Source organism: Vitis vinifera, chromosome 17 (genome assembly GCF_030704535.1).
Source record: "Vitis vinifera cultivar Pinot Noir 40024 chromosome 17, ASM3070453v1".
NCBI classification, from domain to species: domain Eukaryota; kingdom Viridiplantae; phylum Streptophyta; class Magnoliopsida; order Vitales; family Vitaceae; genus Vitis; species Vitis vinifera.
The window spans coordinates 3422785-3655233 of record NC_081821.1 but is presented as its reverse complement, the minus strand read 5'-3'; the positions used below and the strand labels follow the sequence as shown (position 1 = coordinate 3655233).

General features: G+C 34.9%; 22 protein-coding genes, 6 long non-coding RNA genes and 2 other non-coding genes across 47 annotated transcripts; 16 read left to right on the top strand and 14 right to left on the bottom strand.

Moving 5' to 3' along the window:
• Positions 1 to 3702: 3702 nt before the first annotated feature.
• LOC100266453 (LEAF RUST 10 DISEASE-RESISTANCE LOCUS RECEPTOR-LIKE PROTEIN KINASE-like 1.2) lies at positions 3703 to 18336 on the top strand. 3 transcript variants are annotated; one of them, XM_059734069.1, is made up of 4 exons: positions 3703 to 5239; positions 16611 to 16643; positions 16769 to 17026; positions 17114 to 18336. In XM_059734069.1, exons 1-4 carry the CDS (start codon positions 4408 to 4410, stop codon positions 18040 to 18042), a joined length of 2052 nt encoding a protein of 683 aa, XP_059590052.1. In that variant the 5' UTR covers positions 3703 to 4407; the 3' UTR covers positions 18043 to 18336. The 3 variants fall into 3 exon arrangements, with proteins under 3 accessions (XP_059590052.1, XP_010663615.1, XP_010663616.1); XM_010665313.3 differs by lacking the exon at positions 3703 to 5239 and adding an exon at positions 6133 to 9014; XM_010665314.3 differs by lacking the exon at positions 3703 to 5239 and adding an exon at positions 13763 to 15425.
• LOC104882348 (LEAF RUST 10 DISEASE-RESISTANCE LOCUS RECEPTOR-LIKE PROTEIN KINASE-like 2.7) lies at positions 9008 to 14076 on the top strand. The gene has a single exon (XM_010665316.3). The coding sequence runs from the start codon at positions 10804 to 10806 to the stop codon at positions 11746 to 11748; it is 945 nt and encodes a 314-aa protein (XP_010663618.1). The 5' UTR covers positions 9008 to 10803; the 3' UTR covers positions 11749 to 14076.
• Positions 18337 to 19066: 730 nt separating the features above from the next.
• Positions 19067 to 29212, bottom strand: LOC100261246 (LEAF RUST 10 DISEASE-RESISTANCE LOCUS RECEPTOR-LIKE PROTEIN KINASE-like 2.1). Of its 3 annotated transcripts, none has more exons than XM_010665324.3 (3): positions 28123 to 29212; positions 20446 to 20478; positions 19067 to 20304 (listed from the first exon to the last, which is right to left on the bottom strand). In XM_010665324.3, exons 1-3 carry the CDS (start codon positions 28949 to 28951, stop codon positions 19175 to 19177), a joined length of 1992 nt encoding a protein of 663 aa, XP_010663626.1. In that variant the 5' UTR covers positions 28952 to 29212; the 3' UTR covers positions 19067 to 19174. The 3 variants fall into 3 exon arrangements, with proteins under 3 accessions (XP_010663626.1, XP_010663624.1, XP_010663625.1); XM_010665322.3 differs by lacking the exon at positions 28123 to 29212 and adding an exon at positions 25587 to 26831; XM_010665323.3 differs by lacking the exon at positions 28123 to 29212 and adding an exon at positions 22620 to 23621.
• A 694-nt stretch (positions 29213 to 29906) lies between these two features.
• Positions 29907 to 32413, bottom strand: LOC109124302 (LEAF RUST 10 DISEASE-RESISTANCE LOCUS RECEPTOR-LIKE PROTEIN KINASE-like 2.7). Its single transcript, XM_019226394.1, has 2 exons — positions 31594 to 32413; positions 29907 to 30802 (listed from the first exon to the last, which is right to left on the bottom strand). The coding sequence occupies exons 1-2, from the start codon at positions 32411 to 32413 to the stop codon at positions 29907 to 29909; spliced, it is 1716 nt and encodes a 571-aa protein (XP_019081939.1).
• Positions 32414 to 34133: 1720 nt separating this feature from the next.
• LOC104882352 (LEAF RUST 10 DISEASE-RESISTANCE LOCUS RECEPTOR-LIKE PROTEIN KINASE-like 2.7) lies at positions 34134 to 35241 on the bottom strand. Its single transcript, XM_010665326.3, has one exon. It carries the CDS (start codon positions 35168 to 35170, stop codon positions 34277 to 34279), a length of 894 nt encoding a protein of 297 aa, XP_010663628.1. The 5' UTR covers positions 35171 to 35241; the 3' UTR covers positions 34134 to 34276.
• Positions 35242 to 44619: 9378 nt separating this feature from the next.
• On the bottom strand, positions 44620 to 51762 carry LOC100249184 (stromal 70 kDa heat shock-related protein, chloroplastic). Its single transcript, XM_002279065.5, has 9 exons — positions 51624 to 51762; positions 48507 to 51271; positions 47671 to 47923; positions 47035 to 47114; positions 46744 to 46886; positions 46559 to 46657; positions 46177 to 46366; positions 45563 to 45961; positions 44620 to 45322 (listed from the first exon to the last, which is right to left on the bottom strand). The coding sequence occupies exons 2-9, from the start codon at positions 49068 to 49070 to the stop codon at positions 44927 to 44929; spliced, it is 2124 nt and encodes a 707-aa protein (XP_002279101.1). The 5' UTR covers positions 49071 to 51271; positions 51624 to 51762; the 3' UTR covers positions 44620 to 44926.
• Positions 51763 to 59625: 7863 nt separating this feature from the next.
• On the top strand, positions 59626 to 69894 carry LOC100244012 (uncharacterized). Of its 2 annotated transcripts, XR_788069.3 has the most exons (7): positions 59626 to 60293; positions 60552 to 60763; positions 62551 to 62842; positions 62941 to 63026; positions 63111 to 63202; positions 67164 to 67314; positions 68992 to 69107. XR_788069.3 is itself a non-coding variant. In XM_002279212.5 (6 exons), exons 1-6 carry the CDS (start codon positions 59994 to 59996, stop codon positions 69237 to 69239), a joined length of 1230 nt encoding a protein of 409 aa, XP_002279248.1. In that variant the 5' UTR covers positions 59626 to 59993; the 3' UTR covers positions 69240 to 69894. The 2 variants fall into 2 exon arrangements, 1 of the variants encoding a protein (XP_002279248.1); XM_002279212.5 differs by lacking the exon at positions 67164 to 67314 and having other exon boundaries at positions 68992 to 69894.
• A 1826-nt stretch (positions 69895 to 71720) lies between these two features.
• Positions 71721 to 78516, top strand: LOC100266348 (kinesin-like protein NACK1). Of its 2 annotated transcripts, none has more exons than XM_002279192.4 (15): positions 71721 to 71929; positions 73208 to 73603; positions 73714 to 73803; positions 73910 to 74010; positions 74215 to 74331; positions 74449 to 74530; positions 74621 to 74688; positions 74783 to 74842; positions 74942 to 75066; positions 75776 to 75974; positions 76090 to 76200; positions 76296 to 76388; positions 76489 to 77445; positions 77574 to 77893; positions 77986 to 78516. In XM_002279192.4, exons 2-15 carry the CDS (start codon positions 73366 to 73368, stop codon positions 78311 to 78313), a joined length of 2889 nt encoding a protein of 962 aa, XP_002279228.1. In that variant the 5' UTR covers positions 71721 to 71929; positions 73208 to 73365; the 3' UTR covers positions 78314 to 78516. The 2 variants fall into 2 exon arrangements, with proteins under 2 accessions (XP_002279228.1, XP_010663629.1); XM_010665327.3 differs by having other exon boundaries at positions 73194 to 73603.
• A 1328-nt stretch (positions 78517 to 79844) lies between these two features.
• On the top strand, positions 79845 to 80689 carry LOC100232857 (uncharacterized). Its single transcript, NR_144627.1, has one exon. It is a non-coding gene; the product is annotated as an uncharacterized LOC100232857 (long non-coding RNA).
• Positions 79867 to 90614, bottom strand: LOC100250697 (L-Ala-D/L-amino acid epimerase). Of its 4 annotated transcripts, none has more exons than XM_002277020.5 (7): positions 89737 to 90614; positions 88571 to 88681; positions 88125 to 88341; positions 87550 to 87883; positions 87382 to 87443; positions 87159 to 87231; positions 79867 to 86307 (listed from the first exon to the last, which is right to left on the bottom strand). In XM_002277020.5, coding segments are annotated over exons 1-7 (1263 nt in total). In that variant the 5' UTR covers positions 90202 to 90614; the 3' UTR covers positions 79867 to 86306. The 4 variants fall into 4 exon arrangements, with proteins under 4 accessions (XP_002277056.1, XP_010663630.1, XP_019082251.1 ...); XM_010665328.3 differs by having other exon boundaries at positions 88119 to 88341; positions 89737 to 90550; XM_019226706.2 differs by lacking the exon at positions 87159 to 87231 and having other exon boundaries at positions 88119 to 88341; positions 89737 to 90552.
• LOC109279843 (uncharacterized) lies at positions 79869 to 80722 on the bottom strand. The gene has a single exon (NM_001347679.1). It carries the CDS (start codon positions 80552 to 80554, stop codon positions 80201 to 80203), a length of 354 nt encoding a protein of 117 aa, NP_001334608.1. The 5' UTR covers positions 80555 to 80722; the 3' UTR covers positions 79869 to 80200.
• A 4679-nt stretch (positions 90615 to 95293) lies between the features above and the next one.
• LOC100245571 (reticulon-like protein B9) lies at positions 95294 to 97546 on the top strand. The gene is made up of 5 exons (XM_002277041.5): positions 95294 to 95499; positions 96438 to 96618; positions 96795 to 96936; positions 97037 to 97106; positions 97199 to 97546. Exons 1-5 carry the CDS (start codon positions 95424 to 95426, stop codon positions 97366 to 97368), a joined length of 639 nt encoding a protein of 212 aa, XP_002277077.1. The 5' UTR covers positions 95294 to 95423; the 3' UTR covers positions 97369 to 97546.
• Positions 97547 to 99448: 1902 nt separating this feature from the next.
• On the bottom strand, positions 99449 to 101301 carry LOC109124291 (uncharacterized). The gene is made up of 2 exons (XR_002032258.2): positions 100753 to 101301; positions 99449 to 100434 (listed from the first exon to the last, which is right to left on the bottom strand). It is a non-coding gene; the product is annotated as an uncharacterized LOC109124291 (long non-coding RNA).
• A 340-nt stretch (positions 101302 to 101641) lies between these two features.
• Positions 101642 to 101722, top strand: TRNAL-CAG (transfer RNA leucine (anticodon CAG)). Its single transcript has one exon. It is a non-coding gene; the product is annotated as a tRNA-Leu (tRNA).
• A 1331-nt stretch (positions 101723 to 103053) lies between these two features.
• Positions 103054 to 108205, bottom strand: LOC100256054 (uncharacterized). Its single transcript, XM_002279525.5, has 4 exons — positions 107804 to 108205; positions 106749 to 107144; positions 104359 to 104773; positions 103054 to 103539 (listed from the first exon to the last, which is right to left on the bottom strand). Exons 1-4 carry the CDS (start codon positions 108051 to 108053, stop codon positions 103338 to 103340), a joined length of 1263 nt encoding a protein of 420 aa, XP_002279561.1. The 5' UTR covers positions 108054 to 108205; the 3' UTR covers positions 103054 to 103337.
• Positions 108206 to 109041: 836 nt separating this feature from the next.
• LOC100250912 (inositol polyphosphate multikinase beta) lies at positions 109042 to 113574 on the bottom strand. 7 transcript variants are annotated; one of them, XM_019226605.2, is made up of 4 exons: positions 112759 to 112948; positions 111997 to 112532; positions 110378 to 110440; positions 109042 to 110304 (listed from the first exon to the last, which is right to left on the bottom strand). In XM_019226605.2, exon 4 carries the CDS (start codon positions 110248 to 110250, stop codon positions 109333 to 109335), a length of 918 nt encoding a protein of 305 aa, XP_019082150.1. In that variant the 5' UTR covers positions 110251 to 110304; positions 110378 to 110440; positions 111997 to 112532; positions 112759 to 112948; the 3' UTR covers positions 109042 to 109332. The 7 variants fall into 7 exon arrangements, with proteins under 7 accessions (XP_019082150.1, XP_019082151.1, XP_059590032.1 ...); XM_019226606.2 differs by having other exon boundaries at positions 109042 to 110440; XM_059734049.1 differs by having other exon boundaries at positions 109042 to 110440; positions 111997 to 112146.
• A 5884-nt stretch (positions 113575 to 119458) lies between these two features.
• Positions 119459 to 128121, top strand: LOC100252482 (alpha-mannosidase). Its single transcript, XM_010665336.3, has 28 exons — positions 119459 to 120777; positions 120986 to 121074; positions 121293 to 121467; positions 121652 to 121771; positions 121896 to 121979; positions 122067 to 122138; positions 122444 to 122557; positions 122759 to 122859; positions 122948 to 123041; positions 123126 to 123293; positions 123389 to 123478; positions 123721 to 123786; positions 123889 to 123945; positions 124150 to 124369; positions 124498 to 124637; positions 124832 to 124927; positions 125051 to 125110; positions 125208 to 125279; positions 125497 to 125544; positions 125636 to 125755; positions 125841 to 125906; positions 126046 to 126158; positions 126278 to 126362; positions 126561 to 126671; positions 126753 to 126848; positions 127096 to 127143; positions 127525 to 127593; positions 127688 to 128121. Exons 1-28 carry the CDS (start codon positions 120385 to 120387, stop codon positions 127901 to 127903), a joined length of 3183 nt encoding a protein of 1060 aa, XP_010663638.1. The 5' UTR covers positions 119459 to 120384; the 3' UTR covers positions 127904 to 128121.
• Positions 128122 to 129506: 1385 nt separating this feature from the next.
• Positions 129507 to 132020, top strand: LOC100852715 (uncharacterized). Its single transcript, XM_003634145.4, has 4 exons — positions 129507 to 129643; positions 130071 to 130157; positions 131336 to 131415; positions 131506 to 132020. The coding sequence occupies exons 2-4, from the start codon at positions 130089 to 130091 to the stop codon at positions 131765 to 131767; spliced, it is 411 nt and encodes a 136-aa protein (XP_003634193.1). The 5' UTR covers positions 129507 to 129643; positions 130071 to 130088; the 3' UTR covers positions 131768 to 132020.
• A 23-nt stretch (positions 132021 to 132043) lies between these two features.
• LOC132252643 (uncharacterized) lies at positions 132044 to 133126 on the top strand. The gene is made up of 2 exons (XR_009464624.1): positions 132044 to 132107; positions 132586 to 133126. It is a non-coding gene; the product is annotated as an uncharacterized LOC132252643 (long non-coding RNA).
• Positions 133127 to 138492: 5366 nt separating this feature from the next.
• On the top strand, positions 138493 to 144448 carry LOC100245764 (uncharacterized). Its single transcript, XM_002279715.4, has 5 exons — positions 138493 to 139296; positions 140128 to 140283; positions 143570 to 143668; positions 143764 to 143919; positions 144041 to 144448. Exons 1-5 carry the CDS (start codon positions 138727 to 138729, stop codon positions 144173 to 144175), a joined length of 1116 nt encoding a protein of 371 aa, XP_002279751.1. The 5' UTR covers positions 138493 to 138726; the 3' UTR covers positions 144176 to 144448.
• Positions 144449 to 145855: 1407 nt separating this feature from the next.
• On the bottom strand, positions 145856 to 151360 carry LOC100247368 (uncharacterized). Its single transcript, XM_059734183.1, is given in 10 exon segments — positions 145856 to 146196; positions 146357 to 146457; positions 146560 to 146730; positions 147462 to 147633; positions 147749 to 147849; positions 148851 to 148953; positions 149119 to 149439; positions 149441 to 149773; positions 150575 to 150652; positions 150754 to 151360. Coding segments are annotated over 10 exon segments (1695 nt in total). The 5' UTR covers positions 151009 to 151360; the 3' UTR covers positions 145856 to 146136.
• Positions 151361 to 152113: 753 nt separating this feature from the next.
• Positions 152114 to 162392, bottom strand: LOC100242239 (uncharacterized). The gene is made up of 5 exons (XM_010665339.3): positions 162003 to 162392; positions 161039 to 161878; positions 156604 to 156712; positions 154570 to 154705; positions 152114 to 152717 (listed from the first exon to the last, which is right to left on the bottom strand). Exons 1-5 carry the CDS (start codon positions 162137 to 162139, stop codon positions 152596 to 152598), a joined length of 1344 nt encoding a protein of 447 aa, XP_010663641.1. The 5' UTR covers positions 162140 to 162392; the 3' UTR covers positions 152114 to 152595.
• A 2344-nt stretch (positions 162393 to 164736) lies between these two features.
• Positions 164737 to 167194, bottom strand: LOC100264517 (uncharacterized). Its single transcript, XM_002277189.5, has 2 exons — positions 165973 to 167194; positions 164737 to 165629 (listed from the first exon to the last, which is right to left on the bottom strand). The coding sequence occupies exons 1-2, from the start codon at positions 167127 to 167129 to the stop codon at positions 164762 to 164764; spliced, it is 2025 nt and encodes a 674-aa protein (XP_002277225.2). The 5' UTR covers positions 167130 to 167194; the 3' UTR covers positions 164737 to 164761.
• Positions 167195 to 170383: 3189 nt separating this feature from the next.
• On the top strand, positions 170384 to 175113 carry LOC100259341 (lipid phosphate phosphatase 2). 2 transcript variants are annotated; one of them, XM_010665340.3, is made up of 8 exons: positions 170384 to 170636; positions 172006 to 172235; positions 172378 to 172465; positions 172560 to 172669; positions 172785 to 172878; positions 173155 to 173343; positions 173498 to 173557; positions 174482 to 175113. In XM_010665340.3, the coding sequence occupies exons 2-8, from the start codon at positions 172020 to 172022 to the stop codon at positions 174685 to 174687; spliced, it is 963 nt and encodes a 320-aa protein (XP_010663642.1). In that variant the 5' UTR covers positions 170384 to 170636; positions 172006 to 172019; the 3' UTR covers positions 174688 to 175113. The 2 variants fall into 2 exon arrangements, with proteins under 2 accessions (XP_010663642.1, XP_002277246.2); XM_002277210.5 differs by having other exon boundaries at positions 170398 to 170636; positions 172011 to 172235.
• Positions 175114 to 178529: 3416 nt separating this feature from the next.
• LOC100852784 (uncharacterized) lies at positions 178530 to 179326 on the top strand. The gene is made up of 2 exons (XR_002032262.2): positions 178530 to 178911; positions 178997 to 179326. It is a non-coding gene; the product is annotated as an uncharacterized LOC100852784 (long non-coding RNA).
• A 2496-nt stretch (positions 179327 to 181822) lies between these two features.
• Positions 181823 to 182731, top strand: LOC132252812 (uncharacterized). Its single transcript, XR_009464596.1, has 2 exons — positions 181823 to 182102; positions 182378 to 182731. It is a non-coding gene; the product is annotated as an uncharacterized LOC132252812 (long non-coding RNA).
• Positions 182732 to 191868: 9137 nt separating this feature from the next.
• LOC109124297 (uncharacterized) lies at positions 191869 to 192764 on the top strand. Its single transcript, XR_002032260.2, has 2 exons — positions 191869 to 192044; positions 192477 to 192764. It is a non-coding gene; the product is annotated as an uncharacterized LOC109124297 (long non-coding RNA).
• Positions 192110 to 192212, top strand: MIR156G (microRNA MIR156g). Its single transcript, NR_127738.1, has one exon. It is a non-coding gene; the product is annotated as a microRNA MIR156g (primary transcript).
• Positions 192765 to 203672: 10908 nt separating the features above from the next.
• LOC100266291 (uncharacterized) lies at positions 203673 to 216682 on the bottom strand. 2 transcript variants are annotated; one of them, XR_002032233.2, is made up of 4 exons: positions 216360 to 216681; positions 204858 to 205417; positions 204210 to 204396; positions 204026 to 204111 (listed from the first exon to the last, which is right to left on the bottom strand). XR_002032233.2 is itself a non-coding variant. In XM_002277277.5 (3 exons), the coding sequence occupies exons 1-3, from the start codon at positions 216519 to 216521 to the stop codon at positions 204039 to 204041; spliced, it is 795 nt and encodes a 264-aa protein (XP_002277313.2). In that variant the 5' UTR covers positions 216522 to 216682; the 3' UTR covers positions 203673 to 204038. The 2 variants fall into 2 exon arrangements, 1 of the variants encoding a protein (XP_002277313.2); XM_002277277.5 differs by lacking the exon at positions 204210 to 204396 and having other exon boundaries at positions 203673 to 204111; positions 216360 to 216682.
• Positions 216683 to 218247: 1565 nt separating this feature from the next.
• Positions 218248 to 231139, bottom strand: LOC100268087 (nuclear poly(A) polymerase 1). Its single transcript, XM_002279932.5, has 12 exons — positions 230328 to 231139; positions 230171 to 230248; positions 229696 to 229803; positions 224321 to 224383; positions 224058 to 224219; positions 222103 to 222216; positions 221939 to 222001; positions 221514 to 221843; positions 220399 to 220563; positions 219351 to 220301; positions 218680 to 218753; positions 218248 to 218547 (listed from the first exon to the last, which is right to left on the bottom strand). Exons 1-12 carry the CDS (start codon positions 230445 to 230447, stop codon positions 218502 to 218504), a joined length of 2274 nt encoding a protein of 757 aa, XP_002279968.2. The 5' UTR covers positions 230448 to 231139; the 3' UTR covers positions 218248 to 218501.
• Between the last annotated feature and the right edge of the window lie 1310 nt (positions 231140 to 232449).

The following is a 232449-nucleotide window of genomic DNA, read 5'->3' as shown; positions in this document are numbered from 1 at the left end:
TCATCAGGTTGATCCAGTGAAATCAACAATGAATGGGGTTATGTTTGACTGTTAACAATTACATGTCTCCGCAATCCTTTGATATTCTAACCATGCTTATCCATCCTTCAAATTATTAAAAGAGAGGTTGTGTTTGGGATCACTCCAAATATTATAATTACAATAATATAATTATTTTATTTATTATTTATAAAGTCATAATCAAGGTTTATTAAAAAATACCATAATTAATGTCCTATACATTTTGATTTATATTTTAAAATATAATAATATAAATTAAAAAGAAAATGATTGCATGCTTTTTATTTATTTATTTTTTATTATTGGTAAAGTTTGAGTTGAGCTCAAAACTGGTCAAAACATAATAAGACATGGGAATTTTATCATCTACTGTACGATGTTGTAAGTTTTAATATTTGATGGTGACGCCTAACAAATGGATTTAAATAAACTTAAATTAAGGATTGTTTGGTAAAACAATTAATTCTAAGAATTCAAGAGTGACTATATGTAACTTGCACTGAACCACTAAGTTGTTGTTCTCTGTTCACACACATGGCTGTAAGGCTTAAAAGTAGTGCTTGTGAAATGAGGGGTAAGGTGTCTTTTCGTGTGGGGATAGGTTTCCAATTTTGTGGTTCTATGAAAAGCTACTTTAACAGAAGTTAAGTTTGGGCCAAGGCATCCACGTTTTTTCATACAGCAAGTAGTATGAAAGTGCCGTGAGTTTTGTGCGCTGTTGTGATTCATGATTTTTCCGCAGAATTAGGCGTTTACCAAGTCAATGAATCAATTATTCAAGTCCAGTGACCGATGAAGGAATGAAGTCATCCTGTTGTTTATATTTCCATTCTGATTTCCACTCCTAACTCTCCTTCAATCCACTCCCATGCGCTTAGCTTCTCAGGATGTATCTTATCAATTTCTTTCCATCTCCACTTATCATCTCAGTCGTCGTCGTCATCTTCCTCCTCTCTCTTAGCTTCCCAGAATCTGCATGCTCAGAAGATATATCGTATTCAAACTGCAAGTCTTCATTTGAGTGTGGCAGATTGCGACATATCAGTTACCCTTTCTGGGGAAATGGCCAACCTTATTACTGTGGACATCCCAAGTTCGAACTCCATTGCGAGAGAGGTAAACCCACCATAGAGATCAAGTCCAGAAATATCTTGTCCTCCACATGCATCATGAGACTCCAATCCTAAAAATTGCCGGATTGTATGACTGGTTGAATGAGAGTATTGTTTGCCCTGAATCCAATACAACAATGGATTGCGCTCTCTTCAGATATACTTTCAACAATCAAAACGCCACTTTGTTGTACGATTGTGACCCTGAGTTTCTACCTCCTCAAACTAGTGAACTTTTGTGTATGAAAAATGGAAAGCCAGAGTATGCTTCTTTTGTCACAGATACAAATCTGGCTAATCGACTTGCAAGCAGATGTGAGTTTAGTGTAGTTGTTCCAGTTCTTGCGACTGCTGCTCAAGGCCTTGCCGATCATTCTTTATATACAAACGATGTTTTGGGTCAAGGGTTTGAGGTTGAATGAATTGTAGACGGAACACATTGCAGAGCCTGTATTGTGTCTGGCGGTATTTGTAGATATAACTGGACTTCGCATAAGTTCTTTTGTGCTTGTGGTGAGTCCGGTGACCAAGCTTACCCAATCAGTTGTCCAAATCCACCGGAGCCTCCACCTGCTGCACCATCTCTAACTGCTTCAAATTTTGCTGAATCAAGTATGTGCCCCTCTTCATCTCATGATTTCTCATGACTTCTACTTGAATAATTCTTTGACTGTTGCCTGATTCATGTGCTTTTGGTGGGAAGATTCTTGTTTTGGTGTTTTTATTTTTCTATTGAGGTAGGACAAATGGAGTATTCCTAATCATCTATTCCATTATTTTATCCAATTAAAATTAAATTCAAGAACCCCCATCTCAACTAACTACTTTATGTAGATTACATCCATTATGATTTCCCACCACTTCATTTCTTCGGGGAACCATCTTCCACCCTTATGCCACAATACTAAATCCATCCTCATTTGCTCATACTGGTTGCAATCGTGGTAACATTTTCTTAGATTTAGTTAGATGATTAGGGTGATCTAATTTGATTATTCTTTTTAGTTAGTGTGCTTTTATTTAGATGAGTTTCTACTTCTAGTAATAAGAAATTAACTCTTAACATAATAAACACAAATAGAAGTCTATAAATCTTATACTACAATATAAAGCTTATAGTCATATTTGAAGTTCTTTTGGGCATCAAAGGTACAATGAAAATTTCACCCTGTTTCCAACTTTGGACATTCTATCACTCTTCTTTTTCTCCCTCTTTCCTTTCTTGTCGAGAAACAATCAGCCCATGGATGCACACTCTATAAATTAGAGGAAAAAAAGCTCATCCAAGCTCGTATTTTCCATATATGTGTCACCATTGAAGGTTTTGATTAAATGCTAGAATCCAGATTGTAAAGTTTCAATTTGTTGTTGTTGTTCTGCTTATGGTTCCCATCAAAGGCGATTCTATGATAACTCACTTCTAATTCATTTGGGTGCATTAATTTTAATTCTAGCATCTTCCTCACCAAACCACTTCCATCACCCTCTCCAGATGCATCTCATCTTCTCAGTTTTCATCTTCTTCCTCTCCCATCGCTTCCCAAAATCCGTGTCCACCGACGATGTTCAATTCTCAAACTGCAACCCTTCGTTCCAATGCGGTGGACTGGGCAAAATCGAGTACCCTTTTCTGGCTAGATGGCCACCAGCCCCGTCACGGTGGGCGTCCGGGGATCAGCCTGCATTGCCGGAATGGCGAGGCCACCATTGGGATCAGTACCGCGTCATCGACATCGATTACAACGCCCAAGTCCCAAAGATTGGTACAATCAATAATGGGTCGAAAGGGGCTTGTCCTCATCCCAACGCAACCATTGACCCATCTCTCATGAGCTACACTTCAAAGGTTGAGAACGACACCTTCTTATTCGATTGTTGGCAGTATGAAGATCATCCCGGATCTTACGGGTTCACCTGTGAGATGGATGACCTTCAACGCCCATCCTACTTTGTTGTAAACACATCTCTGGCAAATGAGCTTGGAAGCAAATGTGGGGAGAGAGTTGTCATCCCTGTTTTGGGAACTGCTGCTCAAACCCTTCTGAATCATTCATTAGGTGTGGATGGACTTTTAAGAGAAGGGTTTGAGGTTGAATGGGAAGTAGAGGAGGAAGAAGAATGCGGAGAATGCGTTGAATCTGGAGGTGGATGTGGATAGGATTGGAACTTGAACATACCTTTTTGTTATTGCCGGGACAAACCTTACTCAACAAGCTGTCCAGATCAAGATTCAAGCATGTATCCTCCTTCTCCCCATGATTTCTATGTCAATTTCTTCCTTCTTAGTGCGTTGGAATGTGATTGGGTAGTCAGAATTTGGGGACGACTGGTTCAAGTTCAGATATTTGAGTTGATTATAGGTATAAACTTAAAGAATCCTTTGTTCATAGCATTTGAAATTTAGACCAGGTTTTGGTTTTATGCATTTTATCCTCTTGGTTAAAATTTTATAAAGTTAAGCCTCCATTTTATTTTATTTTTCTCTATTTTTTCATGGTCTTTTTTAAGAAATAAACAAATCTTTGGTTGTTTTCCTTTTTCCTTTCTACTTACCCTTTTTGGAATTTGGACTGTTATTCATTTCCTTCTTTTCTATTAAAATAATTTTGATATAATATAAATGGTTTTGGTTGTCCCATTAATATAACGTAGCTATACCGCAGCGTCACCATCAAACTATATGATTATATCATAGGTTATAAATTTTAAATGCCTAATTGTTCAGTCCATGTCTTCCTTGCAAACTAGTAGCATCACTCTGAAAACACACCCAAATAGTTGGACTACCTGATTGTATAACACTGATTAGGGTTGTGGTATTTTTGAAGTTTAGCCCCTTAGGAATTTTACATTTATATATTTTACAATATTATTCTCTAAGTTTATCGTTTTTTCCTTTTTTTTTATTCGTGTGTTTTGTAATTTTCCGCGGAGTGAAGAGTGTGAATGCTGAGATTCTTAAATTCTAAACCTGGAACCATTTGAGAGAGTAGGTTAAGAAAGGTGGTAGGTAGAAAGTTTGGATAAGCAACAGTGATTGGAGAGGGAATGAAAAGTCTTTGTTTAAGTCAAGTCTTCCATGAGGAAAGTGTAATCATCGATTAAACGTGTATAGACTTCGGGGTATTTGTTTACCCAGTCAATGACTCAATGCATATATTCTATGGAGTAACGGAAATTTGAATGAAAGAAGAATATGGGGCCGCATTTCACTTTCAATTTTTTTTTTCTTTGTGTCTATATATCCCCTCTCATTCATTGATTTGCTCATGGTATGTGTGATTTTCCCACCAGTTCAACTTCATCCTTCCGCCCAATGCATCCCAATTTTTCCCAATCTTCCCTTCTCTTCTCCCTCATCCTCTTCCTCCTCTCCCATCACTTCCCATGCTCTCTATGCCTTGACGATTTTCACTATTCAAACTGCACTTCTCTGCTTGAGTTTGAGTGCGGGCATGAATTGGGCAAAATTGAGTACCCTTTCTGGGTATATGGTCATCAAGCTGAGTATTGTGGTCATCCTTTGTTCAAGCTCGACTGTGAGGGAGGCGAATATGCCAGCATAGAGATGATGTCCCAAAAATATAAAGTCCTCCATATCGATAATAACTCTCAAATCCTAAAGATTGTTTCTACGGATGTATTGTCCATGGGGCATATTTTTTGTCCTCAATCGCCGCTCATGAATTTTACTCTCTTCAACTATACTTCCAATGTTGAAACGGTGGCTTTCGCTCTGACTTACGATTGTTCCACCATTGGTGATCATCCTGGAGCTTACCACTTCTCTTGCACGATGAATAACCGTCTTCACGAGGCTTACCTAGCAACAAACTTATCTGTGGCAAAGGAACTTCGAAGCAGATGCGAATCTGGTGTTGTTATTCCTAAATTTCCAGTTCTTGTGCCGGAGTTAGAAGGGCTGCGGAAGGGTTCATCATATGATGTGGAGGAGGTTCTGAGAGAAGGATTTGAGGTTCAATGGACAATAGACAACGCAATATGCAAAGAATGCGTTGGCTCTGGGGGAAGGTGTGGATACGACACTACGTCGAACAAATCATGCTGCCTTTGTCGCGACAAACCTTATCCAAATAAATGTTCAAGTATGTATCCCTCTGCTTGTTCTCTTCTATTCCCATCGTTTTTATATCAAGTCTCTGTTCTCTGTGTTGGTTCTTCTGTTGGATTCAAAAATACGGACAGGCATAATTGGGCTATTAGCTGATTCATGGGTATTTGGTAGGATGAATCTTCCGAATATTTTCGTTTTCTCTGTTTTTTTATCTTTTTGCCTTTTTCTGCATCACCTTATACTTTTTTGAGGTAGGAGAGTTGGAATGCCCTGAATTATTTGAACACCTACCCACGGGCGTCCAAATCACTTCAATTTTGTAACCTTTTATCTCCAATACATTCTTTTCTACCAATTGCTTTACCCTGACACATCTTCCATCTTTATGCCACCCACATCCATCAATAATCATTCATCTCTAATTTACATCTATAATTTTGAACCGTACGTTTTAGTGGAATGAGTGTTCATTATTATATTTCTCCTTTCTCCTTTTCTATCTTCCACATCTAAAAAGGTAGAATTTCCTCCCTCATCTTCCCACTATAGTATTGTTCCGTACACAAACATATTTAATTGGTCCCTATTAGACAATTATTAAATAAAGGTTCTTTTTGTAAAAAAAAAATTAAAAATAATTTATATGGTCAAATAAGAATGTATTTAATAATAATTTTAGAAAGTATTTTTGATATTTTAATACTTAAAATTTTTTATCTTTCAAACATGAAAAAGACTAAAAACACTTTCTAAAATCACTATCAAACATATTTTAAATTATAAAATTTAAAATGAAAAAAAATTTACTAGTTGTTATTGAAGTATTTGATTTTCATTTACTCTGAAATAATATTGATATAATAGGTATTATTAAATATTCATTTGTGTTGGAAGTTGGAACTTGGAAGTGTAATTGTTTGGAATATGCCTTCCTTTCAAACCAATTCCACTCTCACAAATCACTCAGCCAATGAGTTGATTGTCTAATTGTTAGTAATAATCATATAGAATTAATTATGGTTGTGGTGTCTCTAAGTTTGGCCCTTCGGGATTTTACCATACACTCTTAGCAAAGCGTCATCACTCGTTAAACTTGAGTAGACTTATGGGTTTATACATTTACAAAGTCAATTGAATCAATCAATGAATTTTCTGATATATCCTCATCTGTATCATCATATTTCTCACTCCTCCACCAATCCATTCCCGTTATCTTCTCAAAATGCATCCCAATTTGTCCCCTTCTTCCTTGGTCATCCCTGCCATCATCTTTCTCCTCTCCCACCAATTCTCAAACTTTGTATGCAGTGACGAATTTCACTATTCAAACTGCAATTCTCCGGTGGAATGCGGTGGATTGGGCAAAATCGAGTACCCTTTCTGGGTAAACGGCGCCCAGCCTGATTACTGTGGCCATCCCAGGTTCAAGCTGGATTGCCTGCGTGGTGATTTTCCCACCATACAGATCATGCACCGGGACTATCTTGTCATGGACATCGATTATGACACCCAAATCCTAAAGATGGCGACCTTCTATGAATTCTTTTGTCCTGAATTCGACATAACCATGGATTCAACTCTCTTCAGCTATACTTCCGACGTTGAAATCGCCACCGTATTTTACGATTGTTCCTCCACTGATCCACACCCAGGATCTTACAACTTTTCCTGCGTGATCGATAGCTTTCCAAGCCACGCTTATTTGGTTACGAATACGTCAGCGGCAAGTGAGTTCGCATCGGAATGCAAGTTCAGTGCTTCAGTTCCAGTGGTCGTGCCAAAGTCAGCAGACGGTGTGAAAGAGATATTGAGTTCCGTGTTTAAGGTGAACTGGACGGTAAACAAGACAGAATGCGATGAATGCGTTGGGTCTGGGGGTAGGTGTGGATATAACAGCACCTTGGACCAACCTTGCTGTTTTTGTCCTGATAACCCTTACCGAAACAAATGTCCAAATCTACGTTCAAGTATGTACCCCTCTTCTCTTTCCATGCTTTTCAGTCTTTGATCAACATATCTACGGCAATCGATGTTGTTTCATTTTCTCTTCTTGGTTCCTTCTCTTTTTCTTCCCCCTTTTACTTTTTGCTCTAGGAAAGTTTGGAATCCCCGTCACATTCAACAGCCCTTGTCCCAGCTACTCTAATTAGGATTAGAAAGTTGTTTATTTTATTTCATTTCATTTCTTTAGGTAACAAAGTATGACTAGTGTTTTGATTTGTCTTTCATGAAACGTGTAGTGTGGGTTATTTGCCTAGTCAAGGAATAAGTTCCGGAGGGTATTGAGCTGAATAAAGTCTTTGTGTTGATTTTTTTTTACCATTTCAGTCACCAGTCTTCTCGTAAATCTCATGATTTCCCCTCTAATAAAAATTTATAATGCCTTACTATTGGGTAGAAAACTAACCTAGAGTATTAGAGTGACTTTTTAGGAAATTAAATGACAAAATTTCTACACAAATAAATGCACTAGATTTTAATAAATGTACGAGATTTTAATATACACGTACAACTTCTTTTCAAGAGAAGTTGTTTCACTGTCAATTGGTCCATAGGAGTGAAAAGCAGCCAATCGAAATCGAAATCTCATCTGACACCTGTTTTTCCTCCATGACGTGATAAAATGACAGATCCTGCATAGCAGTCCCTTTCTTAGAGGCTCTGCGAGTATGATAACGCCCCAAATTTCTTCAATTAATTAAAGGATTTTTAAGAATTAAAAATGTATGAAATAATAATCTTCTTCCACATGTAAAAGTATTTTAACAAAAGTTGTAGTGTTGAATATGATTGATGATTTTTTGAGAGAGTACTCTCCACGAGTCTTCTAAGTCAATACACACATATTATGTGTCTAGTGTTGTCATTTATTTTTCCTGAAACGTGTAGTATGGGCCATTTACCAAGTCAATGATGAATGGATGGTTGGGGGCATTGAGTGAAGGGAGTTTTTATTTAGTTTTATCCTTCCATGGCCTAATATATCCATCCACTCATCACTCTTTATCATTTTTTCCTCCTCTTCACTTCCATGCATCTCAAAGATTTCTTCCCTTCTTCCCTTGTCATCTCCCTCTTCATCTCCATCCTCTCCCATGGCTTCCCGAAATATGTCTGCGGAATCGATTTTCGCTATGCAACCTGCAATTCTTCAGCAGAATGTGGTAGACTGGGAAAAATTCACTACCCTTTCTGGGTAAACGGCTCCCAACCTTGGTATTGTGGTTATCCCTGGTTCGGTCTGTACTGTCACAAAGACGAGGCCACCATGTGGATCTTGTCTGAATTATTTCATGTCATCGACATGGATAATAGGACTCAGACCCTGAAGATTGCCAGAATCTATGAGCCCTCAACGGGTAATTTTTTTTGTCCGGTCTTCAACGCAAGCATAAAGTCAACTTCCTTCAGCTATTCTTCCGATGTTGAATTTATCACTTTCTTGTACAATTGTCCTCCGATCGAAGGTTTATCATCTTATGAGTATCATTGTGTGGTAGTAAACAAGAAGCAAATCCACAGTTACTTTGTGGCAAATACATCTTTGGCAAATAGATTCAGAAGCAGATGTGGGTATAGTGCTCTTCTTCCTGTTCTCGGAAGTGCTGTAGAAGGCCTTATGAATGGTTCATTAGATGTGGAAAAGGCTTTGAGCAAAGGGTTTGAGGTCAAATGGACAGCAAACGAGTCACAGTGCGAAGGGTGCATGGAGTCTGGCGGTAGGTGTGGGTATGACAGGAATTTGAACACGCCTTCTTGTTTTTGTCGTGACCGGCCTTATCCAGAAAGCTGTTCACGTTCATCAAGTATGTATCCTTCTTCTTTCGATGATTTGTATCTTAGTTTTTTCCTTTGTTGCTTCTTCTACTATTACATCAAAACATCTGTTTTCTTCTACTCAATCATCTATTCAATTATTTGGATGGCCATAGTTCAATTCCGCAACCCTTTTCTCAACTACGCCTTAATGCATCATTACTTCTTTCTTATCACTTTGCTTTATCAAGGACCCATCTTCCATTCACGTCTGTCATTTATACTTTTCACCTCACTTTCTCAGGCTTTATCAAATGGGTGAGGCCTTCTATTTTGATTTAATTATATATTTATTGTTGAAAAAATATTGTCTAAACATGGACAAGTAAACTTCTATAAACCCCATGTTTCATACCAATCCAATGGTTGACCAATTTTCCCCTATTGTTTTGGAAGATTATTTAGGTTGACATAATTTTTTATTTTATTTTTAAATTATGACCTGTTCTTTGTAAATACTAATTTTTCCTTTTTTTTTTTTTTTTATATTTGAAATAATATAAAAAATAAAGTCAATCAATTTTAATTTGAGAGAAATATTGGCAGTAATTAGCTTTGTCACCACCCAATGAAAATGACCACATCTAAAATAATTCTTCCTATTACTTAATTTAATACCCACTATGCATATCTTAATATAAGTAAAACTAAGAAACAGATAAAGCACCCAACAAATCTCAGTATTTATATTCAAAGTCAATTTAGATTTTTATTCCAAACATGTAATTAATCGTATCACATGGTCCCGAAAATATCTTTGAGATAAGTCGAATTTTCCAATCGACTTTTCTTTCTAAGACACTTGTTGACTTAGTCAATTTAGGAAGTATATTGAAACAATTAAAAAGATGAATTTGATTTAGGCTTTATATAATCTTAAGTTTAGGAATTTAAATGAATATTATTATGTCGTAGATATCGTAAATTAATAAGTATAGAACTTGGTATCGTATCATACGATGTTGATAAGAACATTAATTTTATTTTCGTCTCTCATAGTCTAAGATGATGCAATATGAACAAGTCACCCTCCTTGTCTCTTTTGTTTTCCATTTATTTACTTTTCTTCATTAGGTGTAGTTTAAGAAATTCAAAATTGAATCATCCAGGGTGTACTACGTTGAAAACCGTGGATTCAAGTACCATCTCCCTCTCTAATATCTTAAAATTTCCTATCTCTGCCCCCTCCATATTTTATTTTCTCAGCTGCCAAGCTGGCTCTAAAGAATAGTATGCTCCCTAGTCCCTATCTTTTATACCCAATACGCATACGCCCGGCGTTTGGGAGTTTGAATACGAATGTCTACGTAACCAAACACTCTGGACGTTTGAGCTGGTCAACCCGCGCCCACAATTTCTAGTTTTCAACAACTATTCCACCGAGCGGGGGGCGTTTGTGTCATTTCAAATCTAGTTGTCGGGCTCCAAGTTCCAACAACTACAAGGTCCAACACGTGATATTTCTCATGCGGTATTTGAAGTTATTTGAAGGAAACTACAGGGGTAGTGTTGTAAATTCAGGTGCGGTCAGTGTGCTACGCCTCAGGCACGCCTTCGCTGTTGCTGCGTCGAACCCAAGTTTCTCATGCAAGAAAATGACTCCAAGTCAGGAGTCAAGACTCGACAGCCATTAATCAAATCCCACTGTTATAAAATTCAAGACCCGCCAAATTTCTTTGTCAACAATGCGAATTTGATCTGTTTTACATTGAACGAACATACCAAAAATCTTCTATATCTTTGATTTGAATCCTATGCTCAATCTTTAATTCCATTGCGATGCTTTTTCTCCATGAGTTCTGCCAAATGGGTTCCAAGCTTTTTCAATCATTCATCCTACACTCCCCCATCACCACCTTCTTCTTCATCTTCATCGCTATTCCTATGTGCTTCTGCGTTGATAACCAACAATATGAGGAGTGCACAAGTAGTCTGTACGAGTGCGGCGACATGAAAGGCATAGGGTATCCTTTCTGGGGAGATGGTCGACCTAAATTCTGTGGGCAACAAGGGTTCGAGCTCAAGTGCCAGAATGATGATTACCCTCTTATAGATATTGGTTCTTTGGAATTCCGAGTACTCAATATCAGTAATTCCACTTATGCTATGAGAATAGCCCGAAAGGATTTCTGGGATCAAACTTGTCCTAAAGAATTCCAATCCACGACTCTCAATTATACGTTGTTTGATTATGCTGGTACCGATCGAAACCTCACCTTATTTTACGGTTGCCCCGATGACGTGTTGTCCCAACTCCCGGCTACCTGGAATATTAGTAATAATTTTACATGCTCAGTTGAAGATATAAATGATACCACTGCTTTCTACGCGGATGAAGCGTTTCTGGGGCTTGATCAGCACCTTGCAATCCTAAGGACTTGCAAAATCAACGTCACGCTTCCCGTTCTAGGAGCCGCTATTGATGAACTCAATGCCAATAGGACAGGGGGCGAATTTAGTAACGGAGAGAGACTGGAAAAGGCTATGAATATGGGATTTGATGTGGATTATAGCGTAGTCAGAGGGTTGTGTGTGCACTGTAATACGACCGGTGGAATATGCGGATCATCCAGCACGTCTTCATTTAGCTGCCTTTGCCGTGATAAATCTTATCCATATTCGTGTCAAAAATCAGGTATGTTTCCCATCAGATTGCTCTACATCCATCAAACTGTGAGGCTTGCTAGGGTTCATGGGCTTATGGCAGAATTGATAATTGCGTAACATAACTTTTGGTCTATCAAAAGCTAACCTCGTTGCTCGTGGGTTTTGGGAGGGTCAGAACCGTTGTCCCTGTTCCTTGTTCTAATTTTCAGTGGTCATGAAGTATTGGTACAAATTCCAATTCAAATGTTATCTCAGGAATCACCCATCTCAATTTTGGATGGACCACTATTGAATCTCACTGGATTATGCATCCAAATTTAAAATCTCCCCCTTGATTAACCTGTCTAGCTAGCTGGAGACAATTTTATCTTACCAGATCTTCTTATATTATTGGAATGAAGATTTTTCCGTGCCATAGGCTTCCTACTTTTCCATTATGAAACCTCTCTTTTCACCCTGGGAACAAAAAAAAAAAGAGCAGTACATCCGGAAAACACATCTGATCATTGAACAACTTTTTGGGTTCAATAAGTCTAGCTCTAGAATTTCTTTGGCAATGTGGCGGTTTGATGAAGTCTTGACAAGGTCAATAGTGAACCTGTGGCTAATAAACCTTCTACTGTTGTATGAATTCAATGAATAAATCTAGAATTTGCTATGGAGCCAGTAGGCAGGCTTATTAATAAAGGTGTAGATGTCTCAAACTTTGAAATTTAGGAGCCTTTATAAGCTAAGGCCTGCTGAGGCAGGCTGATCTACCCTGAAATTCGTACTCAGGTCCTTTAGGCTAATTTCTGGGATGTTTCTGCTTCTTGGCTTGAAATTTATTTTTTCAGTCGGAAGGTTTATTCATCCACATTAAATGGTCCCCATGTACATCCCTTCTTTGACTGTAATGATAAAGTCAAACTTGATGAATGGTCATGATGCTCATATCTGCTTGACTTTTGACTCCAAGGTAGGCCCCAGAAGGGGTGCCTGTCAAGCTGGTGGTTCCATGGTTGACATTGACCATGTCAACCACCCAAACTAGATGAGGAACCTTCAACTTGTTACCCCTTAAATGGCCCAAGGTAACATGAGTTTCCTAGGCATGTCCTAAGCATAATTACACTTTTTCTGTTCTCTTTGTGCTTTGGTGAGGTATGATTACTTCCCAACATTTTCCTCGAAACCAAACACCATGTTTTCCAGATATGACTACCCTATTTAAAATAAGGCCTCCAGAGCTTTTCCTTGACTGTATTTTATTGGTAGAACCGTCAATTTTCTCTGCAGACTTGTCAACTGGGCCAAAGTAAATGAATTGAGTCGAGATTTCGTGAATCTAGATAAGTTCAAGTTAAAAAATGATTTACATCACAAAATATAATAATATCCATTTCTGATATATACAGCATCATGGTTTCGAGTTAGATCCAGGTCCAAGTTGGACATGATTGCGAATAGGTCAATCTTGCATCGGGTTTGGGAGTGCATGAATCCAATCTATTAGTATTGTTTAGCTAATTATTTATCATGCATACTGTTTATTTATATTTTTCATGTAATTCTTTATATGATTTTTTTGTATTGTCAAATAACTTTCCTTTTAATCAAATTGATCAGCCTCCCCATAGATTTGAACTGTTCCTATACTTTACCCAGAACAACTTGGGCTAAAAGCTTGTGCTTCAAGCTCACTCCAACTTCATCCTGGGCCAAGGGTAGGCCAACCCAAAACTGTGATTGATAGAGGTCTCCTCCCCATTGCTATGTACTCTCTATGATTTGTAGAAATGGTTTGGTTAGAAGGAGTCAACTCAATTGGCTCAATGATGTCAAGGGCTTGCTTGTATTTAGGTGAATTTCAACTTAAGCAACTTCATCATGTGAACTTGCTTGAATAAAACCTCAAACTTTATAACCTCTATTAGTAGACATATAACGAACATCGCCATTCAAAAATCATTCTCATCTTGTGATACACAGCTTTGACTCCTTAATCGGCGCAATAATCCGGTCATTCATGGTCAAGGTTTCCCAATTATCGCTTCATACACCAACCATATATTCTTGTCTATCTGTCGTTAACTAAGAATTAAGAATAACCCCATATGTAACTTGTTGTTTTCTGAGAGATGGATTTGAGAATGAACCTTGTTTTGTCATGTATGGTTTGATGAAGGGTGTTATGGTCACTGTGGTCATAAAATTTTGAGTCCCTTGTGTGTGTCTCCGTCGGCTTGGAGTCATCAATGCAATTTTCTTTTGGTTTACTTTCCTGGCATGTGGAAAGAGGGGAAAAAGTTCTCTGTCTTTCCACACTTTCTTCCAACCAACCACCCCCACTCAGAAGGTCATCCACTTAATCATGCCATCATCACTCAATTTTACATTCCAAAGATGTCCCTTCATAGTATGCTTTCCAGGGGATACACCATGGGTATACTAGTCTTTCATCTAGCAGATACGTTCTCCAAATTGTCATACTTTTGTCTACTTTAGTTGTTATCTACCTTATGATGTCATTTTTACTTGGCGGTGATGGTGTCTTCATTTGTAGTTATGAGTTTGCTGAGTTCCTGTGCCAAAAAAACTAGTGGTTGTCCAAATTGCAGATTCAGGACCCATTACCAACTTTTTGGTTGAAGTTTGACATTTATTACAGGTCTTATAAAGTTCTATTTCTGAAATTTTGTTAGGTAGTGAATGGGTCAACATCATTGTTATTTATTTATTTACTTATATTTTTTTTTAATTTAAAGGTTATATTTTATGTGTTCATGAATTTTTCAACCCTAAGGGAGGGGAGAATCAAAGTTGATATTTACTTGAAGCACAAGTTGGGTTCCCCACGCCAAGCAAGCCTTTTCAAACAACAATTATAAGCCAAAACAAAACAGGGGTAAGACTAATGACTTAAAAGACAAAGATACAAGAAGCCAAGCCAACTCCATTGAAATTGTCTTCAAATGCTCCCCTCCAACTCCCCACTTTTCTTCATCTTCTCTGTTTTCCTCTGTTCTCTCTCTCCATTCCTCTTCAAATGGATGCCCAGAACATCTTCATATGGAAAAGTACCTTCTGTATAATTGTAGTCATTATCATCTTCACCAGCTTTGTTATTGAAACCCTATCTGCTGATCCAAAGTTTGAGGCCTGCAAGCCTCACAATTGTGGGACAGGTCCAAATGTAAGCTACCCCTTTTGGATTCCTAAAGAACAAGAATCCTATTGTGGTTTCCCAAATTTCTCAATCACTTGCAATGATGAAAAACCAGTGCTCACTATTTCTGATGATTATTATGTCATTAGAGAGATCTTTTACACCAACCACTCGTTTCTCATGTCTAATTCTGCTGTCTATGATGGTGATTCATGCCCAACTCCTCTGCATAACTTTAGTCTTGATAGGACTCCATTCAATTACAGTCCTTCTCATTATGATCTCTTGTTGTTCTACAACTGCACTTCTGTTCCTGTTGAGACCTTAACAATTCCAATTGATTGCATGAGCAATGCTACTCTTCACTCCTTTGCTAGCTTTCATGAGGAAGCTTTGGAGTACATGAATTTTTCTACAGAGTCATGCCAATCTATGGTTAATGTGCCTGTCGATATTGATGGTGAAGAGGGTTTTGGAAATTTGTTAAACTGGAATTTCACAGAGATTTTGAGGGAGGGGTTTGTTTTGAGTTGGACTGCAAATAATTGTAGCTCTTGTGAGAGAAGTGGTGGGCGTTGTGGATTTGAAAACAATGAATTCATCTGTTTTTGCCAGGATCGCCCACATCTCAGAACTTGCCATGATGGTAATTCTATCTGATACTATCTGTTTCAATCATCATTTAATTGTTTCATTGTTAGATGATTTGAATTCTGGTCCTAAATTATTTAAAACCCCTAGAAAGCAAGATGTTCTTTGCAGTTTTGTGTTGGTTTTTCTTTGATTTCTTTTAGGCCATTTTGTACAATGATTGCTGAGAGAGCAAGGAAAAGTTGCTGCTTTCTCAACATGTTTAGGTTTTGGTTATATCCAAGGTTTCATTCACATCCTTTCTGCTACCATTAGGAGACAATCCAGTTAATCAAAGGTCATGTTTTTGTTTTTGTGTTTTTTTTCTCCTTTTCTCTTTTTAGTCTGGTCTTGGAGATGACATGATTGGGATCAGCAATACATAAGCCTATTTGCTTTCACCCAAGTCAAATGTGTGCCTTGGGAGGAACTTCTAAGAGAGTTAATGATTATATAAGCTTGAAAGGAGTTCTGGTAAACCTTAGGCCTTACCATCACAAGAAGAAACATATTTAGTTCTCTGTGGACTCCTTTTCATGGACGATTAGATATTTTTCTGCTGCATTTTTTTCTTTTAAGGGCAAGTTAATTTAATATAAATTTGCATGAATGTTTTCGCCTTGGCACATGTATTGATTCAACAGTCAAGCTATGAGGCAAAATGGAACCACAGATCATGCCAATTGGATGTTGAAAATTGCTACTATTCCAGCTTTTCTATCCTCTGTAAATGTTTCTAGACTCTAGGCATCCCCACTTTCTTCCTCTTAGAGAAACACCCTCAATGCTAATTAACATCTCTTCATGTAAAGTCCTGGATACATCGTGTGGACCAATCACCACAGCATCCTTTCAGGTTTTAGTATGGGCGAGAACCCTAACATGGCTACCCCAAACATCCGTAATCAAAATCGTAAATATGATGATTTTATGGCTTTGTTTCATTCTCCTACAATCTTGTCTTCAATCAACATAGCTCAGCTTTTTCCCCCCTTCCTAAACCCTTTAATGGATAAGTGGAATACCAAGAACATGAAAATGTGAAAGTGAAACATATAGAAAATTTGGAACTGCAGGTCCTATTGGTTGTGTACGAGGATACAATGTTCATAAAGCTTGTCATTAATGTGTATATTGGTATGTGATTAGTTATCAATGATTAAACTAACACTTCTTTTGTATTTCGTTATTGCTATCACAGAGGGACTAAACTATCACAGGAAGGTTATTATAGGTAATATGCCCCCAAATTGGAAATTTCTTTTGTCAACTTAATTACTTGACCAGATACAGCGAGATTTCTTCCCGGTCCAATCCTCACACTGCTTTTATGCCTCCCTGTTTATTTCCCCTCTTCAGGTGTTTGTGCTGGATTAGGTACTCTCCTTATTTCAAGCATTTTTTTCCTCATGTATCTACGCCGCTACAAGAAGCGCTATCCTCCACCTTTGTTCTCTCGAAATATCTCTTCTGATCCCTCTTCGAAGACAATTTTTGAGAGCCAGGGCAGCTTACACGGAGTCCATATATTCACTTACGAAGAACTTGAAGAAGCCACTAACAATTTTGATTCCAGCAAAGAACTAGGAGATGGAGGCTTTGGCACCGTATATCATGGTAAGAGGAGTTACTCTCTTGTAGTTGGAATTTGCCTATTTGCACCATTTAATGGAATATTCCTGTGTTCTGGTATGATCTTATCAGGCAAACTCCGTGATGGTCGTGTTGTTGCTGTGAAGCGCTTATATGAAAACAATTACAAGAGGGTTGAGCAGTTCATGAATGAAGTTGAGATCCTCCAACTTTTGCGCCACCGAAACCTAGTCTCCCTATATGGGTGCACCTCTCGCCACAGCAGAGAGCTCCTCCTTGTATATGAATACGTTCCTAACGGTACTGTTGCTGATCATCTTCACGGTGAACAAGCTAAACCTGGATCACTCACATGGCCAACTCGAATGAAAATTGCCATAGAGACTGCAAGTGCATTGAAATATCTCCATGCTTCTGATATCATCCACCGTGATGTCAAAACCAACAATATTCTCCTTGACAGCAACTTCTCTGTGAAAGTTGCAGATTTTGGGCTGTCCCGTCTCTTCCCGACAGATGTTACCCATGTTTCAACTGCTCCACAAGGAACTCCTGGATATGTTGATCCCGATTATCACCAATGCTACCAGCTTACAAGCAAGAGTGACGTCTATAGCTTTGGGGTGGTCCTGATTGAGCTTATATCATCCATGCCTGCTGTTGATATCACTAGGCACCGGCATGAGATTAACTTGTCTAACATGGCTATCAACAAGATCCAAAACCATGCATTGCATGAACTTGTTGACCGTTCCCTTGGGTTTGATTCAGACCAGAACATAAGGAGGATGATAATGGCAGTGGCAGAGTTGGCATTTCAGTGTTTGCAAAATGAGAAGGAAATGAGACCTGCTATGGATGAAGTGCTTGAGGTTCTAATGGGCATTGAGAGTGAGGGTTGCAATATAGTAAAGACAGAGGAGGTGGAGATTCCAGCAGACAGTGTTGGGTTGTTGAAGAGTAAGCAACCACCAGCTTCACCGGATTCTGTGACTACAAATTGGACTAGTTGGCCCTCAACTACTAATGGCAGCAGCTGACTTTTCCTTCTGGGCTCACTGAATTCTCAAAGCACATGGCAATAAGAATGATGATCATATACTAGAAAAAAGAGAAAAAAAAGGGTGGTAATGCCATTTTCTTCTCATCTACTCAATTTTGATGTCTTGAATGAGATGTAAATGTTAAGTAGGAGTCATCATTGGTAAACCAAAGTTCTTCGTTAGGGTAGTGAAATTTTTTTATTGGTATTTGCCTTCTACTAATTAAGAATGATGTTCAATATTTGTTTTGCATTACTATTTTGATTCTACATTGGCAATGTGTTCCGCTAAGATGCCTTCCTAGGTATATGTATAAAGACAGAAGACCTGTTCCACTGAAGCTTCAGTTTCCTGTAAAGGCAAATGGAATACAAGGATGATGACTGTTTGATCCCAATCTCTATAGCCGCTATATACCCTTTTCCTTCTCTTAAAAAAATAAAAATTCCAGACAGTACCATTACACATAAGGATCAAAATCTGGAGCCACCCAAATCTCACCCACTCCCTCAAAACACACTCTGTAAACTCAAATCTTTGCAGAAGTCAAGTTTCAATTAGAATTGGGAAAAACTTGTAAAGGCCAAATTACTTGGTTATTAGTATATAATGTTATCTTTGTGAATGAGGAAGTAATTAGACAAACATAGTTGTCGGCTACTAATTTGGCTGACTTTTGTTCCATTTGGAAAAACAGAGCAATGCCCTTTAATTTGTGGTGTTGGATACCCTAATTTTTTCTTTTGATCTTCATGACCTATTCCCTTCTTCCTCAAAATGCATTCTACCAATTGAGTAGCCTTATTAGTAGCTACTCAATTTCTAAATTTCTGGGTCCTTTATAATTGTATTTAGACATATATTTAGTCAAACATAATACATATATGTTGGAAAAAGGGAAAAAAACAGGAAAAAGGAAAAAGTTGTGTATCTACCTTGTCAAGAGTGACATATTTAAGTGGAAGACAAATGGGTGATATCTAAACTCTCTGAAAGTTTAGTATTCTAGTACAACAAATCGCATAATGTTGAAATTTGATTATCATCTAGAAGTCTTCACGTAGAATAATTTTACGTACTAATTTGTCTGATGGATAAAACAATGAGTACATATAAATGTAGGAACATATTATTGTGATAGTGTTGATTTGAAGGATGAAGAATCTATCGGAAACCTTGGAGGAGAAGATAAGAAAGGCTTTGGTGGGATCTGTAAGGCTTCTATGCTTCCTTCCAACATTTCAATCACCTTACTCATGCATGGCCTGTGTGATGGATTTGTTTGTATGCACCATAAACCCACAACTATCATCTTCCTTGTAATTTCATTTTCCTCTTTGTTCTCAATGCCTTCTAGTCCCAGATCTTCTTGCTGCTCAAGATGCTTATAAATCCAATGCGGAAAATATGTCTCGCTGGTGTGACCCACTGTGCCATTGACGTTTTGTCTTCCTCCAACCATTTCTAGAACCATCATTCCATAGCTATAGACGTCGGATTTGTGTGAGACTTGGCCAAAATTTCTACAGAACACTTCTGGAGCAACATACCCAATAGTTCCTCTAGCTGCTGACATTGATATAATACTCTCTTTTGGTGGGCATAATTTAGCAAGCCCAAAATCAGAGATTTTGGGGGAAAAGTCTTGGTCTAGAAGGATGTTGTGTGGTTTCACATCAAAATGCAATATCTTTGTTCTGCAGCCACAATGCAAGTATTCAAGTCCTCTTGCTATCCCAACTGCAATTTGATACAACTTCTCCCATCCCAAGTGTTTACTGACTTTCAAAGGATTTTCACTGCCTAAGAAGTTTTCAAGAGACCCATTGCTCATAAATTCATATATAAGAGCTTTTTTGCCACCCTCAAAACAAAAGCCCAAAAGTCTGACAATATTGACATGAGAAGTCCGACTAATGCTTGCAACTTCATTAATGAATTCATCTCCATTTCCTTTGGACGTGTTGAGGACTTTGACTGCGACAAGATGACCATCACCTAACTTTCCTTTGTAAACACCTCCATAGCCTCCTTGGCCTAATTTATCCTTGAATGCATTAGTCATTTTCTTAACATTTGAATAACTATACCTCTTAGGAGCTTGAGATCCATAATTCCTAACAAATTCTTCAATGTTTTGATCAGCATCAGATCTCTTTCTCCAAATGAACATTAGTCTATGTTTTGATATTTTTCTTTTGAAGCAAAAGATTATAAGAATGCTGGCGAATAATGTCCCAACTCCTGCTGCAACAACGGCTGTAATTAACAAGAGAGGAGGTAAGACAATTTAGAAAATATAGCAACTACAATAACTCGAAACACAAACACTTTGCTTTGAATTTTTGGTACATATATATAGAGGAATAAACAAGCAAGTAGATAGGAATGAAGAATTACCCATCATGATTGTCTTTGGAATGTTTGCAGACTCTGCAACAAAAATCCATGCATTAGAGAATCTTAACTAAGGTGAAAAGAAAATTTCCTAAAATATCTTAATGTGAGCGAAGTAATATATCCATTTAAATTGAGAAATAGACAAAAATATATGTGATTTTTATAATTTATCCCATACAAATATGGGATTTCATGAACAAATGGTTTAACCAATGATAAAAATGTTAAGGAAAGTCAACATATAGTTGGTCGACCGGCACAATAGATGCAGTCCCAAACCTGACTCCTTTATGTGCAAGGTTGAGCTTTGTTCGTGGAGCAACTATTTACTTGTGATAAAAACAAAATACCAAAAAATAAAATAAAATTTAATATACATATATACTTAAATATTTAATATTTTTATGAAAAAAATAAAATTTTAATTAATTAATTAATTTTAATTATCTTATTTTCAAATTTCATTTATTTTGTTATTAAAATACAAAAATCGTAAGTCTAATTCATTATAAAATATAAATTTGTAAATAAAATTATAAATATTTTTAAATAGAAAAAATAATCACATAAATTATCTTTCAATACAAAGTAAATTATTTTAATATTAAATATATTTTCAAATTGTACATAATATTTCAAATATCATGCATTATATATCTTCAACAAAGCAACTGCAATATGCATATTATTTTTCTTTTTATATCATTTTTTTAATTTTTTTTAATATTTTCATGAGTTTTGATTAGTTTCCATCTCATCAATATTTTTGTCAAAGTTTCCTTCGAAATTTCTTGATACATTTGTATAATTTAAGTACCAAAATAGTCATATATTATTAATATGTGACAATAGAGTCAAGTTGTCTTTGAATGTATTTAACATTATATGAACGATAATTCAATGAAACCTATGTGTGACAATGTTAGGTGATAATTAATTAGTTGAAAAATTAATTAGACGAGATGACTAGTTGAGATATTTATAAACCCAAAAGATCTTTATTAAGAATGATATATTAAAGTGTTATAATGTGTTTAACAATATTTTTACTCACAATATTTTTAGTAAAAGTGTTTATAAGAGAATTATCTCCTAAGTGTTTTTTTTTAAATATTATAAATAATTTTTTAATACTATAAATAATTTTTCACTACTATAAGTGATTTTTCAATGTTATAAGTGATTTTTTTTTTAAAATTTTAAAAATATTTTCTAAATTTTACTAAATATATACTTTTTCTATAAAAATAGTTAAAGATATTTTCTTAAAATACTATTGCTATGTCACTAAAAAAATCTCTATATAGGAAATGGCTCCAATTCATGACTGAAGATTGGGACATGCGACCTACCCTCAATGGTGGAAGAATAATAAAAAGATTCCCTATTACAAACAAAGAAGGTTCGTGTTGGTTGTGACTCGAACCTTCATGTTCTCAATAACACAAACACCTGTGTTATCCAGGTGGATCGGACACCTATTTCATCCATTTCATCTATCAAATGAACTTTTAATTACTTAAAGAAATGGTAATAAGAAAAAAATGTTAAATAGAACATGTTATTTTCCTCATCACTCACCTCTTTTTGTTTTGCTTTTAGTTTTTCTTTTCTTTTCTTTTTAAATTCAGATAAGATGACTAGAAAGCTTTGATCTAGTCTTCATTTCCAACTCTTATAGTTTGGGACATTTACACACTTATCAATAAGCCTGCCTGCCAGCTTCATGGCTAGATTTATTCACTGAATTCACACGAGAGTTGAAGGTTTACTAGCCATAAGTTCACTGATGGCCTTGGCAAGAATTAATCAAAGAAAAGTTGCAGATGGACTTATTGAACAGGAATAGTAGGAGGCATATGGCACGGAATAATCTTCATTCCAATTGTATGGGAAGATTTGGTAAGATAAAATTTGTCTCCAGGCTCCAGCTAGCTAGATGAGATGGGGGATTCCTAGGATGATGTTTGAATTGGAATTTGAATCAATAGTTTATTACCACTAAAAACTAGAACAAGAAAGAGGGTCTGACCCTCCCAAAACCCACAAGCAAATGGACTGGCTTTTGATAGACCAAAAGTTATGGTCCTCAATCATTAATTCTGCCATAAGCCCATGAACCCTAGCAAGCCTCACAGTTTGATGGATGCAGAGCAATCTGATGGGAAACATACCTGATTTTTGACACGAGTATGGATAAGATTTATCACGGCAAAGGCAGCTAAATTGAGACGTGCTGGATGATCCGCATATTCCACCGGACGCATTACACTGCACACACAACCCTGTGACTACGCTATAATCCACATCAAATCCCATATTCAAAGCCTTTTCCAGTCCCTCTCCGTTACTAACTTCGCCCCCTGTCCTATTGGCATTGAGTTCATCAATAGCGGCTCCTAGAACGGGAAGCGTGACGTTGATTTTGCAAGTCCTTAGGATTGCAAGGTGCTGATCAAGCCCCAGAAACGCTTCATCCGCGTAGAAAACAGTGGTATCATTTATACCTTCAACTGAGCCTGTAAAATTATTACTAATATTCCAGGTAGCCGGGAGTTGGGACAACACCTCATCGGGGCAACCGTAAAATAAGGTGAGGTTTCGATCGGTACCAGCATAATCAAACAACGTGTAATTGAGAGTCGTGGATTGGAATTCTTTAGGACAAGTTTGATCCCAGAAATCCTTTCGGGCTATTCTCATAGCATAAGTGGAATTACTGATATTGAGTACTCGGAATTCCAAAGAACCAATAGCTATAAGAGGGTAATCATCATCCTGGCACTTGAGCTCGAACCCTTGCCCACAGAATTGAGGTCGACCATCTCCCCAGAAAGGATACCCTATGCCTTTCATGTCTCCGCACTCGTACAGACGACTTGTGCACTCCTCATATTGCTGGTTATCATCGCAGAAGCTGGTGATGAAGATGGAGAAGAAGGTGATGGGGGAGTGTAGGATGAATGATTGAAAGAGCTTGGTACCCATTCGGCGGAACTCATGGAGAAGAAGCATCGGCATGGAATTAAAGACTGAGCATGGTATTCAAATCAAAGATATAGAAGATTTTGTGTATGCTAGTTCAATGCAGACGGATACTTTGGAATTTTATGATTGGGTATGATTGATGGCGGTTGATTCTTGACTTTGACTTTGAGGGTTTTTTTTTTTAATTTTCTTTCGAGGTAATAAAAAAACAAAACAAAACAAAACAAAAAAAAAAAAAAAGGAAGGGAAAAAAAGACCATATCTGAAGTCATGTTCAGGACTATCAGTCCACAGTGTTAGGCACCGCAGAAATTGTTGTCTAATTCCTTAAACCCCATGAGGGGAAGCCAGCCGAGAAATGTGGAGAGGAGAGTTAGCCACAAGAAATTAGTGGCTTGCGTAAAAGATCTCTCCAATGACATAATCATCAATAACAGAAACACAGAAAGCACTGTTTTTTCATCATTGCAAGTGATTGTAATTTCAGGTAATCACTATTGGATTCTTGTTCTTTAGGAATCCAGAAAGGGGTAACGTATATTTGGACCAGTCCCACTGTTCTGAGGCCCGCAGGCCTTAATTTCTGGGTCTGATAGGATGGAGTTTTATAACCTAAAATGCCCAAGATAATAACAATAATAAATAAAAGCAAAGTGTTTCTGAAAATGAAGATGTTTTGGGCATCCACTCGAAGGAAGTGAAATTCAGAGGAAAAGGATAAGAAATTTGCCATGGGAGCAGTCTAGTTGACTTCGATATGGACGTCTTGAAGGTCAATAGCATTACAAGTATTTGGGCTTTCTTATTATTGGAGTTTGAAAGCACTTGCTAAGACATGTTGTAGTTCAAGTGACCATGAAGTAGCAAAATATATTAAACAAAATTTTTTCATCCACACTAATTTGATTGACCAAAACATTGGATATTTTTGTCTAGAAAAGGTTCATAAATAAAATCATGCTAAATAAAAAGGTCCACAAATCAAGTAATCTAACTAATGTTTTCAAACCAAATTTATCATTGAATCGAAAAAGTTACTGATTCAAGGTTTGTTAGTTGGACCGGTGGTCAAATCACGATTAAACCACTGATATGATAAATATGTGATTATATATTATTAAAATTAAAAATAATTATAAATTTTAAAAATATATATATATATATATAAATAAATTAAAAATCAGTAGTATTTAATTTTTATTTTATGCATAAGTATGAATGTATTAATATTTTAAATTTTATTAAATGAGATATGCATAATATTTAAATGCGAATATATTGAAAATGAAAAAAAAAATTATTTAATTTTAACTAATTTTATAATTTTAAAAAATATTATATTATTTTTATTTAATATTATAATTTTTTAGCAAAAAAATGTATTTCTTTTGTTTGCTATACGAAACAAGAAGTTGATTTAGCCGAGTGATGTCTTAATTTTGAGGTCCAGATTTGAAAATTTTAAATAGAAATCGTTTAATTGGGCCTGACCCTTTTAATGATAAAAAGGGAGGGGCAGTTGGGCTTTAGTGATAAAAAGGAAGGAGGGAGGCGGGCTGGGCCTGTTTGAATTGAACAAAATGGAGCGGCATTGAACACTTCATCAAGGACCGGCCCGTAACCATAATCCTACTTCTAGTTTTAAATACATTAGATATTTTTATTAATTTTAATAACATAATAATATTCATTTAAAGGGTTCCTTTGTGACTAAAAAAATGAGAAGGTGGTATTAAAACTATTGATTAAAATGATAAATCAGGGAAACATATAGAAAAGATTCCACATATTTATTTCAACAATGTAACATGCATCATTCGAATTTGAATTTCTCGAACTACACCTAAGAAGTAAAATAAAAAATAAAAAAACAGACCAAGAGGTGACGTGTTCATGCTTACCTTTACTTTCTTATGCATAAGCTTAGACTAATAAAATACAAAAGATGGGTCCTTGATAAAGCAAAGTGGTAAGAAAGAAGTAATGATGCATTAAGGCGTAGTTGAGAAAAGGGTTGCGGAATTGAACTATGGCCATCCAAATAATTGAATAGATGATTGAGTAGAAGAAAACAGATGTTTTGATGTAATAGTAGAAGAAGCAACAAAGGAAAAAACTAAGATACAAATCATCGAAAGAAGAAGGATACATACTTGATGAACGTGAACAGCTTTCTGGATAAGGCCGGTCACGACAAAAACAAGAAGGCGTGTTCAAATTCCTGTCATACCCACACCTACCGCCAGACTCCATGCACCCTTCGCACTGTGACTCGTTTGCTGTCCATTTGACCTCAAACCCTTTGCTCAAAGCCTTTTCCACATCTAATGAACCATTCATAAGGCCTTCTACAGCACTTCCGAGAACAGGAAGAAGAGCACTATACCCACATCTGCTTCTGAATCTATTTGCCAAAGATGTATTTGCCACAAAGTAACTGTGGATTTGCTTCTTGTTTACTACCACACAAGGATACTCATAAGATGATAAAACTTCGATCGGAGGACAATTGTGCAAGAAAGTGATAAATTCAACATCGGAAGAATAGCTGAAGGAAGTTGACTTTATGCTTGCGTTGAAGATCGGACAAAAAAAATTCCCCGTTGAGGGCTCATAGATTCTGGCAATCTTCAGGGTTTGAGTCCTATTATCCATGTCGATGACATGAAAAAGTTCAGGCCAGATCAACATGGTGGCCTCGTCTTTGTGACAGAACAGACCGAACCAGGGATGACCACAATACCAAGGTTGGGAGCCGTTTACCCAGAAAGGGTAGTGAATTTTTCCCAGTCTACCACATTCTACTGAAGAATTGCAGGTTGCATAGCGAAAATCGATTCCGCAGACATATTTCGGGAAGGCATGGGAGAGGATGGAGATGAAGAGGGAGATGACAAGGGAAGAAGGGAAGAAATCTTTGAGATGCATGTAAGTGAAGTGGTGGAAAAATGAGAAAGAGTGATGAGTGGATGGAAGGATAAAACTAAATAAAAACTCCATTCACTCAATGCCCCCAACCATCCATTCATCATTGACTTGGTAAATGGCCCATACTACACGTTTCAGGAAAAATAAATGATATGTGTGTATTGACTTAGAAGACTCGTGGAGAGTACTCTCTCAAAAAATCATCAATCATATTCAACACTTACAACTTTTGTTAAAATAATTTTTGACACATAATATATATGTATATTGACTTAAAAAAGACTTGGAAGTGAGACTATTCTCTATCAAGAGAATCATCACTCATGTACAACACTTTCAACTTCTGTAATAATATTTTCCCATGGGACGAAAATTATCTTTTGATACATTTGCAATGCATTAAAAAATTTTAATTCTTAAAGATCCTTTAATGAATTGAAGTAATTTGGTGTGTTATCATACACACAGTGCCTCCATGAACGGGACAGCTATGGAGGACATTTTGTTTTAATAAATAATTTAAACACGTGTTGGGCTTTCAATTGGCTTTTCCCTCCAATAGACATACAAGATGACAATCAAACAACTGATTTTGAAATGAGGTAAAAAAAAACAGGAAGTACAAGTTACAATAATCAAATGATAAAATGTCTGGAATTTTAGGTTTGGATTCAAAGTGGCTCTAACCATACAAATACACATCAAGGGCCCATTTTGAAATTAATATTTATTCAAATTGACTTCTTTCTCTAATATATTTCTTTTACTTTGAAGCTATACTTTGAAATCTTGATTTTAGAAGATAGTATGAAAGCTGTTGGTTAAGATGATAAATTAGATAAACTTATAGAAATTTTTGAAATTTTTTTTGAAATTTTCTAGTATTTGAAAATTTCTTATTATTTGAGTATGAAAGCACTTAGTAGGACAAGAAGTAGTTTAAGTGACCATAAATAACAAAATATATTGAACAAAAAATTGATGAATATATAAAAGTGAAAAACTAAATATTGGAAGCATTACTACATTTTCTCCTTTTTTTTTCTTTTCATATGTTAATAATTTTTTAATATCAATGCTTTTTGTGAAAAAAAAAAATTATAAATATAAATATAATCAATACATGATTTTTAATAGATAAATGAAATTCAATCTAAGAAAAATTATGAATGTAGATAAAAAGAATTAAATAAATTTAAAATTATATTTCAAAAAGGGTCTTCCAAGGAAATATGACTAAAATAAAGGGGAAAAAAAAGAGATGTTACTTGATATTACGAGTAATAAAAAAAGTTTCAATCATTAAATATTTATTTTTAAATTTTCTTTTACTATTTTTTTATCTTTAAAACATTCTGGAAAAAAAAAAAAAACCACTGGGGACATAAATTAAATAGAAGATGGTACTCAGCAAAGATACTAAATACTTACTCTTCCTAATACAGTTATTATTAAATTATCATTTAGTGAATTTTATACAAGTTCTATAAAATTCAGTTTTGGGTGAAAATCATGGGCCTTTTTTTTTTTTTTTCCTCTAGAAATTATTGAATAGAAAGTTGCTCCAAGCTAGAATTCTTCTTAATACCATGCTAACTAATAATTCAAAACTAAATGGTGAGGGAGAAAAACAAATAGAAAATTGAAAGAAGAAATCATGGTAAAGACTCATCCCACCAAAGCCGTATGGGTCAGCAATTTAATCTCTCACAAGAACCAACATAAAATTGATGAGAAGAGAAAAAGCAGAGGGATACATACTTGAACATTTATTTGGGTAAGGTTTGTCGCGACAAAGGCACCATGATTTGTTCGACGTAGTGTCGTATCCACACGTTCCCCCAGAGCCAACGCATTCTTTGCATATTGCGTTGTCTGCTGTCCATTGAACCTCAAATCCTTCTCTCAGAACCTCCTCCACATCATATGATGAACCATTCAGCAGCCCTTTTAACTCCCGCACAAGAACTGGAAAGTCGGGAATAACAAAACTATTTTTGCATCTGCTTTCAAGCTCATATGCCACAGATTTGTTTGTTGCTAAGTAAGCCTCGTGAAGACTGTTATTCATCGTGCAAGAGAAGTGGTAAGCTCCAGGATGATCACCAACGGAGGAACAATCGTAAGTCAGAGCCACAGCCATCATTTCAACATCCGGAGTATAGTTGAAGGGAGTTGAATCCATGAGCGGCGATTGAGGACAAACAATATGCTCTTTGGGCAATACATCCATTGTAACAATCTGTATGATTTGAGATTCAGGATTGATTTTAAGGACTTTGTATTCTCGGGACTTGATCTCTATGATGGCATGTTCGTCTTCGCAGTAGAGCTTGAACAAAGGATGACCACAATACTCAGCTTGATGACCAGATACCCAGAAAGGGTACTCAATTTTGCCCAATTCATACCCGCACTCAAAAAACTCAGGCGAAGAAGTGCAGTTTGAATAGTGAGAGTCAAGGCATAGAGAGCATGGGAAGTGATGGGAGAGGAAGAAGAGGATGAGGGAGAAGAGAAGGGAAGATTGGGAAAAATTGGGATGCATTGGGAGGAAGGATGAAGTTGAACTGGTGGGAAAATCACACATACCATGAGCAAATCAATGAATGAGAGGGGATATATAGACAAAGAAAAAAAAATTGAAAGTGAAATGCGGCCCCATATTCTTCATTCATTCAAATTTCCGTTACTCTATAGAATATATGCATTGAGTCATTGACTGGGTAAACAAATACCCCGTAAGTCTACACGTTTAATCGATGATTACACTTTCCTTATGGACGACTTGACTTAAACAAAGACTTTTCATTCCCTCTCCAATCACTGTTGCTTATCCAAACTTTCTACCACCTTTCTTAACCTACTCTCTCAAATGGTTCAGGTTTAGTATTTAAGATTCTCAGCATTCACACTCTTCACGCGGAAAATTACAAAACGCATGAATAAAAAAAAAAATGCAAAAACGATAAACTTAGAGAGTAATATTGTAAAATATATAAATGTAAAATTCCTAAGGGGCTAAACTTCAAAAATACCACAACCCTAATCAGTGTTATACAATCAGGTAGTCCAACTATTTGGGTGTGTTTTCAGAGTGATGCTACTAGTTTGCAAGGAAGACATGGACTGAACAATTAGGCATTTAAAATTTATAACCTATGATATAATCATATAGTTTGATGGTGACGCTGCGATATAGCTACGTTATATTAATGGGACAACCAAAACCATCTATATTATATCAAAATTATTTTAGTTGAAAAGAAAGAAATGAATACCAGTCCAAATCCCAAAAAGGGTAAGCGGAAAGGAAAAAGAAAAAAGAAAAGCAACCAAAGATTTGTTCATTTCTTAAAAAAGACAATGAAAAAATAGATAAAAATTTGAGAGAAATAAAATAAAATGGAGCCTTAACCTAATAAAATTTCAACAAAGGCCAATTATATGGATGGAAAGAGGATAAAATGCATAAAACCAAAACCTGGTCTAAATTTCAAATGCTATGAGCAAAGGATTCTTTTAAGTTCATATGTAAAATCAACTCAAATATCTAAACTTAGATCCAGTCGTCCCCAAATTCTGACTACCCAATCACATTCCAACGCACCAAGAAGGAAGAAATTGACATAGAAATCATGGGAAGAAGGAGGATACATACTTGAATCTTGATCTGGACAGCTTGTTGAGTAAGGTTTGTCCCGGCAATAACAAATAAGCATGTTCAAGTTCCAATCATATCCACATCCACCTCCAGATTCAACACATTCTCCGCATTCTTCTTCCTCCTCTACTTCCCATTCAACCTCAAACCCTTCTCTTAAAAGTCCATCCACACCTAATGAATGATTCAGAAGGGCTTGAGCAGCAGTTCCCAAAACAGGGATGACAACTCTCTCCCCACATTTGCTTCCAAGCTCATTTGCCAGAGATGTGTTTACAACAAAGTAGGATGGGCGTTGAAGGTCATCCATCTCACAGGTGAACCCGTAAGATCCGGGATGATCTTCATACTGCCAACAATCGAATAAGAAGGTGGTGTTCTCAACCTTTGAAGTGTAGCTCATGAGAGATGGGTCAATGGTTGCGTTGGGATGAGGACAAGCCCCTTTCGACCCATTATTGATTGTACCAATCTTTAGGACTTGGGCGTTGTAATCGATGTCGATGACGCGGTACTGATCCCAATGGTGGCCTCGCCATTCCGGCAATGCAGGCTGATCCCCGGACGCCCACCGTGACGGGGCTGGTGGCCATCTAGCCAGAAAAGGGTACTCGATTTTGCCCAGTCCACCGCATTGGAACGAAGGGTTGCAGTTTGAGAATTGAATGTCGTCGGTGGACACGGATTTTGGGAAGCGATGGGAGAGGAAGAAGATGAAAACTGAGAAGATGAGATGCATCTGGAGAGGGTGATGGAAGTGGTTTGGTGAGGAAGATGCTAGAATTAAAATTAATGCACCCAAATGAATTAGAAGTGAGTTATCATAGAATCGCCTTTGATGGAAACCATAGGCAGAACAACAACAACAAATTGAAACTTTCCAATCTGGATTCAATCATTTAATCAAAACCTTCAATGGTGACACATATATAGAAAATACGAGCTTGGATGAGCTTTTTTTTCTCTAATTTATAGAGAGTGCATCCATGGGCTGATTGTTTCTCGATAAGAAAGGAAAGAGGGAGAAAAAGAAGAGTGATAGAATGTCCAAAGTTGGAAACAGGGTGAAATTTTCATTGTACCTTTGATGCCCAAAAGAACTTCAAATATGACTATTAGCTTTATATTGTAGTATAAGATTTATAGACTTCTATTTGTGTTTATTATGTTAAGAGTTAATTTCTTATTACTAGAAGTAGAAACTCATCTAAATAAAAGCACATTAACTAAAAAGAATAATCAAATTAGATCACCCTAATCATCTAACTAAATCTAAGAAAATGTTACCACGATTGCAACCAATGATGAGCAAATGAGGATGGATTTAGTATTGTGGCATAAGGGTGGAAGATGGTTCCCCGAAGAAATTGAAGTGGTGGGAAATCATAATGGGTGTAATCTACATAAAGTAGTTAGTTGAGATGGGGGTTCTTGAATTTAATTTTAATTGGATAAAATAATGAAATAGATGATTAGGAACAAGAATCTTCCCGCCAAAAAGCACATGAATCAGGCAACAGTCAAAGAATTATAAAAGTAGAAATCATGAGATGAAGAGGGGCACATACTTGATTCAGCAAAATTTGAAGCAGGTGGAAGCTCCGGTGGATTTGGACAACTGGTAGGGTAAGCTTGGCCACGGAACTCACCACAAAGACAAAAATGCTTCTGTAAAGTCGAGTTATATCTACAAATACCACCAGACTCAACACATGCTATGCATTGTGTTTCGTCTATAATCCACTCAACCTCAAACCCTTGACCCAAAACATCGTTTGTATGTAAAGAATGATCCGCAAGGCCTTGAGCAGCAGTCGCAAGAACTGGAACAACTACACTAAACTCACATCTGCTTGCAAGTTGATTAGCCAGATTTGTATCTGTGACAAAAGAAGCATGCTCCTGCTTTCCATATTTCACACACAAAAGATCACAAGTTTGAGGAGGTTCAGACTCAAGTTCACATTCGTAGAACAAAGTGGCATTTTGATCGTTGGAAGTATATCTGAAGAAATCGGAATCCATTGTTGCATTGGATTCAGGGCAAACAATATTCCCATCGAACAAGTCAAGGAATCTGGCAATCTTTAGGATTTGAGTCTCATGATGGATGTCGAGGACATGATATTTCTGGGACTTGATCTCTATGGTGGGCTCACCTCTCTCGCAACGGAGTTCGAACTTGGGACGCCCACAGTGATAAGGTCGGCCATTTCCCCAGAAAGGGTACCCGATATCTCGCAATCTGCCGCACTCAAATAAGGATTTGCAGTTTGAATAGGAGAAATCTTCTGCGCATGCAGATTCTGGGAAGCTAAGAGAGAGGAGAAAGATGACGACGACGACTGAGATGATAAGTGGAGATGGAAAGAAATTGATAAGATACATCCTGAGAAGCTAAGCGCATGGGAGTGGATTGAAGGAGAGTTAGGAGTGGAAATCAGAATGGAATATAAACAACAGGATGACTTCATTCTTTCATCGGTCACTGGACTTGAATAATTGATTCATTGACTTGGTAAACGCCTAATTCTGCGGAAAAATCATGAATCACAACAGCGCAGAAAACTCACGGCACTTTCATACTACTTGCTGTATGAAAAGACGTGGATGCCTTGGCCCAAACATAGTAGCTTTTCATAGAACCACAAAATTGGAAACCTAAAAAAAGGCTTCTTCCTTTCCCCCCCCCCCCCCCCCCCCCCCCCACCCACGAAAAGACACCTTACCCCTCATTTCACAAGCACTACTTTTAAGCCTTACAGCCTCTGTGTGTGAACAGAGAACAACAACTTAGTGGTTCACTGCAAGTTATATATAGTCACTCTTGAATTCTTAGAATTAATTGTTTTACCAAACAATCCTTAATTTAAAGTTTATTTAAATCCATTTGTTAGGCGTCACCATCAAATATTAAAACTTACAACATCGTACAGTAGATGATAAAATTCCCATGTCTTATTATGTTTTGAGTCTTGACCAGTTTTGAGCTCCCTATTTTAGCAACTCAAACTTTTACCAATAATAAAAAATAAATAAAAAATTAAAAAAAAAGTATGCCATCATTTTCTTTTGAACTTATATTATTATCTTTTAAAATATAAATCAAAATATATAGGTCATAAATTATGGTATTTTTTTAATAAGCCTGATTATGACTTTATAAATAATAAATAAAATAATTATATTATTGTAATTATAATATTTGGAGTGATCCCAAACACAACCTCTCTTTTTAATAATTTGAAGGATGGATAAGCATAGTTAGAAGATCAAAGGATTTGGGAGACATATAATTGCTAACAGCCAAACACGGCCCCATTCATTGTTGATTTCACTGGATCAACGAGGTAAAAAAGTCAACTAGAAAATAGCCTATCATTAAATCATGCACCTACTACACGTAATCATGAATCGTAACCCTCCAATCAAATATTAGTAGTAATAAACAACGAATTGAGACTAGTAATTGGAATGGGAGACGAAACCCAGTTGGAGGTGGGACCTATTCCCCCTCTATCCCAATTATATTATTATATTATGTATATAGATATATAATTTTATATTTATCAAATTCTAAAATAAATATGTATATTAAATATATTAGTTTATTTAAAAGCTTAATATAAAATTAAATAATGTAAAAATTGAGAGAAGACGTTTTGATGAGATCCTCACAAACATAAGAAGATAGCAATCAGATTGATAATAATATAGTGACACTGGTTTTATGATCCAAATTAAGGAATTTCTTAGAAATAATGTCAAATGGATCTTGTTCTGAGTTTGAAGGACAAGAAAAGGTGTCCTCAACCCCAACAAATAGAGGAGGATTTATTCAATCACATAGTTTGAGCTCTTAAAATATGAGCTAGATGAAAAATTTACTCTTCTAATTTTGATTCATCATTTTCGCTTTATTTAGTTTAAAATGAATAATGAAGCAACACTTATTTTAAGACGAGAAATGGAGTATGGATGTGCCTTGGCCGTCACATGGGGATTACAATCTTATGGTACCTATAATAGCAATAAGAACCCTCGAGCCATCCCAATCCCTAGACCTGTTCTAATGAAATACATATAAAAGGTTGTTTTTATATATATATATAAATGTAGTAAATACATTTGAAAAACAATTTAATATTTTAAAATCTTCCTAAAATTATTGAAATTGAATATTTGACATGGAAAATCATTGCTGGGTATCCAAATAACTTTGAATCAGCTCATCGCTGCAGATGTTTTGATCTAATAAAAGAAGCAGTGCAGAAAGAATGGAGATAGAAATATATCTTGAGAAGAAAAGGGATGCGTACTTGACTTTGGCGAATTCAAAGCAGTTGGAGTTGGTGCAATCGGTGGCGGTGCCTTTAGAGTTGGACAGCTTGTTGAATAAGGTTTGTCAGGACAATAACAACTAGGTTGGCTCGAACTCAAATTATATCCACATCTACCTCCAGACTCAGCACAACCTCGACATTGTCCCTCTTCTACTGTCCATTTCACCTCAAACCCTTCCTTCAGAACTTGATCAAAAGCTAATGAATGATTCATAAAGCCCTGAGCAGCAGTTGCAAGAACCGGAACGACCACACCAGCCCCGCATATGCTTACGAGTTCAGTGGCCAGGGACGTATTTAACACAAAAAAAGCACAGTCTAGAGCACCGAATTTCAAACAGATAAATTTCCAAGTCGCGGGATGTTCAAACCCTGGGGGACACTTGTAGAACAGGGTGGCATTCTGGGTGTTGGAAGTGTATTTGAAGAGGGTGGAATCCATGGTTGCATTCTGTTCAGGACACAATATATCTTTAATGAAGAATTCATTGACTCTGGCAATCGTCAGGATTTGAGCCTCATAATTGATGTTAATGACATCATATTTTCCGTGCATCATCTCTATGGTGACCTTAAATCCCATGCAGTCGAGCTTGAACGCCGGATGACCACAGTAATCAGGTTGGTACCCATCTACCCAGAAAGGGTACACAATTTTGCCCACTTCATCATCACATTGGACGGGAAAATTGCATTTCACATATGGAGAATCTTCACACCGGATCGATATTGGGAAGTGATGGGAGAGGAGGAAGATGAGGATTGAGATGAAGTGGGTGGATGGGAAGAACTTGGGATGCATCTTGAGGAGATATAGCTCATGGGAAGTGAATTAATGGAGGGGAAGTGAGCAGAGATATGAGTAGAGTGATGAGAGGGATATATACAGTAAATGTAAAAAGGCGTACACAGCGTAATGACTGGTCCCATTCAATCCCCACTAGACGTTATGGATTGACTTGGTAAACGCCTCATAAGTCTTTCTGTGTATAATGCAAAATGACTGAGAATGATGTTTGTGGATTGACTGAATTCTAAAATTAATATTTCCTCTTATTAGAATTTGCAGGGAAAGCTCTTAAATTCATTGCCATACGTCTTTTATAATTCAATTTTATAGAAGTCTTTACGGCAGGTAAACGTTTGAAGTCAGAAGGCAGAAACAGGAACGGATGTTGGATACTAACAAAGAATATCTTCCTCCTCCCTCCCTCCACTATTCTTAAATGTTATTCCAATACCAATATATTGTTTCAAAATCTTCTAGCGATGGTTCAGTCTTTGACATCCGACCATATCGAGTATGGGATCCAATTTTATTTGAACATGTTTAAACTATTGATTAGACTCAAATATTATGATAAAGAATGTAAAGAATGTTATGAAAGATCAAAAAAAAAAATTGAGATCAAATATAAAATTATGATCAAGATAATAGAGAATGGAAAATGACAGAATATAAAAAATATATTTTGCTGTATGAAAAAACGCACGGCACAAGCACAAAACTCACGGCACTTTCATACTACTTGCTGTATGAAAAAACGTGGATGCCTTGGCCCAAACATAACCTCTGTTAAAGTAGCTTTTCATAGAACCACAAAATTGGAAACCTGAAAAAAGACTTCTTCCTTTTTTGCCCCCACGAAAAGACACCTTACCCCTCATTTCACAAGCACTACTTTTAAGCCTTACAGCCTCTGTGTGTGAACAGAGAAAAACAACTTAGTGGTTCAGTGCAAGTTACGTATAGTCACTCTTGAATTCTTAGAATTAATTGTTTTACCAAACAATCCTTAATTTAAAGTTTATTTAAATCCATTTGTTAGGCGTCACCATCAGATATTAAAACTAACAACATCGTACAGTAGATGATAAAATTCCCATGTCTTATTATGTTTTGAGTCTTGACCAGTTTTGAGCTCCCTATTTTAGCAACTCAAACTTTACCAATAATAAAAAATAAATAAATAAATAAATAAAGCATGCAATCAATTTCTTTTTAACTTATATTATTATCTTTTAAAATATAAATCAAAATATATAGGTCATAAATTATGGCATTTTTTTAACAAGCCCTGATTATGACTTTATAAATAATAAATAAAATAATTATATTATTGTAATTATAATATTTGGAGTGATCTCAAACACAACCTCTTTTTTAATAATTTGAAAGATGGATAAGCATGGTTAGAAGATCAAAGGATTTGGGAGACTTGTAATTGCTAACAACCAAACATTGCCCCATTCATTGTTGATTTCACTGGATCAACTTGATGAGGCAAAAAAAGTCGACTAAAAAATAGTCTATCATTAAATCATGCACCTACTACACCTGATCATGAACCGGGACCCTCCAATCAAAGATTAGTACTCATAAAAAACAGATCGAGGCTTGTATTTGGGATGGGAAACAAAGCCCAGTTGGAGGTGGGACCTATTCCCCGCTCCTTCTCTATCCCAATTATATTATTGTTGTTATTATTAATTGAAGTAATGAATGTCACTACATTAATTATAATAAATGTTAATTAAGTATTATTTATGATTTCTATTAATACTCATTAATAAAATCATTAATGTTATTTATAAGTTCCATTAATATTTATTAATGGGGATATTAATGGAAGTCATTTAGAAAGCCTATAAAAGAGTTTCTCATCCCTGTAATATGCATCCCTAAGTAAGAAAGAAATTTCTTACTTTATTTCATTCTCTCTGTTTTTCATTCTCTCAACTATCTCAACTTTCTTTTCTGATTTCTTCTTCTCTATTATATATTATTATCAAAATAAGATATATTTCATTTCTACTACTTTGATTTGCATTGTATTTGTCCTTGTTTTACAACACGTTCTCAGCACAAATTGCTCTAAAAGTAATTCTCGTATCTTAAACTTGAAGTTGTTTAGATAAAATAAAATTTTACATATTTATATTATTATTGATTTTGTTTTGTTATATATTATTAAAAGTTATAAACAAATTATTTGATTTTGTTTATAATCAAAGTTATACTAATGCTATCAATTTATTATAACTGATTCTAATAATATTGTTTTGTCATATATATGAAGTCATTTGACAATGTTGAATCTCATAAAACTTGAATTTGTGATACTTGACATTTTAGGAAAGAATTATATATCTTGAATCCTTGATGCTAAAATACATTTTGATGTAATGAATCTTGGAGCTATGATCAAAGAAGGAAATCAAGCATCCCTGCAAGATTGCCCAAATACACTGATTTTCCTTCGTCATCATCTCCATGAAGGTTTAAAAATAAATAAATAAAAAGAACTTTTGATGAAAAATCACTAGTCTCGTCCAAGTAGATTTGAATCATTTTCTGAAGTGAATACAATATCGTCTCAAACTCGTGGACGTGGACAAAAGCGAGAACGTGATCGTGGTCATGGAAAAAATCCTCAATACCATGATTTTTATGGTAATAACTCATCAAATTCTCAGAAAATGAAAGTCTCACTGCACCACCAGAAGTGGAACAATACTGAGACAAAATAAGAAAATGGGAAGTGTTTACAAGATAAACATCCTAAGAACCATGAGAATAATTGTTATAGATGTGGTATGAAGGGGCATTGGTCGCATACCTGTTGTACGCCCAAACATTTGGTCGACCTCTACCAAGCATCAACAAAAGCAAAAGGAAAAGAGATAGAGATGAACTTTACCGATTGTGATGGATTGGACCTAACCTACTATGACATTGATTTCTTTAGAGGTCTCAATGAAAAAATAGAGCATTTAATAAATGATGAGAAAATTAACATTGATTAATATTACTTTATATATCAAATAATATAGTATTATGTCTTATATTTACATCTGATTTTCTTTTGTTATTTACATTATGTCTTGTTTTTTTAATATTATTTATATCTAAAATCCATGTGTTATTTGGTCTCAAGATGAATGGGCATGATGTATGTCTTGCAGACTGTGCAACCATGCACACAATTCTTCGAGATAAAAGATATTTCCTCGAATTGACATTAATAAAAGCTAATGTAAGTACCATATCTGGTACTACAAACTTAGTTGAAGGCTTTGGAAGAACAAACATAACGTTACCAAATGGAACTACGTTCCATATAAATGATGTTTTATTTTCTAGCAAATCCAAAAGGAATTTGCTCGGTTTTAAAGATATCCGCAGAAATGGATATCATATTGAAACTATGAATGAAGATAATGTAGAATATCTTTACATTACTTCCATTATATCTGGCCACAAGCTTATAATGGAAAAACTCTCAACTTTCTTCTCTGGGTTGTATCATACAACTATAAAGCCTATTGAATCATATGTTGTCATGAACCGGAAGTTCAACAACCCAAAAGTTTTTGTCCTTTAGCATGACAGGCTAGGTCACCCCGAGGTCTTCAATGATGTGTCGAATAATCGAACACTCACATGGGCATCCACTAAAGAACTAGAAGATTCTTTCGCCCAATGAATACTCATGTGTTGCCTGCTCACAAGGGGGAGAAAAGTCGATTCTTAAAGAACGACGAGAAATTAGTTGGAAGACATCTACTATGACCCATCTTAATCCTTGTACAAATCAATGTAAACTAGAAGTTCAAAGGATCATTCATTTGAAAAATCTTGCAAATTAATTACCAGATGTATTCATTGATACAAAGAAAATGACAAAGTTATATATCCCGATTGCAAATTCTCCAGCATAGACTGATGTCCCTGTAGGACAGTTAACAAATGAATTTAAGATACGCTTGAAACGTGGTGGACCTGTCGGCTCGAAGGACATAACTCCCCGGAAGAGAAGAACCCAAGAAAAACTTGGCACTCTAAAAGAGATCATCAAAACGACTGATCAGTTTAAAATTGATAAATTTATAGCCCCAAAAAAGGCACAAACAATGCAGAAAGCCCTTGAAGAGACACATATTGAACAAAAAGCCCCTAAAAAGGCACATATTGAATAAGAAGTCCATGAAGAGGCACATATTAAACTAGAAGCCCCTAAAGAGGTACAAGTACCTGAAAATTGTGAGATCTCAGTAAGTTATGTACACATAGAAGAAAAATGGGATCGAAATAATATTGTTATTAACAATATTTTCGTTTTCCAAGTGGCCTCCGATATCATAAGAAATGATGAAGATCTTGAACCACGAAATGTGGAAGAATGCCAACATAGAAATGATTGGCCAAAATGGAAAGAAGTTATACAGGCAGAGTTAAACTCATTAACAAACGAAAAGTTTTTGGACCCGTAGTCTAAACACCTGAAGATATAAAGCCTATTGGGTACAAATGGGTATTTGTACGAAAGCGCAATGAGAATAATGAGATCATAAGATATAAAGCGCGATTAGTAGCACAAGGTTTCTCATAGAGACCTGGTATTGACTATAAGGAAACATATTCTCCCATCATGGACTCAATCACATTTCGTTTCTTAATTAATTTAGGAGTCTCAGAAAAACTGGATATGCGTCTCATTGATGTTATTACAGTATATTTATACAGATCCATGGATAATGATATATACATGAAAATCCCTTAAGGATTTAAATTGCCTGAAGCAAATAGTACAAAGTCTTGTAGCATGTACTCAATCAAATTACAACGATCCTCGTATGAATTAAAGCAATTTAGACGCATGTGGTACAATTGTCTTAGCGAATACTTGCTAAAAGAAGGGTATATGTGAATAACCTTATATGCCCATGCATCTTCATTAAGAAATCAGAACCGAATTTGTAATTATTGTAGTATATGTTGATGACTTAAATCTTGTTGGAAATCCTAAAGAGTTCACAAGAACAACAAATTACTTGAAAAAGGAATTTGAGATGAAAGATCTTGGAAAAACAAAATTTTGTCTCGGCCTACAGATCGAGCATTTTCCAAATGGAGTTTTAGTACATCAATCAACATATATTAAGAAAGTTTTGAAGTGTTTTTATATGGATAAAGCGCATCCTTTAAGTTCTCCTATGATTGTCCGATCACTTGATATGAAAAATGACTCATTTCGTCCTTGTGAAAAAAAAATGAAGAATTACTTGATCCTGAAGTACCATATGTTAGTGTTATTTGTGCACTTATGTATCTTGCAAATTATACACGTCCAAACATTGCTTTTTATGTCAATTTATTAGCAAGATACAGTTCCGCTCCAACTCGAAAACATTGGAATGGTATCAAACATATATTGCGTTATCTTCGTGGAACTACTGATATGGGTTTATTTTACTCAAGGGAATCAAAGCAACAATTGCTTGGATATGTAAATGTAGGATATCTTTCAGATCCACATAAAGGTAGGTCACAAATAGGGTATGTGTTTAATTGCATTGGTACTGCTATTTCATGGAGATCTATCAAACAAACAATGGTGGCCACATCATCAAATCATTCAGAAATATTGGCAATTCATGAAGCAAGTCGTGAATGTATATGGCTAAGATCTATGATCTAGCATATTCGGGAATCATGTGGACTCTCCTCTATCAAAAGTGACATAATATTATTTGAAGATAATGTTGCATGCATTGCACAAATAACATGAGGTTATATAAAAGGAGATATAACTAAACACATTTCACCAAAATTCTTTTATACACATGAACTCTAAAAGAGTGATGAAATTGATGTGCAACAAATACGCTCAAGTGATAATCTAGCAGATTTATTCACAAAATCATTGTCAACCTCAACATGCAATAAGTTAATACATATAATTGGAATGCGTCAACTTAAGGATATCGACATGAGGGGGAGTATGCATGTAAAAGAGTGTTAGTGTACTGTACTCTTTTTCCCTTCAACCAGGTTTTGTCCTACTGGGTTTTACTGGCAAGGTTTTTAATGAGACAATCCTAACATACTAAAAGCAACTTAAAGAATTATAAGAATATTGTACTCTTTTTCCTTCGCTAGATTTTTCCCATAGGGTTTTTTACTAGCAAGGTTTTAATGAGGCATATTCTTCAATGTGGTGGACATCCAAGGGGGAGTGTTATAACTGAAATAATTAATGTCACCATATTAATTATAATAAATGTTAATTAAGTATTATTTATGACTTCCATTAATACTCATTAATGGAACCATTAATGTTATTTATGAGTTCCATTAATATTCATTAATGGGAATATTAATGGAAGCCATTTGGAAAGCCTATAAAATGGCTTCCCATCCCCTATAATATGCATCCCTAAGTAAGAAAGAAATTTTTTACTTTCTCTCATTCTCTCTATTTTTCATTTTCTAAACTTTCTCAATTCTCTTCTCTGATTTCTTCTTCCCTGTTATATCTTATTATCAAAGTAAAATATATTTTATCTCTACTATTTTGATTTGCATTGTATTTGTCCTTATTTTATAATATATTATTACTATTATTATTATTATTATTATTATTATTATTATTATGTATATAGATATATAATTTTGCATTTATCAAATTCTAAAAATAAATATGTATATTAAATATATGCAAAAATTTAAAAGCTAAATATAAAACTATAGAACTTAAAAATTGAGAGAATGCACTTTGATGGGATCCTCACAGACATAAAAAGATTGCAATCAATTTGATAATGATCTAATGACATTGGTTTTATGACCCAAACCAAGGAATCTCTTAGATATCATGTAAAATGGATCATATTCTATTGTTGATCAAAGATTTCAATAGAAAAAAAAAATGAATACGAGTTCAAATTCCACGAGGGTAAGCAGAAAGGAAAAAGGAAAACAACAAAGATTTGTTTATTCCTTAAAAAAGACAATGAAAAAATAGAGAATTTTGAGAGAAGAATAAAATAAAACGGAGGCTTAATTTAATAAAATTTCAACAAAAGCAAATTATATGGATAAAAAGAGGATAATTTGCATAAAACCAAAACCTGGTCTAAATTCAAGTGCTGTGAACAAAGGATTCTTTAAGTTTATATGTAAAATCAACTCAAATATCTGAACTTAAACCAGCCGTCCCCAAATTCTGACTTACCTAATCACATTCCAACGCACCAAGAAAGAAGAAATTGACATAGAAATCATGGGAAGGAGGATACATACTTGAATCTTGATCTGGACAGTTTGTTGAGTGAGGTTTGTCCCGGCAATAACAAATAGGTATGTTCAAGTTCCAATCCTATCCACATCGACCTCCAGATTCAACACATTCTCCGCATTCTTCTTCCTCCTCTACTTCCCATTCAACCTCAAACCCTTCTCTTCAAAGTCCATCCACATCTAATGAATGATTCAGAAGGGCTTGAGCAGCAGTCCCCAAAACAGGGATGACAACTCTCTCCCCACATTTGCTTCCAAGCTCATTTGCCATAGATATGTTTACAACAAAGTAGGACGGACGTTGAAGGTCATCCATCTCACAGGTGAACTCGTAAGATCCGGATGATCTTCATACAGCTAACAATCGAATAAGAAGGTGGCGTTCTCAACCTTTGAAGTGTAGCTCATGAAAAATGGGTCAATGGTTGCGTTGGGATGAGGACAAGCCCCTTTCGACCCATTATTGATTGTACCAATCTTTAGGACTTCGACGTTGTACTTACGGTGCATGATCCCAATGGTGACCTCGCCATTCTGGCAATGCAGCCTGATCCCCGGAAGCCCACAGTAATGGGCTGGTGGCCATCTAGCCAGAAAGGGTACTCGATTTTGTCCAGTCCACCGCATTGGAATAAAGGGTTGAAGTTTGAGAATTGAACATGGTCGGCGGACACAGATTTTGGGAAGTGATGGGAGAAGAAGAAGATGAAAACTGAGAAGAGAAGAGGTGGGGGAAAATTCAGATGCATCTGGAGGGGTTGATGGAAGTCGTCTGATGAGGAAGATGCTAGAATTAAACTTAATGCACCCAAATGAATTATAAGTGAGTTATCATAGAATCGAAAAATAGGAGTGTTCAATTGCAATGCAGTAAACTTACCCTATTTTATTATGACTATTAGCTTTATGTTGTAGTTTAAGATTTAGACTTCCATTTGTGTTTATTATGTTAAGAGTTAAGTTCTTAGTACCAGAAGTAGAAACTCATCCAAATAAAAGCACACTAACTAAAAAGAAGAACCGGATTAGACCACCCTATTGGTATCTGCGTAATCGGACAAACTGTGATTGAGAGTGGAGGAAGTGGTGGTGAAATTTTTAGGACATGACTCACCCCAGAAATCCATTCTTGCAATCCTCATCATATGACTGGACGGATTGATATCAAGAATGCGGAATTCCAAAGAGCCAGTATCTATAATAGGGTAAAGATCATCTTGGCACTCAAGCTCGAACCCTTGACGGCCTCAGAACTCGGGTCGATCATGTCCCCAGAAAGGATAGCCAATGTTTTTTATGTGTCCGCACTTGCACTGCAGTCCATGAATTGCTGATCATCGCTGCAACATGTGGGGAAGGCAATGGAGAAGACGATGATGGAGAACTGGAAGCGCTTGGCATCCATTTGAGAACAGTTTGTCATCAGAAGAAAATTTGCAGAGGATGGGGGGTCACTTCCCCATTTTTGGGCAAATCAAAAGAAGATGCATAATTTTCAAAGAATCTTCCCAACGTCAAGCTTTCGTCAGACTGCGTTCCATGTTTCTAAGTGACGCCAGTTTTAAATTAGAAGTCTATTCGTTGAATTTCTTTATTCTCGATCATTTTCAGAATACGTAGTCACCATCCTTAAATGAAAATCACTTCAAAGATCGAATTTGATAATTATTTATATATTTGTAGTATAAATCGTGTCACAAAAAATTATACCTGTAGGAAGGGGAGCAGAGAGATTTTCTGTGCAGCTATGACTGAGCAGTTTAACAGTTGATGTGATTTGGTGATCCTCGTAATGATTAAACAAAGGCAGCTCAGTGAAATAAGAGGAGCCATGTCAATCCAATCATTTCTGTTTGAACTCTTTTCAAGCTTACACCAACTAAGCTCCTCAATTAACTGAGCTTAAAAAGCATACATGCATTAGTGATTCAAACCAATCTTATTATCCATCAGTACTCTAAAAATCCCTTTTCTGCATCAGAACAAAACAAACAGCGCTATCACATCTGTTGCAAGAAATATTGGGATTCTCATCCAATACCAGTGTGAAGGAAGATCCTCTGTCAAGAGACAATTGGTGTGACCAACAAATTTAAGAAAACGACTAATTAAAAACCAATCCCACATTAGAATATGGAATCCAAAAAAAAAGAACACATAATCAACCATAGATGGAAAAATGAAAATGCATATTCTCATGGGAAACCCCATTCAATCATTCTAGCATTATGGTTCAAACAGAGCGCACGGGTTGACCACCCAAATATTTCACTATCGTGGGCATCTTTAAGACAGTTTAATCCTCTCTTTTTCTAATAAAATAACTTTCTCATAACCCACAGAACAAAAATGACAGGAAATGTAGCCCCAACACTAAATCGAGTCCCCGATAAATCATTTCTTATGCACATTTCCAATAAAAAAGGAAAAAAAAAGTTTGTGAGATCAATAACAATTTTGCTTTCCCTTTATAACTCACTTGCTGTCAGTGAAATCTGCATCAATCACATCACCATCCGGTCCCTTTCCTGATGACTCTGATGGCCCAGCCTCACTTCCAGGTGCAGGTCCGGCACCAGGAGCACCTGGCTGGTTATAAAGGGACTGACCCAGCTGCATAACTTCCTGGTTCAGGGCAGCCATGGCATCCTTCATGACCTGGGTCGACCCTCCTGAGATTGCATCCTTCAGCTCCCCAAGTTTTGCCTCAACCTTCTCTTTAACTTGGGCAGGAACCTTATCTCCCAGCTCCTTCAGCTGTTTTTCTGTCTGGTAGACCACAGAATCAGCTTGATTCTTTGTATCTATGGCATCTCTCTTCTCCTTGTCCTCCTTTGCAAACCTCTCTGCTTCGCTAACCATCCTCTCCACCTGCATATTTCCCACAACACATTTTCTGTCAGAGCTGTCCCATTATAGGTGCAAATTAGAAGTTGAGTAAGAACTATGTCGACTCCCCAAGAAACCCTAAGCAAACAAGTAATGGGCTCATAGCTTTTGCTTGATGTTACCAAACAAAAGGGTTTAGGGGGTGGTGGTTGGTGTGTGAAGCGATTCACTCTAAGCCAAAGCATGAGTTGTTCTGGCAGTTGAGTATCTAGGAAAACATACCTCATCAGTGGGCAAGGTGCTAGCACCTGTAATGGTGATGTCTTGTTTCTTCCCTGTGCCTTTGTCAATAGCAGTGACAGAAAGAATGCCGTTGGCATCAATGTCAAATTTGACTTCAATCTGAGGAACTCCCCGCGGTGCAGGAGGGATACCATCCAGTCGGAAGCTGCCTAGAGACTTATTGTCTCTTACAAACTCTCTCTCACCTTGAAGTACATTGATCTCAACACTAGTCTGTCCATCTGCTGCTGTTGAGAACACCTCTGATTTGGAGGTGGGCAATGTTGTGTTTCTTGGGATGATTTTTGTCATTACACCACCCAATGTCTCTAGACCCAGAGACAATGGAGACACATCCAAGAGCACAATGTCACTGACATCTCCAGACAAAACACCAGCCTAGCATCAACCGGAAAACACATAGACGATTAGTTCACAGTGAGGTTCTGTACATCATACCATTTCTCCAGAAACTACCCAAAAACTACATTTACAACACAGTCATTCAGCATGAACTTCACAAGGACCACCTCAAAAGATGATGCCAATGAAAGTCACAGAGCAACATGCAGACTACAGAGAAATGCTCCCTGCAAAACAAGAGTATAACACACCTGCACAGCAGCCCCTAGGGCGACGACTTCATCCGGATTGACTGTGACATTGGGGTCCTTTCCTGTCATTTTCTTTACAAGCTCCTGAACAGCAGGGATACGTGTTGATCCACCAACAAGGATCACCTCATCAAGATCTTTGAAGGACAGTTTTGCATCCCTCAAAGAATTTTCAACTGGTGTTTTAAGCCTGAAAAAATAATTCTCAGACATGAGACATAAAACTTTAAAACCAACACAGTCACAACAGTGCAAGGACCACAAGGAAAATAACAACTTCAAGTTTTGTGCCTAGAGTAAACAACCACTAATTGTATAGCACCAACCAGTTTAATAACATGAAGCAGCTAGTGAGAAGCATGGTTGGAACAAAATTCTTTACCTATCAAGTAAGTCAGAACATAATTCCTCAAATTTGGCCCTTGTAAGGGTAGTCTCGATGTGTTTGGGTCCATCTGCAGTGGCAGTAATGAACGGCAAGCTGGAAAAACAGAAATTTCTATCAGTTAAAATAGGTATGAGAAAGAGTTTTATCATCAATAGGCAGTAGACAGACAATCAACATACCTAATATTTGTCTGTGTCAAGGATGATAGCTCCATTTTTGCCTTCTCAGCTGTCTCTGTTAGACGCTGAAGAGCTTGTTTGTCCTTGAGAAGATCTATACCCTCATCTTTCTTAAAACTTGCAGCCAACCAATCCACAACTCTCTGTTTGAATGGTAAGACAAATGATAAATGATTTGCTCTAACCAATCAAAACCTAATATTAGATGTGGATAGAGAGAAAGAGAGAGAACTAAAGAAGACAAAATGTGACATAACATTGTTCATTGCAGGCTATTCAAATATTCTCAACCTTGTCAAAGTCGTCACCACCCAAATGTGTATCTCCTGAAGTGGAAAGCACCTCAAACACTCCGTCGCCAACCTCGAGAACTAGAGGGGAAAAAAAAAGAAAAGAAATAAGATTAAATGCAAAGCTTCAATCATCTTTCACCAGCAAGCATAATGCCATTGGCTTCTGTCATCATAAAGCATTTTCCCACAAATTAAAATAAAAAAGAAGCCAAATATGTCACCACATTCCAACTCTGTTTTCTGCCATTTGCTGATTAAATACATGCTATGTTTAACACCGATCTTAAAAGGAGGAAGATGCATGTGGGAATGCAACATTGTGAACTAATGATGCATGCACATTGCCCATCAATATGTACATGCATTTATGATCGTGTATATTTACAAAAAACAGTATAAAATAGTAAAGTGAAGACAACAATATAGTCAGACAACAGTGCCACATATTGCCTAGGGAAGAAGTGCCACATATTGCCTAGGGAAGAAGTGCCACAATGCATGATCATCAACTGCAAAAAAATAGCAAAGGGATTCCAAAGAGTAACAGGTTGAGAAATGGAAAGGATTATGAAACATGTCAAACTCATAATGGCAAGTTTAGAATATAAAATGAGTTCTAAAACAATCTTGGTACCTGAGACATCAAAAGTACCACCCCCAAGGTCAAATACCAGAATGGTTTCATTGTTTTTCTTTTCAAACCCATATGCCAGTGAAGCAGCAGTAGGTTCATTGATGATCCTAAGAACTTCTAATCCAGCAATGCGACCAGCATCCTTTGTTGCTGTCCTCTGGGAGTCATTGAAGTAAGCAGGCACTGTGACCACAGCTTTTGTGACTTTATCATTCAGAAACTTCGAGGCATCATCAACAAGCTTTCTTAGTACCTAATAAGAAACAGAGACCAATTATTAGCTAACCCAAAAATAAAAACATTATATAATAAGCCAAACTTTTCAATCACTAAAAAAGTGGAGGAACGAAGAGAATCAAGAATCTTACAACACAACAACTAGTTATAAATGTCAAAATTTTCACTCATTTTTTAGAGGGCGGGGGGAAGGGGGTGGAAGGAATTTGTGCTCCTTGGGATTTGTTGAGCAAAACAAACTTCAATGTAATTTGAAATTGTCTAGTTCTTTCATCAATTATTGTTTCTCATTAAAACGTAACGCAATAAACTCATCAGAAAAAAACACTGTCCAATTCAAGATATTGTTGACAACAGGCAACTAATTGCTGGAATACAGCCATGAACTCAATCTGAATTTCCATTCATTCTCCCAGCTAATCAATATAGATATAACATTTTGGATTAGCATTCAATTAAAAACCAAATCTTCCCTTTCGTTTCTCGTCCTTTTTTTTATTTCAAAATGCCCCCAAAGAAAACAAATATCCTCACACTCAAATAACATAAAATATGTACCAAATATAATTCAACTGCACCAAACCAAAGAAAATGATTACCTGGGCCGAAATTTCTTCGGCCGCGAACTGCTTCCCGATCGCTGGGCACTCGAGTTTGACATTCCCATTTTCATCTCTTACCACCCGATACGACACCTGCTTGGATTCTTCATCGACCTCCGACATCTTCCTCCCAATGAATCGCTTCACGGAGAAGAAGGTGTTCTCGGGATTAACCACGGCCTGCCTTTTAGCAATCTGACCAACAAGCCTATCGCCGTTCTTGGTGTAAGCCACCACCGACGGCGTTGTTCGCTGCCCCTCGGCATTCGTCACTATCGTCGGCTTCCCTCCCTCCATAGCCGCCACCGCCGAGTTCGTGGTGCCAAGATCGATTCCCACCACTTTCTCATTTACCACACGAACAGGTCCCGTCGAGTAGTCTCGTCTCGAGTTCCTTTTGAGCTTCAAGAACGCGGTCTTCGGTAGACCAAAAGACGCTGTACTAGGGCTCAATCTCTGCCCAAAGAACACCGTTCTAGATGATGTACGCTTTGGCTTCGCTGACGATGAGGCGAACCCAGTAGTTCCAAGACCGTGAATCTGAGCCGTCGATGAAGCCATTTTCCTAGGGTTTAACGATTCGAATCCGAAGACTGAACACAAAAGCCCTGACCCCAACCCTAGAAATTTAGGGTCCCAGAGGTGTGAGAGTTTGAGAGAAAAACCCTAAACCTAGAATTCAGGAACGAAGACCCGCAAGCGAGAGGAGTAGAAGATAAGAAAAGGGTTTAGAAAGAGAGTGAGGGTTAGGTGTTGACACGTGGAGAGTTCTAGAAAGATCTGCAAATCCTTGCCCGTTTGATTACGGGCAGCCTGTCGTGGCCATTTGATCGAGTTCTCGGGCTGCCCCTTTGTGAAAATCGAGGAGCTTCGGTGATTTGGCTGCACTGCATTCTGATTAATGGGCTTTGTGGGCTTGCAAATGCAGCAATGATTAATGGGCCGGTGAGGATTGAGTTCGTAACTTCGTATATTACTATATATAGATATATAAATGTGATATAATCCTAATTACTAATAACTAATTACTCTCAATTATGATATAAAATTGAAATAATAATTAAATTATATGATTTTAGGAAACCTTGTTGTCTCTTCGTTATTGTCATTAGTAATTCAATAACTGTAGAATTTTTTACGGATATCCACTTGAATGCTTAAAAATTTTCAATAATTTTACACATCATTAAATTTTTCTTTTTCTTATGTTTTTTATAAAAAAAAAAAATTGGTAAAAATAATTTATACTTGTTCTCTAAAACCGATTTTCTTTTATTTTTAAAAACTTTTTCTAGCAAACAACAATCAAATACTACTATAAAATTTTTGAAATAATTTTTTGTTCTTAAAAACAAAACATCAATTTTTAATCTTACAATCAAACAAAATTTTATTGTTTGGTTTAAAAAATCTAAAAAAATTAAATAAAAATAAAAATATGTTTTAAATTATGTGTACAATATTACTGTCTTTTTTTTTTTCCTCTCTTTGTCATTCTCACTGTTATTAATATTTAAAAGAAAATAAATAATCATTTTAATCTAACATTCCTAGATGCAGCCAAATACAAAAACTAGAATCATTAAATTCATTTACAAAATTCAAATATAAAAATTGAAATCACCAAATTTGTTCCTCAAAAATAAATAGCAACAAAAACAAAATATCCTTTTAATCATCTGTTCCACTGTCCAAATCATGGCCTGAAGGGAATGTGAAAATAAAGGACACATACTCAAATTTAGAATACAAACTATTAACCTTGGTTGCAGCGATTGTGGGACGTTCATCACCACCTATCATAAGCCCCAAGCGTCGTTTAGCACAAAGCATGTGTAGCACAAGATCCATGTAGCATTATCCATCTACACCAAGGTATAAACGGACACAAAACAACCTAACACTATGGATTGTCGATTGCCAAGCATCAACTGCAACCAGCATTCAATGCATTGATTAACACAACCATTATAAAAATGAAATGCCAAACTTCAAGGCACAATAGTTGTTATGAGCCAACAATCATTAGCATTAAACGGTAACGCGCAATCAAAGTACAATTAAGGCACTTGAGAAAACATTACATTTAGGTAAGGATAAATAGTCATTATCCATCATAAGGGAAGTATGTTGTCATTTTTCCTAAAAACCTATCTTACTCAAGTCTTCCATCTTTGACTTAAGCTTTGAAGGGGTGTGCCCGGAAAACCCATCCAAACATTCCTTTATGAGGGCATAATCACCGTCTACATCACAAGGATGCTAGTCGGACTTTTTTTGTTGGTCGTGTAATCTAGAGAGACAAGGTGTGAGCCAATAAGTTAAACTACTCCTTGAGGCTCATTTTGATGGTGTAGACAAAAAGGATCTCTAAGAGTGAAAGATCCAATTGGTACAATGTATCCAAGACGTTGCACCCCATGAGGATCTAAATGAAGTTTGGATGGATAAAAGTAGGCAAAATTTCAAAAAAAAATGCAAGAATTGTTTAAGGAGATATGGAATTGGAAGACAAAGACCAACTACGAATTGTTCCTTCATGAAATAAATCATATTATGGGGAAGCTCGTCTGTCGACAAAGCCTCTTCGTTTGACAATTGGATATAGATGGAGTCGGGGATATGAAAATGAGCCCGAAACTTATGTTTGGACAACTCATCCACAGGGCTATCCATCCTAGAGCACTCAGATCTAGAAGCTTTTGTCCCACCATGTTATGACTTTCCACTTATGAAAGCAACCCCTCTTCTGTCCATGACACCTATGCAGCAAAAGCGCAAACTGATCAACACAAGGACATACTAGCCGAACAAATTATTAGGGAGGCATTTCCCCATAATAGAAAGTCATATAACTTAGACGAACTACAACCCATAGAGACTTGTTGGGCAAGTTATCTAAAAAACCACCCAAAAGTTCTCTACTAGAAACCTAAGGAAGATTCTGGCATCAAAAATCTAACCTATACATGCTATAATCTCTACACACACAACATCAACCATAATCAAGTATACTAAAAAATGCAAAAATTGAAGGCAAAATGCAACAAACAAAAAATGAAGCAAAAGAAACAAACCAATAATAGTTGTTTGCTAATATATAGAGGAACTAACTTGACAAGGAGAAGCAACGACCAGTGAGAATATTGTAGAGAATCGTCGACAACAATGACCAATAGAACCAAGAGTACCACCGACGGTAATGGCGAAGCATCGTAGCGATAATGACGATGAATAGGAACTCAAAAGGAAATGAGAAATGAAACCCAAAAAGTAGTCTCCTATATAAGGTAGGGGCACGTACATCAAGGCATCTAAGGGGACACATCGCCTAACAAGTCATCTTAAGTGATGTGACCTCTCGTGACTCGTACAAAGAACACATGTCCTATGGCTCTAAAAATTCAAAATGCATGAGCAATAAAAATTCTTCCACTTGTCCGTCTGAGATCTAGTTGAACCCAACTACAAGAATTAGAGGTTAGTGTGGGACGTTCATCATCGCCTATCATGAGCCATAAGCGTCGTATAACGCAAAACATGTGTAACACCATATCCATGTAGCATTATTTGTCTACCCCAGGGTATAGATGGACACAAAACAACCGAACATTGTGGATTGCCACTTGCCAAGCATCAACTATAGCAAGCATTCAGTGCATTGATTGACATAACAACGTTACGAAGATGAAACGTCAAACTTCCAGGCATAGTAACTGTTATGAGCTAACAATCATTAGCATTAAAGATGGTAACGTGCAATCAAAACACAATTGAGAAGACATTACTTTTAAGTAAGGATAAATAGTCATTCTCCATCACAAGGAAGGTATGTTGCCATTTTTTCTAAAAACCTATCTTGCTCAAGTTTTCCATCTTTGATTTAAGCTTCGAAAGGGTGTGCTTGAAAAACTCATCCGGACATTCCTTTGTGCAAGTCTAATCATCATTTGCATCACACATAGGCTAACTGGATCCTTCTTTGTTGGTCGTGTACCAACTGCAACATCAAGTTTAGGGATGACAATGGGATAAGTTTTTTTGGATACCCGCCCTATCCTACTCCTATGTAAATAAATGAGTTTGAAACATATTTGAGATTTTCTTTTATAAGGATAGGTTCAAGTACTATCTTGTCCCAACCCCCCTCTGCCCGGATTATATATAAAATTAATTTTAAAAATTAATTTAATTTAATCTTTTATTTTCTCATTTTTAATATATAATAATAATAATAATATATTTTTCATTAATATAAGTTATAAAAATTATAATTTTTAAATTATTTATAAAATATATTTATTTTAATATAATTAAAAAAATTAAAAATTTTCCAAAAAAAATTAAACAGGCCGTTTTGGGGAATTCACATACCATTTACACCCCATTTAATTTTTCTTAACAAGATAGAGATGAGAATTATTTTCAATAAATTGGTTGAGATGGTGCAACCTATTCCAAACCGCCCACTGCCATCCCTAGTCAAACTAGAAGAACAGCATATCCCATCTCGGGGATGCTCCAGAGTACCTTCCCTATGAGATTTTCCGCGTCAAACCCCATATTCAAAGCCTTCTGCAGTGGAGAAGTATCCCTAGTCAAGTTAGAAGAACCGCATATCCCACCTGGGGATGTGGATGCTCCACAGTACCTTCCCTATGCTATATTTTCCGCGTCGAACCCCATATTCAAAGCTTTCTGCAGTGTAGATGTCTTAAGTTTGAGTTCTCCAAGAGCAGCTCCAAGAACATGAAGGATGGTATCGATTCTGCATATCTCTAGGATTGGAAGCAATCCCCTACAAACGATTCATCATTGAGTATGAATGCATGATGGCTACAGAATTTGGGTCGACCATCTCCCCCCAAGGGATATCCTAATTCCTATGCCTTTTATGTTTATGCATTTCCTGTATTCTTGATCATCTTTGCAGTAACACCTTGATATTGCAGTGAACACGCAGAAGGTGATAAGTAATTCAGGAATCATTTATTTTTCAGTAAAGTTTCTACTGGGAAAAATTATAAGTTGCAAGATATTCAAAGCCACAAGTTCAAGGATAAGAGTACAACTGATGGGAGAGAGTGGAATCAATGATTTCATTAATGATGAAGTATGGTCAAACGATATCCTCCATGAAGATTAGTGTGTTCTCAGGAGGCTTTGGTATTTGAGTCCCATTATTGATGTTGACAAGGTGATGTTCAATCCAGACATGATCTTGATCTGCATGGAGACCTTACTTTCCAGGCAATTGAATTTGAATCCCTATTGCCCAATCCACCAATGGAGAATTGCAGTTTGAATAGTGATCAATTCCAGGCAACTGAGTGCCTTGCTAATGAAAAATAAGTACACATAAAAAGCCTTGTAATTTTCCCATTTCTTGGTTGGGTTGGGTTGGGAAGATGAGTGGCTCTGAACCCAAAGCTCTAACAAACTCTGGCTTTTCATTTATGAAATGGTATTGGCACCCAAATGCATATACCAATTTTAGGTCATGGAACAGAGAAAAAGGGACAAGAGAGCTCAGCGCAGCCCAGCATCTGAGCCCCACAAGAAAATATGATCACACAATGCCTAAAAGCTTTAACCCTAACCCCACCATCATTGTCCTTTTTGGTTCTCCACTAACAGCCCCTCCCTTTTGACCCAAACCCCCACAACCCCCTCTCCAACTTTCCACAGCATGTGTGAAGGAGAATTTTTCATAAAATGGTTTTGGGAATATAATGTTTGGATGGCCATGGATGAAGATGATGTATTATTGATGTTACCCTCTAGAAAAAGGAGTTCTCAGGGTCCAACCAACTCCTTTATCTTTGGCCAACCCACCTGTCTGCATTCCAACTCCATATCTATCCCTTCACCATCAAATCTATTTTCCCTTTTTTTTCTGTCCTAAAATAGTTATAAGCTATGAAAAATGGGTGGCCCACCAAACTCACTGATGTGAAACCCCATTTGATAGATGGCTCATCTCCATGTCCACACCTTATGGACAACTTCCTAATCCTTCTCCTAATCTCACCTTCATTTGTCTTTTTAAAACTATGAAAAATGATATTTCTTTCAACATTTTCTAAAGCAACCCATTTATAAAAAGAAATAAAAATTGTTTCAAAAGTATTTTTTATTTTTTTTTTCTTAAAATTGTAAATTATTATCAATTTTTCTAAGTTTCTCTACTTATTGAAATGACCTCATGTTTAGAAGGTGATTTGACTTGTGTAGTAGGTAACTCCATGAATGAATTTATGCCCAAAAACAAACCATTTGGTAAGGATATTAGTGGGACTTCTATTGAATAGGACTCCAAACCCTAGGCAACGCATTCATACATGGTTAGATAGTTTAATTGATAGACACTTGATGCATGACATTATTTGGTATACAGGTTGGCGGAATAGTGTTTGCCTCTTTGGATAAGGTCCAAATTTCAAGGATTTTTAATGATTTAATTAAATAACATTAAAATGATGTAGGGTGTTTTTTTTTTTTTTTTACAAAAATATTATTGTTTAATATTTATTATGGAGGATTTTCATGCATGAGGGCCACTGATTTATATTATAACAAATACCAATTATAGGATTGGCTAATGGGGACACTTTCCTAAAAATGTATCTACATAAGACAAACTCAAACTGTCTAATAATAAACATTAAGGCTTTATTTATGTAGACCCCTTTCTATTTTCTTTTCTTTTTTAAATAAAAATTGGATTTAAAAATTTATTTGGATATTATTTTATCATTTCTGTTTTTTGGAAATTGATTTTTAAAAATGCAAATTGTGAAAACAAATAATAGAAATATAAAAAATGTTAATATCAATAAAAATTTATTTTTGAAGTATCATGTAAATATTTTGCTTATTTATTGGACAATGAGTTATTACAAGCAATATAATTTTATGGTATAAATTAATTCATACATTGAATTAGTTATAAGCATATTAGAATACACCATTTTAAAATAAAAATAAGTCTAATAATAACAATAATAATGTCTCATATAATATAATGTAACATAATAATAAATAAATAAATATATATGAATTTAATACACTTTACCACCTCAATCTATCCTGTGTTTTGCACATTGCCCCCTCAGGTTTAAAATTGAACACATTGTATTCTAAACTTTTTAAATACCAATACTTTGTTTTTTTCATTAAATGATGTTAGTTTCAATAAACGAAAATATCACATGTTGTCTACATGACTAACTAATTAAGAATAGATTTGTAAATTTTCAAACCCAAACAGCTCTCTTCAAGGCGGTCATATGCATAACATGTGACATTTCTGTCCATTAAAACTAAAATCTTCCAATGAAAAAAGGCAAGATATTGATATTGAATAAATTTGAAGTGCAATGTGTAAAACTTGATGGGATAATGTGCAAAAACCGAGATAGATTGAGGGATAAAGTATATTAAACCCTGTTGATTTTCGTGCAATGATTCATAGTGAAAAATTAGAGAAAAATGAAAAGAAAAAACATATAAATTTAACGTGATTCTGTAAATTGTCTACATCCACAGGAACATGAAATAAAACTTTCACTATATTACAAATTAGGATTACATAAAGAGATATTTATACTAACCATCAGATAATAAAATTCCAAATATACCTCTGAACTGTACCGTGGGGCACCCCTCACTTATCATTCGCTCTCAACAATAAAAATACAAATTTGAATAACAAATGTCAGAGCGGAGTAACGTCATTTGTTTCTTTTTTTTTCCATATATCTTTCACTCAATATGAGTTACATATTACAACAAACCCAACACATACATATATATCATTTTTTTCTACCTTTTTTTACAATTTTTAAAACTAAAAACTAAATAAGATTTTGCATTTTTACTTACTAAATCGAAAAAAAATCAAAATTTAATTATTAAATTCATAATAGTCAAGATGAAATGATACTATTAAAGTCATATTTACATCGACTTCTAGAAATTATTCTAAAAAAGGGAAATTAATTACCAATTTATCAATTTCCTATGGATTCTGGAAAGGGATCATGCCATGCATTCCCTCGTGAATATTTTTTATACAAATATGGTAAAACCCACTTTTAATTACCAATATATATATATGATCAGATGATAAGCATAAAAGGGTGCCGCCTTTAGGTCCACTTACCTTAAAGTTTATGGGCTGCCAACCAAAGGTTCAGTGCGGTCGGCCGCCATGGTCAAGTCGGTTTAGTTGTACTTAATTAACAACAATTTTTTTGTCTTATTTTATTCTATAATTATATTAATTACTTCTTGTAACAACTACTTGGCATTACTAAAAAAGAATAATTTGCAACATATTATATGATCGCCCATCGCAACGCTTCATTGTCAACCAGCCCCAATCAACTTTGACAAGCAATATTTGCCAACTATGGGGTCCATTATTCATTTAGACACATCCTAATTCACACATTAGATGTGGCCAACTAACCCCAAAAAAATTATTCTTATTTTATTCCATCATATAGATCATATGATTAATCCCCATCACCCAATTACTTATCACCATTGTTGTTGTGTTATATTAGTTTCAGACTCAAATTTAAATCGAGTAATTAAAAAGAATTATGTTAGTTTCTTCTATCAAATTTTCTTGGGGTGAATTCCTCAATTAAATATGATTAATAATATTTTAAATTTGAGAAAACGCTTTTAAAAACAATTCTAAAAAACTCTAAGAAATAATTCTCAAATATTTTAAAGAAACAAATTTTTGTTTAAAAATGAAATGTGAAAATCAGTTTTGACGCTCTCATTCTTGGTAAAGATGCAATATATTTATATATAATGCAAAAAAAAAAAAAAATCATATTTTCAATTATAGTCGGAAATGCTCTTTAAACAAAAGTTTTGTGAATTATAAAATTGTTTTTTGTTATAAAAAATAAAAAAACTCTTTTAAAGAATGGTTTTCGAATGGGCTTAAAACACATGGTGATAACAATTTTTAATTAAAAAAATTTGTGATTTTTTTTTTTTTTTTTTTACCTTAGTGGATTTGGATCATATGGGGCCTAATCTAAGCATAAATATCTTATCAGATTTAGATTTATGAACTTATTAAATTGGGTAGGTTGGGGGGTCAAATCTAGTTTGCTAAAATAAAAGACTATTTGGTGATGAACATAAAGATGTTCAATTAATAAACATTTTGCCTGCAAATATTATAATTATTTTGGTTGGATGGTAATTTGGTCATCACACTATCAAGGTGGGTTCAACCTTACTTTATAGTAACATTATTAATAGTATCATTCCCATTCTCTGACTAAGATGTCTCCCCAAAATGGGCATTATTCAATAGGAAAAAAAATAAAAATCAATGGTCACAAAATTGAAACCCAAGTGCTAATAATAGCATTTGAGTGGAAATTGGGGTCCAACATGTGTACAACGCTCATAATACACCACTTTTTTTAAAGGTAAACATCATATTCAACCAAACTTTTACTCCATCCCCAATTAATCACTAACCATAGAAATTGTATTGTTTATAGCAATAAATGGTCACAAAAAAAAAAAAAAAAAAAAAAAAAGATGGGTTATGGCTCAAAAGGTTGGTGGTGGGTGTCCAAGTGAAAGATGTGAAGAAATGTAATTGGATCCAAATTAAGTTCAATCATCTTATTGATCTTCTTTCCACATAGATAACCATAATCTTGTGTTTGGTTTTATGACCAAATCACCACTTGTAGCTATAGTTTGCACAAAAAGCTACATGACCAAATTTCAAAGGGGAAATTTTCTATGGTATTCACCTAAAAGCTTGACCAATCTATTTTATTTAATATTTATTAAGGTGGAAAATAAATAATCTCAATTTTATATATAGTTATATAATGTGTAAGAGATGGTTGAATGAAATATTTTGGGAAGTAGCCTAAACAAAACGCTATTGACTCATAACTCATAAGCAAGTCAAAGTTGAATTTTCAATATTTTGTATTCACTATCCATGAAAAACGCATTTATTAAAATGAAATATGATTTGATTATTTCTTTCTGTATTTTTTTATTGTATATTTGATAATATTTTTACTTAAAGTGTTTTTAGTGGAAGCATTTTTAAGATACTCGCTATTATTTATATAGAAAATACTATAATTATTATTTTTAATATTATGAGTAATTTTTTCGATTTTTAAAAGTATTTTTTAAATTTTGTCAAATCCTAATTTTTTTATATTTAAAAATAATACTTTATAAACTAAAAATACTTTCTAAAATTACTATAAAACAGATTCTTAAAGTCCATTTGACAATAATTTTAATAAACGCTTCTAACCCTTTTAATACTTAAATTTTTTTTATCATTCAAGTATTAAAAAAACTAAAAATATTTTTTAAAATCAATACTAAACCGATTCTTAATTTATGTGTCAAAGTAAAATTAAATGGATATATTAAAAGTATTTTTTGATACCATAAACTCGTCAAAGGTTTATCATTTTTTTTCTCGAGAAAAAAAAAGGATTATGTATAAAATAAATATTAATTAAATTTAATATCATAGCATCTAAAAAATATTAATTCTATAATAAGACCCTTTAAACTTCACATCCTAGTAGACCCAATCCAACTCATGTCTAAAATTTGAACAGGTCACTAATTCAAAATTTGATTATAATATTCTAAAAAAAATAATTGTTCAAAAAACTATTGTGAGAAAGAGAATAAAAGATATTAATAAATGGTCTAATGTTTTCCTTCATCTAAAGAAAAGGATATATCAACATTAATGTACAAGATTTAATTTATTTATTAAATAAATGTAATTGCACACATGTCATTATCTCATTCGCCACAATAGTCATTATTCCCTGACAAATAATAAAAAGGAATATTTTAATCACTATATTTTTTTTTTCATAATTTGAAATGTCGTAATTATTACAGCCTTTTATTACACTTTTAAAAAATTTGCGACCTTTTATGATACTTTTAGAAAAATTGCGTGATATTATTATTAGTGTAATATTTTCATTCCACGTAGAGAGGATTTTTTATTTCTAAAAAAGGAAAAAAAAAATTTACATTAATAAAAAAAAAAAAAAAATAGTGATTTAATTCTTCCTCTTCATTTATAATACTCTCTGCTTCAAGTTTTCTTCTCCTCTGCTCCACTGCTCCTTTTCTCCTTCCTGCGGTTTAGATCTCTGCATTTCTCGCAAATTACTGTACCTGTTCTTTCTTTGATCTGATCACTGGCAACATATCTTCGATTCTGCTTGCTTGGTCACTGAGAAACCTCCCAGGAAAGAAAAGAAACTCCAAATTTTGAATTTTTTTTAATAGATTTGGAGAACTATGAGAAACTGAAATCTTAGCTCAACCGCGAGTGATAGTGAACAGAGGTATTATTATTATTTTTTAAATTTTGGGAGCCAGAATTTTCTGTTCTTCTCCTCCGTTTCCTGCCGAAAGGGTTTTGTGGCTGTGGAGATGTTGGGGACTAGTTTGCAGCTTCGGCGGGCTCATGGTGAGGATCGGTTCTACATTCCCGTGAAAGCGAGGAAGAATCAGAATCAACAAAGGCAACAGCTTCAGAAAGCTAAGAGTGATGTGACTGAGAAAACCGCTTCATCTGCAAAGAGCAAAACTGCGATTTCTGAGAATAGAAACCCTGAGGCATCCTCATGTTCGATTGCTAAGCCTTCTTCCGAGCCGTCCACAGCTCCTTCTAACCTTGATCGGTTCTTGGAATCGACGACTCCTTCAGTGCCGGCGCAGTACTTCTCTAAGGTTTAGATAATCTGGATACTTGTATGCCCTGTTTGGTTACTGGGAAAATGTAGAAAAAATGAAAGAAAATCAAAATTTTAAATGTTAGGTTTTCTATAATCGGGACCTGTTTGGCTTAGTGGGATTTAGGTAGTTTTTTTTTTTTTTTTTTTTAATTTTTTTTTCCTCCTTTATCTTGACAACCAAACGGGCAGGTGATTGGTGATTTTTGCCAGTTTGTTATGTTCTGAAAAAAATTGTGATTTTGTTATTTTGCAGACTACAATGAGGGGATTGAGGACTTGTGACATTGAGTTTCAACATTACTTCACATTGGGTGATTTGTGGGAATCTTTTATGGAATGGAGTGCGTATGGGGCAGGAGTGCCTTTGGTATTGGATGGGAGTGATCCTGTTGTTCAATACTATGTCCCATATTTATCAGGCATACAATTATATGTTGAATCTACAACTTCGAATGCTAAATCAAGGTATTAGTTTACCTGTATGGATTTGTGTTATGGAATGCTGAATCGAGGGATTAGTTTTACCTGTGCGGATTTGTATATGGGTGTGTAAGCTTTTAATATCTGTGATTATGTGAGTACAGGTTTTTTGAGTTGAATATCATATTTTTTATTGCATTTTCCTTTCCATATGATCAAGGTTCTTTGTTTGTTTGCTTTAAGATTTTAGTTGAAGCAATGTAACGTTGGTTCTGTAAGTACCATTCTCTGTTCTTACCCAATTTTCCATTTGATTTTTTTTTTCTTTTCTTTTAGAAGTTTAACTATCCTTTTTGGTTAGTTTTCAGTTTGAATTTTTTTTTAAAGTGTTTAGTTGCTTTATTCATAATCCTGAGCATCTGTAGCTGTTGAATTGATTTATCTGGGTTGAAGGGGATTCATGATAGCTGCTTCTCTGTGGTGGGTATGGGAAATGATTGTCCCCATAAGCTTAATTTGTTTTTTTGGTGGCTAATCAAATTAGAAAATAGCTTCTTTCTTTCATTGTTGGGCATAGTGCATTTGGAACTAGAAACTTGAATGTTCTTTGCTATATCTACTCGAAGAATTAAGGGATTCATGTAGAAACTTTGATGGATCATATTCTGGTTTTCAGTCAGTGATATAACTATGGATTGGACACCAATATGCTGTATCCATTATGGCAAGAGGAGTCTTCTTCTTACACATATTATTCAATATGAATGTTCCTGTGCAAAAGAAATGAGGGTATGTTCATTGATTGTATCCTCTTGATGTGCATGAGAGTCCATCAAGTTTTGAGATTTGATCATGGATCTCATGAGTTTTTCTGCTTAGGCATTTCTCATGACTCAATTGTTAAGGTTTTGTGAAGAGCGAGTTTGAACAACAACTGTAAGTGTTTTGTGGATTCATCAATTGCTAAAGTATGGAAATACTTAATTGGGCATTTATGATATACTGGTATACTAAATAATAACAATAATAACATTAATAATCATAATCATAATGTTGTTATCAATAGTGATGCTGAGGATTATGAAATACTGACTAAAATCATCTCAAATATCAAGAAAATTTTCCTTAAAAGTGTGTCTCATCTTTCTTCTGTAAATCTTTCTTTCTTATTTATTTTATTCTTGGTTTCTTGTGTAAGAAAACAACTAGATGATATGGATTGAAGCAAGTTCAGGAATCAAATAAACAAGCCTTATCAGAAAACAACTATTTTATGTTGGTTCTGGGGTTCCTATGATGTTTCAGGCACAATTTTATAAATCAAACTTCCTCCCTAGAAGGATTGGATTTCTGATAATGCAAGAGCTATTACGTTCAAGGAAAAGGGGAGATTATTATTATGTGTCTAACTATTAACACATCGAGGTTGTATATACCCTGTGTGTTGTGCCTAATTTTTGGTAAAGGTTGTCTACACCATATCTTTTCATCTACTTTTTTATCACTTGATAGTGTCATGAAGGATTTGTGTTTTGCTTTTTGAAGGTTTTTTGGTGCCACATTGAGATTAACAGTCATGTTGAGCCTACAGACCTTCTTTGACTTAATATACCGGAGATCTTGGTCTCTGTTGATTTGGCTGCAATCTTTCCTTTTGCTTTTTCACTAATCTGCAGTGTTTTGATTCCATTTTTATGATATTTTAATATCTTAATGATTTTCTTTTGGAGGGTTCACCACCTCTGTGTTCGCATGGTTCTTTATGCAATACCTGTTGGTGTCTGATATAGTTTCATGGGTCATGACTGAGTTACTTCTTTTCATATGGATAGGCAAGCTGGCGAGGACAGTGATGGTGACTATTACAGGGACTCAAGTAGTGATGGAAGTAATGATTACGAATTTGAAAAAGGGATGAAGTTTTCTAGGGAGCAGCAGGCTTGTCACCATCCAGCAAGTGATGTTCCTATTCAAATGGGCAGGTTGTCTTTAAGGGAAAAACACAATACAATTCAAGAAGGCTTTTCTAGTGATGATAGTGAGGCTAGCAATTCTCATGGTCACCTGATTTTTGAGTTTCTTGAGCACAATCCTCCTTATGGTCGAGAACCGTTCGCCGACAAGGTTAGTAGTTGTTTCTTATAACATGGACTTTAGTAAACTTTCGGTCTTAAACGCTCTGAATTGACTGCCCTATGCCATTTGCTGTATTATTGTTACAGATACTAGATCTTGCACGTGAGTATCCTGAGCTGAAAACACTAAGAAGTTGTGACCTGCTGCCTGTCAGTTGGATGTCTGTGGCATGGTAATGTCAATATGATCTATAAATCAGAATGGTTTGTATCTGATACACATCAGTGATTCTTTTTCTCTAATGGAATTATTGTAGGTATCCCATATACCGAATACCCATGGGACAGACATTAAGGGATTTGGATGCTTGCTTTCTAACTTACCATTCTCTTTCTACACCCATGAAAGGTAATTATGAATTTTCAGTAGTCTGGATAACTGTATTTTGTTACTCTTAACTTAACATTCTCAATCAACAAACTCTTAAGAGAAATTCCTTCTTATTTGTAGTTTGATGTATAACTGTTAATTTTTTTTTTTTGTCAATTGAATAGTTGTACAAACTCTTCTCCTCATTTATGTCATTTACCTGAATATGGATGATTTATCTTTATATAAAAATTTAAGAAAAGGTACCTAATTGATTATTTCATTAGTAGCTGATGAGTTCCTATATTGCAATTGCATTTAAAAAAATATCAGAGGAAGGAATTTTTGTTTTTCTATAATTCCTTTCTTTTGTGAAAAGCTTAAGCAAATCTATATATTATATTAGCTTAAATTGATCGGGATTAGAATCATAATTGACCTTGATTTTAGGTTGAGTTCTTTTCCCTCAACCATGTTACATGGGTTTGGGTACAGGTGTTAGGTGCGGTTATTTATGTGGGTGTTAGATCCTTTGCATCCCAAAATCTTAGGACATAGGGATTTGGTTGAAAAGGGTCTTAATTATGGGTGTAGGTACTTGGATATGATATTAAATATCATATGTTTATTTTAATCGAATGTCCGCACATTATATATTTTCTATTTATCTTTAGATTTTTAATATGCTAATTTTGATTTTTTATTATATTAATTATTATATTTATCTTAAATTTTTTATTTTAATAGGATGTTTAGGAGAAGTTTTAGGAAATTAAATGAGATCATATTAAATATTTACCATAAATGTTAAGAACTTTTAGGAAAATATATGGTTGATTTTGAGTGAACATCTATTAGTTGAAAACTTCCAAAATTTATATTTTTAATTATTTAATTTGAAGTTAATTTATTTTTAAATTTTATACGACTTAAGTTTTTTAATTTTAACATTGATATAGCTTAACTATGTTGTATTGGACAAGGATCTCACACCCACACCTGTGTTATATCGTATTAACATGGGTATTTTAGTTGAAATTAAAGTATTGGTGTATCATAGCCCCTGAGTTAAAACTTCAGTTTATGAATAGATTTAATAACTAAGCAAAAATGATATATTTATAAATTAAAATTATATACCAAGGTACATAGGTTGTATACAAAGGATATCAAAAGGCATAGCTCAAAGGAAGGAAAATACAAAAGACTGCCCCCTCCATCTAGATCCCACCTAATCTACAAAATAGATTAAAGGTATTGATCCTTCTACAATATACATCCTAACCCATGTCCATAAGCATTTAACAAAGGAGATCTTTAACAATTGAATTGATAGCTTTGCATTTTCAAATGCTTTTCAATTCGTTTCTTTCCGCAATGTTCAAAAAGTACGCAACAGGGCAACTCTCCATACCTTCATGTGTTTTCTTCCCACAAAGGAGCCATGTTGACTTAAGAGAGTCTCCCTAACCAAAGAAGGAAGGACCCATCTAACTCCAAATAAAGAGAACAATAGTTGCAACAACACCCTTACTTTAGTATACTGAAGGAAGATGTGATTAATAGATTCCACTTTACTTTTACAACGGTAGCATTTTGTTTTCCAATGACCATCCTCTCTGAAGTTGATCTAAGGTCAATACCCTCCTCCAACTAGCTTCCAAAGAAACAAAAAAGCTCAATTTATTCGGGACCCATGAATTCCAAATAATGTCTTCTCGAAAAAGGATTGTGCACCCTATCTTTAGAATATAATAAAGAGTTTTGACTGAAAAGACACCATTCCTTGAGTCCACCCACACCACCTTGTTTTTCTCTTACCTTTCCATAAATTTCCCTTGCAACCTTCAGAAAAAAGTCTTTAGATTGTGTAACTCCCAATCGGTGAAGTGTCTAGCAAAATAAGGATTAGTGTCTAGCAAAATAAGGATTCTTGTCTAGCAAAATAAGGATTCTAGTGTCTTTCCTCCCCTCGTTCTTCCCATACATCTCCGATGAAACATACAAAGAGGGAAAAGACACGCATATTGGTTCCTTCTCACACCATCTATCTTTCCAAAACTTCGCATTTCTCCCATATCCACCTCAAAGGATGCTTTATTGTTGAAAATGTTCCACCTCTTTCTAATAGAGTTCCATAACCCGGCTTTATACCTGTCTTTTACCATGCATGACATGTAACCCCCTTCTTCCTTTCCATACTTACCTTAAATAACTTGTTTCCAAAAAGCTGCTCCTTTAGAGGTTTATCTCCAACCCCCCTTACCAAGAAGTGTCTTATTTAGGGAAGAAAGAGATTTAATGCCTAACCCTCCCTTACTCTTTTTTTTGTAGATGATCAATCATTTCGCTAAATGCAACTTTTTTCCAAAGCACTGCCTCCCTGTAGGAGATTTCTTTAAATCTTCTCAAGCCTCAGTTTGACCTTTCTAGGAATGCTAACCAAGGGCATAAAGTAGATAGATAAATTGGATAAGGTACTGTGAATCAAAGTAAGCTTGCCTCTTTTAACAATATATTGCCTTTTCCACATCGATACCTTCCAATGAAACTCTGCCATTCTATCCCACACTATTTTTTCCTTGAATAGAGCTCCTAAAGGGAGACTTAAGTAAGTAGACAATAGGTCTTCCACCCTATACCCTAACCATTTTTTATTTATTTTTTATTATTATTATTTTTATAGATAAAAAGGAAGATATATTAGAAAGGGCTGCCAAAAAAGCAGCCCAAGGTATACAAAAAGTATATAGCTACCACCAACCTCCACCACAAAAAACCCAAGATACACCCTATACCCTAACTTTGAAGCTAAATCCTCTACATTGGCAACCTCACCACTACTGATTAATTCGCTTTTCTCAAGATTAATTTTCAAACCCAACATGGCTTCAAACTACATAAGTAGCTAGCTTAAATGGATCATTTGATCTAGTGAAGCCTCACAAAAGACAAGGGTATCTTGTTCATTAATAGTTAAATTATAGTAAGTGATTTATTTCTCATTTTCTTCCTTTTTTGCCCTTTTTTATTCTTCCATTTTGATAGTGGGAGGAGGGGTGGTACCAAGAGTATTGAAGTCCTCAATAAAGGCTCTATATTTTGACTAAAGAGAAGAGAAGTTGTCATGAGTTGTAGGTATTGTTCGCTTTGGGTTCACTGTCTTCACTCCATATGGATGCCATTTCTTCTTCCCAGATGATGTGGGACGTCACAACTTACCTCCCATACAAACTTGATGTCTTCTTCGGCCCATGACTCGTGAGGTGCTTGATTTTGCATAGTATTCACCACTCCTTATGAAATGTGAGGAACTTCTCCTCCCTAAGTGACGTGGGATGTCACAGTGGTAGTGGAGAAATATGGGGAATGATAATTGTGGACTTAGGAGAAGGTGACTATCTACCATGAAATTAGTTTTTGGAAATGAATTGAAGAGTATTTTGTCATTATGTATTATTTAATATAAATATGAGAGAAATCTTGGTCATATAAAGGCTTGTAAGGTAACTGATCTACTTCACACTCTTTGGATATTGGTTATATGGTTGGTATGGTAGGCTAATTTGTGCATGCAATTGAGAGAAGTGCCCATGTCAGTTGTGTGAAGAAGTATGAGAAAGTGGAATTCAACTTTGACAAAGGGTTTCTTGTATGGTGAAGAAGCATATCTGAAAAGTAGAGCCATGCACAAAACATTAATGCAGGCTGTGCGGGGCTCTCTCTTGTACAAGGTCTACTCATGACTATTATCCTGTTGTTGGAGAAAATCTAGAACTAGACAAAGCAATAGGTGGTTGTTGCTTACAATGCATGGTAACAGAGCTTGAAGTAACACGGTGTGTGTGAGATGCTTTAGTCTAGGATTTTGTTGGGCAAACTGGATTGCTTCACTAAAGTGCCTATGAGGTTGCATTATGGTTGTAAAGTTGCCATAAACATTTTGCATGGTCTAGGTAAATGTTGGCTTGTTTTTCACTCCTATGTTCGATCTATGCAGATTAACTTGTGGATATCTTATCTGAAGGGGTACAATCACAAGTTTTCATACTATTCTTGGCTAGCTAGGTTCATGGCAGATATGCACTGGCTTGAGGAGGAGAGTGGTTGCTATTTATTATCAGTTTTAGTCTTCTTTGTTGTCTGATACGGTATGAAAGCATTTTTATCATTTTTTTTTTAGTATAAGAGGCGGTGGTGTAACCCTAACCTATTGCAATCTTTTGTTCCCTTTTTCAACTCTCTCTCTCTCTCTCTCTCTCTCTCTCTCTAACACACACACACACACACACACACAACTTACACACAAAACCACAAAAATTAGAAAATTGACTTTAGGGAAGGAAGAGAGGGGGGTGGGGGGGTGCTTGTGAGGGCTTGTGGTGCAGTGGTGTGTTTAACTTTGGTTAGATGTGTAATGCAAGGGTGAATCACCTTTTCTGGATTTATACTAGGCATGGGTAGGTTTTAAGTTCCATTCAATGTAATGAAAAAGAAAACTACCTATAAAAAAGGTGTGGGTAATGGATTATAGAGGTGGGAAGGGAGAGTTTTTTCTTTTAATCCATTGGTTATTAAAGGTGTTTCAAGATGGGTAGATGGCAATGGTGCATAGATTCTTGGATATGTTGTGTGGCGTGAGGTTGAAAGGGTGGGTTTGGGTAGGGATTGATTGGAGAAAGACTAGACATGGGTGTTTTTTCATTGAAGTCCTTCAATGATGGTTTAATAAGGGAGGGAGGTCAGAGTTGAAAGGTTTCCTTGAAGAGAGATTTGGTACAGTGGGGTTCTTGCAAGGGTCTCTATGCATGGGTGGATCCTTTAGGCAAAATCTTTACCAATAATCTATTTAGTATTTTAGTTTTGTAGTGGAGTGTTCTTCCAATTTAGTATCATTTGTATAAAATGGTTCAGAAATTGTAGATCACTTTTTGATTCAATCTAAGGTAGCATTGCAACTTAGGTGGGTTGGATGGGTCAGAAGATTAACTTGTGTCAAACCTATGTCAAACTCGCACATCAATATAGATATGCTCCTGAACCTGGCAATGGTTTGGGTGGGATGGGGAGGTCCCTGGTTCTCTTCCACGTAAAACAAAGTTATCCATCAAAAACTGTGTGTATATATAAATATAGAGACACATGAAATTGTTGTTTACAGCCATGTCATCTGTCTTGATTTTGACAAGTCACTTGAAGATATTTAGTATGGTAATTATATATGGTCATGTTCTCATGTCTTGATTTTGAGGGGTTTCTCTGTGCATGTTGATACCTAACATCTGTGTCCTTTTCTGCAAAACGCAGGGTTCTGAATTTCTTACTTCTCATTTTGACCTCAGTTGTGTTAAATGCTTTCAGTTCTATTTCCATTTTTTCTTGTCTTGCTTCTATCTATCTGAGCATCATTTTGGTTTTGCTCATTTGGTGCATACTTTGTTTCTTGACTTCTAAGCATTCTTTTCCATAAAGCTTGGCTAGCCAATTTCAAAATTCTTTATTCAGTATGATTGGTACTCCATGAATCATACCACACTTCAAAATCAATTGTGCTTCCTAGATATGTGTAACATTTATTTTCCTTTTACGCTTTCTCAGTTTTAGTGCATTTACCACTCCATGATGGGTGGGGAAAAATAACGTGATGCACTGTAAGAGGTGTGACAACTATAGTTAAAGCCACATCATACACTGTTATTAACATGCCAGACGTTATGCAAGTAGTTTGTCTCATGATATATAGGATGTTTTTCATTTTTCTTTTTAACTGTTATTATTATTTTTATAACCATTCATCTCTTAGATTTGATGCAATATTATTTCTGCAGATGGTGGAAGCACACAAGCTGCAGTAGAGGTCTATCCCAGTGAGATGGAGGGTATCCCAAAGATTTCATTACCTGTTTTTGGCATGGCTTCCTATAAGTTCAAGGGTTCCATATGGAGGCAAAATGGGACATGTGAGCATCAACGGGTGAATTCTCTCGTGCAGGCTGCAGATAACCGGTTAAGACTGCTGGAGGTCAATCACCCAGATTTCCAGTTCTTTGTTTCACATGGTATGTACCGCAGGTGAATTCGAGAGATTATTCACCCTCCAAATGGTCCTCTTGTCCATGCTGCAAACATGGCCTGAAAGAACGACATTTCTTGCATGCTCAAGCTGAGGTTAAAAATGTCTTTGTTATGGAGATTATAGTGGCATGCTGTGCAAGGGAGCTTTATCTGATTTGGATTTCCTGTTACTTGACAAAGAAAAAGAAAAAAAGAGAAAGAAGGAAAAAGGCAAAAACCACATGATTAAAAAAAGGGAACAAAAGAGAAAAAGATAAAGCTTCCATGGAATAGGACGAAGCAGAATAAGGGCGAAGATGAGTGGCAAAAACAAAAAATAAAGGCAAATACAATATGAACATGGAGATTTATATATATGAGATTAAGCTAAATTGTCCTGATAGATGCTTCTGGGTACTGCTAGCGGGCATAAGTTCCTTTTGGTTGCAAGATTTCTTTTATATATATTATGTCCTGATAAAGAGAATATTTGGTACTTCTATATGTTTCTGTCGGGATTTTGATTTGAATGATGTATAATAGGGCTTTAAGTAGAGCCTCCCCTCTGGGACACTAACTCATGTGTTGTTTGATTAGTAGGAAAAGCAAAAAGAAGTGTTTAAATTATATAACTGTTTCAAATAGTTCTTCAATTGCATCAAGAGACTGTACTGGTAGGCCTGCTTGCATGTTTTGCATTTTTTTTTTTTTTTGTTATATATTTTTTTATTTTATGGTTGCTTGAGAGGCATTCTACTTCAAAATGTGAAATATAATGTAAACTTTGATGGGGGAAAAGGCAATATATTGGTTCTGTAAACTGTGTATACATGTTTTAGGCAATAAGCATGACACTATGCCCCAAGATCGTTGTCTGAGTAACCTTGCTAATGAATAGGAAAAATTTTCCAAACCGTTGGTATGGGAATCCGGCCGGTACAAGGATGAGATTTGATTTGAAATGGTGGACAATTGTTTTCATGGTTGCAAGTTAAAATGGAGACTGGAAAGGAGGGAGATGATATTATTTGGAATGGCAAATGGGAGTATGAATTGAGCCTTGGAATGGAAATGATGGTAGTAGTAATTGACAGGCTGGAACCTGGGAGCCAATTCTTAATCATTTTCACAGGGGCCCTATTGGCCGGAGCTTGAGGGCCTCTTCTCCCGTCCTAAGTCAACTGCTTGTTGAGTTCCTGGCAAGCCCTGCTGGCATGGCTAATAATACCAATTACTGGTAACGGCTTCAAATCCATTCCTAATTTCAGCTTTAATGCTCCTATTTGGATTATTTCTTTTTCTTTTTTCTTTTTTTATAAAAAAAATAGAAAATAGTAGTAAGTTCTTCATAAAATATAATAATTGTTATATAAAGAAATTTAAATTTTTTCAAATTTAAATTAATAATTTTTTTTAATATCTCAGTTTTTTAAGATAGTTTTTTAAAACATTTTTTAAAGATAAATTTTAATAATTATTTTTTTACATTTTATATAAAAGTTAGTATGCGTTTCTATTTTTAAAAAGTAAATATTTGAACTACACTTAATTTTATATTAAAAAATAAAATATAATATTATTTTATTTTTAAAGTAAAACCTAATATTTATTACTTATTGATTTAAATTAATTTAAAGTTAAATTATTTTTTAACTTATTGACTTAAAACTTATTACTTATTTTTTTTATATATATATATTAAAAATGTTTCCTAAATTTAACTTAAAATTTATTTCAAGTTATTAAATATTCATATTTAAGATATCCTGGATATATAAAATAGTCTTAAAATATTTACTATAAAAAATAACTTATAAATACGAAATTATGGTTGTTAAAATATATTCTCATTAAAAAATATTTGAAATTAAAAATATTTTAATTACTTAAAGTTAAAAAGATAAACATATTTAATCATCTTAATAATTTGAATTAAGTTATTAAATATCTTTTAAGTCATTGAGCTGATTTACTAAATACCTTCAAAATTTAAAATTTATTCTTAATTTAAATATGTCTTTCTCTTATTTGTAAGATAGATTTCCGGACATATCTGCTCTATCATATTAAATACAGTTATAATAATTTATTTGTTGTCATTTTTAAGGACATAGTTAAATTTATTAAATTAACTAAATTTGATTTATTAAATTGATTATTCAATTATCAATCTTTCAATGGGGCAGTCTGTGTATTTATTCAAGACAATTGGGTAATAAAATAAAATTTCCAGAAAATGAGTGCCACTAATACATTTATCCAAAACTCAAGGGGTACCTAATCAATTTTACCGTTTCCATTTTTGTCATTTTGTCGGGAGAATTTATTATTAAATAATGAATAAATTAATAATAAAATTGTTTTAAAACTTGAAATGCGGCACCGCTTTGAAGAATAAGATTGAATGCGAGAAAATGACGATAAATTAGGAAACGAAAAGGTGGCTGAGAAAATAGAACTAGCCGTTGGGGCCAGTGAATTCAAAACGATTGGTCACAGACAGACACACACCATCAACACTCAATAGCCGTTGAGAGCCTCAGAGTTCAAAATCCATTTCTCCCAAACCTAGATTTCCAGAGAAAAGCTCTCTCTCTAAACTCTCCGTCGTCTCTCTACATTTTTCTTCGTCTAAGCTTCTCTTCTTGTGTTCGGATCGGAGTGTCGTTGAGGGCTCGCGCAGTTTCTCAATCGGCTCTGATTTGAGGTTCTGTGAGTATCATCTCTCTCTTGTTTTTTTTTTTGGAATTGTTTCGTGTTTTTTAGAATTAGATTTTTAACTTTCAGGTGGAATTCTGTTTTTGTTAAGTTTCGGTTCCACATTTGGTGAATTTTGTCTAATTTTTGCGATTCCTTTTTCTGATCCAACACAGAAGGAAATTGTTTTTTTCTTGGTCCGGATTTTTAGGTTTTCTTTATCAATTTATATTGTGATAATTTAAATGGAAGATATTAGAGCTCCTTTTGGTTGTTGAGAAAACGTTGAGAAGGAAAAGAGAATAAATTTGAAATTCTATCAAAGCTTTTTCACTCTTTATTATTTTTAATTTTTCAAACTAACATTTTAAGATTCAGGCAGAATTTGTTGTTCAAGATGCCTAGAAAGTCAGTGATATTCTATATTTGTTCAGTTTCCATACAAATTTTGATAGAGTGCCTTGGTTTTTCTGGTTTTTCAGTATTGATAAATTAAAAAAAAGCAACCATTTTCATTTCCTTGATTGAGTCTGGAATTTTATGCTTTTTGAAATGTGAAAAATCCTAAAGCCTTTTTTGATGCTCAAAAGAGAGAGAGAGAGAGAGAGAGAGAGAGAAAGAGGAAGGAAACAATAAGAAAAGAAATTTAAGATCTTGTTTCAAACATTCTCCAGCATACTGTTTTTTTACTACAATTGAGTAACAAAAATCATATCAGTTCTTTCAACATTTAATCAGATTATCTATTTTCTTCTGACTTCTTTCAACATAAGAATGGAAACTTTTTATTCTCTTCAATTCAAATGCTGATTTTAGGCCAAAAATAAAAAGAATTGATGAATTGTGTGAAGTAGCACACATAAGGAGGATTAGGAAATTTTGACATGTTGGGCTGATATCCCTGCAAGACATGAAGAGATAGAAATGCTATTAACTTGGAAATTCCTGACCTGGAAAGATGAAAGATATTAAACCCTTTGGTGTCTTTTCCTTGTATCTTGTAAGCTGCAAGCCTGCCGTTAGGGAGATGGGAATGCTTGCAAAGAATATTGTGGAGAAGAAATTATTTTCTGTGACCTGACTTGCAGAGACTTGAGAACCAAAATTTTAATTTATTTTCCTTCATTTCCCTATAACTTGAATGGAAACCGATAACTTAATGCTTTGAGCCCCAAGGTTTCTTTGCTTGGCTTTCACTGTTTCAGGTCTTCATGGATGTATATGCATATATAGTATTTCCATTTGTTAATGTCAAACTCAATTAAAGTTGTAATTTCAGTTTGTTTTATGCAGATCTGTGACGGTTTTGACAGATATATATCTTTGTATCCTACATCTATTTAAACCGAACATAACCCATCAGCCTCTCGTGGGAGGAGAGGCTCAGACCATACTTTTATTTGGTCGATCTTTTCTTAATTGGTTTATCAAGGACAAAAGTAGATTTAAATATGACTGTTCGGACACCGAGCACACCAGCTTCAAAGACAGACAGAACACCAGTATCAACCCCTGGAGGGTCCAGAGTCAAAGAAGAGAAGATCGTGGTGACAGTACGATTAAGGCCTTTAAGTAAAAAAGAGCAGTCAGCTAAAGACCAAGTCGCATGGGATTGCATAGATGATCACACGATTGTGTTCAAGCCACCACCTCAGGAGCGTTCACCTCAACTAGCCTCATTTACATTTGGTATATTGCTAACATTTTTATCCTTTTCTCGTCATTTAATTTTCCTGAAATGCTCATCTTGTATGTTTTTAGATTCTGTAAAAACTAAGTGTGGGGGATTGATGTTACAGATAAAGTCTTTGGTCCTGCTTCTTTGACTGAGACGGTATATGAAGAAGGCGTCAAGAACGTTGCTTTGTCTGCTTTGATGGGCATAAATGGTAGTGAACATCTGTATATTATCTGTCTGTTAATATCTCTTTAATAGTTTATTCAATTATAAGCATATATCCATGCTAAATCTACTTTTATCCCTTATTTTTACAGCAACTATATTTGCATATGGGCAAACCAGCAGTGGGAAGACTTACACAATGAGAGGAATAACAGAGAAAGCTGTTAATGATATCTATAAGCATATAATAAATGTAAGCTTTATCTGAACCTAGAATTAATTTTGCCAAGTAATTCAGTTGGTTGTCAGTGTTGGATGTAGACTTAGATTGATAGTCTACACAGAAACAACTCTGAGTGAAAAAAAGACCATTGAATTTGCTTAAAATTTTTTGTTGACCAAATTGGATGAATTGCAGATTCTAACATGGATTTTTGTTCTTTTGATACAATCACAGAGTCCTGAGAGAGATTTTACAATAAAGATTTCTGGACTAGAAATTTATAACGAGAATGTCAAGGACCTATTGAATTCTGAATCAGGTCGCAACCTTAAGCTGTTAGATGATCCAGAGGTATATAATTGACTGTTCAAAGTTTGATATTAAAGTTCTGGTGTCAGTTTTTGTTTCTGCATATGCCTCTTTCCCTGCACTCATTGAGTTCTTCATATTTCCTTTCCCTGCATGCAGAAAGGAACTGTGGTTGAGAAGCTAGTGGAGGAGACTGCAAATAATGACCAGCATTTAAGACATTTGATTAGCATTTGTGAAGGTAAATAAGTGGAACTGTTGACATGAGTTGACTTCAACTATGTAGGGATTGGTATTGAGCTTTTAATGGATTTTCTTACATATTGTATAGCTCAAAGGCAAGTGGGTGAAACTGCCCTCAATGACAACAGCTCTCGATCACACCAGATAATAAGGCTGGTTAGTTTCATGGCCATAATTTCACTTGATGCTTGTCAAACCAAATATTGCTACTGCGAGCTCATGGTAACTATTTTTTGGATGACAAATGCAGACAATAGAAAGTACTCTCCGAGAAAATTCAGGTTGCGTCAAGTCTTTTGTTGCTAGCCTGGTAAACCTAAAAGAGAATTTTTTTATTTTTATTTTTTATCATTTGGTCATTTTCATGAACCATTGCTTTTGTGGGTGTAACTCTTTCAATGTCCTGCAGAACTTTGTAGATCTAGCTGGAAGTGAAAGAGCCTCACAGACACATGCAGATGGTGCAAGGCTCAGGGAAGGCTGTCACATTAACCTTAGCTTGATGACTCTCACAACTGTAATCAGAAAACTCAGGTCAGAAATGTTTCAGTGGCATACTTTTCTATGTTGAGATTAAGAAACTCAATTTTTCGGCAGCACACTTTTCTGCTTTTGTTTAATTATTGAGTAGCAGGTGGTTATATTTTCGCTCTACCCTGTTTATCTACTGCACATCCTTTGTATTTATGCAGGGTGCACATTTTGCATGCTATGAAGTAGTTATATTATAAGCAAAAGGTGGAGTGGAAATAGATCCCCTTAATAATATATTAGCATTTATAGTTTAGGATTGAAACTCTTAGTACCAGTTAAACAAAAAGTGGAGTTTAAAGGAACTCCACCTTTGATATTCTATGAAGCTCTTCCTTCCATTTCAGTTTTACATGTCATAAAGGAACTCCAGGATGGGTTCAATATCCATTTTAACATTGCAATGACATACAAAAAACAGGAGAAAGAATCTCACAAAAAAATTTCCGAATTTGTGTTAGAAGTCTTAAGGGGTATGCTATGTGCTGAACTCAGGTATATGTCTATCTGAATGAGACCAGATACATATGCTCATTTCAACAGCATAACCTATGTAGTTGCACTTCTAATTCTAGGTTTTGTGTCCTTTGATTCTATGGAAAATGTGTTCGGCCTGAAATTGTTTCTCCTTAAGAAAAGTTCTTGGGATAATTGTGTCTCTGACAATTAATTAATTTTCTTCTTGTTCCTTGTTGACTGTTTTTGCTTGCAGTGTCGGGAAAAGAAGCGGTCATATACCCTACCGAGACTCAAAACTCACTCGCATATTGCAGCACTCACTTGGTGGGAATGCTCGTACTGCAATCATCTGCACTTTGAGTCCAGCTTTGACACATGTTGAACAATCTCGGAATACACTCTTCTTTGCCACCCGAGCAAAGGAAGTGACAAATAATGCTCAAGTCAATATGGTGATGACTCTTAAGTTCCTCCCTTGGTCAAGTCAATAGTGCTTGTGCAAAAGCGCTTCTATTACTGACAACCACACATGTTGAAGCTTTATTTTTGTTTGAAACATTTAACTAGGTTGTTTCAGACAAGCAGTTGGTGAAACATTTGCAGAAGGAAGTAGCCAGGCTGGAAGCAGAGCTGCGCACCCCAGATCCATCGAAGGAAAAAGATTTGAAAATCCAGAAGGTAGTCAACCATATAAGTCTAGCTTTATTCTGGCTCCAGTTAGAAGGGAAATAAATCCCTAATAATTATATTTTATTGTATTTGACTATGCTTAGATGGAGATGGAAATTGAAGAGCTAAGGCGCCAAAGAGATCTTGCACAATCCCAGGTGGACGAATTAAGGAAAAAAATTCAGGACGACCCACAGGTCTCTCTCCTCTCATTCTCTTCATAATGTATAAACATCTATCTTGTCTCTCTTTCTTGTAATTTATTTCCAACTCACCTTTATCTTTGCCTGTTTCCAGCCTCAGAGTTCAAATCCATTTGACTCACCTCGTCCAGTGAAGAAGTGTCTCTCTTTCTCTGGTGCATTATCTCCAAAACTTGATGGCAAGGAACCAGGCCATGGTGACAGAATAAGGAATACAATGGGGAGGCAGACAATGAGGCAATCATCAACTGCTCCTTTCACATTAATGCATGAAATTCGCAAACTTGAACACCTTCAGGAGCAGCTTGGAGAAGAAGCTAATAGAGCTCTGGAAGTACTACAGAAGGAGGTGGCTTGTCATAGACTAGGTAACCAAGATGCAGCTGAGACTATTGCCAAGTTGCAAGCAGAAATAAGGGAAATGCAAGCTGTTCGATCAGTGCCAAAAGAAGTTGAAGTTGGCAGTGTTGTTGCTACTAACAAAAGTGTCAGTGCCAACCTCAAAGAAGAAATAACAAAACTTCATTCACAGGGCAGCACCATTGCAGATCTTGAGGAACAGCTTGAAAATGTTCAGAAGTCCATAGACAAATTGGTATTGTCTCTTCCAAGCAATAATCAACAGTCTAACAATGAATCAATTGTGAAGACCAAGAGTCAATCGAAAAAGAAAAAGTTGATTCCCCTAGCTTCGAGTAATGGTGCCAACAGGCAAAATTTCATAAGATCTCCCTGTTCACCTCTATCATCTAGGCAAACATTGGAGGCAGATGTTGAAAATAGAGCTCCAGAGAATGATGACATTGTGTACAGTGAGATAGTGCTGGAGTCTGAGAAGGAGACTCCTACAAAGAGTGAAGAAGGTGGAGATGTCTCATCAAAGGAGGGAACTCCTGGCTACCAACGTTCAAGTTCAGTAAACATGAGGAAAATGCAGAAAATGTTTCAGAATGCAGCAGAGGAGAATGTGAGAAACATAAGAGCATATGTGACGGAATTGAAAGAACGTGTGGCCAAGCTACAATACCAAAAGCAGCTACTTGTTTGCCAGGTAGAATAGCGACTTCCTTCCTATCAGATGGTTTATATTTTCTTTGAAGGCATTTCCATTTTAAATGCATCCAACTTCGACTTACAATCTTGGGAACTTTGTTTCTTTTGCACTTGTTATGGCACCAGGTGCTTGAGATGGAAGCAAATGAAGCAGCCGGATATAATTTAGAGGAAGAGAACACAGCTGAGCCAGAGGAGCCCCCAGTTTCTTGGCATGTCACTTTTAGGGAGCAAAGACAGCAAATCATTGAGTTATGGGATTTGTGCTTTGTTTCCATTATTCACAGGACACAGTTCTATTTGTTATTTAAGGGGGACCCAGCTGATCAGATATACATGGAAGTGGAGCTTAGACGGCTGACCTGGTTGCAGCAGCACTTGGCAGAGCTCGGAAATGCAAGTCCAGCTCGAGTAGGAGATGAGCCCACAATTTCTCTATCATCAAGGTTCTGCCTTATCTCTTGTTACACTACTTTGTGAGTGCCTTCTGTTTCTTTGTCATTCAAAACACTGACAATTTGGATTTTAACATATGCAGCATTAGAGCATTGAAGCGCGAGAAAGAGTTCCTGGCAAAGAGATTAACTACTCGTTTGACCCTTGAAGAGAGAGAGCTATTGTACCTAAAGTGGGATGTTCCGCTAGAAGGGAAGCAGAGGAAGATGCAGTTTGTGAACAAGCTTTGGACGGATCCCCATGATGCCAAGCATGTACAGGAGAGCGCTGAGGTTGTGGCAAAGCTGGTAGGGTTCTGCGAAAGCAGCAATATGTCAAAGGAGATGTTTGAGCTCAATTTTGTGCTTCCAGCAGATAAGAGGCCATGGGTTACGGGCTGGAACCAAATATCAAACCTTCTTCATCTGTGAGAAACTTTACATTTCTTTTGTAAGTACTTTACACTCTTACATTCTTGTGTAAATGAATTTTGGAGTTTCCCCTCCGAGATGTTTTTAATTATTTCATTATGGTGTGACTGCTTGAGCGCACTATGAATGATGATCAGTTTGAGGAACATCAACTGTTTTTGTAATTCTCATTTCCAATAAAAGAGTTTGATTCATTTGGCTTCCATTTGTGTGTTGATCTTTCAATTTCTCTCACTTTATGAAGTTCTTAGACATTATCACAATGCATTACAAAAAACAAACACATTGTTTATGGTCACAAATGTAATTGCTGGGTTCTAAACTGACACAAAATACAGATTAGCTTTTACATACATACAACCATTAGTTGTGCAGCGAACATCCGGGGGGGAGCTGTCAAATATTTTTTCTATAACAAGTTTTGTAGAAACTCTGTTCTACAGGGGGTTGCTAACAAGGTACAGGGTTGGTGAGGTGATGTCTTTGGATGGACATGATTTCGTCTACCAAAAGCAACTCAAGGTTTTGGGCAAAGCAGTTGAGTGTGAGCAACTGAAGGAAACATTCACACAGATACTGTAGCTGAGATGGGGATGAGTTGAGGTGAAATAGTATGAAGTACAATTACAATAGGTATAATGAGTCCAATTGAAATCTTCAGGGACAGAGATGAAGCAAGAGGATGTTAAGTTGGCAAGGTGATAAATTGGAGCTTTTGAGTTACCATTCTTGGGGTAGAACTTGAAAAATTAAGTTGGTTAGTTTGATCTTGGACCATTTTAACTGTCCCTTAGCAGACTTCCCTTTTTTTTTTCTTTTTTTTTTTTGTGGGATTTTTAGGTATGTTGCATCATCTCTGTTTTGAAAATGGGAATGCACTGACCTTTGATCATACAGAAGAATTGTGAGCAATTGAAACTCTACATTCAATCTCCATGTGCGCTTGTCTGTATACTGGGTTAGTTAGGTAAAGAAATAAAGGAAAAAGTCCACTTAAACGTTGAAAAACTAGTGTTAGTACTGATAAGCCCCAAAACAACAGTAGTTAGTGATAGCAAACTGACAAATGGCTAAGGTTGCTGAAAAAGTAGACTACCTTGAATAGAATTGTGACCAATTGAAACTCTACACTCAATCTCCATGTGCGGTCGTCTGTATACTGGATTAGTTAGGTAAAGAAATAAGGAAAAAGTCCACTTAACGTTGAAAAACTAGTGTTAGTACTTATAAGCCCCAAAACAACAGTAGTTAGTGATTTGCAAACTGACAAATGGCTAAGGTTGCTGGAAAAGTAGACTACCTTGAATAACAATTACAGAGTCACCCTTCTCCAGCATTTCCCACTAAATCCTTCTTGCTTGAAGATCCATTATTTGATTACCAAACTAAAGAAAACTATTTACTAATCCAAATTTGAGCATAATCCATGTTTTATGTGCTGAAGTATTGTAGATTCTATAGGGTTCATGTAAAAGATTTCATTTTAGTCCAGACTCCAATATCCATTTCAACCTCAGTAAGCAAAGCTACATTAGGAAAAAGAACAAGAGACAGAGAGTGAAAGATTTATTTGATAATTCCATATTCAAACCTTCATTACAACTAGTAACCAAAGGCCATAAGAAAAGAAGAACAAGAGAGACAGAGCAAAAGTAAAATCAGCCAGGGACATGTAGCCATGACCCCAACATTATTTCCACTACAGCTACTAGCCTCCTGCAACAACCAGTATGTGGTAGACCACACCGGATATATAATACCTTTTTCTCTCCCTAGTCTCTCTACCTATCCATGAAACTATATAGAAAGATGCATGCAGAGGATATTTATATATATATATATATCTAGAAAGAGAGACATAGAGAAGAAAATTTAAAATCTAGTTATCTAGCACTTAGGGATGGGAGTCCCACAAGTGCTAGCAACCTTCCTGGCATTAGGGGAGTTGACAAACTTCTTGAGGTTGGGGTTCTTGAGGTACTGGCAAAGGCAAGGCTTCTGTTCCTTGATCTTGCTACAGCATAGTTTAGACGGTGGAGTTGATGATGTGATTGCACCAACGCAAGAGCTCAGTTCCGTGGGGCTGCATGTTACTGCCACTGTGATGTGTGCTTCAGCAAGGAGTAGCACCAGTACGGCACAAACTGCAATATATGATACCTTCATTTTTGCTCTCACAGATATGGTTGAAAGAGAGAGAGAGAGAGAGAAAGAGAGAGAGAGGATGAGTTGATGGTTCATTTGGCTTGGGAAGCTTCTCAATTTATAGAGACTGATGAGACTGATGAGAGAGCCCCACAAGGAAAGAGCTAAAACCCCACAAGAAACAGGCTAAGGGGAGAAATTTAATTTCCATTAAGTAAATTCCAAGAACCCAATCGCTGCTCGCTATGTCAATAAATAAAGCAGGCTTGAAGCAATTATTAATGCTTCCCATTGTGGTAGATTTAGTAAGTTCCATCTTGCCAAGGGGTAAACGGTTGAGTTGCAGTAGATCTAGGGGCTTGGGTACCTGATGTCCTTGTTGTGGGCCAAAAATTTTTTATATATAAAACATGCTTTTCTACAAACCTCTAGAGAAAGCTTTCTAGCCAAAGTGGGAGGAATTTATATATGATTATTAGGCCTTAACATCTTTGCAGCTAAGAATCAAGATATGAGAGGCCCTTAGTCCTCAAATCAGTAAAATGAGACAGCTTCACATCAGGTTTGTACTATACATTAAATCAAGATAAGTAGGACTTAGGATACAAGATTGGGAGACTGAAGATATTATCTGCATAATTTGAGTGAGATCAAGGAATTAAACAAGTGATTGTGTAGTGTTTTATACTGGGCATTACCAAATAAAAGCACACGTCTTGTATGATGATCCCAAATTCAGGATATTTTGGTTGAAGAGCCTGGGAGGTAGCATGTTAATGCTAAAGTGAGTTCAACATAAACTAGGATTAGGTATATTTCTAATAACTTAAGGTAAGTACGATGAATGTTCAATATCTGTACTAGAAAAGTAGGGGGTGAAAAACCAGATAAAATCAAGGAACATGAGTTGAGACAACAAGAGATGATACGACAAAGATGTCACTTCAACATAGTTGACGGCGAAGATTCATCCCCAGAAAAGCCTAAGTAATCGGGATTTGGCTTTATGATCTGGTTATTCATCCCCCATCCCAAGTAATGGATCATAAAAGACTATTGAAATGGAAACATGTGAACTCTTTACAGTAAAATCAAACAAAGAGAAACTAAGAAATCAAAGTCCTAAAAGAGCAATGATGATGGAAATGACAGAGAAATGAATGCTAAACGAGGCTAATAAGCAGGCTTGCTACAACAGTGATCAAATTCAAAGCAGAAACCAACTTTTCATAATGACATCTGTACTTCATCCAAATAGAGCTTTGCCTCAACCTTGATCTAACTTCAACCAAGTTGAGCTTTTTTAATTACCTTTTGTTTTGGGGCGTGATTTTAGAAAAGAAATTAAGCAAATAGTGAAGAATCCAATCTTCTTTTGATTTTGGAAGAGAACAGAAAATGGAAAAGAAAAAGCACACAACAAAACACTCTCTCAATCAGCTAGTTTTCATCTCAAAAAAGTTGAATTTACCATTTGTCCTTATCTTTTGATTGCTGCCTTAATTTTGGTTTGAAATGGGACCTCACAGGAAAACATCAGTCTCATCATACTATGTGCTGTCATTAGTCAAAGTACTAATAATCAAGAAAAAAAGAAAAAGAAAAAACATCTGTCGATATCTTCAGCTGATTTCCCTCAAATATCACATTAAATTTCTTATTAATTAATAGCAAATTAATATGTAAAATGAAACAATCAAAACTTTCTCATGATAAAAGCCGGTTTGGTGGCAAAACAAGACCTTATCTAAATTAGCCTTTCAAGAGGCCAGAGAACCTTTAAGAATCATAAAAGCTTTTATCACATTTGGCCAATTTGAAAAGAAAAAAGAGCTTTTAACTTGGAAAAATAGCTTAACTTCAACTTCTAAGCTAACTAAAATAGTTCACAAGACATTGTTTTTTAACAAAATATAGTCTAGAGACATGCTCTAAAACTATCTAGAAATACTTTTGGCAAATGATTTATTTTTGAAAAGAATATATGTGAATATTAGAAGGCTAACATGATTTACATTTTACTTTCAAAGGAACCCATCAATAGAAGAACTCATTGTACATGCCTGTCCAAATAAAAACAAATTGAAGAGATATAGAGGAAAGAAAGGGTAGAAAGCATGAAAAGCAGAGGAAAGGCCACATCTCTATCATACAAGTACGTGAGAAGATGGTTGCAATAGCATGGGGGAAAGGAAAGAAAGAATATACCGACCATCTTACTCACGAGACTTGTAATAATGAAGGGGATTTTGATTACTACCCATGCCTCAAGCGTGGGTGTGTGTGAGAGAGAGAGATAGAGGGGCCACCACAGCTGTGGCTTTCGGTGGCGGTGGTGGTGGTGGTGGTGATGTGAATGAGTCACTCCCTGTATATGGCACACGCACATGCTGTCATCATTCATTTCATCCTCACACCCACCATTTCTTTTTTTTGTGTCATCATTTTTTTTAACCTCACTAATAATCACCCTCATCATTATTATCACTACCCTGCATATCATTCTCATTCCGCCTTTTCTTTCCCACTTTTCCCATGTCTACTGCCACAAGTTTTGACTGATGGAATGTGGCAAGACGAAGGACCAATTTGTCTTAATGTTCTTGACTTAACCCCTTTCTGATTTGGGTAATGGCTTTACATTTCAACAACAAATGGAAGGGATTCATCAATCTATTAAATCCACACCATTTTTGACTGCTTAAGTGACTGGTTGTTGAGCTTTCATTGTTTGAATGTGTAGGTGGAAGACAAAGCAAATCTTTCCAATTTCTAAAGGCTAGCTTCAATCTCTCCTTTTGACACACAGTGCCTCCTGGTTTGCCACTTGACTCCACTGTTTGCACCTATACTTTCCAGTTGATGTTCACAATTCACAGCAATTAAATATATTATATAATTAATGAAAAATAAGGAAAACTCTTGCTCCCAAAAGAGAACTCAAATCAATCCCAACCTGTCAACAAAATCTAATGGAGAGAGGCTCAAATCTTCCAACATACTTCTAACAAAGAATGGATCACTCAACTTTTGAACCGACAGCTCTATCTCTTAAAGAAATTAAATCATATGTTTGCTCTAATCCCTTCATGCCTTAATGCTACAGTCTCATTACTTCCAAAAGTGCTCCAAATCAACAGTAGCTTTAGATTAAAGCAGAACAATTTTATACAACAGCTCAAGGGTTAGTTATTTAATCACCGCCTGCTTCTCTACATTCCATCAATGGTTAAATAACGGTTATAGTTGCTGTATATCTAGTGGCTTGACCATGTGGATGATGCTCAAGGAATATTGAAAAGCAGAGCTCACAGATGGAACAAGAATAGATTAAAGACGACCTTCAAGTGAACCAATAATGACCTTGTCACAGTATTCAGCATCACCTCGCATTCACATTCAAGTGTGGAATAAATTGTCTATGTTTCAAAAGGAAAAAGATAACAAATCCGCGTGAACAAATCACTATCAGTCTGATTGGCATCAATAGTAGGTCCATTCAAAGTCAAAATCAGAGTGCTTGATAATTGAATTTGCTGTGGTGGGGCCTGACTATTATGGTACATCACCTTTTTAATCTTCCTAGTTGCCTGTATAGTGATGTTCATATTATTGGTAACTCATGAAGGGTTTCTTTTTAATAGTGGCATTGTAATGATTAGTTCACTACCACAAATTCCACTACCATACTTTACTTTCCCACCTACCATTAGCATCTCACACTCACAAACCATCACAAGAAATACAGAAAAACTGAGACACAATATTAGGAAGAGATGTCCTGCATGCTAATACAGGAAACACAAGATTACCCAGATCACCCTGGCTAAGAGCAAAAGATTAGGAACCCAGAATGAGCAGTAACTTTCTTAGAGGCCCGAAAAGACAGCACCTCATTGCAGGAAAAATCAAGCTATCATAATTTGTCTATGAAATTCATCAAGAGGGTTTTTTTTCCCTTTCTTCATAGGCTATGTTTGCATTGATGAAAGACACAACAGGAAATCAAGAAAACCCAACTCAAGACTGATCACCATGTACAGTTTTGTTCTCTTCTTAACTTTCTTCTCTTTCAAGTTTTGGAATACTCAAACAGTTTAAAATTGTGATGATGAAGCTTAAAATTGTATCATATCTAACAGTCATATTTAATCATATCAGATCGAGCTATCACATTGTTTGCCTTCTATATTCCAGAACCAAAATCAGCAAGCCTTTATGAATTGCTGATTTCTGGATTAAAAAAATGATTTCTACCCTACTGTCTGATATAACACTTTATGAATTGATAAAAGTTTCCTGGTAGGCCTGATCTTTGCTGAGACCTACTAGAATGAAAACAATTACACAGATTCCAAACAAAGAGTGGCCTTCCAATCAATGTTGACAATAGTTGTATCAGTTACTGGTGCCTCTTTAGCTCTTACGGATCTCTGTCATTTCAAGAGATCCTTAACAAGAAACCCCACCTCTTTCTAAACCATGAATTTTTTCAGTGGAACTGAGTGTTGTATTATCTTCCTGAGATTCTTAAAGGTGTTTGAATCTCTTATGCTAGGTTCTGGAGGTCAAATTCTTAAATCAAGTTAATTCTCTTGAAAATCTGGTGTGCAGTTAGTACCAAAAATGATAGCTTCTTTCTCTTTGCCATTTCCAAAGCAAATTCAGAGCCATGGCAAGGTCAGGTCAAACAGTGAATACGAATGGTATGCCCCATGTCTGAAGACTCTTCAAAGACTAATATTTAATATTTTATTTTATTTTTTTATATATAAGTAAGAGAAGTATTGTATTACGGGAAGGCGCTAAAATAGCTACTCTAAATGTACAGAAAAGAAATGGAAATACTCACCTCCTAACAAGAGAAACTAATATTTAATATTGTGTTATATGCAGAAAGAACAACAGAATAACATATCTTCTTTTTGTTCATTGCTGGATTTCTTACAGTCTTTGGCAGGATTTATTGGGATTGGCAGGTCTTGGTGGCCCTAAGTCCAAATTCAATTGAATTTTGAGATGTATGACTGGGGCCTTGCAGGTTCATGGTAATGATATCTCTTGCTTGTTTATCTGTAGAATGTAATTTAGCACACAACTCCTAAGCCTGTGGTACAGTCATTTCTTGTTCTCTATGAAAGAATCCTGACCAACTGATTCTTAAAAGACTGGAATTTTGAAAGCCACCCATATAAATTTTGAAAGACGCTTAACCCTCATCCTTGGATCTAGTAATTGGCTAATATCAAAGCAAATTTTCTGGCAAAGAAACTGTCATTTCTTGATCTCTAATGGAGCTACTTGAGCTTGATTTTATTTGTTTTTCTTTCCTTACCTTGGTCATTGATCCTCTAGGGGCATCTTCTCAACATTGTATTTTTTCCCATAAAGAAGGGCTTTTGGGAAAGAATCAAGGATTATGATTAAATTGTAAAAAGACATCAGAATTATAACAGTATTTGAAAAGGATAATTGAAAATATATAGTACAGAGACAATTAAAATCATTCATAACCATTGATCTAGACACAATGACTGGCTAACAAGGAAGAATTAGAAAAAATTGAGTTCAGACTGCTCCTAATAACATGGTGAAGACAAAGCCTCTAATTGTGTACATGACTCAAGGAAATTCCATCTTATGAATGTCACAATCACTGCTACCGAACATCTCACCTGGAAGCATACTTACCCAAGCAGGCACCACTTCTCTGTTTCTCCATTTGTAAACCCAAGGCCTACCTCAAAGTCTTATTAAAAAAAGGAAGCATAATTGACAACTAAGAGGAACTAATAAGATCTGCTGTTGCTCAGAGTTTTGAAGTTGTGGAAGCAACCAAAGTTTAATTTCTGCAAGTAATTTGACATAGTTAGCATGGAAGAAATTGAAATAGCTCAGATTTTAGTAAACTATTTATAAGTAGAATTCAGAATAGAAACAACACATTGATGTAACATAATTTCAGCAATCTTACCTAAGACACGAGCTCAACATTCAACAGCTAAAGTTATCATAAATACTAGTCATTATACAAATAATATTTTATCCATGATTGCTTCTTATCTCTGCTTTCATGCCAGTGTATGATCTAGTGTGATTAGTTTTATATTGCTGCATGGTACTTAATCATTCATTAGTTTTATCTTTACATCTAAAAAGGCTGTGTTTTATGTGTCCAAGCAATGCCAAACATTTCCAAATTTATAAATTGTTTCCACTGTTTCCAAAATGTTTCTGAGACTTTCCTTCTCTGTGCTGCTCAAAATGACACCCCAAATAGAACTTAATCATCCTAAAAGAAAAGCAAAAAAATATTTGAAGTCATTCACACATCATCATATGGATTCCAACCCAACTGCTCATCTCTAAGACCTTGATTTCAACAAATAGGCTGCATGGTGTTAAGAAAATAAATTATGCACAAACAAATTTGCATAGAAAATGTGTTCCCCAAATTTTTTAGTGTAAGATACCCCTTTTGGTAAAAAAAGTGGCCCCTTGATGGCATTCCAAAGAGTGTGCCCCAAGCCTATCTACATTGGAGAAGATATATGCAAAATTTTCCTAGTAAAGTAGGAGACACTCCAAGATCCATTATTGCCAAATCATATAATATTCTAGGAGTCAAAACATATATAAAATCTATTATTTCTGCCAGAAGAATGAAAAACTAGAAGCATACAGTAAAATCATCACTCACTAGGCAATATTATCCCAATGAAGGAAACCACCATGGCCCCTGGCATTTGTGAACTTGTAAACAGCACCCGAGACTAACCACAGAAAATGTTTAGTGTCATCTTAAGGTACCAAATTGTCAGAGTATGTACTAATATAATCTTAAGGTACCAAATTGCTATGGAATTCTAAAATGGAAATTAAACATTATTAACTATGATGTCTAAAAGTGATATTCAAGTTACCATCATATCCCTCCTGAACGGGATCTTCTGACAGCAAAAGAGGTGTATCTAGGTCAATGAATCTGGAAAAAGAAGAATTTGCAATTACATTATTAACATAGAATCTATAGAGAAGAAAATGATTATAATGTATGCAAATACACAAAAGGAAAAGATTATGGAGGTTACTTGAAACACCCAAGGCCAGCAGCAAGATGGCCAGCAAAGCCCATCGCTAATCTAGTTTCAACCATGCCACCTATCATTAGATCAAGCCCCGCTGCTCTTGCTGCATCAATAATTTCAAGGGCCCCAAGGACCCCAACTTTTGCTAGTTTAATATTAATGACATTTGCAAGGTTTCCTTCCACTATTTTCTTAACATCAACTAAACTCCGGCAGCTCTCATCAGCGGCAACAGATACCCCATATTTGTCTCTTGCAACTTTACTAACATGACCAAGACCTTCCCAATCATCCCTATGAACAGGTTGTTCAAATAGAACAGGAGTCACTCCCATTTCTGCAACAAAATAATATATTAATGATTTTTCACTAGTCATGAAGCCTAAATAATTAGAGTGAAATGGGAAAGGGCCATATGTTGAGGGAGAGAGACCTTTCATTTTAGATCATGCACAAGAAAATAGTTCTCTGGTCTATGATCAGTTAATTGTCTAAAATGGGTAAGCACAACAAGTGCATTATGTTTGGAAAACATCCTTTTTTTCCCTTTTGGTACCATCCTTTAAAACAACCTTTACCATGTAGCTTTTCAAGAACTTCAATGGCTTCCTTTGGAGTGTATCCTTCATTAGCATCCAAGATAAATAAGCAATCAGGGTGTGCCACACGAATGGCTTGAAGAACTTCTATGTCTGCATTCAGATTCTTTCCCACCTTAAGCTTCAAGGTCTTGAATCCTTGTTTGCGATACTTTGTAGCCAATTCAGCAGCATCAGCAGGGGAAACAATTGGAATCTGCACATACGAAGATGGCTGAGATTAATTTTCATGTGTAAAGTTTTTGTAGTCTTGTTGATTCAGGTTAGTTCTTTATTTTTAGTATCTATAAACCAGTATTAGTCAATGCCAAGCCCCTTATTTCACTATGTAGGTTAATGAAAGGTAAGAGAAAAAAAAATAAAACAACTAAGAACTTAGAGATATAGTCTTCAGTGAGATATAATCACCAAGGCAGGAACTAAACTGTTATATCAGTAGTTATGGCATTTGACACTCCACCAAATAGTCTCCACAAAGGGATGCCCATGCTATTAGCAACTGCATCAATCAATGCCATCTCAACTCCCGCCCTAACCTTCAATTGCAGATACATTTTTATGAGAGCCACAAAAACATTAGAATTTTATTGATAAGAGGATATGAAGATACCCTAATAAGAAAAATCAATATTCTAAACAAAAAATAAATACGTAAGTTATATCAGCTTCCATGTCTGTGTTTATATTTCTTCGTTACTGCTAATAAGAGCGATGAATCTATTGGATGTATAGCTGTAAACACAAAACAAACAGGTATTTATTTCTGTGAACCACAAATGTTCTTCAACAGCAAGGAGTAGGATTTTAGTGGCAAAATAAATAAAAACAGGGATATTAAAATAAAGGAGCCACAAAAGATATGCTCACAGCAAGGCTCAACACAGCAACCAAAATTCCTCAGAGCCCACTCTCACAAGAACTGTCTCAAAAGTCACCCCAAACACTTGGAGAGAGTCTGCTCTCAGAATAGAAATACCAAACCCCTAAGTTCATGGCATATGCTATGAAAGCCTCAGCAGACTTGGGTACCATAAATTTTCAAACACTTGCCTCTTTGCATAGTCCATATCAAGACATTACCTTAGCAACTCATACTTCCACCAGAAACCCAAAGGAAGCTTTCTCAAAACAACTCTATAAAATTATTAGAATCAGAGCAAAATTAATAATTTCCAGGTTGGAAGTCCCATCCACCCGAGAAGAGATAAATTCAACAATGCAGATCTCATTTCTTTATATACGTATATTGAACACTGCAATATAGCTACTTCCCCACCTGGGGAGTTTCAAATGATATACTGTAGTACAAGTACCGTGGTACTAAACTGAAAAGTGGGTGTGGAGCGGTAAATGATTACTGAAAAATGATATTACCTTACAAAAGCAAAGTGCATATTGGCTACTTAATTGAAGAATTAGCATTCAAATCAGAAAAATTAAGCAGCTAAATGTTCAAATCCAAACATCAAACAGATCAAATAATCAGCCAATACTGCAATTAGTCGATTACAATAAAATACAGAATTAATTATTCTGAATCCTATAAACTAGAAGAAAATCAAGAAAATTAAAAACAGATGAAAATACTCACAGAAGCAAATTCATGACCAGGAAGAGCCTCACCAATCTCACCCAACAACATACCCAGAGTCATCGCCGGTCTCCGCCGCAGAACCTCGCAAACCTCCGCCGCCTTAGCCATCGCTGTCGCCTGATTCTCCGCAGTCACAAACGGCAGAATCGGGCCCTCACCCCACCCCACACACCCATTCTTCAACTCAATTCTAATCGCCACGTTCTCCACCCTCTCCAGCCTCGACGATGCAATAGTAAAAGGGGCGATCAAGGGCACATTCAAGGGCCTCCCCTCCGCTCTCTGCACATCCACCGTGAACGTCTCTATCAAATTCTTGAACCCAAAGGTCGTGGGTGTCGCCACCGCCATTTTCACCACGGCGGAGCCCGACGGCGAGCTGGGTCCGATTCTTCTGGGCTTTGAGGTCCTGGGTTTGGAGCAGAGAAATTGTGAGTGAAGTGAGAACCCAATCAAGGCCATATGCTAAGCTGGGTTTTGGAGTATTGGGAAGCTTTGGAATTGGACTTTCTAATTAGGCCGTGATTCGTGAGAATGATGTGAATATGTGACATCGATGGATGGTGAGGTTGTTGATGTTATTGTGCTCTTCCACAGAGAGTGACAATGGTGTACTTATTATATTGAAATACATATTTTACTATTTTATATAGGGAAAAGGCATGCATATTCCAGTGTGATTCCATGGATTCTGAGCCATGGAGCTGCGGCTTTGTTCATTTGCTGCATGCCCAATTCCCCATGCTTTCCAGGACTGCATGCTTCTTCCACAGTTCTACTTGTACTCTTTCTCCAGTATTGGTTCCAGAATCATAATAGGAAAATAATAAAGATATATACTTATAGACTTCTCTTAATTTTGTATATAGGATTTCAAATCGTTTTAAGTTCAAAGGACAATATATACATAATTAAAATTAATAAATTTTTTTAAAACAAAAAAAAATTTTAGATATTTATTTTATTATTAAAAAAAACTCTTTATAAAAATATATATATATAAATATAAAAGAAGGATATTTTTTAATGTAGAAAAAGTCTACATCACTTGCTAATCTTTGATAAAGTTCTTTTGAAAAGCCAATTTAAGATCATAGTTAATTCAAATTTTCTATAAATTAATTACTGAATTTTGTCGAACCTGGGAATCAAGCTCCTCAATGATGGCAAGAAAGATCATATTTTATGTTGAAATTAGCTGTCCCTTTGATATTCCCTAGGGCTGGATCATACTAACCCTTTTGGGTGCTTGGTCCCTTGTGTGCAAGAGGAGTCACATTAACTTGATAATTAAACAAATATTAAGAGAATAATGATGGTTAGATGCTGTGTCATATACCCTTTTTTTGTGGATTAAGAGTGTAAAGAAGGTTTATAGTCCATTAATTTAACTCAACACACACCCACTTTGCAATGAACGCTAGTTGGTGTCCAATTATTATAATGGTACAGCTTCAAATAATTTATGAATAAATTTTATTGTTACATATTTTAAACAACTCTTTTGTTAGTGTAACAGACAAACACTGTCCCATATTAAAATTGCAACCTAGGGGTCATAAAAAAATTATGGAATAAGCCCTTTTTATTTCAAGGTGGGAGTAAAATAATGAAAGAACCCTAACGGGCAAAAATGTAAGTTTTAGCATATGTTAAAGAAACAGCCAATAAAAAAAATGCATGTGCACCATGCGCTTGCACAATTTATTTAATGAAAATATCGAGACATTGAGTCAATAGTATTTTCAATAAGTATAAAAAAAATTATAATAACTCGCTCTCAATTGTTTATTCTAAACCTAAAGGATTCTTATGATTTTAAATTTATCTATAAAGTTAAAAAGAGTTCATACATAAATAACGTTATTTTTTTTTCTTATATCTAATATAAAATATTACAATCATCTCATACAAATATGACATTCTCATTATATTTCACAAGATTATAGGATCAAACATATAAACATTTTTTATGGAGTCAAACAAATTTTTAAATTAAAGTCAATGATCAATTTTGATATTATTTATAATCACATTTTTCGAATTATGTAGCTATTATTCCCTTCGAGTTCAATAAGTTATCATTACTTTAAAACACATATATAAAATTAAAAAGAGTATATATATTTAACACGAGAAACTTTTGATTAGCTTAATTACTATTTGAGATAGGTCTTATGATTAACATGTTGCCAATTATTGATCACTTTCATATCAAATATTTGGGTTTCTCATGTAAAGTGATGGTGGTATCTTGACCTTCATGTTTGGATTGTTACAAATGACATTAGAATCAATTTTAGATTTAATGTAAAAGTTTGTTTAGTTATATAAAAGATGTTTGTCTATTTAGTCTTATGAGATTGACATAACAAATATATTATCTCTACATAAGTGGGGATTGTGATATATGGTATTAGAAATAAGGTAAGGCATCATTAAATCAGTTATATTGAAAAGTAAGTTAAAGAGAGGAGTAAGCGACACAGTGGTCACAAGTAAAAGAAGCCACTCCTCGATTAGATCACAACCTTTATATAGGGGCTTGAGACATGGCCTCACAGCTCACTTTGCGTTCGGGCTCGAGACATCATCTTTAATGGGTATGTGAACTTAGAGGTAATCATATGATGTTGAGGAAATTGCTTCTATCGAGGACTAACTGATCATTGAGTGGTGGGTTTGCATTTGCTTCCTTTAGTGATTGGTGAGAGTCTGTCGTTTTGGCTGTGGGCTGGGCCCTCTAATTGCCCTCATTTGGCTAAGCTGAATTCATTCAAGATAGAGGGAAAAGGAGGATACCCCACGTTCTCTCAGATCCCCTGGTTGATTTTGGACGGTTCTGACACATACCCTCCCTTGTGAGTTTTGAACCAAAATAATATGTTTGAAAAAAAAAATCCACAAAATCAACTTCCTCCCAAAATAATTTGCAACCTAATCCATCCTAACCATTTGGACATCCACGTTACGTAAGATTTTGTTTTTTACTCTCTTTTTTTTGTCATAAAATCATAATACGATTTTGAAATTTTTTAATGATTATGACTTTAAATAAGTTTAAATTTAAAATCATAATTACTAATTATAATTATAACTTGTAATACTAAAATTAGATTAATGTCATTTAAATACCCTTAAAAGAAAGCAACCTAACTCAATACCATGACTAAAAGAGTGAGACTCTCCTAGTACCACCTCTCAAGAGATGTCTCTTTACGTTTTATACCTCTTTGTATCGTCATCTGATCTTCGATAAAGTCATGCTGATATGATTATATTACTCATTTGACATTTAGTTAAAAAAAAAAAAAAAACTTATAATAAACATCTCGCGGTCATCCTAAAATTTATGCATAATATTCTTGTATATAAGACGAAAACACCTATTATAACAATCCTAGGAAAAAAAGTCAAAGAATATTAAAAAAATATTGTTTCTAATGATCATTTAAAAGAAAAATTCAAAATCGCAGTTACCAATTGAGGTTTTGTGATATAGATACTCACTGTAAAAATTATTTTGATAAAGGTTTATTTTATGAATTATTTTTTTATTATTTTTGCGCAAAACTCCTTTTTTTTTTTTTTTTTTTTTCCTACTAGCATTTGATATTTTCTAAGACATTAATAGCTGAGTTGGGGAATAAAATAATTATTTTGCCCAAAAAAAAGACAAAAGTAGGTTTGACTTTAAATAATCCAGAATGTAATGCCCTTTCTCCATTTGAATGGCCGTATGGATAAAGTTTAATTTTCAATATTATTATCATAGTCCGTGTCTTGTAAGATGACTCAATGATTGCATCTTATTCTTATCTCATGGCTGTGCTTATGATTATGCTTTTGGAATTATTTCAAACATGGTAATTATGAAGTATGTTCCTATTTTTCAAACGTGAAAAAGGTGGGCTAAATGGAACTTTTTTATTCAACATCATATTGATAGCTTTATAGTGCTTCCTATGTAAATCCTTCCTATATAAACCTCCTTTTTCCTTTTTTATTAATTTTTTTTAGCCTTTCTCTTTCTTTTTTTAAACTCATTCTAAAATAATTTTTTGTTCCAAAAAAAGCTTCTTTTTTTTTCTTAAAAATTTATAATAATATTAAAAAAAAACTTGTTTCAAAGTTTTAAATTGAGTGTTTTCTTTTGTGGACTTGATTTATCTTTTTACTTATTTTCAAGTAAAAAAATGAGAAATTAATATTTATGTTTATACTCATTGTTACTTGATTATGTTCTTTTTAATTGAGTTAATGTTAGCATCACTTGTGATCATAAAAATTATCAAAATTTATAGAAAAATGTAATTACTAAACATATTCTTTATTTTTTTCACTTTCAATATTATATAATAAAAAATTAAATCATTTATTCAAATAATGCATCGTTCAAATGTAGAGCTATCTGCATTCGCTTGGTTTGGGAAGAAGAAAAGTTCTCTCAGGTTTATTTTTAGAGTTGTGAGGAGCCACAAATTTGACCAAAACTGCGGACGAATACGGAATCATACTAAAAAAGAAAGAACCAAAAGACTTAAGAAAAGAACAAGGTGAAATTGACAGAAGGCATCACATTGAGGAAAAATACAAGAAAAAGAAAATAAAATAAAAAAAATAGAAAAAAAAAGTGAAGAAAAATAAAAATTATATTTAAAGTCGGTAAATTAGTTTTATATGTTTTTTAAAATTTATTTTACTTATTTTTCTTCATCATATAGATTAAATAATTTTAAAATATACAAAATTTTAACTAATTTTAATTATATTTGATTTTCTTTTATAGTTTTCATAGTGAAACAAAATATGAAAAAAATATTTTTCTTTACATTTTTTTTCCTTTTCTTAGTACTATCCAAAAATTAAACATAGTATTAATGTCTTTTTATTTTTTTAAACAAATGTAGAAAACAAGTGAAAACAACTTACACTATTTTCTAAAAACACTTATTTGAGATCACGGAGTTATGAATGTTTTATTTTCTATGCTGATGGAAAATACTTCCCAAACAAAACCTTAACCTCTCCCTCAAAGGTATATACCTCTCATTCTTTGGGTTATCTTATGAGTGTTACTACATCCACATCCCTCTTTGATAAGGTTATGAGGCACAACCAGAAAAACCAATACTTTAACTTTAAGGTTGGTCTCTAGTTTCCTTTGTCTGCATTGTTGAGACATTATTTGGTCCATGTCGAGGCCCACTTGAAGGAGATAAGTGCAGAACAAAGCTGAAAATTTTATGAAAATTAGAAAATAATAAATTCAAATTTTAAACATAAATCAAAAGTTTGAGTCCAAAACAATAATCAAGACATAAATGAATAAAAAAATCTAAAAAATAAAATAAAAATAAATGAACTAAATGGAACTTGTGATGTAGGTAAACAAGAAGTACGTCCAGTAGAAACTGGTGACATGGAAAGTCTAATGTATCGATGGTGCGTAAAGTAAGCAGACGTTCAGAAGATAAGCTGAATATTTATAGTAGCGGCCATGCAAAGCAACCTTTTATTCAAGCCATGCCCCAACAATTGAGAAATCCTTTATTCCTCATTCCACATTTCTTGGTTTCCAAGCTTAGAACCCTACCTTTGTTTACATATACATCTCTGAATGCCAAAACCCACAACACATATTTTGTAAGAGTAGTTCCTGACTTCCTGTTTCCCCTATAATCATGCAAGATCCGACACCGCCGGTAAAGCTCTTTGGTCGTCAAAGGTCCATACATGAAGTTCTAGGAGGAGGAACAGGTACCAGCTAGTTATATACATTTGGTAAATGTCCCATTAAAAAAAACATGGGCAGTTTGGTTTACTTAATTTGATTACTTTTCTTTTGATTATATAGTGCATGTATGCACCTTCATTTGCATGGTCAATATTAAAATGACAACATTTCATCACCTTTTTTTTTTATGGTAAATAAGGTTTTCGGGTTATCTTCTAAAATGTTTAAAAATCTTGATTTTGTTGTTTTACTGACAAATTTTTTATCATAAGTCGTGAATGGAATTACAAATAAGAGAACCATTATCTTTACACTACAAGAATCTTGACCTTTATTTTCATAGACAAAACAAAGAGAAAAAGGGAAAAAAAAAAAAAAAAAAAAGGGTAACACTTTTTATGACACAAAAGCATTTAGGTTTTTTAGGGAGTAGTTGTAGCGATCGCTATTTTTAAAATGATGTTTATCAGAATGTGAGATGAAACCTAGGAAATGTTTTTTAAAATAATTTTGAAAAATAGTTTTTTTTTCTAATAGTTTTTTAAAATAATATGTAATGCTTTATTTTTAATTATTCTACGTATTTATATAATTATTTTTTAAAACAACATTAGTGAAAATAATTGAAAACAACTAAAAAATATTTTCTCAAAGCATTATATTTTCTATTTTTAAAAACAAAAACTATTTTCTATTTTCTTATTGGTAAGCTTATTTTTCTATATCTTTGGAGAATAAAAATACTATTAAAAAATAATTACCATATAGGACTTGATCTCTCTGGTGATACCGATTGATTTTTAGATTAAATGATTAAAATCCGAGGCAAAAAGTGGCATCAGAGCAGTTGAGTTTGAGTTACCATGGTGGTTGATGTAGAATGCCATAAAAATATTTAACCTTTTCATCGGATATTTGTTAGTTTTCAGAGGTTTTTGACATTAGGAAATTGAATTTGCAGTTGCAGATGTGCTGCTATGGAGGAACAAAATAGCATCGGCTGCACTTCTGATTGGGAGTGAAGTCATGTGGTTTCTTTTCGAGGTTGTTGAGTACAGTTTTGTGTCCCTTCTTTGTCACATTCTCATCACAGCAATGCTTGTGCTATTCATATGGAGCACTCTTTCTGAACATTTCAAATGGTAGCATCTTCAATCACAGATTATTCTTTACATCTAGTGCCATTAAATTTCCCATTTAAATCAATCAAAAGGAGAACATATATACTTTCTATTAACTAATGGTATTGCATTCTTCATGGAACATTTTGTTACCCTTTAATTTTGGAAAAGAATGTTAACTTAGAGTTGATCTTCAGGCCTCCTTTTGAGATCCCTGAAATCATTTTAGATGAGTACGCATTCAACTCAATTGCTTCAATCCTCCATGAAAGATTGAACCAGTTCTTGTCGATCATCGTCGACATCTCATGTGGAAAAGACCTACCACTCTTCTTTTTGGTTTGTAATCAGCCAAGCTTGCTTGATCTCCTTACTGAACTCCAAATCTTCATTCATGACTTCAATTTTATGTTCTTCACTTCTTCTGTATTGATTTCAGACCCTTGTTTCTCTATGGATTCTGTCTGTGATGGGAAACTATTGCAGCTTCTGCAAACTTCTGTTCGTTGGTAAGGATTTGTCACCTTGGACTTCCCCGATCTTTCTGTGATACCAATGTTGAGCTTGTGGCTAAGTTGGTCCTTGTTGATTATGCATGAAGGCGTGCTCTTCTTGGAAACATTGCCATTTCTGTACGAGCGGTATGAGGAAGATGTTGATCACCATGCTATCATAATGCATCAACAGATAAAGAAAATGCTCAGCGAGGTCAATCTAAGTTTGCTCAACAAGGTTCCAAGAGGACCAGTGAAAGAGAAGAAGACCACATAAAACAGAATGGCCCCTGTTGTGGTGGAAGCTCTGATGCTAATTAATCAGGGATGAATATCTTCAGTGAAGTTACATGTAAAGAATACTGTAAATATATGACTGCAAAACTGAAAACAAAAGTCACAGGATTTGAAATCAATCAAAGTATGAAAATAAACTCTGATAAACCTTACGCAAATCTGTTTCAAACAATGTTAGACTGGGGTTTAAAAAGGAGGATGCTTGGACTCACTTGAGAGCCAAATATATCAGTTGGTTTACTGCAGATTGTTCGCTTCTTCTCTCCAAGATTAACAGAACATATCTTGGTCTGACTTACAAGAAATTTCAGAGGCTTAGAAGGGTGCAATCAAGGCTCTGAACGAGGTCGATGTTTGGTACAAAATGGTGGTATCCATCCATCTTCAAACCACTCAATCCACTGAAACACGACAGCACTTTAGCTAAAGGATTGGTCTAATCTATCAACGTTGAGATTAAGATTGACTGTCATTAGATTCTTCTTTGGCTAAAGGGGGAGTTTAATTGTAGATATTGTCACCAACTTCTTATACTAAATCTAACTAATTTCTGAATACTAGTTACCCTTCAAGCAAAAAGCAATAAAGAAGTGATAACTTACTTTTCTAAAGAAGTTCGACAAAGTCTTTTCCAGTATTTCCAAAAGGTGTTCAAATGATTCTTATAGAACTTTCAAAAGTTTAATCCAACTTTGAAAGCAGAGTTCTGGAGAAGTGGGGTTTCCCACCAAAAATCAAGTTTTCCGGCGCTTATAATCCCATCCTTTGTGATTCCTTTGTTCTTTGAGTAGATATGTGAAATTTTTTTAAGAATCCTCTAGAGGAGGAAGAAAGATATGGAAGAAAAAAGGAAGTAGAGAATCTTAAACTCATAGACCAGAACTAAATTTTGAATACTGGTTATCAAAATTAACAGTTGAATAGTCCCTTTATCTTTGCTGAAATAGTTATTAGAAAATTGTGAAAGAGGAGTTCTTTTCCCAACAAATCCTGTAGTTCTTAAGATCAGTAGAGTATGTATACGGCAACTCCAACCCAAGAAGTCGTTACATAATGGAAAAGATATTCATCGAGAGGCAAACTTTATGTTAGTCAAAAGCATAGATGCCTGCATGTGAGTGTTGTATGCCTTTATAAATTGATTTTGAAAGGGAGAAACATTGACAACTAATAGTGGACTTTGAATGGAGATTTTCTGGGATAATGCTAACAAAGTCAACACTTCATGAATTGAATGCAGTACAGAACAGAGAAGGAATATAGCTTGCTTCTACCCAAAGGGAAAGCCCCCTTTTCTATAGTGAAATCACTGTCTGATGATTTATCAACGACTTGTTAGTATGGTAGTATGAGAAATGTAAAATGATATCAATGACATTAGTCACGGTGGAGACATAGGACCCCAGGAGGGGTTCAGGATAGGGTTGAGTTCCCACATGCTTTGGTCCATCCATTGCGAAATTTCATTTAGTTTGGGCACTTTCTTTTGACACCTGTCAAGCTCAAATGGAAGCACTGAGATAAGTGAAACAATTATGTAAGAAAATCCAACTGAAATCAGTAAGATCCAACACTCTGGGGCTGTCCCACAATGGCAAAAACCTCATTCCTAATTGCCCCCCACAACCAAACTCATTTGTGGCACCCCTTTATCCAAGTTAAATTAATGTTTTTTCTGCTGAGTAGCCTGGCTTTAAGAGGAATCCACTCAACGCAAAACACTGCATTTTAAACCTTTTATGGGCAATAATACAAAGTGTGACATAGTACCAGTTCTTGCCTCCCCAAGTCAACCTTGAAAAAGATAGTGGTAAGCAATTGTGTTCTGAAGAAAGATCTAAGCCAATTGATGGTTGTATAGTGCTGACCACCAAAAAAATCCAGCATCAAAGCAACTAAACAAACGATCATGATTTGGTTGTATGTCACTAGAATGAATTTTCAACTGTTATGGTAGCTTTGTCCTGCATAAATATCAATTTTTATGACAAGGAAGAGTGGTCTGCACACACACCTTTCACACATATTTTATAGTGCGTTATTGACCCACTCATGTTCTTCATGTCAAAACTCCATAGTATTGCCTGCCAATTCTAATGCAAGAGAGGAGAATCACATAAAGTTCTAAAGTAGAGAGGACTAGACTTAAAGTGAATTTCGACTTTTTGGAGGAAGCCGAGGATAAGAAGCCTCTGTGCCCTGTTGGGGTCGTTCACTTCACAAACAAAGACTACTAATTCTGTAAGAGAGAAAGGGAGTTAGATGGTGAGGCCATGGAAAGGGGTGGTCACTGGAGGTGGGGGTGGCGGCAGTGATGGCCTTGGTGGTGCTTATGTAGTCTTTTGGCTAGCTTTGGTTGCTCTCTCCTTAATCTCTGCTGTAATCTTCTCTTGTGCTGATGGTGCATCCAAAGACAAAGCTTCTGCATCCGACACGGGGGTCTACGGTGCAGGATGTACCGCTGAGTGTGGAGCAGCCTGCGGTGCATGACCTTACACTCATCACTCCTTAACACAAACCCGAAAAGGAGAGTTCCCAGTCCAATTCATCCATTCCCAAAGCTAAAAGCCTCATTCTAACCTTGTTCCTTTCCTTTCAGCAGCGACATATGTATGATGCTTAACTAGAAAAGAACCATGAATTCAGAGAAACTCAGGATGTAGTACTGACTATCTGTCATGGAAATATAAGCATTTCTGCTATAAGTGTTTGTCTGATTCTTAGGTAGTTTGATCTCACAACTTTGGAAACTACTATTTTCTATAGAAACATGCTCTTGAGGTCCCAGAAAGATAAGACCCCATTCAATCATGCAGTGAATTTTGTTCTTGTAACAACTCTAATCTCTCGTTTTTCTTCTCCTTGATTTCAAATTTGTCCAAAACTTGAACATGGGTCCTCTGCATCTTGGCCTGTTTTTAGCTAATTTGCAGTAATTAATCACAGCATCCCACCACTCTCAGCTTGAAAATGTGTTGCCAATCTTACATTGAAACAGTCCTAAAGTGCAGGAGGATGAAATACACTCAGTCACCATGACAATGGCCTAAAAAACGAGACATGCAAAGTTTTAATATTAACAATGTTAATTCGAGAATATAAAGATAAAACAATTTATATAAAGTTACAAGTTACAACAAAGTTTCAATAAGATACGACCCATTTTATCTATATCCACAAATAAAAGAGAATCATTTAAAATGAATATTTTAGATAAGAGTCCGAACTAATCGGGCCTTGCAAATTTTTCTAAAAAGTGCACCCTTTGAAATGATGCGTTTCTTCACTATTCATTCCAATTCCTAACTGAAATCATATTGATTGAAAGCATAGATTCAAAAGTATCTATAGACCCTAACATTACCGGGGATTTGGCTTCCAGAGAGCTTCCTAAGGCAACCAAACTATCATTAGGATCTGAATGAATGAGAAAAGATTTCCCAGGCAAGAAAAGAAATGGTGGACGGTTGTGGCCATTGGACTGTCACAAGGATTGGAAGTTTGGTGTGGGATATTTAGTGGTACACTAAATGACTGAAAAAAAAAAACAAAAAAAGGGGATGTAGACATATGGTAGGTTCACCACCAATAGAATGGAATCAGACCCATTAAATGCAATCCAAAATCGGATTGCAGTTGGAAATATGGTGACTGGGTTCACAAAAAGGAGGTACATAGTAGAGGGGTGGCCGTCCCATGAATCCTGTCCACCAATTTGATGCATTTATCCTAGTCCTAATTCGGATTCCAAGGTTGGTACCACTCTTTCATTGCCTAAATCATAATGCAATATCACCATGACGTGTCCTAGTATTATTGAAATCATGTCTGCCTACTTATAAGTTGTACTTATCACAATGTAAGACTCATGATAACCCACTACATCATATAATTTAATCTTATTATATTTTTACTTTCATTGTTTTGTGATTTGATTTATTTATTTATTTATATATATAATCATTTTTTTTTTTTGTATTTTAATCTTACAATAGGTGAAATTATAATTTTAGTAAAAATTGAATTAATATCCTGAAATTTTCTTAATATAGATATTATAAAGTTCTTTCTATATATATATTTGAAATAGATATGAAAGAAAATAAGTATGAAAAAAAATTGAAGAAAAGTACATTCAATAAATTTTTATATTTTTATATTTTTTTTTTTATATAAACACTCTTGACAATTTAATCTTTAAAAAGAAATTTTAATCTTTAAATAAAGTTTATTTTGCTACGATGCTTATCAAAGTCAAGATGGCCGAGTTGGTCTAAGGCGCCAGTTTCAGGTACTGGTCCGAAAGGGCATGGGTTCGAATCCCATTCTTGACAAAAAAATTTTACTTTTTCTAAAAATTCCAAAAAAACAAATGGAGGAAACCATGCTTTGTAACATATAGAGCTAAATAAATGTAGTAAGCTACAGGAGATGATAAACTAAGTAGGTTTTTACTTTGAAATCCAGCTTCCCGCCGAGAGGCTACCCCTCTGCTGCGTGCTGTTCCTCGGAGAATCGATGTCTGAAAACGAAGAATATGCTGATAAAATCCTCTTCTCTGATGAGAAACAAGCCCCATGGCTTACGCGCTTTGCAGCCCTCCATGCAATGGTGCATGGCAGCTTGATGCAGCACCACACAATGGATAGCGGACAAGAAACGCACAGTATGCATGCACTGCAGGCCAACTCTAAGGCTTTGTTGCAGCATTTTGAGTTTTGCCCAGGACAAGAGGAGGAGAAGCATGAGGGCATCGCTTCCTTAGTAGTGTTCCGTTTACCACCTTGACTTCTTGCTTTCATTTCAGTGGGCTGTGAGGCAGTTTAGACTACAGTGTTCAAATGGGGTTTCTAGACTTTCTTCAGGGGAAGGATTCTTGAGTACTCTCTTTGAAAACCTTATCACCACAGCGCCCAAGTTGTTTTCTTTCCCTTTCTCCTAATTTCCCTGTGAAGTAGAAGGAATGAGATTCAATAGCCTAAAAGGTAGAATAGAGACAAGACACTTTGGCAAATCGTTTGCCTTACTTTGTTATGGATGGTATGGCAAGAAAGAAATAAAAGGATCTTTGAGGATAATGGGAGAAGATGTTATGGGACTTGATTCCGTTCTTTTTCTCTTTTTGGGCCTCGTGTACTACAGCTTTTAGAGAAGCTCCTCTAAATGTTTTACAACTCAATTAGACTGGGCTTCAAAAGTTTGATAGTGTTGAGATTTTACTATGTTTTTAGTTTTTTTTAATTGGGTGTTTTTTCTTTTGTTTAATTTTTTGTTTTGTGAGGACCTTTCATCTTTCTTTTAGGTAGGATAGAGAAGTCACATTTAGCTTTGGAACGTGACCTTCATACACCATGTGGGCCGTGGACACATAAAGAAAAATATCCGGAGACTTCACTCCGAGGTCTTTGTCAATGCCATAGAACCAAATTCAGGGTGCTTTAGAGTTGAAAACCTAGAGCCAACCAATCCTTTCAAGTTTTAACAGCCCAAAAGTATCATATGAGCATGCCCCAGTTCATTTATGGGCTTCAGTGACGGCCCTTTTGGTGGGCGGGCTTAACTTTGAGGAGACCTCCTGGAAGCAGAAGAATCCCTATCAGCAGAACAAAGGTTGCAAGCCCCACCAGGGATGATGGTTTACTAGCTGCAACTAGACAATGGAAAATAACCAAAATTGCTCCTTCTAAGAGCTGCATATAACTTCAAATCAACCAGATTAATCTTCACAAAAAATAAAAACAAAAGCTGTCTGGGTCGTTAAACTTGCTGCAAGAAATTAATGTACTAGACCAGCTACTAGTAAGGCATATTCACGTCTGCATAGAATGAGAGACATGTTTTAACCCATTTTTAACCCACTATTTTCTGGGCAGGTGACTGCTTGCAACCCCGGATTTGGGGTCCCGAACATGAATTTTATTTTTGAGCAAACCATATAAAAAACTAATCTCAAGCAGCTGCAGAATTAGATCCCTGCAATCTCATGGTCTTAGCTCGCAACCTCTCCATGAACATAGGATTCGCTCTGAGTCTATCCTTGACATATGAAGCTCGAGCATCCTCTGCCAGCTTATTAGCTTTTCCAGCCTCCTCAATGAGTGAAAATAAAGTCCTAAGACAATCCTTTCTGTTCTCCTCACGGTGTTCAAACCTGAAAGAAGAAATGTAAAAAACATATTAATCCAGTTAAAAGAATGTGTACATAATGCATGCTAGAACATATCATAAAAAGGTGTGACTCCTGTGAGGAGCTACATTATCATATTTTAAACTATCCAAACACCACATCCAAAAACAATCAAGACTAGAAATAATGGAATGAAGACGGTGCAAAGAGCTTATACTAACAACTTGTTAATCATACAAGAGCCATATTCAACTTTAAAATAGTCACATGTATTGTAAAGGAATGGAGGGTTGTCAGCAAGTGAGAGCCTAGAGAAGTTATGTGCAAAAGAAGTTTAGTAAATTGGCAGAGAAAATCAATTGGTGATTGAGAACAAGGGCTCTCTAATAAACGGGGATTAAAACAATTTTTTTTTTTTTTTCTTTAGGGTGGCAAATGTGCATCGTAGGAATAATCATATGAGAAGCACAAAGTGGGCAATTCAGTTCTTTTTTGAAGCATTATTTAGATGAAGTCTGGTGAAGAGCCAGATTGGAGACCGGACCTTGAATGCTTAGATTGGGTGCATTTCACAAAAGGAAAGCAACATAATTAAGAACACAAGGGAAAACTATAAAATTGATTTTTTTTTTTTTTTTGGTGGCAATTTTAAGTAATTAACCCACTAAGGGTGTCAAAAAGGTTGCAGCGCAGCCCTTGAGGCCTGGCTCAAGTGGTAAAGGGATAGGGAGGGTTTGTGGAGGTTCCAAGTTTAAGTCCCAGTGGGGACAAAAATTTACCTATAAAAAAAGGGGTTATCTTATGGATCAGAAAATAAACAGTAAGTAATTAAATGGACATTACCTCTCACTGGTGATTGTAAGCTCATCTCTCCCTGGATGATACCGTTTTCCAACTAATTCTCTCAACCGACGAAATTGATGTTTCGACAGACCAAGCTCTTTCACAGTAACTGCCATTTTGACCTTTCTGTTTTTGGGATGCCATGCATCACCACCAGGAGCAAAAACTACACGTGTTTGCCACCTAAGGATTGGCCCCTCACCTGGTGGATCATCTAAACGCAATTTTTTGTCTGGCTCTGGTGTCTCATCAAACTGCGGGGGTCCCTCGGCCTCCATCAACTGTGCACATTCCATGACCATCTTATCCTCAAACTCCTTGAACAGCTCATAAGCCTTTTCAGGTTCAAGCTCCCCTCTTTCACACATATCCCCCAGCTCGTTGAACTTCTGTTCAACCTTTTGCTTTATCTCATCTATAAAAATCATATTAGAGAAAATTCAGCATATGCTTACCTAGGGTGAAATGTTAACCACCAAATTTCACAGATCAGAAAAACATTGGATACAAATTATACTGTAAAAACAACAATGTTGGTAACCATGTATTGGATGCTACCAAAATTGTAGTTAATTGTGGTAAAGGAATTTCTGGAAAATATGGTGATATTTGTGCTATTGAGCAAAGTGAAAAAAGGTTTGAAAGACAACATCTGGGGAGTTAAAGCAATCAGTAAGAAACAATATTGAAGGTTAGACCTATAAAATATCCTGCATCCTTGTAAAGGACACAGTCTGTATAACTGAGATTAAGCTTGTATATACATAGAATAGCATTACATTTTTTTTTTTTTTTGGTAAGTATAGAATAGCATTACATATAAAAAAGACGGTTTTCTTCAATCTACCAAATCAACATGTGAAGTGAACCATGCATCTTAGATCCTACAGAGATTCAGTCAAAAGTCTAAACCCCCAACTTAGTACCAACTCCAATGAACTATGCCAAACTTTTCTATAAATATTAGGCAAATCAAATTCTTCATTTTCAGCAAAATTTCATCTGAAAATTAACATCTTATCCAAATTTTCAGCCAAATTATACAAAACTATTAGAACGCCCAATTTTGTAAATACCAAATTTAGTTGTTTCTATTCTGGCCAAAAATTCAAATTTATTCCTGAATTATTTCTATTTCCTCCTAACAAAGTTTGTTGTCCAAATCCAAAATTTTAATTTTATTGCATTGTTGTGAATATTCAGAAAATTTTTAACCAATGCTATATTAAGCTTGGTGTTATCAAAAGGTTCACATGCCAACTTACTTTTCAACTAAGCAAGTGGGCTCAATATTGGCTGAACAATTACAATAACGGGTCCATATAAAGCACAATAATAATTTGAATATTAGTATTACTGTTCTTATAATTAAATACTTAGTATTAAAAAAAAGGAGAAAATATCAAATCAAAACAAAGCTTGTAACACAAGATGAATAGAATCGGTTCTCTTCCAGTTAGTAACCATTTTGTAATATAATATGTTGTCAATCTCACAAATATTTTTTTCCAACACAAGATAACTATGACCAGTTAAGAATAATTTAAGGGATTGAGTTGCACATTCTAGAGAGTAGCTCATCATTGATAATTACACCTAGTTTGTTACACCATAATTAACACTTCAAGGAGTATGTACCAAGGCAATATGGGAAGCAGCAAACACCACCTCAATAGACATAAGAAAAATAATACAAGGTACGAGTTAAAATCTTAATGAATCAAAACCTCAGAGTTCACTCACTTTTAAGCAGGCCCTTTCAGGAACAAGTCCCATTGCAATATTATTCAGAAAAAGCAGGAAATGCATTCACTCTAGGAAAAAGAATTTCATGGAAAATAGGATAACATAATATTGTTTTAAGATTTTCATCAATTTTTTTATGATTTTAGAACTCATGCCCATTTCCCCATCCATATTGTTTGAGTTGGTTACTTAAAGAACTACACTGAAAGGCAACTTACAGTTAACAAAATTTATGATAGTTACATTTTAGGTTATGCTAGACAACTCCTCAAGGACACAGGTTATGGGCAAAACAACTGCCTAGCTGACACATAGACCTTCTTACCGCTTTGACAACTACAGTATGAAACAATCAGTTTCACATGCCAGAAGCATCTAATAGCAAAGGCAGCATAACATCCATATAGGAATACATTAGTCCATGGCATCAACTACAACTACAGATAGAAGGATTCTAAAACCACTTTTTATCAAAACCCGGAGACCTCAAAACCACGGTGGAAAGTATTTAGATTGTAAGATGTAAAGCAGCCATAGCTCATACAAACATCAACCAAAGAAGTTGGTCAGCTACAATTCAGTCACCATTTATTTTCATAATGTTCTTGTCAGACTAACCCAATAAGACACACAAATTGGCATACCTGGAAGAAGTTTATCCCAGCTAAGCATATCCTCTAGAATTCGCTCACATTCTCCAGTATCCTTAAGAAACCCTTTCTCAGTTGCCTCTTTAATCATGTCATCCCACTTTCGGTCATCCATGTTGAAGTACTCATCATGCGCCATTCTCTTCATCACAATATCCCTTGCATTGTACAAATCATCAATCTCTTCATCAGTTTCATAGATTTCCTCAAAATCTGATTCAAAATCTTTGTCTTTAACATCATCTAGTGGCTGGAGGCGAAGTTCATCCATCAACTCATCATCCGTGTCCTCGTGCTTCCCAGCCAACTTCCTTGCCATTATTGCTTCAAGAATTGAAGGAAGTGCCTCCTCATCACCTTTGAAGTATTTCTCTATCCGCATTTTCAGCTCTGCAACCAAACAAGTTATGGATTAAATGTAAATCATTCAATTTCAAAAACAAAAGAAATTAAGGCATGTTCCAATAACGTACACCTACTTCAAACCCAGCAAATTTTTCCAAATATTTTTCAAATTAAATCAAACTAGTTATGACCTAGAAATCCAAGAAACAAACTAATTTAAAAAATTTTACAACTAGATTAAGTAAGAGTTGCAAATCATACGATACTCAGAGGCCCCAAAACGAACAAATTTAGTATTTTTCAAAAAATAATTAAAGATTAATTCCAAAGCAATTAAACATCAATTCAGAACAATCAGATCCAAAACCCCAGAACCAAACAAATTCAATTTTTTTTCTTACTGAAGGTAGTTCCAACGTTCTGCAGCAGAATTAACTGGACAAATTCATGCACAAAAAAAAAAACTCTAGAAACGTGGTTTGGTTAATGAGAAAATATAGGAAAATATAAATGAATGAAAATTTTAAAATATCGGGATTTTCATCAACAACTGAGCTTAACAGAACAATACAGCATTATTTTTTTTTTTCACTTCCCAGAAACCAAAACAAGACAGAGTACATCATTCAAATTCTAATTTCTATTTATCTGCTTTTCCCTCATTTCCTTGGGAGCCAAAAAGAGATTAAGCTAGAAAATTTTACCCTTATTGCTGACATCGGGAACATCGATGGAGACTTCCTTCTTCTGGGGTTGGGCCAAGCTGGTTTCTTCAAGGGGTTTGGGATTTTCTGTTGATGAGTCATTTTCGGATGAGAAAAATCGGAACTTGAAAGCAGATGAAGCCGAAGCTGAAGACGAAATGGGAGTTGGAGAAGCGCTTGGCTTGGAGGAGGAGGGAGAGAGAAGAGTCCGAGTGCAGAGGGAGACGTTTCTCAGCAAAGTTCTTCTCATGGCTTCTTCTAGGGTTTTAGATTTGGGCTTCACACAACAATTTCTCTTAGGCCATTTGTGCCCTGTGTGTTCCCTATTCCCCCTCTCCTTTTTTTTTCCCTTCTAGCCAGTTGTCGCAAAAATTAAATGACCCGGGTGGCAAAAATGTAATTAAAATATGATATTATGTTATAGATTGGTAAGAATTAAGATGGATTTGAATAAAGTAACAGAAGAAATCATTTCGAAACTTAATTATTTTTATATATTATTTTATTTATACTTTTGAAAAATATTTAAAACAAAGTACTGGCTGGATGCACTTGTTGAAAAAAATATTTGATATCTTTAAATTTTAAAATTTTATTATTAAATAAAATGTAAATAAATAAAAAATAAAAAATAAAAACTAGTTGTTCTATTCATGCTTAAACTTCATTTACATTTGAATAATTTGAGAAAAGAATTAGAAAAATTAATGAAAAATGAAAAAAAATTAAATTTGAATTCTTATTGTTAAAATCATAAAAGACTATTATTTTATTTTTATTTCTTTCTATTTTTATAAACAAATTTAAAGAATTTAAAATTAGACAGATTTATTATTTATTTGTCCCTTTCAATCCATATTTAACAATTCATATTTTACCATATACTTCTAATTACGTAAATTCAAATTTTGGCAAGAATTCGATATTTTAATATTTTCTTTCATTTTAAACCATACTAAAATGACTAATCCTTAACCATATAATCTTTTGGACTGATCAATAATTCACTTTGAAATCTATCTAAAAATATGTTTGATAATGATTTTAAGAAATATTTCTAATAGTTAAAAATTTGTATACTTTCAAGTATTAAAAAAACTAAATGCACTTTCAAAAATTACTATCAAACAATTATTGGGAAATAGAAGAGACATACAAAAAAAAACTAAAAACACTTTCAAAAATTACTATCAAACAGTTATCGGGAAAATAGAAGAGCCATCCACTCAAACACATGGTTAAACAAGCAAATTGAAAATGTAGATTTTCATTTGTATGGAATTAGAACTTCTTCAACAAGTCATCTACATCAACAGAAATAATGGAATCAAATACCATTCAGCAGAAAAATGGTCCATGCCAAAACATAAAGTAAGCTCTGGTTTTCCCTGATACACAATCCCCGGATGAGCAGTGTAAGTAGAGAGGCCAGAAGACTCGTCAATTAGAGCAATTCTGTTTATTCACTAGTACCATTCTTTCAAAAAAAAAAAGACGGGCCCAAAGGCTCGCCTATCAGAGCATTCTGTTTATTCAGTGGTACCATTCTCCAAATAAGAGTGGTTCTTTTCATAGTCCTGCAAGCAAGTTATGTTTGGGTTCTCATCTGGACTGGTAAGTATCTCTGAGATCATCTTTATCAAAGAGCAGAGCCCACCCAAGAAGTTATGGTCAATCACACCTTCCCCTTCCACAACATGTGCGAAATCGATGAGCTTGATTTCTGCACCAGAACTCATTCCTTTCAATATCGCCTCCTTATCATACATGATAAGAATCGAACAAGAAAAGAAATGGAAAATGGTTTGATCCTCAAACCACGCTTTGAGCTCCAGCAGTTGTGCCAAAATCCCAGTAGAACCACCATACACAGCTGATGCAAATGAACAATCCAGCTCTGAATCTGAATCTGTGGGGGAGTTAGAAGAAACAAACTTCCTAAGAACTACCCTAACGTCATCTGCTGTAAAGCCTAGGACAAGCTTTTTCTCTGGCCTCCAGAATCCAGACTCTTTGCTGTCATATATCTGCAATCCAGATATCCGAAAACCCAATGATAGGGTTGTGGTTTCTCTATCCTTCTTAAGGGATCTTTGGATATAATCCTCAGATGCTTGCAGATACCATGTTCTGGAGCCAATCTTAACGTCTATGATGCATGGGTTGTGGCAACCTGAAACAACATCTTGCAAAACAAGGTGGGGATACAAGCCTGATCCATCAGATGCCTCTAAAAGCTGAGTGCCATAAAAGATGGGGAAGAATCTACGGATGTGATCTGGAATCCTAGCATTGGAAGAGAATGATGTGTAGAAGGCCACCTCTTTGGAGCCACGCTCATCACCCTGGAGAGGCTTGTAGAAGCGCCCTGAGTCATCTATGAGTGGACCAAGCTTTCCATCACGGGCATGATGGCCTGCAACCTGATGATCCGGGACCTTAAGCATGGTATGGAGAATCTGAGGAGCCTCACAATACTTTTTCTTGATCTTTCTCTTTGTCTACATGTATATTTATATACTTTTCAGAAAAGTCTTATCAAATTTAACGAAATACCAGAGAATGAAGTCTCACATGCAGATGAAAGCAGAAATCCCCTTCTTATATTAAACTTTCACAACTAGATGTTGGTGAAAACTGCAATATGAAGGAAAATAGTCCATGAAAAGAAATCAGTGGAAAAAATATATATATGAAATTAACAAACAAAGCTTACTAAGATGTTTACAGGCAAACAGAGATATCAACAGGATAAGTAAACGAATATTTGCCTCCAGAGAAATAATTAAGAAAGCTTAAAATATTATAAGGGTGTCAAAAGAGAGAGCATACCCACTCTAGCTCAGACGTGCATATGATATTTTATTTTTTCATTTTTAAGGAATAGGAATAAAGGAGCTCCATCCACCAGTGGGAATCAATAATCCTTTAAACTATCCAATTTAAAAATTGTTGACATTTTGTGAGGGAGAGAGAGAGAGACTACAGCACCATCTATGAAGAACCTAAATCCAAAGCACAGGATTATTTAATAACAGAGCAATATCCAACACCCTAAATCAAATCACCTCAAAACCTAGTCCAACCAATTAACCTTTTGATCTAGCAATCCATACAATATCCAGTCCAAATAACTCCTGCTAATCCATTCATAACTTGATACAATAAATTGGCTCATTATTAATATCACTTTGTAAGAAAAAGAACCCCCAACACCCCACACCTCCGTGCTCCCCCCCCCCCCAACCTTCCCCTCCTTTCTTGGATAGGCAAATAATAAGATTTGCCATTAAAAGAAAACCTAAAAACCTAAAACATTAATGCTCCTTAGAACAACAAACCATTGAAGCCTTTGCCATTAAATAAACATTCCCACACACTAACAAAATTTAACCACCAATCCTAAAAATTTCACACATTAAACCATTAAACATAAGAAAAAAATCCATATTGCACTTCTTAGATATGCAGTATCTAGATTAGGCATGCATGGGAACTTACAAACACGTGAAAATTGGTAAGTGTGACTATTGGTAGAGCATCAATAGTGTTTCATAGAACTCTTATAAGAGAACACGTAAATCTTGAACATGAAGTTTTGAATAAACTATACCAAACACCACTCAACCATAGGGCTGCTGAGACTTTGCTCCTAAAACTATATAATAGCAATGAAAGAAAAATCATAACTATTTAGGGGGTAATTGTGTTAACAAAAATATTAAAGTTACACATTTACCATTTTTCTCAATTTTTTTCTATCTCAACATCCATCATCAACACTTTAAGATTGGCACGGATTTTTCTCATTCTCTATTAATCACCCACTTTCAAATGATAATCCTCATTTCAAAGATAATCTCCTCTCTCCCCTACAAACTACCCAACTAAAGACCTAACCTCAGTACTAAAGGAACCAAATTCTCAACTTTTCAAAGAAATCCTTTAGCTACCCTAAGATGTAAATTCTTGAACAAACACTCAAAACATTTGAATCTTGGTAATTGCTAGGGAAATGAAACAAAATTAGCTAGAATCAGAATTTCTCACATGAAGTTCCGATAGAAGATATAACTGAAAATAGAATAAAGTGAAAATTATTCAAAATTCTATACATCTTCATAATTCATCAATTACATAAAATAAAATAAAAAGATCAAATTAGCATGCTAGAAAAGTTTTTGAGCACAAACCCAGTTTTCATTTTCTCAATTTTCCTTTCCCTCCGCTATCCTTTACCTCACACTCCACTGGGTTGTATGGTACCTGGACTATTCCATTTCACTAAATGTACTGGTGTTGAAATGACTGATAAGATTGCAGCCTTGTCCTTGCCCAGATCACTGAAGAGATAAAGAACAGAGAGAAGAAGAAGACGAATTGGGTTTTCATAGAAATCTAAACAGCGAGTGGTTTCTAGGGAAACTGGAATCCGCAGGATATTTATCCCATGTCTGGTTCAGGAAAGTATTGATAAAAGAATTTTTTATTTTTTTTTTTTAAGTCTGGATAAATCTAATAAAAAAAATGATGTATTTTTATATTCAAAAAGAAAATTTAAATGAGATGAATTCCAAGAATCTTGAACTTTAAATCTATCTTTTATTTTCTTTCCTTCTATTTTGTCCAAACATTACATTTAGATTTGATGCCATATGAGCATCCATTTTTTTTCTTTGGAATTTTTTGTGCGTCGAGGGGATAAATGAAACCTTCGAGTCAAGAAAACCTGCAACATGATGATGATTTTTTTAAAACGATTTAAAAGCATTTACAGACAAATAAATAAAAAGATAAAAGTTGGGCATGAAACCACCTTTCAGGAATTTCTTCAAACACATGGTAAGCGTAGTTTATAAGCCATATGGGCAATACCCAAAACCAATTCATAAGTAAGATATATCCGCAGAAGAAAATCAATGAAGGATGAAGAACTCATGGGATCAAGAATTCACCTGCCGTTGCCCTGGAAGCAGGATGGAGATTTTGGATCAATAGGCGCGATGCTCCTAGACACTTATATTTGCTGACCAGACTGGTAAGATTCGAGAATATTGCAATTTGCAGCCTTTTCGGAAAGCAATATTAAAATTCCAAATGAAATTTCGACAAAAATAAATAAATGATAGAAATCAGCATAGAGAATCTGTAAGAAAATTTTCGGAAAGCAATATTAAAATTCCAAAAAAAAAAACCTGGAAATAAAATATAAGAAATAATAGAAATTGATTATATCAAGAATTCACCTCTGTTTTCGATCCTCTTGGGAAAATGAAGAAGCCGCTAAGCTCTGAAGATCTGGACCCAAGGGTTTGAATCTTGGTTGGAGTTTAGAGAAATTAAAGATCAGATTAGAAAATGGGTTGAAAATTGAGTGAGAACGGAGAAGCGGAGAAGGAGGACCGCCGACGGGAAGGGAAAATGGGATACCGGAGCGGTGCGGCTAAACCAGTAAAACCCCAAGTTTGCCAGGTGATCGGCTCGGCTCGGCTAGGATGAAACCTGGCTCAACGGCCGGATTTCTGTGGTCAACAACTATTTTTCCTTTTGGAAAAGGAAAAATTGATTAAAAGAAACAAATTCTTCGCATTCTGAAAGCAGAATTCTGGTATCTGTCTTCGATCCTCGTAAATATTCTAAAGCAAAGCAGCTTCATCGAGTGTTTTAACTTTTAAGCACAAGATAATCTACTGTATATTAATTTATTTAATAAGAAAATTCAATATATTGCACTGCAGGGCATCTCATCATATTAAAATCAAAGTGCTGCTTATGGTGTTTTCTGGAAGTATTCTCTATGCTATGTAAAGAAAATTATAGTTGTTAAGAGTGATTTTAAAAAAAGTTTATAAAATTTTTAATATTTGAATAATAAAAATTTTAACGTATTAAAAATATTAAAAACGTTTTCTAAAATCATTACCAAACAAACTTTAATAAGAATTGATTGATTATTTCGATGAATTACAAAAACAATCAAAACTTAAGAGAGGGTTTGTTCGATCTCAATATAATTAATCATTTACATGGATAATTGATCGATGCTAACAATAATTGATTGATTGTTTTAATGAGTTGCAAAAGCAATCAAAGCTTAAGAGATAATTGATTGTTACTTGTTAGCCATAAGATGATTAGATATTACATAGCAAGCATCTTGTACCCAGTATCCTTTTGTAAGCTACTCCATAGCTTTTGATTGTTTTCATCTCATGCAAGGAAATTTAAGGGAATTCAAACAATCCTACTTAATGATGATCATTTGGGTGGAGCTCCTCATTAACTACTTGTTTTGCGCTAGCATCTTAAGCTTATTCAATGGTTGGATCAGTGATTGAATTGATGAAAAAAAAATGTAATATTTAAGTTTATCTATATATTTTATTATTTAAAAAATTTTAAATTTATTATCTCAATTAATTATAAGAATAAACTTGATGGTAAATAATTAAATATATATTTTTATTTAAATTTTTTAAAAGATAAAATTACAAAAAGGGCAATAATATATAAACATTACTATGTTATGCGTCAAAGGAGTGACATACTATAGTATAGGAATAACAACGAGATGTGTTCAGGATAGCTTGCCCCATCCCAATCCCGTTCCGTTTATTCAAAATAATTCTCATCCTCATTCCATTTAAAAAATTAAACAAGACGGTGTAGTAACGAAAAATCCCACCTCACCCTATTTTACTTTTTTTTATAAAAAAATTACATTAAAAATTTTAAATTATATTAAAATAAATATATTTTATAAATAATTAAATTATTTTATTTTTTATAATTTACTTTATTAAAAAATGTTTTATTATTATTTATATTAAAAATAGAAAATTTAAATTTAAATTATTTTAATTAAAAAAATTAATTTTATATACAATGAGATGGGGTGGGTCAGAAAGACAATACCCAAATCTATGTTGAAGACTGATTCAAAGTGGCTGTTGGCATATTCCTATTCTTATGGTTGAGTTAGTCAAATAAGGAGCTTGTTGCTAAAATCAAGTTAGTGGGTGTAGTGGGTCAAGTGTTAGTGGTGTAGTGAGGCAGATTGTGTCCTCTTTGTTTTTTTTTATAAATAGAAATGTTTGCTGTAGTGGAATTAAGGACTGCAATAAAAATATCTAGAAGCATTTTCTTTGGTCTGGTGAAGCTCTGTTTTTTAGAGTTAAAGAGCTCTATTTTTTTCCTTGCTATTGTTTAGTCTTGTTTTTGTCCAACAATTTTTGGTATCAGAGCAACCAGGTTCCTTCTAAACTGGGCGAATAATGGCAACAACCAACGGCAGTATGGTGAGTGTGTCTCAACCAGCAATTCCCATTTTCAAAGGTGAGTGCTATGAGTTTTGGAGCATCAAAATGAAGACTTTATTCAAGTCTCAAGATCTGTGGGACTTGGTTGAAAATGGCTATCCTTATCCGGACGAAGAAGCTAGGTTGAAAGAAAATACGAAGAAGGACTCCAAGGCATTGTTCTTTATTCAACAGGCTGTACATGAATCAATCTTCTCAAAGATTGCAGTAGCAACCACAGCAAAAGAGGCGTGGACAACCTTGAAAACTGCATTTCAGGGTTCCTCTAAAGTGATCACGGTGAAGCTCCAGTCCTTGCGCTGTGACTTTGAAACCTTGCACATGAAAAATGGAGAGTCAATGCAAGATTTTTTGTCAAGAGTTGCTGCTATAGTTAATCAAATGAGGTCGTATGGTGAAGATATTCTCGATCAAACTGTCGTAGCAAAGGTGTTAAGGAGTTTAACGCCTAAGTTTGATCATGTAGTTGCAACCATTGAGGAGTCTAAGGATCTGTCAACCTATTCATTTGATGAGCTCATGGGATCCTTGCAATCTCATGAAGTGAGGCTGTCCAGAACAGAGGAGAAGAATGAAGAAAAGGCATTTTACACGAAGGGGAAGACATCAGATCAGAAGAATGGAAGTAGAGAAGCTACTGGTAGAGGATGTGGCAGAGGAGGTGCTCATGGAAGAGGTAGTCGTGGCAGAGGCTGAGGTGATGCACAAGGTGACCAAAGGCAGTCAACTGAGAATAGCATAAACAAGAGTAATATCCAGTGCTACTACTGCAAGCGGTTTGGACATGTTCAAGCTAAATGTTGGAAGAAAGAAAGGCAAGAAAAACAAGCTAACTATGTCGAGCAAGAGGAAGATCAAGTCAAGTTGTTCATGGCCTATAATGAAGAGGTAATATCTTCCAACAATATTTGGTTTTTGGATAGTGGATGTTCTAACCACATGACAGGGATAAAGTCACTCTTTAAGGAGCTGGATGAATCACACAAGTTGAAGGTGAAACTTGGTGATGACAAACAAGTGCAAGTGGAAGGCAAGGGGACCGTGGCAGTAAACAATGGTCATGGTAATGTAAAGCTCCTTTACAATGTGTACTTTATTCCTAGTTTGACTCAAAACTTGTTAAGTGTGGGACAACTTATGGTTAGTGGATACTCCATTTTGTTTGATGGTGCTACTTGTGTGATCAAAGATAAAAAGTTTGATCAAATAATAGTTGATGTTAGTATGGCCGCAAACAAGTTGTTTCCTCTTGAAGTGTCAAGTATAGAAAAGCATGCTCTTGTTGTTAAAGAGACTAGTGAGTCTAATCTGTGGCACTTAAGGTATGGTCATCTAAATGTCAAAGGGTTGAAGTTACTAAGTAAAAAGGAAATGGTGTTTGAACTACCTAAAATTGACTCGGTGAATGTGTGTGAGGGCTGTATTTATGGGAAACAAAGCAAGAAACCATTCCCTAAGGGAAGGTCAAGGAGGGCATCTAGTTGTCTTGAGATTATACATGCTGATCTATGTGGTCCTATGCAAACTGCTTCATTTGGTGGCAGTAGATATTTTTTGTTGTTTACAGATGATCATAGCAGGATGAGTTGGATGTATTTTCTTCAATCAAAGGCATAGACTTTTGAGACCTTCAAGAAGTTCAAAGCATTTGTAGAAAAGCAGAGTGGCAAGTGCATTAAGGTGCTGTGGACTGACAGAGGTGGAGAGTTCTTATCAAATGATTTTAAAGTATTTTGTGAAGAGGAAGGCTTGCATAGAGAGCTGACTACTCTTTATTCACCAGAGCAAAACGGTGTGGCTGAGAGGAAGAATAGAACGGTGGTTGAGATGGCTAGAAGCATGATGAAGGCCAAGAACCTTTCAAACCATTTTTGGGCAGAAGGAGTTGCTACAACTGTATACTTGCTGAATATTTCTCAAACCAAGGCAGTGTTGAATAGAACTCCATATGAAGCTTGGTATGGGAGGAAACCTTGGGTAAGCCATTTAAAGGTTTTTGGTAGTGTTGCCTATACGTTGATTGACTCACATAACCGTAGTAAGCTTGATGAAAAATCAGTAAAGTGCATCTTTATTGGTTATTGCTCTCAATCAAAAGGATATAAGCTATATAACCCTGTTAGTGGTAAGATAATTGTTAGCAGGAATGTGGTGTTTGATGAAAAAGCTAGCTGGACTTGGCGTGTAAGTGAAGACGGTGCTCTTGTGGAGATTTCAAGTGAAAGTGAAATGGCACAGAGTGAAGATCAGCAGCCTTCTGTTCAGATTCCAGCAAGTCCAACTCCCTCTCATTCACCTAGTTCCCCAAATTTGAGTAGCAGCAGTTCTTCACAATCTTCAGAGGAAACCCTACCAAGGAAATTCAGATCTTTAAGGGACATCTATGAGACTACACAAGTCTTGTTTGTAGCTGATCCAACAACCTTTGAAGAAGCAGTGGAGAAGGAAGAATGGTGCAGTGCTATGAAAGAAGAGATAGCTGCCATTGAGAAGAATGAGACTTGGGAACTGGTGGAGCTTCCTGAAGACAAGAATGTGATAGGTGTTAAATGGGTTTTCAGAACCAAGTACTTAGCAGATGGTAGTATACAAAAGCACAAGGCACGGTTAGTGGCAAAGGGCTATGCACAGCAACATGGAGTTGATTATGATGACACATTCTCACCAGTTGCACGGTTTGAAACAGTAAGGACCTTATTAGCCTTAGCTGCTCATATGCATTGGTGTGTTTATCAGTTTGATGTCAAGTCTGCTTTTCTTAATGGAGAGCTAGTAGAGGAGGTGTATGTATCTCAGCCTGAAGGCTTCATAATTCCTGATAAAGAAGAACACGTGTATAGATTAAAGAAGGCCCTTTATGGGTTGAAACAAGCCCCACGAGCATGGTACAGTAAGATAGATTCTTACTTTGTTGAGAATGGCTTTGAAAGGAGCAAGAGTGAGCCAAATCTTTACCTGAAAAGGCAAGGTAAAAATGATCTTCTTATTATTTGTCTTTATGTAGATGACATGATCTATATGGGTTCATCCTCTTCTCTTATTAATGAGTTTAAAGCCTGTATGAAGAAGAAGTTTGAGATGTCAGACCTAGGGCTGTTGCATTTCTTTCTTGGTTTAGAGGTAAAACAAGTAGAGGATGGAGTCTTTGTTTCACAAAGAAAGTATGCTGTTGATTTGCTTAAGAAGTTCAATATGTTAAATTGCAAAGTAGTAGCTACTCCTATGAATTCAAATGAGAAGTTGCAGGCTGAAGATGGCACTGAAAGAGCTGATGCTAGGAGGTTTAGAAGTCTGGTTGGAGGCCTCATTTATCTGACACATACACGACCAGATATAGCTTTTGCAATTGGGGTGATCTCCAGATTTATGCATTGTCCTTCGAAGCAACATCTTGGAGCTGCAAAGAGATTGTTGCGATACATTGCTGGAACATATGATTTCAGGATATGGTATGGTCATGTTCAAGAGTTCAAATTGGTTGGCTACACTGATAGTGATTGGGCAGGGTGCTTAGAGGATAGAAAAATCACTTCAGGCTATATGTTTTCTCTTGGGTCAGGTGCAGTCTGTTGGAGTTCAAAGAAGCAAGCAGTGACAGCCTTGTCCTCTTCTAAAGCTGAGTATACAGCTGCAACCTCATCCGCATGCTAGGCAGTGTGGTTGAGGCGAATTCTTGCTGATATTAATCAAGAACATGAGGAGCCAACTGTAATTTACTGTGACAACAAAGCTGCCATAGCAATGACCAAGAATCCAGCCTACCATGGAAGGACAAAACATGTTGATATTCGGGTTCATTTCATAAGAGATCTTATGGTTGAAGGTAAAGTTGTTTTGCAGTATTGTAACACCAATGAGCAGGTAGCGGATGTGCTGACAAAAGCTTTATCTAGAGACAAGCATGTCTACTTCAGAAGCAAGCTTGGAGTTTGCAACTTTGAATCAAGGGGGAGTGTTGAAGACTGATTCAAAGTGGCTGTTGGCATATTCCTATTCTTATGGTTGAGTTAGTCAAATAAGGAGCTTGTTGCTAAAATCAAGTTAGTGGGTGTAGTGGGTGTAGTGGGTCAAGTGTTAGTGGTGTAGTGGGACAGATTGTGTCCTCTTTGTTTTTTTTATAAATAGAAATGTTTGCTGTAGTGGAATTAAGGACTGCAATAAAAATATCTAGAAGCATTTTCTTTGGTATGGTGAAGCTCTGTTTTTTAGAGTTAAAGAGCTCTATTTTTTTCCTTGCTATTGTTTAGTCTTGTTTTTGTCCAACAATCTATCCCCAATTTTTAAAAAATAAATAAATTCCTTTCAAACCCATTTAATTAAAATTAAAACCCATCCCCCGCGGCACGGCTACCTACAAAACCCGCCCGGGGCAGTGGTTCCGGTTCCCTTTTCTCCTTTCGTCAACCGCGAGTCTCCATGGTTCGAATCCATACATCTAATCCCACGGTAGCTGAATGATGGTGATGGGCTTGGGCGTAACTTCTGGCCACATGGTGGGAAAGTGCATCAGTGTTTTGGTCAAATGATAGCTGAGTTGTTCATAATGGTTGATTTGAATGATTGATTGATTGGAGCCACCTACATTTTCAAAACATCGATCTTAAGACTCCACCTAAGGGATCAGAGGCCTTCAGAATAACGTGTAGGAGCTGTTATCACAACTCATTTACCTATTTTATGTTAGCAAGGAAACAAAATGAAAGTAACTAGTGTTACTTTGGAACATCAAGAAAGAAAGTATTGGCTCTCACAAAGTCAAAACGTGTGAGCATACATGTAGTATGCTTTGAGAACAAAATTGGGGGTCTTACAATGTAATTGCACCTTCTGTTCGAATGATTTTATGGGGACATGATTAACATCCATCAAGATATCCCAGTAGGCTATAACCTAAGAGAAAGACATGAAATTTTTGGTTATGGTCCAAGCAAAATTGAAGGCAATCTTTCTCTGCACCTTCTTCCATTATTCTCTGAAAATTCTTACTTTTTCAACCATGAAACAGGAAAACAAACATGAGAAGCCGCCCTACATGCAAGAGGAAAATGGGTTTTCCAAGGCCAAGCCAAGGAGAAACAGAGTCGTTGTTGGTTAAGCAGAAGCCCTGGAGTCAATGTATCCCAAGAAACACGCATTCCTGGATTCTAGTCTTTGGAAATTTCTGTTAGACCCACCATATTCACACTTCAATTCATCATGTCAAAGCTCCGAGTCACACTCGAAACTGCCTGGAAAAAATTGGTGGAAAGAAGACTTTTTTGAATGCCCAAAACCGAAAAAAAAAACAGTAAAAGACAAACCATTCATGGCGATCATATATACAAATACTTTGAGCTCCTAGTCTGCCATTCTCACCAGATGCCCATGGCTATGACCCCTTTCAGACTGTGTTCACTGGTTCTATTTTTATCTTGTGCTTTAGTTGCAGAATCAAAGTTCATGGTCTACAAAACTGGGCAGAGCGTTGTTCCCGGGAAGCTCAATGTTCATTTGGTTCCTCACACGCACAATGATGTGGGATGGAGGAAGACTGTTGATCAGTACTACGTGGGTTCAAACTATACTGCTGATGAAGGGTGTGTTGAGAATATACTGGATTCTTTGATTCCAGCACTTCTGGCTAATAAGAACCGGAGATTCATCTATGTTGAACAGGCACCCATTTCTTTCTCTTTTCTCCTCTTCATCTTTTTCCGTTTTCTTGCAGAAAATTGGATTGAAATTTAAGCTAATTTGTATATATCATTGGTTCATTGCCTAACACTATAAGATTGTACTGATCATACAGGCATTCGAACTGAGGGTTTAGTTTTCTCTTTCATTTCAGACTTGGAAATTGACATGTGTTCTACTGATCATACAGGCATTTTTCCAGCGTTGGTGGAGAGACCAGAGCAAGATAGTCCAGAATATAGTCAAGCAGCTTGTCAGCTCGGGTCAACTAGAGTTCATGTAGGAGATAATACAAACTCTTTGTTCTATTTAATTACTGAGAATGCTAATTTCAAATATTGGGTATTACAAGGAACTATTCCAGTTGATGATCTTGAATTTAAGCTTTAAATTTTTGCCATTTTTTCTTTAGTATGGATTGGTTTGTGAAAAGGGAAATTGAGATTTTATATTGTGTTCGTCATTTGGGTTGTGATTTTCAAATTCTGGGGGTGCAGAAATGGGGGTATGTGCATGCATGATGAGGCTGCCACAAATTACATTGACATGATTGATCAGACAACCCTTGGGCATCGGTTTATCAAAGATGAGTTCGGTGTGACTCCCAGAATTGGTTGGCAAATTGATCCCTTTGGCCATTCTGCAGTGCAGGCTTATCTGTTGGGAGCAGAGGTATGGCTTCTCACCTATTTTCACTCCTGAATGAATCCGCATATTCATCCTTTTTTCTTCGTCTGTCAGTGGATGATTAATGAGGAGAATTTGCCTCAAGAGAATCTGAGTACTAATTTTAGACTGCTTTCTTAGGCACATTTGTCCAAAAGTAATGTGAAAACAAGCCTGTTTTCTGGTGTAGGTTGGATTCGATTCTCTTTTCTTTTGGCGAATCGACTACCAAGACGTAGCTAAACGGAAAAAAGAGAAGAGTCTTGAGGTTGTCTGGCAGGGCTCTAAGAGTTTTGGTTCATCAGCACAGGTGATTGATTCAAGTGGTTTGTAATTGTTTAGGATTTTGTAATGGGAAATAACAATGGATTGCTCAAAAAGAGTTATTTTAGCACCCAATGTCTAGAACATTAAATAATTTAACCTTTTTGCAGATCTTTGCTAGTGTGTTCCCAGAGAGCTATGCACCTCCAACTGGTTTCAACTTTGAAATTAACTACGGCTCCCCTATTGTCCAGGTAAATCCTTAATCAAATACCAGTAAAAGGCTCTTCCACATTTCCTACTTCCTAAATGGAATTTAATGTTTCTGTTCTTAATCGAAGGATGACATCAACTTATTTGACTACAATGTCCAAGAGCGTGTTAACGACTTTGTATCTGCTGCAATCTCACAAGTAAGTAGAGTGCTATTGTTACAGGCTGTGTATCAGTGTATGATGAAGGTATTTGGTTCTGATTTAAGGGAAGCCAAATAACTACTAAGCTTTTCTTATCTTTATCTAAATCATGAATATCCTAAATGCTGCTCCAAATGTAAATTCAAAATTAAGATCTTGATGAATTTGAAAAAGGGCTGCCTTGTTTGAGTTTTAAGTTTTTTTTTTATTATACTCTAGTGTGATTAGCTTGGATTTTATTTGCAAAGAAGAATCTATCTATTGAGGCTTACCGGAAATTTTCTTTATTGTCTGCTTTTCAGGCTAACATAACTCGCACAAATCATATAATGTGGACCATGGGGATGGATTTCATGTATCAATATGCAACCACATGGTTCCGGCAAATGGACAAGCTTATCCATTATGTTAATCAAGTTAGTGCTCTTTTAAGCCAATGTAAATGCTTTCTTTAGCATGTAGCTAAATCCAATCATTTTAGAGCATCTCTTTTTAATTTCAATTTGGCTATCCATATGAGCATGAATCTGCTTATGATTTCATCTCATTTTATTCAATTTTCTATGTAATTTGTAGTTTTCCCTGTTGATGGAAATGTGAATTTGGAATCCTTGCAGGATGGAAGAGTCAATGCCTTGTACTCAACCCCATCAATTTACACTGATGCAAAATATGCAGCAAATGAGTCCTGGCCACTCAAAACTGATGATTTCTTTCCGTAAGTTGGAAAACTTTAAAATTGAAAATTGGTATCAGAATCATTCCCCTTTGACCTATGCTTGTGACTTGTTTTATTCATATATCAGATATGCAAATACTCTCAACACTTACTGGACAGGATATTTCACGAGTCGACCAGCCCTCAAAGGCTATATAAGAATGTTAAGTGGATACTATTTGGTATGTCTCATGTGAATGCCTTCTGCTTTTATGGATAGCAGAATTTCAAATCTGTTGATGCTCATTACACTAATATATAATCAGGCAGCAAGGCAATTGGAATTTTTCAAGGGGAGGAGTAAAACAGGTCCAAAGACTGACACTCTAGCTGATGCTTTGGCGATTGCTCAGCATCATGATGCGGTTACTGGCACAGAGCAGCAGCATGTGGCTGATGATTACGCAAAACGACTGTCAATAGGCTACAAGGAGGTCTTGATTTGATATGGATGTTCCAATATGTTGTTACTAGTTTCTTTCCTTGTTCCAAAATTAAAATGTTTCCATTGATTTAATATCTGCTGCAGGCTGAAGAGTTAGTTGCAACTTCACTTGCTTGCATGGTAGAGTCAGCATCAAAAACTGGATGCAGGAACCCCGCGACTAAGTTTCAACAGGCAAAAGATAACACAGTTGTTTATACTTTATATTTCAAGTAACCTGCATGCCCATACATCTATCATCCATGAGAAAAGGGTCAATTTTGTCCTTAGTAGAAGTCATGGCCATTGTTCTTGGCATTAGCTAGCTTTTTTTTCTTCTTTTTTTTTCGTATTTTTTTTCTGATAAAATCTGGAATGCTGATTCTTTATTTGTTTTTAACCCCATTTTCCTTTTCTTGTCCTGTATTATTTTTCAGTGTCCACTCATGAATATAAGTTACTGTCCCCCATCAGAAATAGATCTGTCTCGAGGGAAAAACCTGGTAGGTACAAAAGAAACTCCTCTTGTTTGTTTTGCATTAATTTAGGAATAGCAGTTTTATTCCACTCAAAATAGATCGCCTTACGCTGTGTTCTCTATGCAGGTTGTTGTTGTGTACAATTCTCTGGGATGGAAAAGAGATGATGTAATTAGAATTCCTGTGAGTACTTCTAATACTTGGTTGCTGTCATCTTTTAGCTAATGCACTATCACTTAAAAAAAAATGAAAAATCATTGAGATATATGCGCCTTTGAAGCAACTCAATGGTCTCATATAACCTACAGGAAGCAATATGCGTGCCTTAAAATTAAATCATATATATGTTAACCTTGTTTCTTGTGAATTTTCGTACATCATCTACAGGTGATCAATGGGAATGTCACTGTTAAGGACCCTAGTGGAAAAGAAATAGAGTCACAGCTTCTACCTATAGCCAATGCTTCTCTTGGCATAAGAAGCTTTTCTACTATGGCTTATCTGGGCAAATCCCCAAGTGTGGCCCCCAAGTATTGGCTTGCATTTTCAGCATCTGTACCACCTCTTGGCTTCAGCACTTACATTGTCTCAGGCGCAAAATCATCAGGTTAATCATATTACTTTTCCATAGCTCGAAAACACTCATGGACAGTAGAAAAACCATCAAGTTTGATCCTTCCTCTGGGGTATTGACACAAAGTTGTATGTTCTTTTTGTGCTCCTTTCTGGCTGCAGCTTCTGCTTCAGTCAGGCAAACATTTTACAGGTCAGAGAGGAGCCAAAATAAGACAATTGAAGTAGGACCGGGAAATTTGAAACTTAATTATTCTGGAAATGAAGGAAAACTTACTAATTATGCTAATGTTAGAAACTCGGTATGTTATTTTGTTTGTACTTCATTTATTTCCAATTTATGATGTCTTTATATCTCTTTACAAGTTTCTTCATATCAATCTGCATACTTCTGATAAGTAATTTTCCTGAAAATGTTTAGTCATATTACTTTCTTTTCCATCTATAGGCTCAATATATTATGTGAATCTAACTTGATATAAGTTTGCAATTTAAGATTAAAGCATTCTTGGAGCAATCATACAGTTTTTACTCTGCAAATGATGGAACCGAGCCTTTCATTTCTCCCACTGATGGAACTGAGGTTTTTCAGGTAACTAAACCTTTTCTCCAGATGTTTTTATTGTATCTGTTTGCTTCATCTCTCAGGCCCGGCTTTCTTTTAGTGCATTATTTTTACTGATGCAAAAAAACGCATTTTTATATAATGTGGCAGCCCTCTGGAGCATACATCTTCCGTCCTAATGGTACACATCCCATAAAATCTGAAGGGCAGGTACATAGCCTTCTGAGTTACATAACTTACATATAACTTATGCATGATTTGAAACTAATGATATTGGAAATTAAAGAGGTGTTGCTAGAAATTTCAGGTTTCTTTTACTGTTCTTCGAGGATCATTATTGGATGAAGTACATCACAGAATCAATTCATGGATATATCAGGTGATTTGCCTTTTTGCATGAACACTGAAATCCTTCATTTATTTTTTACTGTTTATTATAAGAGAACTTTATCATTCAAGCTTAGGCCATATCTCAAAAATAAATTTAGAACTTATGCCTGTTAAGTCCTGAAAATAAAAAATCTCTGTTCTGTCATTTACGAAAGTAGAATTCATTCATGAACCATGCTTTTGGTTGCCATTGTATTCATGAACAGATCACCAGACTGTACAGGGATAAAGAGCATGCTGAAGTTGAGTTTACTGTAAGTTCATTACATCTAGCCCCTTGTGAACATATAGCAGCAAGAATAGTTAGCAGGATATTTAAGAGTTTATTTATCAATAAAATTTCAGGTTGGATCTATTCCTATTGATGATATGATAGGCAAAGAGGTTGTAACTAGGATTACAACAACCATGAAGAGCAACAAAACATTTTATACAGATTCTAATGGACGTGATTTCATTAAAAGGGTATGTTGCACGATTTCAATGTATTGCTAGAAACATGTAAAATCAGTTTGTATGCCACATTATAAAGAAATTACTGTATTGACAGATTCGAGATTATAGAAGTGACTGGGACCTTGAAGTGAATCAACCTATTGCAGGAAATTATTACCCGGTATATTCCCTTCTCAATCACAATTATTGGATGTTGTTCTTTTGAACATTTGATTCTTCTCTTTTTATTTTAAATCTATATTGTTGAAATCGGTCTCTATGGACATAATATTTCAAAATCTAATTCGTTTTTCTTTCAGATTAATCTGGGAATTTACACAAAAGACAACAGGACAGAGCTGTCAGTCTTGGTTGATCGACCTGTGGGAGGATCCAGCATTGCAGATGGGCAGTTGGAGCTAATGCTCCATAGGTTTGTTTCTCCCTCTTCACTGCTTGTCTTTTTTAACTTTATCTGAATTATCATATTCTTTATTTCCTTCATATCAAATGATTTTGGGATAAATAATATGGATTTCCTCTGTTGTATAGGAGGCTGGTTACGGAGGATGACAAAGGAGTTAGAGAGGGACTAGATGAGACAGTGTGTGTTGTTGATAAATGTGAAGGACTAACCGTAAGCATATATCAGATGACTCTTTATTCACCAACTGGGATTTTGATTCTAATTATTGCATAAAAACTGTACTTTTGTGCATCCTTCTCTGTTAGCCCATTTCACATTCGGGATATAAATCTTTTCATTCTTAGTCCCCATGAAGCAAGCATTTTTCAGCACCCACATCTGACTTGCTTAACAACATACTCTTCACAGATTCAGGGAAAGTATTATCTCAGAATTGATCCTTTAGGAGAGGGTGCTAAATGGCGTCGATCATATGGCCAAGAGATATATTCTCCTCTCCTATTAGCCTTCTCTGAGCAGGTGAAGCAGAAACCTTAAAGTATATTTATTAATGGTGAAAGTGAACCCACAACTCAGAGGTGATTGACTGCCTTTTTGCAGGATGGAGATAATTGGGCAAACTCTCATTTACCCTCCTTTTTGGGGATGGATCCCTCCTATATGTTACCAGATAATATAGCAATGATAACCCTTCAGGTATTTATCTCTCAGCCTTGTTAAAGAAGTGTTTATCTGTTGCATCTTGTATGCCTTCTTTCATTAAAAAGGGGATTGAAAATACCAGCTGCCCTTGTGAAGCTAAACTCTTCACTCTCAAATGGAGACTGTTACTGGAAGGATTCTATATGTAGATCTTTACTTCTTTGTAATATTCCAAAGAAGTGCCTAATGAAGATGGAGGGACTTTTGCTTCCTACTTAAATTTTTGTTTTGAAATTTGCAGGAACTGGATGAAGGAAAAGTTCTCCTCAGGTTGGCACACTTATACGAGGTATTTGGTTTGTTTCTTGAATTTTTCCTTGAAAAAATTTGTTGCCCTTCTCGAGTTTACCTGCTTTGAAGTTTCGTTCAATCCCTCTCTCAGATAAATGTCTTCCAGTTGCACTACATTTTTTCTGATATGAAATATTTTCAAGCTCTTTTTTGTACATTTTTCTGAAAACCATTTTTCTTTCTTTTCTATTTTTCTTAGTAAATTTGCTTTCATGTCAAGGAACTTCTCAACCATCATGGGATCAATTTTTTCTGACTAAATTACTTTCAAAGTCACTGAAACAAGACATTGTCTATATGCTTACTGGATACATGAAAAACACAATTCCAACCATATTTTTCTGAAACTCTTACTTCGGTTTGGTGTTTGAAATACAAGATTGGGGAGGACAAGGATCTCTCAGTCATGGCAAGTGTAGAACTGAAAAAAGTTTTCCCAGAAAAGAAGGTATGTAAAAGCAGTAAGTGCAGAACAATAGTTCAGTCTCTTTACAATAAACCATCCAATTGTTCTTATAGTGTCTGACTTTCCATGCATTCAGATAATCAAAATAACAGAGATGTCCTTATCTGCTAACCAAGAAAAGGCAGAAATGGAGAAGAAGAGACTGGTTTGGAAAGTAGAAGGCTCTGCTGAAAAAAAATCCACAGTGTTGAGGGGAGAACCTGTCCACCCAGAAAAGCTAGTGGTGGAACTTGCTCCAATGGAAATTCGCACCTTCATTATCAACTTCAGTTACAAACAGGTCCATCACTGAAAGGTAGCAGAGCCACCAAGAGTTCTTTTCTCAATTCCAGAGAGGATTAGCTTGTTGCCATGAACATTATTTTTTGTTGGGTGAGTTTGATGACTCTCGTTTGTGTTCAGTATGCTCTGTTTCTGATTCTAGGCATACCTCACTTTTACCTTTTGTTCTCTTGCTTAAGCTCTTACCTATCAAGAAAAATCAATTTGATTTCAACTTAAATATAAAAATCATCTGTCTCAGTCCAATCCAATCTGATTTTATCCCATTCAGTTTGCAATAAACTTCAAATCAGTTGAATTATTAGACTAATTGAACACATTAGAAATGGGGTTGGAGTGAATTTTTTGGTGTAAGCTCAAGCCAAATTACAAACTAAGGCCCTCTTTTGGTAATCGATCTCGAAATCAGTTCTAAATAACAGTTTTTTAGAACAATTTTTGAAACCATTCTTTAATATTTTATTGAACAAATGTTTGTTTAGGAACTTAAAATATTTTTAATCTATTTTTTATGTTTTTAAAAATAACTTTTATATGTAATTCTTTATTTTTAGTCATTATTCATATTTATATAATTATTTTGTAAAACAATACTAAGAAAACAAATGAAAACAATTAAAGATGTTCTTTGAAAATACCATATTTTATGTTTTTAAGAATAAAAATAGAAAATAATTTTCCAAACTTGTTTTTTTGTCCTTGAAAACAAAAAATTGTTTTTGAAAACAGTTAACCTTAAATCTCCAAAGACTTTCCTACAAGTTAGATTGAGCCGGCCCAAGGCTCCAAGCCCAATTTGGAATTCTATCCACTTTGGTGCAGATTTTGAATCCTTTACCTGAGCAGAGGATAAACTACACAAAATAAAATAAAATTCTACTGCTCTGATACAACCAGAAAAATTTAGGGTCTGTTTGTTCCAAAAAATATTTTTTGATAATATTTTTTGAAAATTGTTTTATGGTTTTTATATAACAAAAGTCTACTTAAAAACCTAAAATGCTTTTAACCCTTTTTTAATATTTTTAAATATGTTTTTATATTTAATATTTTATTTTTAATCATTTTACATTTTTTATAATTATTTCTTAAAACAACCCTTAAAAAACAAATAAAAATAATATAAAATAATTAAAAGATGTACTCAAAAAATAAAAAATAGTTTTTAATTATCAAAAGTGTTTTTTGTTATAAAGAACTAGAAAACAATTTCAGAGCCTTATAATTTAGGTGAATTTTCAACCAATTCATCTAGACAATTAAAACTTTGCACATATTTATCTAATTTAATTATATACTGGAAAATTATATAATTTTTTTCCCAACAATTTTTTTTTTTTTTTTAAAAAAAGAAGATGGAAAAAAAGAAGTTCTTTTAACAGTGTCTTGTCTTTATTTCTTAAGCTATGTTTGGTTTTTGAAAAAAGGAAGATAGAAAAAATTAAAAAAATGGAGAAAAATTACAAATACATTTAAACTCAATAAATTATTGTTATACACAGCTTCAAATTCATTTCTTTTATACAAATATTAAATATTTTAAAAATAAATAAATTTATAATTAATTTTAACTGTATTTAGTTTTCTTCATATTTTTGGGCATCAGCCCACTTGCGGCCCAATAGTTCAACAATTAGGCCTTATCACCTTGCTAATAGTAAGCTGATTCTGTACACCCTGGGGCTTGCTTCCAGCGCACAAGAAGCCCCGATCTCCGTCTACACAAAAGCATTCGATCTCTGAGTTCAAGGTACTGCTCCAGTCTCTCTTCTTAATTCAATCAATCGACTTCTAGGTTAGATACATTCGTTTGGATGCTGGGACAAAAAAAAATTGAAACAATATATTAAAAAGCGCCCAAAGAAGGGTGCACGAAGAGCACAAGATGCATACAAGAGCACTAAGAGGCAAATTTTATCATGGAAACATAAATGGGTATTTGATGAAAGTGATTACTGTTAGGATTAGTTTAAAGTGGCTAAGATGAATATGATGCCCATTGATTCTTTAAGGCCTAGAGTAGGGCCTGATTGAATTACACACCAAATGTTTGAAGATCCGATTCTGAAAATTACTTGTTTTTTTTTTCCTTGTTTGGTTTTTTTTTCCCTGTTCTTTTTTTTCCCTTGAAATATGAAAGATGTTTGATTATGTTTTGTCCTGTGTTGATTGTTTAGGGTGACAAAGAAATTTCAATGAGCATGTCTACACCGCCAAAGACTTGCCCTTCTCAATTGGTTGTTTTAAACAAGGCATTCAAATTGGTAAATTCTCACACCAGCACCCCGCCAACCCCCCTTTTTTCTCTTAGAATATTCAAAGTTATGTTTAGCAACAAAGTCTTGGGTTGACTGGAAAATTTGCTGAAAATGGGATATTTTCAGGAGACCTGTCAATGGTGTTTCCTATAATATAAAAAAATGAGTCATTTTAACAACTGAAAGTAAGAATCCCCATGTATGAGAGATAAGGGGAAGATTCCTTGAAGTTAGAAGATGCTAAATCCTGAGAAGTTACAAGTGACTTTGATTTTCCAATGGACATCTTTTACTATTCTTTATACCTCTATTCTCTGCAAGCATCTACCTTGGGTGCCCCACTAAAACTTGGAAAAGAGAAACCGAACAAGGAGGAAATATCTGAAGCTGTGGATCAATTGGTATTAGCCAATATAAAGAAGTGAGACTGGGTGCGTCTCTAATGACAGGGGAAGACATTGGTTGATTGCACTTCATATGAATCAGAAGGATATCACTTTGTGTATGTGCGTTATTTGTGTGTCTATCTATCTATATGGAGGTGTTGTCTCCATGCTCAAACAATGCAAAGCAACCTGTTAATATCATTATGCAGAAGAGGATTAATCCCTTTGAGAGAGTCCCTCGGCATAAAACTGAGGTTCTGCTTTGCCAACCAATCTCTGCAAGATTGGACCTCCCTGAGCTTGCACTGCTATGAGAATCATAATTCAAACAATTCTTGGATTAAAGGCCTAAAGTATGTTATTACATCTATTTTCTAAGGTTGTTATCCAGCCAATGTGATATAATAGTGGCTTATGTTGATGACTGTGATAACAATGAAAGGGAGATAGAGGAAGGCCTATCTTAAAATTTTGGTGTTCTAACTGAAATTGCTTTGAGCACTAATTTACTTTGCTCCATTTATGACTGCTTTATGTCTTTCAGACTCTTTCTATCAATTTGTTATGCATTTTGTACTCTCTCTCATACACATACCCTTGTAGGCATACTCCCACATGTGTGCATGTGTGTATATGTGTGTGTGAGTGTGTGTTTTTTTAAATTAAAATTACTCTAGTTACTCTTTAAAGGCATATTAGATGCCTCAATTGCACCAGTATTGACTACCAACTTCTTTTCCCCCTACTTATTAGGTTTAAAGTGTGCTTTGTGCATGATTATATGCTGTGTATGTACAGGCTGAGCAATGGGTTAAGAATATGTCCACACCTTTAGTGGATGAACCAACTGATGTTAAGTTAGAAGCCCGACCTTCTAGGTGAGTTGTCTGCCTTTAGTAAGTGCACATTGGATATTATTTTGGTTCTCTATTATTTTTCAAAAAAATATATTTAACATGTTTCTACAGGCTTGGACTGGGTGCTAAAGTTTCACGTCAATCCAAAATTGGGCCTTCAAATGATCCCATTGAAAGAAAATTACATGCTAAGTTGGATGCTGGGAAAAGAAAATCTGCCAAAAGTATCAAGGAGTCTACACTATCTGCAAGAAGTGGAAGTGACAATAGTGATGATAGTGATGAGGATTTAGAGAGCAGAACCAAATCATTTAGCAAGAAGCGTGTAGTTCCTCCAACCTCATCTCTACAGAGAAACAAGAAACCAAAGTAACTTGCCACCTTACGAAATAGTATGTACTATTTTTCTCAGCCTTGTTAAAGCAGAGTTTATCCGTTGCATCCTGTATGTCTTCTTTCATTAAGAAGGAAAGGGCAGTGAAAACACCAGCTGCCCTTGTGAAGCTAAACTCTTCACTCTTAAATGGAAACTGTTATTGGAAGGATTCTATATGTAGATCTTTTCTTGTTTATAATATTCCAAAGAAGTAGCTAAAGATAGAGAGGCGACTTCCACTTCCTAGTTAGATTTTTGTTTTGATATTTGCAGGAAATGGGTGAAGGAAAAGTTCTCCTCAGGTTGGCACACTTGTTCAGGGTATTTGATGTATAAGGTATTTGGTTTGTTTCTTGAATTTTTCCTTGAAAAAATTTGTCACCCTTCTTGAGTTTACCTGCTTTAAAGTTTTGTTCAATCCCTCTCTCATGTTATAAAGTTCACTGGTAAAGTAGAACATATGAAATATCTTGCTTTCTGATATGAAATATTTTCAAGCTCTTTTTGGTACATTTTTCTGAAAACTACTTTCCTTTCTTTTTTCATTTTTCTTAGTAAATTTGCTTTCATGTGAAGGAACTTCTCAATCATCATGGGATTAAATTTTTCCTACTAAATTGCTTTCAAAGAACTGAAACAAGACAAATGGTCTACATCCTTTGCTAAAATATTAAAGAATCTGGATGCTCCTATGACATTGGATGAAAGGCTGAGGCATCATCACCAACTGGCTTTAAGTTCTCCATTCACACACAATTCTAACCCATCCATAGTTTTCTAAAATTCTTATTTTGGTTTGGTGCTTCAAATACAAGATTGGGGAGGACATGGATCTCGTAGTCATGGCAAAGCATAGAGCTGAAATCCCAGAGAAGAAGGAATGTAGAAGCAATAGTTCAGTCTCCTTACAATATACTATCCAATTGTTCTTTTAGTATCTGCTTTGCCATGCCATTTAGATAATCAAAATAACAGGATGTCCTTATCTGCTAAGCAAGATCGACCAGAGATGGAGAAGAAGAGACTGGTTTGGAAAGTAGAAGGCTCTGCTAAAAAAAAATCCAGTGTGTTGAGGACAGGACCTGTCCATCCAGAAAAGCTGGTGGTGGAACTTTTTCCGATGGAAATTCACACGTTCATCATCAACTTCAGTTACAAACAGGTCCATCCCTGAAAGTTAACAGAACCAATTGTTTTTGTATTCTTCTTTATTTGTTGTGTTTTTTTTTTTGGGTGGGTTGATCTCATTTGTTTGTGTTTGCTATGCTGTGTTCTTGGTTTTAGGCCTTCTTCATTTTGACCTTTTTGTTCTTTTGCTTAAGCTCTTATTTATTAGAAAGAAACTTTTTCCCATCATAGAATTCCATTTTTACTCCTAGGAATGGCTTATGGTAAATCAAGAAAAATCAACCTAAATGTAAAAAACATCTGTCTCAGTCCAATCCAATCTGATTTATCCCATTCAATTTGCAATAAAATTCAAATTAGTTGAGTTATTAGACTAATTGGACATGCTAGCAATGGGGTTGGAGTGAATGTTTTGGTGTCAGCTTAAGCCAAGTTACAAATTAAAATCTCCAAAAGCTTTCTACAAGTTGGATTGAGCCGGCCCAAGATCCAAGCCCAATTTGGAATTATATCCACCTTCTTGCAGATTTTCAATGCTTTACCTGGAGCAGAGGATAAACTACAAAAAAAAATCTACTACTCTGATGCAACATCTGATCCAGAAAAATTCAAATTTAGGTGAATTTTCAACTTGTTCATCTAAACAATTAAAACTTTGCAGACATTTATCTAATTTAATCATATACAGGAAAATTAAGGTTTTTTTTTTCTAAACTTTTTTCCAAATTTTTAAAAAGAAAATGGGAAAAAAATTCTTTTAACATTTTCTTGTCTTTATTTATTAAGCTATGTTTGGTTTTTGAAAAATGTAAAAATAAATAAAATAAAACAAATAATTTTAAAAGTGGAGAAAAATTACAAAAATACTTAAAACTTAATAAATTAGTGTTGGGCATATTTCAAACTCATTTCTTTTATATAAAAATTAAATAATTTAAAAATATATAAATTTCTAACTAATTTAACTTATATTTAATTTTTTTATTTTTCATTATAAAATCAAATATTATATATATATTATCATTTATTTTTTCTTTTCCTAGAATAAAAATTCCCCCCCACCCCACCTCCTTGTCCCTTTAACATAAAATTCTTTATATTTTTTGTCACATCTTTCTATGAAAAGGACTATTCATCAACCAAAGGCTGACCCAATATTTAATTGGCTGAGGATGTTGTTGATTTGGACCCAAAAATCTGGTGAATGTTATTCCATGAGATTTGGGTTCAGTTATTGTTGAATTAACTGCTGAAGATAGTGCAGAGGTTCTTCCCTCTATTATAATTATGCCTTTGGAATCAACATTTATTTTGGGTTTAGTATATTCCTTTGCCTATTAAAAAAATATTATTATTATTATTAAAGACTTTGGTCCCACTGTTTCCCAATTCCCCATTCTTAAAAAGCTCACAGGAGTGATGGTATATTTTTCTTATATCTTGACTTTACTTTTCTCATAAATGAAGGACATGAATGCTTGAATCCTGTGAAATGTCATACAATAATATATCATTCAATGATCAGAAACATTGAATTTCAAGAAAGAAAATGAAAAACCAGAACATTTTTCAAGCCCATTTGTGAGTCGACAGTATAAAAAGCTCTTTGACTTTTAAAATTTAAAGGGAAAATAAAATGAAAAATAATGAGTCGAACCCTACATACAACTCTTGAACTCTTCAACTTGTTCCACCCATCTTTTTATAATAGGAAGGTGGTTTTTGTTTTTTTACTTAATTCTAAATAAAAATTTAATATTTAATAGTATTAAAAATTAGGTTGTTTGTTTTTATAATATTTTATTTCTATTAAGTATTAAAAAGTAAAGAAAAATCAATATATTATTTTTTCTATTTAAAAAAAAATTAAATATTTTAACTTTTTTTATTCAGTATAAAGTTTATAATAAATCATAAAAAAGTAAAAAAACAAATCATATAAATTCTGAAAACAAATTATATTCAATAAAAAGTCAAAAAAACAAAAGTCACCTAAGTCTTTGTGGAAAGAGAGACCCTTTCCCGACCCAACTCATACTCTAAAATCATTTTTCAAATTTGTTGTTATTTTGATCTCATGGAAAAAATAAAATAAAACACCTAATAACGCATCTTCTAAAATGAATAACTACAAGATGCTTCTTTTGTTATTTTTTGAGTTGAGTCACACTCAACTTGAATTAAATACCTCGCGCATGAAGTAAATGATTGCATTTTTTTTTTAATTCTTTATAAAAGAATTAAAATGGTGATTTGCAATAGAAAATAAAAAAATAAAAAAGGTTGTCAGACTTATAAACTACTATAAGCAATCTTGATTCTTCTGCATAAACTAGGTTAGAAATATTTAAAATATTAAATACCTTTCTTATGAAAAAGGGTTTAAATTTTTTAAGTGTTAACTTAATTCCAAAGCTATGCGCAAAACCCAGAGTGACAGAATAATAATATAAACTGTCTTCGGGAAAAAACAAACAGTTCAAAGGTAGAGAAGGGAGGGGGGATGAGTAAAAGCAAAGAAAAATAAAGTCAAAAGTAGTAATCAGCTTTTTCTTTTTTTTAATAATAATTCACTCATTTCCATAAACCCTATTTGGTCGTCTTCAACCTTGGAGGCTACTGGGCTACTACTACTCTCTTGGGAAAAGCTCAAAGACTGCTTTGGCGGGTCATAGAACTGTACTTTTCTCAGAAGACACCGACTCGCACGTTGGTTTCATTTCATACTTTGAACGGAATGCTGCATGCCATAAGAAAATGTTGGCGCTCAAGTTCTTGAATTGGGTTGTATTCAGGTTGAAAGACATGTTGGAGATTAGCACCAACCCTTGGTTTAATGAATACTTATTGGTGAGGAATGTGGATAAAGTGGCCTTTCAATATAAAAAATTTGTCAAGGGTTAGAACTTAGAACAGAAGTTTTAACTTTATGAATGTGAATGGAAACAGGCTTGGAAAGAAGTAGAAGAAATTATTCACCTAATATGGTAACAAAGGACATGATGAAGTCATTTTCTGCCACCCCCAACCCATGTGATATGCTAGTTGACAGATGCCTAAATTCATTCCTTTGATTCAAGCAAAGTTAAATTCCAAGTCCTTATCTCCAACCTTTTTTTTTATTTTTATTATTTATTATTATTATTATTTTTTTTATTCTTTAAGAAAGTCAACATACCAAAATTACACATGCTTATGGAGATGTCTTTAAAGACTAATTTTTTCTGTTGCCTTTTAACCAGAAAAAAAAAAAATTACAAAGGGTAGTAGAGAAGGAATTTCCCATGATTTGTAAATTTTTTAATGCCTTTTGGAAATTATTTATATTATTAACAATTTTAAAATTATGTTACTTTATGATTGTTACATATTTTTTTATTTAAATTAATGGAAATTAGGGGCATTTATTTGGGGAAAAGTAGAAGTTTGGCCCATCTCTTATCACCAACACTAAAGGTCCAAAAGATGATGATAATGGGATAACTCAAATCCCATATTTTGATATGAACATATCCATCCAACAGTGGTTGGTTGGTGAATATTATTTTATTCACAAGTCATTCAGTGGTTGGATTTCCCTCCAATCAACCCCTGTTTTTTCACTAAGCCAATGGTCAATGAAATGATAAAAATATCTTTCATGTCAGCAAAAATATAATAATCAGGACCCCACAAATAATGGGTTATGCTTTTCAAATGTACTGTAAGTATAATCTTAACGAAAAGCTGTCACCCATTTTTCCTCTTTAGTAGTAAAATAAGAAAATATAAATATTTAATAAAAATATTAATAAAGAGGGTCGATTAAATACATTTAATTTTTATTGGTTTTAAATTTTATTATATGTTTCTCTTATTATTATTTTTTCTATATCTTTATTTATTTTCAGGGTATTTAACGGATTTTCAAATGAATGAAAACTAATTGTATTTAGTTCAAACTATAAAGAGTGAAATTATCCTAGTAGAAAAAAAATAAAAAATAATAATTTTATATTTTAGCATAATTATTTTTATTTTAAAAATATTAAAGTTAGGTTTAGGTACTTAAAATGGATTGACTTATGGGATCGATTTTTATTATTTTATTGAACAAAGACAATGAATCTAGTTTTAGACATTTTAGAAGGTAATTCAATTTTTTTTACGAAAAAAAATATAATTTATATTTTTTCAAGATGACTCAAAAGGTGCATTTTTATTTTTAGTAAAAATGTTTTACCTTAAACATAAAACTAATGAATGAAATAGTAAAAAAATATTTATTTTTTAAAAAATTAATTAAATCGAAATAATTTTAATCCATTTGACAATTCGAAGTTGAATTTGAATACCTATCTGACTCCTCTTTCGTTTCCTTGCTTGTATTCCATTTTTTTCCGATACTAGGTGGCAAGATTTTCTTTGTTCAATGAGCCAAACTCTAAGCACGCGCCCTAGAATGGGGAGAACATCCCTAGGAAAACTGCCATCCCATTGAGACTTTTGATGCTATTCCCTAACAACTCTCAGTGGGAGTTGTAGGTGCATTTTTGTGTTGTCTTCACATGATATTGTTTTTTCACCAATACCCCCCTATTGTTCTTTACAAGATTCAACACCCACTGATTGATGGATTGATTGATTGATGCTTTTCAGCACATTTTTCTCTATTTGTAAAAAAAAATTTCCCCCACTCCCCTTGGATGATGATTGATGCCATGGGCAATGGCATCCACACGCGTGAGCCATTTGACCATCTTTAGGTTTCATGTACTAAACATATATATGTCCATGAAATAATAAAAAACATACCATAATCTAAGTCAGAAGTATCTTATTTAAAAGGGATTTCATGACTAAGTTCTGTTGGGTGTCCCAATGTTGATTGGAACCTCTGCAAAGAGATTATTCATTGTATTGACCAAGGATTGAATGTATCTGCCTCAAATGGACACCTAATAAGTTATGATAATTTAATGTAATTGAATTAAAAACCCTTGTAAATTGAATAAAATTTATATTAAAATTTTATATTATGTTGTCTTTTGTGAACCAGGAAATGGGATTGTGAGTCTGTGACCATAAATAGAACCTAAAACAAAAATGTGAAGCATAGGCCCCACAATTAGGATGTTTTGCACTTAAGACACATTTTAGGTCAAAATTAGACTTCTTCACATGATTACAACTATTTACCAGTAAGGGAACAGTTGCTAGAAGCTGAGAAGATGATAGTTGTAATCCCAAGACACCCCATTTCTAAATGGGACCATTTGAAATAGTGTCCACCAATACCCACCCATTGCTTTCCATGAAACCAATCCTTTCCCTTTAGCCATGAGCTTGCTTCCAAATACATACAAAAGTTAGAGCAAAGTCCATTGATGAGTTTTTGAAATGTATTCATTGGTTTGAAATTATTTTAATTTGGGAACTGTTGAAGGCACTGTAGCAGACTTTGTTGGAAGAGTGGGCATCAATTTAGCATAAAAAGCAAACAGAAAAAAGCAAAAGTTAATAAATTTGTAGATGCCAGAAGTCTCAGACTGCTGTTTCATGGCTATTCACACAAATCCAACAAGAAGACAAACCTGACCCCACCAAACCCAACACCAAGTAAATAAAAGAAAAAATAAAGGGGGGAAAGAAAATAATCGAAGGAAAAGCCCAAACCCCACCAGCAAGCTCTGCCATTAAAGCTAATCAAAATCCGTTCTCTCCACTAGCTTTACAGAATCGAATTCCGTAAATCTCTTTGTTATATTTGATTTCTGTTTCTCTCTGGGTCTCAGCTCTCAAGTCTATTCTTTTTTCGCAGAGAGAAATTGTGTTTTTTGTGTTCAATCATGCCTGTTGTTGCAGAGGGCTCAACAGTGGCAGAGCACATTAGATTGAGGAGACCCAGAAGCCAACCCATCCCAGACACAGATCCAAACCCACAAATTCCTTCTATAATTCAATCTACTCGTTGCAAATCCTCTATTTCTTCTCTGCTTTTGTCAACATTCTCCAACACCAACGCCAACACCAATGAGGGCAGCAATAACACTAGTGGTGGTAGGAAGAAGAACTTCGCATCTGCCAAGTTCAGGGGGCTGGGCTGTGCGGCGTCGTCTCAGGTGTCGGTGCCGGCGGTGATACGGACGTCGGCAGATTGGCAGGCGAAGAAGGTGAGGAAGAAGAAGCAGAGGAGTTTGCAGCAGCAGCAGCAGCAGCAGAAGAAGAGCGGCAACAAGGGGGTGAATGCGGTGGCGCCAAACCCACCTGCGGCTTCTGTTGAGTGCGTTGTTCCTGATGTTTGGTGCGCTCCTGGAATTGGGTTCTCTGCGGATGCTGCGTCTGTTGACTGTGTTGTAGCCAGAAGGCCTGCTTCGGGAAGAGGGAAAGTTGATGGAGACAAGATCAACCAGAGGGAGGTCTCTTTCTCTCTCTTTTTCTCTCATACTATATGAATGTGGTGGAGGCCAAGCTCATCTTCATTTCTAGAACATGGGTTTGTTCTTCCATTGATTTTCTTGTGTATCTCTCTGATATTGTTGGTGGATTCTAGAAATATATCTCCTTGTTTGGAATATAGAGTTTGGTTTTCCTTCTTGATTTTCTTGCATATGGGTTAATTTCCTATTCTGGTGGGTGATCTGGATTACCCACATAAATGTTGGCTTTGGTCAGTTGCTTAATTGAAATCAGATGAAGTACTTTGTTGTTATTTTGCTGCTGCTGCTGTTGTTTTAATTTAATTATTTGTTGTCTGAACTGTTCTAGCTTTCTTTTGTATTTATTTCTTGGTAAGGACTGATTAGTTATTTGGGGAAATTTTAGGGTTTTGTTAGATTGATGCCATCTTTCTTAATTTTCATCGAGTGACTTTGGATTTACCTTTGTGTATTATTATTATTTTTTTGAAATCAACCACTTCAGTTAGGCTTTCTGAAATCTTGATAGAGATACTTTTTTATTTTTATTTTCTTTTAGCTTTGTCCCAATCTGGGTTTGTAGTTTCCTTAGAATTTCAAGGTTTCATTCCGTTTTTTTAAACCAGGAGTGGCTCATTCTTTATCACTCATCATTGAATTTGATTCATAGTCTAGACCTTTTAGCTGATTATCCTTGTGTTTGGTGCTCTGATTTTCTGGTGTCTATAGATTGTTTTAATAAGAAATTGATAACCAGCATTTTTGTTGTCAATGATCTATGAGACTTTGTTACCTTATTCTGAAGTTTCCTTATTGGTGTTGCCTTTGCAGCGAGCTTCTTGCCCTACAAGGCGAGCAACAAACTCTGAGCACATCTCTTTTCATGATTCTGACCCTACCATTGGAATGATGCGCCCAGGATCAGATGTGTTTGGGCCTAGATATTACCGTCATGTTCGACATCGCTCACCTGAAGGGCTTGCAGAGGTATGGCTATATTCATCTTCTTAATATTTTATTTGCAACATTTAGACATTTCTTATTCTCAATTACAATTTAGTTTTTCAGACTCTCTTATCTTCCATAATTTGATACAATTCCCTTTTAGATCCCTCAGTTCAATTATGTTTATCTTAGTTTTCCATAAAGTTTAGAAAACAAGTTTATGACAGCAAACAGCACACGGTCTCCTGATTTTCGAGTTTGCTTTATTTGGTAAACCATACAGCTTTTCTGTATGAATAATGTCCTGTTTTGGAAGAATGAAATATATCCAAAGTAATGCTAGTGGTGTAATTGCACACCATCTTTTCTAGGGCATACTTGCTGTTAAAGCACAAAGTACCTATATTTGAGTTGAGTTGTGTTAGCCATGCTTCCCTTTGAGACAAATGATTAAAAGCTCCTTCTTCCTGTTAACATTTTCTGAATATAATATCGACTGCAGAGAATGCCTTCTGAATGATTTATTGGATCCTTGCTTGTTGGTGTGATCCCTTGGACGTGTATCCAAATTTCACTGTTTTGGAGTGTAATTTCAGTGCTGTTGTTATGAAGATGCATGCTTGTTAGGATACCCTAAATACTAATCCAAATTGCTTATGAATCTCAATAACCAATAATTGGCTATTGACATGGTAAGGAACTCATAGAATACATGGAATCTCTCTGAAAGCCTCTCTCTCTCCCCAACCCCAACCCCCCCCCCCCCCCCCCCAACCTTCTCTCTCTCTGTTGCGCACACATAGGCATCCCTACTTGTTTGTTTGAAGCTTTGCTAGGAGGGTTCTACTGATTGAATCTTTGAGCCATACAAGCTTATATGTTTTGGAACCACTATGATTAAGTGATTGCGTTGTTTGAAATCAGATGTCTTTCTTCATGGCATGTTGTTGAGATCTTGTGCAAATACTTATCTACTGCATGAGGGGAGGAGGAGAAGTGCAGCAACCAAAGGAAGAGAATCATGCTATAAATGTGGCATTTTTTCTGGCTTGTAATTAATCTCCTTCACCAATGATATTTAGTTTTCAATGATCTATTTTATCAATGTGAGATTGTAGGAAAAGAAATGGAACCCTAAAATCTTAGAGCAGTTTAGGGTGGTATAGCTGTTTTAAAATTCCAAATTTTCCTTTCCTATTGATTTCCTGGCAACCAAATGGCCCATACTCCATAGTAGAAAATTGCTAAAACAATTCAACTTATACTTTCATGGACGCTTTTAACAATTCTCTCATTTATTATAGCATTTGAGACAAAAAGTTTGTAGGACATTGATGGGACAAAAGACCACAAAGATAGTAGGTGTATGTTGTGAGAAATTACACCAATTAACAATTTGCTAGCAGATTTTGCCTTGGATCAAGCAGAATGGTGAAAGGGATTTGTGTAGCTGTACCTAGGAAGTAAGGACAAGTCTTTGTTGAGACACCTGGATTTGAGTCGGATTAACAGTAACACTACTTAGGATCTAGCATACTAGATGCAGTTTCACTGTACCTAAACCCCTTGGAATTTTTATTGGGATACTTACTCCAACAAGAATAGAAAGAAGAATCTGTAACTGTGAGATAAACAGATCATTCTATAGTTGTGTGGAAACAATTGTAGCAATTAAAGCATATGAAGGCTTTTCATCTGCTGGCTTTTAGAGGGCTTGACACTGAGCATTCCCAGGCCATAAACGAGATACTAATCTCTTGCATGAACAAAATATTGAGGGATTCTCTGTATATAGTGTGACAATTTTTTTATTGTGATGCAAATTATAGGGGTGTGCATTAGGTTATTCTTATCAATTCCTTTGTAGCATCTTGAAACATTTCCTAGTCATCAATATGTGAAATAGAAAGCTAATAAACTCATGTATTAGTTGCATATATGCTGCCGAAAGGGAAATGGCTTTATCTATTAGAATTTGGATGGATCTTAAAACATCGACTTGCTGAAGCTCCCCTTCTTGGTCCTTTTAACTTTGACAAGGAAAGAATGAAGGAAAGAAAGGAAGAGAGAACTTACATAGGTAAGTTCACTGCTTTACTCTAGTTATGCTTTTCATGAGGGGTGTGCTGTTTGATGCCTGAAGTAATTTCAGATTTAGGATTAAATTGGGAAAAAAAAAGAGTCAGGAAACACTGGCTAGAACGAAATTCTGTTGGAAGTGTGGAAATAGGTTTGGAAAACAATAAATTTGAGTGATGCAATATTCAAGAAAAGATGAAGCATGTCTTGGAAATATTCAGGAACGATGCACTTTCTTTGGGAACTGTTTGTCAATTTTGTGAGGTTTAATTACTGAGCTATACACGATTGTACACGATGGAGTAAGGTTAGATCTATTTGATTGAAAATTTACCTCTAATTTAAAAAATATTAGAATAATTAGAGAACAATTTTTGTAATGCTGAAAACTGATTAATGCATTTTCTGAATAGTGGTACATGAAGTTAGCTATGATGTGACGTGATGTGATTGAAAATGCAACTATTGACTTGATTTGGACTCGTGGAGCTTTAGTTAAATAAGGGAACTCTAATCTTTGGTACATGTAGTTGGCATTTAATGTATCCAATATAGACTTTGGTTTCAGATGCAAATCAAGGGCTTGCAACATTTAATATCTAGGTAAGTGTTGGCTATGTGCTATCCAATAACATTGGGAATCTTGCATAGGCTATCTTTAGAGCTATGAGATAGTCATAAATAGCTTGATGTGTGACTACAGCCTACAAACATTTATGATTATTGTTTTTCTCTATTTTTTTCACATAAATACTTGTTTCCTCTTAGAGGACTTACATATAAATAAACATCTTTTTCCACTTACAAGATGTAATTGTCATGTGGCTATAGCACAAATGACAAAGAACCCTGCTTCCTACCTTGGAGGACTGGGAAAATCCAAAAGAGAAGATCATAGTATTATTAGTTCTGACTTAACGAAGAGGGATTTTCCAAGGCCGACAACCAAATGCACCGAAGTGTTTCTGATAGCTGATTAAAAGTTAGGTCAAAATTAAGATACCGTTTAGTGAGTTTTTAGCTTATCCACCTTCCTATAGAAGCTTCTATCACTTGTTTCTTGTCCATTAAGCTTTTCATTAGGCATTTTATTCTGAAGTTAATTTGGCTCCCTATGAAAAAAAAATAAAAAAATAGGGAGGCTAATTTGGGATTCTTAATGGATTAACAATATGAAGGAATTCTTAACTTATATCTGAGTTCATATGGGATTTTATACACATTTTAAATCAGTACTGGCTGGGTGCAGATTGTGTTGTTTGAAAGCAACTTCTTGATGGGAGGAAGATCAAATGGACATGACCGATACAGGGACTGGAGACTAGATGTTGACAACATGTCATATGAGGTATGTAGTTTTCCCTCAGAACTACATCTTCCCTCATTCTAATTAGTTGCATGCATATGTTGATACAATTCTCCTACTCATGGTGGGGCAAACAGGAACTGCTTGAGCTTGGTGATCGAATCGGGTATGTGAGTACAGGACTGCAAGAAGATGAGATTGGTCGCTGCCTCAGGAAAAGCAAACTCTCAATTTTGGATGAATTGTCAGCACACTTACCTACAGAATTGGATTGGAAGTGTAGCATTTGTCAGGTGGGTTTACAACATATCGGTCTCTCACCCTGAGTTCATTTTCTTCTTATTTGGGTCTGCATTCCTGTTATTTAGTTATTGTTAGTTAACTTGCTTCCGCTACATTTAATTATAAATACAGGAGGAATATGAAGCAGATGATGAGATGGGAAAGCTGGAGTGCGGGCACGGCTATCACATAGACTGCATAAAGCAATGGCTGGGGCAGAAAAATAGTTGCCCTGTCTGCAAGGCTACAGCAGCTGCCCAATGCTAATTGCTAAGCTAAGACTCCCCTCCGGGTTCTGGGTTCACCTCCACTTTGTGTATAGATAACAACTTTAAGTATAAGCAAGAGAATTCATTCTTTGGTGTGAAGCTTCCTCTTCTTTATTCTCTTCCCTTTTTCTGCTGCTTTGAAATGATGAGCATTTTGTGGGTGCCAGTTCCATGTGATTGCCTAAATTTATGGTTCTGGAAATGAACGAGGATGATTACAATCATTTACAATTTTTTTTTACTATTAAATAACATTACTTTGCATATCCAATCCCCTGCACTTTGATATTGCAATCATTCACAATTCAGTGATTTGCTTCTCCTAGAATTGGGTTTACCTAATGTCAAACAGGGCATGAGGGTTTTCTCTGTCCCCTCACCACCTCTCTTCCCTACTAATGATGCCATCAAGCCAAATTTTCCTTCTATGGTTTCCTTGCAAAATAGATGGTTGACAAAATTTCATCAAGTGTAAATTTTTTCTAGAAAACAAAAAAAAGTTTAAAAAATCATTTAGGCATTAATTTATCTATATTACATGTCCATTTTAAAGAGAGGACACTACAAAATGAAAATCATTATTCTTATAAAATCATAAAAAAAAAGTATTGAATATTTTGCTCCTCAATATAGTCCCAACCAAGGATGAAAATATTAGGATATATGAGCGATATATCTGTGTATCAGAGAAGGTGGATACGATATATAAGTAAGATATATTGTCTGATGGAAATATCGGTAAATATCGATGATATATTGGTAATCACAGATATATCGGTGATATAAGCAAAATATCTGCTCTAAATGGGAAAAAATCGTTGAAATTTCGTAAATATATTGGATATATAGGAGATATATCGATAAAAAATTATATTATTATAAATAAGTTAATTTTAATTATCTTATAATTTATTTTATATACTAATTAAATATAAAACAAATAAAAAATCATAAATAAACTTATCAATATTTTTAAATAAAAATATTTTGTATCAAAATGTACCAATATTTTTAAATAAAAATCATAAATATATTTAAATAACATAATTAGTACATTTGCAATAATTTAGTTTTTAATTAATAATTTTATTTCATTTTGATATTCAAGTGTAATGATAATATATTGAGAACAAATTAACTAAATACATTTTTAAATTAGTATAACATTGAATTTAAATTAGTATATTTTTACAATTAATTAATATATTTTTAATATAGATAAATAAATTAACTTAACATAGTAATATATTTAAATCATTTATAATAATTTAACTTCGTAATGAGTTTACACTTACAAAATTCATATTTCTTATCAATCGAAATTATAAAATTAAATTTAATATCACAAATCATATCATACATATATTAATTTCTTCAACAAAATAACTTTATAATGTCTATTATACTTCTAATTTTATTTTTAAGGGTTTTTTTCTTATATTTTCATAAATTTTGATGAATTTTTGGTTTATTGATATTTTGTATCAAAATATCCATGATTATCGATATTTTCATCCTTGGTCCCAACAATTACCGGTTGTTTATTCTTTTCTTATATTGCTTTATTTATTTATTTATAATTTGATTAAATTTTTTAAAAATTGAAAATTTTAAAATAAATAAATAAGTAGGAGGAGGTGGGTAGGTATAGGAAAATTTTATTGAAAAACACCAAGTCTTCCAGCTGAATTGTGTTTTTTACTTTTCTATATTGAGATATAATATTGTCTTTACAAGTGATGAATAGAACTAGATACAACAGCACCATACTTACAGTACATGTACAAATCTCCACATTTTTCTTGCATCACAAACTGATCAGGGATTTTGGAGTGCCCTCTTTCCCTTGGGATTTTGCAAGCAGGAAGCTTCTTTTTTCATTGACAAAAGAATTCAGTGTTAATGAGAGTTCCGGTATAGAAAAAATAGGCGATGCAGAATATAAGCCTCCATAATCAATCAGGCCATATCATGATGGATGAGAAATTTAGATAAACATGGATGCACTTGATCAGCTGCCTGCAATAGGAAAATAGAAAAATGAAGCCATTATGCAAACCGTCAAGGAAACCAAAAAATACGAGACCATTGTCAAACCATCAATGAAACAAGCATATTATATTTCATATGCAGAAATATCTTCACCCCAGAAAAGGGACAAAAAAAATAGCATACATACCGAAGGGCCTCCTACTAAGTCATAGTGACCATAATGTGGACCATCTGGTTCTCCAAAAACTTTGTAAGTAACTAAATTCCCAGGAATGTGCTTGACTGTCTCTGCCTCATTGAAGACATCAAATACAGAAAAAGAAACAAATATAATGTTACTTGACAATTTAGAGATTGAAGATGCAGAGATTATGTCAATTATTATTCTACCATATACAGCTTCAGGTGGACAGACTACGTCTCGGTCTCCTGCAATTGCTAGAACAGGAACATTGCTTTTGTGGAGATGATGCTTATAAAAGAAAGTTCCATTTCTGTCACGTAGTCCACCCTCTTGGAAAGCTGTTGTTAGCTGCAAGAGGAGCTTAGAGGGTACTGTACCTGCAAATTGTAATCAGATTGTCAAAAGATAAGAAAACTAAAAGGTTTGATCAGAAATTTGAGAGTAGAAATTCTGATTTAAGCTAATGATGGTCTTTTTAAACTAGTCCATTAATCAATTTGTCCAATAGAATGCATTCAAATAATGAGATCAGTGGATATGGCTCATGAAACAGATGCTCGCTTGATTGGATGGTCACATCCACAAAATGTTGTTTAAGACACACATTGAAACATACGAGTGTAAGCCCAAAGATGCCCCAAACTTGGGACTTCAAAATTTTCTCCAACATTGCATTAATTGTTCTACATTCTCTTCAAGGTTAAATTTTAACTTCTAATCATAAAACAAATATAATATGATAACTCATTATTCATGCAGTATGTGAAACAGAAGCCTCCAATATCAGATCTCTTCCCAATCATAATCCAATTTGCATGGGTGCTAAGATGATGAACTTTGCTATATGATGGAAGCACAATTTAGGTAGATCTGATGCACTCTTAATTACATGGGACAGTACAAGAAGACCCATTACCAAACTATTAAGGCTATTCCATAAACCCAAGATACAGAATGAATACCAGAGTTTTCATCATTATGCCTTCTTGTCATACAAGGTTAAATGAGTTTCCCAGTAGTTTCCTTTTAATTCAATTTCAATTGTCTGTTACATTGTATTCCACTTTGTATCATCATAATTTTAAAGCTCAATGGGTTTCCTACTTACCAAAGTTGTTCAAGACAAGTTTTTCAAGTGACTCAGGAGGGATCTTCTGTGCAGAAACCAGAGAAGTTAACCAAGACAATACATAAGGAGGAAGAGACATAAGAGGATGAGCAGCTGCCAACAATGCCCCTAATGGAATAGCAGGTACATTTAGAGCTTGTGCAGGATCAGCCTGTGTGCCATGGTGAATTAACTTAAGTTTCTTATCACATTTGTGTAGAGGCAGATGGTTTCTCAAGATGAAACAGTTAAACTTGGTTCAAAGGAATGTCTTTCATTTCACTTGCCAGGGGTAAGAGCAATTTCAGTGATGATTTTGAAGATGTGAAGTCAAGTGATGATGCCAATGTAATGACTGATGCCAGCCCAGAATCCCTTCCTTCAGAACCTTGTAAGTCAACAAATTTTAGCTCACAAATAAAAACATTGTCAGCCAATTTCACAACATAACCAAAATTGCAAATATTCGTAACTTATGTTATTCTAAACCTTGTAAGTTGACACACTAGTATTATTAAATAACAATATAGAATCTGAAACTGGATAAATAACCAATATACCTCACCATGTAACCTGATTAGCAAATGTTTTATTTAATTCTGAAATTGTCAGCCTGCAAAACTAAATCCAAGATCTTAAGATGGTCCACGTCTAATACAATTTTCCACCTTGTTGACATTGCTATGGAAACTATTTTAAAGGCTAACTTTTCCCTCATTTTGACAGGAAAATCAGAGATTATATAGTAAATATTGTCTTTCAGAAACAACATAATGTAATTCGTTCTTTGCCAACATCAGCTTTATGGTGCCAGTGGCCGATGCCATTACAAAGCATAACACCACTGGAGGTGTCCCTTTATCCTATGATTACTGGTCAGCTTTAATCTTTTATTGCATGAACATAGATATAGAACATGGACAATAATTCAACTTTTTATGCCTGCTAAATTCTTACAAATACTAGTCCGATACTTTTCTCCTAAATACAAGAAATAGCTCATTTATATCCAGACAATTACAATCTGTTTCCCATCCTGTCCAATTTGTGGTCCTTAGAAATTTAAGCTTCTAAAAGTTGCCCCTTCAAAAGTACCCATTATACTGAAAAAGGATGAATAAAGAAAAATATAGAAAAAAAAAAAAACATTTTAAAAAGAAACTTCATTAACAAGTTTGTACAGAAAAATGCAGAGGGTATGGCCTGGATAAGGGAAACAAATCTAGATGATGAACTTCAAATGTGAAAAGATAGCAACTAACTAACAATATCAGAAAGGAAATGCTCACAAAATATTCTACAAACATTTCATGCTTCAAAAGTGTGGAATGAATGTACGCCACACGTGTTGGAAGGAATTGAAAGGTCAAGTTATACAAACCATCTCACCAGATTGTGAAAGCATTGCATACAGCAATATACCCCCCATGGAGTGACCAATTGCAAGCAACTTGCCATCCTTTGGTTTGCATAGAGTCCTTATATACTCCATCTACACTGACAGAACTACATATTGTAATAAACATTCAAGGAGAATAGATTTATATAGGATTGGTTCTAGAAAGAGATTCCAATCACATATATCAAATATGGAGAGCACAAAACAAAACAGAATGTCATCAACCAAAGTCAGTATCATGAAAAAATGTCACCTCACCGCTGCAGGCACATCCTCTTTCATATGGTGATCAAAGTCCCAGTTGTACTTTAAAATCAGGTCAAGTTGCTTTTGGAAATCATCGAGTAGTGTTAAAAAAACCTCCTTCAAGTCAAACAAGGGTGGTGAAATCGTCCATTGACCTTCTTTAATAATGTTTACATGCCTTCCACTCAAATCCCTGATCTGACTAGCAATAGAGAAGTTTTGCCTTTCTTCAAATACACCTGAAAGTTTGAGCTTACTATCATTGAAGGATTCATATAACTGAGCATCTTCCATGAATATTGATATTTTATAAAATAACTTAGCAGGCATATTCCTTGATTTGACCTTCATTTAGAAACCTAGAGAGCTTTTGAAATAAGTGAGTAGAAGTTTCTGACAACTTTGACACCGATTGTGCGTCATCAGATTCAACCACCATTCTTTTTCCTTTGACAGAAGGGATAAAAGTTTCCACAAGAGTGCCAGAAATTACGGTTGATGGTGCTTCTGCAGGAAGAACACCATTTGTTCCTACCCGATCAGACATAGCCTTGAAAGGCTTCTTAACTTCCCTGGATTCCCCTACTAATGTGCTCAACCCAGCACCTCGAAGTTCAAGAATCCATGTATCAAATCCTTGGTTGGACAAGTAACGTGCAAAAGAAGACTGCAAACAGTTCACATGCATCAGCTAAACAGTAAGGACAATAGAACAAGGTTGAATGACAGAACAATAACTATAAGTTTGAACTTTTCCTCTTAACATATATAACAGAGATCAATGCATAATCATATTTGAAATTCATAACAACTTATGGAAGCAAAGCATGGCATAATTCTACTTAGATCAAAACAATTAACAGGAAGACAATTATGAAGGCAATTGATAGTTAGTAAATACTTAAACCTGTATCTGAAGAATCTGGAGAACTAGAGAGTAATAGGCTAAATTAACCAAAACTGGCCTTAGTATTTATAATTTTATTGTCAACTGAAGTGAAAGAGCCAGAAAAATCTCCTGTAATTGGGAGTACAGCATCGAGAACACCAAGCCAAAGAAAAACAACTTTAACACTTCCTTTGTAAGTAGGAAAGTGCATAAAGACAAGACATGGGTGTCATTTGACTGATCAGACTCCTAATTGCTTGCATTTGGCATTAAATGGGCCATGTGAACAAGAGTGATTCTAGGCCTCAGATGGGCAATCAATCTCTATATGCATGCAGTGTCAATTGGGTAGGCAATAAAGCCATGTGGTCCAATAAAGAGTTAGGTGCTTGCAGTAGACTCAAAATTCATAGGAGCCAGAGCATCAGCTTTTCAGTTGGACTATTAATATGTTTGGTCCAAATATATAAATGAATAAAATCAAGAGCATCCACAAATACGTTTATTCTCCAAAACAAAACAAAAATACGGAAATAAAAAAATTAAACCAAAATATTGAGAGATAAACATTGAACTGACCTCAGGAGCAAGATCAAATCCAATAGCATTGGTTCCAATGCCAGACAACAGCAACAGCGGGTGATTCCTCCGCTCCGCCTATCAAGCATCCACTCCACAACGCCCGATTAATACATGCATATACAGAGAGAAAGAGAAAGAGAAAGAGAAAGAAAAAGAGAAAGAGAGAGAGAAAGAACCTTCGGAGAAGGTGTGTACCGCCACAGAGCGAGGCTCCAGTCGGAGTCGGTGACAGCCACGCGGTGAAGCTCATCCGCAGTACAAACAGAAGGCTTGTTCACATGCGCTTCCCTCGCCGCCGCCACCAATACCGCCGGCGGCCTCAACCTCGGGACCGACGAGCCGGCCCTCGAGACTCGAAGTTGTCGTCTGGACCGGAACCGGGCCGGGCAGAAATGGGAGAAGCATACAGGTTCCGAATGCCGAAGCGCCATTTTCTTAGGAAATATCGTCGCGTGTTTGGTTTGAAAATGAAGTCATGGGCTTGTAGCCTCCCAAGTTGTGGTGATTCTTATTCACGCATAGAAACAGGTATTTTGTTGAAGGGATGATTTGACTTTGTGGTTGGGAGGGTGGGAGTCGTGGGACGGTTGGGCAAGTTTGGTTACTTCAAATGATTTTTTGGCTGGAAATGGTTGATTCATAATAGGGACAAAGTTCCACGGAGGACGCGTATCCAATCCACGTCTACTTTTTCTACTCTCAATGCTTCAAAGAAATGCTAATCCCCATTTACTAAGTCTTTTAGCCCACGTTTCGGTTGGCTGATATCCCACTCTAAAGAAGCTCACATTCTGCGGAGATCTCTTTGTTGCCTATGTTATTTTATAGCCATTCTTCACGTGAAGGAGTAGTTTTTTTTTTTTTTTTTGTCTTTTTTTTTCCCTGTGCCGTCACAGCCTTCTGCAACCATTTGTCTTCATGCTACAAATTGTCAAAAGTCAATAGAAGAATTTTTTTCCAGAGGTAGGAAAGGATTACACTCTTATCATATACATATATTTCCAGCGAAATATTAAAATATAATACCTTGTTTATATGTAATTTATAAAAAATAACAAATAAAATAAAAAATACTTTGTATTTCGATATTTAATATTAATTTAAAATATAGATTAAATTGTATCATAACATATGTCATTTTATTTGTACACGTGATGATATATAAGGTCAGTCACCATCTATAGGGCTTTTAACTTTTAATTTTACATATTGAAAACTTAGAGAAACAAAAATGTCAAGACCCACGTTGAAAACTTCTACCCAAGCCTTCTTAAAAGTTGATTTGATCTCCCCATGCTCAGTCTTCCTAACAAGGCTTAAGGATTAAACTTGGTGTTAGCACAAGGCTGCGTAACAGTAAATTTGCTTAGCTCAGAATACGGTATGCCAGAGATTTCTAATTTCGCCCTCATCGTCCTACCGTTGTTCTTTTTCTTGCTCCCATAGCCGTTTCAATAGTACGGGCTTTTGTGCTCCTCTCATGTGCCCAACAAATAAGAAAGAAATAGAGGTCTTCAGCAAAACAGATGGAGAGGCTTTTAATCCATACAAATATAGTCCTTGCATTGGGAATAGAAATTGAAGGACAAAAACCGTCAAGTAATTTCTGGCAGATTAACTGATGGCAGTAGTAGTTGTACCTGGATAGAACTCCTGAGAAAGACTGCAACATAATCCTGCTGGGTGTTTGGGAGTGGCTGAGCCGAAAGTGTTTTTGAGAGAGATGTTCGATGAACTACAAGTGCTTTAACCAAGTGCGGTTCCCACATTGAACCAATCAACCCATCATAAACACCCAATGAATCTTATTTGTTTACATAAAAAAGATCTACTTCTATAATGTCTTGGGGTATCACTTGTAGACAATTGCATGGCCTCAACTTCTGTGGAGCTTCTCGCTTCTTCTGTGGAATGTCATTTGCTTTGAGGAAACATGAAAGTGAATACCAAAAGCAGTATTTACAGACAGGTCTGTTCTCAAGTGGCAAATTCATCTAATCCAGCCCTTAACTTCAATGTCACTTCTTGGCTCTTGACATCTTGACTAGAGAGATAATATGATGTGCAATCTCTGCAGAAGCATGGGGCTTTGCAACCTTTAGAGCCCGCTCACACATGTCCGCCATGAGACTTGGATCATCTGTTAAATACAAGGATCAATACCAAGACATTCAAGGACACACCAGCGTCATGAATAGAAAAAAATTGGACGAATGACAAAAATCACCAGTAACATATAAATAGACTTATTTATTCCCTTGAAGTGTTTTGAATCCTAAATAGCTATCCTAAGAAGTGAAGCACCTTTCCTAGCAGAATTCTAATTCCATGGAAGCTATGGTGCTAACATGAACTTCCACTAGAGAACTGGTACCTGGTACCCCAATTGCCCTGATAAATGGATAGAAGAAAGTATGGTATCAATTGAGTATTAGTTTAGAAATGTCATCTGTTAAAGTGAAGTGTAGTAACATACATTTATCTGTCTATTTATCTATATATACTGTTGAATTGTGCTGATGGAAAAGAAACGATTATCATAAAAGATTCTGGCTTCCAGTCGTCCAAATAACAACTAATGGTATCTATCTAAAATTCCTAGGACATAAGAGCATGTATCAATCACCACAAAATTAGTGTACATGATTTTGTTGCTTGAATTAGGTCCATAATCTTCCAATACCTAAACATCATGTTCTTTTGCCAAGATTCCATGTAAAATTAACTTAATTCATAAGGGTATGGCATGAGATAATATACTTTCAGGACATAGACCAAAAGTTTTGGATTGGTTTGCAAGTCAGCAAATTACTATTTTATCACAAATTCCTATATTGGCTAGAGTTTTTGGTTGTTGGTAATTCCTGTCCAAACATTTGAATGATTTACTCATACCTCTTTGTATCTACACAAGTGATTCATCATTGAGAAAAGTTTGTTTCTTGCTTTGGATTGCAAATTTCATCACAATTGAGAGGTAAGTTCAGGTGTATCATTATGTGAATGATCATATTCCGTGAGTCTTTTATATCTTTCATTTTTTTTTTTTTTCTTTACTTATCAAAAAAAAAAAATGAAAGATATAAAAGACTCACGGAATATGATAGTTGGATTTTACAGAAATATCAAATATATATGATATAGGTGGAACAAACTGATAAAAATGTTGAAAAAAAAAACCTCTAAAAAATGATAAAATAAAACATATACAGTATAATGTGAAGGTAAAAATTTGTTAAACTAGTTTTTTATTTTATTTTATTAATATATGTATAACAAAATTTGTGGGTTTGGCTCAAACAAAATGTGCGCTGAAGACAAATTTGAATTTAAAAAGTGGATAATGTATACTAATGTGAAGATAAAAATTTTATTTCATTGAATTACATTATTTGAAAACATTTTCAATGTTTAAAATAGTTTATATTCTATCTGAAATATATATATAGTCTTAAAAGTAAATAACTTTAAATTAATTAAAATTACTCACATTCCTATTAATCAATCTATATTTATTTTAACTTTCTACTAAAATGATCTTAAATTCATTTCAATCCAATTATAATTATTTATTTGAAAAAGAATTAAAACATGTCAATGAAATTATTAATTTTATCGAAATATTTTTATTTACATTTTGAATAAAAAACTAAATCATACAACAATTTTAAATAAGATTTTAATCATATATTTCATGTGAAAATTCTTTGTAAAAGTCTCTTTAAAAAATTTGTCCCACAATTTTTATTGTTAGTTTATTTAAATTATTAAAGTTATTGAAAGTTGTATTTATAATTTATCTTATCAAATTAATTTTTATTCAAAACTTATATTTTTGTAAAATATTCAAAAGATCATTTTTTATTAATTTTTTTGATACTTTAGTTGTTTGCAATTACCTATTCACCCCAACTCTTAAGGTAGCATCATTTTGCAAGAACAAACTTTTTCAATCACAACATCTGTCAGCACAGACCACAGATTCCACATACCTAGAATCTCCTCAATTGCAATTCTAAGAGTAGTTGAATCAAGTTCATCTTCAGTTATAACTCTTGAACCTGCTAAATCTGCCATTAAAATGGCATTTTTGAATTGATGTCCTTCAGCAACATTTGGTGATGGTATCTGCACATGTAAAGACATTCCTCAATCCAGATATGAAATTAAAGATTTAATAGAACTAAATAAAAAATTGGATAAGATGTTAATTTGACATGCTGGTGGTCCGATAAAGAGAGAAAAAGCTATTTCTTTAAGCATGCAATCGTCAATGCTATGCAAATGACATGATAAAACTGGAAAAAAATAGTCAAGATTTGTCTTTGGCATGAAAGTAATCTCCATTAATATGAAAAGACAAGCAAGAAAACTAAATTAACTGAATCTCCTGACGCTAGATGCCAACTTCAAGCAGTAATATCACCACAGAAAGTACTACCATTATGTATTTAGAACTTAATCTAAGGTCAGTTTTTGTAATTTGTTTCAAGTCCTTGATGTCACCACCAATGCCAATGCCACCACCGTCATTGTTTAACAGTCCTATGCTGACTCAGAAGAATCCTACTCCACACATTTAGACCATACTAATAATTTTCATCATGAGTTCTTTTTTATTTTTTAAATAAGCAAACAGAGAATCTATTGAAAGAGCAGCAATGCAACCCTAAGTACACATTTTTGTTATGAGTTATAGTCAGCTTTCCTTTTCTCCAGCCATGTTCAATTTTTTAGTGAGCTTTCGTTTTCCTGACTTTAGGGTTCTAGGGTGCCCTGTCCTCCTCTCTGGTCCCTTAATAAATTATTTTATTAAAGGGAAATAAAATAAAATATAATATAATAAAAATAAACAACCACATGAAAGAGCAAATGCAAATTACAAAGCCCATTTTTTTTATGCTGATGTAAAACAATCTTTTAGGTTCAATATTTTGGAACTTCATAGGGCATGAACCTCTTTAAACATGGTAAAAATTTGTAAATATTAATTTTTGGGAATTATCTTGAGTTTATGCTTGCTCCCAACCCGAAAGATAATTACTAAGGTGGCCTGCTGCAAGCTATAAACAGAATGTTGGAGATTTGATAAGCATCTTCCAACTTGAGTGCAACCCCAGTTTCTAGCAGAGCCTCTGTTTATAAATCTGAAATGGAACTTCTAGCAGGCTCTGCATCAGGATTTAATTCTAAATGGAAGATAATGTACAGCTTTTTGTTTCAATTAATACCCTACACTTGGGTTAAGTTTCCTTTCAGAGAGTGATGTGGTCAATGAACAATGTGGCTTGTAAAAACAGTAAGCTCTTATGAATCTCCATGTATATAAGAAAACATACTATAGTGAGCTCTTATGAATCTCCATGTACATAAGAAAACAAACGCTATTCTTTTTCTTTTCTTCTCATGAAATGCCATGTAAAATCCTTGTGGATTTTACTACTGGCTATGTTTGGGTTTAAGTTGGTTTGATTTCAGGTATGGTCTAAAGCTGTCTGGAACATTTAAAACAAATATTTCTAAAAAGGTAAACATAAAAAAAAAAAAATTTAATATTCACAAATTAGTGGGATTGAACTAAAATTAGACAAGCAACCCAAACAATTTAAACAAAAAATTCTAATTTTTTTAACCATATTAAAGAGTGCATTACAAGGAAATAAAATAAGGAAAAAATGTATTTTGTATTTATTTACATGAATCAAGATAGAGTGGTCATGGAGAGAGTAACAATGAAAGAAACATATATGAGAAAGCAAACATAAATTGAACAAAAAGATTGTCCATTTCTTAAAATAAGGAAAAAAAAAAATATTTTGTATTTATTTACATGAATCAAGATAGGGTGTCATGGAGAGAACAACAATGAAAGAAACATAGATGAGAAATCAAACATAAATTGAACAAAAAGATTGTCCATTTCACAATATTATCATCTCATGCATGATTCAGATTAACACATCATAATTATTAGCTGTTATTTCATGTTTATCTCAAAGAAAACTTATGATTAGAATGCCAACTACCAGAATAGAAGGTTTCCCAGTGGCCAAGATCTCAGTGCAAGTCATTGCACCAGCTCTAGAAACAACAAGGTCTGCAGCTGCATACGCTAAATCCATATTGTGCAAGAACCTTCAGGGTTTCAGAGCTACATCAGGTTCAAGGAAAATATAAACAAGAATGTACAGACTAAAATAAATACACGAGAAATAAATTTGAGCCTCATTCATTAGAAAAAATCCAAAAGAAATAGGGCAATTAGCACATAATTTTTGAAGTTGAACTTCAGAAAGATAAAGAAACTATCACCAGAATGTCAGGTAGGAGTTCACATGAATATAAACTAGGGTTAACAAAATTAAAGCAAGAAGCCCCAAAGTACTTAGATTGTACGATGTGTGCTTCACAGCCACAGTATTCATCTCAATCAATAACTGACTCTCTTCAAACGGTTAAAGCAGTAGTTGATGTAATTCATTCTGGAAGCTTTGGGCTTTACTACTTGGGTCGATAACATATGGTTTAAAGCCAATTCATAATCATTAATTTTTCATGGAAGTAAAACTTGAACTATTTTAAAGATTCAATGAGCTGGAAATGGTTGGTTAAAAAATGCAGAGTGCAGCTATTATTAGGAGGAAAGGGTTACCAGGAAATAGGCCATTTTGGCAGAGCAACATAAGCATCATCCTAAACGTCTGCTGTGGAGAGTGGTAGTGTATGCATTTGTGTGCATGAACCTATGTCTTGCTAGCCCTGCTTTGCAGGACTGGGAAAATGTATCAAGTAAGTCCAGGAACTGAACCTTGGAGCTCACATTCTGAGAGTGAGAACCTGCCCATAGAGCATGTAGTATATATGAACTGATATGGTTAAAACTTAAAAGCACCTGCTTCTATCATTTTCAGGGTGGTGGTACGTTGTGAACTTCAATGTTAAAAGGACCTTGATTTAAGCATTTTAACATTTTCAGGACTACCAGTTCATAGTTGTTAAAGGTACACTTAAAGCATGTCTAAGCTCAAGGTGCAACCATTTTCTAGCTATAGCACCTCACCTACTAAGGTACACACCTTGATGGAGAGGTGTGTCTCATCTATTCTCTTTTTTTTTTAAAAAAAAAAATTCTTTTATTCTTTAAATTTCTGACAATATGTTAAAACTTTATATAATTTCATTAGTTTTTTATTGGATGATTCTTTCAAAGGTTTGAAATCATGAATTTTCTGTTTGTTTAGTTAAATTTTGATCATATTTTACACAATTGACATGTATCCTATAGGTTGTGTTGCACTAAGTGTTGAAGACTTTTGCGCCTTTTAAAACTATGTGCCAGTTTCTTGATTAGTTTCACCCAGCAATGATGCAGAGGAATCAGACTTCATTTAATATCTATTGGCATAAAAAAAGGCAAAAATATTATATAATGTGGGGCCCATATAGATAGCATTGCTCCTTAAGAAGACCACTTTACCAGGTCTGGAATACATGGGACATCAATTCAGAATTCTAGTTTCGTAGAAATATCTTCGCATGGGCAGTCATTTAGTCTATCATATAGTTATGAGAGGGTAAAGAGCCATTAAATATTAAGCTTAGGAGCGTTGAATCCTAGGACCAATTAGACAGGCCTATGATTACCTGTAAATCCTAAGAATGCATTGAAGCACTCAAAGAAATACACTCTTTGAAGATAGGAATCTTAAGGATGTGCAAGTTCACTAAAGTGATCAAACACTTCTATTTCTTTTAGTGTAAGTCCAGAAAGCTCCAAGCCATCCTTAAAAGGGTTTGCTTGTATTCATTATGAAGTAATCCCACTTATATGTTCTCAGGCGTTTTAAGAGTAAATTCCTTCAAGATTTGGATCAAACCTTCATAGAAGGGGTCGTGTATGCATGTGAAAATTGAAAGTAAGAGGAAAGAATTAAGTGATTCCTCTTCTATAAACAGTGTTCTCTGATATTTGAAGCTGTGAATTCCTTCCAAAATTATGAACGCATCTTCATTTAAGGTCTGTCCCTAGATGTTGATTCTTCCCATGCTTTGATTTCATCCAAATCAATCCACCCAAACCTTCCCTAATCCATTTCTTTCCCTAGGAAAATCTCAAAATATCCATTCTTCCAACTGTAATAGACTCATTATTCTTGAAACTATTTTTTTCATATTTGTACGTAATCTAGGTGCATTTCGACTTGGCAAACAAATTTGGGTGAAAGATCCCACTCAGCTCTTTCAGAAAGTTAGCAAAGGGTTATTTAGCAAGCTAAAACCACAGTGACAGATAGGAACAGAACAAAAAGAGCATCAAAATCAACTTTAGCTTCCTTAAAGGTTTTCAGGAAGAGCAAGATTCTCGCCTTTAACAGCATTTCCTACTCTAGATGTGAATTCATATTTCCCCATCAATAAGAACAGTTAGCATATTTTCTTTTGTCACTGTTCCAGAAGTTATATAGTGAAAAGAATTCAATTGAAACAAAACATAGACAAAGATTTCATACAAACAAAACGAAATACAACTATACAGATCCCCCAAAATATACAACAGCTCTGATCAATGCTTTGAATTTAACTTATAGCCAACATGACAAGTAGCAAATCATTACTCATGTCAACCAGGTGTAATTGTGTAAACCAATAGATGCATAATTTGAAAGTAATTCAATGTCTATATGGTACGTAAAGGAAAAATAGATTTTCATGTTCATTATACTATGGAATCTTCAATAAGCTGGTCCACTATTAACTACACTAGCCTCTGATTAAAGTATATTCAATGAGAGAGAATACTCCTATGCATATGTCCTCTGTTAACTACATTAGTCACAGATTGGAAGAGATACTACAGTATAAAGAACATAAACAAACATTTTCATTTGTCAATCAATTGATGCATACAAGAAGGATAAGCAATCCTTTAAAGATGTACAAAGGTTGGTAGAGAGTAGCCAAGAACTAGAACCACAAAATCAATTGATACACACGAGAAGGATAAGTAATCCTTCAAAGATGTACAAAGGTTGGTAGTAAGTAACCAAGAACTAAAACCACAAAAAACTAGCCTAACCAAAAAAATAAAATAAATAAAAACACATACATATAGGAGAAAAAACTCAAGGGGGAAGGAAATCTCCAACAAAGGAGACAATTTTCTTTGCTCCTTGTTTGGCTAATTGATCAGTGACTTGGTTAGCTGAATGAGGAATCCAAGAGAAGGAACAACCCAACTCATTTGCAATACCAAAGATTTTATGCATCCAATTGTAAAACTTCCATTAATTTCTTTCCTTATAGTCACTCAAGATATTACAGTGGTAAATATTTCCCTCAACAATTAGATTGGATAGTGAAATCAGAAAAGTCGTTGAAGACTTGAAAAATGGCTTTCCAAAGGCAATGTTGTGACCACCAAATCATAGTATTGGCATCCCAACCATTGGACTCCAAGCCATATATACTTAGAATGACCTTATGTTAAAAAAGGTCGCTCTCTCTCTGGGAAACCTCCAAAACCACTTACTTAGAAAGGATTTAATCCTCAAAGAGATCTTCCCTAACCCTATTAGCTTTATTCCTCAATCATTGCCAAAAAGCATTGCTTTATTCCTCAAGGGCCATATATAATAAACTGAATTTGAGTTTACGAATACCAAAAATGATTTGAAGTTAGAGCATACTAACTCTCAAGTCTTATATAAAGGTATACTCAACCTGTATGATTTATAGGTAAAGTGATCATCTGCATGCATTTATCTGATTTTTTATAGACAAAATTAAAAACCGAAGTAAACTCTCTTCTACTTTTCAAAAGGGAGTTGATGTCGGATGACTTAAGTGCTAGGTTTCTCCTCTTTTCCTTCACTGTTCATGGCCTCATTTGTTTTGCAGACGCTATTACTAATTATCTTCAAACATTCTCCATTAGTTTTGTTTTATCACCAGTTTGGCTATGTCAGAGCTTCCCAAATAGGATCACAATAATTTTATCCTTTCTGCTACCACTCAAACATCTTAACATTTTCATTTCTTTCATGCCCAACCTTAATGAGGAATCATTTCAAGGAAGCTCAAAAATAGTTCCAAAAAGAACTGGTGGTCCATTACATGCAACAGCATTTCTCCTTCAGTGTGCTGTCAATGCAAAGTTGACAGAATGTTATAAGCATATCTCCATGCAATCCTATCCTTCATCTATTCTATCTCATTTTTTTTTTTTTTGATAAGTTCATCTATTCTATCTCATGATTTCATACTTCCTGATAAACAATCTTGGAAATTCTTCAACATGGGCAAACGTATGGCTTATGTTATGCTTTGATCTTTTTTCCACGTATTAAAACGAAAATTCAAACCCATACGAAAATAAATTTCCACAGGAAAAACGAAACATGTGAACATAGTTCAAACGGAGAGCATAAGAGAATGGAAAACTGATAATGAAAGAAGACTCACGGGGACAAAACCAAATGTGGATGGTTCTTAACAAGGCTTTCCATCTCATCAAAAGCCTCGACACCTGTCTGCCAAATGATAAACAAGTTCTTGTGCTCCAACAGCATTTGATAGTACAAATTCAACATTGCAATGTTGATAGCATTGGCTCCTAAAGAACCTCCAAGAACCAACACTACCTTCGCCTCCAAATTCCCTGAATTCACATAACTTGGAAAGAAATGCAACCTTGCTGCCGCCTTCGAAACATACCGCCTCACCGATAACCTCACCGGATTGCCACTTACAATACACTTGTGCTTTGGGAAGTAGTCAATAGATGAATTGAAGGCAACAAAAACCTGATCAGCGAACCACGAAAGCACCCAATTCGCGATCCCGGGCACCGAGTTCTGCTCCTGGATCACCAATTTCAATCCTTTCAGCGCAGCCGCCAGACAAACCGGGAACGAGACGTAGCCGCCGGTGCCGACCACAATATCGGGGTCGAAGTCACGCAAACGGCGGTAACATTGGACCATCGATTTGATCAAACGGTAAGGGAGGAGGATGTTTTGGGGGGAGAAGATCGGCCGGGCCAGTCGGACGGCAGGAATGGAATCGAAATCGTAGCCGGCGGAAGGAACGGCCGTGCTCTCCATACCGTGAGCGGTGCCGAGGAAGAGGATTTGAGCGTTAGGGTTAATGATCTTGATCTCGTCCGCGATGGCGACGGCTGGGTAAATGTGGCCGCCGGTACCACCACTGGCGAACACCACACGAAGATCAGCTGAGGGTTCGACATTGGCTGAGCAATTTTGTTGATGATCTAATGCTAAGCAACAGAAGATCCTGAGCTTCCTGAAAGAACAAAAAATAAATAAATAAATAAATAAATAAAAATTGAAGATGAGTACTGAGAAACAATAAAAATAAAATAAAATAATAGAGTTTTTTTTTTAATGTTAAAGAGATAGAAAGGTGCCTGGATTTGGTTGGAAAAGAGAGAGGAGAAGGAAAGAGGGGGGAGTATTTTGGAAAAATGGGGAGTTTGGGGGAAATGGAGATGGGGGAGGAGATGAAAGCCATGGGAGGTGGAGGGAGTTGTTGGGAAATATGCATGTGGGAGAATACAGTGACGAGTTGGTAAAGTGGAGTGGCAGACTGTACGGGAGACACTAGAGTTGATGGCAGTTTCAGTTGGACAGTGGCCCACTTTCAGATCCCTTTTGTCGTGTAAGGAGGTTGGAGGGTGGAACAATCACCCATCGGATGTGGCCTAGGAATCGGATTCCTGTACCCTTTGAAATGCGTCACTTCTGTGGTCCAGGGCCCCTGTTCCTTGATAGGAATGAGACGCACGCACGAGCAGGGGGTTTTCTCTTTCATTTTAAAACTCACAAAAAGAAAAGAAAATTTAGGTCAAAGTTTTTGAAAAGAAAATTCTGGATCAAGTATTAGATTTCTTATGATTTTGTTAGGTAAGCGTTTTTCTTCTACTTTTGAGTAAAGTCATGTGTTCTTGTTTCGTGAAAGTATGACTTTGGGTTTTACCAGAAAACCTTTTACAAATTGATGAAGTGTCTCTTCTGGTTTGGGAATTGGGAATCTCCTTTTGATTTTTTCATCTCAATTCCACCCCCAAGCCCCTATAAGCCCCTATCTCTATCAAATGTGATTTGAAAGTGGGGTCTTTTCCGGACTTTTGACAAAGTACAGTAATTTAAAAAAATTATTCTTAAATTACCATCACAAAAAAAATTATTTCAAATATACGATAGTTTTTGTCAAGTAGGAAATGGGGGCATGGATAAACTTTTTTTTAAAGCAAAATCGTCTTTTGAAAATGCGATTTAAAATTTTTTTTAATGAAAATCCAAAACAAAATATAAATAAAAAATAAAATTCAAAAGGGAACATTAATAAAATTTTAATATTACAAAAAATTGGTAAACCAAACTAATTTTAAAAAAAAAATTCAAAGGGAAAAATAAAATCAAAAGGGAAATCGTCTCTCTATATATATATATATATATATATAAGAAATCTCAAATTAAAAAAAAATAATATTACAAAAAATAATTTTTTTAGAAAAATAAAATAAAATCCCAAATTTAAAAAAATTTAATATTACAAAAAATTGGAAATCCAAACTAATTTTAAAAAAAATTCAAAAGGGAAATCGTCTTTTGAAGAGACGATTTCCCATTAAAAAAAATTAATATTATAAAAAATAAATTAAAAAAATCCCAAATTAAAAGAAAAAATTAATATTACAAAAAATTGGAAATCCAAACTAAATTATTTAACACTATTATTAATTTTAAAAAATATATAAGATCAATTAATAATTTTGGATAATGTTGTATTTCTATTTTTTAAATTTTAATATTTTTAAATCATATATTATACAAAATATTTAGAAATATAATTATTGTATTATTATTATTTGTCATTCTCATTTTATTAACATTTTTTTTATTTTTAAATTTAAATTTTAATATTTTATAAAACGTGTTATTTGATTGATATACATAAACAATAATTCTATTATTTAATATTAATTAAATAAACTAATATTATTTTTTATTGATTTAATTCATTTATCTTTATATAATGATAATTTACAATAAATAATATTCTAACAAAATTACCATAAATAAAATAAATTAAAAAAATACATGTAACAACACATGAATAGGTATAAAATAGGGAAGAGTGTAGTAAATTAGAGTATTAAATGAATGGATATGACAACACATGAATAAGTATGGAATAGGTAAAAGTGTAGTGTATAGGATAAGTATATGAATAGGTAAGAGTGTAGTGTATAGGATAAGTAGTAAAAGTGTAGTGTATAGGATAAGTGGTTAAAGTTTGAATTTCAAATTTCAAAGTATTAAATGAATGGGAAATCGCCTCTTTTAAGACGATTTCCCTTTTAGGATTTTTTATTTATTTATGGGAAATTTACCTTTGATTTTTTTTTTTAAATTAGTTTGGATTTCCAATTTTTTGTAATATATTTTTTTTTTTAATTTGGGATTTTTTTTATAAAAATTTATTTTTTGTAATATTAATTTTTTTTAATGGGAACGATTTTTTTTTTCCAATTTTTTGTAATATTAAATTTTTTTTAAGAGACGATTTCCCTTTTGAATTTTTTTTTAAATGGGAGATTCATCTTTTCAAGACAATTTCTCTTTGACTTTTTTTTTTTTTAAATTAGTTTGGATTTTCAATTTTTTCATAATATTAATTTTTTTTTTTAATGAGAAATCGTTTCTTTAAGAGACGATTTCCCTTTTGAATTTTTTTTTTTGGATTTCCAATTGAAATCGTCTCTTAAAGAGATGATTTCCATTTAATTTTTTTTTTTTAAATCGTCTTTTCAAAAGATGATTTTGCTTAAAAAAAATTTTATCCTACTTGGCAAAAATTACCATACATTTGGAATAACTTTTTTTGCTATGGTAATTTAAGAATTTTTTTTTCTAAATTACCGTACTCTTGTCAAAAGTCCTCCATTTTTGTCCCAATAGATGTTTTGTTCTGGAAGAATTCACATACATTAAACCATATCAGTCACCAACATTATTTTTAGTTTTTGGAGCAGAGGAGGGCTCTGTGCTTTAAACTTTGATCAATTCTCACAAGCCAACAACATAGAGGAAAGAAGACAACTCAATCCAGTATTGTGTCATAAATATTGGGAAATAGGTAGCACATCCATTTTTGCCTAATTCAGTCATGGTGGTTTTGTGAGGTTCTGATCTGCTGCATGGTGTTGTCTATCGGCAACTGTGCTGAGGCTTCGGATAATGCCACTGCTGCGGTTGAGGTCAACGTTTGGTACTGGGGAGGCAATGGAGCAACTGAATGGTGAGTGTAGTATGCCTGGTCTTGTGCAGGATGGGCGTATTCAAAGGCATAATTAGGAGCGGCAGCAGCAATGGACTGTGGTGGGTGATGCAACTGACTGAACCCCACATACTGTTGTTGCTGATGAAATTGATTGGAAGGAACTTGGACGAGAGGTGGAGTTGCAGTGCCAACTGTTCTATACACACTTGCAGCCATTTCTGGTTTCGTGGGGTAGATTGGTGGAGTACTTATTTCTTTGTAAAGCCCGGAAGGTGTGACCATGGCCGGAGTCGGAGGTGTGAGTGCCCGGCCGGGTGCTACAGCAGTAGAGTCAGTTGCAACATTGGACTGCAATGGCAAGTTGTAAGTTTGTGGCTGTGTGATGGGCAACAAGTAGACAGGATATTGCTGATCCATCTGGTGATGAAGCTGCTGCTGATTTTGTGGTGTTGGAGCATACATTGGGTAGTATGATGAGATTGGCACTGCAGAACCTGTTGGTGGGTGGTGGATGTAATGCATGCTGGCGTGGACTACTGGTTGCTGCTGCTGCAGATCCGCGGCTTGTGAAGGCAATATGTAGCTGGAATCCTGAACTTGTTGCAGCTGGATTTGAGAGCTCATGTCTGGAGTATCCTTCTTCGGATCAATTGGAATAGGAGGCTTGTTGTCTTTGGTTGTGACATGAACCGGGTCTAGATAGGCTATGGATTTTGAGAAAGATGTTGCAGACGCAATGCTACTATCACTGTGAAGGTAAATCAGTGAAGATCACATCTCAGAGTTAGAACAGAATCCCAAAGTTTAAGAGACAATTACGGGTTGCTTTCTTAAGGCTTCATGTGCTCAAATGGAAGACAATGCAGACAGAAGAAACTATAGTGACGGCAATCTAATTTTGTTGCTGGACATTCGGTTGCAAAGACAATTTTTCCTTTGGTTTCTGAGAAAACAGGGGAGAAAACAGAGACTATAATAAATTTGATCAAATACATGTTTTACCTTGTTTCAAAATTTGATCAATTATCAGGACCCAAACAGAATGTCATATAAAGAACAGGAAAGGAATAATCTATACAAGTTGAGGGTACCTTGCTACTGAATCTGGGGATGGAAAATTTAATCCCCCACCATGTTTCGAATCTGGGGAAGGCAAATTGAAACCATCATCGAGCCTTCGTTGCACTGGCTGCAGTGGCAATGGAGGTTTTCTGAAGCGAATCCTCACCCCTTGATCGGATCTCTCATCATCGGAGAAACCTCGGCTCTGGTTCTCACCAGATTCTGCAGCAGCTGCAGCCGCAGTTCCACCAACAATAGCAGAACTGGGAAGTGGGGGCGGAGCAGACAACACAACAAACCCCTCATCTTGTTTCTGCACCACAGTCTGAGGATTAGTACTCATATATGCAAACTCCTCCTCCAAACCAACCTTGTGATCATGCAGTCTAAGCCCACCGTCCTCAGCCCGCACCCGAATAGGCGGCAGGTTGGCCATGGAGGGCGAAGATGAAGATGAGCCAAAGGACGAAGCAGTCTCTACCATAGGTGAGCTAGGCACCGAGTGCACCTCCTGCCCACTCTTCCCATGCTTGGTGTTGCATAAAGAGTCGGTTTGCGCCTCCACATGTGTACAAGAATCGCCACTAGCATCTCTATCAAGAAAGCAATCAATGGCCGCAGAATCAGAAAGTCCTCTGGGAAGCAGCCCAGCGCCATTGAGTGCATCAACAAACCAAGTCTCAGACTTGGCATCATCAAGTAGAGACCCCATAGAAGCGGCAGTTTCAGGCTTCGCAAGGAAGATAAATAGCCGGAGGCGAGAGGATTTCAAAGGGGAAGCTGACGTGATTCTATCATACTCTTCTATCATGTTATCAAGATCTTCATTGGTCGTGACTGAAATGAGATTGTCCAGGTCCTCATTGGGGAGTTGGTACTTGAGGGTAAAACCGCGGCCATTGAGTAGAGTCCGGGAGATGCGAGAGGAAAGGTCAGCCAAGGAAGAGCTGCGGTCGACCACGATCATGCGGGTCTCACCGCCCATATAGCAGAGAGTCTTGTCATGTGGGCGGGGGATAATGTGGCCGCCGAAGCTGCACATAAGACGGAGTCTGGCACCTGGGACCGGCGGGAGAGGCTCTTCCCAGGTATCCGCCTTCCTGGGAGAAGAGTCTGCGGATTCGGGATAGTTGAGCTGCATAGTGGTGATGGGATGGGGAGGAAGAGGCGGTGGTGATGGATCCATTGGTAGCGGGTTCTAATGAGTTGAATCGGAGCCTTTTGGGGAGGAAGATAGAGAAAAAGGTTTGCAATGGGGTTGGTCTTCTTTACTACTTTCTTATCATTATTTCTTCAACTTGAAGGACAACCTTAAGCGAGGCTCGTTAATTACATACCAAGTAAAGACAGACTTCAATGGATCCACGTTTGGGCCTTTTAGCACCCAACAACTAGATTCATGATTCACGTTCAAAATCTCCTTCAATGGTCAACAATTAACAAATCATACGATATTTCAATAGGAGGGATTACATTAGTGAAATGTATTTAACAAATTAGATGATGTTATATATATAATTCAAGTCTTATACTTTATATTAAGTCTTAACACGTGAATTTTACTATCTACTTCTTTTATCGCATTTGTTTGTATCTTATTTATATAGACTTGCATTTTTATTCAACGACACAAATTTCATTATATACTTCCATTCAAAATTTTGATAAGTATCGATCTATTATAGGGAATATAAGTCATATTTCTTTGCTTGTTAGTTTAAAAATGTAATCGAATCCGTAATGAGACGATTGATAGTTGGACTGAGTGATAAGTTCAATGTGTTGAGTGTTGTTTTCAAAATGGTATGGTTTATAGACGAGATCCAAAAGTGGGTAAGAACTTAAAGGTGGAGTGAAGACGAAGAGTGAAGAGGGCTAACATGCAAGTTCCCCATCCCAATGAGGTGGTGCGTGTTCATCTAGCTGGTTACAAAGCCAATTCTCACTTTTCAAAGCTTTCTGTGATAGAAAAAGGGAACCCTGCAGCGCAAATAGAGGAGAGCAGTGCGTGCAAATGTTCTTTTTTCTTCTCGTTCTTCTCTTTCACGTCCTTTTTCTCTTGACTTTTTTCTTCTCAATAACAAATTAGAAGAGGAAAATTCTTTTAGGGTTTATTATTTAGATAAATTTTGACAATAAACTTGTTATAAAAATAATTTAAAAGTAAAAAAAAAAAAAAAAAAGACAGGACACCTCGCAAATGTTCAAGTATAATGTATTGAACATTGAGGAGGGGTTCGAACATGGAAGGTTAGACATTTCAGATATTTCAGACACTCCAGATCCGAATACCGTATAACCGTTGGGTCTTAATGTGTCAAATAGAGAAAGATAGATGTATATTTCTCCTTAAAAGAAATTGAATTATTTTATTAATGAACATTTTTATTTTAAATTTTATTATTATTCATATGAATACAAAGAAAAGTTGGATGGATGCAAATATTATTTCTCTTTAATATATACTATTTTATAATAGTGTTTAATACACTTTATTTTCTAGTGTATTTTATTCGACGGTGTTACTTTCAATGGACCAAAAATGTCACATGTTATGTATATGATTGAATAATAAAGGGTAAATTTATAAATTCAATCACCCAAAAAACCCCAAATAGAGCTTTTCCCGATTCTTTATTTTGGTCTTTCGTCCCAAATTCTAACCCTCCCTAATACAGACATTGAAGGTTGAGAGTTCGATTGAAATAGATAATATTAAATATTTTATAATATAATACAATGTAATATTTATTTACTATGTATAACATTAAATATTTTTATAGCAAATATTATAAAAAATAAAAACAAATCATCAATTATTTACTAATATTAACTTTAATACTCAATGGTTAGGCATTTCAGAAAGGGATTTTAGCTATGTATTTTGCATGGATCCTCCATAATGGAGCCTACTAGTCACATGTGGTCCACACCTCATTTGTCCAGCATTTCTCATTTTAAACTACAAATTGGTGATCCAATCATTAACTCATCAGTTTATTTTTATTTCATTCCATTCCCTAAATTTAATTGCTGATCATGGAAACCCTCCTCAGATGGTCCAATTGACTTCATATGCTTGGCACACCTCTAATTGACAAGCCTTACTCAACACGACCCTTAATACACAGAGCCCTCCAGTGGAAGCCTCCATTTTCATTGGTTATCTGTCTATTTATTTGGCAGGTCCCAAAGAAATTTGCTGTTCAAATTGGAGATTCATTACAGGATTGGAGGCCCTAAATGACAAAACGAGGCCTAGACTTTTGGTTTCAATACATATGTGGATAAGTAATATTGGGAGAGAAATTCCTATATAATATTTTTAAGTGCCATGATTTATTGCATTCATATATATATACTTGCAAGAATTCAACTATGGTTTAGAACACACTACTTAAAAAAAAAAATATTTATTAATAAAATTTTAACACAACTTAGAAGTTTGATAAAATAATTTAAATTTTATTTTATTTTATTTCTAAATAAAATTATAATAAACTTTTAAAATAAGGTAAAATTCTTTTTAAAAAGATTAAGAGCATGTCAAAAATTACTTTTAATCGAAGTATTTTTAGTAAAAATGTTTTATTTAGAAATACTTTTAGGAGAATGACATCTGTAGTGTTTTTCTAAAAAAATGATATTTTTTATTATGATTTTAAGTTATTTTTCAAAATTTTAAAAGTATTTATTGAATTTTAGGAATAACCATCAAATCATCCCCATTTTGGAAAACTAAGCCTTTTGGGCATTTTTTAATCTAAAAAATATCAATTTTAGACAAAAATACCATTATATTTTTCTTACAAAAAGTAATCTTTACTTTTAAAATATACATGTAAATAATGAAAATGTTAAAGGATATTTATATAAAAAAAATGAGTTACTCTTCAAGTTTTAAAATGAGAGGTTAATTTTATAAATTTGAGATCTTTTCATCATTTTTTAATAAATTAATCCTAAATTTTATCAGACATCTAATTTTTTTCTTCAAAAACATTTTTTAAACTAAAAATGCTACTAGAGAGCTTTCTCATGTATGGGCAAAGATTAATTTCTAGCAAAATAATATATACATAAAAAATAAGGAGACAAATTCTTAAAAATATAAACTTCCAAAATTAAATTAAATTAATTCAGGTCCAAAACATAATGATTACACTAAATATTATATTATCAATAGCCACCCCAACCAAAAAAATAAAATAAAAATAAAAATAAAAATCACATGATTAAACATTTTAAAAATATTAAACCATTTTCTTTTTTTCTAAAAAGGGAATCTACCACAAATTACTTAAAAAAAAAATTCCTTATAAATAAATAAAAAATTGGAAGCTTAACCATACATCAAATCCAAAATTTGTGGGTCCAATCATAACCCCAATTTCATAGTTTAAGATGTTTCCAAGACCCAAAAAAAAAAGAAAAAAGTCCAAAAGACAAAGCATTTGGCCTGCAATGTGTTGCCATCCCGCTAGACTTTGGTGGTTATTTCATAGAGAAAGCTGTCATTTTCTCGTACTCATTTAACATTATATTCAGTTTTGCAACTGCAATCTTCTCATTCTGGGTTTAACGCCTGATGCCTACGTTTTAAAAATCTTCCCAAGCCAATTACAGAACCGCCATTGCTGAGCCTCCTCCACTTTGCATTGATCTTCAAACTTTTCTCAAATCACTCTAACTGGTATGACCCTTTTCTCGTTATATATGTTATTGCATTTCTGAATAAATTCTCGACGGTTTATGAAATGAGACAATCTCATTTGGTAGTGTGTTATTCCCCATTGATGAATTCTATATTTTCTTCAACCTTGATGCTCATGCATGTACCTGTATGTATGCATGCATGTACACATGTACACATGTGTGTTCCCCTATTTGAATCTTTGGAAAATGGGAAGGAAAAGAAAAGGGAGAATACCAAAGTTTGTTGTTTGGTTGTAGAGAAAAATGGGGAGAAAAAGAAACTATGATGGGCATTTGTATATTTAGGATTTCTTCAATTTTTATATGATGGAGTAAAGGAAATTGGGGAAAAGAGATGAAATGCAATCTACTAGGTTCAACTTCTATTTGATTTTCTTTCCTTCTCCTTTTCCTTTTCTTTTCCCTCACAATTTTTAGAACCAGAAGGGGTATTTGTTTCAGATGGAAATTGAAATCTGAAATCCGTTGTTTTTGGTTAATAATTGTGTCCATGACTTCTGTAAGAGTTACAATTCTGGATGGGGTTTTTTTATGATTGGTGATCTTGTCAATATCCCAAAAATGTTCATAGATTCTATGCCAGTACTTAGACTTATGAAAGCAATCCCAGATTTCTGCAATGATGCAAATGAAGAATCATGTTAATTACTTCTCGAAATTGTGTCTGAATGCCTTATGTTTTGTGGCAATAAATTTCTTGTTAGCAATTTGTTTTGCCCTATTAGGGATCAATTTTATTATAATATATAGGCTGTGTATTTTCGGTATTTTTTATGTCGTGTCTCATTGGGTTCCTAGTGCATAGAGGTGATGTCAGAGAGAAATTATATAATCTCATGCCTCAACCATGAATTACTGGATCACATGAATTTTCCCGTCTCTGTCTCCTTTGCTTTATTTCTTTATGGCTTCTGCAGTTCAAAAAAATCCGTCTCAATTTCTTAAATTTAGTTTTGAAAAACTTTGCACTTATTCAAAGGAAGAGGAAAGGGAGGGAAAAGGGAGACAAACACAAGATGGAATATCAAATGAAATTGCTCGTTAGTTGTTCTTTTTCCCTTAAAATATTTTAAGAACCGGGAAGCTAAACAGCAAAATTGTAATAGAATCTCAAGGGTTTCCTAATCATGGGTCAGATGTCTCTTGTTGGAGATGTGAATTTTATTTTATCATTTTTTTTTTTTTATCTGCAATAGCTTTAAATTTTCATGCTTATTATTGAAAAAAGGTTGAGAAGTTAGTGCCATTATCATTTATTGTTCTTGTTGTTCTTTTTAATTGGTAAGAAAAGAAAACTTTCACTTTTGAAAAATCGGTTTCAGTGATTGAACATTTATCTTTTGTAGTCTAGGTGGTTCAAATGCAAGAGAATCAGATGGGAGGTCATACTATAAAATCTCATGGAGCCAAGGTGGCAAGGATACATATGCATGACTGGCTGATTCTGATACTTCTTATTGTTATAGATGTTATTTTAAATCTCATTGAGCCCTTTCATCGCTTTGTTGGGGAAGAGATGATGATAGATCTGAAATACCCAATGAAAGACAATACTGTACCTGTTTGGGCTGTTCCAGTATGTATTCAGTTCCAATCATTATGCATTTACTAGCTTAATTGAACACTCTGATGCCTACTAATTATATTGATTTCTCTTCAATGAGAAAAAAGGAGCTGATTTTTCTTTTCCTTCTTTTTTTGGGGATTTCCCACAACAGATTATTGCAATATTGTTGCCTTTTGCAGCTATTCTTGCAAATTACTTTTACAGAAGGAATGTTTACGATCTACACCATGCAACATTAGGTATTTTTTCTGTCCTTTTCGGGTTTTGGTAAAGCAGATGGTGTTGTTTATAGCTCATGATTTTATACTGATAATACCACCTATGGGATATCAGGCCTCCTCTATTCTGTTCTAATAACTGGAGTTATAACGGATGCAATTAAAGATGCTGTTGGTCGACCACGACCGAACTTCTTCTGGCGGTGTTTCCCCAATGGAGCTGCAGTGTGTTCTCAATTTAATTCATTTTCAATATTTAATTCCCTACACAAAACCTTCTTTTCTCTCTATCAATTTTTGCTTGCTAAGATCTTGCCTGCTGCTGCTCGCATGTGTGCAGTTGTTTGATCCTCTAACAAAGAATGTCATCTGTCATGGAGACAAGGGTGTTATAAAGGAAGGACACAAAAGTTTCCCTAGTGGGCATACTTCATGTAAGTAGAACATCTACCACAGATGATCGGATAACATGACTATGCTTATCAGATGGTTGATTGAGCATGGCATCATTTACTTGGAGAGTGTTGGGCATATTTCTTATCCCACTATGACAAGCTTTAAATCATTACATCTAGAATTGATTTCATCATCATGTTCAAAACACTGGTCTTAAAGGTGTTTTCAACAGCTGGAGAGGGTGTTATGTATTGGCTTTTGATTAGTCATTGTCAGAGTATGAGCTTACTTGGACTGTGGCTATCCATATGCAGGGTGCTTTGCAGGTCTGAGTTTCCTCTCTTGGTATTTATCAGGGAAAATTAGAGCATTTGATCGCAAGGGCCATATAGCAAAACTCGCTATTGTATTGCTTCCATTGCTTATGGCAGCTCTTGTTGGAGTTTCTCGTGTGGATGACTATTGGCATCATTGGCAGGATGTTTTTGTTGGAGGTCTCATAGGTATGTACTCCATAAATGAATTATTACGGGTCAATTCCTTATTAATCAGATGAATGCTATATGTTATGGCTTTATATTCTAAGTGCAAAACAATGCCAAGTCCCACCTGGAAATGAGATTAACATGATTGATTGGACATGTTGCATTGATGCAGGAATGACTGTAGCTTCATTTTGCTACCTGCAATGCTTTCCTTTCCCACATGTTAAGGATGGTATGTCTGTTTATTTTTGACCAGCTTACTCTACTATAATCAACATAAATTTCTCTTGGAACATTTCTTTTAACTCATGAGGCTGCTAGGAACCTTAAAAGTATGTTTAATTTTTGAGCAAATTTTATCTTACCTGATCCATAATGTTATAGAAGTTATACAAGAAATTTGTATGCTAGGCTAGAATCAAATCAAGATCCCCTGAATCCAAAATGAGTCGTTCTTTCCTTTAAGATGGTGGCATTTGCATACTGTGCTTTAGGGTATATGTTTTCCCTTTTCTGATATAGTTTGATAAATGAGTATCCCTCAAAATTTATTCATGGAATATTTGTCTTGCAAAATAATTTTTGTTTATGGATCAACATGTCTAAATCAATTCAGCCACTCTTCATCCAATGGATAAATGGGTCTAGTAATTTATTTATTTATTTTATTTCTTCTTCTTTTCATCCTTTACTTAATTGTCCAAAGCAAGTAAATGTATTTTTCAGTGGTTGGCCGGAAATTTACTTTTATTGCAGTGGACCATCAAGTTGGCCGGAAATTCAAATTGTTTGACCAATGAACCCATAGGATCTATAGTTTTGGTTGAAATTCTGTTTCAGTTCCTGCCAACCATTAATCCCATCTCTGTTTTAGAACCCTGTCTGTTAAGTCCATTTTCTGAGGACAATTATAGCCAAGGTAAGACACCAAGTTGCTTTGCATTTTTCTTATCTCACTCAACAGTATGATACGTCTATTTGCTAGTTAACTAATTATTTTCAGTCCACAAAGTTCAAAGCTTACCTGAATGCAAGGACTTATATGCTTCAAATCCCAACTGATGGCATGCTTTTCTTTCATCAGTCTTGATATCCTTGTTTTGGGAGTTTTATTTTTTTTTCACTCTTTGCACTCTTCCCATTTTTGCGCCCGCAGGTTGGGCACCACATGCCTATTTTCAAGTTTTGGCAGAGGGGAACCATGTTCAGTCCTCATCCACAAGAATTCCCTCTCTTAGATTAAGGCAGCCAGAGATTGAGGCCGCATATATGCAACCTGGATTTAGCAGAGAAAGCACAGGAAACGATTGTCATTCTACAAGCCCGATTCTTGATGCAATGGAAAATGGGAGGAGATTTTGATTTCTGAGTGGTGTGTTGAATGGAAACAATTTTATAGGTTATACTTGAGTGCATTCAGGTTGGTCACGAAAACATCCTGCCCGGATTCTTCAGTTTTCCCACTCCAGGAAAACTTTCTGGTTAATATAGAACAATTCATTTGAATGCTGCCTTCCAGTAAACTCTGGCAATATATTACTAGCGAGGCAACTCATTTGGTGATTTAGGATTGACTTCCATGTAAATTTACCCAATCAACCGAACATGTTTATGTTGTAATCATTGCCTGGAATGTAATACAGAAAGTTAGAAATCTGGTTTGGGTTGTGCTGGTTTGGTAAAGGGTTGAAAGGTTCAGCTGCATTGAGTCACCTACCTGGCTAAATGCATGAGTTTTGGGCCCTTGGGCGAACTTGAATAAGAAAATTTACCAAGAAATTGCTGATTTATCATCTGGTCTCTGACTATTGCCTTGCATAAACCTTAGTCTGTGACAGGTTAGGAGTTAACAAATCTTAATATATGTATGCAGAATTGCAGATTGAAGCCTTGAATTACAGTTTCAACAGGGTTCCAAAATGGGCATTCAGTTGATGAATCATTCAATTTTTCTTAGGAGGCATGAGGTTTAGTTAGAGTGAAATTTCTGTACCAGATGTAGCACCTATGGCCTGATGATAAGCTTAATTTTTGACACTCAGAAAAATTATCATTCTAGCATGGTAATTAGATCCCAAGTTTGATGAACTTCTTCCCTTGTTCATTTCCCCATTATATACGCTAGGTTCTTATTGATGTGGTTGAATTTGACTGCAAAGCAAAAAAAAAGGGGGGCCAAAATTAATGAGTTACATTAAGAACCTAACTCCACGTTCAGGAAACCGTTGGCAGGTTATTGGTGACTACTTATAATGCCCATTTAATAGCTGCATGCTGACTTTAGTCCATCCAATTTAAGCCTCCCTCACCTGTATTCTTCATTCCTCATCTCCCTCTCTTCCTCCTCTCTTGACTCCATGGACTCACTCACTACTCAGTTTTCCGGGAGCCTGAAGATGTACAGGAAGAGAAGACGATACCAGCGGCTAAAGCATGTGGTGACTGCCAAGAAGAGAGTGAAGGTCTTAAGGTTTCATGGGGGTGGTGGAAGGCCATGGAAGATGAAGATGATGCCAAAACTTCGACATTTCAGGATCATATCGCCCATGAAGATCTTGGAAAGGCTTAGAGATGCTTATGTTGAGATGATGCTGTGCTTGGCTGGAAATGTAGCACAGCTTAACAATGGCAATGTTTCCTTGTTTAGGAGGATTCACAGGGCTCCAGAGATTTCAGGTTGAGTTATGGTGGGGGGTTTGATCTCTATTTCTTGTAAGCTGATCATGGGTTGCCAATCATCTTCTTATTGTCACCTTTGATTTATCTTTAGATCTGATTTTATTGGATCTCTAACTTATTCACTGGATTTCATGTGATTCTTGGTGTTTTAAATGTAAGGCAAATGGGTGTAGTGTTTGGGACATGGAATAGAAATAAAATAAGTTTATTAGAAATAAAGTTAATTATTATAACACTATGTGAAAAAAGATAAATCAAAATTAAAAGATAAGAATTTTAATTCTCATAATAATAATTTTTAAAAATTTTTATTTCTAATAAATAATAACAATAATAATAAATGAAATATGGAATGAGTTTCCCATTTCTACTTTTGACTTAATTCTAAATCATTGTAACCGATGGATCTCTCCATTTTCAAGATTTCCTTTTGTTACTATGTCTAATTTGTTTAATTGTATACTAAATATGAGAGATTTAGGTTATATTTAGTTCAAAGAAAATATTAAAGAAAGCAAAAAAATGTTAAGAAAAATCATTTTCTTATGTTTAGTTGTGAAAATTCAAAAAAATAAAATAAAATATATAATTAAAATTGATTAAAAATTTATGTATTTTAAAATTATTTAATTTTTATATTGATGAGTTAAAATAAATAAAATGAGTTTGAAGTAATTAATAAAAATAATTTTTTGACTTTAATTCTATTTTTTATTTTTTTTTTACTTTTTACTTCCTTATACTTTTCTTCTTTATTTTATTTCCTTTTTATTTTTCCTCAAATTTTTCAAGAATCAAACATAACCTTAAAATTTAAGCTTTTATTAGGATGGTTTCTCATAATGCTTGTAAAAAAAGACCTTGAGTTCGAAATTTTCACCTATCAAATTAATAGAAAAATGATTCATTTTCCGATTTGTTTCAACAAATTTCTTAGGATTTAGTAGTGTAAATTTTTGAATCAATGCATCGATATTCGACCCAAGTATTGACACAGTTAAATAATGAATGAATGTTTGATAAATTAATAACTTCGTTTAAAAATCAAAATCTTTTGGTCCCAAGTCGGGTCAATATACTAAATTAATTATCTCACTAAATATATAAAATAATAATATTTTTAAAAAATCCTTAAAAACCCAAATAGATATAAATTAATAGTAGTTGAAAAGCAAAGAAATATATATATATTTGAAACCTTTTAATCTTTTAGGATATTAAATTTTGATACTGTATCATTTTTTTTAAAGTCCTCCTATAATTTATAATTAATAATCATCTTTTATTTTTTTAAGAATATCCCAAACTTCCAAGTGTTAAGTTTCAACTATATCCATTGATTTTAGATATATAAGTCATACATGTGAAAATTATAAATATAATATTTTTTATAAATTAATAAATTATTCATTTATCGATCGGTCAATAACCTCATAGCAAATTTTCTTGATCCCGAAAGTATTATTTTATAAGTGTTTTACCCTATTAATTTCCTTTGGGCCCTCCTTATTGCTAGAGAACCAACCTTTTTAATGGAGTCCTAGGGTTGCCCCTATGGACGACGGGTCCGTTGTCACATGACATGTAGAGTGCCCTTCTTCCTAGTTAAGATCCTCTGAAGGACAAAGACGATAATAACAATTATAATATGGTGTAGTCTTAATTCTATCATTTAATTTTCTTAGCTGCTTTCTTGCACTTTTTTTTTATGTGAATTTAATATCAATTCCATGTGATTTAACCTTCTTTGATCTTCCTTCATTTGGGGGAAATAAAAGAAAGAAAAAATGACAATTTCATTTTTCATATATTATTTATTTAATATTTATATTAATTTTTATCATATTTTATTTTCTTACCACCTTTCATACAGAAACAAAATTCCTTTGTCTTTATGGCAACGAAACCTCATGTAGGATCCTCAACTCCCCTTAGTTATTAACTGTCACTTTTATTATTGATTTTGACCGGTTAATTCCGATTAGAGTCATAAAGTTTTATATGATTTACTTATATGACCTGAACCCAATATATATATTTTTTTGTAGATATGAGTTGAATATAATTGTATTTAAATCAAATTCATATTAACTTGCATAACAAGTTTAATAAAGAAGCATCTTAATCTAAATATTTGTTTAATAACATGAATTTGATTTGGATTGATAATTAAGTTGATTAACCTAATTATAAATCAAAATTATATAACTCATATTTCACTCATTTTAAATTTGTTTTTTGAATAAATAGGTTAATTGAGTAATAAACATACCTAGTTAAGATATTATTCATATTGACTTATATATTATCGAACTTTATCTAATTATTAAATATGATGACCTAATTATTAAATTAGTTAAATGAGTTACATATCGTGTTACATGTTTAATAATTAGATTGTATACGAGTTTATGTTTTTAATACAATTATCATTCATGTGTTACGTTTCATTGATATGAATACAACCCATTAACATGATTCGTAGTTGTAGGTCTAATTCCCACTCATTACCATATTTTTGAGGGAAATACATGTGCTTTGTTTATTAGAATAATTAAGGACATCACACACAAGTTTGGTGAGTTTTTGTTTGAATTAATCGGCATTGACAATTATGAGTACAAGATTAGGTGTCATCCCACCGACGATTGGAAAAACCAGTGTGAAAACAGGAAGTTGCTGTAGGGCTTATTTTCATTAATCTGAAAATGGAGCAGCTGTGGACTTTGAAATGGTCAATATACATACAATACGCTTCATTTCCAATGAAGATCACCAGGAAGGAGGACTGAAGACCTCATAATTTTATGCAGAAGAAGATGAATCTCTCCTCCCTTTTCCGTTCCTTGCTGGTGGTTTGCTTCATCGTTGCTTTCTTTGCCTTGCAGCTGGATTTGGTCACTGCAGGTTAATTAGTTTGCTATGATGCGCCGAGTGATTAAACCAGAAGGGTTTTAGGGGTTAACTTTCTGTTCTTTTTATCATTTTGTAGGTCCTGTGAGGAAGCTGAAAGAAAGAGAAGTTCCCACTCCGCCACCGCCAATTGCCAACCAGGGGAGCCCATAGCCGGCCATGGTTGAAACCATGGAGGAGGCCTTTGGCAGGAGAGTCTGTTAAGGTCAAATTTTAATTTATTAATGGTAATTACGTATTGGAAATAATACATGCATGGATTCATTGGGCAGTTGCTGAAATGTTTTGATGCTTAATTTGGTGTGCTGGGCTTCTGTGTTCTTGTGATGGCAAAAGGGGTGCTTATGATTCTTAGAAATAATGGACCGACAAGAGATTGATTAGTAATATCTTATGGAATTTTGATTTATTTCCTGATGTTATAACTTGGGTATATGGAAAGAAGTTTGGATTTGCTAATATTTTGCAAATACTCGATAGAAATTAATGTATTTCTACAAGAAAACCAAACAAACCTTAGTTTCATGCTGTGTTCAAACTCCTGGACTTCAACTCTTCAAAACCGACTGTTACACAACCTTGGGAAAAATGATATTTGCTTAGAACTCCCCATCTTGATAGTTTTAAAATCTCATGAATTGCAAAGACTCTGGAAAAATTAAAAAATTCCATTCTGAAATCCCCAAACTATAAATAGTAGGGTTTTTATGGTGTTGGAAATGGTGCAAACTTGAGAGGAGTCGCCCATATCTCAACCCCAGCCCATTTATCCTAAGTACTTCTCATCTGTGCAAAAAAAAAAAAGAAAAACAAAAAATTAAATATGATGGGTGGGATGGGATAAGTATGATAATTTTTTAGCCCACTTGATTCATTTATTATTTAAATTAATTTTAATTTTTTAAAAAATTTAGGTTGAATTTTTTTTAATTATATTAAAAATAAATATATCTCACCAATAAATAAAGTATTATAACTTTATATAAATATAATTGAGAAAATGTAATATCTAAACTCATCCCATGTTTCAAAAAAATTTCAAACTCATTTGACCTATAAAACCATCATCTTACAAAAAGAAAAGAGACGTGAAAATGAGAAATTTCATAAGAACCCACAAAGAAAACTCTATAAATACCTTTTTTCAATTGAAGCCCACATTAACATAACCTAACCATTCTCTTATATCATACATAATATATTCTTTTTAATAAAAAAGTATATTCAAATGATGATCATTCTTTTCTCATTACTCTTGTGATTCATTGAGTTATGCAAAAGAAAATTTAGTAGGCATAGATAATTTTTTTATTACCTTCAATTTGTGTCTAGTGGTGTTTTGGCTTTTTCTATTCAGTCAAAAAATAAATACTAACTTATCTCAACCTCAACGAATTTAGAAAGAAAATTTTAAGACAACTAACCTAAGAAATACTTGCAAGCGAAATCTAATGCAACAATCAACAATGAAACCAAAGTTTCTTGGAAAAAAACATAATATATTTTGAGTGAATTGAATATAAAATTGGTAGGATGTTAGAAGATGTAGTGCAATAATCCAATGTGAATACAAGAAGTTGCCATTGAAAATGAAGCAACGATAAAGTTTGAAGTGGTCAACACGAAGCCCTGCCCTCAATTTCAACAAGTGCTTGTCATGACTTCCCGCACCCTCATGGCTCCAAACCCGTGTGACCAGCAATCCCTAAAAGAGGTGCGGTTGGATGACTTATGTTGACTATTTAATTCATACACACTAGACTAAAACTTCATCCTACTCATGTTTATAACAATTATGAGCAAATAGGGTTTTTTTTTTAATATATATTATTTAAAATATAATATTTTAAATATTAATTCTACATTTATGACCGTTGAAATTAGTTTAATTGCTAAAGTTTGAATTCTACTTCAAACTTTAGAATTATTTCATGTAGCCATCTATAAAATATGAACAACTTGGTGAGTAGTTGCTAAACCATCTCTTATTATTAATCCCAAAGAAGAAGTTGACACCAATTGGCTACTCAATGGGGTTGATTTCTTTATCAATTAAGAAATTGAATATTTCACAACATGGACGACAGACTTGGTGGAGCCTAGAAACAATTTTTTGACCAACAACCATGTCTGCAATATCATGTGTGGGAACTAAAATTAAGGTTTAAACCTTGATTTGATGTATATGATATTGTGATTGTAATGACCCGCTCTCAATCGTGTAGATATTATCTGTTTTGGACCTAAAGGGGTCCAAAGGGGTCCTTACGGCTTTAAAATGCGTCTATAAGGTTAAGAGGAGTTCATACTTATATAGCGCTAGGAACTTTCCTCCTCTATCCGATGTGGGATGTCACAAACACCCTCTTATACATACACAACGTTCTCGTTGTGTCTCATGGGATTACGAGGTTAAATAGACAAATACCCCCTACGGGGTCAAACAAACTCCCACATTGAGGTTGGGGATCGATTTTGATACCATTTGTAATGATTCGCTCCCAACTGTGTAGATATTATCTGCTTTAGACACAAAAAAATCGTCATGACTTTAAAATACGTTTTAAGGTTAAAATGAGTCTATACTTATATAGCGGTAGAAACTTTCCTCCTTATTGATATGGATGTTACAAATACCCCTTATGCAGACACAACGTCCTCGTTATGTCCTATATGATTATAGGGTCAAACAGACAAACACCCCTTTTGGATCCAAAGCGAAAAATTTTTACACGATTGAGAGTGGGCCATTATAGTGGTTGTTCAACTTTATGTGAATTTCAATAGTGGGAATGGGGTGTGGTGTCAACCAGAAAAGCTTGATGCAGTAGACCATGAAACTAAAGAATGTGTAGCCAAATAGAGCGTCACATATTATAAGAAGCATGGGTCATTACTTGGAAGATTGGTAATGCCCGTAATGGTTTCTTTCTTAATTTTTCTTCCAAGAAAGTCATCATACGTCACTTAATGTCTCCTGTTCAGAAAGGCATTATAAGCCCTTGAACATTGTGAACAAAAGCATCACTAACAGCTATATAATCGGATGAAGCTGCAGATCATGAGTAAGAGGAGGGGATTGGATTCAAGAGTCAATATGGGTGTAGCTTCCTTCTTTCGTTGGATGATTCTAGTCATCTTCATTGCTTCGATCTTCACTATTCATATGGCTGAGGGAATTTCAGGTTGGTACCAAACTTCTTCTGAGCAGTTGCATAGCTAGATTAATGCTTCTTGCCAATTACTTTGATTGCCCATTTCATATTCTTTTGTCTTTTGTTGAGTTAATTTCATGGAAAAAAGTTCATAATTCAACCTTTTCAGACTCTGTTTGGGAGCACAGAAACAAGATGAAAAAGGAAAGAACGGGCTTTTGAGAATTGGATGTAATCAAATTCCACGCATGTTATTGTATACCTAACATTATTTATAATTATTGATATCTCAACCTTTCTTCTAGCCTTTGCAGATCCCATTCGAAAGACAATTCGCAGAGATATGGCAAGCCCTCCCCCACCTCCCATTCCAGGCAAATTTAAGCATCAGAACCCACCTGAGAGACCACCTTCTACACCTGGATTGTTTTAAGACCATGGAAGTAATAAAAGTTCTACAAGTACTAGTAGTCTGTTGGGAGGTTAATTCCCTTACTAGCTATGTTGCCATAAAAATGAATGATTAATGACTCGTGCTCTTTCTTTCCATTGATTTATGTATCTTCAACATGTTGACATGATTATGTTTATTGATTATCTCCATTTTCAAAAATTATTGGACATTAAGGACTGAGTCCACTATCCCATTTTTGCTTAAAGCCTCTCTGAATCCCCATCTCCCCCTTTGCTCATTCTTTGAACAGGTGGTTTATGGGCCTCAGGCCCAATTTTCTAGTTTTGCAAGGTCAAGGTCACATGAGCATGAGCTCTTGATGGCCCTTTTTTTCAACTTTGGGTATGGGTCTGACAGTAATTCTGTCCATCATTCATAGTCATTGGCTGGGAAGACTGAGGTCCTCAAATCTGGGGATGGGGTTGGGGTTTGGTTTTTGCTCAGAGAAGAGAGAACATGTCATTGATCTAATCCAAGGGTCTCCAGCAAGGGACAACTCTCCCACCTGTGGAACCTAATGATAATGTTGTTAGAAACTCTTTCAAAGCTAAATAAATAAATAAACCATCAAAGGGTCTCTAGCAAGGCTTTTTCCTCAAACCTAATCTTGTATTGTAAGCCTAGATGAATGAGATGTTTGTTATTTCACATGTGAGGCTCTTGATTCTATATAAGAAGGAATGAATTTGTATTGTGAGATTTAGATCATCGAATAAGAGTATAAAAGAATGAAATTAAGGTACAAAGATATGAACAAATACAATCAGGGTATAATCAATTAAACTTGTAAATGTATATATATATATTAAACATCACTTCATAGATAAAATATTTTCGATAGATATCAAAAAATCATTTTTTTATGCTGTAACTGAACCCATATGAGAAGTAATCTAAAAAAATTGTCATGTGTTACAAACTAGTTATTATAAATGAAGATAGAATCATATGATAAGCAAAAGAAAACTAATCCCTTAACTTCATTTCATGGTAAACAAACAAACTAATCAATTCTAAAAAAAGCCTAACTCAATAAGTCAAATAAAATCTCAATAAAACTAAATCAAATAATGTTTTTTTTAATAGTTTATATACCTTTTTGGGAAAATTGCATTGACCTCCCCTAACTTATGACCCCCTAATTATTATTTGACAAAATTACCAAATGACAAAAATAACCACACATTTCATTACCATATATATATAAAAGTCATTAATAAATTAGACATTCTCATAAGATTTTGGTAAATGATAAATTAATCTGTTTGATAAAATAACTTAATATCATAATTTAAAGTTAAAAAATATTTAAGTATTAAATCAAAAAAATTTACTTGTTTTTAATTTTTAATATCTTTTACCTTCATACACCCCATGTTTAATGAAATTATTACACAATCATGACTTCACGTTTCACAACCCGTTTTAAATATTTTTTTTAACTATTTTATACATTTAGTGTACATGTTTACCAAATAAATTTATTATTTAAGATTAATAAAATTATAAATATTAATTAAAATTAATAAAGATAAATATGTCAATGGGATGATTTAAAATAATTTTTAAACTAATTTTATCAAACAACCTTAATATAAGAATGGTATAAAAACTTTATTTGTATTTTAATTTCATTTAGTAAATATGAGTGTATTGCATTAAATATTTGCTTCACTCAATTTTTTTTAAAAATTAATTTCCATTGTAAATTAAAGTAAAAAAAATAGATTTAGAAATATTATTTACTGATAATTATGAAGTTTTGACGTTGAAAATTATTTTTCTTATTTATTTAATTTTCCTTTCAAACCAAATAGGGAAAAAAATATCGAATTTATTTTTTTCCCCTCAAATTTTCCATTGACAGCCAACAACCAAATTAATGAGACAAAATTTCTGTTTTTCTTTTCTTCCTTATGAGTATTTCAGGAGAAACAAACATATCCCAAATGATTTCTTTCCTAATTTTTCTTAAACTTATCCATACTTGGTCACTTAATGGCTCATGTTCAAAAAAGGCATTACAAGCCCATGACCATTGTCAACAAAAGCATCACTAACAGCTATATAATCAGGTGAAGCAGAGATCAGTCAGAGGCAATTCGATTCAAGAGTCAACATGGGTCTAGCTTCTTTCTTTCGTTGGATGATTCTAGTCATCTTGATTGCTTCAATCTTCACAATTCATGTGGCCCAGGGCATGTCAGGTTGGTATCATTTTTCTCATATATATGTTAATATCTAGCAGCTTATTGCATGCCTAAACTTTTGATCTCTCAACCTTTCTTCTAGCTTTTGCAGATCCCCATGGAAGGAGAATTTTCAGAGAGATGCAGAGCCCTCCCCCGCCTCCCATTGCTAACAAACCACCTCCGCCTGAGAGACCATCTTCTACACCAAGAAAGTAATCAAAGCTCTACAAATAATAGAATTGGCTAACTAGTTGGGTTGCCATAAATTAAAATGAAGGTTAGAGGGCAATGCATGGGCTCCATGTCATGTATGATTGACACCCTCATGCTCTTTCTTTCTTTCTCATTGACCCTCCATTGATTTATGTATCAACTACTTGCACCTTCTACATGTTGGCATGGCTGTGGTTGGGTTATGTTTATTTGTCATCTCCATTTTCAAAATTTATTGGACACCACCTTCATTGAATAGTTCCAATATTAAGGACTGAGTCCACTATCCCATTTTCGCTTGAAGCCTCTCTGAATCTCCCTCCCCCCTTTGCCCATTTTTCTTAGCAGGTTGTGTTATGGGCCTCAAGCCCAATTTCCCAGTAGCCCCTGATAGCATTTTTTTTTTCTTTAAACAAGTTATGATATGGGTCTCAAGTCAATTCTGACCATTTGGGCATGTGGGGTGGGTGGGGGGGCGCGGCCGTGGGTTCTGGTTTTTGCATAGAGAAGAGAATATGTCATTGGTCTAATCCAAGGGCCTGCAGCAAGGGACAATTCTCCCTCCTGTGGGACCTAATAATAATGCTGTTAGAAACCCTTTCAAAGCTAAATAAACAAATAAACCAACAAAGGGTCTCTAGGAAGGCTTTTTCCTCTCACAATTTTTAATGTATCTACGTACTTATATTATTTTTTTACATATCATTTAGGAGTCTGTCACACCTCGAATTGAAAACCTGGATGAGCGACAAGGGGACACAGAAGGCTGTCATTTCACATGTGAACCTCCTGACTCAATATGAGAAACAACCTCCAAATAAATGTGATGTGCCATAAACTAATTAACATACATGAATATACAATCATACCATACAACACTTATATGTGATAATAAATATAAATAAATAAAATTAGAATATAAATAACGAGACATAAAAATACATACGAAATAATCGGTGTATCATATTTTCGATAAATATCAAAAAAATATATTTTCTAACTAAATCGATAATCATAACAAAAATGATAACATTTTATTTTTATTTTTCTAACATTAATTCATGTTTTTTCCTTGTTTGCTTTCAATTCATTTTTTCCCCATCTTCTCTTTGTATTTTTTTTCTTTTTTATTCTATTTATTTCTTTTCTTTTAATTCATGTTTTGTTTTTTCTCTTCAAAAACCGACATGGGCCAATATGTCATTTCTAGGTTGTGGCCTAATTTATGTTACATTGTGTCCACTAATTGTCATTTGACAATATTACGAAATGACAAGAATATCCAACGTATCATTTTCACATCCTTTTTCCATTGAGACCCTCTACCCAAAGAAAACCCCAAGTTAATTTTTAAGAAACCTAATTCATCTTCAAAATAAAAATTAAAAAAGTATGGTTATTTCTCAAATTTTTTTACCCATTCCTCCATACAAACTCTAAATCCAAATCCTAAAACAAAATCTAATTGATCTCGAAAAACAAATTTTAAGATTGAAATCATTCAAAGGAAAAACAATAGAAAAATGGTTTTTCATTATTATCTTTGTGGACTTTAATTGTGCTAGTATAACTTTGATTAGTACCATTAGAAAGTATGATATATATATATTGAGTTTAAATCATATAAACTTTCTTATAAACTTAAAATTTAAGGAAATTGATAATTTAATATGCTATTCGAGTTTGGTTTGATGAGAGATCTTAAGTTTGATTATAATTCAATATCTGTTGGATATGAATCCAAATTTTGTTTATCTTTCTATCTATAGTTCAATAAAGTACTTAGGTAAAAAAAAGAATAAGCCTAAAATTTTCAAATCTTTAAATATTATTGGATTAATTTGAGAAAAAACTAAAATTTTCAATTTTGTTTACTGGTCAACATTTTAAACCAATGAGAACGAACCAAATGTACATATATTTTCTTCAAAATTCCTCTGTTAACCCACTATGACAATACCACTAACTAGTGATAGTGACCCACTCTTGGTAATGTATGTTATGATGATCAGGATACCACTAACTAGTGAATACTTGACCCACTTTTAAGTGGATAGATTTGTATGGTATTAAACAGTAAAAAAAAAAGCCCAAAAATAATGAACAAAGGAAAGGAAAGAAAATTTTTGAGCTCATAGGCCCTTCGCCTATTAATTTTTAAGAGACTGTTTGCTCATATGATTTAAAAATAATTTTTTGTTTTTAAAAATAGAAAACTATTTTTAAAATTTTACAATATTATTTGACCATTATTCTCTAGAAACAATTTTTAAAAACAAAATGAAATATAGAACAATTTTTAAACAATGAGGAATTGTTTTTATTGAAAACATAGGCTTGTTTGACTATGTTCTCAAACTTGTTTTTAAGTTAAAGAATAAAAAATATTTTTTAAAAACAAGTTTAAGAAAATATGACAAAATGAACCTTAAATTTTTCATTCTTATTTTTGAGTATAGTGTCACAAAATTGATTATTTGGATTTTATGACAACAAATATGGAAAAAAAATTATATTTTGACCCAATTCAAATTAATCAAACCAAACCAATCCAACAATAACGTAGGTTGGTTTTAGTCAATAAGTAAATTGGTTCTAATTGAGTTGGTTAAAAACTAACATAATCAAACCATGCCCACCCGTTTTTAGCAATAGTAGTCTACTTGGTGTTAAAGAATATGGTTCCATTTACATAGGTGGGTGTCTTAGGCTCAATGAGATTCTTTATGTTTGAAAGATTGAAGCCAATTTAATCAAAATTTGTCAAATTTATGATAATGTTAAACTTTCATCCTTATAAAGTTTTAGAAAAGAAAAAAAAATATACAGAAAAAAGAGGAAAAAATGAGGATTACGATGGTAATAGAATATTCCTTTCAAATGATAAAGATAAGAATGATAAATGACTTTAGGATATTAGGTAGGATTTAGGAGGAACAAAAAAACAAGTTGATGAGGCTCAAAGTAATAGTAATAATAAGATAAACATGATGAAGAAGATAATGAAGGACAAAAACAAAAACGAATCTTGACACTATATTAATCCTAACATTGTAATCGTAACATGGTAACAATGCAATAAAAATTTGTTGATTATTGTGACTCGCCTTTCAATAAAATTTGTAGGTATTATGCTTTGTAGTCTCTTTTCATCAAGAAAAAAAAACATCATAACAATATAGTGGTTATACAATTATACATATTGTTAATTGCAATAAATATGATTTTAAGAATTTCAAGTTTAGCTATGAGATTTAACATTAATCATGAAGTTGGGTAAACATTTTTTTTATTCAAATTTCTATCATTTATTTATTTTTTTCCTATATTAAACTCTACATGTTTTTTTACAATATAATTTCTCAAAATTATTATCAAATAAATAAAGAATTAAAATGCATTATCCAAAATACTAAATCAAGAAAGTAAAATTGGCATGAGAACGTAGACGGAATGAAGTTTTTGAGAGGAACTCTTAAGAAATGGTAATTTTTAATGATTAGTCTCCTTATAATAAATAAAATTTATTATTTTCATATTTAAAAACTAGAAAATTATTCATATATATATATATTTGTTTTAAAAATAGTTTCATTATATTGTACCTTTATCCTAGTTTTCTCTAATAAAATAAAAATAAAAATACCATATATATTAAAAGAATTTGGTTTTCCTACTTCTCTTTCATGATTTTGCTATAACTATTAAATTAAAGATTTGATTTATGTTAAAATTGTGTTTTGTAAAGTCTTTTTTTTCCTTTACTTTTTCTAAAATGGATTGTTTATTTATAAAAATACTATACATATTAAACCATTAATGCAAATTAGGTTAGATCCTATGAAAAAAAAATTCCACTAGCACATTTTCTATATGTATATAGAGGGTTTCATCAAAGTCAACATTGACTATCTGACCAATTCTTTCACTTGAGCTCAATTGTAAAAGTATCCATTCTTTTAATTTTTTTTTTCTTGTAATCAAGCATTTTATTTGTATTCAAAGTTTTTGTAATTCATATCCATCCAAAATCCCTTGGCTCAAGTTCAAGATAGACCTATTCAAATCATTTGTTAATTAAAATTTTTAACTTTATATAAATATCGGGATTCTGAATATAATTATATAAATAATACAATTAAATGCAAATGATATGACTAGGGAAGTAGTAATATAATTGTATCATTATCAATACTAATATTTTATTAAGAGAGCGTCTCCTTCTTGACACAATTATAATGCGACAACTTTATGAATTAGATATTGTTGAACTAACTTGATCTTAATATTTTATTTGTACTCAAGTTTTTTTCTCGATTATCTTACATTATTTATCTTTTTTGCATATTTTTTAACTTCTTATTATAATCACTTATTAACTATTAAAACTTTCGGCTTAATATTTTATAACTTAAATAATGGGAATCTGGATACGATTCTAAGCGAAGAATAAATCGTTCAAACCCCATAAAATTACATTCAAAGAATTCGAATATAACTCCGTAATGGATTCTAAGGATCCAATTAAGTGCCAGACATGTCTCTCTCGAAATGACAATATGGCTTTGTGGAGACCCTTATCTAAGAAGCCAATAAGAGAGAGCAAGCGTTGTGTTGAAACAAGCCAATAAAAACCTTCCCCACTTCCAAAGATGCCTGAAAAACACCACACAACCCTCTCACCCAAATCACGCAATTATCCCAAAAGGGGAAAGCACAAACTTCTAAAAACAAATCTATTCCCCAAAACCGGTAGGAGTGCCATTATGGGCCCCACCCACGGCCCAGAGTCCCTGGTCAAAAAACGGCGCCAAAAAATGGTCAAGCAGGATGCGAGCTGGCCAGGCTTTTTTTTCCATTATTGCCCATCACCTCATTCATTACCAATTTATCATGGCCCCACAAAGGGAAAGGAGGGGTTGGGGTGTAGACACGTGCAGGGGCGGTTTTGGAATATAGCAAATCCCCACCGCCCCATTTCGGGTTCTTTATGTGACCTGTTACTGTGAGAGACCCAAAATAATGGGATAAGGAATGTGTGTTGGGGGATGCTTTGGTGCTGCTTTTTCTCCCTCCCTTCTGCATGCTCCTTGGCAAGTTGCTATATGGGTTATGTGCCCTGGCCCCTTGATGCCTTCTTCCCCAAAGCATCATAAAAAATCTGTGGAAATGAGGCCATCAATGCTCATCCGACATGACTCTTTTATAGGGCAGCTGCCCTGGAATTGTGGGGATGGGCTTTGGTGTGGGTGAAAATCGCATGGCACAGTGGGCGATGTGGGTCTGCAAGTGGAGGTGCAAGTGGGTTGCCATATTTGATCATCATCCATGGGAATAGGATAAGAAAAAGGGAAAGTTCCTGCCCTTTCACTGTTCTTCTTGGGTGGTTTGTGGTATGCCTTCAACCACGGCGAACCATAATATTTCTTTGAGTTTTCTTATCACTTTCACTTTTTTGGGTTTGGTTTACATCAGACTTTAATACCATATATTATCATTACTGTCGTTTTATGATGATTATCTCATTGCAGACATCATTGTTATGTTATTACTATCATTGCTATATCCACATTTACTCCCATCATTATTAACACATTCGTTGCAGACGTCATTATAACTTCAGTCTTACGGTCTTTACCACACATTCCTTTCTCAACCAAGTTGATCATTTTCACCAATTAAGGGGAATTAACTATCTTTTCACACTACATGAAAACACATGGGCCCTAAGTTTGAAAAACTCTTTTCCCAATAACAAGTCGATGCTTCTCCATCATTTCTGAAGCTTGTGATCATTTTGCATTACGAAATGCAGTGTGTAAGGGAAAATGACAAGATGAGCATGGCCCTCTCTTTCCTGCATACAGTCGAACAAATTTGGGACCATGCTATAGTACTCTCTACCCATGATTGGGCAGCAAGTTATTCCATCTATTTCCAAGTCAACATCCATATGTTATAAATGGTTAGCTTCTGGGTTTGAAGCCAAACTGCATAAATAAGGAAATTAATGGTTGGTTTCCTAGTTGTTTTCATGCAGCATATCTACTTTGTCCAAATATAATATTCAAAATTTGTCACATCAGATCAATTGTTTTGGATGATTACCAAGTGGCATGATATATATAAAAACCCTAGTTGATTACACTTTATAAATGATTGACTCTAATTCCCTCACTGACTATTTGCTTAATTTGTCTGTTAGTACTTCTAATAACGAGATTAACATATTGACACCTATCCGATAGAATCAATACAGGTATAATACATGTCTCCTTGATTGAGATTAAATGTTATATTGACACGTATTTGATAGAAATCAATACATTACAGTATCTTTGAAAAGACAAACTTGTCTCTATAGTATCATTACGTGAGTATCTTAACCACTTGAGAGTTTATCTCTTATCTTGACCCCACATCTTAATGATTTTTGAAATTTATAGAATGAGTCAATACTCTCACACACAAGTGATAAATGGGAGATTGGAGAATGAATCATAACAAACAACCTACTTTTGATTTCTTTGTATCATCTGGATTTTTCACAATCAAAAAGTTATAACTAAATGATCTTCAAAAATCACACAAATCCAACTGCACATCACATACCAGAAAAAGCTGCTGCAATATCAGTGGGAATGGAACCTTTATGAGCACACAGAAATTACAGTAGGTGGAGATTTTTTGAATCATTCAAAGTCCACAAAAAGTCATGCATGTTTGTGGTGCACAACACCTGGGGCACAAGGACCATATGATTGCATGAAGATTGGGAGATATCAGACGGTCACCGTTGGTAAAGAGTGTGTGCATGGTTTACAAGGAAAAGCTAGGGTTGTTAGGAAGTTCATAGGGGGTGTCCTTTCATTCTGTATCATCTCGCGAGAAACGGTTACAAGTTGTGGGTACATGGGACAGGCACTATGGTACAATTTAAAGCAGTCGACTACCCCCTTTATCCCTTTATCATTCTCTTTTTAGGGGAGGTGTCCTTGTTGTTTTTCCTTATAAATAGAGGCTATAGCAAGTCTGTGATAGGTCATCCCCAAGTTTCTTCTCAGCACTGAAAGACTTCATATCTCTTTCTCTCTCTCTTGCTCCCTCTTTAAAGTAACTTTCTTTTTCGGATTTCACTCTAGGGGGGGTTGTAGGGACTACGGAAAGAGGAAGGCACTGGTGATGTTGTTGACAGAAGATAGAGAGCACAGATGATGATGTGCATGGAGTTTGCATCTCACTCCTTTGTGCTCTCTAGACTTCTGTCATCACCTCAGCCCCTCTTCCTCCCTCCCTCCCTCCCTCCCTCCCTATTCTCTCTATTCTTTTTTCTTTTGTTTTTTTCTTCTTCCTTAGGGCTTCCACTTATATCTTTCTTTCTCAGAGTCATGCTAATCACCACTACCCATATGAATTTTTGGCTTTGGTTTTGGTATTCTAATGCATTATTTGCATTTCATGCCTTGTAGTTCGAATTGGGGGAGGAGGAAGAAGTGGGGTTGATTTTGTCTGCTTTCTGTTGATTTTTTTTCCATTTTGTTTCAGGTTTTGCAGTTCAAATTGGGCTAGCAGAGGGAAGCTGCTTTGGGATCATGCTCTTAGTTGTTCTTGATGAAGTCAAGAAGTGGTATGGTTTGGGATTATGCTTGGACCTCTGGCTATCTAAACTAGGTGTTAATTGGTTGATGAACAGTTCAATGGGATCCATCCATGTGTAATTCAGTTCTTCTCATTCGAAGTATAGGCTAGTTTTGAAATGTAATCCTGTCAAAGGAGACTGAAGTTTTAATTCAATTTTTCAATTCATAATTCTCATTTTCATAGTTGAGATCATCCATTTTTTTATACAATTTCTTCTTGTATATATATGTATGTGCTAACAGTTGCTCTGTGGGTTGTGTTGGTTAGAAACTCTGGGATAGCTCTGCAACATGTTAATTTCAAAAAGTATAAGGTATGGGACTATTTTTTATTTTTTCATTTTCAAGAGGATGAAGACCTGCAAAATTCTGATGCTATACAGCCTATTACTGTTAAAAGTGATTCCCAGAGAAGTTGGTACCACTTGGTTTGTGGGAGAAAATAAAAGTGCCATTTTTGGGAATTGAAAAAACAAGGGACTCATTTGGTAGAAGCTATAAAGCCTAGCTACTAAGTATATTCCCACACTCTTTTAAGGGTTGCCCAGCCATTCCAAAGTTGATAAAGGAGACTACTTTGGGATCGAAATTGACCTTGATAAGGCTCATCAATGGGGATATTTATCAGCCCATTGCTCTCAAGATTATTATGAATTTTAACTAGATATAGGATTTTCATTACAACCAAGAAAGAAACCAAAATAATTCTCCAAAGGGGGCAAAACTAAAACTAAATGTTTTCGGTAATTCCAACATAGAGAGCACATATGGTTAAGTCTACAAGGTAAGGTTCATGAAATTTCTTACCTTAGTTTAGTTCAAACCTATCAAGTTGGGCTAATCATCTTCATTTAGGCATTGAAACAAGTCTATCCTTGAAACTGTCTCCCCTTGTAAGTCTAATTATCTAGGAGCAGAAGAGGATTGAGATGTTTGGCCTTTTGAAACAGCACAATTAGAACATATGTATACTCGACAAGGGAACTAACACCCACTGTAAGACCCTTCTAGGATGCTCCATTAAACTTCTACAACTCACAATTCAAGCAACTTCATTTACAAATTAACTCAGAAAATTGGAAGTTTTTGGCTTTTGAACTAGTAATGGAGTAATGGCATGAGCTCCTAATGAATTTGCCTTCATCTTCTAATGTGAATTTTCCAATCTTCCTCATAAAACATATCATGAATCAATTGTTGGAGTTTCTAAAATGTATTAAACTTCCCTTTTGTTACAATTTCATGTGGCATTTAGTGATAGAATTGCTAGAAGCAATGTTATATATATTTGATACAGCTGCTACAGTGTAACTTGCATCGATTGAGGCTTACTACAAACAAAGTTCAATTGCATTGCCGTGACAAGTACTGAGCTTGGTATGCAATTAAGTTGGCAGAAAATATAATGTTTTTTAAAGCACTCGGAAGGAGGCATGCATGGGGCTCTTCCTGATTTTAACCTTCCTATAAAAAAGGAGGACAACCTTTGTGTACTTGTGGCTCATTGTTTTTAATCACCAAAACATGATTCTTATGAGTTACTCATATGAGGAGCTGGCGGTTGAAAGGATCTTTAATTTTGGATCGTGGATGAAGGTTGAAAGGATCTTTAATTTTGGATCGTGGATGAAGATTCTTGCTAGCTAGAAAGTTGATTGAGATAAGTCATATGTCTTTGGTGCCATGAGGGCTCACAATATAAAAAAGTGGGGTACCTCCATTATCCTAGAATGGATCCAACAACTATTGTTTAGGATTGACTTAAACCAATTTGCTGTATTGTCGCGTAAGTGATCTTGAGATTTCCATCTACTTTATTCTTTTAATGTTTGACCAGATTAGAATATTAGGGTTTTGTAATTTTTGAGAAGAAAAGTAATTATTCTTCTTAGATTTCATCAAATATGAGTACATAGATATATAGCATAGCAGAAACTAGTTACTAGCCCAATAATCAATTCAGCTATAAAATAGGAAAATGTAACTACTTCATAAAAATAGAAACCCCCTAACTACAATCTCAATTATTGACTTCACATTTTATTTAACAGAAAAATAAAATATCCTAATTACTTCCTAAAACTTCGACAACCCTCCCCTCTCCCCCCACCTCAAGTTGGCGAGTTAGGATTGAACAATCCTTCGGTGAGGATATTAGCTATTTGTTGCGTTGTTGGAACAAATGGCATACAAATAACTCCATTGTCGATCTTTTCTTTTATATAGTGTCTATCAATTTCAACATGTTTTGTGCGATCATGTTGCACTGGGTTTTGTGCAATGTTAATTGGCACCTTCAACTCTTCTAGTACCTTCTTCAGCCATTACATCTCACAGACTCCATGAGCCATAACTCAATATTATGTTTTGACACTGCTTCTTGCAACCACATTTTGTTTCTTGCTTCGCCATGTGACCAAGTTACCCTAAACATATGTGCAATATCCTGATGTAGATCTCTTATCAATAATTGAACCTACATAGTTTGCATCAATGTAGACCTCAATGTTTTGATGTGTAGTCTTCTAGAAGCGTAGACCTTTGCTTGGTGTACTTTTTAAATACCTCAAGATTCGATATAATGCCTCAAGATGTTTCTCATTGGGCGAGTGCATGAATTGACTTACCATGTTCACGACAAATGCAATATCTGGTCGTGTATGTGGTAAGTAAATCAACTTCCCTACTAGTCTTTGATATCGAGATGTATCCACTAGATTGCCTTCTTTGTCATCTCCAAGTTTTTGGTTGGGGTCAATTGGAATGTCTATTGGCTTGCAACCACTAATTCCAGTTTCTTTAAGGAGATCAAGAACATATCTTCGTGTTGTGAGACAACTATTTCTTTCTTTTACCAAGCAACCTCCATTCCAAGAAAATATCTTAAGGACCCTAAATTCTTGATCTTGAACTCTGATGAGAAAGACTACTTCAACCAGTTCATCTCAAGCAAGTCATTCTCGGTGAGAATAATGTCATCTGCATACACAATTAACACAACTATCTTCCCATCTTGTGAGTGTCTTACAAACATAGTATGACCAGCTTGTCCTTGAGTGTACCCTTAACTTTTAACAAACTAAGTGAACTTCTCGAACCAAGCCCTTGGTGACTGTTTCAACCCATATAAAGATTTCTTCAGTTTACATACCTTTGAACCAAACCTTTCATCAAAGCCTGGGTCTGCATCCAAATATACGTCTTTCTCCAAGTCTCCATTAAGGAAAACATTTTTCACATCTAATTGTTATAGAAGTCAATCGAGATTTGCTGCAAGTGATAAGAGAACTCTCATAGTATTTAGTTTTGCTACAGGTGCAAAGGTCTTTAGGTAGTAAATGTCATAGGTCTAAGTGAATCCTTTGGCGACCAACCTAACTTTATACTTTTCAAGTAATCCATCTGACCTGTATTTAATTGTAATACCCATTTTACACCCCATAGTTGTCTTCCCTATAGGCAAATCCACCATCTCCCATGTCTTGTTTTTTTCAAGAGCCTTCATTTTCTAAAAAAACAACCTCCTTCCACTCAGGAATCTTTAGAGCATCTTGCACACTTTTTGGAATCTCCATACAAGACACTTGTGAGGTAAAAACATGAAAATTGGGTGAGAGATTTTTGTATGACACTTAGTTAGACAATGTGTGTTTGGTACATGACCTTACATCTTTACAGACAACAATGGGAATATTAGAATTGGTAGACTTACTAGACTTGGACCTAGAACTCATAGACTTGGGATTAAGACCTGAAGTAGACTGAACAGGTTGTGCAGGCTCAAGAAAAGTGTTACCTGGAAGGTTTGTGGACTCATGGTAGTGCAAGAGATCAACCGACTCTTTCCTTTGAGTTGTATTCTTTCATGAGTAGACAATGTTGGGTATTAACCCTGTGTTCTTGGTACTATTTCTTTTCCATTCGTTATGTTGGAGTCGTGATCTTTATGAAACAACACTAAAGATGAATTTGCATTTTCATTATTTAAAGAACTTGATTCGCTCACATCTGGTACAATAATATTTGGACTCTCAAATTGAACTAAGGGTATGGGAGAATAAACAACTAGTGAGTCCTCAAGTTGAAAATATTTTAATTGATCTGAATCTTCATTTTTTCTTCCCTTCCCTGAAGATCAATAGTGAAAAATGGTGTTAATTAGAAAAATGTGACATTCATGGTGACAAACATTTTTTAGAAACCAGGTCAAAACATTTGTATCCCTTTTTATTGGAAGCATAACCAACAAACACACATTTTTGAGCTCGGGGTTTAAGTTTTCCTCGATTGTGATCATGAATGTGAACAAAAGCGGTACACCCAAATATTTTTAAAGGCAAAGTTGATGAACACTTATTCATAGGATATAACTTATGAAAAATATTTAAAGGAGTCTCAAGGTTTAAAACCTTACTAGGCATTCGATTTATAAGGTCTATTGTAGTAAGGATGACTATGTCCCAAAGATATTTAGGTACCTTAGTTGTAAAAGGTAACACCCGAGCTATTTCTAATAGGTGTTTGTTTTTTTTTCTTTCAGCTAACCCATTTTGTTAAGGAGTATCATTGCAAGAGCTTTGATGAACAATACTTATTTTCAAGAAAAAAACTTCCCAAAATTTTGTTAAAATACTCTTTTCTATTATCACTCCTAAAAATTTGAATTTTCTTGTGAAATTGTGTTTGTACCATAGTGTAAAAAAGTTTGAAAATTGTTTCCACTTTGGATTTTTCTTTCATCAGATAAACCCAAGTTAACCGAGTATGATCATCAATAAATGTAACAAACCATTTTTTTTTTCAAAACTTGTAGAAACTCGACAAGGTCCCTAAACATCCCTATGAATCATAGTGAATGGTTTGGAGGCCTTGTAAGGTTGTGGAGAAAAAGATGCATGATGATGTTTAGATAATTGACAAATTTCGCATTGAAAGAAAAATGACATTTTATTCTAAAAAAAATAAAAAAATTGGAAACAAGTACTTCAAACACTGAAAACTTGGATGGCCTAACCTATAATGTCATATCATTATTTCACTATCCTCTGAAACAAAAACAAAATTGAAACAGGTACGTTGGTTCAGTCTACTTGAGTTGGTTCTATTTTAAAAAAAGTAGAGTCTGTCATACTTTCTAGCACTACCAATCGTCCTCCCCGAACTCAATTCTTGAAACTCACAATATGAAGGATAAAAACTAGCACGACACTTATGATCAAAAGTTATTTTACTGATTGGATAGTAAATTGCAAGATATGTTAGGAAAATAAAGCACATTATGAATTAAGAAAGGAGATAGTTGGATTGATCTGGTTCCGGCTATGGTAGAAAGGGAACCAACTACAATTTTGACATTTTTATAACCCACACAAGGATTGTAAGAGAAAAATAGTTTCGAGCAACCTATCATGTGATCAGTCGCTCTAGAATCGATGATCTAAGGATTTATTGAATTTGGGATGACACTAAAAGAGGTAATAGTGAAATAATTACCTTTTTGAGCCAAAGAACAAGACGAGATTATAGATAATTTTGGAGAATGAAAAGGTTTGTATAAGTGCTCTAATTTCTCATTCGTGAACGAGACTGTTTCTGAATTGATTTGGTGTTCTAGAGACTCCTCGGTTATGGATTGAAAAACACATCCATCTTCACTAGATTTTCTCTTCCAATTTAGTGGTTTATCATGAAGTTTCTAGTAAGTCTCCTTTGTATGCCATGGTTTTTTTATAGTGCTTACACCATGGCTTCTTCTACTTATCTGCCTCAAAGTTAAACCTTCTTTATACAAGGGCTGAGCCCACAAGTTCCTAGCTCGAACTAGACTCTAGATTTTGCAGCATAATTCTCATCTGGGACTCCTCATGCCTAACTTCAGAGAAAACTTCATGAATGGAGGGCAGTGGATTTCGGCCCAGAATCCGTCCTCTAACTTCATCCAAATTTCGATTAAGACCAGTGAAGAACATGTAGACTCGATCATTCTCTTCTCTCTTCTTATGAGGAGCACAATCATTGGAATTTTCCCTAACATTATCATAACACTAGTTCAGTTCTTGCCATAAAGTCACCATCTCATTGTAATAGGTAGTAATGTCATGTTCACCCTGTTTGGATTGCCAAAGTTGGGTCTTCAAATCAAATTTGAGACGAATTCTCCAAATCAGGATAACAACCTCGCACAACCTCCCAAACATCATTGGCTGTTGGTAAAAAAAGATGAGGTTTCCCAATCGTCGGCTCCATAGAATTGATGAGCCATGCAATGACAAGGGAATTTTCAGATTGCCATTTTTTCAAGGATAGATCATTTGCTATAGGTTGTGTCACTTCGCCTGTCAAATACCTTAATTTCCCTTTTGCATCAATCGTTAATTTCATGGATTGTGCCCATTTGAGATAGTTTTTCATGTTGAGTTTGTGAACTGTGAGTTGCAGGTTGAAATTCTAGGAAAAAAAGTCATCATTTGATGTCGAAGAAGCAGATTGGATGCTCTCAGATGAATTTGCAGAAGTTGTAGAGTTTTTTGTTGCGTCGATCATTGCCATTTTTGTCATGAGAAAAAATGTATCAAAAGTAAAAGACTTTGATACCATGTAATTTTTGAGAAGAAAAAGTAATTGTTCTTCTTAAATTTCATAAAGCATGAGTACATAGATATATAGCATAAACTGGTTACTACCCTTATAATTCCCTAACTACAATATGAATTATTGACTTCAGATTTTATTTAACAAAAAAATAAAATATCCTAACTACTTCTTAAAACTTTGACAAATTTTATAGATTAAATTTAATTTTAATGACCTAGTCACACCCATGGTGTTAGTAAATGCATCAAATTTCAATTGGTTTGATTTCACTATGATAAGCACTTAGAGTAATTTTAATGACCTAATCACACCCCTCTTGGAAGTCATTTTGGCCACAAAAATATGAAGATGGTGGTGCTAGTGAATGCATCAAATTTCAATTGGTTTGATTTCACTATGATAAGTACTTAGAATAATGATGAGATTCAAAATATGAAAAGATAAACATGACGAGGAAGTTCTAGATCACACAAGAAGATATAGTTATTAGTGGTATTAATAATAATTGGATCTCATATTGCGAATCATATGTAACACATACATAGTTGATTTTAGATAATTGCTATACTTAACGCATTATAATGATAAGGTTTCAAATGTTACAAAAAAATATAAATTAGAGTAATTTTAATTGAAAGTGATATTAATAGTTTTCTCTTTAATATTAATAGATTATACAAAAAAAATTGTAAAATTAAAAATATTATATAACGCATTTATTTAATGGCTAAAACAGAGTGTTAAAGGGTATGCATGGGGAAAAATAAGAAAATGAAATATGTAAAAGGAAAAAATTAAGAAAATGAAATGAAAATACATAAAGGGAAAGATAAGAAAATAGATTAGAAAGAAGGAAAGGACTCTAGATTGCAAAAGAAGATTGTAAATAGAGCAAATTAGAGTAATTTTTGTTCAAAGTAATATATGTATATATATATATTGCAATTCTTTACCAAAAATAGATTAGTTAAGAAATGGAGATGGACTAAGTTATATCTATTCAAGGAGAAACAAGGAAGAGATGAAAAATAAGGTACATCCGAAAATTGGTTTGTTTCCCATCTATTACACTAAAGAAAGACATTAATGCCACCATCTAAAGAGATGGTTTAATGGAATGGTTTTAGATTCTTTTTATTGTGGGTGGGTATCAAAATTAGATAACGGAATTTAGGCATGAAAGATGAACCACAACCTTAGATTTGGTGGGCGAGTGGATATGAACTTTGAAGTTTGAAGAAGAAACCCTTTGCCTCGAACGCAAAAGGAAAGGGGAAAGTAAAAAGGAAAGATTCCGCTTGGACTGCGGTCAGTTTGTCAACTACACCCAGGACAAAACTACCTTTCCAAGAGACTCTAGATGACTTCTTTTGACTATCATGGAGGAGATAACGTTTACTGCTCCTCCATTTTCTTTCCTTTTTCTCTTTACCACTTCAAAAGGAAGAAGAAAGGTGTAGAACAAGAGGCTATTTTCAGACACAAATGTAGGTAAACTCCACCAATCTTCATTCCAATGCAACTATTTTGAACCCTTTTTAACTATTCAGCAACATATAAAAAGGAAGAAGAACATTGCAAAAACACTGGTATTCTCTTTTTCTTTGAGCTGATCACGTATGGTGCAATTATTGATTCAATTACCAAGCATGATAAAGATTAGTGCTTGTCCCTAAACCATCCCTTTGGGGGAGAAAAGGCATGCCATTTCACAGAAATGGACAAATATAACGTCAGGCAGGAAATGCCTTCAGTTCCTTTAGCAAAATCTAATTAGCAATGATTCCGACGGTATATCAAACAAACAATCAAAAGATGGGATAGCATTTAGCGATTTTTCATCCATTACAATTGACTTATGACCAAAAAGTTCTCTCACGGAATTTAGATCCTTTCAGCTAGTGGCCAGCAATTTTTTGTGGCCACTAATCATGTATTGTCTCAAGACTTTTCCTGGGTGACAATACGGATGCATGCTTGGTTCATGAATTTCACACATAAGGCATCGAATCAGTTCAACTTTGACATGGCCACGATTATTGAGTATCCAGTCGACGAACATGCCCAAATTCATTCGGGAGACCCCATGACCACTAGTTGGAGCATTTTGAGTTCTGTATTTGTTGACTACAATGGCAATAATGCAACACTTTTTTGAAAATTTTTGAGCTATATATTCAACCATGCTCACATTATTATACTTACTTTTGAAAAGATTGTTTCGACATCAGATCAGAACTCTTGAAAATCTAGAAAAGGAGGTGAATGTGGGATATGAACTTTGATCTTAGATACATAAATAGTCGTGGTAAAACTAGTAATTAGCACTTAGTACCTTCAGTTCCAACCAGAAAGCTTTCCAGCTTTCCAACCATTGGTATATATGTATTCACTGCCCATGGACTTGAGGGGACTATATATGACATGCATGAGTCCCATCTTTCTAAACCTAGCTAATGATGGAAGGGATGACCAGCTCCATGGTGGCTTGGGAAATTCACACAAAGAGATATTGCAGTTTGAGTCTTTAGTATGATATGATGTGATAAGTGGGAATGCAAGTTGAATCTTTGATGGCATACAAGGACCTACCAAAATTGTTCAGTTTTTTGGCATCTTCACATGACTCTTTTAACATATTTAAGATGAAGCAGGGTGTATCAAGTACTGGGCACTAGTAGTGATCGGGGGACCTTGCGGTCCCATATATGGGAAGGACCACCCACTGGGGGAGGTGATACGTGCGCAGTGGTCCAACCCATCTTTATACATACATCGTCAAAAAATCTATCATCTGTCTGAATCAGTGGGGGCGACAACAGGCGACTTTCTCTCAATGCTAAGCGCAAGACACCAAGAAATAGCCTCCATTCCCTCCTGTTTCCTCCCTCCAAAAAAATGTCTTGCTTTTGCACCAAAAATTCATTTGAAAGCTGCGAAGGGAACAACTTGCATGTGAACCACCTCGAAGCACATGACCCTGCATGTGAAATGTTTGTATGTGATAGAGAAATTTGGACATACTGGCATGGCCCCTACTTGCATCGCTTGAAGCCTCGAACCCCCTTCTCTCACAATTATTTTCACTTTGCCCCCCTTTATCTACATATCTATCATTCACAACATATTTTCTACTGTCTATGTGGAGTGGATGAATGCATGGAAGATATGTATAAACTTAATGCAAATGGATTCAATCATTTTTTTTTTCTCTTCACTGAATTTAATTTCTATTATCAGTCATGTTCATATATACTAAATGGTTAAAATTTTATAATTCAAGAATTTTGCCCATGGTGCTTCTAGGACTACCATATATACCGACATCCAGAACCTCCATAGTTAATTATTTTTCAATAATTGGGGTTCATTTTGAAATATTCTAGAATAAATAGAAGTCAATCTTTAAGACCCATGACAAGACGGGATAACAACACTAGAAATTGGATAGAGATGAAATGTTGACCCCGGTTTTGATTATTGTTTTAAATATTTAACAAATTTATAATATTTTTAATATCATCTTAAACATATTAGTTTATATATAATTTTTATATTTAATAATTAAAAAAATAGATATAAAATTATGAAACGGGATTCCCAAAGAATTCCCCGTCCCGCCCCATTTACATCCGTATTGGGTAAGGCATACTGACATGTTGGTAAGAGGCATGGAAAGCTTTTTAAGGGGCTGCGCCTCTACTCCCCCACCCTTACCAAGATTGGGAATTATTGTTTCACAACACCCTTACCACTCGGCATAATATCTCTAGTGGACCTTCTTTGAAACAAAGTATTATTAGCCCTTTATTCATTCATTAAAGCACTCTATCCTCAGCTTCACTCTTTTGGCTTCAGATGTCCCACTTTAATTGGCTTTTACTTTTAATTATTCCAGAGAGTACAACCAGATCCCATCTTGTCCAACTAAATCTTCTACTGATTAGTTTCTTTCCAAAGATGCATAAGGAAGGAGGTTATTATGCAATATGCTTAAATTTTCAAATTTTCAAACTTCAAAATTACGTGTTACCCATGTACTATCAAACGTAGATTATAAGCTAAAAGTACAAAGGAATGAGATTAAGATATAAAAATACAAATAAATTAAATTATGATTTAATCATATGTGACAAAAGGTGGGTACCGAAAAAAGTACTGTTGGGTACCTTAGATAGATTCATATTTTTAATGAGCAATTTTATGAAATTCTTGTGACAGTGGAAAAGATATTGAAGACTTTTTCTGAAGAATTGGGACACTTGCATGCTTTCTAATTAAGTCATGGCATGTCACCCCTGTCCCCATAATCGGAGTAAATGGAACTTTTTCTTCAAATCAGCCCACACCCCATTTGCTTTCCTCCTCTTCTTATCCTTTCTTTCCTCCCCATTATGGGCAGCGCAGATTTTGTTTCATTGAATAATGAATTGCAAGTTCTTTACTTATTTTATTTATTTTTTCTTCTGTGGTTTGGGGTTTTGTTGAACTAAATGTTGTTAAAGAGGAAATACCAAGATAGTTTATGAGTTCTATGAATGATTTGGAAATGATTGGCAATGTTAGGCATACATATCATCCACAGGAAAAGAACAGGTGGGAATGGAGGAGAAATTAGTAGTTTCAGAATTTTTTACAATGGTATCTTTCAGAAATGGAAGCCATGGACTTGTGTGGCTGAAGGGGGATGAAAAAAACAAAAAAAAAACCCAGAGCTGAAAGCTTGAAGACAGCATTCTCTGACAAGCATAAACAGACAAGGCAGCTTTCTGCAGACTTGTCTGATCCCGGAATGCTTGCAGAGGGCGAAAGCGACAACATTTTGGCTCGGGGCCCAAGCTTACAGAAACTGGGACATTTGATTCAAGAGCAATCAATCAATGAAAATTGGGATGCTGCCTGTAAGTAGAGGGCAGAAGAGCTGAGAGTCCTCAAAAATGTTTTCCCTGAGAATGAAGAACAAAGACTAAGATACAGCAAGGTAATATGGAACCACTGAATGGACAAACTGAGATGAAGCAAGCAGCCCCAGAAATATTAAAACCTGAATGACTAGAACCTTGAGATAACAATGCCTTGTATACAGCAGCAAGCTTGAACTATGGTGACCCATTGACTCTAATCATTCTATTTCATGAAAATCCTTCATTGAAAAGTTACTAGTCTATTTTCAAGAGTACAGTCTGGAGTCTCTGGACTATGGTTGTATATCTAAATTAAGGAGCAATTAACTGTAGGATGCAAGATAAAATAGAGGAAATGTTAGAATGATAAATATTTGGAAAAGGGGAAATCAATACAGTTCTCATAAAACATGAACTAATAATTATACAAATCTCTAATATATGAATTCAAGAATTAGATGACTTGCCAATCTAATAGCTCATTGTTACATGGGCATTCGGGAAAACATTTCTTTCTTTTGAAAAGCATAAACAATTCCTTGATCTTTGCCCTCAAAAGCAAGAAAAGTATTTCTAAAATGTTCACGTCTTCTTATAATTTAAATACAAACAAGGTTTAAAAAAAGGGAAAGTGCACACACTAGTGGATGAATGCCAAAAGACAATTTTTAGGCTAGAAGGAGTTCAGGAAGGAACCTACAAAACCTAATTCATACACAAAAATTTCCATTTAGATTCTAACTAAAGTTCACCAAACGATGAATGCATTAGTTTTCAACAGCACTTACGCTGATCGACTGACTGACCCATTTTCTTTGGCTTGCACTTCCTCTTCGATTGAGTGGCTATGAAGATGCCGTGTGAAACTGGTAGTTGTGTCCAGGAAATAGAGCATAAATGACATTATGCAGCAGCAGACAAACATGGGTATAGGCCCAAAAATCCAGAGGAAGAGAGGGAATGACAAGTAGAATGCTCTCAATCCAAGGGACCAAAAAATGCTTCCTCGATCCAAGTTTCTCGCAACATACTCAATAGAATCTCTTTTGCCCATTGATGTAGGCAAAGTAACCAAGAAGCTGACATGGGCATAGTATCTGATAGACTGCACATTGCAAAGAAAGGCAACAAGGAAGCACAGCAAGATAGAAAAGTATTTGATTGAAGAGACAAGGGAAGTCTTATTTCCATAAACTAATACTGATGCTGTGCTGCTAGACTTGGAGGTGCTGCTCACAAAAACACTGATCAGTGAACTAAGAGTGATGGCAGTTGTTGCCAAAAGTGTAGCCGCCATGATGTTGTTGCGTATAGTTTGAACTGCCAAAACACCATTCTTCAGGGGATCCTAAAATTAACATAATGGAGTTATCACTAGAAACTGAAATTTTTACTTGTAATTGAGTGTTAAGGAGAATTCTTGAAAAAGTATACCACTTTGAAAATGAATTATCCTAGCTAGTAACCATAGAAAGCCTAGATAGCCAGTAACTCAATAATTAAAGTATGAAATGCGTCAGAGAAACAGGGATTATCCTGTTGGCAAAAAAACTCAATCCAAGAAAGAAGTTGCACCTGTAACTAATGAAACCCTTAGCATATATTAGGTAATAGGTAATACCACTTCCATTATCACCATCACCACCATAGTTTGATCATATTAACTAACATGTCAAAGACAGACCCTACTGTTTTCATGGATCATTGTCACATGTGACTGGTAATGTTAATCAATGATTACTTCCCTTCAATGATAATAACAAAATCCACAAATTTTGTATTTTTTTTTTTTTTTTGGATTAAGTAAATCGCAATAGTATAAAGTGCCAAAAAGGGCACACCAAAGTACACACTGTGTATATAACCACTGCCAAAAAGCGTCAAAAAGGACAGGGAAAACAAAAATACTCCCTCCATTAATCCGACCCCAACCAATCAATAAAATCGACTAAGGACATAGTTGTATTTTCTATAAACAAATTAGTCCAAGATAACAAGCTACACAAAAACAAGAATTTCAGCCTTTGAATAGAGAGCTCCACATTCTCGAAAGATGTTTTATTTCTCTCTTTCCATATTGAAGAGACAAAAAGGAGCTGTCCTCCAAACTTTTTTACGCTTTCTTCTAATAAAAGAGTCATGCCACCCTAAAAGGGTCTCTCTAACCATAGAATGGATCACCCAATATGCCCTGAACACAAAGAACAAGAGTTCCCATAACACCTTTGTCTTTCCACAATGCAAGGGGATATGATCAATTGACTACTCATGAGCATAACAAAAGAAGCATCTATTGGCTAAAGAGCAACCCCTCCTTCGTAATTGGTTTAAAGTCAAAACTTTCCCCCACATCACCTCCTAAGCAAAAAAGCTTACCTTCGAAGGAACCCACACATTCCATGCTACACTAGATGGGAATGGTTCTACACTTACCGCCTCAAGGGTAGAATAGAGGGACTTAATAGGGGGGACTTAACAGAGAAGTATCCACTCTTTGTCGCCACCCAAAACACCTTGCCCTCCCTATCCACATCCACTGCCTTATCTTAAAGTCTTGACAAAAAGCACTCCACAGTCTCGATCTCCCTATCATTGAGAGGTCTAAAGAAGTTAGGAATCCAAACATCCCTCTCATTAGAATGCAATCATAAGTCTGCCACCCAAGCCTCTTTAGAACTAGTTAGGGTAAATAAGGAAGGGTACAAGACACATAAAGGCTCATCATCACACAATTTATGTTTCCAAAACTCCCACAAATTCCTTATGGCCTTCCATAACCCAACACCAAAGCTACCCCTCACTTCCTTAGAGCACCAACCCCCTTTTATTTCCCCATATTTACCATTAATAATTTCTCTTCATAAGACATCCCTTTCTATAGCAAAGCATCAATTCCACTTGCAAATGAGAGCCTTATTTAGAGAGTGAAGGCGTCCAACTCCAAGTTGTCTAAGCAAACGATAGCCCACTTCACTAAATGAGGCTTACTCTCTAAAAACTCACCTCCCTAAAAAAAGTCTCTTTGAATTTTCTCCAACCTCCAACAAACTCTCCTCGGCATCCGAAGCAAAAACATAAAATAGATTGGCAAGCTAGCTAATGTACTCTTTACCAACGTTAACCTACTTCCTTTAGAAATATATTGTCATTTCAACATTCCCAATCTCTTTCGGAACCTTTCTTCAACCCCATCCCAAGCCACCACAAAATTATGAAACAGCTCCTAGAGGGAGCCCCAAATTAGTGGTCGGGAGCACACCCACTTTGCAACCAACTTTGGAAGCCAACTCCTCCACATTCAACACCCTTCCAACCGAAATGAGCTCACTCTTAGCTAAGTTAATTTTCAAACCCGAAATGGCCTCAAACCACATAAGCAAGCAACTCAAGTAAGTCATTTAGTTAGGAGTGACCCCACAAAACACCAAAGTATCATCGGCAAACAAAAGATGAGAAACCTCCAAGCCCTCTCCATTTCTATCAAATAAAGAACACTAGTATTGTAAATTTTTCTAAATAAATACTAAAACATCATAATTTGGTCACAATGACATGTGCAACAACGCCAGTATTGTAAGAAAGAATATGTAAAATGGAATAAAAGATGAATATTGAGCACCCACATATCATGATTAAGAAAGAAAATACCACCCTTTCCTTGTAAAGTTATAAAGCACAACCAATCATTCATAAAGCATATTCATGACCCACCAAACTTTTGGTGGCAATTGTATAAAATAATCCTCATTATTATTTGTTGCAATTGTATAAAGTTGCAAAAAAAAAAAAAAAAAAAGCCTCCAACTTGAATCTAGTTGGTTAATACCATTTGAATCCCTTATAATTATTTGTTGCTAAACCAAAAATGTTATGAACTCCTGAATATTTATTAGCACCAACACTAGGGGTATAATTCTCTTCAAAACATTGTTATTGGCAGGTTGGCTACACTCAAACACATGGCCTCAAGTTGACATCCAATGCTTGAACCAATTGAGCTACATATTTGTGAAGGAAGAGCCCAAATGAAAGAAAGAAAAATAAATAAATTAAAGAGAAAAATAAATTATATGATAGAAGTACCAGGATATTATAAATGATGTTCATAGAGATCAATATTTTAAAATGAGTGGAAAAATGTGTATAGCCAAGAGATAACCCAAATATGACTATTTTCATCATCATAGAAAGATTATCCATAAGAAACATGACATAGGAAGGGATGTGCAATGGATAGAGCACGATTTAGGAACCTTTAAAGAGAACCCCTAAAAGGGTCAAGTTGTCAGAGGTGAAACTAAAAGAAATCACTTTCAAATCTCATGTAACTTGGTCAGTAAGGACTACAGTATTCTTCCGTACTTGGTTTTCTTGAATCTATTACGATAGAATCTTTTGTGCAAGGCGCTACTATTAGCTATTTACTGCTATAGTCCTTTGTTTTTCTTAGAGTCTTTTCTTCTTAACCCTTCTAGTGACTTTAAACTTAATATTGATTGCATACTTATAAAAAAAAGTTGACATAGTAAAGCAATGGCATAGTTAGACATTTATTTTTGGGAGGAAGGAAAGAGGAATATGATTCAAGAGTGGGGGTGAGGGGTTAGGGTTCATTTTTTCTTTTCTCTACTAGCCCCCCACTCACCGCCACCACAAGGCACAAGGCGACTCTTACCCTATAGGAGAGTTGCCTAGAAAATTGAAGTAAAATGCATGAAGTGAGGACTTGCATCTAAACTATTCACCCACCACCACCACAAGGTACAAGGTGACTCTTACCCTATAGGAGAGGATATTGCCTAGAAAATCAATGTAAAATGCATGAAGTGAGGACCTGCATCTAGAGTATGGTTTGGATATATAGTCCTACAAAAACGAAGAAATTTTTATAAGAAAGCTCCAAGACCGACCATTTTTTATGTATAAAAATTAAGTGTAGTGCAAATGGATGAGTTTTGATACGATACCAAGAACAACCAAGTAAGAAATGAAACCATGTCAAGAAAAGCTAGAGGTGGAAGAAAAGACACGGTTGTTCAGTCAAGGTGAGAAACTAACAACAAAATCTTCTTGTTCCATTTGAAGAAAGGGTTGCTTTTAATACATTGGTAGATCATCAAGTTCAATTTGTCTAGAGTAATAAGGTTTTCTAAAAACTTAAGTTATTAGGATTTAGGCCTACAATGTACATCATGCTCTAACAAACCTACTATGCAGCTCCATATCTGCACATGAGAGGCAGAAACTGCAGTAGCAGCATATCATAATGGACATTAATGGACACAAAGAACACTAACATCTACTTGAGCCAGGAGCCTTTAAAGCATATAATTTATCCACATGATCATGATGGACTTGATTTGCCCAAGCTAGTTTCCAAACTTCACCCAACACTTCTAAGATGCATGATTGTCATGTTCATAATAAGTGCAATATCTATCTCTTCCACCTCTACGGCATCCACAACCACACTAAGAAATAATTCATCTCCTGCGACCAGCAGGAGAAATTAGGGCAAGCTTCATGTGTGTTGTGGGCTGAAAAGAAGAAGCTTACTATAATCCCTCTCTAAAGGTCGGAATAGGCATTGTTGACTGTAGGCAGTTGCTGATCTGTTAAAATGTTATACTTGAAACTTTCATAATAGAATTAAGCCAAATAGGAATTTACTTTTCTTTGTCAACAAGGTACATCCATGCCATTTATTAGAGGATGATAGATATTGAGTTCCTCCCATAATCCTTCGAAATTCCCATAACACTCACTTAGTGCATCATCACCTTGTTGACATGAAAATATGGTTGAACACAAATAATAAATTCAGGATATATTTTAATCCTATGTAAACCTTTGTGTAAGTGCATTCCAGATTTTATTTGTCATACTTAAAGACATTGTGGTAAAAGGAATATGAGGCTTCATACTGTTCCATGACTATAGTGTCTTCCTTTCACCATGAATCATAATCCTTTTGAGCATGTTAGAGAAGAAAAATCATGTAAGAATTTTAACTTCCCTCTGCGCTATCAAATGAATTTCAACTGCTTTTGACCAGAGAATGTAGTTTAAGTCATTAAGTTTAACATCAGTGACAGAGGTATTAGCTCCAGGCAGTGCAGAAGAAGCCACAATAGATAGAGAGATATCAGATTTAGGAAACACGGGGGATTGAAAACCAGAGATTTCAGCAACACCATATTAGCGGCAGCAGCAGCAGATGGCATTTCTAGATTTCCAGTGCAGGATGATGGAAAAAGGGGTTAAGGATGGTGATTAACATTTCTGAACCTGCTCTAATACCATGTTGAGTAAGCAACTTTCCTAAAAGCTTAATCTATTAGGATTTAGGCCCACAATGTAAATATTATACTCCAACAATTTGTTTGGCAAATTAATAAAAAATAGAAGAATGAAGGATAGAAGTTTCTCTTAACCGATCAACCCTCTACAAAATATTCTTATATACAAGTTAAAAGCATAATGTATTTTCTAACGCTCCTCTCAGGCAACTAGTTGGTGTATAATTAACGTGGATTTGGGAGTAGGGGATGGGATGGTGGTTGTGAAAGCTTTGGTACAAAATCATAAGGTTGATTTGGTTTTTATATAAGAGACTAAATTGGAGGTGATTTTCTATTAGTTAGTAAGAAGTTTGGGAGCGAGCCATTCAATGCCAGGAGCTCAATGAGATATTGGTTATGTTTTAGAAATAAGGTTTTGGATTTCTTGGAGATGGAGGAGGGAACCTTTCCCCTGTCCTATAAGTTCAAAGACCAAGAGGATGGTTTCCTTTAAATGTTTTTTATAATGTATGGTATGTGGTGGGAGCAAAGAGAAGGGAACATTGGGAGAAGTTAGGGGCTATTAAAGGTTTATGGGTGTGTTCTTGCTGACTTTAGTGTGATTCAACCCCCTCATGAGCATAGCAATTGTGTTACAATGTCCTTAAAAGTAAGGGATTTTTCTAAGTTTATTGACATTTATAGTTTATAGGATAACCATTTGGTCAAAGATCATTGTACTTGGTGCGCAAGTTAAGATGAAAATTCTAAATCATGTTCAGACCACTTTCTCCTTTCTAGATTGTGAAGAGAGCTTTTAGATGTATCTCGATGTGATCTACCTAGATAGATCTCAAAGCATTATCCTATCCTTCTTGATTGCGCTAGTATTGGGAGAGAAAAAATCCTTTCATATTTGAAATTATGTGGCTTAAGTAGACAATTTGGGAAGCTAGTTAAGAACTGAGGGAAAGTTATCAGTTTAAGGATTCCTCTAGTTTCATATTCTCGGATATTGGTAGTGTAATTGTTAGTAAGGCTTGTGCTTTGGATTATATTCATTTCTAGGATAACAAGGAGAGTTGGGGGGTGGGGGTGGTTGTGGGAGTGGAGGGAATGGGGGAGTAGAGGGAGGGGAGGAATCTTACAGGGAAAAGGTAAAATTTAAGAAGTTCAATTGACAAAATTCAAATTCTAGCTGATATGGAAGAGCCTTATGGCAATAGAAAACTTAGACTTTGTGGCTTAAAAGGGGGCATGAAAATGCCAAATTCATTCACAGAGTTGTTAATGCTCATAAGAGGATTAACCTAATTAGTAAAGTAAGGGTGAATGGTGTGTGGCTTTAAGGGGCTTCAAAAATTAATGCAGTGATCACCGATTTTTTCAAGAGGCTGTATTTGGATTCAAGGGTTAGAAGGCTTAGTTCTGATGGAATCTATTTTAAAGAGTTCGATTTGGTGTATGAAGTGAATTGGGAAGTGCTCTTTCTTGTCTCGGATGGGTGTAAAGCTCTAAGCCTTGATGGTTTTCCGTGGCCTTCTAGTAGGAAATTGGAAACAATTCATCATGAAGTGATAAATTTTTTTGTTGAATTTCATGAGAAAGCATATTGTAAAAGATCTTGAATGTTATATTAAGGATATTTTTTAATTTTATTTTTTTTTAATTGGCCCATTAGCTAGAATTCTTAAGAAACCTAAAGCCAATAAGGTTATGTAGAAATGGAATAGCCATTCCTTAGAATATAAGGAATACCAAATAGTGGAATAGCTATTCCATTCCATCTCCTATACCAAACATACCCTTAAGTCTTTGTTCCCAACAAAAGAAAAGAGAAGAACATTAAGAATTTCCATCTCATTAGTTTGGCGAGGGCTTGTAGAGTCAAGTGCTGAAAAATAGATTGAGGAAAGTTTTGGGTGATGTTTGATGCTAAAAATGAATTTTTTAGAAGGGAGAAAGATTCTTAATGTGGTGCGTATCATATACAAAGTCATTGATTCTAGGTTGAAGAGTTAGGGAGTAAGGGTTGCTTAACAGTTAAATATCATGAAAATTTTCAACCATGTTAATTGGGATCTTTATGCTAGCTATAATGGAGAAAATAAGTTTTGATTAGAAATGCATTAGGTGGATAAAATTCTGCATCTATATAGTCTATTTCTCTAAGTTGGTTAATGGGTCTTTGATAGGCCTTTTTCCAAGCTCATGGGGTCTGAGAAAGACGGATTGTTTTTCCTCTGCTTTGCTTGTGTTTGTCATGGAAGCCTTAAGTTGTTTGTCTTGAAGAGGAGACTAGATAAGAGGTTTCAAAGCGAGGTGAGGGTGGAGAGTAGAGGAAGAGTGGATACTTCTCACTTGTTCTCCATGATGATTCTTGGTTTTTCTATGATGTGACTAATACACGATTGTTTCATGAGAACTAGGTTCTCTTTTATTTTGAAGTGAGAGTTGACAATTAATTTAGAGAAGAGCAAATGTGGATTTACTTGTTTCAATCCATGGCTGTAAGTAGGGGAAGTTGTCTCCCATTTACTTGGACTTATTCTTGGGTGCTTCTTTCAAATTAGTAGTGACTTGGGGCTTAGTAGAAAAAAAAAATCTCAAAAAAGACTCAATTGGAAAAGGCGATATCTATCAAAGAGAGCAGGTTTACTTTCATTAAAAGCTTTCTGCTTCACCAACTTACCTTAGTTTGGTGTTTTTGATGCCACGAGTAGTAAGGATCGGGTTAGAGAAGATTTAACTGAGATTCTTGTGAGGGGCAGTAACTTTTAGAAAAAGATCCTCCTAGTTAAGTGGCCTACTATTTGCTCTGAAAAAGGAAGGAAAAGTCTCAGGATTAGAATTCTTTCTATTTCTAAAAAGGCTTTAATATGGAAGTGACTTTGGAGGTTTGTGATTGAGCAAAATCACGTGTGTGGCATAGTCACCCAAGATATGTTTTGGGAGGAAGAGAATAGTTAGACCTCTAAGGACAATAAGGAGGGGTATGAGATTGGCCTATGAAAGGCAATTAGAAAAGGGTGTGAAGCTCTTCATTAGAATAAGTTTGTTACAGTAGTAAATGATTGTTGCACAAATTTTAAGTTTGACATGTGGTGTGGGGAGCATCAATTGAATACATTTAAAATGCTTTTGCAAAAACATGCTAGGGTGGTGGATCTTTGAAAAGATGGGTGATCTTGGTGATTGACTCACTAATCCCCTCTAGGTGATCTTGGTGGTTGCTCACTAATCCCCTCATTTTCATAGAGGCTTCCCTGATATAGAGTTGGGGATGGTGAACACATTTCTCCAATCCATTGTTGTGAGAAAAGATCGTAAGAGATGGTCTGAATGTTAACAAAGTGTAATTCATTCCATAGCCTTTTGGACTTAATAAGGTCTTTTCTTTTTTCTTGCTAGGGAAATTTCGATTCCTTTGGTACCTCCCAAAATTAATTTCTTTGCTCTAGAGGCGTAACAGAGAAAATTCATATAAACACCAGCTTATGAAAACATTGGGGTGGAACGGTAGTTTTGTTCGGATAAGGACAAGAAGGCTGCTGAGTCTTGCTCCTTCGGGCATAATTTGATCCATTTGGAAGGAGACAGAAGAAATTTCAAAGCCAAGGAAAATCCAAAACTGCCAGTGAAGAACACCTTTTTTACAAGCTTTGTTTCTTAGCCATTAGCTTCATCAGATCTTAATGCTGGTTCTTTTTAGATTTTGTTGACGTGTTAGGCAGAAGATACCTTTGATCTGCTTTTCTTTTTCCCTTAGTGTGCTTATTACCGGTGTTTTAGGTTGTACCCCCTTTCTGTTAGATGCTTTTAAAAAATCCTTTTTATTTTCCCATCAAGAAAAAAATAATAATAAGAATTCCAGTTGTATGCTGACTCCTATTATGATGCTATCACAATATAAATTCTAAGGCAACTAAATTTCCACCTTTATCTCCTTGAGAAAAATATCATAATACAAATTCATATGCAACTAAACTTCCATGCCTAACTCCAAAAGAATTCTCAACCATAGGATTTCATGAAACCCAAGGATTACTGCTTGAAACTCACTTTCTGCACTTAATCTTCATATCACTGAATGAACTCAGTTGGCCAAGTTACAAGGTTTCAACACATGGAGGTGTGATGCCAAGACAGATCTCTCATAGAATAAAAATCAGTCCACCCTGCATCTGCATAAGTTTCCACTCGCATATGGCAATGGCCATGCTTTGGTTGCATAACTCCCTCACCAGAACCAGACTTTAAAAACCACTAGATACTCAGCCTTGAGATGACAAGAAGTACGATAATGCATATCTGACTAATCACACTCATATTATAAGAATTATCAGGTCCAGTAAGAGATGTGTATCTCAACATTTCTATCAATATCAATTACATCCCTTGATTAGTAAAAGGAGTCTGCCTGCAGGTTGCCACCCTTAAACTCAAGTTTCTCTAAAACAAAAATACCTCAGCAAACCATGTTATTTCAATGCCAAGGAATTATGAGGGTTGTAAGTCCTCCAATTAAGTTTTCTTCCTGACTACTCCTTCAAAGATGAAATTTCAATTGGACCATTTCCAGTCAGCACCATATAAAAAATCAACATGGTTGCTTCATGGGCTTCTTCTAGTAGCATACCATACTTTCTCCCCACTTTTAAACACTTTAAAACCTAAGGTAAACATGATATGCACTTCTTACTGAAGATCACCATGCAAGAAAGCATCCTTTACATCTAACTGAAAATATAAGCAATCCAGGCTCAGTACCAGAGATGATTGGACCTAAATCGAGTTCATCCTAGCAATAGGAGCAAAGTTTTTCAATAATCAATGGCCCTAGCCTGTGGAAAGGCCTAACTACCAATTTAGCTTTCTAACACTTTGTACGATTTAATCTATGTTTTACCATATCTTCCTTCAATAAACCAATTTTTCGCATAATAGCCCAGCTGTTAGAAGTTGGAATAATTTCAGATTTGTTTCCTACAAGAAAGAGAAGTCATCAAATCTCTAATGAAATCATGTTCTTCTTCGATGGCTTGTCAGGTTTCTCTGGGGAAAGGGGAAAGGGGAATGGGGAAGCAGGAACACTTAGGGAAAAGTTTGTAGATTATAAACTAAAAAGTTAGTTACAATTTGGGGCAATGTACTTTTAAAGACTGCTTAAGAAAGACAAAACCCCTAACAATAATTTGGAGCAGAGTATAATAGTCACCAAAAACTCAGGGTAGAGGCCTTCTCCCTAGCACCCTCTTGCCTGCCATTATAGCAACCCAAGCCTAAGTCATAAGATTCACAAATCACTCAACAGTACTGTGACAGGGCCCGGATGTGTCCAAGAGACCGTATAACTGCAAAGCACAAAGTTGCAACGAAGCAATGGGATAAGGTGTTATTCAATTGCAAAACTTGTTACCCATTATATCTGGCAGTCTTCTGTAGTTCCATTAAAAAAATTAAAAAATAAAAATAAAACAAAATTCTCTCTGGGTTGCCATGATTGGAGGCCCAGTGTTATCAAACAGCAAGAACTAATCTATTGTATTGTGGGTAGTTTCTGAATTCCTCTCCAACTTTCCTGGAAAATCTCATATACTACTGAAATCAAGAATGAATCAGCTAGAATATTCGAATTTCCACAAAAAAGATGGAGTTAAAGCAGCAGAATTTCCACAACAATGAGTAGCATCAGCAGCTACTGAACCCCAACAAGTAGATCAGATAAAACAGGGACATAAGGTCTTCAATAAACAACCTTTGTTCCCTTTATTTTTCTCCAACTTTCTCTGCATCTTCCATAGATCAAGGAAACCAAGAAACCAGAAAAGAGACTCACAAAAACAGCACCATGTTTTGCACACCGCTTACTAAACTAAAACAATTGAGATAACCAGGCTTCGAGCAGCACCGTACGCTTTTCTTTTTCTTTTTTTGGGGAATTGTGAAGCAAATATGAGTTGGAATTTGAAAAAAAAAAAAAAAACGGGGAGAGAGAAGAGAACTTACAGCCATCAAGGAAAAGACCCATTGTCGGCGAGACTGAGCATTGATGCCGATGACAGTGCGGCTGGGAGAGCGGAGAATAGTGATGAAAAGCCATACGTGGTAAGCACCCATCACCGCCAGACCCAGCGGCACCACCACGTAATCCAGATGCTCCTCCTTCATGCTGCTCTCTCTCTCTGTTTCACCTTCCCTGTCTCTCTCAATGATTTCTTTCAGCTTCACGTCCTGTCAATGATTTAGGCATTAGCCACTCCACTCCATGATTAAAGCAGCAGTCAAGTCTTAGTTAGAGACTACCGGCCAAAGTAATGCCCACAGCTTCTTTTTTTTTATTCTCATTTTTGTTTCTTTATTTCCTTCAGTGGCGGGATACATATCGATTGTTTTTTTTTAATTTTTTTAATTCCATATATTACATTTCTTAAATTAGTTTTATTGCCACATTATAATCCCCAAAAAAAACAAATTAGTATTTTAAAAGGATTCTGATTTTCTTCTCGATAGTTGACTCCTAGATTCCATCGCCCGTTTGGAACCCTTCTCAAAACAATTTTTTTATTCTTTAAAACAAAAAAATATTTTTTTAATGTTTTTTTACTTATAAAAACTAAAAAGAGACCTTTTAGTAATTAATTTTTGAAAATATTTTAAGAAATAATAAAAATATAAAAATTGTTTTGAATTTTTTTGCATTAGCCACAAGTATTCTCAAACAAAATTTTGTTATTCAAAATAATTGAAAATTAATCTTAAGAAATTTTTATCATCAAATCAATATTCTCAAATTTATAAAAGTAACTTTGATAATTCACCCTAAAAGTAAGTGGTTATAAAAATAAATAAATTATTTTTATGTAAATTTTAAAAGAAAATATTACTTGAAAACAAAATTATGTCTAAAATTATTTTATCTCTTTTAATCAAACATAATAATGAACTAAAATTGATTGAATTAAAATGAAAATAGGAAGTAAAAGAATAAAAATATTTTTTAAGACAATAAATCGCTTTGGGAGCATTTTCTAATGCCAAATAATTTAATGGGTTTGGTTAAAAAGATAAGTAAAAACCTATTTTTTGAAATTTAATTATTTATCTTTTTTTTTTACCTCATTTTATTTAAAAACTTATATATAAATATTTGAAATAATAAATGACATTTATGTTAAAAATAAATTATTATTTTTAAAATATATATATATAAGAAAGATTATTTTCGCAATTTGAAGATTATTTTATCATTTTCATAAAATATTTCCAATTCCCGTTTTCGTTGTAGACATGAAACAAATGTCACTATCTATAAGGTTTGTTGGAGTGGACCGACCTATTGAATAGACCGACGAGAGAAACCCCACACTCATTATTTATCATTTAAGAGAGCCCAAACAAAAATGCAACTCCAAAACAGACACCCAACAAGTGGAAACTGACAATTTCAAATCTAATGTTAATATTAAATTTGATCCACCCATCTGCAAAAACCCACTTCACTACGCCAGGAATCGGCTTGTAGATCCGGATAAAGTAAAGAAACAGTATGTCAACTTTCCACATCGATATTGCAGGTTGGGAGAAAAAGTTATTGAACTTAGCTGTCCACAGTTGTGGAAACCCTCCACCATTTATCCGGGTGGTCATTTTCCAATTTCCAATTATATAAGGGCGTGTTTGATTTGTAAAACTTGGAACAAGAATAGGATGAAGATGGAAGCGAATCAAAAAAGACTAGTTTTAGTAGACTATAATTGAATATGAAGATAGTCAGGTCTGTTTGGAGACCGTAATTGAAAACCCTTCCAGCCTTATCAGGTAGAAAGAAATTAAAGGAGAACAAGATTTCATAGATGTGTGTAACCAAGGCTTGGCATGGCAATACCCAAACAGAGAAGTGGAAGTACCCAGAATAATATTAGGATGCAGAAGCAGCTATAAAAATCAGTAATTCTCCTGCAAGTAATCCACATTTTCTTGAACCCGGATTCGGAAAAGGGGGCTTTGCTTACTCAAGATTTATGGATATCAAAAAAACAAAAAAGATGGGGAAAATTCAGTTCTTATTTTATATATATAAATGAGATTTGAAGGATTTGATCATTTCTCTTCCACTGGCTTCGCTTTATCTGGTGCCAGATATCCCCCTCAGGTGCTTTTGCCTGTAGCTTTAGCTAGGGAAGTGAAGCTCAACCTGTAAGTGAAATATAAGAAAGAAGAGAAGACAGGAATCAACATTTGCAACGGGACGAAGGGACCAAAAAAATGTCAAAACAATATTGTAAAGAAAGTTGATGCAACCATATTCAATTGACTGATTAATTACCTTATAATTGGCTTCTTCTGCTCTGTCGATGAGGGCCGGTTCCCGTATGACAATGGTGGCATGAGTTCAGCAGGCTTTAATGAAGGGAAAAAGGAAGAGTAAAGAAAGAAGATAAATAATATCAGAACTGCTTCAACTACTCTATACAAAAATTTATCTCCAAGTAATAGTGAGAATAAAATATTGGCAAATTTACCAGTAAGAATACAGTAATAACAGCATATGAGAGGCAAATTTCAGTAAGGATCCACACATTGGGAAAAACACAATGTTATTACCCGTAAGGAATGTGTTCTCTGATGTTTTTCTGATGTGTAAATTAGTTAACATTTCTCCCCAAGAATAATGACTCATTGCTATCCATATTTGTAATTTTGGTGATGATTCAACATCACATGACAAGCTTGTGTATTCATTTGACTAAGTTCCCAAAAGCAAATAACATTATCATACTTCTATGAGGGAAAAAATGATGATTGAAATATTAGTCCTCTACTATACTTGGAGGTAGGGAGGTAGGGTAGTTCTACTGCCTAAACCCACACCCAAGTAATTCTAACCAAATAATAAGCACAGACTAAAAGGGTTGTTATAAGACGACTAACAAAATTATTCTAGAAAGAATAAAAAATGTAAGCACAAATGTAGGTTATTGAGTTAACGGATAAGACCTCAAGCTCCTCCAAGCCCCCATTTGGGCTTAAAATGGTGCAAGGAACAGTTCCACTGGTAGTTGTTAGAGGCTCCTCTGCTACATTTGCTTTTGAAGATTCTGCAGAGCTGCCTTTTGTGCTCCCTGTGAAATCTTTGACTTGATTTTTATATTCAACATCATCTTCAAGCTCATCAAGTTCCCCTGGGAAAGCTTGATGAGAAACATATGGACCAGACATGATCTTCTCAATCGCAATTTTCTCTGCTTCTGTAGAGCTTGGTGAACCCCCGGAAGAAGATAAAGTTTTAATAGGGTGAGAGCATCTCACAGATCCATCAACTTCACCATTCTGAGGAGGAACCTCAACTGAATTATTCAAATTCTTCAAGCCATGCTCTATATTATTTTCAACTTTTTCTTTCCTTGTCTTTCCCAACATATTTATATCCATACTGTCAACTTTTATTGAACAGGCATTGACAGTACTGACAAGAGGGTTACTCGAAAGAACTTCATGACTGGAGGAAGCTGCAGCAACCAAACATTTGGCATTTCTTGAGTTAGTCTCTACATTTTCATCCTCTCGCTTTCTTTTCTTGCTATCTTCTGCTCCCTCTAGAACTGCTTGGGTAGAGACATTAGGTTCTAAAACCCGCCTCCTCTCACTGGCTACTTTAGTAGGGCGAGAAGGTCGAACCCCACCAGGAAACACAAAATTGGGTATGTTCCTGCGTCTTACATGGATTACATGAATCTCCATTCCAGGTTTCCACAATGTGTACATGCCAACAGAATGCTTAAATTCATCAACAGTCAACCTTATGTCAAATTGCTCCCCTTCGCTTGCGGGAACTCCCTGCTTTCTTTGCAGGCCCATGAAATAACAACAATGAAAAGGTCTAGATTTGTCTGAGAAATCACCCGGGTGTGGATGGCATTGAAGCATGTTATAAGTGTGCCTCTCAATCTAGATTAAGATAACAGCTCAAATTAGGGCAATGTAAAAAATTTTATCCTGAAGAAAACCAACATGGTTGAAAACAAAAAATGAAAAGCCAAAGCACCTTCAGAGTTAGCTGACGGAGGCGAGACTCAACCCAGCCTTTCCATTTCCTTAAGTCATCTGCATTTTCTGCGGCAATTTCTATCTGTAGATAATTCTTGTAAGCTTCAAAGAAAGGATAAGGCTCACAAAGGGTAGCCCAATCAGCCTTGTTTGCCTCCATAACCTGCACACATTCACAAACATCAAATTCATGGAAAGTAATGTTAGTACCAAAAAGTTTCTAGATGTTCAAACAGTTTATGAAGTCCAGGTAAATCATGAAAGGGGGGAGAGGAGAAAGTGGTTGGTGTTTGGTAGGGAGAGAGATCATGACCATAAGACCAAAAAAAAAACAAAAAAACCAAAAAAAAAAAAAAAGGAAAGAAAAGAGAGGTTTAATATAAAGTGTATCATTCAGACCATTATGCTACCTGTATCATACTCAGGAAAAATTTTAACATAGATTGACATTCAACTCAATCAGTGTGTGACTAAAGCCAAAGCAACTGCCTAAGTGCCACGATTACTGAGAAACGTACCAGGGTAAAAAATGTCCATCCAAGACAAACACAAAACTGAGCTATAAAGAGACTTTTACTGAAAAAAAAAAAAACTCCTTTATCCAAAAATTCCAGTTATGCTGCCTGGTTATTCTACTGAGATCAACATTCACCTCATCTTGATATGTGATCAGAGCAAACTTAACTGCCTAGGTGCCTCAATTACATAATTTGAACTCAAGTACAGAGGCTGAACCCAGCTGTGAGATCTACAACAACATGGTACAGCCAATAAAGTGAAGACAAGAAAATATTTCTGACAGAATCAAACTGTTATCAAGCATGGTATAAACAATTAGCTGATCAAGACAAATGACAAATGGTAAGGACTACAATGTTGTGAGAAAGAATATGACAGCACTACAATCAAGCAGTACTGTGTTACAGATGGAAATATGCCAGTGGAGAAAATACATTTGGCAATGATTTTAAGAGTACCAGAAAAAACTGACAACAAAATTTCCAGTAGGAATGATTTAATGCAAACTACTTAGTCACTATCTCCTAATCTTACATGTTCCCCCTGAACTGTAGGAAGAGTACACACAAAACAACTTGCATTATAGGATCATACCTCAGAAATTTCATTTCCCCTCTTAAATTCTTCTGACATAATCCGCAAAGTACTTGATGACACATTGTAACTAGAATTCATGCAGGGATAAGCTGGGGTAATTATAGGCATCAAATGGAACCTGTCCTTTGGATATTTTCTAGGATCCCAAACTTGAAGTCCAAGTGTTCCTTCTTCAATAGCACACAGCATGACAGGATTTGGCCAACGCCATTGAGTATAGACCCTGAAGAACCGAGAGACTAGCATACTGGGCAATGCATTGGGATATAGCTGGCATATGCGAGCAACAAGCAATGCCCAGTTTATACCGCCAAGAAACCCTGCAACCTGTCCATGACAAAGAGGAAAACATCCTAATAAATGAGAGAAGATAATGAGGCATATAGTGCAACTCCTGCCAATCAGAAAATATTCCCCCATACATTTGAATAAACACCACGCCGCTTTGCCCAAAATCTCATGAATCTCAATGTTGTTCGAAAATTCTGTGTGAAAGAAACAGATACACAATTAAAAAGAAGAATGACTAAGAAAGAATCATTGGAGAATCTGCATGCTCAAATAACTTAGCAAGCATGGTTATGACCTGAATATTTGGTACCAAACGCAGGATTTGGTCAGTAACTCTACAACCATTGAGACTACGAACTGTTTGCTCATCAGCATTCTGCAATATGGAGTCTTGTGAAACATCCAAGTCCTGTGACAAAATAACTTGTCAGAAACAGAAAAGCCTAAAATCCCTTAAAAGCAAATTTACAAGATGAGTGTTTGATAAGCTCCATAGCATCATGATATAGAAATGTACTTAAAAGGAAAATTTAGGTTCTTATATAACAGGTGTCAAGAGTGTGCTGGTGAAGAAAGTCTTCAGGTGCAAGCTTCAAAAATTAAGCTCTGCAGACTCAAAATCACACCTTTTGTGCCCTTTCACGCATTGGAATGAGGCATACACCTCATGTCACTAATTTAAATTTTTGTGAGAGACTCAAATAGTTTTTTTTTTTTTTTTTCCTTTCATACATATTATATCAACTTAATACACCATGTTTTGGTGTGTGTGTGTGTATACACAATCTTCATAGTAGAATTGGATGCGCACAAATCATATTCCGTTACTTTTTTTTTTTCTTTAGAAGCAGAAACAAACATCTTCATTCATCTCTAAAGATAAATACAAGAAGGACGAGCAATATTACAAAGATGTACAAAAATGGTTAGAAAGTAATCAAGTATCAAGCCCCACAAATCATTTTATGTTAATTACACTCTAATATGCTCCTAAATGTCTAACAAGCGTTCATTCATTTTTTTAATTGATTTGTTAATCATTATCATTTTTTTTAATAGGTTTGTTATTCATTATCACTACTTCTTTGATATTATTTTAATTATTGTTATTTTTTATACAGTTCTTACTTGCACCTTGACTGACATAAGGTTAAATACCTGGCCTTACATTTCATTTTTTTTAAATGTTACCTAATTGCAAAAGAAAAACCTGGACTCCACAAACTTTATCCCTTTTTGGGTTTCAAAAAACATACTTTGATACACAAAAGAGAATCCTATTCCTGGAAGGCTCTAATTGCTATTTTTTTTTATGTTCAAATTTATCCCCTCAATCAGTCTGGCTCAGTCTTTGCTTATGGCATAGCATCCATATTTCATGTCATTCTCATTTTCAAAGATCATAATGGGACTTAAACTTATTCCATATCATGGAGCAGTAGGTATATCGATTGCTATTTTATGCAGCACCAACTATGCTAATATAGAAATTATGCTATTTTAAGATGTAGGGTAAAATTACAATTAGGAACAAAGACCTGTTTGGGTGAAGATGGTAACAAACTATGATCATTTAATAGAAAATTCCTGAGCATCTGATCCAAAGTTGTGTCCTACATATTGACATTAAGACAGACAATAAACTTTACTCCTATTGTGTTTTCCTATGTGTTCTTATGTGTAAGTTCTCATCACTGTTATTTAGTGCAAGTCCAAGGATCACCCTAATTCCATAATGCCATGGACGGAAAGAGAACAAAGTGCAATAAAATCAGCCTTCTGATGGCTAGCTGTTCATCCATATCTAGCAAGTAACAGGGTTAATGTAGACTAAACAAAAATATTTGGGCCTCTGGCCATGAAACCCCAGTATGCAATCTACAGCCAAGCACGATGAAGCTCCATACGCAAGGAAGACATAATCAGAGTCATTCATAAACACAAACATTGGAAGTTAGAATCAGCCATATAGCCTCTTTTGTCCAAGAATCTAATCTATGTGAGCTCCAGATGTAAAAGTTCGGACTGCACAAATGTGTACCTTCTGTATGATTTCTGAATGTGTTGTTTTAGTATGCTAAAATCAAGAATAGATCTTCCAATTAATTTATCTAAAAATGGTATACATCACAGGCCCCAAAGCTAGTCATCAGATTCTGCTGCTAATAAATTATCAAAAATGGGGACAAAACTGTATAGTGCACACTAGAAAAAAAGCTGCCAGGAGTCCAGGACAGAACCAAAACTTACTTCAGGAATGACCCAAAGTGATAGTTTTGCGTAAAGAAGGTCGATAGAAACACCACTGAACTTGAATCTCATCACTGGAACATGTGCATCAGGCACAGGGTGCAACTCCGTTACTTCAGGCATCTCTGAGAGCATTTTATGCAGCTCACCAAAAAAATCTTCCTGTGGGAGATTTATATAATCATTTTTAAGCCCATTGAGCAATACCACTTAGAAACAGAAGTAAAAATGTCGAAGCATAATAAGAGAAACACAGATCGCACTTCTCGGGTTGCATGTCTAGGTCCAACACAAAGCGTATCTATATCCGCACCAGGGCCATGCACCTAATCAAATAAATTTTAAAAGAAAAGTGTAAAGCACCTGATTCAGAGAAAAACAATGTACTAACAGAATATAGGGTACCAAATGCGGAAAGCATTAAAATAAGTATTTGGAGGATTAAAATGTGAATGATGCAAGCACAAGGTATAGTTACAAAATAACAACAATAATTATAAGGAAAAGAAGGGAATCAGATCTAAAAAGCATTCAATATACGAAATAACAACAATAATAATAACGAAATACAGGACATTAAATCTGAAAAGCATTGCAATAATATTGTTGAAGGATTAAAATATGAATACTGCAGGCACAAGCACAAGGTAAGGATATAAAAATATACTTTTGTATCTAAGCACCTGAAACTCCCATCTCACAGTAAAAAGTACAAGAGGACAAATATATAACTAATTGCAACATAACATATGTGAAAAGAAAAATGCAATACTGGAGTTTTGCAAAATTAAGTTGAACAAAATATGAGATTTTCATGCAAGATCCATAAAATAAGTTTGCTAATAAGTACTATTATTGCAATAGTCCCAACCAATACACCAACAAAGAAACTATGACATGCATAGTTCCCCATATATATGGACATAAGATAAAATAAGTTTGCTAATAAGTACTATTATTGCAATAGTCCCAACCGATACACCAACAAAGAAACTACAACAAGCATAGCTCTATATATATGAACATATGATATCTATTTGGGATGTTTTTTAGTTTCTAATTTTTCAAGACAAGCATTTAAATAAATAAACAAGGAAGAAGAAGGAAAAAAAGGTAGAAAATGATGGTGGATTCAAGGCCACAAAGGGGAAAACCTTATAATGGAGGCATAAGGAAACAAAAAGAGCTTCTACAATTTTATCATACCTTTAGACAACGGTCAATTGTGCATATAATTTTACATATACTGAATCGTATAACATTATATCTTGCATGATATGCATATCATAGCACTTACTGTATAATACACATGCCATGCTCCTATATACATGTGTGCGTGCTTGTGCCCATCATCATGCTGCATACCATATCATATGAAAAACTATTTCTAGTGCATGTAGCTAGCATATAAAAAAAAGCATGGGACCACTCTAAAAGTAATTTAATAAAGAACTCCTTCAATCTTTGATCTGAGAGCTTTTCATCATCAAAAGTCCTTCAGTTTCACTCTTTCTAAATACACCAAAATAAGTAAATTGGAGCCAACTGTCAAACTATTCTTCTCTTCTTATCTAGCCCCTTCAATTCCATTCAATGAGAAGATTTCTCACTAAAACCGGAAACACTCAAATCAAGCTAAAGACTGCTAACAAAAATATCCATAACACTCTCGTCTAATCACAATGAATGAAGATGTGATCAATTGATTCTTCATTATCTTTACAAAAGTTGCATCTATTGACCATGGGCAATTCCCTCTTTATTAACGCACCTACAATTAAGGCCTTCCTCTAAATGGCTTCCCATGCAAAGAAACAAGTTCTAAGTGGAGCACAGGATCCCCAAATTTATATGGTTGTGAATACTAAATTATTCTCAGCACTTGAGAATTTGTAATACAACTTGACACTAAACTTTCCCCTCCTATCATCTTTCCAAAGTAAAGTGGCATCTTCTTTTTGCACTCTCAATGGGTAAATAAGCTCCAAAAATTAGGTCACCTCCTCTATCACCTAATCTTGGAAGAGTCTTCTAAATTGAACCTCCCAATGGCCACCTTAGCCTCCTCCTCCATCTTAAAAATCTGCAACCATAGCATTTTTTGGAGGAGGCTACTCTAAAAAGCATAGGGAATGCGTCTTTCAACTTAGACTCCTTCACCTATCTATCCCACCAAAATTTTGTACGTCTACCATTTTCTCAATTCAATTCTATGCTTCAAGTACAAGACTTAAGCTCCTCATAACCTTGATGCAAGTTAGAATCCCAATTGTCATATTATGATCAATTTTAGCTACAAGAACCTATTTTTCTCAATTGATGGCACCCTTTCCAACATGAACATTTATACACATCCTTTCTACCACATGAATTTTAACCTTATATTTCAAATAAAAAACATCCCAACTAACCATTGTTTCAATATGAATAGATCAAAAGAAAATGGAGAAATGCAAAACAAATAAATAAGAAATACTCCTTCAACAACAACTTTGGTAGGCTAGGTGGGTTAGAAGGCTAACTCATGTCAAACTTGTTCATTAATTGTCCAACTTTTATCACACCCAATCCATGGCAATGTCGTGGGTGACCTGTGTTCCCATGGGTTATTAATTTTCTTAGTAGTCAACCCTTCTGCTAATTAATTTTCTTCCTTCTCCTTCTTCTACGAAAAGCCCAAAATAGAGTCTCTCAATAAATGAAAAAACCATTTCAAACCCATAAAATATAAATCATAAACCACAATAAGAGGTAAAAATGCCTCAAAGCCATAATATATATATATATGTATGTATGTATATATAGGTAAGAGCAAATTGTATTAAAACGCCAAAAAGGGTGCATCAAAGTACACACAGTGTATACAACGGCCGCCAAAAAGCGCCAAAAAGGATAAGGAAAACAAAAAATACTCCCTCCCTCAATCCGACCTCAACCAATCAATAAAATCAACTAAGGACATAGAAGTATATTCTATAAACAAGTTTATCTAAAATCATAAGCTGCCCAAAAACAAAAACTTTAGCCTTTGAACAGAAAGATTCAAATTCTCAAAAGATCTTCTATTTATCTCCTTCCAAATTGTCCAAAAGAGGCACAAAGGCGTTACTCTCCACACTTTCTTTCTTTTTCTTTCAATAAACGATCCATGTCACCCTAACAGGGTCTCTCTAATTGAAGAATGAATCACCCAACACACCTTGAACAAAGAGAACAAGAGCTCCCATAACAACCTTCCCTTTCCACAATGCAAGAGAATATGGTCAATTGACTCCTCGTGAGCATAACATAAGGAGCATCTATTGGCTAAAGACCACCCTCTCCTTTGCAATTGGTCTAAAGTCAAAACTTCTCCCCATGTTGCCTCCTAAGCAAGAAAACCGACCTTAGGAGGAACCTAAGCATTTCACACAACACTAGTTGGGAAAGGGTCTACCCTTACTTCCTCAATGATAGAATAGAGGGACTTAACAAAAAGGGATCCACTCTTTGTATCCGCCCATAACACGTCGTCCTTCCTCTCCTCAACCACCACCTTGTCTTGAGTCCTTGACAAGAAGCACTTCACCATCCCAATCTCCCAGTCATTGAGAGGTCTAGAGAAGCTTGGGTTCCATCCACTCCCCTTAGAAGAGTGCACCCACAAATCCGTCACCCAAGCCTCTTTTGAGCTAGCTAGAGTGAACAAGGAGGGAAATGACACACTTAAAGGCTCATCTCTGCACCATTTGTCTCTCTAAAACTTGACATTTCTCCCATTGCCCACTAAGAAGAGAGTTTTGGAAGAGACTAACTCTTATAGCCTTCCAAAGCCCAACACCATAGATGCACCTCACTTAGTGCACCAACCCCTTTCCAATTCCTCAAATTTACCACAAATAACTTCTCTCCAAAAGGCATCCCTTTCCTTAGCAAAGCATCAAATCCATTTGCAAAAGAGAGTCTTATTTAGAGAGTGAAGGCATCTAACTCCAAGGCCTCCTTTTCTTTTGTCTAAACAAACAATATCCCACTTCACTACATGAGGCTTACTTTCTAAAGCCCCATATCCCCACAAAAAATCCCTTTGAATCTTCTCCAACCTTAAGCAAACACTCCTCGACATCTGGAATAGTGACATAAAGTAGATTGGCAAGCTAGCTAGCATGCTCTTGACCAGTGTTAGCCTTCCCCCTTTAGAGATATATATATATATATATATATATATATATATGTAAATAAAGGGCTTGCATTAAAAGTGCCAAAAGATGGTGAAAAAAGCACAAACGAAGTATACAAACAACGCCCAAAAAAACCTAAGCAGTGAAAAGACAAAAAAAGTCATTCTTTTACTTAACAAACAACCAATCTATGAAATCAATCAAGGACAAAGTGTGATCCTCCATATACACCCTAGCTCAATTCACAAAAGTATACAAGAAAAGAGACTTAATTGCTTGGTCAGACCACTCGACATTGTTGAAAGCTCTTCCATTCCTTTACTTCCATAAAGTCCACATTAAACACAAGGGGGCAACCCTCAAGGCCTTCTCCCTTTTTTTACCCACAAAAGAGTCATATCATCCTAGCAAATTCCTTCTAATTGAGGAATACAAAACCCACTGCACACCGAAAAGGGAAAAGATATTGCCTTTTCTTAGCAAATCCCCCTTTAGAAATATATTGTCTTTTTCACAAAGCTAATCCCTTTCCGAACCTTTCTTCAACCTTGTCCCAAGCCACCACCAAGTTATGGGCAGCTCCTAGAAGGAGCCCCAAATAAGTGGTTGGGAGCACACCCACTTTGCAATCAATTACAACAGTCAACTCCTCTACATTCGACACCCTCCCAACCGGCATAAGCTTACTCTTATCTAAATTGATTTTCAAACCCGAAATGGCCTCAAACCACATGAGTAACCAACTCAAATAAGTCATTTGGGTGGAGGTGGCCAAAACAGGCCCTAGAGCTCAATTTCTTTCACAATGTTATCATGATGGTGCCACGTAGAGTACCCCATTTTTTAGATGGCATTATTTAATATATTTTGTTTGCTTATAAAAAAATAAAAATAAAAAAAAAGAAAAAAGAAAAAATGAAGGTGTCTAACCCATGTAGGGTGTACCTATTTGATAAATGTATATGAGTCTTTATTTGAAACTTAGTGCCCCTTTGTTTATACTCCGACACTTATTATTACTATCACACCATTGGAGTGAGCTACTGATCATACATTTAGCAAAATGTGACTTAAGCTATTTTAGTAACCTTTTTTTTTCTGAGTTATGTAGCAAATTACTGTCACAAGTTAAGCATCCCTTATGAACATGGCTACTCTTTTAAAGTCTCAGCACCTCTGTGCCACATATATCAGTCAGTGCACATTCATACCTCAAGCAGGAAAAGTAAAAATTACAACACCAACCACAACCAATATCCTTATATAAATCACCTTACTCCCACAGAGCATTGGAAATTCCATAAAAATAAGTACTTGTGCATTAACAATTAGGAATACCAATTTTTTTATGCATTTTCCAATGGGTTTTACAACACACATATAAACCAAAAAATGGAAAATGCAAACAAAAATCATTTCCTTGGAGGGAAAAACAAAAACAAAAACAAAAAGAGAAATGAGTAAGAACATTTTCATACCCCCAGCCGATAAGACCCAAAGGTGAAAATCTTAGCATTTGCTTCTTGCACCAGTTGTTCATTCAATCCCTTGGCGCGACTAATGGCTTTCACCCAAATCTTGACGATCTGTTTAAATTTGAAACATTCCCCAACCGCATTAAATGTTGTAATCAGAGAATCCAACAAATGTTATCCATTTGGTTGTTGAGAAAAAAGCAGGCAAAGAAAAGAATGATTGGGTATAACAAAACCTCAGTTCTGCTAAGGCAAAATAGAATTAACTATCTTAGTTTACTATTATAGTTTGATTGATCACATTATATTCTTAAAGGGCCACACTGATTAGTTGAATTATTAAGGGGCCACCCCATATTACCTTTTGCTGATAACTATTAGTGGAAATATGGCATCCCAAATACTACATTCTTTGAATTTCCTTAGTTTTCTCAGCAACCAAACAGAATGACTCTAAAAGCAGAAAGAGCGATTCAACCTGGTCTAATCTCCCAAGCACTTCCTCCCTGCTCACAGCTTCTTCTTGACTTTCATACAACCCAGCAGCTGCCAAAAACTAAACACCCAAATTCTAAATTCAGTATATTGTCAAAACACAATTTAAAACTGCTGAAAATAAATAAGGTAACCAAAACCTTTTCGAGCTCTTGAGTCTTGGTCACATCCAACTCATTTGGTCCACCCAGTGAAATAGGTTCTGTGATGCCTAATCTCTGGCCGCTATTATTCCGATTGTTCAACCCAAGGTTCGACATTTATTCAAGTACCAATAAATTTTTTCTAACAATACCAATAAAAATGATAATGATGCTTTTGATATGGGTCTGCTTTGCAAAATTCACTAACAATATTTTACAGATTTTCCCTCTCTAAAATCAAATCATAGCCAAAGAAATTGAAGATAACATCAAAATAATCGCTAATTATACAGTCTTGGTTGAAAAAAAAATTCCACTAAAGTCTGAACACCACAAAAACGGAAAGCAATAATAAAGAAACAAGAACAACCCTAGAATTGAATATTGATATTATGAGCAAAGAACTGAATACAAGAGAACGGGACCAAACCCTAACCCTAGACACCGAACAAGGGTGTATGGGGTGGTACAGAAATCGATTGACTGATGAGGCGATCATCAAAATTCAAAATTTATCACCGCCCGAGCACCAGTTCTTGGCTGTTCTGATTAGTGAAGCCTTGAATCATGAGAAGAACCAAACCCTAGAAATACGGAGAGATAAACCCATGAACAGAGATTAAGAGTTAGTTCAGAGAGAGAGAGACGGAGACGATGGTGTTGTGAGCCGATCATTGTTTCTATATGATATATATACATATATGCTTTTCCAAGTTCAGCAGACACGTATGCTCTGTTTCTACAACTCACTCGAAACGCTGGATTTTGCTTGTCTTTGATATCCTATTATTTCTATTTTTCTTGTTTTTGCTTTATTTTTTTTATTGAAATATGTGATTTTTATGGGCGTGTGAAAATAGGAAATTGCTTGATTTAGTAAAATTCATGGTAGTGTGCAATCACTTGTTTTAGTTGATGAAATGAACTTTCCTATTTTGTCCTTTATAAATTTAATTTTTAATTACGAGAATATGAGATAAATAAGTATGGTATATCCATCCTTACATTTTTGTTAAGAGTTAATGAGACCTGTATCTATAATAATACATGAAGGCGAATATGAGATAAATAGGTGTGGTATATCCATTCTTACATTTTTGTTAAGAGTTTATGAGGCTAGAAGTCGAAATATTGTGTCTAGCAACTATGATAATACATGAAGGCGAATTCTTGTTAAGTTAACCTTGTGAATATACAAATTTCATAAAAAACTTAAAAAAATAAAAGTAGATGATAAGGAGAAGTATGTGCGGAGTGGGCGAGAAATGAGCAACGATTAGTTGAGAAGTGTATGGACATGCAATGCTCCTAGACTCTAGTATGAAGCCATTATTCCATAACAAACGTAACTGCTTTGATTTGAAATTATAAATAAGAGAAAAATGAAACAAATGAGGCAGTTTTGAGACCTCTACATTTTAGCATCATCTAGAGAAAAGTTAAAAAATGATTTGTTATGAGCGTATCGAAAATCCAAAAGATGAAAAGGCAAAAGCCCCCTTAGGAGAAGGAACTCATGTTGCAACAATGGTAGGAACATAAGGAGAGACAATAAGAAAAACTTGATTGGCGCAATAAGGAAATAATGCAACAAAATGAGACATTGATATGAGACAATGAAGAGTTGACGACACAATTGTTTGAGTATTGGTCACCTAATGATCATTATACCATGGTTGCACCTTCATCATACTTCTAATTTCAATAGGAAGATTTACCTCCCTTTTTGGGGGAAAGACATTGATTAGAAACGAGATAGTGTGATCCTTTGAAAGAAAATAGTGCTTTTAAGTTGCAACTTGATGAATTGAAAGTTGTGTAGATTACATGAATGGGAGAACTACTTAATAAATGGTCAATAGAATTATTCAAGGGTTGATTAGTACCTTGTTTGGCCCACACTACAGAATAATACAAAAGTCTAAAGCACATTGTTGAAATGCATCTAAATGGGCAAAAGTCATACCAATTTCCTTTGAAAAGCATCGAAAGGCCCTCAGACATCACCTAAATTGTCATGTAAGACATTGAATGGGAGTACAAGAAATATAATAGTAGTTATCCATGGGAAAAATCAAGGGATAAGGATGACAAACATGGAGGTGGTGAACTAAGTTGG

Bases quoted from the DNA above. Each gene is read 5' to 3' on its own strand.
- LOC100266453 (XM_059734069.1), top strand. From the start codon at position 4,408: ATGTGTGATTTTCCCACCAGTTCAACTTCATCCTTCCGCCCAATGCAT. The intron at 5,240-16,610 runs GTATGTATCCCT...TTGCTATCACAG, and splicing joins TTATCCAAATAAATGTTCAA to AGGGACTAAACTATCACAGG. The intron at 17,027-17,113 runs GTAAGAGGAGTT...TGATCTTATCAG, and splicing joins CTTTGGCACCGTATATCATG to GCAAACTCCGTGATGGTCGT.
- LOC104882348 (XM_010665316.3), top strand. From the start codon at position 10,804: ATGCTTTTTCTCCATGAGTTCTGCCAAATGGGTTCCAAGCTTTTTCAA.
- LOC100261246 (XM_010665322.3), bottom strand. From the start codon at position 26,433: ATGGAGTTTTTATTTAGTTTTATCCTTCCATCCACTCATCACTCTTTC. The intron at 20,479-25,586 runs GTATGTATCCTT...TTTTTGTTGCAG, and splicing joins AAGCTGTTCACGTTCATCAA to AGTCTGCAAACATTCCAAAG. The intron at 20,305-20,445 runs GTAATTCTTCAT...TGTTAATTACAG, and splicing joins TCCAAAGACAATCATGATGG to CCGTTGTTGCAGCAGGAGTT.
- LOC109124302 (XM_019226394.1), bottom strand. From the start codon at position 32,413: ATGTATCTTATCAATTTCTTTCCATCTCCACTTATCATCTCAGTCGTC. The intron at 30,803-31,593 runs GTATGTGCCCCT...TTTTAATTCTAG, and splicing joins TTCAAATTTTGCTGAATCAA to CATCTTCCTCACCAAACCAC.
- LOC104882352 (XM_010665326.3), bottom strand. From the start codon at position 35,170: ATGCATCCCAAGTTCTTCCCATCCACCCACTTCATCTCAATCCTCATC.
- LOC100249184 (XM_002279065.5), bottom strand. From the start codon at position 49,070: ATGGCTTCATCGACGGCTCAGATTCACGGTCTTGGAACTACTGGGTTC. The intron at 47,924-48,506 runs GTAATCATTTTC...GTTTCTTATTAG, and splicing joins CCGAAGAAATTTCGGCCCAG to GTACTAAGAAAGCTTGTTGA. The intron at 46,887-47,034 runs GTTGAGAATATT...CCATTCAAACAG, and splicing joins GTGGTGACGACTTTGACAAG to AGAGTTGTGGATTGGTTGGC.
- LOC100244012 (XM_002279212.5), top strand. From the start codon at position 59,994: ATGTTGGGGACTAGTTTGCAGCTTCGGCGGGCTCATGGTGAGGATCGG. The intron at 60,764-62,550 runs GTATTAGTTTAC...TCATATGGATAG, and splicing joins ACTTCGAATGCTAAATCAAG to GCAAGCTGGCGAGGACAGTG. The intron at 63,027-63,110 runs GTAATGTCAATA...GAATTATTGTAG, and splicing joins AGTTGGATGTCTGTGGCATG to GTATCCCATATACCGAATAC.
- LOC100266348 (XM_002279192.4), top strand. From the start codon at position 73,366: ATGACTGTTCGGACACCGAGCACACCAGCTTCAAAGACAGACAGAACA. The intron at 75,975-76,089 runs GTGATGACTCTT...ACATTTAACTAG, and splicing joins ATAATGCTCAAGTCAATATG to GTTGTTTCAGACAAGCAGTT. The intron at 77,894-77,985 runs GTTCTGCCTTAT...TAACATATGCAG, and splicing joins ACAATTTCTCTATCATCAAG to CATTAGAGCATTGAAGCGCG.
- LOC109279843 (NM_001347679.1), bottom strand. From the start codon at position 80,554: ATGAACCATCAACTCATCCTCTCTCTCTCTTTCTCTCTCTCTCTCTCT.
- LOC100250697 (XM_019226706.2), bottom strand. From the start codon at position 90,201: ATGGCCTTGATTGGGTTCTCACTTCACTCACAATTTCTCTGCTCCAAA. The intron at 87,884-88,118 runs GTTGTTTTAAAG...ATTTTGTTGCAG, and splicing joins TGAAAAGCTACATGGTAAAG to AAATGGGAGTGACTCCTGTT. The intron at 87,444-87,549 runs GTAACCTCCATA...TTCTTTTTCCAG, and splicing joins GCTGGCCTTGGGTGTTTCAA to ATTCATTGACCTAGATACAC.
- LOC100245571 (XM_002277041.5), top strand. From the start codon at position 95,424: ATGCAAGATCCGACACCGCCGGTAAAGCTCTTTGGTCGTCAAAGGTCC. The intron at 95,500-96,437 runs GTACCAGCTAGT...TTGAATTTGCAG, and splicing joins AGTTCTAGGAGGAGGAACAG to TTGCAGATGTGCTGCTATGG. The intron at 97,107-97,198 runs GTAAGGATTTGT...TTATGCATGAAG, and splicing joins CTGCAAACTTCTGTTCGTTG to GCGTGCTCTTCTTGGAAACA.
- LOC100256054 (XM_002279525.5), bottom strand. From the start codon at position 108,053: ATGAGAAGAACTTTGCTGAGAAACGTCTCCCTCTGCACTCGGACTCTT. The intron at 107,145-107,803 runs GTAAAATTTTCT...GTTTGGTTGCAG, and splicing joins TCCCGATGTCAGCAATAAGG to AGCTGAAAATGCGGATAGAG. The intron at 104,774-106,748 runs GTATGCCAATTT...TGATTTTTATAG, and splicing joins CTGGGATAAACTTCTTCCAG to ATGAGATAAAGCAAAAGGTT.
- LOC100250912 (XM_019226607.2), bottom strand. From the start codon at position 110,250: ATGCTTAAGGTCCCGGATCATCAGGTTGCAGGCCATCATGCCCGTGAT.
- LOC100252482 (XM_010665336.3), top strand. From the start codon at position 120,385: ATGCCCAAAACCGAAAAAAAAAACAGTAAAAGACAAACCATTCATGGC. The intron at 120,778-120,985 runs GCACCCATTTCT...CTGATCATACAG, and splicing joins GATTCATCTATGTTGAACAG to GCATTTTTCCAGCGTTGGTG. The intron at 121,980-122,066 runs GTAAATCCTTAA...TCTTAATCGAAG, and splicing joins ACGGCTCCCCTATTGTCCAG to GATGACATCAACTTATTTGA.
- LOC100852715 (XM_003634145.4), top strand. From the start codon at position 130,089: ATGAGCATGTCTACACCGCCAAAGACTTGCCCTTCTCAATTGGTTGTT. The intron at 130,158-131,335 runs GTAAATTCTCAC...GTGTATGTACAG, and splicing joins TAAACAAGGCATTCAAATTG to GCTGAGCAATGGGTTAAGAA. The intron at 131,416-131,505 runs GTGAGTTGTCTG...ATGTTTCTACAG, and splicing joins TTAGAAGCCCGACCTTCTAG to GCTTGGACTGGGTGCTAAAG.
- LOC100245764 (XM_002279715.4), top strand. From the start codon at position 138,727: ATGCCTGTTGTTGCAGAGGGCTCAACAGTGGCAGAGCACATTAGATTG. The intron at 143,669-143,763 runs GTATGTAGTTTT...TGGGGCAAACAG, and splicing joins TTGACAACATGTCATATGAG to GAACTGCTTGAGCTTGGTGA. The intron at 143,920-144,040 runs GTGGGTTTACAA...TTATAAATACAG, and splicing joins GGAAGTGTAGCATTTGTCAG to GAGGAATATGAAGCAGATGA.
- LOC100242239 (XM_010665339.3), bottom strand. From the start codon at position 162,139: ATGCATATTTCCCAACAACTCCCTCCACCTCCCATGGCTTTCATCTCC. The intron at 161,879-162,002 runs GCACCTTTCTAT...TTGTTCTTTCAG, and splicing joins TCTTTTCCAACCAAATCCAG to GAAGCTCAGGATCTTCTGTT. The intron at 156,713-161,038 runs GTGAGTCTTCTT...GAAACCCTGAAG, and splicing joins CCACATTTGGTTTTGTCCCC to GTTCTTGCACAATATGGATT.
- LOC100264517 (XM_002277189.5), bottom strand. From the start codon at position 167,129: ATGGATCCATCACCACCGCCTCTTCCTCCCCATCCCATCACCACTATG. The intron at 165,630-165,972 runs GTACCCTCAACT...TTACCTTCACAG, and splicing joins TCCCCAGATTCAGTAGCAAG to TGATAGTAGCATTGCGTCTG.
- LOC100259341 (XM_010665340.3), top strand. From the start codon at position 172,020: ATGCAAGAGAATCAGATGGGAGGTCATACTATAAAATCTCATGGAGCC. The intron at 172,236-172,377 runs GTATGTATTCAG...TTCCCACAACAG, and splicing joins TACCTGTTTGGGCTGTTCCA to ATTATTGCAATATTGTTGCC. The intron at 172,879-173,154 runs GTAAGTAGAACA...ATCCATATGCAG, and splicing joins CCCTAGTGGGCATACTTCAT to GGTGCTTTGCAGGTCTGAGT.
- LOC100266291 (XM_002277277.5), bottom strand. From the start codon at position 216,521: ATGAAGGAGGAGCATCTGGATTACGTGGTGGTGCCGCTGGGTCTGGCG. The intron at 205,418-216,359 runs GTAAGTTCTCTT...TGTTAATTTTAG, and splicing joins GGGTCTTTTCCTTGATGGCT to GATCCCCTGAAGAATGGTGT. The intron at 204,112-204,857 runs GTAAGTGCTGTT...CTTCATTCTCAG, and splicing joins GGGTCAGTCAGTCGATCAGC to GGAAAACATTTTTGAGGACT.
- LOC100268087 (XM_002279932.5), bottom strand. From the start codon at position 230,447: ATGTCGAACCTTGGGTTGAACAATCGGAATAATAGCGGCCAGAGATTA. The intron at 222,217-224,057 runs GTAAGTTTTGGT...ATTTTGTCACAG, and splicing joins CACTTTGGGTCATTCCTGAA to GACTTGGATGTTTCACAAGA. The intron at 222,002-222,102 runs GTCATAACCATG...TCTTTCACACAG, and splicing joins GTTTGGTACCAAATATTCAG to AATTTTCGAACAACATTGAG.